General features: G+C 36.2%; 1 protein-coding gene and 1 non-coding gene across 3 annotated transcripts; both read right to left on the reverse strand.

The window, feature by feature from the left end:
* Window positions 1-12,135: 12,135 nt before the first annotated feature.
* IPO11 (importin 11) lies at window positions 12,136-210,314 on the reverse strand. Of its 2 annotated transcripts, XM_055332731.1 has the most exons (30): window positions 210,167-210,314; window positions 186,294-186,437; window positions 184,830-184,930; window positions 173,741-173,813; window positions 172,114-172,317; window positions 162,136-162,268; window positions 159,715-159,773; window positions 155,588-155,636; window positions 154,140-154,210; window positions 151,346-151,538; window positions 150,510-150,662; window positions 148,745-148,788; window positions 146,923-147,013; window positions 144,721-144,768; window positions 143,752-143,857; window positions 140,529-140,655; window positions 134,371-134,404; window positions 133,862-133,902; window positions 132,204-132,320; window positions 125,491-125,604; window positions 119,326-119,441; window positions 111,062-111,138; window positions 104,659-104,738; window positions 104,168-104,248; window positions 92,281-92,376; window positions 91,498-91,611; window positions 83,692-83,813; window positions 49,585-49,680; window positions 42,731-42,815; window positions 12,136-13,549 (listed from the first exon to the last, which is right to left on the reverse strand). In XM_055332731.1, exons 2-30 carry the CDS (start codon window positions 186,429-186,431, stop codon window positions 13,385-13,387), a joined length of 2,928 nt encoding a protein of 975 aa, XP_055188706.1. In that variant the 5' UTR covers window positions 186,432-186,437; window positions 210,167-210,314; the 3' UTR covers window positions 12,136-13,384. The 2 variants fall into 2 exon arrangements, with proteins under 2 accessions (XP_055188706.1, XP_055188707.1); XM_055332732.1 differs by lacking the exons at window positions 12,136-13,549; window positions 42,731-42,815; window positions 49,585-49,680 and adding an exon at window positions 65,132-65,267.
* Window positions 184,623-184,725, reverse strand: LOC129514302 (U6 spliceosomal RNA). The gene has a single exon (XR_008665378.1). It is a non-coding gene; the product is annotated as a U6 spliceosomal RNA (small nuclear RNA).
* Window positions 210,315-213,318: the final 3,004 nt, after the last annotated feature.

Raw genomic sequence — 213,318 nt, forward strand, 5'->3', positions numbered from 1 at the left:
ACTCACAAATGTCTTACCAGATAAATGTCATATGATGTCACTCACATGTGGAATTTAAGAAACAAAACAGAGGATCATAGAGGAGAGGGATAACTGAATGAGAAGCCATCAGAGGGAAACAAACCATAAGAGACTTTTTTAATCATAGGAAGCAAACTAAGGGTTGCTGGAGAGGAGGCGGGTGGGGAGATAGGGTAACTGGGTGATGGGCATTATGGAGGGCACATGAAGTACTGAGCACTGGGTGTTATATAAGACTGATGAATCACTGACCTCTACCTCTGAAACTAATAATATATGTTAATTAATTGAATTTAAATTATAAACAATTTTTTAAAAATTAATAAAAGAGAGTAACAGTGGACTTCTCTTCAGAAACCATGGATGAATAAAGTGAAATATTTAAAGCCCTGGAAGAAAAAAACCCACTAACTTAGAATTCTATATGCAGCAAGATACCCCTCAGAATTTAAGGATATTTCCCAGAGAAGCAAAAACTGAATTTATCACCTGAGCACTTAGTCTGCAAAAAAAAAAAAAAAAAAAAAAAAAAGTTAAAAGGAAAATTATGTAGGTCAGAAATTGTACCTACATGAAGAGAGGATGGGGGTTGAAGCAGAAACAAATGAAGGTAAATTGAGTTTTTAAAATTCTTAATTGGAGGGAGGGGCAAGATGGTGGAAGAGTAGGGTCCCCAAATCACCTGTCCCCACCAAATTACCTAGATAACCTTCAAATCCTCCTGAAAATCTACGAATTCGGCCTGAGATTTAAAGAGAGACCAGCTGGAACGCTACAGTGAGCAGAGTTCGCGCTTCTATCAAGGTAGGAAGACGGGGAAAAAGAAATAAAGAAACAAAAGGCCTCCGAGGGGGAGGGGCCCCGCGAGGAGCCGGGCTGAGGCCGGGGCGAGTGTCCCCAGGACAGGAGAGCCCCGTCCCGGAGAAGCAGGAGCTGCACCAACCTTCCCGGGCGGGCGGAAAGGGGCTCGCAGGGAGTTAGAGCAGGACCCAGGAGGGCGGGGATGCCCTCGGGCTCCCTGGGACACTAACAGACACCTGCGCCCCGGGGAGTGCTCCGAGCTCCCTAAGGGCTGCAGCGCGCACTGCGGGGCCCGGAGCAGCTCGGAGGGGCTGGGGCGGCTCCGCAGAGGGGGCTGCAGGGCGGGAGCGCGAATCCCACAGTGCAGGCCCCGGAGCACAGGGCGCCGGGACACAGCCCAGGATCCGGCCTCCCCCGGGACAGGCAGGGGCCGGGAGGGCCCAGGACAGCAAGGACGCTCCTGCCCGGAGCTGAGCAGATCAGCGGCCCCGCCCCGGAGCCTCCAGGCCCTGCGGACGGAGAGCCCCGTAGTTACTGCGGGGGCTGAATCCAGGCTTCCAGAGCTGCCATAGCCACTGCGGCTGTTTCTCCTGGGGCCTCATGGGGTAAACAACCCCCACTGAGCCCTGCAGCAGGCAGGGGCAGAGCAGCTCCCCCAAGTGCTAACACCTGAAAATCAGCACAACAGGCCCCTCCCCCAGAAGAACAGCTAGACGGACCAGTTCCAGGGGAAGTCAAGGGACTTAAAGTATATACAGAATCAGAAGATACTCCCCCGTGTTTTTTTTTTCTTCTTTTTGATTTCTGATTGCTTCCCCCACCCCCCTTTTTTTTCACCTTTCTTTTTCTTTCTCTTTTTCTTCTCTTTTTTCCTTCTTTTTCTTTTTTCTTTTTCTCTTTTCTTTCCTTCTCTCTCTTTTTCTCCTTTTCCCAGTACAACTTGTTTTTGGCCACTGCACTGAGCAAAACGACTAGAAGGAAAAACTCACCTCGAAAGAAAGAATCAGAAACAGCCCTCTTTCCCACAGAATTACAAAATCTGGATTACAATTCAATGTCAGAAAGCCAATTCAGAAGCACTATTATACAGCTACTGGTGGCTCTAGAAAAAAGCATTAAGGACTCACGAGACTTCATGACTGCAGAATTTAGATCCAATCAGGCAGAAATTAAAAATCAATTGAATGAGATGCAATCCAAACTAGAAGTCCTAACGATGAGGGTTAACGAGGTGGAAGAACGAGTGAGTGACATAGAAGCCAAGTTAATGGCAAAGAGGGAAACCGAGGAAAAAAGAGACAGACAAAGACCATGAAGACAGATTAAGGGAAATAAATGACAGCCTAAGGAAGAAAAACCTACGTTTAATTGGGATTCCCGAGGGCGTCGAAAGGGACAGAGGGCCAGAATATGTATTTGAACAAATCCTAGCTGAAAACTTTCCCAATCTGGGAAGGGAAACAGGCATTCAGATCCAGGAAATAGAGAGATTCCCCCCCTAAAATAAATAAAAACCGTTCAACACCTCGACATTTAATAGTGAAGCTTGCAAATTCCAAAGATAAAGAGAAGATCCTTAAAGCAGCAAGAGACAAGAAGTCTCTGACTTTCATGGGGAGGAATATTAGGGTAACAGCAGACCTCTCCACAGAGACGTGGCAGGCCAGAAAGGGCTGGCAGGATATATTCAGGGTCCTAAATGAGAAGAAAATGCAACCAAGAATACTTTATCCAGCAAGGCTCTCATTCAAAATGGAAGGAGAGATAAAGAGCTTCCGAGACAGGCAGGAACTGAAAGAATATGTGACCTCCAAACCAGCACTGCAAGAAATTTTAAGAGGGACTCTTAAAATTCCCCTTTAAGAAGAAGTTCAGTGGAACAATCCACAAAAACAAGGACTGAATAGATATCATGATGACACTAAACTCATATCTGTCAATAGTAACTCTGAACGTGAACGGGCTCAATGACCCCATCAAAAGGCGCAGGGTTTCAGACTGGATAAAAAACCAGGACCCATCTATTTGCTGTCTACAAGAGACTCATTTTAGACAGAAGGACACCTACAACCTGAAAATAAAAGGTTGGAGAACCATTTACCATTCAAATGGTTCTCAAAAGAAAGCAGGGGTAGCCATCCTTATATCAGATAAACTAAAATTTACCCCAAAGACTGTAGTGAGAGATGAAGAGGGACACTATATCATACTTAAAGGATCTATCCAACAAGAGGACTTAACAATCCTCAATATATATGCCCCGAATGTGGGAGCTGCCAAATACTTAAACCAATTATTAATCAAAGTGAAGAAATACTTACATAATAATACACTTATACTTGGTGACTTCAATCTAGCTACCCTCGATAGGTCTTCTAAGCACAACATCTCCAAAGAAACGAGAGCTTTAAATGATACACTGGACCAGATAGATTTCACAGATATCTACAGAACTTTACATCCACACTCAACTGAATACACATTCTTCTCAAGTGCACATGGAACTTTCTCCAGAATAGACCACATACTGGGTCACAAATCGGGTCTGAACCGATACCAAAAGATTGGGATCGTCCCCTGCATATTCTCAGACCATAACGGCTTGAAATTAGAACTAAATCACAAGAAGTTTGGAAGGACATCAAACACGTGGAGGTTAAGGACCATCCTGCTAAAAGATGAAAGGGTCAACCAGGAAATTAAGGAAGAATTAAAAAGATTCATAGAAACTAATGAGAATGAAGATACAACCGTTCAAAATCTTTGGGATGCAGCAAAAGCAGTCCTAAGGGGGCAATACATCGCAATACAAGCATCCATTCAAAAACTGGAAAGAACTCAAATACAAAAGCTAACCTTACACATAAAGGAGCTAGAGAAAAAACAGCAAATAGACCCGACGCCCAGCAGAAGAAGAGAGTTAATAAAAATTCAAGCAGAACTCAACGAAATTGAGACCAGAAGAACTGTGGAACAGATCAATAGAACCAGGAGTTGGTTCTTTGAAAGAATTAATAAGATAGATAAACCATTAGCCAACCTTATTAAAAAGAAGAGAGAGAAGACTCAAATTAATAAAATCATGAATGAGAAAGGAGAGATCACCACCAACAGCAAGGAAATACAAACGATTTTAAAAACATATTATGAACAGCTCTATGCCAATAAATTAGGCAATCTAGAAGAAATGGACGCATTCCTGGAAAGCCACAAAATACCAAAACTGGAACAGGAAGAAATAGAAAACCTGAACAGGCCAATAACCAGGGAGGAAATTGAAGCAGTCATCAAAAACCTCCCAAGACACAAGAGTCCAGGGCCAGATGGCTTCCCAGGGGAATTCTATCAAACGTTTAAAGAAGAAACCATACCTATTCTACTAAAGCTGTTTGGAAAGATAGAAAGAGATGGAGTACTTCCAAATTCATTCTATGAGGCCAGCATCACCTTAATTCCAAAACCAGACAAAGACCCCACCAAAAAGGAGAATTACAGACCAATATCCCTGATGAACATGGATGCAAAAATTCTCAACAAGATACTAGCCAATAGGATCCAACAACACATTAAGAAAATTATTCACCATGACCAAGTAGGATTTATCCCCGGGACACAAGGCTGGTTCAACACTCATAAAACACTCAATGTGATTCATCATATCAGCAAGAGAAAAACCAAGAACCATATGATCCTCTCATTAGATGCAGAGAAAGCATTTGACAAAATACAGCATCCATTCCTGATCAAAACTCTTGAGAGTGTAGGGATAGAGGGAACTTTCCTCGACATCTTAAAAGCCATCTACGAAAAGCCCACAGCAAATATCATTCTCAATGGGGAAGCACTGGGAGCCTTTCGCCTAAGATCAGGAACAAGACAGGGATGTCCACTCTCACCACTACTATTCAACATAGTACTGGAAGTCCTAGCCTCAGCAATCAGACAACAAAAAGACATTAAAGGCATTCGAATTGGCAAAGAAGAAGTCAAACTCTCCCTCTTCGCCGATGACATGATACTCTACATAGAAAACCCAAAAGCCTCCACCCCAAGATTGCTAGAATTCATACAGCAATTTGGTAGTGTGGCACGATCCAAAATCAATGCCCAGAAATCAATGGCATTTCTATACACTAACAATGAGACTGAAGAAAGAGAAATTAAGGAGTCAATCCCATTTACAATTGCACCCAAAAGCATAAGATACCTAGGAATAAACCTAACCAAAGAGGTAAAGGATCTAGACCCTAAAAACTATAGAACACTTCTGAAAGAAATTGAGGAAGACACAAAGAGATGGAAAAATATTCCATGCTCATGGATTGGCAGAATTAATATTGTGAAAATGTCAATGTTACCCAGGGCAATTTACACGTTTAATGCAATCCCTATCAAAATACCATGGACTTTCTTTAGAGAGTTAGAACAAATTATTTTAAGATTTGTGTGGAATCAGAAAAGACCCCGAATTGCCAGGGGAATTTTAAAAAAGAAAACCATAGCTGGGGGCATCACAATGCCAGATTTCAGGTTGTACTACAAAGCTGTGGTCATCAAGACAGTGTGGTCCTGGCACAAAAACAGACACATAGATCAATGGAACAGAATAGAGAACCCAGAAGTGGACCCTGAACTTTATGGTCAACTAATATTCGATAAAGGAGGAAAGACTATCCACTGGAAGAAAGACAGTCTCTTCAATAAAGGTGCTGGGAAAATTGGACATCCACATGCAGAAGAATGAAACTAGACCACTCTCTTTCACCATACACAAAGATAAAATGGATGAAAGATCTAAATGTGAGACAAGATTCCATCAAAATCCTAGAGAACACAGGCAACACCCTTTTTGAACTTGGCCACAGTAACTTCTTGCAAGATACATCCACGAAAGCAAAAGAAACAAAAGCAAAAATGAACTATTGGGACTTCATCAAGATAAGAAGCTTTTGCACAGCAAAGGATACAGTCAACAAAACTAAAAGACAACCTACAGAATGGGAGAAGATATTTGCAAATAACATATCAGATAAAGGGCTAGTTTCCTAGATCTATAAAGAACTTATTAAACTCAACACCAAAGAAACAAACAATCCAATCATGAAATGGGCAAAAGACATGAAGAGAAATCTCACAGAGGAAGACATAGACATGGCCAACATGCACATGAGAAAATGCTCTGCATCACTTGCCATCAGGGAAATACAAATCCAAACCACAATGAGATACCACCTCACACCAGTGAGAATGGGGAAAATTAACAAGGCAGGAAACAACAAATGTTGGAGAGGATGCGGAGAAAAGGGAACCCTCTTGCACTGTTGGTGGGAATGTGAACTGGTGCAGCCACTCTGGAAAACTGTGTGGAGGTTCCTCAAAGAGTTAAAAATAGACCTGCCCTACGACCCAGCAATTGCACTGTTAGGGATTTACCCCAAAGATTCAGATGTAATGAAACGCCGGGACACCTGCACCCCGATGTTTCTAGCAGCAATGTCCACAGTAGCCAAACTGTGGAAGGAGCCTCGGTGCCCATCGAAAGATGAATGGATAAAGAAGATGTGGTTTATGTATACAATGGAATATTCCTCAGCCATTAGAAACGACAAATACCCACCATTTGCTTCAACGTGGATGGAACTGGATGGTATTATGCTGAGTGAAGTAAGTCAATCGGAGAAGGACAGTGTATGTTCTCATTCATTTGGGGAATATGAATAATAGTGAAAGGGAATATAAGAGAAGGGAGAAGAAATGTGTGGGAAATATCAGAAAGGGAGACAGAACATAAAGACTCCTAACTCTGGGAAACGAACTAGGGGTGGTGGAAGGGGAGTAGGGCGGGGGGTGCGGGTGAATGGGTGACGGGCACTGTGGGGGACACTTGACGGGATGAGCGCTGGTTGTTATTCTGTATGTTGGTAAATTGAACACCAATAAAAATTAATTTATTAAAAAAATAAAATAAAATAAAATTCTTAATTGTTCTATAAGGTAACAATGTATTAGTGAAGATAGCATATGGATAAGTGAGATATGGGAGGAGGCACTGGGAATACTCTGCTATAAGTTATCTACACTACACATACTACACAGAAAGAATAATTTATTTGAAGGTAGACTTAGATTAATTTAAATATGTACAGTGTAAACATAGGCAACCACTAATTTAAAAAATATAATTGAAACTATAATACATTTGAGGAGGCACCAGGAATCCAATGCAGTATGTGTCACATTCTGGGTCATTTCTTTATGTGTGACATAGGAAGACTAAGACAGTCTTTTCTGATTCCCTTCCTGCTCTAAATTCTATGCCCCACCCCCCAAAATAAGTAAATAGTCAACTTTTCTTTAAACCTATTTACAAGGAGTGATATCTGCAAGGAGGAGTTTTTGTAAGGTATAAACAGCCTGTTAAAATAATTCTTGGGTAGCCCAGATGGCTCAGCAGTTTAGTGCTGCCTTCTCCTAGGATCCTGGAGACCGGGGATCGAGTCCCATGTCGGGCTCCCTGCATGGAGCCTGCTTCTCGCCTCTGCCTGTGTCTCTGCCTTTCTCTGTGTGTCTCTCATGAATAAATAAATAAAATCTTAAATAATAATAATAATAATAGGGCAGCCCTGGTGGCTCAGCGGTTTAGCGCCACCTTCAGCCTGGGGCCTGATCCTGGAGACCTGGGATCAAGTCCCACGTCCGGCTCCCTGCATGGAGTCTGCTTCTCCCTCTGCCTCTGCCCCTCTACCTCTGTGTGTGTGTGTGTGTGTGTGTGTGTGTGTGTGTCATGAATAAATAAAATCTTTAAAAATAAATAAATAATAAATCAAAATTTATTTTAAAAATAATAATAAAATAAAATAATTCCCTAATCTATTACTTCAGTAAGCGTGGACTTTCTTATTTCCATATTGAGTTGCCTTTAGCAGGCTTATCTAGCAAGTATAATACAGAGATGTTAGAATTACTAGAATTATCAGACAGGTTACTTAGTTTATGTGCTGCTGAAGGGAGCACAAATAGACAGGGAACTTAAAATATTGCTCACCTGCTTCCCCATTTCTAAGTGTAGTGTGCCATGAGTAAAGAACACACTAGGCTGGAAGGAAAAGGCCATTTCAGCTATTGATTTCACTGCTAGACACAGGCCAAGATATGTGCCTTTCAATCCAAAAGAGAAATAAACCAAGCTGCCTTCATTTCCTAAATAGAGCTCTTGCTTAGTTTGTGATTAGCTCCAGATCTGTCAATAGACTTTCCTTCCCTGGCTGGCTGCCAATACATCTGTGAGGTTGGTGTACACGGTTATGAGCCACAATTTCCCTGTTGATCAAAAAGTTTTGCTTTTCTAGATTACTGATAAAATTGCAGAGATCAGTTAAAAAAAAAAAAAAAGAAAGGGGGGGGAGCCTCTGGGGCTAGCCTAGAGAGCACTGGGGAAATGACCTGCCCCTTCTGAAATGAGACACTTATCTTGCTTCAGGTTAAAGCTACTGAGAAATATTGAACATCTGCACACTTGAAGATCTACTCACAGTCTCATCTCCAGCCATCCCAGCTCTAACCCCTGGCAATAAAAATCCCCAACTGGCAGACTTCTATTCACAAGGCCAATTTCCAAAATTCAAACCATGTGCCCAGGACCAGATGGATATAAACGTGCTAAGCCTCACTGGGCTCCTACCTGTTCCAGCAGTTACTTCCATTCCATTTTTGCCCTATTGGGAAATTAAAGTGGCATGAAAATCAATACTTCATTTTGAAGGAAGAAAGGGCTGCATGACCAGACATCGATATATTCCTCCCTGGATTAGATAGTTCTTCAAAGCACACTTGACTAAATAAATTCCAATGGCCCAAATGAGTTGGATGCAGCCATTAGCTGGAACAAGGAGCAGCTCTTGCTTGTTAAGACCTTTATCTAATTGGAGATTCTGTGTGTTAGAGTAAGAAAGAATTCAAGAGAAAATGTGGTCGATGCCTCTGTTTTGAGTCTTAGCCAAATAAAACTTCAGACCCTAAGAAGTCCCTCAGGCCAGGAATTTAGCTGCCCAGAACGAAACATGGAGAAATTCAGAATAAAAGCTACAGCCTTTTCAGGGTATTAGGGTTTTCACACAAGGGCTCTAAAGCTCTACTCAGGCAACAGCAGGAGCTGTGGGATAAGTTTGAGTTTCCACGGCTAGATGGCTTGGTGTGTACACCACTTCACAGGACATCCGGTTCTGTGTAATTTGGATGCGACTGGGACAAAATGCATTTCTTCTTGAGGAGAGAAAGGTATTTTAAACTGCTGTCTCGATGTCATGGTCCTATGGAGGTACCAAGATCAAAGCTTCACATTTCAGCAATTTTCTTTTCTCTCCCCGCCTTGCCAGCCAACGATGTACTGCTTCTCATCCTAAACCACACTAAATGAAAACTCTCTAAAGTCTGGCATGTTTCTGTTTTTAAGTCCAGCCCAAACATGATAAAGCATTTTAAAGTAAAAATACATAAAAGGAATAAAAGGTATTCTTGCCTCTTAGCCAACAGCTTACAAACCCCAATGAGAAAAAGGAAGACAGTGCCTCCCTTTGTTTCTTCATTTTCAGTGGTGTGAGTTTAGACCTACTGGTATTCATTAAGATCTACACACCTCTCAAAAACATGAGGGAGTGGGGGACGGAAAGGAGAAAGAAAAAAAAAAGAAGGAAATACATAGATGTTGGCTAAGAGGTGTGCCATGGCACTAATGGATTTTCAGAACTTAAAAAAGTTGATGAAGCCCACACCAGACTCAATATACCTTTTCCACAGCTCAGCCACAAAAACCTTTCTGGGTTAAAATAAAATTCACTTTTTGCGAATAAAAAGGCAAGCTAGTAATGGTTAAGAATTCTAGGGTAAAAACAAAACAGAACAAAAGAAACTACCACTGGAAATTTCTGGGACTCTGAGGTTCTCTTTGAAAACTCATCCTTATAATGGAGATGCCTGGCTGTCACCACCTTAACCATTACACCGGGACCAGAGAGACAACCAGGTATTACACGGCCTCTGGATGGGATGCCAGCGCAGGTACGCCACACTATCCATGGAGTCTCATTGCCAAATGTTAACCTGATCGAATTAAGAGGCAACAATTAGAACTTTGGACCCCAAATGACATTCTACTAGCTGACTGTTCAGGGTTCTTCAAAAAACCCAATGACAGGAAAAAAAGGACTATTCTAGATTTAAACATTTAACAGCCAAATGCAATGAATAAACATTCAATGGCTTCTGGACCATAAAACTAATGTGCAGCATTAAAATACATCTTTGAGGAATGAGAATTAGAATATGAATGTACGTATTATTGCATGAACCTTCTAACATATTAGTGGATACATAGAGAAACACCATTTTTAGTGATATTCTGGAGTATGTTGGGCTGCAATGTCTAGAACTTAATTTTCATATGATTCAGCAAAAGTGTGTGTGTATATACTTGTTTGTATGTGTGTCTACAGAAGTATAGAGAATAGGTGTTAAACAATTTGGTGAATCCAGATAAAGGGCTGTTGGTCACTATACTATTCTCTCAATGCTTGTGTAGATTAAAATGTTTTTTTATAAGTTGAAGGAAGAAAGTGTTTTTTTCTTTCATAACATGTACCTCGTCTTTCTTTTATGACTTCTCCAACAACTTTTAAATTTCTATTTGTGGGACACCTGGGTGGTTCGGCAGTTAGAGTCTGTCTTCAGCCCAGGGCATGATCCTGGAGTCCTGGGATGGAGTCCTAATTGGGCTCCCTGCATGGAGCCTGCTTCTCCCTCTGCCTGTGTCTCTGCCTCTCTCTGTGTCTCATGAATAAATAAAATCTTAAAAAAAAAACATTTCTATTCATGTGGGATTTATAAGGTTTGTAGAAGTAGAGCAGAAGACCACTACCCCTAAGCCTTATATTTTAATTCATGGAAGGAGGGATTAGCTATGAGGCTGTCAAGATCTAACATTTCTAAAATCTCACTGATATTATGTATGTCAGTAATTTCAAGCAGCTCTGAGTCTGAAATCAGAGCATCCGTGTTCCAGCATAGTGCCACTGACTTCTACACAGCTTCACCAAACTATGCTGTTCCAGGGTAATTTTTAAATACATATCAGATTCTACAAGTGCCAGCCTCATTCTCTATATCTTCTCCTTCCCCTGCACTCCTTTTGCTCCAGAACATGCTTCCATCAGAACCACTATTTTTTAATGTAACATGTTGGCCAATACATGTTCGCACTGAATTATAAAATTTCGTAAGATATAAGTACCCCATTCTAATCCCAGAATTTAGACATAGTACAAACCCGGAACTTAAATACTCATCAAATAGAGGAATAGGTAAAATAAAGATCTATGGTGAAGATTTTCCAAAGGAAACAATAAATGTTTGTGTTCAATAGGTAATGATACGGTTTCTCTAAAATGACTGGCAGGAGACAAACAAGGAACCACTTTACAATAAAAAACTTTAAAATGTTATCGCTGGCTGCATGGTCCTCTGTTAGGGGAATGGGAGAAGTCTCTGGAACATAAGATAAATAGAAACACTGTATTTATGGAACAGAAATAATCATTACCTCCTACCACGAGACAAAGTTCAACCAGAGGCCTGGAGGAATTAATCATTTGTCCAAAACTTAATATGTTGGCTATAAGGCTGCATTAATGAAAATAATTCTATAAACCAGAACTTGTATTTTATGTCTACTTGAGTACTTAAGATGTCAAGATACATGATTTCTTTCTGAGCTATGATAAACATCTACTTAATGTTCCTTACTTAAGGAATATTGTTTCATGTTCCTACTTAAAGCCTATTTTAAACATTTTGGTATAAAAAAATGAACCAAACTCTTTTCCTGAGGTAAGTTTTTTACTGTTTCTGCAAGGTAGCTATTTTAGTAATATCTGCTATAACGCTATAATGAAATCTGTCGGGAACTGGAAAGAGGAGTTATTTTACTATCACTGAAAAACTGGAGCCCATTTGAGAATTTCTGGTAACGTTGGGAATAGTGCCCTAAATGAAAATAATTAAGTCAGCAGAAAGAAATCATTCTTCTTCTTAGATCCATCTTGAGGACTGAATAAAAATGACAGAGTGAAGCAGCTTCTTGTCTTTAAAAGAGAAACTAAAGGAATAATTGCTAGGATTTGCTACATACACCACCACCTACCTACTAGGGCAGAGCCCACACCCAGAATATGGGAGAAAGCACACCTCTCAAAATCCTTGGGTCAATTTTTACAAACTCATTTTTTGTGAAGCAGGAAAAATAATCAGACAAATCAAAGGTATCTTTGGAAAATTTAATTTGGACCATATTTTCTTTCTCTTGCTGAAAACACCAAGTATTTCCATACATTTTGGGTTCCACAGCTTACAAAGGGGCAGTGGGTTTCCTGCAGTTACATACTGTACCCAACTTTCTATAGAAAGATCAGACATTTTCCAACCTTGCTTTTGAGTATTTCCTTAAAAATGCTTTAAAGGTTCCTTACAATAAATGGCGAGTAAAACAAAGTAAGGCTTTAAGTTCTCCTTTTCCCCTTTTTTGGTACTGCGTGTTGGAGGAATAAGGAAGGAAGACTTGTCACATCAGTGTTGGTACCCTGGGGATTGCTGCTGGGTCCTCCAAGGGGCACCCCTAATACTGCGGCCCTGATGCCCCATGCAGTGAGGAGCCTGGGATTGGTAAGTGCAGAACGGCCTGGCATAGCCACGTCACAGCACAGGAGGGTCTGCGGGCTGCCTGGGTCTTCCCAGGGCTCACAGGGCTCCTGGCCTCAAGAGTCATAAAGGAAGCATGACCAAATCACGACCAGAGGTCTCCCACCTGATACCGCAGTACCACAGGTTCCCTTCTGCAGGCCTTACAATATGCATTTAAAGACTAAATGTAATAATTGAAAATAAAACGAGAAAAAAATCCCTTTACTAATTGTTTGTATCAAATTAGTAAAATGAAAATAAAAGCATTTGATAAAACACATTTTCTATGTCGGATGAAAGCAACTCCCTTGCAAGATAACCTCAGTAATATATGTCACTATTCATAAATTTTTTGCCTGGTAACACAGACTTCGTGAATTCCATCACCTGAACGGCTTTGTCATCTTTCAACTTGCAGTTTCATTAGCTTAAAAAAGGGATAAAGCAGCCAAATTAATACTAATTCTGGTTGCAGAAAGACATCGCAGACATTAACCTTCATCTTCTCAAGTGTTAAGAGCACATGATTAAAAGGTAAACAGTTTCTTCTCTTAACAGAAAACTAAGCAGCTAGTGTCATCAAATCTATATCTAGTCAACACAGGGCCCCTCTGAAATATAAAATTAAATTCTTTTGAGGAATAGGTTTGTGATTTTAGTTGTGCGGGATTTACATTTATTCACTCGATTTTGTAGTAAAAACGCATGGTCTTTGCTTCTTTGTAATACACAAGGGATTTCTTCATCGCCTCAGCAGGCTCTCACACAGAGGTGGCAGGCTGGGTTCCTTGGCTCGTGTCGGGAAGGGGAGGCAGCCGTAGCTCACATGCTCTCAGAAGCCCTGCAAAAACTCCTGCAGCTGGGTGACGATCTCTGTGTCCACGGTCTCCATGAGGGACTGGAAGCCTTGCTCTCCTAGGAGCTCCTGCTGTGCCTTAAGCTTCTCGTAGATAAACTGCTGCAGGGACACTGTGTGCACCGGGTCCTTCAGGGCCAGCTGTGGGACAGAGAGGAGCCACACTGGGTCAAAGAGGCAGAACAAGTCCCTCTCCCATGTGACTACATGGCTGTGTCATCTCCTCTGCGGCACCACCACTGCGCCCACCTCCCTTCTTACAAGAGATCCTCAAAACGAAACAAAACAAGACAAATATGTCCTTCTCCTATCCCACTGGGATATGTGGAAACCAAAAGAAAAAAAATTAAAAGGAACCCAATATTCCACTTCCTAATCCTGCAACAGAAAACACTGCAGCCTCCTTTGTCTTTCCTATGCATGTGGCACACACAGAGATACACACGTGGTGCTGCTCTTTATTTTTTTTAAGATTATTTATTTATTCATGATAGACACACACACACACACACACACACACACACACACACACGGGGGTGGGGCAAAGACACAGGCAGAGGGAGAAGCAGGCTCCATGCTGAGAGCCCGATGCGAGACTCGATCCCAGGACCCCAGGGTCACGCCTTGGGCCAAAGGCAGGTGCTGAACCGCTGAGCCACCCAGGAATCCCCCTAATGCTGCTCTTTAAACTTGCACAACAATTCTACTCCAACACATTTTAAGGATTCCAGATCTATGCCGTGACTTTTCGTTATAGGCATGATGAAATAATCATGGTATAAATGCAATTCTAATATTGCCGAATAATCTCTCACAAGTGCCCTTCTCTACATCTCAGATTATTTCCTTATACTCATCTCTACTTTAGAAGAATTACTAAAGGACACAGACAATTTTGTGACTCCTGATACATATTATCAAATTGTTTTCTCTTGTACAAATTTAAAAGGTATGAGAGGTTTTAGATGGTGGCACTGTTTCTAACATGGGTATTAGCATTAATGAAATTCTTTACAATTTAAGAGGTGAAAACCAACACACCCTACTTCAAGTTGCACATTTCTCTCATTATCAGTAAAGGTGAACATCTGTAAGGCTTAAGTAAAGAACATGAGCTTGTGTGTGTGCCCAGTACAGCTGCACAGAAATTCTTCTCTTTCCTTACTGACGTTATTTTAATTTAGGTAGATGAACTGGTTGGATCCCATCTGTTTGAGAATATAAAGACATTTAAAAATAATGACCACAAATGGAAAATGCACTTGAGAGGCAGAGACAAAGGTGGCATGAACTTGAAATTAAACCCCTCAGGGGACCAACTCAGAGCTACATGATAAACCGTCACTGAAGGTGGACGGGAGGGCGGACGCCAAGAACAACTGTGAACACAAAGCCCTACCTTCACAAGCCTGAAGACACCACTGTACAAACCACAAAAACCGAAGATGAACTTTTAAAAATATTTGCTCTCTTAGGCAAAATGCAGTAATGTTTGGTATTATTTTAATTACAATGAAACAGATCTCTTGCTAAAGGGCATGTGTACTTTGTTGAAATATCATGAATGACTGTAACTAAAACCATCTGCACAATATGAGGGAAACAGAACTGACCTTGAAATTGGTGTTTGAACAAGTGACTCCAACTACTGAAATGAGCTCAGGAGAGTGGTTTAAATGCTGTTTCAATTTGCTACAAAAACTGCAAACAGTTAACTTATCAAATATCCAACAGGTTATTAGGTTAACAAGGAGGAAAAGTATCACCATACTACAGCCCCACCACATTCGGCATACACTATCGGTATAATATATTTTTTAAAGTATACTGGTCAGTCATGCAAAGATTACAAAAGCATTAGTCTCTTCTGGAAGGAAAGCTGTGGAAAGCAGAAGGAAGAAAAAAAACAAAGAATCTTCAAATGCACATCTTTTTTAAAAAAAAAGTTTTTCTTAGCTGAAAATACCACATCAGCAAATAAATGTCTATTTTGGCTTGTGATAAGATATTCATTGATCATAGGTATTAATACTTTCTTTTGAGGAAATATATGAAATAGATTAACTAAATGATTTTCTAGAGAAAAATCCATGCTGCCCATCAACTAAAACTCCAGATATAATTTTTCTGAAGGTTCTAGCGAGTGCCATTGCTAGAATGAAAAGACACTGAAATCGCTAACAGTATTTTCAAAACTATCATTTTTAGAGCAATAATGCCCACATTACATAATAAACCCAATTATCTGATTTTATGTGAAAAAATGCAGAATGCTTACATGTCACCAGGTGGTACACTCCTGAGAAAATAGTCTTATAATGTAGTAAGCAAATTATAATTAGATTAATTCTGCTGTTGGGAAAACTATACTGCAAAGATAGATGTGATGCCAACTTCTAATTACAAAATAACAGAATAAAATATTTTACTCATTCTTCCAGCTAAGTACAACTAAAACATTATATATATATAAACATATATAACATATGTTTTATATATATACACACACATATATATGTGTGTGTATATATGTGTGTGTGTGTGTGTGTGTGTGAAAGGTGAAGAGAAGGCAGAGAGCATAGGGACCCAGTAGTGAAGGAAACCCACAATACTGAGCACCTTGGCTTTCTTCTTGACTAGATATCATGAATTTGGGGCTGAAGAAGCCAGCAACCTGGATGTGCTAACAAGCACAGATGGAAAAACTCCAACACAGAGTCCGCTCTCTACCCAAAGGCCCAGTAAAGGTACCACCACATGGGCAAGACAAAACTGAGATAGTAATTGGACTATGTCATTCGGCCAAACACCAAGACTAAATGAACTGTGGTCCCACCACCACTCATGCTGTTAAGAGGATGTGACCCACCCATTCCCCAGTGGAGTCTGTGGAGATGCTTGGGGAGCCTGGCCTTTTGCACACTCTCGGCAGTAACAAAGTGGCACACCCATGTCTGCCAGAGCAGTGTCAAAAGAAGGTGGCTAAAAACAGAAGGTTTGATAAGATTCAGAATCTAATCATACCAAAAAATATACAGGTTTCAATTTTAAAAAATCACTCATAACCAAAAGTAGGTGTCAGAGAGGCAGGAGGGAAGTGGGTTTAATTATAATAGAGCAACCTAAGGGGTCTTTGTGGTGTTGGAAACGTTCTGTATCTTGATTCTTACTAATGCCAATATTCTGGTTCTAATGCTAGTTTTCAGAATGTTCTCAGTGGGGGACATGGACATCAACACATCATAAACCAGAGGGCTCAGGAATCTGGCAACCTCAAATACCAAGAAAACACTAGGAATGAGGGAATTAATTTCCTGAAGGCAAAGGACTAAAACAGTTTGGTACCTACAGGCCCAAATTGAAACAAATCAATCACCAGAGAATCTTATAAAATCAGAAACTGTTTATTCTTCTTTTCCACACATTTCTAACAAGTGTGATTATCTTTGCTCAGGTGCAGGTTTGCTCAGATGCACAAATGACAAGAGATAAAAAAAAAAAAAAGATAAAAAAAAAAAAAAACCTTGGACAGAAAAAAACAAAGCCAGTAGTATTGAGACTCCATTAACAACAAGAAATATTAGGAATAATGGGAAGGGACAGAAAACTATCAAAAATGGACCCAGACTAGATGCTAAGTGTGCTACTCTGGATTGCATCTTACAACTAAGGGCATTAGTGAAAAAGTGGTGATAGCTGAAGAAAGCGTGCAGCTTAGTTAACAGTACTACACCAGTGCTGGTTTCTGAATTTTGACAAATGTGCCCTGGTGACATAAGATGCTGACATGAGGGAAAACTGGCACACGAGGAGGAGAGCTGTGTACTGTCTCTGCTACTTTCCTGTAAACCCAAAACCATTCCAAAATAGAAAGGGTGTCCATCTTTATGCCAGTACCATACTGTTTTAATTACTATGGCTTTGGGATAGATTTTGAAATCAGAAAGTGTGATGCATCCCAAGCTCTGTTCTTTTTCAAGATTGTTTTGGTGAATCAAAATCTTTCATGGTTCCTATGAATTTTAGCATTGTGTTTTATCTATTTTTGTAAGAAACACCATTGGAATTTCGAGAAGGATTGCACTGAATCTGAAGACTGCCTTGGGTAGTATGGACATCTTAATATTAAGTCTTCCAACCCATAAATACAAACATCTATTTGCTTGTGTTCTCTTTAATTTCTTTCATCAATGCTTTATAGTTTTCAGTGTACAAGTCTTTCACTTCCTTAAATTTATGCTGAAGTCTTTTATTATTCTTGATGTTATCGTAAGTGGAATTTGTTTTCTTAATTTTCTTTTTAGATTGTTCATTTAGTACATAAAATACAACTGATTTTTGTATATTGACTTTGTATCCTGAAACTTTACTGAATTTATTAGCTCCAGGAGTTTTCAAAAATAGGTGTTTAGTGTTTTCTATATATGAAATCATGTCATCTGCAAAAAGGGACAATTTTACTTCTACCTTTGCAATTTGCACACTTTTCATTTCTTTTTCTCACCTAATTGCTCTAAGATTTCAGGTACTATGGAGGATAAACAGAGTAACTGATAGGAAAGAAAGTCCACAATAATGCTACGTAGTCAAGTGATCTTCACAAGGATACCAAAACTAGACAATGACCAAAGGATTGAGAAAATTGGATATCCAAATGAAAAATAAGGAAATCCTTATCTTTACCACATACAAAAACCAATTCAAAATGAGTGAGACTTAAACATAAGGTTCCTAAGAAGAAAAAAGGGGAAAAGCTCCGTGCCATTGGCCTTAGCAAAGATTTCACAGATATGGCAACAAAAGGAAAATTGGCAGGGGAGACAATAAATCAAATTTGTAAGTTATTTAAAGAAGCTAATTAAGTGCATCCCTCTGAGGTCATTTGGTATGGTGACAACCAGCACTAGACACTTCATTCAACTTATGCAAGTGTTCAGTTTCAGAACACTAAGCAGCAAGCCTGGTAAGTTCATTTTTGAAATGAGAAAAAAAAGTGAGGTTCCTAGGCTTTGAGTGACATTCAAGGTTGATTTTTTTTCTCAAGTTAATGACGTCAGTACAACCAGAACATAGACTTCAAATTCCTGGTTCTATTCTCTTTCCATTACTTCCATATGCCTAACCCCTACTACTCTCATCCTCCAAGGAAGTAGATGATCATTTAAGAAATACTTTCACTAAAATGGTTAAGACAAAATTAGAAACCTTATAATAGGTTTCTGTTATTAGAAGATAATTACCCAGAAATCCTGACTCCAGGGCAATGCCAAATAAATTAAGAGCTAATAACCCAACTCACTTCAAAAGTCCATACACTGGATTTTAATAAGTAGTGTGGTAACCCTTGACTTTGAAATTATTACTTGAAGACAGAATGGTTCTAGTTAAACTGTTGACCAGGTTCCTCTGTTGGTAATTATAGTCTTCTGACATTTGCTTCGACCCACAAGGTGGTTAGTCTTTAAAGTTGGTGTAAGATTTTAGCTCCTGTGGTGCCACTTACCAGGATGTACATTTCTTGTTTTTTGAGATTTTGAGTCCTTAAAACTAAAAAATATTTCACTGCATCATTCAGCAATTCCACCCAGCAGGAATTCATAAAGCTGAATCCTTTATTTTTCTTAGGTTACATATCGTATCACTGTCCACTTTATAAGCCTCCATATACCCACGATAATTTTTCAGGAATTAATTTCTGTAAAGTCATTTCTGTTGGAATTTTGCTAGAGAGGAAAGGTTTCCTTAGAAAAACAGAAGATTTTTTTTTTTTTAAGAATAGTGATACACGTTCCACGAGGCCTGGTAGATTATGTATAACACACTAGGCAACAAACCAAAACCTTAAAAGACAATTTGCCTACAACAATGTATTTAACCATGTGGTCTTCAAAACTTCCTTAGCTTGATCTTTGGTTTAAAATGCCCTTTTCTGGGACGCCTGGGTGGCTCAGTGGTTGAGCATCTGCCTTTGGCTCCAGGTGTGATCCCAGAGTCCAGGGATCAAGTCCCACATTGGGCTCCCCACAGGGAGCCTGCTTCTCCCTCTGCCTGTGTCTCTGCCTCTCTCTCTGTGTCTCTCATGAATAAATAAAACATTAAGAAATAAAATTAAATATGTATGGATAGTAGATTCAATAAAACACATGATACTTCAAAATAAAAACTCTTAAACTAGTAATTCTAAGCCCTATAAACTTAATTCCTATATACAACCACCTATTTCTACAAACTCTTCAGGGCTTCCTTTCTCCTTTGGTTTCAATGAGACATTTTTGAGGCCTTTTTGCTTCACTGTATGCAAATCAGGCAGTATAAGTGTCTTTTGTTTGTTTGTTTGTTTGACAGCCTTCACCAATCAAAAGTTTGATGCCTTTTTGATTCCAGTTTTGACTGTAATTCCAAAGGATTCCCCACATTGCAAGGTAAATAAAATACAAATCTGTAAGGAACCTTTATTTTTGCATGCTTTTTCTAACTGGTTATCGCTAGTAAGTATCAGCAACACACACGTTTATCATTTAACTGGTTACCTTGTTAAACCCTCCTCATTTGATTTGATTTTCCTGAACTTTTCTGACTTAAACATTCATTTAAATGACTAATGACTTATCTCTTCTTTGCCAATTCTTATACCCATGCCCCCTCAAATGCATTCTTGCTCTCTTTTCTTATCACGTTGGCTAGAAATTCTACAGACTATCACCAAAATTTCTTACTCTTCTTCCTGGATATACAGATAGACCACATCTCCCAGTCAATGGAATGTGAGCAAAAAAGGTGTCATAACCCAGCCTAACTCTTAAACTACTCCTATTCATTCTTTTTTTCTGAATCTTCCAACTAGACAGAAGCCAAGATGGCAGCAGCATCCGCAATACTTTCTAGATCATCTCTAAATGATTCTGGATTACACATCCACTTATAATCCTCTTTTTTGTTTTTCCTGAGTGGAAAAAAAAAAAAAAAAACATTTAGGTTGAGATTCCAAGGGTCTTTTCTAGAAGATGTTCTCTTGCATTTAGATCATTCTCAACAGAGGTATGTTTGTGTTTAGATTCAAACAGCTATTTACAAAATCATGTTAAAGTCTTATTATTCTATTCCTATTTCATTAACAAATTTTACCAGGAATAAATAGTGAATTTAATGTTGGATTAAATTTGCTAATAATCACTTACTGTTTTTCACCTATTTTCATAAATTAAAAAACTTATTACTAGCTGTTTTCTGTTTTACTCTCTTCCTTTTTTTTTAATTTTTTAAATTTTTTTAAATTTATTTATGACAGTTACACACACACACACACACACACACACAGAGAGAGAGAGAGAGGCAGAGACACAGGCAGAGGGAGAAGCAGGCTCCATGCACCGGGAGCCCGACGTGGGACTCAATCCTGGGTCTCCAGGATGGCGCCCTGGGCCAAAGGCAGGCGCCAAACTGCTGCGCCACCCAGGGATCCCTCTCTTCCTGAGAGCTGTCATAGTTTTCTAGGTTCAATCTTTTTTTAAAACTTGATAGTACAAAAAGAAGAAAAAAGGAATGAAGGAAAAATGGGGAGAAAAGGGAAAAAAGGGAGAGGAGAGAAGGAAGACAAGTTGCTGTTAGAAGGATATCATTATAAAATTAAATGCATTAAATTGTTTTTTTTTTCCATTGATAGTACTTGCCAATAAAAACCACTTACAAAATGACCAAATAAGAAACCTCACTAAGGCAGGGAGCCTGATGCAGAACTTGATCCCAGGACCCTGGGATCATGACCTGAGCCAAAGGCAGACATTTAACCAACTGAGCCACCCCGCTGTCCCTGAAATGAGCTCTGAGTTAATTTATTTTCATTTTTTCTTGTTTGATAATAAAATTACTTAAGGCTATGAATAATTTAGTTGTATCCAGATGTTTTTAAGTGTAATAATCTTACTGTGCTATGTTACCTGTTCAAAATTGCAGGCTTCCTCTTTAAGATACTGTTTTAACTTTTTGTGACCTGCAATTTTTCTCAACTTTTGTTTAATTTCTGGTTTTACATCACTGTAGTCAGAAAATATGATCTGGAGCAGCCCAGGTGGCTCAGCAGTTTAGCGCCGCCTTCAGTCCAGGGCCTTATCCTGGAGACCCAGGATCGAGTCCCATGTCAGGCCCCCTGCATGGAGCCTGCTTCTTCCTCTGCCTGTGTCTCTGCCTCTCTCTCTCTGTGTGTCTCTCATGAATAAATAAAATCTTTAAAAAAACAAAAAAAAAAAAAAAGAAAATATGATCTGTACTATTTCTACTCTGAGAAATTTGGTTTCCTTTGAGAGCCTAGAATATGCTCAGTTCTTATACACATTTCATGAACATTTAAAAAAATGTATGTTCTATTTATAGGATAGAATTATTTACAGGCACTAAATTAAATTTACTGATATACAGTTCAGTTCTGTCACCACATACCCTGTAGGAGACCATATCAGGTTCAACTAAACATGTAAGATCCCAAAATCACCATAAGCTTTCTTAGTATCAGTTTACTTAAAAGGCCATAGGGATGATAAGAGATCACAAAATGGTAATGTCAAAGGGGAATATGATAAATTTTGCAGCAATAACAACGTTGTGATCATAGTTGCATTTTTAGAATCCTATAAATTACAGTAGTAAATTAAGGATGATCAGTACAGAGTTATCTCTGATACTAAAAAAATCAATTCTAATACATCACTAAATTAACAATTGAAAGATGTTCCCCTTTCATTCATGTTGTTATCAAAGCCAAATGACTACATAACATACATAACAAAGTATAACAAAATATTCAGGGGTATGCAACCAGTGTTCCTAAATTAGGAAGCAACAGCCTACTAGAAAGATCTAAACATGTTACTGCTCAGTAGTGCCTTTGATTCTACTACTTCCTTTCCAGAAATATCAATTCTCATGTTTTGTCCATTCTGTGAGAGAATATACTATAAAACCAAACATGTGCTATAATACATTGATCCAATTATATGTAGTTTCCAGGTGATACAGAAAATGGAAAAAGGATAAAGACAAACAGGAAAAATGAGATGAGATTTTTTTTTTAAGGTTTCATTTATTTATTCATGAGAGACATAGAGAGAGGCAGAGACATAGGCAGAGGGAGAAGCAGGCTTGTTTCAGGGAGCCCGATACAGGAGGACTCAATCACAGAACTCCGGGATCATGCCCTGAGCTGAAGGCAGACATGTGCCGTGAGATGAAATTTCTATTCACAATTTAAATGTCATCTTTGGATTAAGTTTTCTGAGTATCACGTATTTCAGGGATAGAGAAATGAATATCACAAGTGTAAGCTGCCCTATTATAGGAAACACCTGCTCCGTTACATCTTCTTACTGCTTCTTACTGCTCCAACTGCCTCTATAGTTCCAAGAAGTAAGATCACCAAGCACATTTTATGAGAATCTCAAGTTTTTTGATAAAAAGCTTTATAAGGTTAAGCTATCAGATGAAAGGTTAAAAAGTGCTATAAATAGGAAATGCTGAAGGGAACTTACAAAAAGCAAGAAAATTTAGTGAGTCAGTGCTCTCAATCTATTTCAAAAGCTGGGATTATCATTTCATCAAACTGTAAATTATCAATAATTTATTAAAATGACAATATGATGAGGATGAATAGGGGAACAAAAACTTTCTATTGTGACCATCTGCTGATACAGCAAAATCATTGAAGAAACTGCAGTTATTTTAAGACCTGCATTAACTTACTATTTCTGGGAAGGGAAATACTGTTCTATGGCTCCTTAACCTAAATTTGCTGAAATACTTGAAATGATCTCATGCATGATTTAAACTAGATAATGTAAAAAAAAAAAAAAAAAAAAACTAGATAATGTAGGGGCACCTGGGTGACTCAGTTGGTTGAGCGACCAACTCTTGATTTTGGTTCAGGTCATGATCTCAGGGTCATGAGACTGAGCCCTGCCTCAGAGCTCACATGGGCATGGAGCCTCCTTGGGATTCTCTCTCTCCTTTCCCTCTGTACCTGTTCTCACTCCCAGTCTCTGATCCTGTGTGCATGCAATCTCTCTCTCAAAACGAAACAAAAATAAAACAAAAACTCCCCAACAACCATTTATAACATGCATCTATAGCTGTTCAATTAAAAAAAAAAACAATTATGGGACTGCATCAAGATAAAACACTTCTGCATGGGGAAGGAAACAATCAACAAAACTAAAAGGCTACTTGTAGAATGGGAGAAGATATTTGCAAATGACGTACCTGATAAAGGGTTAGTACCTAAAAAATATAAAGAGCTTATCAAACTCAACACCCAAAAAGCAAATAATCCAGTTAAGGAATGGGCAGAAGACATGAAGAGACGTTTTTCCAAAGAAGACATCCAGATGGCTAACAGAAACATGAAAAGATGCTCACAATCACTCATCATCAGGGAACTACAAATCAAAACCACGATGATACAACCTCTGGGTCAGAGGTTAACAACCCAGGAAACAACAGATGTTGGCAAGGATGTGGAGAAAAGGGAACCCTCTTACACTGTTGGTGAGAATGCAAGCTGGTACCGCTGCTCTGGAAAACAGTATGGAGATTTCTCTTTCTCTTTTCGTTTTTTTAGTATGGAGATTTCTCAAAAAGTTAAAAATAGAACTATCCTATGACCTAGTATTTGCACTACTAGATATTTACCTAAAGGATACAAAAACACTGATTCAAAGGGACCTGTGCACTCTGATATTTATAGCAGCATTATCAACAACAGATAAATTATGGAAAAATCCCAAATGTCCATCAACTGATGAATGGATAAAGAAGATGTAATATATATATATATATATATATATATATATATATATATATATATATATACACACATACATACACACACACACACAATGGGCTATCACTCAGCCACTAAAATGAATGAAATCTTGCCACTTGCAACAATGTGAATAGAGTTAGAGTATATTATGCTTAGGAAATAAGTCAGTCAGGGAAAGACAAATACTTTATGATTTCACTCATATGTGGAATTTAAGAAGGAAAACAGATGAATACAGGGGAAGGGAAGAAAAAATAAAGTAAGATGAACATTGAGAGGGAGGCAAACCACAAGAGATGCTAAACTCTAGGATACCAACTGAGGGTTGCTGGAGGGGAGGTAGGTGGGGATGGGCTAGATGGGTGATGGCTATTAAGTAGGGCACTTGTGTTGACCACTGGTGTTATATTTGAGTCACTAAATTCTACTCCTGAAACCAGTATTACACTATATGTTAACTAACTAGAATTTAAATAAAAATTTGAAAAAAAAAAAAAAAAGAAGTTTTGCAGAACTGGACCACACAGATGGCAGCCTCTCAGGGATGATGAAAGGTAAAGACCAACAGAGAAGCTTCATGGTTAACAATTCTAAAGTCTGCAGAAGTGTACAAGGAAACAAAGGAGAAAGCCTATAGTAAAATAATGAATCCTATTATAAAACTGCCATTTTCCTAACAGAATATTATATAATTTATCCATAAAGTATGCTAAGGAATTATGATTCAATAATCTACACGGGTAACTTTAGTTTGAAGGAAAGAGAAGTAAAAGCTGTTGGCAAACAGCATCTCTTCTACCCATGAAATGTTGATGTGACTATGAAAATGTGGACATAATATTTCCGGAATTGGGGATTTATACAAAATTCATATTCAAATGGTATCTGGAGATTTAAGGTCCATTGTCATGTATGCAGTCATAGCAGAAGAATGGGTTAGCAGAAGAATAGCAGAAGATGAGACCATACAGTCATTTTTTCTAGAGCACAAATATGACCAGGTCACCCCTGTGGTGACAATATATTGAAGTATCACTGACACATGTTACATTAGTTTCAAGTGTACAACAAAGTGATTTGCCAACTCTCTATGTTATGCTATGCTCATGAGTATAGCTGCAGTCTGCCACCATACAACACTACTTCAGTATCCCTGAATATTTTCCCCATGCTTACCTTTCATCCCCATGACTTTCATTCCATACCAGGCAGCCTGTATATCCCCTTCCCCTTCACCTAATTTTCCCATTCCCCCAACCTCTTCCGTATAGCAACCATCAGTTTGTCCTCTGTATTTATGGGTCTGTTTCTGCTTTTGGTTTATCATCTATTTAGTTTTTTAGAATCCACAGATGAGTAAAATCATATGGTTACTTTACTTATCATTATACCCCAAGGTCCATCCATGCTGTTGCAAATGGAAAGATCTCATTCTTTTTTGTAGCTGAGTTAATATTCCATTGCACATTCAACAAGGATGGAACTGGAGGGTATTATGCTGAGTGAAGTAAGTCAATCGGAGAAGGACAAACAGTGTATGTTCTCATTCATTTGGGGAATATAAATAATAGTGAAAGGGAATATAAGGGAAGGGAGAAGAAATGTGTGGGAAATATCAGAAAGGGAGACAGAACATAAAGACTCCTAACTCTGGGAAACGAACTAGGGGTGGTGGAAGGGGAGGAGGGTGGGGGGTGGGGGTGAATGGGTGATGGGCACTGAGGGGGGCACTTGACGGGATGAGCACTGGGTGTTATTCTGTATGTTGGTAAATTGAACACCAATAAAAAATAAATTTATTTTAAAAAATTCCATTGTACATACGTACACATCTTTATCAATTCATCTATTGATGGACATTTGGTTGTTTCCATATCGTGTCTATTGTACATAATGCTGCAGTAAAAGGAGAGGTGCACATATCTTTCTGATTTAAAATTAATGTTTTCATGTTCTTTGGGTAAATACCCAGTAATGGAACTAATGGATCACATGCTATTTCTAGTTTTAATTTTTTGAGGAAGCTCCATACTGTTTTTCCACAGTGATTGCACCAATTTACATTCTCACCAACACTGTGGAAAGTTTTCTTTTTCTATACCACGTTCACCAACATTTGTTATCTCTTTTCATTCTAGTCATTCTGATAGCTGTGAGTGACTTCTCATTGTGGTTTTGCTTTGATGACAACTTTCTGATGGCTCCCTATTCCTACCAAACAAAATCCAAATTTCTGGCTTTCTACAGCTGCCATAACTACCACAAATTTATTATTTTATAGTTCTATAGATTAGTAGGAGTCCAGAACAGTCTCACTGGACTAAAGTCAAGGTGTGTCAGCAGGGCTGCATTCCTTGCCAAAGGCTCTAGGGGAGAACCTGTTTTTTGCCATTTCCAATAAATAGAGGCTATCTTCCTCTGTCTTCAAATCAACAGCATGTTGAGTCTTTCCAACATTGCATCACTTTGACCCTCTCTTCCACCTTTTTTTTTAAGATTGTTTTTATTTATTTATTTATTTATTTATTTATTTATTTGAGAGAGAGAGAGAGAGAGAGAGAGAGAGAGAGAGAGAGAGAGAGAGAGAGAGACTGGGGCAGAGACACAGGCAGAAGGAGAAGCAGGCTCCATACAGGGAGCCTAACATGGGACTCCATCCCGGGTCTCCAGGATCATGCCCTGGGCTGAAGGCAGTGCTAAACCACTAAGCCACCCGGGCTGCCCTCTCTTCCACTTTTAAACACTCTCACGATTACCTGGATCATCCCCCTTACACTCAATCATTGGATGAGCAACCTTAATTCCACTTTGCAATGTAACTAAACTTATCTGTAGGGGACACAGCATATTCATAGTACCCAGGGATTAGGACATGGACTTCTTTGGGAGATGAAAGGGATTATTTTTCCTACCACATTTATCATATGGCATACCACCAGGCCCTATACAACCCGACTGTTATTTGGCACACAGTAGGCAACGAAATAAATGTTTCTGAAGTAATGCTCCTCTCACTACCCAATATTCATTGAAATAAAATAAATTACTTGTTCTGAGTACCGGAGGATGTTTAGCAGCACCCTTGGCTCCTACCCATTGAATCAGAGTAGTACTTCTCAGCCATGCGACAATAAAAAGTGTCTTTAGACAAGGCTGTAAGTGCCCTTGGGGGTGGAGGAACAACACTCAGTTGAGAACCCCTATTAAACATGGACCTATTGTTTGCATCAGAAGAAAATGTAGCTCCACTTAACTCACACAAGGACATAAAAGTCATTTTTATTATAATGGGTTAAGAAACTCATTAGTTTCTTCAATGCATTTTCTTGCAGCTCAGAAAAAAAGTAGAGGGGAAGAAATTAAGTTTAAGAGTTCAAGTTGAAACAAAGTCACAACACCTGGACAGTTTCTGTAACAAAATCTTTCCCTTTTTACATCAATTTTATTTTAAAGTGCTTTATTTCAAGGGCACAGCTCCCAAAAAATCATATGACTCATTAATATGATATTCACATACATTATCACACATGAGATATAAATATAAAATTGTGCAGAGTACTATTAAAGTCTGTCACAGATCATTTCACCTTGCTCTTCAGGTTCATATAAAAATGAATTAAAATGGCTAGGATATAATGACAGCCAAACCATTTAATAAGTAAATTCCTTAGTTTAATAAATTCCCTTTCAGCAGAAGTAATTTTTATTTTTTAACATATCACTAGATACAGGAGAATTAAACTATTTTTAGGTGGTTTTAAATTAATGTAAAGGGACATGTTCTTTCCTCTATTTGCTTCATATGACCCTGAATCGTGGTTTTGCACCTTAGCTTTTGCTATAAGCCGTCTTTATCTCAGTTAGGCTGAGACCATAAAGAAACAATTGCTTTCAATGCGCTGTTTGAAAGAACAAGCTGGAGTGTTATTAGATTGATCTACAAAATACCCTTTTGAAAGGAAAATAAACCTGGAATTCTTAGCATTAAAATAGCCAAAATCTTATGCCTCTGATTTTCAAACAATACTATCTTTGGTGTCTTTCAATTAGCATTTCTCTCTCTCTCTCTTTTTAAGATTTTACTTACTTAATAGAGAGAGAAAGAGAACATGCAGAGGGGAGGACGAGAAGGAAAAAGAGAAGCTGACTTCTCACTGAGCAGGGAGCCTGATGCAGGACTTGATCCCAGGACCCGGGGATCTTGACCTGACCCAAAGCCAGACACTTAACTGAGTCACCCAGGTGCCCAGCATTATTCTCACTTTCAAATGAGATTTTTAAACAATTCTCTAGTAAGTGTTCAGTTTATCTTAAAAATTACACAATGACAAATCTGCAAGTAAAATAACCTCAGAAATATCATTAATGAATATTAAAGTACACTTTAGGCTACAGTAATTAAAATAGGCAGGTCAATGGACTATAATGTGGAGTTCTAAAATAAATCCAGGCAAACCTGGCAGTGCGGTATTGGATAAAGGCAGCACTTCAACAGAAAAAGACAGGCTTCTGATTAATTCTGTGAAAGAGGCTAGGCATATCTAAAACAAGCTGACACTCTACTTCACTCCTGTAGCAAAAAACAAATTCCACTTGGATTAAAACATTTAAATGAAACAAAAAGACCTGTAAAAACAAGAGAAATCAGGATCTTGAGTGTGGGGCAGCCATTCCCTGCACACCATAAAGCACCAGCTCGGAAAACTCACTGACCTAACAGAGACCTCTCCAAGAACAGTGCAGGTCTGGACTGATCACACCCCAGAAGCTAACTGTTCATCTTTCAGAAGAGGAGTCTGACGAATGAGGGTGCAGGTGAGGAAACCCCCTGAGAGCAATAAGAGCACATCTGTGAAAGGAAGCAGAAACCACAATCTGCAAGGCTGTACTAGGACTCAGAAAACAAACTACCCTCAACTGTGATACACAAGACAAGCGATCTAAACCCATACTCTTTAAACAGCTCATTTAGATCCATGTGTTCCAAGAGAGGACAACTGAGGAGCTGATCCAGTGGTACTGAAAGGTCTTGTGTGTTAAAATTAAGACCAGTTACTGTCTTTTTACAAATTCTGATGGTTTACAAATTCTGATCAACCCCTGATAAGATCATTCTGTGACTAACTCTAGCACTCTAAATCTGATAAAACCTCTCCATGATTTACCCACTGGGACATGACCCACAGTTCCACAAAGTGTGCACTTTGCTTTGCAATGAAAAGCTCATCAATTTAATTTTGTCTTGGTTTAAAAAACAAAAAGCAAAAAACAAACTGAATGAAACACGGATGAAGAATTAAGAGCTCATTTCTGTATCTATGAAGAGCTTGTTCAGGTTTTTTATAACTAAGGAACTACTCTGAACTAGGTGGCAGAGAATAATAATTATTTTTTAATATTAATGAATTCTGTGGAGTCAAGTAAGGAAGGATGGTCTCTGCTCCATGATCTGTGGAGGAGAGTGACACTATCTTGGGGAATTATCTGCAGGGTCACTCATGTTATCTAGAGTGAATGGTGGCTGTTGTTTGGGACCTCAGCTGGGGAATAAGACCTACATTCTCCTCATGGACACATGGTACCCGGGTTCCAAGAACAAGTCTCCATAGGGAACAAGTTGGAAGCTCCATCTTATGATATGACTCAGCAGTCATAAAGCATCATCAAGACTGACCAATTTCAAGGGCAAGAAATACAGGCCTAACTTCTGAATGGAAAAGAGTGTCAAAGTCACATTGTAAGAACAGGATGTGGAATGGAAGGTGTTGTTATGGCCATTCTTGGAAAATACAATGTATCAGAGAACTCTTATTTTAAATATCTTTTTTTTTAAGTTTTTATTTATTTATTTATTTATTTATTTATTTATTTATTTATTTATTTATGATAGTCACAGAGAGAGAGAGAGGCAGAGACATAGGCAGAGGGAGAAGCAGGCTCCATGCACCGGGAGCCCGACGTGGGACTCGATCCCGGGTCCCCAGGATCGCGCCCTGGGCCAAAGGCAGGCGCCAAACCGCTGCGCCACCCAGGGATCCCGAGAACTCTTATTTTAAAGCAAAAGCAGGGGCACCTGGGTGGCTCAGTGGTTGAGTGTCTGCCTTTGGTTCAAGGTGTGATTCCGGGGTCCTGGGATCGAGTCCCACATCGGGCTCCCCGCAGGAAGTCTGCTTCTCTCTCTGTGTCTCTCATGAATAAATAAATAAAATCTTAAAAAAATAATAAAGCAAAAGCAAACAACCAAATAAAATCTCTAGTAGAAAAATGAGAGGGAAAAGGTAAGAACAAGTCGTTCATCAAACAAAGGAATATAAAGGAACGACAAACATCTGGAAAATGCTCAGCCTTGCTCATAATTAGCGAAGGTGCATAAACAATAAGCTACTGCTTTGTAACTAGCATACTGTGCAGGGTATGGAATGACTCACACACCATCCGCGTGCACATTAGACTTCAACTGTTAGCTGTTTTCCTTGAAGGAAGAGGCTTACTTTTGAGAAAATGTCAAATAATCTGTCAGCCATCCTTCCACGTTCAAACGGTGTTGCAGGAAAAAGACAGTTAATTCAGCTCACGACCCTATCGCAAAGTACTTTTCCCCAAGACAACCACTGTCACAAAGAACATGCCCATTGTGACATAGAGAATATTTAAGAGAGGCATACTCAAGAGTGGCAACTGAGTAAAACTGGTAATCTGTACTACTTCATCAAGGACGTGCCTAAATGATACTGGCTTTAAAAAACAAAACCTGTTGAGTACATGGTAGTAAGAAACATGACGGCTACTAGCAGAGTTTGCTGCCATTGCCTTTATTGAGGCTCAAGAGCCAGCAGTTATACCTGCCTCCACTGTTGCACCACCAGTCAGAAGTCTACATGATGAAAAGTAACAGCTTAGTACAGTAAACAGTATCATCATTCATAAGTGATTCATAGTATCAGTTATGGAACAGTAATAATACTCTTAAAAGGGTTTCAGGAACCCCTAGTTGTTTGTGAACTGTACTTTAAGAAGTGCTGCCCAACACATGCAGGCAATGGAGATCCATCCAATGGAATGTCATCAAATGCAGCTATTAAAGGAAATGATGCAAATGTAAAGGCATGCACAGGGAAGTATGCACAAGGAGCATAATAGAATGGAGAGCATTTCTTACTTAGCAACTACATACAAATGTTTATATGATGTAAATAAAATCTTTGGAAAGAAACATCATGTTACAAAAGGCTGCCTTTGGGAAAGGGTATTTCCTATCATGTAATTAATTCTGTGGGTTTTAAAACAATATGTTACTTTTATAATTTAACAAAAAAGATCTTCAAAATAGGAACTTGCTACAAAGAACAATCCTTTGAAAAGGCTTCTTAATTTTGCCTCCTTCAAGATAGACCCCTTAAAAAAAGCAGAAGGGAAAAAGGAATAAAAGAAAGTCTAATGTTCACTGTAATGTTACTTAAGTTACTGAAAATATATTCTCCCAAATGAGGCCATATTCTTCACATATAAAGACGAAGACTTTCTTTAACGTGGAGTCAGTACCACCATGCCCAAGTTTCCAAATGAACAGAGGCAAAGTTCCTTAATTCTTCCTGATTAAGGTTCTAAGTAACAAGTCAGATAAATAAATTCAATTCAAGAAGTAATGAGGTTGCCTGCTTTCTAAAACTCAACAATATTGAGGTCAGCAAGCAATTAATCTGAGGTCTCAATCAAAAACAGAAACTCAGGAATTATCACTTTATTTAGTTTCAAGGGCATTTTCAAAGGAATTTTCTTTTCCAGTATCTTTTGATTACGATTATGTAGCCTACTGTGAAAGACCTTAACCTCGGGATCTCAAACTATTTTTTGATTAACATTTTAGCTTGATCACAGGAAGAACTGCTTTCTCAGGAGGATGCTTGGTTATCAAATTGTATCTTTATTACATCTCAGTTGGATTATTTCCATTCACTGTTTCCCATCCTCTTAGATGGTTTTAATGTCACTTGCAAAGTCTGCAGTTTTTAAGGCTGAATTACCCATTAAAACAGTGTATTTCTAAGATTTGGTAAGTTTAACATCGATTTTGAGAGTCTCATTATAAGAAAAGCTATGTTTAATCTACAACTTTGAAATATTCACTTTATACACACACACACACAGTCAGCCTTAAGCTATGTGTCTTATGACAACCGTTTTTACATTTCAGTATCATTTGGAAACGAAGATAAGGATGCATTAACAACAGTATTAAAAGGTAGTTGAACTTAGGGAACATAGACTCAGGGCAAAGCATACATAAAAACAAGTAAATACTCTCAGGAAACTGACTTTGTAATAAGCTAATGGTATTAAAATATATTAAAGAATATGTATACATTACTGATGGACACACATCTGAAGACAGGTCCTGTAGGTACACATAATCACTAGTGGAGGATATATTAATTATAACGATCAATGTTTTGCACATGGTGAGCATACAAAAATGTTGAATAAATACAAAAGACAAATATATTTTGAAGATGCTACTCTTGCTACTGTGTTAAGACATTCTCTTCAACATTTGATTTAACTGGCAAGTTGATTATGATGTTGGTTGGTATAGTCTCGATTCTTGTGCTTGGTGTTCTCTGAGCTTCTTAGACCTGTGAGCTCAGAGTTGTCATTAAATTTGGAAGAAATGTGGCCATTATATCTTCAAATATTTCTTTTGTTCTCTCTTTTCTCATTTGGGGACTTGAACTACTAGTACCTTAGGCTGCTTGAAGATGTCCTACATGGGAGTTTACACCTCCATCTGTCTGTTTTTCTGTTTCATTTTGGAGAGTTTCTAACTTCTGTGTCTTCAAAATTCACTAATCTTTTGTCCCACAATACTTATCTACATTAACCCCACCAGACATTATAGATTTTAATTCTTACAGGTTCATTTCAGTCTTTTTAAAGTATCCTCAACATCTCTATTTAACATACTCCATCTCTCTTCTAACTTCTTAACACAGAGAACAGTTACAAAAACAGTTTTAATCATCTTTTCCCCCAACATTTCTACCATATGATCTATTCTTGAGTAGTTACAATTGATTGATTTCCCCCTCTCAGTATGGATATCTTCTAGTTTCCCTGCATAGGGAAACTATAGGTCTTTATTGAATGCCAGGCATTATACATTTTGCCCTGTTACTGGAAATTTTTCTAAGACTATAGTCTTGAGTTTTGATCTAGGACATGATTACACTGGTTGGAAACAGTCTGATCTTTTTAGATTTTTGCTTTAACCTTTCTTTGGTAGAATCAGAGCAATAGCTCATCTGGGGATAATTTTGTACCAGCACTGACATACACTTCTGAATCCTCTACCTAACACCCTATCATTTTTGAGGTTTCCATTCTGACAACAGGATCTATTCCTGTGTCTGTAAGTTCCCCCAACAGTCCTTCCTGGAGGTTCTTCCCCGGGCCGTGGGTAACTTCTACACTTGTGTGTGCTGATCAGTACTAAAGACTAAAAACTAAAGACTCACAAGGGACCCTCTAAAGATCTGGCAAGTTCTAAAGGGGCTGCTCCCTCTTCTCTGATAACTTGAGCCTCTTTGGTATCCTCAGACTGCCAGTTCCATCTCCTCAAATCAAAGAGACTACTGGACTCCCTGGAACTCTCTCCAGGAAATAAACTGTGACAGTCAGACGGCTCATGAGGTTTGTTTTCTATTTCTCATAGATCATTATTCTTCTAATTCTTGTTTCTCGTATCTTTAAAATATTTTGCTTCATATGTTTATTTTGTCTTGTTTTCTTTTTACTTATTATTTCACATGGAAGAATAATTTCAATGGCTATTATTTCCATCTTTGTAAGAAACAACTCCAATTTAACAAATTTAGAGTCTCAGGACGCCTGGGTGGCTCAGCAGTTGAGCACCTGCCTTCAGCTCAGGGTGTGATCCCGGGGTCCAGGGATCAAGTCTCACATTGGACTCCCTGCAGGGAGTCTGTTTCTTCCTCTGCCTCTCATGAATAAATAAATAAAATCTTATAAAAAAAATTTAGAGTCTCCAAAACAAAGGAAATTACATCTGTCTAAAGCATTCATGATACAGGGAAAGGCTTCTCTCTTTAATCTCCCCTCACACCTCATCTTCAAATGTCATCTCCCTACACATTCGGTTCACACCAGCATCCTACCTGACACATAGCTCAATGCATGCTGAATGGATACTTTCATTTAATGGTTCAAGAAACTAGAAAAATGTGAATTAACCTGAGAGTCATCCTCTTACTTTTTAGGCCCCTGAGAAGCAAACTGGAAAGGAATCTTTGGAAACACTAGCATGCTAAAAACACACACTCTTGCTATGGAAGCCACAAAAGATAGATAATAATTCTCAGGTGAATAGGGGGGAAGGGGGTGAAGGTAACAAGTACAACCTCAAGGTTCTCTAACCTTTGGGCACTAGCCCATTGTCTCCCTGAGTCCGCAGGTGCAATTTTACTATTTCTCTCAGCCAGTCTACGTGTCATTTGGCTGGTGGCAAGGGAAACACTTAAGTAACTGGCTAGACTTAAAAACAGTTTGGTTCTAAGTGCTTTAAGGTTTGCTCACTACTCGAGACACATAAAGCCTATAGGCCAAGTAAAGCCAAGTGAAGGAAAATTAGGATGGGGAGAGAGCACATACCTATGTGTGTGAAAAAAATCAAAAGATCTACATCTAAATCCTACAGGAGAAAGTACTGTAAAAGTCAAGAGATTACTTTCAATTACTCTTTAATTAGCCTCTCTAAAGAAATCTTATAAAAGGTATATATAACCTCTTCCCCAAAATGTACATTCTCACCCAAACCTGCATACAATCTCATTGGTGTTTCTCAAACTCCTCCAGAAGTCAATTCACAGGCAGAATGTCAGGCTAAGAATTTCTGCCTAAATAAATGGAATATTGGTCCTAAAATTTACTTTCTCCTCCAGCTCCTGAATTAACAGTTCTGAAACGAGGGTCCATGGATGCTCCCAAACCCAAATGCACACTTGACATTTTCTCAAGTCTTTATTTATACATTGTTATTAGAAGAACCTTATTTTTAGGCATTGATACTCATATACACTGAAACATTTTTTTCTGAGAATAGGTATGATATAAACACAGAAAACGTCTTAAAAATCTCTAGTTTCAAAAAAAAATCTCTAGTTTCTATGTATCATATAATTTGTGGTAGACTTATGCTAATTACTTATGCCAAATATACTAAATGATTGCTATTCACTCAAAACATTGATTACAAGTTACAAAATAAATTTTTACAAGAAAGGTGTCCTTTAGGGTGTATTGTCAAAGCAATAAAAATCTTGAAGACTAAAATCCACATGAACAACTTCACTGAATAATCAGATTAATAGTTTAGAGTGTTTTCTTGATTTTATATATAGACCACCAATATGATGGACCACAAGACACAGAATACACAGTTCCTGCTAGGACTAATTAGCTACAAAGTCAATTAGGAAAACTGTCTGTGTGGCACTACAGCTATTTTCCCACTGGTACTAATAAGCTGCAAGATGAGGAAAGAGGTAGTAGGTTATAGATCTAGATTTGTTTCAAGAATGAAAAGAGGAGAGGACTCTGTGATCTTAAGGCAGAGGGAAACAGATCCAATGACACAACACTCACCAAGGTGAATATAGCCGTCCAAGGACCCAAATAAAACAGGGGTATATTTTGAGAGTGAATCTTTTCAAATGAAAGGTAAAACAGAAAAAAATTTCAGTTATTTGCTTTTATATACTATTGGCTAACCGATTTTCTTAAGATGTTTTAAATATGACAAATTAAAGAGAATGCCATAGCTAAAGAAACATTAATATGAAAAAAAAAATAAAAATAATTAAAAAAAGAAACATTAATATGTAATACAAGAAATGTTTACTCAACAAAGCTTTACTGAAATATACAAAAATGTACATACATACATATCCAAAGATAAGTGACACATGGTGCCCAATTTCAGGGAGATCACAGATTTGAGTTACAAGGTTATATAAGGTGGTATGGGCAGTTGAGACAGAGAGAGAAGATGCTACATAAGTCCAGGAGAGACAACGATTATTTCTGTAATTAGGCATGGGTGGGAAGGGTGATCAGTGAGTGGTCATGAGGAAAATAGTAAATAAGTAAGCTGAGCAAAGGGAAAGAAGGTGAAGGGGCTACTCTACATGTAAGGACCCATCTGAGTGCTGTACCAGAGGCAAGAAACATGTAACATGTACAGAGACAAGTCAACTGGTTTAGGAGACAAAGTGAAGAAAAGGAAGACAGGGTTCAAAAGGATGGATGGAATGACAGTGCAGAAATCTATACAATACTGTCAGGGAGTTTAATTCCTATTATAGTGGCTCACAACCCTGACTGGACACCAAAATAACATGTGAAGCTTTTTTTTTTTTTAACATATGTAAGCCTGATTTCCAGGTCCACAAATTTAGTAGGTCTAACATAGGGAGGCAAAGGCTATGTTTTGCTCAAAGATAATAGCACCAGAAAAACAAGAAAATCTAAGTTAAAAGATGGGAAAGTTTGTGAAAGTAAGTTTGTACAAGGACCATAAAAATAATAATTATGGGGCTCCAAATAAAGGTACAAAACACAATTTCCAGGAGACGTGGGATGGTTAGTAAGGAAGAAGAAGAGGCTGTGATGACAGAGAAATGTCAGAGTTCAGGATTTTGGATGAGGATCAGTTCTAAATAAGGATGAGGCCAAGATGTAGCAAGAAAGTAGAGGTGAAAAATATAATGGAACTGGGCACAGCAAGAAAAAGCAACAAAGTTCTCTAAAGTCATAACCAGCATGACAATGCACACAAGCTGAATAAGAAAGAATATTTTCAACAATTCCGTATCTACCCTGACTACTGAATGTAATAGGGCAAGGATTCTCAAAAGGAAGTTCAGAAACTACCAATGGACTAATCTCATAATATTATCTGAAGAATAAAAATGTCTTTTGTAGGTGAATTTCAAGATTGCTGTTAATTAACTAAGAAAAACACAAAGCCTTATTAGTGATGGCCAAATAGAATTCTTAATACTAGCTCTGTTGAGTCTTTCTAGAGGCAAATAAGAACAGGTAAAACAATCATCCCACTGGTTCTCAGTGATCAAAATCATGCTGGGAAAGTTTATAACTTCCTAATTCAACCACCAATACCGGGTGCTCTGCTAACATTACATTCTTTTTTTTTATTATTAATTTTTATTTATTTATTTATGATAGTCACAGAGAGAGAGAGAGCGGGGCAGAGACACAGGCAGAGGGAGAAGCAGGCTCCATGCACCGGGAGCCCGACGTGGGATTCGATCCCGGGTCTCCAGGATCATGCCCTGGGCCAAAGGCAGGCGCCAAACCGCTGCGCCACCCAGGGATCCCTAACATTACATTCTGATTGAACATTTTTAGAACAATATTACAGAACATTTTCAAATGATAACAAGGTAACTTTCCCTCTGACAATGTATTCTCAAGTCTACTAAGTAAAAGCCTAAGGAAAGCTGATTTTAATAGGCAAGTAAAAGTTCTCAAGAGTTGATAACGGGAGCAGCTAGGGGAGGAGGAAACGGGAGGCAAGAGGAGGTGAAGGCTAAGGCAGTCTATCTCCTCTCAACAAGAGGGAAAAGCGGTTAGCTACCTATAGGCTCTGATTTTCAGACAATTCCATTCCCACACTGCCGTACTCCTGTCCCTCTCTGATCCAGTGCTGTATTTGGCATTAGTAGCACAAGGGACAACACTCACTCAAAGGCAATAAACAAGACATGCTCAGAATTTATTACATTTGACCATGAGACTTAGGATCTGGTTATGAATTTATCATATTAAATGTAACTCAACCTAAAATGCAATTAATCTGTTTAGATGTGCTACAGCCAAAGCAGAAGACTGTGATGTTAGGTTTGCTAAGTCCTGTGACCTACAGATAGTTGGTTCCATCCAAAATTTAGCTTAGATAGGCTGTAGATTCTGTTTGACCTATATAAGGGACAAGTTAAAATTTAAAACCCTTGCTTGCTAGTCACATAAATACTTGGGTCTATTGAAAGCTAAAGACTAGATTATAAATCAGTAAATACTCACCTGCAGATCTCACTCAGTGAACACAACTTAAAGTACATGTTAAAATGATATTTTCATTGGTTTGTAATATGGCATAAATGTTCTCAATTCTAATCTACCTCTTGAGAGATAATGGGAAGTTGAAAAATGAAAAATAATAGCTCATATTGTTGGACTAGACATAAGATAGCTCTCAATTTTTCTTTTAAAATACATTAAGATATATTCCCATATGTGTACATAAAAGATGAAAAATAAATTCACTTCAAGTATAAATCATCTTGAAAACTGTTAACAGTTCCCAAAATGATTTTTCTCTTGAAAAAACTAATCAAACAGAAGACTTGCAAAGGTCTATAACACGAAGGAAAAAAAGAGAGAGAAAAAAGTTATTGTCAATGAAGCAAGGGCTATATTCATAAACTGAATTATTAAAACAGTAAAAATATATTTCTAGGAACACTGTATATAAAACTTCCAAGTTTCATGAATATGCTACAAATTTAAAACTAATGTGGTATTTATTACTTACTCTAAATCTTCATAAACTTGATAATAAATATTAGACATAATTATACATAAATAATTTCTTTGGACTATAAGCTCCGTTCACTGCCATATCCTCAATTTCAAAAATAGTGTATCATGTAGTAAGCATTCAATAAGTACATAAAAAATTTAAAATAATACTTACAATAAATACCCAATGTTACTCACAAAATAATGACCGTCTTTGTGAATTATCATTAATGTTCTCCCTGAAATTGATCTCTCTCAATGGGCATTCCTCAAGCTCTAGCTCTTGATTAAAGTTTTTTTCAATAACTGCAAAGTATATTTAACTGTTAAAGTAAAGTAAATGGACAAATTAACAAACCGTTAGTTTCCAAGCCATGCTTATCACAGGGACACGACAAATTACACTTAACTTTACAGATCTAATTCCAATTTCAGTAACTTATGGTTGCTGAGCTATGTTTTAAGCTGGTATATCTTTCCCACAAACATGGTAGTTCCCATCCACTGTGCAGTTTCAGCAAAATGGTGTGTGGGATTTCTCAAAACATTTTAGAAAAGCTATAGAAATTTTAGAGATTAAAATCATAAAGAATGGGTCAGACTGGGAGTCAAGAAAGCTCAGTTCTCTTGGGATCCCTGGGTGGCGCAGCGGTTTGGCGCTTGCCTTTGGCTTGGGGCGCGGTCCTGGAGACCCGGGATCGAATCCCATATCGGGCTCCCGGTGCATGGAGCCTGCTTCTCCCTCTGCCTGTGTCTCTGCCTCTCTCTCTCTCTCTCTGTGACTATCATAAAAATAAATAAATTTAAAAAAAAAAAAAAAAAAAAAGAAAGCTCAGTTCTCATTTTGTTCTTTCCCAAAATCTGTAACTCTGGAGTAAGAGGGAACTTCTCTGTGCCTTGGTTTCCTCATCGGTATCTGGCCATAAAACTGTTACAGGGGTTAATAAGACTCTAAAGAAAATCCTTTGAAAAAAGGATAATGTTTATTATGTAGCTATTATTGCTTCTAAGTCCTGTAAAATGATGATGTTTGGATAGTCCATTACTTGTGTTATGCTCCACTAGCACAGGTAAATGAGAAGTTAGTGTACTTTTGTTTTTAAAGATTTATTTATTTTAAAGAGAGAGCAAGGGATTGAGTTTAGCTGGGGTGGGAAGAGGGGGGCAGAGAAGGAGAAAGAATCTCAAGCAGACTCCATGCTGAGCACAGAGTTTGATGCAGGGCTCAATCCCATGATTCTCAGATCACGAACTAAGCCAAAAAATCAAGAGTCAGACACTTAACCAACTGCAGCACCCAGGCACCCCAAAGTTAGATAGTTTTAATAATGTTTAAGCTTATATACTGACATTACCAACTAAAGCATCTAGTAAGTATATATGAAAGAAGCAGATCACCAGAACATTTCTGGGGCTTGAACTGAAAAAATTTGACTTAAAAGTAGGATCAGAAATACCTCATTAACATAGTTTTACCTACTATATCAAATGTTTTATTAATAACGCTTTCTTAGCCAGTAACATCAAGTTGCCAGAAAGTATTAATAGGCTCAAAAACTTTTATCTGGAAAATATATCTATCATAAGTCACACGTCACAAGAAAGAAATTATAAGCAACTTAAAATGTTAATGTATTAGCTTAATTCTTTATGGAAGAGGTCACACAATTACCATTTTACTCCTGGAGCAAAGTGGATAGGGAAAGACCTTAGAAATGAAATTAAATGCTTCAGCTGCAATGGACCTTCCATTAGTTCCCCCCAAATAAGCAGTATAAATAGGAGCGGGATCAGAGAGAGCAAGATCAAGACGTGTGGAAAGCTGAATAGCTTTCCTGAATGGAAATTTCATTCTTATTTTAAAACAAATGATGAGAATGCTCATAAATACATCAACCAAAGTCACCTGGCACATGCAAATCATCCACTTTTCTGAATTACAATCACTGCTGCTATCCTCTGCTAAGCAGCTACTGAAATGCAGACACCACATTTTAGGGACTTGAAGACAACTACAGCAGTAAGTAAATCAAACTTTTAATTATGTAATTGGGGAACTAGAAAAGTAGTTATACTTTTTCTTCCTTGTAAGTAAACATTTTCATTTTAAAATGAAAAACCCTTTGACACTAGATTGCTTTTTCTTTTAAACAATAGTTCATAATTATCTACCAGCAAACACTTGCCCCTCTGAAATTACAACCAGGACACACCTAGATAGTTCTCAAAAAAAAATTCTAATGTTTAAGACAGCACAGTTAAACAATGATATAATTATTTAAAAAAAAAGCCCATATTATTTATACTGGTAACCCTGAAGATCCAGTGAAACTAATATTGTTATGTTACTGAAAAGTTACTGAAAAATTATCATGGCATTCATACTTATTCAAGGCTGAGGTGTAATCGGCATCAGACTAAGATTTAATTAAATCTAAGGCCTGGAAATCTTAGTAGAGATAATAGTATCAGTCTACATCAGAAAGCTACTGTGATGACTAAATTCAAATAAAATCAATCACTGGAAAAAATAATGGTTGTTCTGTAAATTAATACTGCCCATGATTGGAACAAGATTGATAAAATAACCAGCTCTCAAACTGTATTTAAAATCACAAAACTGAATAAAGGAACTTTAAGTGTTATTTCTGAAACTATGCTCTGACACTGCTCTTTAAAGTAATATTTCACTTACTTTCAAAATCCAGTTAGGAGTAAAATTAATACTATAGGACATTACTGAGGATTCTATATAGGATGAAAAATAGATTTGAGCAGATGAACTGGCTAAGGGCCGATCGAGCAGACGAGATGACGTGAATAAAGTGTGTATAAAAGCTGAGGAATGAATAGAAGCAGAATACCTGTTACTCATTTACAAGTTTAGAATCTTATGAAGGAAGACATTTTATTTTTTTCCATAACATCAGTTATATATTCAATGCTTAAAAAAGTGGAAGTGAGGAAAGAGAAAACTGTTAGGCTATACTGAAATGCTATCATCACTCCGGGAAAATGCCAAGGAAAATGCATTAAACTGTTGCCCAGTTTAAAAGGCAGATGGAGCAGCGCAGTCTCAGGTCCACCCGAGGCCTAATGAAACCCCGCGGGTCAGTGTGGCAAATTCACGGAGGGAGTATCGTGAGCAGACTGAAACAATGATCACCCGTGATTACTAGGTGTTCAGCAGTATCCCATGGCCATCGTATATATGGACTGACTTACTCCACCTTTGAGGGATATTACTGTTGTTCCCAAGTACAAGTCAGGCAAGAAGGCACAATGCAACTAGTAACGGTGAGGCCAGGAGGCCAGAACAGATCCCAAAAGGAAATGGGAGAAAGTCGACCGATGTAGCTTTTTTATAACATATGTCAAAGTAAATATTTAAAAGTTCACGATTACAAATAATTTTAAAGGCAGGATATTTGAGAGGTTTCTGATTTTGCTGTTGTTGTTCCCAGTTAACAGTTAATTTAAAGGAATTCCTATAAAGGCTTATAATCACAAAAAATTCATTGTGCAAATTCATGAAATAACATGGAATGAAGCAATTTCAGGAAATCTTCTCAAAGCTGAAGACTGAATATTACAACTTAAATGAGTGCTGAGGGTCACATGTTTTCTGTAAGTGGAAGAACAAACTTTTGCTCTGCTAAAACAAGAAAAAGCTATTTCAGATTAAGAATCAAACTCTACTTCCTGTCCTAGGATTACTGGGAAATAATCTGTATCAGGAGTTCACTCCGAATTTCAAAGCTCAGCTTACATTAATTTTATAACAAGGGATGGGATAGAGAGATGGAGAGATGGATGAACTGACCAAGAGATATTTTCAGATCTAAAGAATATAATAAGTGGTTTTCCCAAATTTTAAAAGCTATTTTTCAACTTACCATCTTTTTTCTCTTATCCTGTTCTGTGGGTGGTTCTTCATCTTCTGTGACTTTTGGTTCTTCCAGATGAGACATTAACATACAGCTACATTTAAAAAAAAAGTTTTAAATAAATAAAAAAGTTTGTAACATGTTAAAACAAACCCTGAAAGTCACTGAGAACATGAATGCTTCTATGTACCAAAATCTGAGGAATAGCTAGACAAGTTAGATTTATACTTTTAAGACTTAATTGCAAAAATATACCTCACTTTTTAAAAAAGGGCCACACCAAAATATTTTAGAACATACTACTTGAGAATTTAGGGTAGCAAGTTATAAGAAATTTATGTATACGTGATTTTTAAACCATACATCACTTGACAAAGCAACCTGGACTCTTCATTAAAAAAAAAAAAGATACTTATAGATACTTGAAATTAAAACTTCTCTTACCACCAATCTTCATGTCTGTGATTATACGTGTTTCATAACAATAACAATAATTTAAACAATAACATCATTAAAACAATATTAATTATGCAATAATCTACTTTGTGCTCCAAATTACTATGCTACAAGGAACTTGTTCCTGAGAGCACTTGTTCTTTCAGGACAGTTATAAATCTTTTTTTTTTTCTTTTTATCTGCACCACTGCTCTTCGCCATTAACAGAGATAACAGAAATGCAGTTTCCTATTCAGTCAATAGTTTCTCTCTTCCAGGGAGACAAGAAATAAATATTGTCTAGTGAATCAAATTGATGGAATAAACCCAAACCTCACTGCTTCCTAATTTAGAATAGTAGAATTCGGTAATTTATCAGAGTCAAAGGTTCCTAACCAATAAACTGTGGCAAAGAAAGCTTGGTTTCACTTATGTTTCGTAGCAAGTGCAGAGGAAACTAACTCCTGACTCAGCTGTGTAAATGACTTTTAATTCAAGGTTCAAAACAAGTGCTGACACCAGAAACTTGGTCCAGCTCACTGTTGCAGGGGATATGAGGGTCCCTTTCTCCCTATTCCCCACCATTAAAAAAACCAACTTTTGAAACAATGACTTCTGAGGCAGTCAGCGCATACTGGTGCATTCAAATAGTATAAAACCCTTAAACTACAATCAGAAGCAGCAAGAGTTTAACTCCTAACTTACTGCAGGGTCTTAACCTCTTGAAGCTGCAATGCTTTCATCCATCACGACATAATATGATACAGCACAACTAGTTGGCCAAGGGAGTCTGGCACAAAGTCAGAAATAATGACATTATTATCCCAGCCATGACGCTATTTAGTAAAGTGAAATGTCTAGAAAACAATCTAAGTCCCAGTTTCTATTTTAGAACCGAATAGTAAGAGGGAGTTCCTTCATGCTAGCTATTTTATGGCTGCTGCAGATTTGAAATCTAACTGCAGTGAATTTGTATCTCCAGGAAAGTATGCTTCATGCTGCATGAAATTCCTTCACATTACTAACTCTGTTAATTTACCTGTATAGTAAAAACTCAGTCCTCCTCTTCCTAAGTTAAATGATTTATCGCATAAACAAGAGTATATTCTGAATATAAATACATTTACACATAGCATTTTTTTTTCCAGTGACCAAGAATTACTTAGAGGGCAGTATATTTTTCCTTTGCAATTCTGCAAACTGCCTTCATTTGGGTCTCTGGAAAGTGTAAACTGAGGGGAAAAAAAGTGAATTTGAAGAACCCAAAGATAAAATTCTCTCCTACAGGAAAATTTCCAATTAAAAGTCAAATCTTATTTTTTTTTTTGACAAACATTAAAGACAGGGAATTATGTTTTACATAAAAGGCATGATGGGAATTAATAGATTTCTAATAAGCTAAGATATGTGAGCAATAAATGTAATAATAATAAAAGTCTAAAATAGGGACAACTGATATGTGAACGTAGGCAGCCAGCCACCTCTCACCTCTTACACTCACTAACTAAGATCTGGGAACTCTAGCCAGCTAAATCAGAATCTGTCCCAACAAGAAACTCCAACCAATGAAACACAACCAATAGTGTTAGCACACAACATGATACCCTTTAAATCATTTCTAATTTAAAAGGTTCATTTAATCTAAACAAATTCACTTCTGAATGTCACAATAATACTAAAACTGACAGCATTATTCAATTGGTCCCTGAAGTGGACACTTCAGTTGGTCACGTAACTGTCCTCCTTGCTTAAAAAAGCCCTAAATATGTCCAGTACCTTCCTCTTCCATGCCTCTATATGCTTCCATGTTACCGTTTACATCAGCAAAAGCTGATCCCAGCCCTAGTGATAGTGGCTTGACATGCAATCATGGCAATCGTATAATGCTAATCATGATTGCTTTCAATAGGTGCATGTTTAAGAAACTCTAGCCACTTATACATGAAAATCCTGGTTCACTCCTCTTTGTACTTCCCAAACTTTGGCAAGCGGTTGTCAATTTCATTTCCCAATGTGCCTAAAAACAAAATAGTATTTCAAAATAAAAAGGGAAATCACTCTAACTGAAAACAAGTAGAAGGGAAATCTCAAGCCTCATTAATATAGTTTCCTGGTTTAAATATATTTTCCTGGAATTAAACTTGACTAATGAAAATACAAACATGTAAAGAAATCAATACAAAACAATGAAAATGGACCACTATTTTATGCCTTATACAAAAATTAACCCAAAATGGATTAAAGACTTGAATGAAAGACCTGAAACCATCAAAATCCTAGAAGAAAACAAAAGTGATAAGCTCTTTGGGTGATGATTTTTTTGGATCTGACTCCAAAGCAAAGGAAACAAAAGTTAAAACACACATGTGGAATGAAATATCAAACTAAAGACAAAACTCAGAGAGAGAACAGAATGGTTGTTGCCAGAGTCTGGAGAGTGGTAGGGAGTGGACAAAATGGGTAAAAGGGATCAATGATGCAATCTTCCATAAAATAAGCCAGTCATGGAGAAATAATACATAGGACGGTAACTATAGTAACACTGTATTGCATATCTGAAAGGTGCTTAGAGAATTAATCTTAAAAATCCGTATCACAAGAAAAATATTTATTTAACTGTGTATAGTGATAGATGTTAACTAGACTTACTAAGGTGATCATTTTACAATAAACACAAATATTGAATCACTATGTTGTACAACTAAAACTAATATTACATGTCAATTATACTTCAATTTAAATAAAAAAAGAAAAAATCCCAGATATTTAATCTTTGAAAATAGATTCTAAGTGGATTCATTTTATATACTATTCTTAAGAAATACCAGTATCAAGACAGAAACAGCCAACTGTTAACTGCCCAGCTATCTTAGAGGATAAACTTTTCTACTACATAAAAAGTGGTACATCATAAAAGCAAATAAAAATGCATCTCCATTTCTCCCACATAAAATGTTACATTTAATTTTTAAAAGCATATGAAAATATAGTTATGAAGACGTATTAAAGCACAAAAATAAATATAAGTTGTTAGGTGTAAGCACCATAATCTTAAACAAATTTATATATGTCACATCCCCCAAACTATAAATACTTGTCAAATGTCTAGCCACACCCACCTGTCCATCAATTCCTGTCAATCCTTTCTCTACAATCTACCTCAAAGTCACATCAACAATAGTGTAACAGCTACCTGAGGGGCTTCTCCATCTTCCAGGCAGTTCGTTCTCGATTTTTAAAGGGCATGTGAATCATCCAGGGTTCCTATTACAATGCAGGTTCTACTGTCCTAGCCTCAAAAATTCTAATATAATGGATCTGGCCTGGAGAAGGGAAATGTGCACTTTTAACAAGCATCCCAGGGTGTTTCAGTGGTCAAAGACCACTCAGTGTGAGCCTTTCCACCCCTCTCCGTCATCCTCTCCAATGCATTCAAGGCACCCTTCTGAAATAGAAATCTGTTCTTGGCACATCCACGCTTTAAAACTGCCAATGAACCTCCAGTGACTATACAACCTAGTCCAAAACCTTTTCAAGTTACTTTACTAGTTGGCTCTAATCCACTAATATATTCTCAGAAGTTATTCTCAGTTTCTTCAGAACCCTTCTTCTTCTGTAGCTGGTATTGCCCCACTGGTGCCTATTTCCGTCTCTAGGTAGTAAACTCCTGCAGGATAGAGCCTCAGCTGCTTCCTCACATAGCACAATGTCTGGCATAAAGAAGTCTGAATAAAGAGATGATGTCAACCTGGTTTCCTTATTGGGGTTAAATGTATCACTTTAACTGGACCACAGGATGCTGAGATAACTGGCAATAATATGTGAATAATATGTGAATTTGTACACTGAGTACAGCAGATTGCCCTCCCCAATGTGGGTGAGTCTCAATCAGCTGAAGACCTGAACAGAACAAAAGATCTAATTAAAAGAAACTCACACTCTTTGCCTGTCTTTTAGTTGAAACATCAGTATTCTCTGGCTTTGTGACTCAGACTAGAACTTACACCACTGGCTCTCCTGCTTTTCAGGCCTTTGGACCTAGACTGAAACTATCCATTGGTCCTCCTGGGTCTCTAGTTTGCCAAGTGGAGATCTTGTGACTTCTTAGCCTCCATAATTACAACAGCCAACTGGTTGTTGGTTCTACATGGGAAACCCTGATTAACATACTGCATATAGAGGTAAAACAACAACAACAACAACAACAACAGGGGTTTTCTTCCTTTATTCTAATTTATTCTATACTGAGAACAGAAATTCAATAGACCTAAAAATATTAACTTTCTTTGAATGAACTGCTCCAGTAAACAGGAAGAGGAAGCTGGAGGCTAAGTTAACTACATAAGTAAATATTTTGTTTCTTGAGTGCCCTTTTCTGAAAGTCTATTTACACCCTATCATCTATCTGATGGACTATAAATTTTAGAACTCCATGTAGTTTACAAAAAAAAAAAAAAAAGAACCCTATGCAGTTCACAGAAGTACGGAATAGGAAGATTATCAAAGGTCTGTTCTAACCTCTCATAGAAACCTAACAAAGTGATGAATAGAGTTTCTCCACCATGCTTCCCCACCCCGGGGTAAAAAGCAATCAAACAATTCCGGGGGAAAAGAAACAGTGGTTTTTACCTCCCAGCTACCCAGGGATCCTGGCCTTCCAGTCTGGGCCTCTGTAGTGTGAATCCCAATAATGGTCTCCTACTCAGTCTACTTTCCTCATGCCCAACATCTTCCTTTTCCAAACCAAAACTTTCTTCCTGGCTGAGCTTGGCACCATGAGTCAGAACTCCATGCAACCCCTCCACTCATCTGCTGTGTGTGTCACTGCACTTTTCTGAAGCTCTGTATCCTAATTTTTAAAGTAATGAAACTGCACTCGTTTCTAGACTATTTCTTACAACTTCCTGATTCTCATCCCTTCTACTTAGACCATGCTATAATTTATGTCTACTTCCTATATCTTAAGTCTTATCCCTTCCTGAAGACTCTAACACGCAGTGCCTTTTTCTTCTCTTTCTTTAAAGCACAAGCTAGAATTCTACTGTTTTGTGTGCTTTGTTCAAAATATACATAATTGTCTTTACTCACTGCCAGTGTTTTCATGCTGCTATTAAAACATCTTCCCCCTAAGTAAATTATATATTCTGAAGAGGACTGGGAGCATTTGATTATATCCTAAATATTTCACAAATAGTTGTAAGCTTCATCACATATTATGCATAAATATATAATATTTATAGTCATGTGTCATAAATCCTATTTCAACTTTAAAAAAAGCCTGAAAGAAACTGCCTAATGCATGGTTTCCTATTTTGGTTGTAATCAGAGGAGTGTGAAGTTTCTACTTCATCTGAACTCTTACATTCTTGAAAGCCAACTTACATGCCAGACACATTATGTCTACCTACGTTTAATAAGATTCAACAATATAAATTTGCACTCCATGTTTTTCAACAACATAGGATTCAAATGGCCACCTTTCCCATTCCCTATAGATTCTTTATAAAGAACAAAGAAAACGGGCTCAGTGTAATACTGACGTAAAGTGGCTTCAAATTTCATGAAGTCTTACTTATTATCATAATATGACACATGCTCTTTTTTTTTTAAATTTTTATTTATTTATGATAGTCACAGAGAGAGAGAGAGGCAGAGACATAGGCAGAGGGAGAAGCAGGCTCCATGCACCGGGAGCCCGAAGTGGGATTCGATCCCGGGTCTCCAGGATCGCACCCTGGGCCAAAGGCAGGCGCTAAACCGCTGCGCCACCCAGGGATCCCGACACATGCTCTTTATAACAGTAAGAGAAAAGGTACAGCGACTCTGCGGACTATAAAGGATACAATGAAATGAAACTTCAAATTAATAGTTTTTTAAGTATGAGACTCTCAGCATTCTTGATAACATGATTTTAAATATTCCCCCCCCAAAATGTTGTTCTCTTTTATTTTTTTTTATTTTTATTTTTTGTTGTCGTTCTCTTTTAAAACCGGTCAAGTACCATCTGACTCTAATAGGCAAAGGTGCCAGGGATGCTTCTATCAGGCAAGTACATAACCAACCTATGGGGCAGGGGGAACTTTGTTAATAAAAAAAAAAAAAAAAGAACATATTCAAATATGTTTAAAAAAGGAATTTACATGTTAACATACACATGGATTATTTTTTAAAACCCTGATGTCAAATCACATAATTACCATTTAACTAAAGAAATCCAATTTGTCATTTCACTTCAATGACAGCTGATCTCAAGATCAAACTAACTAGAGGCAAAACAAATGCAATATTTTCTTTGTAAAAGACAGAATTAAAAAGTCACTGCATTATGCTTACATGGTGGCAGCCAAGAGCCAACATGCACACAGGACAATTAATCATTCTGCCCACCGCAGCCCAGGTCAAATGCAATCAGTTAAACGATCACCTACTCTTTGTAAGTTCCTGTTTCAGGATCTTCTGTCATGACATCATGCAGGCCCTCCACTGAGATGTTTATGATCCCACAGAATTTATCTTGGATGACACTAAAGGAAAAGAAAAGCAAAACACATTAAACTGGGGTACTTTAACAGGTAATTCCTTTTTTGCTTTTTCTTTTTTTTTTTTTCTTAAGATTTTATTTACTTATTCATGAGAAACAGAAAGAGAGAGAGAGAGAGAGAGAGAGAGAGAGAGAGAGAGAGAGAGAGAGACAGGCAGAGGGAGAAGCAGTTCCATGCAGGGAGCCCAATGTGAGACTCGATCCCGTGTCTCCAGGATCATGCCCTGGGCCAAAGGCAGATGCTCAACCACTGAGCCACCCAGGCATCCCTCAAAATATATTTCTTGTAGCAGAAATTTTACCTTTCCATGTGACACTAAAAATTTCTCTTTCATTAGAGTATTAGTGTGTTTAAATACTAAAAAGGTTTGGAAAAGGAAGATGATGGGCATGAGGAAAGCAGACTGAGTAGGAGACCATTATTGGGATTCACACTACAGAGGCCTAGACTGGAAGGCCAGGGTGCCTGGGTAGCTGGGAGGTAAAACCATTGTTTTTTTTTTTTTCTATCAGATAGGAAACACATATTTCAATATTCTTTAACTTATTACAATAGACCTGTGTTGATTTTATAACCAAAAAGAAAAAGATACAAAAATGTTGAAGATTAAAAAAATCTCTCCTCTTCTGAAGATAATGCCAAGAAAAAGAAGAGGAGCTATAGACTGGGAAAAAATATTCATAAAACACACATGAGAAAGCACTTGAATCCAGAACATATCAAGAATTCTAAAAGCTCAAGAAGAAGATAACTCAGCAGCTCTTTCGCCCACGGGTAGTGCTTTAATAAAATCACCTTTTTACACTAAAAAGAAAAAGAACTACTCAATTTAAAAACTGGCAAAAACTTCAGACACTTCACTGAACAAAATGTAAAGATGAAAATATGTTCAATACTACCAGTCATCAGAGAAATGCAAATTAAAACCATAATGACATTTTAGTTAAAAGCTAAATTAAAAAAAAAAAAGCTAAATTAGAAGACTAACAATACCAACTGCTGACAAGGACGAAAAACAATAGGATTTCTCATACTACAGCTTGTAAGAATTAAACAACAACAACAACAAAACCCCCAGCACATTCATTTTAGAGAACACACTGGCAGTTTTTGTAAAGTAAGCATACTCCACACGACTCAGCAATCCCATTCCCACGTATTTACCCAAGACCAAAACAAGGAGCCTCGGATCTGTATGTAAATGTTTATGGTAGCTTTATTCGTAATAATCCACAAATGCAAATGACCCAAATGCCTATCAACTAGTGAATGGCCCAACAAACTGTGGGATATTTACTCAATGAAATGGTTGTCAGTAATAAAAAGGAACTAAATATACATGCAACTTGGATAAATCTCAAAAACATTACTCTAAGAGAAAACTGATTCAAAATGCTACAATACTGTATGACTACATTTATATGACTTTCCGGAAAGGCAAAATTGTTCAGTGGCTGCTCGAGAACAGGACACAAGGGAACTTTATGGGATGACAGGAGTGTTCTGGATTGACTATGGTAGCGGTTTTGCACTGTCAACATCTGTGAAAACTCCATGTGTAAGCAGTTTTACTATATGTAACTACACTTTAATGAATAAAACGAGTTTTAAAAATTGGTAGTTCTTAACCATCCACTGAAACACGAAATTATACTATTTGAATTTAAAACTGAATAAATTAGAACTCTTAGCTCCAGGGAACTACTAGAATCATTCCTACAAGACACATATCATGTTTCTCATTCTGCATTAAGATAGATGATTACTTTTTTAAATGTTCAGTAAAGTAGTACCCAAGTTACCATATTCTGGGTCATGTTCTCACCTTTGTAAAGTCAAATGTTTTGTCTGTACACTCAAATGTGATCAGATTTTAGACAACTAAATCACCAGTTGGACAAAATAATAACTAGTTGATATTCTGATACATGTTAATGGGCATATAGTACCCTATTGCAGGAGTATATATTTTGTAAGTCATTATATTTCCTTTATGTAAGAACTAAAATATCTCTCAAGAAAGACTCACACAATCTACTTTATTCAGTTCAGGGAACAATACTGTAGAAGAAAAACTAGGAAACCAAAATTCTGCCAAAGAGTTCACCCACTAACCGTGTAATCCCACTGAAGTTAATTAATTCAGTTCTCTAGGTGTTGGTCTCCTTGTCTGTAAAATGAAGGCTAGACTGAAGTAGGACAGATATGTGGAGGGGATAGAGAGATTTTCACTTCCCAGCAGAGTAATTCGCCACTAATCCATTACAGCATGCGAAGGCAGGCAGGTTCTGGAATTCCTTCGCAATGCGGGAGTATCCCGGATAGCTATCAACAACTGATCTTCATTAGCTGAAAAAGACAAAAATCCTCCAGACTACAGCTGTTTACCAGGTCTGTCGGTATTATTTAGGGACAATCCATACAGGCAGCTGCCTTCTCTACACACATCACCTCCAAGCTAGGAAAACTGGTAAAATCATAAGAAACCAATGGAATAGGGGTGCCTGGGTGGCTCAGTGGTTGAGCGTCTGTCTTTGGCTAAGGTTGTGATTCCGGGGTCCTGGGATTGGGTCCCACATCGGGCTCCCCACAGGGAGTCTGCTTCTCCCTCTGCCCATGTCTCTGCCTGTTTCTCTCATGAATAAATAAAATCTTAAAAAAAAAAAGCAAGCAATAGAATAGAATTCTGAGTACTCTGTATTTTCTCAAAAGACTGAATGTGAATCTTAGACATCTGGCAATCTGAGTGTGACCATACTCTACTAGGTGGTTGGAAGGTTAATAAGGAGGGAATGTAGAAGAGAGGGATTACACAGTTTGACTACACAGCTCTTGCCTAAAGGCTTAACTTCACACCTTTTTCATGAATGGTGACTTTGTTTAGAGGACACTGATGGAACCAAACTAAAGCGTGAAGAGTTTGGAAAGAAATCTAATGAGTTCTGGAACCTGAGATTTATGTAAAGCCAAGGGTTCCAAGTAGTAAATGACTGACAAAAAGAAGAGTTAAGAAAATTAAAATTAAAGAATGGAAAATAATACTCATGGAAGCAGACTGGACAGGCCAGAGGATACAAGTCCAAACTCTGCTCAGCTTGCCCATGCTCGCTCAGGCTTGGAGAAGTCAGTCATGCCTTCAGTGGGGTTCCCCTGTCCTGTTCCCTTCCGAGCCTCCTCCGGTGGGCTTTCCAGCTCTACCAGCTGAGGGGCTTGGACACATGTCTGTCTAGTAGGGTAAGGGAAGTGTGGCAAACTCCATCAGTGGGCAGTCACTGTTCTTCGTTGGAACGTGACTCATTCGGAACAGGACAACAGAAGCAGAGATCTAGGTATGGGAGGGGAATTAAATTCCAGCAGACAGGGAAAACCATGCTTGCACTGGAGCACCTATTAGGTGCCAGAAGGGGTGGCCACAGACTTCAAGTTCAGAAAAGGGGAAAATGACTACGGCCCGGAGTAGAAAGGTCCATGAGCTGGTTCTGAATGGGAGGATGTCAAGAGGAGACTCTCAAAAAGGAGAAGGAAGGAATGAAGAGGGGAAATGGGAGTATCCATGCCACGTTCTGGGAAGTTACACAAAAATTCTCTTCCAAGTATTGAGGTTCAAAAAAAAAACCTCAATTCCACTCATTAAGCAGTATGGGAAAAGTACCCCCAAATAACAGGGATAACAAAAAGCCAAAAACGGCTTGTACTTCCTGGCATGCGCAACATATACTTAAAGTAAATAAGCATTAAGACGTTGAAATTTTTTTCTCCTTTTATAAGTTATAAAAATGTTCCAAATGTGTAAATGCAACATTTGAAAATGAAGCCTTCGAAGTAGATTGTTTTACCCACAGTATTTTTATAAAGTTTTGAATATTAATCAAATAATCACTTCACTTTTTAGTCACATAATATCCCCATAGCCCTTGTCTTTTACAAATTAAGAATCAACCTTGTCTTCCTATAATCTTTCTGATTCAAATGCTTTAAAATGTGATCAGACATTTAAAATGGAAACAAATCAAATTGGAGCTATAAACCAGAAATGAAATAAAAATAGGTTTGGAGGAGAAAAGGCACTGTACTTGGTTAATCTTACGTCTCTAAATACAAGAATTAGGTGTTTTTTTGTTTTTGTTTTGTTTTTTAGAGAGGAACAGGGGTGAAGGGCAGAGGGAGAAAAGAGCTAGAATCTCAAGCAGACTCCACACCTCGCATGGAGCTTGACATGGGCTTGACCTCACCACTCTGAGATCATGACCTGAGCTGAAATCAACAGTCGGACAGGACACTTAATAGAGCCGGGCATCCCTGTATTGCTTTTGGTTTTTTCTTCCTTATGTGCTACATACTGAGCAGTTATAAGCTAACACTTTATAAGCATTCTTCTCGGTGTGTCATCTTTTAATGTCCTCTCATGCACATTAGTCAAATCTGGTGTCCAATCTGGTGTGTGGAATGTGGAAGAACTGAAGGTAGCCAGAGGGAACCATGTAATTTTAAATCTCACTTGGTTCTTAACCTCTCAAACCTGGAGGGAGCAGTCTAGTGTCTGAAAGGAGCAGCTAAACTCCCTGCTAGTTTATATACAGCTTCCAGAGCACAGCAGAAAATTCAAAACTTAAGAGGTTAAAAAGGAAAAAAAAATAAAAATAAAACTGACTATTGAGCATTCCAGCCCAAACCATACATCCTGTTATAGTCCCAAGGTCAGATTTCAGAAGACTGGCTCAAGGAGTATTAAAAAAAGGTGCACTATTATACCAGGTTACCAATTTATTTACAAAAAATAAGTGATTAGAGTGTCATATTGCTCTAGCCAACCCCTCCTGGTGAATAAGTCACCATGGATACGTTCATTCATTTTAGTCAATATTTTATGAGTCCATAATGAGTTAGAGATCATGGTAAGCTCTAGGGATTTTAAAAAATAGCCACTACCAAGAAAGTGCAATGTAAAAAGGGCAGTCTCCTCAAAAAAATGTAATTGGGAAAAATGGATAGTTACATGCCAAACAATGAAACTAGGCCACTTTGTCACACCATGCACAAGAATAAAATGAACTAAGGACTCAAATGTGAGACCTGAAACCATAAAAGTCCTAGAGGAGAGCACAAGCAGTAGTTTCTCTAACATCGACGGCAATACTTTTTTTTTAAATAGGTCTCCTGGGGCAAGAGAAACAAAAGGAAAAATAAACTAGAGACCATATCAAAAAAAGCTTCTGCACAGTAAAGGAAACAATCAACAAAATTAAACGGCAACTTATGGAACAGGAAAAGATATCTGCAAATGACATAACCAATATAGGGTTAGTATCCAAAATATATAAAAAAACTTACACAACTCAACACCAAAAAAATAATCCAATTAAAAATGGGCAGAAGACAAGCACAGACATTTCTCCAAAAACAGGGCCAAAAGACACATGAAAAGATGCTCAACATCACTTGTCATCAGGGAAATGCAAATCAAAAATAAAATGAGATATCACCTCACACCTGTCAGAACAGCTGAAATCAAAAACAAACACGAGTGTTGGCAAGGATATGGAGAAAAGGGAATCCTTGTGCAATGGTCATGGGAACGCAAACTGGTATAGCAACGGTGGAAAACAGTATGGAGGTCCCCAAAAAATTAAAATGAAATTACCATATGATCCAGTAATCCCACTGCTAGCTATTTATCTGAAGAACATGAAAATACTAATTTGAAAAGATGTATGTACCCAGATGTTTAGTGAAGCATTATTTACAACTTTATGGAAGCAATGGAAGTATCCATCCTCAGACAGATGGATAAAGATAATATGGTGTATGTGTACAACAGAATACTACTCAGTCACAAAAAAACACTGAAACCTTGCCATTTGCAACAACACGGATGAGTCTAGAGTATAATGCTAAGTGAAATAAGTCAGAGAAAGACAAACACCATATGATTTCATTCATGTGAAATTTAAGAAATAAACAGGAAAAAAAAGAGACAAACCAAAAACCAGACCCCTTTTCTCCAATTTTTAAACGTATTACTAGTTTCAGAGGTGGAGCTCAGTGATCCATCAGTCTTATATAACACCAGTGCTCATGAGATCACCTGGCCACCTTCTTGTCCTTCATCCTCCCACCTCCACACCTCCAGCAACTCTCATTTTCAAAAACCAGACTCTTAATTTCAGAGAACAAAGTGATAGTTACCAGAGGGGAGGTGGGTAGGGGGATGAGTGATACAGATGAAGAGGATTAAGAGTACACTATCCTGATGAGCACTGGTTATACTGAAGAACTGATGAATCACTGTACTATACACCTGAACCTAATACAGCACCGTATGTTAACTACACTGGAACTAAAATAAAAGAAAAAAGAAAAAAAGTTTTGACCTTGGAAGGCGCCAGGGAGTTGGGGGGGGGGCGGTGCGGGGGGATGGTCACCTCAGGGAACTCAGAAACTAAAGGAAGCCTTAACTTGAAAGGAAGCAGATAACTTTGAATGCACATAGGGTCATGTGTTACACATCTGAATGTGACCTATTCTTTGATTCAGAGGAAAAGATGGAGAAAAGCTGTTTTGTAAGCAAAACATTGGTAACATTATGGACTAAATCTGCAGGAAGGACAAAGAAAATAAGCAACAAATGAGATTTTCTCCTTTTTTTTTTTCCTTTTAAATTAAAGTATGATATCCTAAATGCTTTTCTCCATTGTCTGGTTATTTCTGACTTACTAAGTGGCACTGATCTGAAGGGAGAGCATCCTGTCACCTGGACGGAGCTAAAGCATCACTGGCAAATTATCACTGTCTAATTCTCATCAGTGGTCCCCAAAATCTTGATTGTTCTACCATGACTTGAGATCTTAGCATTTGCAAGTTAACCCATTTTGCACTAATAACATTAGGATTGATGCTCCTTATATAAATAATAGTGAAAGGGAATATAAGGGAAGGGAGAAGAAATGTGTGGGAAATATCAGAAAGGGAGACAGAACATAAAGACTCCTAACTCTGGGAAACGAACTAGGGGTGGTGGAAGGGGAGGAGGGCGCGGGGTGGGGGTGAATGGGTGACGGGCACTGAGGGGGGCACTTGACGGGATGAAGCACTGGGTGTTATTCTGTATGTTGGTAAACTGAACACCAATAAAAAATTAATTTATTATTAAAAAAAAAGGATAGATGCTCCTTAAAAAAAAAATCCCAATTTTGATATACATTTATTTTTATTTCACAATGTTAAATGGATTCCAACTGATCCTATTCACTTTATTAGTAAGGGGTTCAAGGAAGCAAAAGGGTGCTTCCTATTTCAGTCTCTTAAATCTCGTTAAGAACTTTTAGAGGGTGATCAAGAACTTCAAGCTGGAACAAACCCACCTTTCCCAAGTTACTCCTCCTTTCATGACTTTCAGGCAGTTAAGTCATCCCCTCTTGAATATATTAGCTGCTAACTCTTATCTGCTTACTCCCTTCCTGCCCCTCACAATGCTCTTCCTCCTTTTTCCATTCACCTACTTCACACTTCCTTCATGAGGCCTTCTCTGGCCACTCCAGCTCACTGTACGTGAGCGCTCTGTCCTTGGAATTTCCAGTAGCATAAAATGCCTGCACTACTCATAAAGCATTAAACTCATGTGCCGTGTAGTTCTCCTTATGTCCTTTTTCATGCCTACCCGTCTGCCCTAAGACTATCAGTTACCTCTACGCAGAAAATGTATTATGCTTATGTTTTATGTCCCACAAGACATTATGCATAATGTGAACACTCAGTAATCATGGGAATTAATGATCCCCAAACCTCAAGAACTGCCCTCTCTCATTTTCTTTTTGCAAAATTATTTTTGCTTAACTCTTTTTGGAATTACAAGTATGGACAGCTAAATTATAGATAACATATTACAACTGATTACACTAAACATGAGGCAGAAAACAGAGCAGCGGAAGGAGGCTATGTTGGAATCTATTTCTGAAACATTTCAGAAAATGCAAGGAAAGTTTAACAGAGATGAAAGAGAAGAATGAAAGTAAAACTGACGGGAAAAAAGTACTATAGTAATGTGAACGTTTTCTTCCTTTTTGTCACACTTTTCCTTCTCTTATTTCAGATACTTAGTAGATATGTTAATGTATTCACATAGACACAAGCCACAAACAAAACAGAAAGAAGACAGGCTTTTTAAAACATTCATTTGTTTGGTTCTTCAGGTGTGTTTTAAGTGATGTTACAAATATATAAACATTAAATAGGTGAAGGCATGAAAAACTGTACTAAATATTAAATTATCCATTTAAAACAATTCCACATAGTTTTCAGTAAACTTTATTTTCTAAAGCTATGGCATTTTCTGGGTATATAAAACTATCCGTAGATTGAGAATTGCAGAAACTTCTGCAGAGTGATTTTTCTTTGCTTTTGAAGGCTAAGCACTAAAAAAAAAAAAAAAAAAAAATCAATCCATCTTCATGTTTATTGAATCAACCTAAAAACTATGCTGGCTTAAAATTATTTCTATCCTTCTGTGTCATTATGAATCTAGCCACATGAGTACTGAAAACAAATAGCTCTTGAAAAGAAAAAATAAAACTTTTAATCCCCAAAGGCATAAATAAATGAAATTTCTAATATTCACTGGTTAGCTCAACAATAATTAGGTTGAATGTGAACAAGACTCCAGTTTCTCCCTAACTGTCCAATTTTTATTAGCATTTTTAAAGTGTTCATTTTACATATCTATTTTTCACAGAAATTATCTATTCATCATAGACCATGTGTTTTATATTTTCTAAGTGATGGACTGATATATTTGTATCATATCTTCATCTCCTTTGATCTGGGAAGAAAACCGGCATGCAGAAATACAAAAATTTTAATTACTTTTTCTGAACAGTTCTATAATCAAAAAATGATAATTTAACAGTATTTCATAGGACCTCCAAAAAAAAAAAACAAAAAACAAATGAGGACCTTAGTCACTCTAGCATTTTCTCTCATCTAACCAGACCACAAATACACTCTTTATACATCACATAAAAATGACTGATATTTGAAGTCACTCTTGTATTCTCATATCTTAAATATAGGAAGCCACTGAAGTTAGAGTAATTTAAGAAAATAAGCTTTGAGCATTAAAAGCCACAATCAAATATTCTCGTAACTCTACTTCCCTGCTTATATTGTTTACTAGGATTAAGCAAAGAAGAACAGCAGTTTATTAAAAGCAAAGGCAAAATAAGAAAACCCTGACTAATCAGTCTTATTACAGAATTTCTACCAAACCAGAGGCTACATACAAAAGTGGTGATATTTACACTAAAATTAGTTTTTTTTCCTCTCTAGATATTTTCCAGGACCTAGCTAGCTACAAATACTTTTGTCACTTAGATGGAAACATATATTCTTTCTACACAGTAATTCTCTGCATGATCATGGAAAAGAGTGTTAATAAATCTAGTTCCCTTGACAAATATTGGCAAGGAAATGGGATAATAAATTCTTGGTGGAAATTCACTAAGTTGTTTTAAAATCAAAGTTTAATTTTTTATTTTTTTATATCCAACAATAACTTTTACAAAGGCTTTTTATATTATAAACTATTCCCTAAGTTAATTTTTTGAGGGCAGATATACAAGCAAAACAAAGCTCAGTATCTTTAAGACAGAAAACTGTAACAATCTATGTATGATAACATGAGAAGAAATTGTTACCTTCTGTGATTTTTAGAGAAAGACTATGCTTTAAGAAACAATACCTGATGACAACACTAAGTTATCATAAAAAAGATGATAAATGACTGGTAGACTACTGTGTGGGGAAAACGTTAGGCTGAAAACCCTAGCAGTGCTTGTTTTGAATGCTTACAGGAATCACCCGAAAGAGTGGTTCTTGATTTTTAAAAAGGGATATAAGAGGGACGCCTGAGTGGCTCAGTGGTTGAGCGTCCGTCTTCGGCTCAGGGCACGATCCCGGGGTCCGGGATGGAGTCCCACATCAGGCTTCTTGTGGGGAGCCTGCTTCTCCCTCTGCCTGTGTCCCTGCCTCTCTCTGTGTGTGTGTCTTTTGTGAATAAATAAAATCTTAAAAAAAAAAGGGGGTTATAAAAGAACTTAATAGATTTCATAATTATGGGTATATGACCTCACCACTGTAAATGCTAGATATTGTTGATGTTATACAACAAATCATTACAAGGTAATCATGAATATATACCTTCAGGACAAATGAAAAAAGCCAATTATGCTGTCATTAAAGTTATATGAAAAGGTATTTGTGGCATGGGAGTTATAGTCCTGGAGAAGTGGTGTACGTGACACAGCCCAGACTAAACTGAAGATAACATACACTGGAAAACAGTGTTACATGATCAAAAGAGGACTTTGGTAACAAAGGCAAGTTAAAGGGGTGGGATCCTTACAGCAGGGGCATGGGTAAATGCCTATGGGACCAAAGTGGTAGGAAAGCCTAAAATTTTTTTCAGACCCTTAGAAAAGGCCTAGTCTTTTTTCTCCCATTTTTGCAACCGTTTAAAACAAACATGGCATATTTTATTGTTACTGTTGTGATAATTGAGTAAAAATGCTTCCTGGCTCAAGACAATTCAGTAAAAATGCTTGCTGACTCAAGACCTAGGTATGAGGAAGAATGTAACCCTGGCATTCTATGTAGGAGAAAGTCAAGAACTCTAAGAGTAAAAGGTTGGTGGGCAACAAAGAGGTATCCAAAGATCTTGTTTCCCTACTATCACTAAATTCTACACAATTCCTTCACTCTCAATGTCACCCTTACTGTGCCCCAACACTTTGCGTCTGGCTATCAACACTGGCAGGCCCTCACCTCCAGGAGCCCATGAGACGTTACCCAGGCTCCTACTCCATCACCTGGGACCTTCCTGATCTCCTCTGATTCCTACTGAAGTTGTTTCATACCAATCAAGTCCTCAAGGACAATCTAACATCAAACATCTCTACTCCAATGCTAGGAGGAAACTGGGAGTAAGTTCCCAATTATCCCATAAGTGGGATACATATTCCTGAAATTCCACACTGGAATTTTAAGTGTTTTCAAAAAGTATAATGTTATAAATAAATGATAGTTGAGTTCTATACTTCTCATTCGCTATGGGGAGGGCAGAGGGGAGCTTTTTTTGGTATGCCCTGAAACCATAACCAACTTTTACAGAAGTCAATGGAAAAAATGGATCTGTACATAAAACTATCCTTCTGAAATGCATTTTATTCTTGAGCACTCTCATCAAAAATTTTTTAGTAAAAGGTAGAGAAACACAGAAATCTTAAGAAAAGTTTCTTCACCTGTAATAATTTAGAATATTACTTGGTTTTAACTTTTGTTTGAGGTGGTGGGGCTGCCTAAAATGTGAAACAATCATATGCACAAATCATACTGCTAAAAATTTCTACACATCATTTCAAAACAATTTTTTAAAGATTTTATTTATTTATGAGAGACACACAGAGGGAGGCAGAGTCACAGACAGAGGGAAAAGCAGGCTCCTCACATGGAGTCTGATGCAGGACTTGATTCTTGGACTTTGGGATCACACCCTGAGCCAAAAGCAGATGCTCAACCACTAAGACACCCAGGCATCCCTCGAATCAATTTTACTTAATTTTTAAAGTGTGCAAGTCACAAACAACAGTGTCATGTGAGCTAACATCTTTAAAAGGAAATGCTGCAAGGGCACCTGGGTGTCAGTAGGTTAAGCATCTGTCTTCAGCTCAGGTCATGATCACAGGGTCCTAGAATGGAGCCCTAGGTCAGGCTCTCTGCTCAGTGAGGAATCTGTTTCTCCCTCTCCCTTTCTTCCTCTCCCTCTGCCCGGGCTCCCCACTCATGCTCTCGCTTTCCCTCTCAAATAAATAAATAAAATCTTTAAAAAATTTTAAAAAGGGAAAGCTGCTGACAAACTAGAATGAGTACTTAAACCATTAGGTACAACTATAGCTCCATATATAAAATATTAATAAGAGTAAAGTTTTCTAGTTGAGCCTATATGAATCATCAATTAGAAGCTATACACATAAAAACAAAAGAAATCTTGATAAAATTTCTAAATTATCTTCTTTGAATTCAGGGGAGTTTTGCTGTAAGGTTAAGATAAATAGTTTGTTTATGGACATTTCTTAACTTCAAACAGTCACCTATGCTGCTTCTAACATCAAGAGGATGCGGTTTAGGTGGTGAGGAAGGGAGACATGGAAGGGTTTTTATCTTTCACTTTATTTTTTTTTATCTTTCACTTTAAATATTTGTTTTGTTTGAATCCTTTTTTTTTTCTCAAATTATATGTCCTTTTAGTAATTAAAGAAAAAACATAATTGGAGTTGTGGGAGTTGTGTGGATAAAACCAAAAAATGAAGTATTAAAAAAAATTTTCAAGGTAAAACAAACACTACATACTCTTCTCTAATGAAACAAGTAATTTATGTAAGAACAGATTTATTTCAAATGTATTCAATCTTCTGCTAAAATCACAACCAAGGACAAAGCTTTAAGCTAGCAGGGAAAAGGAGAACGAGGGAAAACTCTTGGGAGGAGGGAGGGAGCTGTGGCTTTAGTTTCTCTGAAACTTCGGGTGTATCTCAAAACCACTCCTCAGCTCCTTTCTGCTTTTCCTCAAGTATCTTACAGCAATGGTTCTCCAGGTGTGGTCCCCAGACCAGCACTATTAGCCAACTTGTACAAACACACAACTCAACGGGTGCCACTCCAGACCTACTGAATAAGGAATCTGGGAGGGGCAGGGGGCAACAATCTGTATTTTAATAACCCAAGTAATTCTGAGTTTGAGAAGCACCATATTAAGGTATACTGGACAACACAAAACATTCTTATAATTACTTCAGCTTCACAATTACAGACTCAGTAATTATCACTTGGTTTAAATACTCCCAGACTTCTTCTTGCTAATTTCATATAGGAAGTATTAACTTTTAATAATAAAAACAAGAAATCTGGGATAAGAGGAAGGACAGCACAAACATGAAATACATAATACTCAAGAGAATATTTTTAATACATATTTGTGGCTCAGGTCCCTGTTAATAGATCAAGCATGGGCCCTTACTCTATGTCCAATAGTCTACCAAATATAAATTTACCCTAATAGAGACAAACAGGACATAGTTTCCATGGCTTGAATTACCATCTATCTACATTAAAGATTCTGAATCAACACTACTATCTCCTGGGGGCTCTTTCATCTTATCCTTCCTCAATTACCTGTCTCCCCAAATCATGACCCCAATGGTTGATGTTACTCCTAAGAGAGAATCATATGCTTCCGATGTACTAGACAAATGGAAGGTTACAAATTATTTTACCAGATAGATCTCTCCCCAATCTTCTGCTTGTGGGACATCTCCACCTGAAGATCAGATGTGAATCTCAAATTAAGTGTATCCAAAACTGAACTCATTATTTTGTTGCCACCCATATCCCCATCCTTTTCCTTCCTTTGCTCGTTAAATGCAACAGAATGCTGCCTAAGCCAAAAAATTAGTATCTTTGACTTATCCCTCACCTGCCACCCCTCAGCCAACCACCAAGCTCCAGAATCTATTCATTCTTTCTGCCCTTACCTTGGCACAGGCCTCCAGTACCTCTTTCCTGGAATGGTGATTCAAATTCCTACCCAATTAACCCTGCCTCAAGTCTCATCACTCCTTCTAGAAAGAAGGTACTCTGTAAATGGTAAATCTGATTATGTCATTCCACTACTTAAAATCCTTCCATGACTCCCTGCTGAAATCACAATATCTTTCATCATCTGATATATCTCTCTTCAACTGCAAATCTCACACTACTGCTCATTACTCTGCCTATCCCAAATTTTAGTTCATGAAAAGTAGTGTTATTTCTCTTTCCTCAACTCCTATGATATGATGTTACCTCTACTTATTACTCAGCTCTCTTCATTTCCACTTATCCTTCATGATCCAGTCTCAATGTCACTTTTCTCATAAAGCCATTTCTCATTTCCACTTATGTTATGCCCAGTAGCACCTCCAAGTGCAATACTTACCACCCTGTACAGAATCCATTTGTCTCCTCTATATTTCTAGAGCAAGCCATGCCTATGTTGTTCACAATTAGCCCCTAGGCGTAGCATGGCATGAAATTAAAAGCATGGGTTCCGGACAGCCCGGGTGGCTCAGTGGTTTAGTATCGCTTTCAGCCCAGGGTGTGATCCTGGAGACCTGGGATCGAGTCCCACGTCAGGCTCCCTGCATGGAGCCTGCTTCTCCCTCTGCCTGTGTCTCTGCCTCTCTCTCTCTCTCTTTCTCTCTCTGTCTCTCATGAATGAATATATAAAATCTTAAAAAAAAAAAAAAGTTCTCGAGTCACAGTCCTAAAAAGTGTCACAAGCATTAAGGATTTGAGACAGTCTCTTAAACTCACTTTCCCTAGATTTCCTTACCTATAAAATATAGTTATACGGTTTTTTAAGGATTAAAAGTGATAACGTGAAATATTTATTAGCGTAGTACTTGGTACACAGAGATGGTAGCTAGTATTATTACTTAATATAGCACCTATCAAAGATATATGCTAAATGAATACAGTATTCATAAATTATTAAAAACATGTATTTATTAATGCTAAGCTCATATAATTCATTGTATTTTCAAATAAAGTTTATAATTCTATAAAGTGGCTTCAGTGTAATTCATGTCCATGGCACTGAAGTTTTCCTGTAACTAATATTAATTTGAATTATAAAGCAGAATGTTCAAAGAGAATCACCTGCGCCTCACTTTCAGGAACAATTTGCTTGTGAAGTTGAATCTGCTCCAAACCAGGGCTTTCTAAAGAATTTGGGGAAGCGTTACAAACTGAGGCAGTTACATTATACCTTGCTGACTGATAAAAGCTGTAGTATTCGAGTCTATTTTCCCCTGAGTTTTCTGTTGCCTTTAGTTTTTGTTTAAACTGAACAACTTTGTAGATCAAAAAAATGATTAAAACACAAGCTAAGATGAAAAAAGCTAGCAAAATGTCAAAAGCCTCATTCAACTTTTCAACTTCTTGTGTACAAATGAGAGATGTTTTCCCTGACACCGCAGCATCATCAATCGGTAGAGCACTGTTTTTTTCCAAGTTCAAGTTAACAGAAGAGGTAAGCTGTATCTGCACAGGTAACACTGCAGTAGCCTCTAACGGATTACCAAAGGTATTCTCTTGAATAAATCTACTGGCAGGTGAAGTACGACTTCGTTCCCAGAAAGTAACGCTCTCAGTATTTTCCAAATGTTTCTCATTTGTGGTTACTTTATGCCAGGCCATCATTAACGCAGTAGTCTTGTGATGAATATGAAGAGATTTTATAGCCCAAGATCTGGATACATTTGTCGAAGATGTAACACAATTTGTAAAGTCAGTCCGTTTAATGTAATGCAATGCTCTGCCGCGCATGGATGGGGGATTCTGACAATAGATGTTTAGTGTAATGGCTGAAGATGCTAGCCAGTCGCGAAGGCCCAAGAGTTTGCAGTTACATTCCCAAGGATTAGAATTTGCCTGAAGATGAGTCAGTGAAGACAATGGCTTAAGGACCCTTGGATGTAAGTCTGTAAGATTATTAAATGACAGATTAAGGATCTTCAAAGATGCTCCCATGTTTTCAAACGTATCATTATCAATGCTGATTATTCTGTTTCTATCTAACTTAAGGTAAATTAAATTCTTTAACAAGCTAAATGTGCCAGAATTTAAGTTTTCTAGATTATTATGACTTAAGATCAAATGTTTAAGATGATTAATTCCACTAAACCCATCCCTAGCAACATTTTTAATTCCTGAATTTTTCAGGAGGAGATACTCCAAATTGACAAGTCCTTTAAATGCAAAGGGCTGTATTGCTTCAATATGGTTATGAGACAAAGAAAGTCTTTTAAGGCTCTTAAGTACTTCAAAAGCATTTGACGGTACTTTTGTTAAATTATTACCTCCTAGATACAAACAATCGAGGTTTCCAAGATGTTGAAAGCCTAAATCTGATATCCTCAGAATTTTATTGTTCGATAAATCGAGTATCCGAAGAGCAATCATACCAAAAAAGGTACCACTCCCCAGGACAGTGATGCGATTCCTTTGTAGATTTAAGTACTGAACTGAAACTAAATCATTAAATACTCCTCTTGGAACAAAAGCTACTTGATTAGACTGTAAATATAAAGTGCGAAGACTGGAAAGTCCCTCAAATATTCCAGGATCCAAGCGTTTTATAAAATTATTATTTAGATATAGAAAATATAGATGCCTCAACTGAACAAAGGCTTTTGGATATACATACACAATGCTAGAATTATCCAAATACAAGGCTACAAGAGAATGAAGTCCTGTTAATTCTCTCTCATTTATATGAGATATATTGTTTCCAGTCAGATACAGAAAAACTGTACTTTCAGGAAAATTCTTAGGAATACTTGAAAGGCCTAAGTTACGGCAGTTAATATGTCTCCCAGTGCAGAGCTGGCAAACAGACGAACATCCAAGAATCTCTTTATGGAATAAGAATATAAGATAACAGGTAACAAGTAGAAAAAATCGTAGGCAAGGCAGAGAAAAATGTAATCCACACATAGCCCTGTTCTTGGTTTTTCTGTTCATATCAGAATTGGCTATAAAAAAAGAAGGTAAAACTTTAAATCATCAATAAGTTCCCAAAAGTACTGTGAAACTAAAAATTCTGTATTTTCTTTCATTTTGATTAGTATCAGCCAACAATACTAAATATATCATCAATTGTACTATGGTGATAGCATCATATAATGAGTTTGGAATGTGTTCCAGAATTAACACCACCAGGTCATTAACCCACTGTATGACAAAATAATTCATATTTAATTAACTGTAAAATAATATGTTTGCTAAAGCTAATATAGAATATTACAACTGAGAATAACACAAGTGACAAATGATGATGTAGTGATAATGGTCTATTGGATATATATAATATGTCCTTTCACCAAATTAAAGTCAATATCAAATAACATTATAATTTATGAAAACACAAATTCACTACAAAAGAGCAATTAAACTCTCAACTACAGCTTTTCACAAAAGCAAATTATTTTTCATTTCAGTTAAAAGTTTGTATGTAAATAAATAATCTTACCAAGACCAGGAATTGATACTATCGACACTCAGCTGATTCAAGTAAAGGTTTTCTTCCTAAATCTGAAGAGCGACTTTTCTAAACTCCATTTCTTTCTGTGGCACTGCTGACCTCCACCCTTCCACCTTTTTTTTTTCCTTTTTTTTTAAGTCACAGTTTGCTCAGGAAACACCACTCTTCACACTGGTTCCTCCACAGTCAGTGTGTAAAACAGAGGTTACCATGGATACAGGAAACTGAGAGACAGGAAGTAATTTTATCTGTGTTTCAAAAGTATTGTTGAAAGGAAATCTCAGGAACTTATTTTTTTCAGAAAGCAGTTAATTTGAGTTTTCCTAACACACATACCTAACCATCTGATAATTTAAAAAAGTATTTTTTTAAAAAAGGAAATGTGAAAATTTAAATATTCAGAATGAACAAACTGTAGCAACAGCAACAGATAGCTATTGAAAAGCAACAGATAGCTACTGAAAAGAAAAAGTAAGGTGAAATAAAAGGTAAATGCAGTAATAGAATTTTGGTTAATTTTTTTAAAAGCATAAAATATTTACATTACTTTGAATACACTTCACAGACTTCAACTTTCTTTTAGTCTTTAAAAAAAAAAAAAAGGTAGCAAAAACAACATGCAATTTAGAATGGTGAACACAAATGTTGTTACCCTAAACAGAGTGCTCATTCTAACAACTCAAAGAGACTTTTGGGTATAAAAAATATTGAATATCACCATCTAGCACCTTAATTTATTAAGGTATATACCTTTCATTGTAAAGTGATATAAAGTCACATACCAAATTACTGGCAGACTTTTGGGTATAAAAAATACTGAATATCACCAACTAGCACCTTAATTTATTAAGGTATATACCTTTCATTGTAAAGTGATATAAAGTCACACACCAAATTACTGGCAAAGGTTACATTTGGCAAGAAAAGTTGGGGAGAGTGAAAAAGACCCTTTAATACTTTTCAACATATATGCATCTGAAATACTGTGAATTTTTTATAATAAAAATATATATGTGTATACTGTGATATTTTAGGGTAATGATTTAAAGAGTTAACTATAAGTTACTTATATATATATTGCTTATTCATTACTTTTCCAAAAAGCCCATTGAATTGGCTAATTCTGATGCTGATTATTATTAACTGATACTCTGATGATACACTTCAAGGATCAGTAATGATATATATAATTGTATACTGTAACTCTCTTGTGCTATTAAAGCATCTTTCACATCAAGTACTTCAGATAATAATATGAATAACTTCCATATTGAATATTTGGTAAAATACTCAGCACTTTCTATAACAATAAAAAATCAAAGGTACATACTAGATAACAGATCTTTATCAAAATGATTTAGAATTTTCACAAATATCCTTTGTGGCTAGCTATTGTTGTTACTATTGAATGAAGAAATTAGAAAAATCACCACCAAAAAACCCAAATGACAGAGAAATGACATGAATTGAGGTAAAGATGGAAGAGCTAGGTTTCTCAAGTCCATCTTGTGTTTAGTGTTCTCTTTCTTTTTTTTTTTTTTAGAGACTTTATTATTTATTCATGAGAGACACACACACAGAGAGAGAGAGAGAGAGAGAGGCAGAGAGACACAGGCAGAGGGAGAAGCAGGCTCCATGCAGGGAGCCCAATGTGGGATTCGATCCCAGGACTCCAAGATCATGCCCTGGGCCAAAGGCAAGCAATCAACCACTGAGCCACCCAGGCGAACCATGTTTAGTGTTTTCAGTAACATAAAACATAATGAAGGATTTTTCAATTGCGTCATACAACTTAAAGAATTATGATGGAGTTCAGGATACCACATCCCAAAATATAGCACTGTAGCATACAGAATGTTCTAAACTGAAGGAATCTGAGAAAAAGACAGAAGCATTAAAGAATCTCTCTGATCCCTCCCCTACCTCCAACCACATCCCCATACCACCTGCTCTTTGCTGCTGAAAGAGGTCATTAAATAACTTCATGTGAGAGGTGCCTTCTAAAGGAAGGAAAGGAGCATCCTTATCTTTGAAGACAAAGAGACTCTGAGAAGAATCCAAACAACACCCCCCCACACATACAGTGTGCTACAATTACCTCATACTCTGTGCCCTATCCTATTTTTCCAGACTTTTCACTCTGCATCAAACCTAGCATAAAAACACACAAGTTTGGGATGCCTAGGTAAACGGTTAAGCCAATGGCTCAACCGTCACAGTACTAAGGGTCCTCAGATGGAGCCCCATGTGGGGCTCCCTGCTCAACAGGAAATCTGTTTTCCCTTTGTTTTCCCTTTGTTACTCCCACCACCACCCCACAACTCCGCTTGTGCTCTCTTACATGCATTCTCACTCTCTCTCAAATAAATAAAATCTTAAAAAAAAAAAAAAAAACACACACACACACAACCATACACACACATAAGTTTAACAATCCCTTTTGGATCTTCAATTCCTTTTGAAGGCTCCCATGTCATGTACAGCTTACATTACATGTATATGCTTTTCTCCTGTTAATTTTAGTTTGATTTTCAGACTCAGGGACCCTGAGAAAGTCAAGGAAAACTTTTTCCTTCTCTGGAAGAACTCATCGATATCAAAATAAAATTTAGAGGAAAAACTACAAAGTGATAAGATGATATAACATTAACTTTGTCCTCCAATTCCAGAAATATCCAAAGCACACAAAAATATCTATTCTTCTTAGATCTCGGAAATAAAATTCTTAGTAAATTCCACTACATAAAAGTAACAGAATAAAATAAACTGTCTTTCTCCTATTGCAAAAGCTGAGGTAAACTAAGGTTGACCACCACAAACAATAAATCTACATCCAGTATCAAGAAAAAACAAAGTTTATTTATTTAGCCTTTCTGTTCATAAGGTTCATAGGGGTTACTGCTGTTACAGACAGTGATCACTACCACAGAAGAACACAGAAATCAAGACCTCGAAACGGTGATACAGGGACAGAATTCAGAGATCTCTTCATCTTACTCGCTATGAGCACATAGCTGAATAGTGGCACAACTGGCCACTCAAGATTTAGATTAATAGTAGAGTTTCCCAGCTTCCCGCTGCACTGACTGGAAGGTGTATGTCCTTGTGCATAAACTACTACCATTTCACAGCCAGTTCATATTCTTGGGGTAATTTAAAACTATCTCATTACCTTGTCAATCCTCTAACATGTTTGGTAATGTTTTCATATGATCTCCAAGGCATAATAATGTTCCCCGATCTCAACTGTGATATTTTGATTTTGTTCGAGAATAACATATCAAAATGGTTCCTCATATCCCTTTTCTGAGTTCTACTAATTTTCATTAGAACTAGAAATAGTTTTAATGACAATCAGCTTCCTAAAAGAGCTTCCTCTTTTTCTTCCCCCGGGAAATTGACTCACTGAATTATTTTTCCTCTTTCTCTTCTTGTGGACCGTCATTAACACTGCCTTCAAATAATCTATTTCAGGTATCAATACAAATCTATTTTCTTTTCTATTCAGAAATTCCGTGACAAGAGAATGCATAAATCAAGCACTGTATTACTATCTTTTCAAGATTATTAGATCAAGATAATTATTTAGATATACAGCATCTACATATAAACCAACCAAGATGGGCTTACATAGAAAGAACAGTTGACAATAGTGCTTACTAATCTTATGGATCTTAAAAGTAACTTATAGACCCTAAAATCAAGAGAATCAAAATCTGAAACGATGTTTACAATTAAAACTATTCTGGTAACAATAAAAAAACATATTACTTTGCTCAAGGTAGGAGGAAATTTTAGTGAAAAGCAGTTTCTCAATATAGATTACTTATCAGTTGCAAGGAAAAAGAACAGCAACTGCACAGTGGAGAAATCAAACACCTTCACCAGAATTAACATCATTAATGAGAAGCAGGTGGACACTACATGCCACTGGATATAGTATTTCAAGAAGGACAACATCAATCACTTAGGTGATATTCCAACGAAGGATGAATAGCCCCAATCTAATCATTAGAAGTCATGAGACACATCCCAAATGAGGAATGTTCTATTCTGGGAGCAGAAAAAGGAGGGAAAGCAAGAAAAGAACTTATTCTTCAAAAATGTTAGTCATAAGTAACAAAGACTCAGGAAATATTACAGAGTAAGAGACTATAAAGACATAACAACTAAATGCAAGACCTAATCCTAGACTGATGCTTTCAGGAGTAAAAGACCATGATCTATTCACCTTACATGCAATTAATTCAGAAAATAAAGCATCAAGTATATTGTGTGTGCATGTGTAATGTATGTATCCGCATGTAATGATGGTGAGGGGTATATGCTAATAACATCCAGGCTATCATGCTCATGAAACTAGAGACTGGTGAGGGAGAAAGCTTAAAAGCACTAAACACCCAAATGTTCTTCAATGGCTAAAAGTGTCATATCCACATGATGGAACACTACTCAGTACACACAAAAACACTAACATTCTAATGACACAAACAGCTTAGGCAAATTTATAAGGCATTATGCTGCTTGACAAGACAGATCTCAAAAAAAGAAAAAAAAAAGTTATACACTGCCTGGTTCCATTTATACAACATCTTCAAACAGACACGATTACAGTGAAAGAAAACAGATCGGTGGGAGCCGATGAAAGTCAAGGAAAGAATGGGATTCTGAAGGCATGCAGCACGAAGGAGTTTCCTCTGGTGATGAAGCTGTTCACCTGTGTTTTGACTGCAGTGATGGTTTTGCAGTATACATGTATTAAAATTTATATTAATGTATAACGCCTCCAAAAGTCAATTTTACTCTATGTAAATTTAACAAAGTTTAAAAAGAGTCATTATATTTTAAAATACAAATATTTGTGGCTAAAAAAGAAAAAACATAAAAAAGCTACTAAATAAAACTAGTTTGATTTACAATCATGATCAGTTTTATAAAGGAAAAACACTAAAAAGCATGTCAGTTTACAGAATTTGTCAAGATTCTGAAGCATGAAAACAACAAAGCAAACTCCAGAGAGAGATAATAGCCAGCATGGTTGATAGAGAAGATGAGAGAGACTAGGGTGGAATAGGGCTCGAGAGGGAAGACAAAAAGGCAAACTCCAACCAGTTGTTCCATGGAGACACTGAAGGGTCTTGAACTAGAATAGGGATAAGATCATTTGTGCTTTTAAAACATGGCTGTTGTCTTCTCTGTGGAATATGGCTTGGAGGAGATCAGAAAAAATGAGGAAAGAGCAATTTAGGAGTTAACAGTCTAGGAAAAAGACTAAGACAGCTTGTATGAAGAGAGTGGAAATGGAGGAGATGGATCTAAGATATATTTAGAGGTGTAGTCAACAGCTTTGGTAATGGATTAAATGTGGATATTGAGAGGTCACACTGTCAAAGACAATTTCCAAGGTTCTGACATGAATAACTGGGTGTTCAGAAGAATCCAAAACTGAGAAGAGCGCAGCACATTGAGTATTACCCAATTCAGACATTACTGAGAGCCTGCAGGTGCCAAACATTGTGCTAGACTCTAAGGATACTAAAGATAAAATCTGCTCCCTGATCTTCAAGAACTCAAGATGTTCTATGAAAGAATAAATGTTCAGCTGGCATCCTCATTATAATAATATCCTGCCTATGCAGGGTATTCTATAAGCGAGTACTCTATACCTGGTGTTAAGTAGAGGAAAAAAAAATCTGTACGACATTATCATCATTACAGCCAGAATTTACTTACTGAGCATATACCACTTTAAGCAATGCTCTAAGCACTTTCCATGTTTTACGTCACTTAATACACAGAACAACCCAACATGTAGGTTGGTTTTAAAGATGAGAATAGGGATATGGTAAGTACCTTGCTCAAGGTCACGCAGTGAATTCAGGAGCCGGGATTCCAATCTGCCCAGTGTGGTTCACAGCCTGAACCGTAAGCCTTTCACTGTATGCCCTCAACCCGAGTCCAACCTCTAAAGAAGTTCAGAAGGTAAGATACATAAAAAGCACAGAAACAGAGCAAGCAAAACATGATAAACAAAGTATGATGCAGTCAAAAAACTTCAAGAAGGCAGAGAAACCGGAAGGACTTTGACAAATGAAAAAAAATGGGAGACAGATAAAAAACGTCCAAGGAAGGCAAAGATTTCAGGGAAGGCAACAACACTGGGGCCCTTTTACCACCTAGCATTCTACCTGCTCCTCCAGTTTCCCTTCCACCTGGCCTCTATTCCAAACCTTTTTACTTGATCTATAATAAATCTGGGGATTTAAGGGCTCCACTGCTGATGAATGTTAACAAGAGTAGCACAAGCTGCTGTCCAGCTGCACATTCAATGATTATCTTAAATGTCTGACAAATATAAACTGAGGGTCAACCCTACACAACCACTCTGTACAGAGGAGTCAATAGAAGCTTCTTCCTGGGCTGAAATACCTGCCAATTTCTGAAAGGTGAAAGGGAGGCAGCAGCAATAATGAACGAACAAGAATAATGAACAGAGTGAGAGTTGGCAGGCACGCACAATGTGTGCATCAAACAGCTGCAGGGAGATAGTATCTATCTTCAAGTGCTGGCATGGGTCACATTTGGACAGTCTGAATGGGAGACAGCCTTGGAATAAATGAGGGACAGCCTCAGGAAAGCCTAAATCGGTACCTCACACACTTGGTCAAAATAACTGACAGTTGTAACATTAAGAGTAGCAATATTAATACACAGATAATAGTATAGCAACAAGTGAAAAGGTTATATTCAATCATTTACCATTAAAACTCTTAGGCATTCAACATTTTAATGGGCACCGTATATACATTCTCCAATTTAGCCTCAAGATAACCCATAGTTGCTGGCTGGAAACATCAAAAAATGAAGAAAGGCAGGCAACGTCACATGAACAGTAGGCAAAACACACCCCTGAACCCAAATTTAGCTTTCTTCACCACCATGATGTGTCTTTTCCTCTCCGAAACTGTGGGAGAGAGTGAAAGCAGAAGCTCAAGGAAAAGAATCCCCAAAAGTAGGATGCTCTTCAAGCGGTAAGGGTCTATTAGGTACATAAGAAAAATTAGAAAGTCCATAGGAATCATTATTTTACTCCTTTTATACCTTTGTTGGACCAAGTTGTACTCTGTCACAACTGTTTTAGGCCTAGACCCAATACCTCATTCTCATTCACAAACTTCATCTCATTCTAAAATGGTTATAAGATCCTACAACTTCAAAGTCATCTTACTGGATCATAATTTGGGTCTTTTGGGTATAATATTTAAAAGTTTAAGGCTATACAATGGTTACTGATTTACTACAGGTACTGAGTGTCTATAAGATGACTGCCACCTTATGAGAAGTTTGTCAGAAGCATTTATCTGATTTGTAGATGGGGCAAGCTGCCCTAGATTGAGGAAAATACTGAGAGTATAGTCCCATATTCATAAGCATTCAGAAACTGTCCTTCCTACTGTAGTTAGGACAGGAGACAGAAGACAAAAACAGTCCTAAGTATGCAAGGGCATACTGAATAATATGTCCCAAAGGTGCAGTGGGATGTATCACCAATTCAGAGCAGGGTGCTCTAGCACATAATATGAATTTTTAAAATATTGCTGAATGTTGGTTTTATCAGTACCACAGGCTTAGAAGCATATAGGTTCTGCTATATTTCAAAAGTACAGTGAATCTTTATTGGAAATGAAAGCCAAAATGAACTATTTCCATTCAAATTCTAAGGTTAGGGATAGAAACATTTCCAAACAGTTTTAAAAGGGTGTAACTTCTTTGGGGAAGAGGAGTAGAGAATGAGATTTCAAAGCACTGATAGAAAAGCAAACTGATGTTCAGTTTAAAAAAAAAAAAAAGTTTTAGAACTGATTATAACCAGTTTAAAAAAAAAATTACCAACCCCAGAATTAGAAAATTTACCTCTTTTTTCACAGAACTGTTCTGTATACAGATAAAGGCAGTGAACCTGCAATTATGGCACCAATTGTTCATCTTCCTAAACCACCTTGTCTGTATCTTCCAGCTTCTGTTAGATAACAGCTACCAAAACTCAAGTACGAATACTAATGAGCTCAAAAGTATGTATCTTATTCAATTTATGTTTGGGAAGAAAACCAGCCTGTGAATTCACAGCAAGAACCAAAAAATACATATGCAGAGCAGTAAAAAAACAAAATCATTAAAAGCTGTATCACAGAGGGATTTCCCCCAGTTGAATTAAATGATCATAACCAGTAATTACTACAAACCAAATCAGATTACATAATTCATAATAAGCATTCATAATCCAAAGGTTATTTTTTGAAAAGCTAAGTATACCTATCCCATTTGTAAACTACACATTCAAAAGGAAGATAGAAAGTAGAGCCTCAACAGCTGAAGTCCTGGAATTTCCAAAAATTCTAAGACATGTTTTATTCTCCTTATCTAACAAGGAGAGAGAGGTATATGTCATCATTCAATATATCTTATAACGATTGTTTTCATGGTTGACTGGCAAAATACAATTTCTCAACAACTTTCCCCATGACACCTCACTGCTCCTTTCTTCAAGTTTCTATATGAGATAATATAAACTGTTAAAAATCACTTCAAACCAAAAAATAATAATAAATTAAAAAATTAAAAAAAAATCACTTCAAACCAATCTTGAGGAAAAAAACAGCAAAAATAAGAGCAACTACCACAAAACTAAAACCCTAGACTATCCTAGACTGTAAGTTCCAAGAGGCCAAGGGCCACAACCATTTTGCTCCTCCCAGTAACCTCATGGTCTATCATTCCACAGATGGTCAGTTTAGTATTTGATGGAAAGGGAGAGAGAATGACCATTTAGCTAAGGGGTAGAGTAATCACTAAGGGTGCTTTCTGCCACTCCGATTCTGAAATGAGTATACTATAAGGTACAGTGAAATAGCTTGGCAAGGCTAGATCATCTTGTCTATCACCTGCACACAAGAGGTAGAAGAAAAGTATGTTTTCCATCAGTCTTCTCAGATTGTCTATCTAAACTCTAGAGTGAACACAAGAATCTGAAACACAGACATAGCACAGCTTCTCAAAAGCATGAGAGACAACGTAACTTTAATTGGTAATTTGACTTCCAGTAACAGCTCAATCTACCAATAGAAATCCATTCATAAAATCAGACCTATACAAAGTATGGGAATCAATTGTTTAAAATTACTCATCTCTCAAAATGAATGAACGAATATAGAAATACATAAAATTATCCATTGCTCTAGTCTAACAGAATTGATAATGTGTTAGTAATTAAGATTTTGATTCATCAGTTTAGAAAAGATCAGTCTTGAAGAGTCTCATTTTTTTTGAATTGAGGTAGAAAATTAGTATAAACAAATGTGTCCAATAACAGCTTTTCATTTCAAAATTACACAAAAGGATTTAGTGTTGTTGAATGCCTGAAGAATTTATACTTTATATATTTATACTTTTTAATCCTGTGCATACTTTTTAATTGTAGCATTTCAGAACAATATAAATTGTCTTATTAATTATAGTAAATTCATTTTCAGAGACAAGTGACTTCCCAAGTGTTAGAACAAAAATGTAATTCCAAATCCCACAATTTCACACTACCTCCTTTCTCAATTTATAGATTTCATGCTCAAACAACTACCATAAGTTTTTTAAATATTTCCTTTTAAAGTAAATATATCAAAATTCATTCCATACTTCTTTTTTAAGAAATGGTATTAACAAGCACGTACACAAAATTTATATATATAATTTCAGATTAAAAGTACGCCTCAAGTAGCCTAATTCAAAGAACTACTAATTTGCAACAATACTATAAATCATAGTATCTACAAAAACTCTCCTTTTTTAAGGCTGCTAAATGTGAATATGTTTTATGGTGTGTTAATATGACAAAACTGAAGAATAATCTGTTTACTACCTCAAGTAGTACTTTATATAATCCCCCAAAAAGTATGCCATACTTCCTCCCAGGACTGACAAACTGAGAAATCTTAATTTTTCAGGGCACAAACATTCTTTAAAAGTTCAGAAAAATGTTATTTAGTTGGGAGGAAAAAAATAGCACACATTACAGTGTAAGTATTAAATTCATTCTTCATTCATTCATTAAACTTACTGTGGACCTACTAAGGTGATAAGCATGGTGCTAAAAACAAAAGTTGGTTAATAGTGTATTAATCATGCCTTCTTAATTTTCCGTATGTTGATGGTTTGACAAATGGGGCCTTAAGGACCCTGCAAAGACTGCCCTTCCCAGAGCTACACAATTTAGAGGGACAGTAAATGACTGCCTTCCAGCATAAATTACATATGCAAACCAACTGATCCAGAGCACATATCCAACTACCTCTTTCATCAGGCTCTTACTTTCAGGGCCACTAGCCCCTGCCCTAATAACCAAAGGACCAGGTAACAGACAACTTGCAACAGTGCCTACACCAAAGCCTATTAAAATTATTTAAACTAGCCAATCCTAAATCTCTTTACCCTGGCTTTCCCATTCCTTCCCATGGAAACCACAATAAAGGCTCTTGCCCACATTGTCCCCCCTGCTCCCTCTCTAAACCAACCCTGGTGTTTCCTTTTAGTTCTGTGTGATATGATTTGAATACTCCTCTTGGGAACTGTAAATGACAAAATACCTTCCAATGGCAATTTCCTGCTGCTCTAAGGGCCTCACCATACCTGAATAATAATAAAACCTGCATTTTAAAGCACTCCGGACCTACTAATGATGCATTCATATTTAGTAATGTCTACTGAACAAATGAATGAATGAATGAACAAAGACTGAACACTGGCAACAAACAGGAAAGCAAACACCAAATCTAAATTTAAAGACGTAAATCCTAGCATTTCCAGTATGTGACAAGTTGGGCAGCAGCAAAGTGGATTTAAAATATTTCCCCACAAGACAATGAGTGGATTATCTTTAACGGTATTGATGGAAACTAATAATTGCACAATTAATCACAGAGAACTAAACTGACTCTACCTTAGGCCCTGTCTCTCTAGGAACTATGTTCTACTCTCCACCTAGCTCTCCACCTTTACTACTCTAAGGTCTTGAGCTGGGGGGGCCTGGTGGAAGGGGTGTGAAAACTACTAGAGTACCTGCTTCCTTCCGGAAGTGATAAAAATGTTCTAAAATCAACTGTTGCGATGGCTGTATGACTCTGAGAATATTATAAATACTAGTGAGATGTACATTTATGTGGTGAAATGTACGGTCTATGAATTACATAGCAATAAACTTGTTACCACACACACACATATGCACACACATACACACACACACACACACACAGGCCATGTTTCTACAGCATTTTCTTGTGAAAGACTAAAAAAACTGAGAATCAATTTTTACTATAGAAAAGATACTAAAGCTACTAAATGGGATCCCTGGTGGCTCGGTGGTTTAGTGCCTGCCTTTGGCCCAGGGCGCGATCCTGGAGTCCCGGGATCGAGTCCCGCGTCAGGCTCCTGGCAGGGAGCCTGCTTCTCCCTCCTCCTGTGTCTCTGCCTCTCTCTCTATGTCTATCATAAATAATAAATAAATAAATATTTTTTTTTAAAAAAAAAGAAAAGCTACTAAAATCTGCAGTCAAAAATTTACAGATAAAACAGTGTAGGATACTAAAGAATACATGACCTAGAAATTAAAAAATGCATCCGATTTTAAGGAATGAAAATCAAAGTTTATCATTTTCTTAAAGTTTTTTTAGAAGTAATCTCTATACTCATTGTGGGGTTCAAACCCATGAACGAGAGACCAAGAGTCACATGCTCTTCCAATTGAGCCAGCCAGGTATGGTACCCCAAAAGTCTATCATGTTAAATACTAATTTAGAATTGGTCAGCTTAAACTAAGCATAACTCAGGTAAAACAACATGTCTACAATTTAAAAACTGTAAACTGCTTATTTAACTAAGTTTAAACTATACCAAAATACTAATTTTTGGAATCTGTTTTCTTGATTCCACTGGTCTAACATTTTAAAAGTTGTAAAATAATTTATCTTACAAACCATCTTAGAAATTTCTTAAATAATAATGAATCTCCAAACGTGGATATTACATATACTAATTTAGAGATACATGAGAATTATGAAGAGGTATCAAGTGTAATCCAAGCAGGTTTCGTAAATCTGATACTCAAAGAGTTTATTCTAAAGACAATTTCTCCTAGAAAGTAAGCCATCATACCAAAAAACCATGCTGATTTGCCAATTTCTTTTTTAATTATTCAACTAGCTTATATTAAATATTCCCTATTAGTGACATCCTTACATCTAAAAATAAAAGTCAAAGTCAAAATTCTTACAATACTTAGTCTTAAAAAATACTTATTCACATCTGAAATTCTTAGAAGTACATTATAAAAATGTGTCTTTGAAGTTGGAGGATGAATTGGTCTTTTAGAGAAGAGAATCAAAGTCAAGTCTGATCATTCTCATTCTCATCTCCAAGTGGTAATTTTGTTTAATCTATGCCTTTGGAGGAAAACATTAAAAGATGTATAGACGAATAATGTTATGGTTATATAAAAATCAGCTGAAGAAAAATATTATTCCCCTCTATGTTTAATTTTTTTTTTTTTTTTATTTATTTATGACAGTCACACAGAGAGAGGGAGAGAGAGGCAGAGACACAGGCAGAGGGAGAAGCAGGCTCCATGCACCGGGAGCCCGACGTGGGATTCGATCCCGGGCCTCCAGGATCGCGCCCCGGGCCAAAGGCAGGCGCCAAACCGCTGCGCCACCCAGGGATCCCCCCCTCTATGTTTAAATATAGATCCTAAGAAAGGAAGAATATTCAAACCTGGAATTATTCCAGCTAAATAGAAAAACAATAAAACAAAAATAACACAAGACAATTGCACTGCACAATTAAAAAAAAAAGGTTGCACTATGTTAAGAAAGTGAGCAAGAAGATAAAACAAGAATGTACAGGGCAGATATCAACAAAATCAGATATCCTTCAGTTAGTGTTAAAATACCATAAAATATCATCTAGCAGAAAGTGACATTCCTTAGAACATATGTGGTTAACATACATTTTTAAAATGAATTAATGAATAGGTGTCCCGACAAATAACCTGAAAATGTACTGAATTAAAAATAAGTGCATGTACATATAGTGACTTATGTTTTTAGAACTCTGTACTGCAGTAAAAGGATGAATAGGTGAGAAAGGAAGAAAGGGATGAAATAAAAGCAGCCTACTTCATCTATCTGACCTTACAGATGTAAACTCATGTATTCTTTACCAAAGTCTCATTAGGAACATATCCACATTTTAAAAACAAGGGAACTTAGGCACAGGTAAGACAAGTAATATGGTCATTGTCATCAGCAAGTCATTAGTGGCACTGGGGACTAGAGTTTTTACCAAATTTCTGAACCAGAACTAGAGGATTAGGGTACAGGAGAGTTTAGTAGTTTCCCAAATGATAACTCTAAATTGGAGGTTAGAAGTTCTATTGGCATCTACCAGGCAGAGGGCAGAGATACTGCTAAGTGTCCTACAAGGCACAAGATGGTTCTGCGTAACAAATAATCATCTAGAGGTGCCTACATGGCTCAGTCAGGTAAGCGTCTGACTCCTGAGAGTGGCTAAGGTCATGATCTAAGGGTCTTCAGATGGAGCCCCTTTCAGGTTCTAGATTGGGCATGGAGTCTGCTTAAGAGTCTCTCTCCCCACCCCACTCTTCCCAACCCTGTCTCTAAACAAACAAACAAACAAGGGGTGCCTGGGTGGCTCAGTTGGTTGAGCACCTAACTCTTGTTTTCAACTCAGATCATGATAGGAACATCATGGCTCGGGATCCCTGGGTGGCGCAGTGGTTTAGCGCCTGCCTTTGGCCCAGGGCGCGATCCTGGAGACCCGGGATCGAATCCCACGTTGGGCTCCCAGTGCATGAAGCCTGCTTCTCCCTCTGCCTATGTCTCTGCCTCTCTCTCTCTCTCTCTCTCTCTCTCTCAATCTGTGTGTGACTATCATAAATAAATAAAAATTAAAAAAAAAAAAAAGGAACATCATGGCTCTCAGCTCTCAGCTCACCAGGGAGTCTGCGTGAGGATTGCTCTCTACCTCTGCCCACCCCCCACCTACACACACATGCTCTCTCTGTCCCCTCTCTAAAATAAAAAAAATAAATCTTAGAAAGAAAAAGAAAAGCTCCAAATAATTATCTGTTGAGAAACCATGCTTTAGAACAGTGTATTTCTGCATTTGAAAATCCATTATAATAAAAGGAGAAGAAAATAATATTTCATAATTTAACTGATTAAAAAAAATCACCATCAACATTATTCTCTAGATCTGCTTGTTTTAGGCAAGCAAAATGTTACACTGCAATTTCTAAAAGAAACAAAGGAACAGAAAACTACTATTACATGGGAGATTAACCAGGTATTATTATTACTAGGGATGCAGAAAGGGGAAAATTTTGCCAAACTCCAACAACTATGTAGTTTAAGTAGAAGGAAAAGTGATATAAGAAAACAATAAAACTGCTGACCTAAACTTGCACATTACCTTCTATTAGACAATGTGAATATAAATCTTTGTAAATTCTATCATGGGCCAATGACTATGTGGCAAACTTACACAGCAATTAAGTTTTTTGTTTGCAGATTGTTACATTTTCTGTATCTATCAATGTTCCTTTAGTTACTCATCAACTATAAAGTGAAATAATTATTCTTTTAAATTCTATTACATTATTCAATACTCTTTGATAACCCGTAAGGCGACATGAATTCATTTTCAATATTTACTTCATTTTAAGCACAGAAACAAGATCCACTCTTCCTATCATATCTCTTTCCAACTTTTAAGTCTGAAATTTTAATGTTTAAGAGAACTCCACGTCTTCATAAAGTTCTGCCCCTCAATTTACACAGGTTGACATGAGCCCCAGTCTATTCCTGACTTACAGAACCTTGTATTTTCCTTATAGAAGCCAACTATTTTGGCTACCTATATATCAAAATTATTTTTAACCACATATTTATACAAAATTAAATATTAAAGCAAACAGTTGTCTCATAAAAAATGTAAAATAAGTATGTTTTAGATACAATTAGATATCTTTCCTCATTTAATGTGTGTCATTTCTAATTTATCCTCAGTAATTTCAGTACTTTATGTTAGGAGAAGCCCTAACGTGCTTTATTAACTATAATATCTTTTCCATTCATTAATTTATTCCACAAATATTTACAGACTGCTAGCTACTGCCAAATACCAGATTTTTTTGACTTTTGAAAATATTTACATTTTTAAAATTTTATTTAAATTAAATTTGCCAACATACATTATAACACCCAATGTTCATCCCATCAAGTGCTTTCCTTAATGCCTATCACCCAGTCCCCATCCTCCCTCCTTCCTCCCCTTCAGCAACCCTTTGATTCCCAGAGTTAGCAGTCTCTCATGTTTTATCTTCCTCCCTAATTTTTCTCCACTCAATTTCCCTCCTTTCCCTTATGGTCCCTTTCACTATTTCTCATATTCCACATATGAGTGAAACCGTATGATAACTGACATTCTCTGACTTACTTCACTCAGTGTAATACCCTCCAGTTCCATCCATGTCAATGTAAATAAAAACCAGGTTAACATTTTAATTTTAAAGGCCTGAATAATCTCAAATCACTATCCACGAAAAAGGGAAACAGTAATAAGTAAAAATACATGTACCTAAAATTTGGTTTTCAAAAATTAATAAAATACACTCAATTTCACAGGGAGGAAGTATGTTGGTCTTGCCCATGTTTACCTGAGAGACAGAACCAACTGGTAGTTAAAAAAGAGCAAACTCTTGCATCAAGTTGTCCCAGGTCATAATATGCCCTATGTCATGCCACATGCCACACACCAGGCAAGTTAGTTTACATTTTTAGGTTATTTCTTTACTCTATTAATAAAGAAAATAATCATGCCTCTGCCTCAGACCCATAATTAAAAACTGAATGAGATACAAATACCAAACATGTGGCAAACGTGCTCAATAATTATTATCTATTACTGTGGTGTTAGGACAAAACAATTACATATGTGCTTAATTCAAACTATCATACTAGAAATAATACCTACATTTTAAAAAAGAATTTCTAAAGCTAACTGATTTCACTAATCTAACATCAGGATAGACGTGTTCTGAAGGTTCCTCAAGACAAAACGATCTAGTTTATTCTTCTCATACAAAACCAAGTCTTAAGACCTGCTTTTATACCTTTAAAAGTATTAAAAAAAAAAAAAAGAAGAAGAAGAGGAGGAGCAGATTGCTAAATTCCACAACAGCAGAGGTAAAAATAGAGAAAATAAGTATTCATATGTAATGTCCAAAGCAAAGAATTTTGCATATGCTTTACAAGAATAAGAGAGTTTTAACAAAGTTTGTATAAACTATAATAAGATGACTTCATCAATGTTACGAGAAAAAAAGTACTTGCAAGTTTCTTTAGAGATAATCCAAAGTAAAAAACAACAAATTATGTAACATTCTTTTGAATTAACAGGATATTTTTATGAAGTGGTACTGACATAATATCACATATTAATCTTATGTAAAAAGACCTAAAGTAAGTCTAATAAAATCTGATTATAAAAAAATGAAAATTCATACAATTAAATAACTCATTAAATGAATACGACCAAGTTGAACTGTAGTGCCCACCACTCCCATTTCATATCATTTTAGATCTAGACCAACACCTGCCCCAGCATTGTCACGAACAAACTTAGCACACACATACACAAAACACTACCCATTAACATGCATCAATACCAGTAGCCAAAAATAGTGTTAATACTTTGATGATTTAAAGAAACAAATTCTGAAAAAAGCATTTCCTCACCTATTATCAGATGGCAGAAGAGAAAGCAAAGCCAATGCGGAAAGTTTTCTTCTTTCAGGCTGCGTAATGTTATCCATGCGATCAACCCACATTTCAATCATATTTCCCAAAAGCTGGTCCATCTGAAAAAAGAGCAAAAGGCATCTCAAAATATCTGAAATGCTATTTACTTGTGGATAAGTACTTTTAAAGGCTTAAAGCTCATCAGGCCTGGTTAAAGTTTAATTCCAAAAAAGCACAGAATTGGAATACAAGAATGTGGGGCAAGTCTTGAGCTGGAAAGGAATAATTTGAGCAAAACCAGGAAGTGACTCTAATTAATCTTGGGAGACAATTTATTCTGAGAGCTAAATAGACTGTTCAAAACCAGTACACAGCCAATGAGTGATTTTTGTAATCTCATTTAATAAATCACCAATCCAATACATTCTTCTTGGTACACTATAAAAGTACATGCATTTTTCAAAACTGTCAACTTATACTTAGGTTACAGTTACTGAGTTGGTGATTAGATATTTAAATGTTTAAGGTGTAATTTGCTGAACTGATTTGTTGCTACTTTTAGAGAAAAGGCAGGTTGCAACCTCAACTTGCAGAATTTCAAAGAAAAATAAATGTTTCTGGACATTATATGCTATATTAAAAACAACTTAATATAGAAGTGGTAAGTGTGCTGGTTAATTGTACCTATCAACTCAGCTAGGCTAAAGTGTCCAGTTGTACTATCAAATGCTAGTCTAGATGTTGCCGTGAAAGCATTTTTGTAGATATGATTATTATGTACAAGAGTTGACTTTAAAGAAAAGAGATTACCTTAGATAATATGGGCTGGGCTTCTTCAAACAGGTGAATTTTGCCTTAAGATAAAAAAATAAGGTTTCCCAGAGGGGAGGTAGATAAGGAGGTGGGGAACTGGGTGACAGGCATTAAGGAGGGCATGTGATGGGATGACCACTGGGTGTTATATGCAACTGATAAATTATTGAAAACTACATTTTTGAAACTAATAATGTACTATATGTTGGCAAATTGAATTTAAATTAAGAAAGAAAGGGGGGAGGGGGACACCTGAGTGGCTCAGTGGTTGAGTGTCTGCCTTTGGCTCAGGGCATGATCCCAGAGTACTGGGATCAAGTCCTTTATCAGGCTTCCCACATGAAGCCTGCTTCTCCCTCTGCTTCTCTGTGTCTCTCATAAATAAAAAAATAAAATCTTTTTAAAAAATATTGTTTCCCAGAAAAGAAATCCTGCCTCAAGACTGTAACACAGAAATCCTGTTTGAGTTATGAGCCTTTGCTAAAAAATTAGAACTTGTCAGCTCCCATAATCATGTGAACCATTCCTTAAAATCATTTCCTCCCTCCCATTCTCTCCTATCTCATATTCTCTTTCTCTGTCTCTTTCTCTCATGTCTTTGTGTGTACATGATGTGTGTACATGCGTACAGAGCTCACACATATAAAAGAGATTCTATTTTTTTCTGGAGAACCCTGACTGATACAATTAGAATCTATAAAGTAAAACACAATCCACTATACTGATCATACAGACTGAACATGAAGCTCAGGGTACGCTCATAAACACTGGTCACCTTGAAAAAAATGCATTTAATATCAAAATCTCTATCTCGTGGAGTTTGGTAACTTAAAATCAATCTTAAGTTTCCACACTTTCCTACTTTTATACCTCTTCATATTTTCCAAGAAATACTTCAACATTTTATAATAGTAATAGAATGGGTCCCTAGATGGCTCAAGTCAGTTAAGTGTCCTATTTTTGATTCTGCTCAGGTCAAGACCTGAGGCTGAGCCTCAGAACACAATGGGCTCTGTTCTCAGTGGGAAATCTGCTGCCCTCTTCCTCTGCCCCTCCTCCTGCTTGTGCATGCACTCTATCTTTCTAAAATAAACAGATCTTAAAAAATGTTAAAACTAAGCAGTAAAGATTAACACTTATTAATTCAAGACAGTTATTTATATTTGGGCCCTGTAAACTGTGTGTTGCATCCTAAGATGCCACAATGAACTCACAGAATATTTACAAATATGCAGAGAACCACAGAAATATCAGACACTTCAAAAAATGCTCCTTAAGATGACTTCCTATATTTGCAAAGTACTACCCAGAAATTCAGACAAAACAAAAAGTAAAAGTGGAGTCCAATCTGATTCTCCAGTTTGAGAATCTGAATGATGTTCAATAGGTACATATATTCCATTAGTCAGTAATTTTGTGGATATTTAAGAATGAAATAAAGATATTCTTTCTTGAGACTTTTATTATTTTTCAGCAACTACTAAGTAATTAGGACAAAAAATAATATTAAGCCGTTTGGATCCAACTACTTAATAGAAGGAACGATTAGATATTTTTATCTCTTTTGGCCTAGGAGCACTGTGAAAATACTACAAACACACTAACTGAACCATGAAGCATGATAGTTTGATAACTTTCGATATATAGCCTGTGTTTTTCATTCACATGTAATTTGGAAACAAATAGTAGAGATGCTCTCCATACTAACCGCAATTAATATCTAGTAAGCAAGATTTAAAAAAACAGTTACCCATTATAAAAGCAAATATCAAGTTATCATTAAAATGTAATATATCCAACTAAAACTACAATAATGTACCTGGCTGGAATAAAAATTCAATCATCATAGACAGATAACTCTATAGTCTATATATTTATAACATATTTATTTCATTATAAAAATACTTAACAACAGCACAAACGGTGACTTTGTGGGGACTCAAAGTAAGTATTTCAGGCTTTGTGGGGCATATGGTCTCAGATGCAACTATTCAACACCCGACATTAGTCATAAACAGTATGTCAAGAAATGGACACGGATGTGTTCCCGTACAAACTTTTGGATAACTTTCATGTGTCAGGAAATACTATTATTTTTTCAACCATTAAGAAATATAAAAAAACATTCTTAATTCACAGACTACAAAAACAAGCAGCAGAGTGGAGGGATGCCTGGGGGGCTCAGCGCTGAGCGTCGGCCTTTGGCCCAGGGCATGATCACAAGATCCAGGATCAAGTTCCGCATCGGGCTCCTTGCACAGAGCCTGCTTCTCCCTCTGCCTGCGTGTCTCTGCCTCTCTATGTCACTCATGAATAAATAAATAAAATCTTAAAAAAATATACATAAAATGGAAGGTGAGAGAACGGGAGGGACTGTTTGCGGGACAGGGAATGAGCAGCCTGTATTCCAGGACTGTGGTGCAAGAGGAAGAAAGGTGCTCTCAAGACAATGAAAAATGTTCTGTACAGTGAATGGCTGATCACTAAGCTCCCAAAGGAGGCTAGAAGAGGCTAAAAGAGTCACAAAGCAGATTACAGTAGGCCTTTACAGGCAAACCTACATTAGAGAGGTTAGTCTTACTACTAAATCTAAAAGAAATCTCAAAACTGAGGAGGTTTGCAACAAGGAAGTGACAAAAATCCTAGTATATATTAGAAAACTCAACATGGTTGCTCTGAAGTAAATGCTCAGTAAAATCAGAAAATTCTAAACAGGACAAATGAAACAAATCTTTTGTACAAAGATAAAACAGTAATATTACTCACATTTCTCAGCTACAAATATTTTATTGCATCTTTGTAATTAAGTTATTTACCCTGGAAGCATACAGACATTATGAAGACAATCTTGGTACTGAAAATACGCATTTGCTGGACCCCCATGAAATCCCACTACAGTGAGAGTAAAAAGAACATAAAAAGCAAAGGAACAATCTCACAGGGTCTATAAAGAGGAGAAACAACACTGGGTAAAGATGGCAACAGTGTTTGGAGGATGGCCAGTGGACAAAAGAAAGTTAAGTGACTGATCTGAAACCAAGCTGCCAGCCAAGGAAATAACAATCTAAGGTAAGCAGATTTGGTTTTCAGAACCCTGAAATCATCAGCCATAAAGAAGGCAGAGGTGAGGCACAGAGCTGAAAACAAGAAAACTGGCTGAGAATCTGTATAAATCAATTAAAACCTTACAGGTCCCCCTTTCCCACTCCTGAAAGAAACAAAAGACACAATACCTGGAAAAATAAAATTAGAGAAGCTCTAAGTCAAGAAACTTAAGAACAGGAGAATGCAAGGTGAGGTACAAAATAAAATTAGATAATTTATATGCAAATCTAAATCCTGAATGGTGAAATACCTTCATCAGCAAAGACCTTTCCTCTAATCCTGAGTTCTAACTAACACTTGTTCATACCAAAGGAGAGGCTATCCCTCGGGAGAAAAGGGGGAAAAGGGACCTACAAATACTTTTTCTAGTAAATTTCTCTACAACAAACTGTCATTTTTCGATACCACAAGGCTCTAAGCTCTAAATTAGGCAGTTAGTCTAAAAAGTTTTCATTACTCATTCAATATAAGCAAGTAACTCTGAAAGACTTCAAATAACGAATGCTTAGAGGACAAACTGTTCTAGTGGTGACTTGTGCAATAAGCCCAGCTTCTCTCCCAAAGATACAAAATCAGCCTTAATTTAACTTGGCTTATTCTACTATCTCATACTGTTTTCAGTGTTAAGAAGAAACAATTCTTTCTCCAAGATCCTAGCTTCCTTCAAAGCTCTCTGGATTTACTGGAACTCATTTGCCTGGCCCTATTTAATTCTTGCATATATTTTTGATGTTCTCCAGAACTGTGCTCACAGTCAGAAACAGTCATTTGAACTAGAATACTATTTTATTCACTTTCATTCCCATCTCTATACTCAAATGTGATGGCTTGACAGGTTTTTGTAATATTCTCTGAGGAAAGAAAAATGTCCTCTTCATAGTAAAAAATAAAAAGAGAAAAGATAAAAAGTGTTCCATGAAAAGTCTGTGTTCTAAAGACAGGGTTGGAAATAAGTCTGAATCAACGATAACAGCTCCTTTCTCAATCTTTCATGCTGCCAACGGACTCCAACAGTGCCAGCAGTAGCCACAGTTCATCATTTCTCTTTAATATGAAACTAAGCCCAGTGGATGTGCCCTATGCTTTTCATGTATCTTTTTAAAATGATGATTATTTGAGGTAACAAGGAAGCATACATAAGGCATTTCAGCAAATTTTTCACAGGACGACTTTTTAATACACAGTATTAAAAGAAACATACTACAAAAGCTTCACGACATTGGATCTGACAATGATTTCTTGGATATGGTACCAAGGCACTGACAATAAAAGAAAAAAACTCGACTTCTTGAAAATTAAAAAAAATTGTGCATCGAAAGATGCTAATAACAGAGTTTAAAAGGTACCCCACAGACTAGGATAAAATATTTGCAAATCATTTATTTGGTAAGGAATTGATATCCAGAACACATAAATAATTCCTAAACTCTAAAACAAAACACCTAATTCAATAAAGGGCAAAAACCTTGATTAGACATTTCTTCAAAGAAGAAAACATGAAAAGATACTCTATGCCACTAATCATTAGGAAAATAGAAATCAAAACTATACTGATACCACCTCACCATATGAGGATGAACACTATATATTATATATGTGTATATGTATAATATATGTGTGTATATATATATTGTGTGTATATTATATATGTATGTGTGTGTGTGTGTGTATATATATATATATATTTTTTTTTTTTTAACCCACCAGAAAACAAATGTTGGCAAGGATACGGTAAAATCTGAACCCTTGTACACTGTGGGTAGGAATTTAAAATGGCACAGCTCCTGTGGAAAATAGTATGGTGGTTCCTCACAAAATTAAAAACAGAATTACCATATATGATCCAGTGAATCTACTTCAGGATACCTACCCAAAAAAAAACTGAAAACAGTGACTTAAAAAGAGATTTGTATACCCAAGTTCACAGTAGCTTTATTCATAATAGGCAAAATGTGGAAACAACCCAAACATCCATTGACTAATGAACAGATAAGCAAAATGTGACAGATACATATAATAGAATATCATTCAGCTTCAAATTCTGACATATATTACAACATGGATGAACCATCAGGACATATGTTCAGTGATTGTAAGTTAAGTCACAAAAAGATAAATATTTTACCACTCCATTTATGTGAGGTACTTAAAGTAGTCACAACTACAGTGCAATGGTGGGGACACCTTGGTGGCTCAGTTGGTTAAGCATTTGACTGTCAGGTTTTGCTCAGGTCATGACCTCAGGGTCCTAGGGCACCCTGTTCAGCAAGGAGTCTGCTTCTCCATCTGTCCCTCTTCATGCTCATGCACTGTCTCTCAAATAAATAAATCAATCTTTAAAAAAAAAAGTGCAATGGTGGTTGCCAAGGGCTAGGGAGTTATTGTTTAAAGGATGTACAGGTTCAAGTTTTATGAGACTGAAAGATGCATGCAAAGATGCATGGTGCTGATGACCATACAACATTATGAATATATTTAATAGCACTGAGCCATACACTTAAAAAATCGCTGAAGGTAAATTTTATATGTATTTTATCACAGTAAAAAAAAAAATGGAAAAAAATGTAACACAGTGGATACCTTTTTTCTTTCCAAAGCACACTGAACGTATCCCTACACAGTACTCATATTTAAGTGCTTTCCCTTAACATTACTCTAAGCTTGTCAAAACAAGTGTCTCCAGTGTATAGTGTAAAAGTGCCTGTTCCAAGATGGACAGGAGGCAGTTTTGTCATTACTCTAAGCTTGTCAAAACAAGTGTCTCCAGTGTATAGTGTAAAAGTGCCTGTTCCAAGATGGACAGGAGGCAGTTTTGTGTGGTCACTGAGATATCAGGCTCTGAAGTTAGGTTCCTGGAGTATATAAAGCAACTGCATCATTTATTAGCTGTCTGAATTTGAACAAATGAGTAAATCTCTATAGCCTCAAGATTTCTCATGTGTGAGATGGAAATAAAAATACTATTATCTCAATGGGTTGTTGCTGAGAATTTAATGTAATACATGACGTTTATATTGTTGTTAAATATATTGTTATTATTAAAATCATTCAACAAATTTTGTTGAACTGAATAAACTCTTGTTTAATATTATTCCATCACAGTTAAATTTAATGAAGGTAATAAATCTTATCTATCTATTCATCTAAACAAAGGCTAGGGTTTCAAATTAGGTTAGATCTAAATCTAATCCTAGAAAAACTAAGCACACTCTAAAATTTGCACTTTCTTGTTTTAGGTTTCCTTAAAAGTGGAAATAGTTTTGTTTCACTAATCATAATTTTTACAAATTGCTCCATCCTAAAGACATTATGCAAGTACTTTGTCCTTTCTACATCTTATAAATATTAAAATATTAAGGGCTTAATACATAAAATCTATATTTTAATATAATGTGTATAGTCTTAAGTAACCAACTCACTCAAGAACCTATTCCATACTTACTCTGGTGGCTGGTTTCAGTTACAGTATTTCTCAAATAAGCTTTTGCTGAAAAAGTCATTTCCCATAATAATTATTACAGAAACTCATCACATAACATTAAGAACAAGTTTAGTAAAGGAATGGAACAAAGCCAGTAAATAATTATATATAAAGTATTTGTTTCATTTGAAGTATGAGTTTTACAACATTGCAAACATAAAAGAATCAAAATTCCATTCTACGGTTAAACACAATAAATTTGCGAATTATAAAAGCAAACAAGTGTAGATTTCAATTGCCATTCAGAGAGTCATTTTTCTCCTTCAAAATTATAGGTACAATGTAAGTTATTGAACTTTTAAAATACAAAATTTTAAATATAAGAGTTTTATATAATTATTATTTCCCCAATTATTTCCAAACCTTATTCAAAAAAGACCTTCTTCAAGTAAACTGATTCTTACCTCCTGATTAAATTTATGTGCCATCTCATTAAGAAGTGAAGAAAAAAAACTAGTGTTTTGTAGCAGGACTCGACCCATAACTCCAAGATATGTTGACATCACGACAGGATACCTCTGTACAATTAAAATACAGCACACAAAGTTATATCAAGGTATGAGTACAAACATGACTATGAACAATTACAGACATAACAACAGTCAACAGGAATGTAAAATAGCATTCTCCCTCAAAATCATTTCTTTAGGAGATACTGCTAGTATTATCTGAGGCGTAAAGGTAACTCTCTAAATATATGTCATACAACGTAATATATGTGTTACATATATATATTATACGGATTAAAAAGAGGAACACAGAAAAAATATTCATCAATGGCTCATTTATTTACATCACTGTAGATACTCCTACGATACGTGGTACATGGGTCTACTTAAGAGAATGACTTAGAATAGAACCGGTATTTTCATATATTCAATATGTGCTACAATGAGCACTATTCTTTCCCATTACTGTTTCAAATCTTTGCAGATGAATACACATGCACGTAAGTGAGAGAGACATTAAAAAAAAAAAAAAGCTATAGTTGGTGAAGAAAGAAAAGGCAAAGCTGTAGAACTACCCTGAAAGTTACTTAATTTACCTTAAAACAATCCAATAGTAAGAAAAGCTTTCTTTTTGTATCTAACAATAAAGAAGAAATAATTTTCCAATGAAGAATGAAAATAATTAAAAGTAGAACCGTACAGTCCATTACGGACTTAGAAGGTTATGGAAAATCTTACCTCTCCTTCTATAATACCTCTGAAAACACAGGGGAGAATCGGTTGAAACATCTGTGGACCTAATACTGGGTTCACTTTGAGGGCATTTTCCACAACCTAAAAACCAGAAAGACTCATTGATAACACTTAATAATGCAAGTCAGTGCTTCATGCAAAATACAAGTAAAGAAAACAATGCATTGAATACTACACGCTAAATCTGAGAATACACACAAACACATGAGGTATTCAATATTCTGGCACTAGACATACTTTTACAAGACAATCTATTAAAAATGGATTTGATATAAAATTTGATACGAAGTATATAACAGACACAGATATACATCTCACATGGAATTATAATTAGTCACATTCTAATAACAGGTATCAGGTTGTTAATATCAGTATTACATTTGGATACTTTAAACAAATAACCCTTACAAAATGTTGCACTAATAGAGCCAACAAAAGGCATTTCGTAAGTGTTGGCTTTTTTGCAGTAAGCAAAACAGTATGGTAGTGGCACAACACATAGAGATCACTGGAAGAGGAGAGGCCAGAAATAAACCCCCAATTAAATGGCCAATTAATCTTCAACAAAAGAGGCAAGAATATGCAATGGGAAAAAGACAATTTCTTCAACAAATGGTGTTTGGAAAATCAATAGCTACATACAAATATAAGAAATTGGATCCCTTTCTTACACCATACACACAAAAAAAACTCAAAATGGATTAAAGACCTAAACGTGATTCTTGAAATCACAAAATTCCTAGAAGAACACATACACAGTAACCTCTTAGACATGAGCTGCAGAAACAATTTTCGAGATATGTCTATGTTGGCGAAGGAAATAAAAGCACAATTCAACTACTGGAACTACATGAAAATAAAAAGCTTTTGCACAGCAAAGGAAACCATCTACAACAACAACAAGACAATTCACTTAATGGAAGAAGATATCTGCAAATAATGTATATGATAAGGGGTTAATATCTATTAATATCTAAAATATTTTAAGAATTTATACAACTCAAGACCAAAAGAAACAACAAAACAAAAATAACAATCCAATTAAAAATGAGATGACACGAATAGGTATTTTTCCAAAGAAGACATACATAAGGCTAACAGACACATGAAAAGATGCTCAACATCACTCATTATCAGAGATATACAAATTAAAGTTACAATGAGGTATCATCTAATATCCATCAAAATAGTTAAAATCAACAACACAAGAAACAAGTGTTGGTGTGGAGAGTAGGAAAAGATAAAGAACTTATGGTGTAGGGCAGCCCAGGTGGCTCAGCGGTTTAGCACCGCCTTCACCCCAGGGTGTGATCCTGGGGACCTGGGATCGTGTCCCACGTCGAACTCCCTGAATGGAGCCTGCTTCTCCCTCTGCCTGTGACTCTGCCTCTCTCTCTCTCTCTCTGTCTCTCATAAATACATAAAAAAAATCTTAAAAAAAAAAAACTTATGGTGTACACACACATATACACACACAGAATGAAATATTACTCAGCCATAAAAAGAATGAAATCTTGCCATATTAAACAACATAGATGGATCTAAAGGGTATAATGCTAAATGAAATTAGAGAAAGACAAACAACATGTGATTTCACTCATGTGTGCAGAAGGGAGGGAGGGAAGGAGGGAGGAAGGCAGGCGAACAGCCTCTTAAAACCAGAGAACTGGTGGTTACCAGATGGGAGGTAGGTGGGAGGCTGTGTGAAATAGTTGAAGGGAATTATGAGTACACTTAACATGTTGAGAACTGAGTATGTACAGAACTGCTGGATCATTATATTGTACACATAAAACTAATAATATACTGTGTGTTAATAATAAAAGTGTTAACTTTTAATAGAGAATAGTAAAAACTATACTCACTGTCCAAAAATCAATCTACCTTTAAGTTTATCAATAGACAAAAAACAGCTTATTGCCTGCAAACTGCTTATTTATTGAGAAACAATCTTTTCTTTAAAGTTTTAAAAATTTTATTTATTAACCAGAGGCAAAAATATAGGCAGAAGTAGGCTCCACGAAGGAGCAGGGAACCAAATGCAGGACTTGACCCCAGGACCCAAGGATCGTGCCTTAAGCCAAGGGCAGACACTCAACCACTAAGCCACCCAGGTGTCCCGAGAAATAATCTTATTTAGTTTATAATATAATCATATAGGTTATCAATCAGGAGCACTGACTGTCACAGGTGAGAATTTTGAAGGATGAGACGGGTTCCCTCTGTAACAAAAACAGAACGAAATTCAAAGCAGAGTATGATGTTTTTTTGTTCATTTTTGTTTTATTTTTTAGGAAGAGATGAAGGCAGTAGTCCAGAAGCAGCAATGAAGACCAAGAAGGAATCTTTCATGGCTCCAACCCCACTGTTAAGAGGAGCAGGAATGAAAACACACAGCATTTGAAAGAGTTATGAGCAAGTACTATTTTCAAGCAGAGCCAAGTTGCCGGTTAGAACTTGTAGCAATGTTTCTCAAGGGTGATTACTGACATTATGAGTGGGACAATGATTTACTGTTCTGGACTACTCCACGTACTGAAGGGCTTTTATCATCTCTGGTCTCTGTTCATTAGGTGCCAAGAGCATGCTCAAAATATGAACACCATCAAATATACCTCCATGTATTTTGAAACATTCTCAAGGTAGGCAAGTAATACCCATGGATGATAGCATTCTCTAATTTTGAGCAAGAGGTAAAGGAATGTCCAAAGAAAAAGTTTAAAAGTACAAAAACTTTTACAGTAGGCCTAATATTATGTTATCTACTAAAAGATAAAAGTTATCATAGCTCCTGGCTAAAGGCAACAGATGAAATTCAGAAAATAATTAAATCTAACCTCAATAAAGCTTATTTAAAAAAAGAGATTTGGAATAAAGATGGGGAAGATTTACATAACTAGTAAACTGAATTTCAGAAGTTCGTGTCATCACAAAGTCTCTATTTTAGCTACAAATGGAAAATAAAACCATCTGCAGACTGTTAGACACACATTTAACTTCATTTCCTCCTGATATTGTACTATAATTACAGTATAAGGATTTTAAGGGGAAGGGACATAATTTTAAAAGGACCAGGGGATGAGAGATAAATACTGGAAGGTATAAAGAAGAAATTCAAAAAGTAACTGATTAATCAGGTAACAGAAAGCTAAAATCTAAGGATGCAATGGACAAGGTGGAGAAGCAACTTGATTTATAGCACCTCTATCTTCTCCCTATCGCTCATTAAAACCAACAGAAATCAGGACTTTCTTTGGGGAGGAGGGTAAGGAAAAAGCTAAAAGATTGATTAACAAAGTCTTTTTTAAGAGAGATATTTACAGGGTGCCTGGGTTGCTCAGTGGTTAAGTGTCTGCCTTTGGCTCAGGGCGTAACCCCAGGGTCCTGGGATCGAGTCCCATGTCAGGCTCCCGGCAAGGAGCTTGCTTCTCCCCCTGCCCGTGTCTCTACCTCTCTTTGTGTGTCTCTCATGAATAAATAAATACAATCTTAAAAAAAAAAAAAAGTTTCCCAGATATTCCCAAAACTCAGTATCTAGGAAACTAACCATCTCTCTCTACACGAGAAGATAGTGTATTATCTTTAAAGGGTCTAAAAAGAATTTCCAGATTAAAAAGGCCTGGTAGTGTCCAGTACAATCAATTAAAATAAACCTACATCAAGGCACATCATTGTAAATGTTAAGACACTAGGAACAAGAAGAAGCTATAAGCCTGGGGAGTTAGCATGGCTCTGGAAGAGACTTCATCAAGAAAATTAAAGAAATACCTGATGGGTCGATGCCTCTTAACATACTGAGCAGAGACTACTGGCAAAGAATGTAGTGCATATAAAAATAACACTAAAAAAAGAACTATTCACTCCAAAGATTATATAAGTTTGTGCAGAAAAGGAGAAGCAATCACCTACTTAGATCATTATGACTTACAGAATATAAATTCACTTAAATGTATCACTCAATACAAACCAGCTGTCAGTATGCATTTTCTTTATATGTGTGTGTGTGTGTGTATAGTTATTATTGCATAAAGGATCCCACCCAAATATATCAGGGCTAAAATGTAATCTTTGTATTTGAAAAGATTAGGAACCACAGCTAGGGGAGATGAGGTTATTTCTGAAAAATTATGTAGGAAAGTGCTATTATTAGACTTGGAGGCAGGGGTCGTGAAACAGAATGAAAAGAAAATTCAAAAAAATAGAAGTGATAAGATCTAGAAGACCAAGTGAACAGTTAACCACAGGTTACTCCTAGTTTACATGTCTGGCCAATGGGTACAACCGTGGTCCCACTATAATGAGGTTTTGTTGTGGACATGATGAACCTTGTGATGCTTGAGATGTGATTATTTCCACACATGATACTTTACAGTCCACTTTCCGAGGATAGCAGTTTGACATAAGAGCCACAGAGTTCAAATCATGACTGAAGAAAGTTCCCCTGCAAACGTAGAATCAAAATCCTTCTGGACATTCTGATCAGCAACCCATTGCTTTCTACTCTAAATAAAATTTTGAAAAATTCATCTAATGATTTCAGTGTTAATAAACAATTTGATATATTTCGAGTGAAACGTATGTACACCCACATGGTCTAGCAGCTCCCAGAGGAAATAACTTTCAACTAAAGTAATCAAAATATTAAAAGTAATTTACAGATATTAATAGAATTTAAATCATAACTAATTTTTCTTGGGATGGGAATCATTACATTCTCAGGAATTTTAGTTTGTTGGATGTATTTTAATCAGTTTAGTTTTATATTCTGAGCCTCAAACTGTCCCATCATTAGCTAAGTGGGAACTCCTTCAAATTGATTCAAATTGCAACCTTTTGACATCCCACCTTCTCTTCCTTGTCTGCACAAAAGATCTCTCCCAGTTTGTCTTGAGTATCTCGTCTGAACTCTGGACGTAACCAGCAGGAAACAGTATTTACAGACCACAATCTATGTTGTGCGATATATACTGCACTAAACTGACACTCCTTCTAGTCTTTTATTTAGACATTAGGATAACTATTTTCTTTTTGTGGAAGTATATAACAAATTCACCAAATCCAACTAACATTATAGCATTTTAATTGTGTATTTCATCTTTCTCCAACATTGAAAACTCTCAGATTATAACATTAATTTGCTTCTGATACATGTAACATTCCACATATATATTTAAGTGTTACGAATAATTACTAATAACAATAACACTGCTGATGCAATTTACAATTTCCCTGTTTCTTTTTGTTCTAATGTTGTATTTTACCACAGATCTACATGTAAAATACTATGTACTAAAATTACTTGAAATATTCTTCTCAAATGGCTATGGCACCAACACAATAATAGATTCAAATGTCTTAGCTCTTTTATGATCTTTCGGAACTGCTTTTATTATTTTAAACCATATAAAATAACTACCTTTATTTATAGTTAAGTTTTATAACCAAAACTTTTGGTTTTGGCTCCAAAAACCAAAGTAAAAAGCAGATACACATCCTGAAAGATCTACCTTCTATCTTTTCTTTCTTCTTCCTAGATAACCATCTTTATTAATTTGGCTTATTTTTCCATTGTTCTGTAGGTTGCATTCTTTAAATATAAGAAAACTCTATAGATACTGCTCTTTGTTTATAGTCTCAGAATCACTCTAACACTACATAGAGAGGCCATCTTCATTCTTCGAGCTGCACAGTACTCTTCTGTGTAGTTTAATAAGTTGGGATATCTCCAATTATCTAATTATTAGTAATTATTTTTTATCAGCATTTTGCTATTATAAATCAAAGTTCTACACTTTGGTTTTATTCCATCCCTTTTCTAAATATCCTTAGAGGGATCCCTGGGTGGCGCAGCGGTTTGGCGCCTGCCTTTGGCCCAGGGCGTGATCCTGGAGACCCGGGATCAAATCCCACGTCGGGCTCCCGGTGCATGGAGCCTGCTTCTCCCTCTGCCTGTGTCTCTGCCTCTCTCTCTCTCTGTGTGTGTGACTATCATAAATAAATAAAAATTTAAAAAAATCTCTAAATATCCTTAGAACAGACTATGTTTTCAAATCCCTGTGGAAAAAACGCAGGCTTTTAGCTGGTGTCTTGTACTCAAATCATTTTCTGGTATTAGGCTTACATGCAAATAGAGTGGTAAATAGCATGGAGCCTGAAGTCAGAATGCCTATGTTTCTAACATGGTTCCAATACTTTCTAGGTATGTGACCTTGGACAAGGTATTAACCTCTTTATGATTTAATTTCTTATCTGTAAAATGGGGAAAAGAACAGTACTATCATCCTAAGTTTATGTGAGGATTGAATGAACTCTGTTACATGCTTGGAAATGTGTAGCATATAGTAAATTCTAGCATTAGCTATTACTATTATTATTATGGAATAAATTATACCTTAAAAATATTTGTGCCACCTTAAATAAGTCTTACCATAGTGAATGAAAGCAATCTGGCTCATTACAGCTTGATAAGACTATGATAAGAGAATTTCGAAACTCAAAGTGGTATGTATACGTACAGAAAAACTTCAAATTAAAGAAATGTTAACAATTCAAATTCTAGTATTTTTAGAATATAATTGTATTCACCTAGATAACTTGTTCTGACTCACAAAATATAATAAAGCCTATTTTTGCTTTTAACTATTTGTTCCAAAAGCAGGCATTCTCGTCTTTCTATCCGATTTTCATAACTTTATAATTTTCTGCTTCAAAGAACAAAGCAGTTACTTCCAGATACTGTCAGAAACAAGTGGAACAGTGACATTTAGCCAAAAATAATATTAAAAACGTTATATGGATTACTATATTAAGAAACCGTATCTGAGAGGTATTAAAAATGAAAGTAATTGAGCTAATATTAAAAACTCTTAGTATACCCTTACTGGAACTCTGAGAATAGGAAAATGACAAAAATTTTAAGAGTTCTCTTAGCATTCAGGTACAGGTATAAAAGGACCACTGTTCTAGAATATTCTCTCATTTTAAAAATATAAATAACTTATTCATGATAATTGGCATATTCCTAGTATTTATCATCAATTAAGTAATAAAATTCAGTTTCTGAGATTTCATATAAAACATACAGGCTTAGCTACAGCGATGTCTACATAAAAATAGTGTTAAATGTTATTAGATGGGCAATTTTTAATAACCTATAAATCAATTCCTGTTGGCATATATAGAGAGAAACTGATTTAGTCATGTTAAATGATACAAATATTTTAATATATACTTGCACGATAAATGATTTGTGCTGAATTTTTAGATAAAAAATTACTAGGTACAATTAGGAAACAATACTATCATCTTTCACCTCAAAGGAAAAAGGTGAAACAAAAAGATTTTTTTCCAGTAAAATTTTAAGGGTAGTGTTATACATTATGTAAATTAGGAAATTTCCATAATAAAAAATTTTTAGAAGACTGTGTTACAATATAGAAAGAAGGAATTAAATACAATTAATTTTAAAGGGTGAGTTGAGATATATAATTCCTGAGAAAAAATAAAGCTCTCATTGTGTCAATTGCCTGCTTAGTTTGAAATTTTAACTAATGTATTCTTTATTTTACATAAACATTTATTTAGAAGAAATGGTCCAAAGGAGAGGTAGATAGCTTGGTTTGTTCTGTTTTCTTCTTACAGCCAAAAATCTTAACAACCAAATAAATTACATGGCTTACGAATACAGTCGCCTATTTTGCCCTGAAAGGAAATTATGTAATTAGACAACTATTTAATTATACAACTAGGTAAAAAGAGGCAACACCTAGTATTACCTGATTACACAATAGGCATTGTTATAAGGCTATTGTTATACAGGCAAAGTTATCATCCCCATTTTATAGACGGAAAGTGAAGAGCAGAGATTAATCTGCTCACTGTACACAGCTGTGAGGCAGGAGAGCCAATACTGGCACTTTCACTTCAGTCTATGCTATAATGTTACTATAATGTTACTTCTCCTCTAATTATATTATTTTGCAATAATATAATCAAAAATAAATTGGAAAAAGAAAGTAAACATTCTCCTTGGGGCATATCCTAAAAAGCCTGCTTCGTTTTTCAAATTCATTTCACAATGCCCATTTCATATGGCTCAGAAGAATTTGTCTTTCAGTAGTTACTAAAAATACTACAAAAGTAGGAGAGGAAAAAAAACACTTCCAATTCAAATTTTTTTCTGGGAGATGTTTAAACATAAGCAACAACCTCCTTTCTTAATCACTTAGAATATATACATTAAAATTTAACATAGAGGATTTCAGATAATGTATAGTTACAAATTATTAAAATTCCATGTGGCACAACCCCTTATATAACAAATGAGAGAATTTAAGCCCAGAATATACTCAAGAACTGTGTAAGTAGCAGAGCTGTATGTGAAAACCAATGCAGGTTAATAGGAGAATAACATTGGAAATGGGCATTTAGTATGCTCCTGTCGGCATTTCTACTGGATATAGGGATAATCAATGTGCAATCAATCCCTCACATAAGAACCATGGATCCCCTTGCTGTCAAAACACTTACATTGTATGCATTCAGAGGAAAGAGAAGACATAATGTATTGAAGTCAGAACCATAGAAAAGCTAAAGGAGAAGACACACACACACACACACACACACACACCTATAAAGACAACATCAAAATGACATGGCAATTCCTCTCAAATTTCTATCAATCCCACATAGCCAGTTACTTTTTTCATCAGTTAGAAATAGGCCATATAGCGTTGACTCCTTGTCTACTTCCAGAAAAGAAATGATCATCAAGACAAAAAATGAAGCCAGGATTATATAAGATAGATGAAGTTCTTCAGTAAAATCATATATTGCCTCTTCATCAGTTTGGTAAGGGCATAAATGCATTAAAAATTCACAAGAACATTTTTGCAAACATGCCCAATGTTACTTGTAATCTCTGCAGTTTAAAGAATACTGTGAAAACAGTGGGGGTGAGGACAGACATGTGGCAGTAGACCAGGCCTTAAGCATCCAGGGTCTCTACAAGCCACAGATTTCTCTAATTACTCCTTCAGAGACCACATGCTTCTTTCCTAACTGGGGCTTATATTCTCACGCTTTTACTCCTACACTAAAAAAGAAACTAAAGAATTTATGAAACTAAAATCAGAGTTTTGCCGTATTTTACTCTATGTGCCCTATTTTTAGTTTACAATGTTATCTTGGTTTAAAGTTTCTATTTGATTTCAAGTACAGAAGAGCAGAAATCAGACAGTTGAGTGAAGTTAAGTATTGGATTTGATAAATGGACTTTCTGCGAAAAATCCGAATTAACAAAAGACCTTTTTATTTCAACTCCTGTTAAAAGACTTTCTATATTGTAAGAACAGACTTAAAGCCTGAAGACATTGTTCTAATATAAAAGTGAATCAAGAATCTTAAGTATCAACTTTAACACCAGTAATGTGTAACTCATTTAAGAATGAATAGTGAGATGAGTAATATTCATGCCCTAAACTCTGTGAAAAGTACAAATATCATCTTGCAATGTACCTCTACCTCAAGAGTGACAGGTATCAATCAGGCAGCTCTAACCTTGGCCCCTTTATAACTGATAACACAAAGGTCATATACCAGTTTCCTACACTTCTCACCTAACACTATTAGCTACAGCTTCAATCACTGCTGTTTTGAAGTGATACATGTATATGCCAAGAAAGCCAGAGCTTGCTGGCAATCACCAGAAGCTAAGACAAAGGCATGGGGCAAGCTGTCCCCCAGCATTTTCAGAGAGAGCGTGGTCCCGCCAACATCTTCATTTCGGACTTCTAGTGTCCAGTACACTGTGACAAAATTAGTTACTTTAAGTATCATAAATTAATTTCTGTGGTTTTAAGCCATCCGAGTTGTGGTACTTTGTTATGGTAGCCCCAGGAAACACACTAAGTCCTTATCGAGAGGGGCCTCCCCGCCTGATCACTTTGTAACTGAAAACTGAATACCAATACAGGAGTTGGCAAACTATGCCCATGCCATAATTCTGTAAATAAGATATTACTGGAATATAGCCATACTCATCCATTTACATATCATCTATAACTGCTTTCAGTTCTACAATAGCAGATACAAATAAGCTAAGACAAAAACTGTATGGCCCACAAAGCCTAACACATTTACTTCCTGGTCCTTTACAGCAAAAGTTTGCTGACCCATAACCTATATAGTGAATAAATGAATAATCACCAAAGATACCCAATGCAACTAATTTGAAATTCAAATTAGCAAGCATTTTAATATGGATATCTGGAGTATTTTGTGTGCATGTGTACAATAAATGTGTGAAGAACAACACGTTAAATATGCATGAATAAGCTCAAACTAGTGATTACTCTTATTAGATGTATAGTGGTTAATACAAAAGAAGATTTTACCATCTGCACAAATTTTTAACCTTTAGTCTCCCAAATGTACTGTGGATTATTAAAATAATTGTGATTAATAGTTCCATAAAGTTGACCCTTGAAAAAGGGTCTGAATTGCACAGGTGCACTTATATGCAGACTTTTTTTCAATATAGTACAGTGCTATAAATTTATTTTCTCATGAGTTTTTTTCATTTTATCTCATGATTTTGTTAATATTTTACTTTCTCTAGCTTACTTTATTAAAAGAATACAGTATATAATGCATATAACTTAAAAGATATGTTAATTGACATCATGTTATCTTTAAGATTTCAGTCAACAGCAGAGTATTGGTAGTTAAGTTTATGGGGAGTCAGAAATTAAACCTGGATTTTCAACGTGCAGGTCTCCAGCTCTAACCTTCTTGTTGCTCAAGGGTCAACTGTACATTTCTTACAATGAACCTCTTTGGGCAAAAACTTTTTTGTTTCATTGGGAGGAGATCACAGCTTTTAGGATCTAAAGAAATGTCATGGCTTTCATACAATAAATGCTACTTTGTTATGATAAATAACATTTCACCATCTCGCGAATCTGACCATATCTGACGTAGAACACAACTGAAAAATTAGGAAAACTGGGGGTGTGAAAGGGAGGAGGAAAGGGTGATAGTTTTAACAGCTACATCTTCTTGCAAAGAACAAACGTAGAGCACATATGTATATATGTATACACACACGCATGTACATGTAAAGATATATTTCACTATATATTTATAAATGCTTAAGTTTATAAATATATAATTGATACTATTTAATCTTTAATACATAGATGAACATATACAACTCAGAGCCTGTTCTTAATTCTAAACAATTACATACAGTAATATAATGTAGATCTTTAATCTGTAAAGATATAATCCATGAAAATTAACTCAAAGCTTTGTAAAGTTTTTAATTGAGGTATAACTGATATATAACACTGTATTATTTTCAAGTATACAACATAATGATTTGATACTGGTTATAAATTATACACAATTTATACAAGCTTCATAACATAACTATGAGGCCAACACAAATTAGAAGTACCAAATTATAATAAAATTTCATCCCAAAAGCAGGCCAACCAACTGAAGGAGTAAAAAGTATCACATGCCACCAGACTTTGGACAATTAGTAAACATCTTTAAAGCCTTGCTTTTAAGTGGGGTCTCAATATGGAGGGAAGGAGGGATGTAACTTCATTAGGATACCTTCAGCAGGGACCTTGCCAGAAATGTGGAATCCACATTTTAACAACATCCTCAGGAGATCTGTATACACATTCAAATTTGAGACCTCTGCCTCCAGAGGTCTTAGAGCAAATGATTACCGCTTAAAGAAAATAACTGTTTAGAAGTATGCTTCTCCTTCTGGCTAATCATCCAAACCCAAATGAAGGTCCAATTTTGCAGAATATAGATGGAATACTTACAACAATATTCATTTAAAACATGACAATACCTTGAGCACTTGAACTTGACCTTCTGTAGTAATTTCCTTTAGGAGCTCACAGAAGGACTGACAGAGACCCACTGCATATGTCTGAAATTCAATCAAAAGTCAAAATATACATATAAATATATTTGCAGTATCAAAATAGGCAAAAATTAAATTTGGAACTCAATCTATTTGAAAATTATATACTTAAAGTCTAAGCACATAAAGTTTCAATTAGGACTCTTAGAAAAAGCTTAGAAAAAATACAGTTTACTGCAATACTGACTTTTACAGAAATATAAGGACAATTTCTGTGTTAAATAACAGTTCATGGAACTGCATCACATCTGCCCTACAGTGCTTATTAAGTTTTTTCTCCTTACTTTATTCCTTAAAATAATAAATCAATATTTAAAATTTTAAAATTTTCAAAAGGGATCACTTGATTTCAAATGAGATACAATCAGAAGAAGATGTACATAAATTTTTACAACGTAAAAACTACTACACCATACCTGTAGAAATTCTGTTGATGATAAAAAGATATAACCATTGATGATCTTAAAGCAGGTTCTGAGATTTTCTGAACTTAGTTCTGCCAATGAATTTATTTTAAAAAGGACAGGTTAATTCAGTATTCAAAATCAGTTTAAACAAAGCAATTTATTTAAAACTAAGTTATATATCCTTCTTTATAAACCTCTTCTGAGTGCTATTCAGACTACTGGGATATATATAGCTATCCAAAAATGGACATCAACCTCTCACTGAGTCCTTTCCCATTTACCTGTCACTAGTTAAAATTATTTAGAAAAGAAGTATTAAGCTCCCAGATACTTTTTTCCTATCAGAAAAGAAGTATATAACTGTATGAACCAAACTTTCACTTCAAACTACATTGCTAGTGCTGGCATGGTAATTTATCATATTATCATATTTTTCAAATATATCATTTTATCATATTTTCACATGTACTTAAATGGTTCACTCAGTAAGCATTTACGGAGTACTGGGTATCAAATGTGCTACCCTACTTATGAAGAGTCCTCTGACACTCCAAAAATTTGTAATCTTGTGTTTAGATAATTCTCAGTCCTTACAGTCATCTTCTAATCTGTTCCCCTATAAGAATTTACATACAAAAAATATTCTGAAAAAGGTAACTACCAGAATAGCATAGGAAAAGGATACTGTGTTTATTCTAGTACAAAAGAGAAAGCTATTTTATTAAAATTGTATATGCCCAAATGATCAGTGTTATTTTACATGTTTTATCACATATAACACAATAGAATACAGATCTTATGTGTACAATGTACAGATCAAAAAATGACCCCCAAAAATATATATCTAAAACGTGCCATTCTTTTCAAATTTCAAAACTCTCTTCATTTGCAATAGACACATTAAAAAAGGTTTTTTTTTTTTTTTCCTGACAAAATACTGTCCTAGGTTCTGGCTCTTAATTAATTCCTGTCCTAGCACAGTGAGAAGACATTCCATTCAGATGAGAATTCTCTATACATTTTTACAAGAAAAATGACAATCTTACTCCCAGCTCAAAATGTCTTTCAAAAGCATAGATATAACTTAGGATTCAACAGAGTAGTTGAAAATGAAAACTGTGGAAGGGATAGGGATGGATCAACTTGTAACTGTGCTAAGGAAACATAAAAAAAAATAATGAAGACTATCATCTAAATATTTTTCACATGAGAAGATGAAATCTCAGAATAAAGGAATAGGCCTTTATACTGGATAAGGTTATTCTAATGAAAAATTCACATAGTCTTTTTCTCAAGGAGAATGTTCAGCCAAGTTTGGACTCGTGCACACTCTTTAGCAGACCAACACACTGAAGAGCAGCATGGCAATGACTGTGATAAGTAAAACAGAAAGGTCTTATTTAAGTGAGAACTTAAAATGGCTACATTCCAGGCATGTCAGGGAATGTAATTTCTAAATCACTGCCTTCTAAAATTTTATCAAGATATAAAATGAAGGAAACAGGATTTAAGAAGGATTTCAAAAACCAGTGTCCATCTCTTTTTGCAAAAACTTTATAAACTATTACTGGATCCATCTACACAAGCAAATACTCAAGTGACTAGGTCATGTCATAGTTTTCCATGCTTCCATCACGGCAGTTAGTTTTTACTAAATTTTCTAGGTCATGCTATCATGCCTAGTTTAAAGTATAGTGAGGGATCCCTGGGTGGCTCAGCAGTTTAGCACCTGCCTTCAGCCCGGGGCGTGATCCTGGAGTCCCGGGATTGAATCCCTTATCAGGTTCCGTGCATGGAGCTTGCTTCTCCTTCTGCCTGTGTCTCTGCCTCTCTCTCTCTCTCTCCCTCTCTCTCATGAATAAATAAATAAAATCTTAAAAAACAAATAAAGTGAATGTTGTTCATTATATCCACAAATTTGTAGTGAGTCTGTGAAGAATATGATCTGGTCTAGCATCAGAAGAAGCTGTATTTCAAGATGCAAGAGATCTGTATTTACTTACTGTCAATAATTTAAATCAAATGCTCTCAACCAGGGGCTCCTGCCACCTAGAAGACATCTGGCAATGTCTGGAAACTGGTTGTTAGAAATGGCATCTAGTGGGTTGAGGTTAAGGAGACTACTAACCTTCATACAATGCACTGGACAGTCCCTCAAAACAAAAATTACCTGGCTCAAAATGTCAATAATGTTTAGATTGAAAATCCTTAATTTTGGGGAATAAGTTTTTCTTTCACAGGCTGTAAATGAACTCAGAGGCAAATATCTGAGGTCAAAGTATCTAATTATGCTGTATGCATGTATGATTTACATCTATTTGTCTAATAATTTATACTCTGCAAATCTTTTTTTTTTCTTCTTTTGTTCCTGTAAATCTGTACTTTCATGTTACATTTATTTTCTTAACGTTTCTTTAATGGAGCAAAGAGAACAAATTACTGAATTATGTTAAAGAGATTCAATAGCAATCTAAGTTTAACTATACTATTTAATGTTTATGTTTGGAAATGTAACTATCATAATTTCTCCTTTTATTTCAAATTCCTCTAATATATGAGGCCTAAAATGTATAAGAGAGCCTATATCATTATGAAGGCAGGTAGAAAAAAGCTCCTTCCAAATTAGATAGAAAGTACCATCAAAAAAAATTTGACTGGCCAAGGAACATTAGTTTGACATTTATAGCAACACAGACAAGAACCAGTCAGATATGTTTCTTTAAAATAATGAGAATACTAAGTAAACTAACACTATAAAACAGATTTAAAGGCTTTTAAAAACAAGCCCTTAGAACTAAATTATCAGAATTATTTTTAGTGATAGGTTCTGGTTCTACTTTAAATTCCTCTCATTCTACTTACATTTAGGATAAAGGATATAAAGTGAATTTTTATCTTTGATTTATTCACAATTAACATATTTTAAAAATCATTAACTTAAATACATAAGTAACATTCAATATTGTTGGTTTTATATATTTTAAATGAAAATTGAGAAAATTCCAGCTAATAGCTTTAATTCTATCTATAAACAAGTAATAGCTACTCATTAAGTGAATTTTTAAAAATCACAGATATAATGACAAAGAATATGTTTTCATTGATAAGAAAAGCAGGTATTCACTTTGGTCTATATTCTTAAAAGACTAAAATAAATATTCTGGTTATATTTTAAAATGAATTCTAAACCTCATATAAAAGAATGTAATATGCAAAATGCTACATGTCAAAATTAGTTTTGCCATACTCAAAAATAAAGGTAACACTGTTGGCGAGATATACTAAACATGTGCAGATATATTGTGTAAACAGAATTTCTTATTATTGAAGCAAATATACATACCATAATGCATAAAACAAATTACATATGTTTTCAAAGAGAAAAGCAGAAATAAACTAATTCAATAGCATACATATAACCTATATTCACTGCTACTATCTGTAAAATGTTTTAAATTTTTGAATATTAAAAAAGCTTAAATCAAAAATCAATTATCACGAGGATGAAATTTCACTAGTTCTTCATTCAGTTAAGTAACAAATCCTAAAGAGACAGTGGTTACTTTTCCTTTTAAAATAGCAGCAATATTAAGAGTTAATAGTAATACATATAATTGCAAAACACAAATAATCTTTACTATGTGGGAGACCCTGCTTTTTTTTTTTTTAAAGATTGAACTATCTTTCAATCTATCTGAGAGTGTGTGTATAAGTGTGTATGCTCACACAAGCAGGGAAAGAGCCAGAGGGAGAGGGGGAATCTCAAATAGACTCCCCGCTGTAAGTAGAGCCAGATGCAAGGCACCATGACCCTGATATCATGACCTAAGCCAAAATCAAGAGTAGGATGCTTAACGACTGAGCCACACAGGCATACCCACCAGAAATTGTTCTATTTTTTTTTAAGATTTTATTTATTTATTCATGATAGACATAGAGAGAGAGGGGAAGAGACACAGGCGGAAGGAGAAGCAGGCTCCATGCCAGGAGCCCGACGTGGGACTCGATCCCGGGGCTCCAGGATCATGCCCTGGGCCAAAGGCAGGCACTAAACCGCTGAGCCACCCAGGGATCCCCGCAGAAATTGTTCTAAACACATAGAAGTCCTTAGTGATTTGTAAAGACTATGCACTGACTACAGAACTTTCTACGGTTAAACTGTACTATAATGCTTACTGAAATCTACACTCAAAATAATGCCATAAAGCCTTAGTAAGGTTAGTCAATACTTTTTGTTTAAGTCTCTTTTTCCTGTCTACCAATCCTTCTCCTCTTATACTGTAAAGGTCAGGCATGCTAAATTTGGGGTCAAATAACACAGGCAAAGTGAAATCACTGTATAAAGTCACCCACAAGTGAAAATGGCTGAATCCTGTTCAAAGTTGACAATGGCTCTGGGTGATGTTTCTATTTGTAGGTCAAATACAAAGAAGCAATATGGATTTCCCAGAATGGTACTGTATTGGTCTCGAAGTTAGGTACAGTAAAACTAAAAGAAAGGCCTTCCCCAGAGAGTTAAGGAAAGTGAAAAAGACATCTTCTACTTTCTTTCCCTGTGAGGTCTTAAAATACAGATAAAACTTTTTTAGGAGACTAGCAACAAGTGACTGGTCTATTGCCACAGTCTTCATCTTTGAGAATTTTTTCAACCATTTTATAGAACACTAGATGATAAATGGCAAGTGGATCTTTATTAGAAAATAAATGGTACTTTGGTATTATTTGAGATCTATTCTGAAGAGTGGAGTAAAATAACAGAAAATCTCAGACAAAATGTGACAGACTAATTACATTATCTACCCACTATGGCCATCCAGCAAATGAGATGTTTTCTCATCAGTTTTAAGAGTATTTTAGTCCACATTTGTTGATACTGTCAAAGAGTAAATCTACTTTTCCAGTGTATCAGTATACCTCAGTAATATTTTGCCTCTAATAAAACTGCTCACTACAAATAACTTCCCAGAAAAGTCTTCAGATATTGCTGTAAATGCCCTCTCCTGAAAATATTCAGTTAGTAGACACAAAGTTCTAATGAAGGAATTAAAGATGTTGCATGGATCACTCTTGAAGAATGGGTACTGTAAATGGGGAAAAAAATGAATTTTACATTTTATAGATAAATGATAGTATTTTGCAGACTGAAAAAGAATCAGAAAGGCCTGTAAACAGCACTGTATACAATCCTTATATTACTCCATGAGTTTAAATGTTAATCTGCACTGGTAAAATCCCTCACAAAACAACTGTATAAACAAAATATTATGTGTTTTTATTTTTTTATTTTTTTTATTTTTTTTTAATTTATGATAGTCACAGAGAGACAGAGAGACAGAGACAGAGACACAGGCAGAGGGAGAAGCAGGCTCTATGCACCGGGAGCCCGACGTGGGACTCGATCCTGGGTCTCCAGGATCGTGCCCTGGGCCAAAGGCAGGCGCTAAACCGCTGCGCCACCCAGGGATCCCCTATTATGTGTTTTTAAATGTAAGATATTATATATTTGTGAATGGTAGGCAATATGTAAACAGAAAATAATTTATTATCTAGTATTAATTATCATCAGAATACGTTCAGATTGGGGGAAAAAAGAAAAACTAATTAGATCTCATCCAAGGTGGCCAAAAAGAGACTAAGGACCCACTCCTACTGTGATGCCTACGTCTCCCGTTCCACATGCCAAAAATGATGTTTCAAGAACATTATGCTTTACAATTTTACATCTCTATACATCAGAATACTTAATAAATATGATTTGCCAATATTTAATAGTCTTCATTTGTTGGTGCCTTCGCTAAGCCAGAAATATTACAGAGCACATTTGCTGAGCAACTGACAGCATAAAATCATTTTGTTAAGACAACTAGAAAATACCATAGTATATACAGTCTTTCAAATACCTTACAGAACCTGCTATGAAACAAGAAATTTTACCAGGCAAAGTTCAAACTTAATATGGAATTAGTTTTCCAAAGACATTCTTTTGTTTTTAATTATTTGGTAAATTCAGTGTTTACTCTTTAACAGGCAAAAATGGTTCTAAAAAGTTACATAGAAACACATATAAAAACTATTAAAATACTATTACACTTATTTGTGAATATGAGGGATGTCTGTAAAAATGGAAGGTATAATTTAAAGTCACCTATGAGACTTCAAATTATGGCTGCATTCAAAAACGATATTGTGGGGATCCCTGGGTGACTCAGTGGTTTAGCACCTGCCTTCAGGAAGTGCATGTTATCCAGGGCATGATCCTGGAGTCCCGAAATCGAGTCCTACATTAGGCTCCCTTGCATGGAGCCTGCTCCTCCCTCTGCCTGTGTCTCTGCCTCTCGGTCTCTCTTTCTGTCTCCCATGAATAAAATATTTAAAAAAAAAAGAGATGTTGTGTTTACACTTTCACACATACCAAGAAGTGGGGACATATTCTGAAATATACGAAGCAACTCTGGTGTAACACATGGGCTGTTTTCCAAAGTCACTAACCTAGGAAGAAAAACAGATGATTAAGTCTCTTTCTATAAACACCAAAAATACATTAATCATTAACCACACAACTTATTAAAAAATTGTCCCACCTAAAGGAAGAAAGAGAAATGGACAATACAGCAGGTTATAAAAGTTACCTTTCCAGGAAAAAAATTACCAAATTTGTTAAAATTAAAAAGCTATCTACAAATCACATATTATTATTTCTATATACACAATAAAGAGAATAAGGGAAATAACTACATACTAAAATATTTACTGTAAAATTATAATGATAAAGCAAAAGCATGATTATGGTCATGGAGAAACAAAAGTTGCTTTGTTGTTTTAATTTTTCTGTCACATGTAATTCATGTGTCCTTTCAACAGACACTGGGAAATATGAAAGAATCAATGTATAAAAAAATTATATGAGTTATGGTTTATCACAGAGGTGTGCAGCTGCTTTACCTCCTCACAACAATTACATGATTGTCACTACAGCTGCAAGAAAAGAATGGGAGGGGATCCTATCCAAAAATCTAACATTCATTATCAAAACTCTTATCTTGTTAAAAAAGAAAGTAAATTCTTAGTCTGGTAAGGAAGTTCCTATCAAATACTTGTAGAAATCACACCCAATGATGACATTTGAAATCATTCTCTGAAAACACAGAATTAGACCTCAAAAAATATCCTCTATTTTTTACCTTGTCTACCTTCACATCTATTGAGTGTATGTATGGAGAGCTCCTCACATGATATGCCAAACAAAGTAACAGAAGACACAAGGGTGAGAAGAAAAAGTTAAAGTCTTTATTCATAGAAGATATGACTGATAGAAAAGAGAGGAAGAAAGAATTCATAATAAAGTACTTTAATCATTAAGAGACTTTAACAAGGCTGCTGAATATATTAATACACTATTAAAAATCAACTCAATTTCTATACATCAAAACAAATACTTAAGACTTAAATAGATCTCCTTATAAGAGTCAATGATAACAAAAATCCAGCATCATAAACATGTCAATTCTCTCTAAATTGTTTTGGGTAGCCCTGGTGGCCCAGCAGTTTAGTGCCGCCTTTGGTCCGGGGTATGATCCTGGAGACCCGGGATAGGGAACCACGTCGGGCTCCCTGCAAAGGGCCTGCTTCTCCCTCTGCCTGTCTCTCTCTCTCCCTCTGTCATGAATAAATAAATAAAATCTAAATCAATCAATCAATTAATTGTTCTACAGAATCAATAAAACTTCAAATCCCCAAAGGCTTTTCCCTAGGAATTAGGAAAGTTGACTTCTAAAGTGATTTGGAAGGCAAATGACCAAGAATAAACAAGGTATTTGTCAAGAAAACAAAACATATGGGGGGTGGGCGGGGGGGGGACAACACTTCTTTTATCATGTTATGACTTACTATAAAGTAAACGTATTTAATATCAAACAGAATAGCACAAGAAACAGACCTGCTCATTTATGACAAAGCCAGCTCCGAGGTTAAGAAAAGGCTGGATAATTCAATCACTGATGGTGAGCTACTGAGCCTCTATCTCACACGAAATACAGAAATTAATTCCAGTATTTATATGAGAAGCATAACATATCAGGAGAAGATATTTATAGCTTTAGTTAAAGAAAGAGTAAAGAAAAAGAGATAAACATGAGTAGGTTAAAGTTAACAATCACCGTGCACTAAAAGATGCCTCAAAAGTCAAAACATAAGACACATACTGGGAGAAGATTGTTTCCAGTGCATATAACTGAAAAGGGAACAGTACCCAAAGGAATATACACAAGAGGTTAATAAGAGACAAATGTCGACAGCATATGAAGAAGCATTCCAAAGAGGATCCATCCAAAAATTATCAATAAACCTGACCATAAAAAATATAAAAAGATACTGAACTGAACTAGTAATAAAAAAATAAAATAAGTTATAAGCAAAGCAAGGTACAATTTTACCCCTAACAAATTAGCAAAACTTCCCAAATCTGACATAATAGGTTTTGGCAAAGCTATAGAACAGTAAGAACTCTTGCACGCTGCTGGCAGGAGGACATTGCATCATCACTTGGAAAGTCATTATCTAAAAATGTGAAATATGTACATGTACACATACCAATGACCTAGTGAATAAGGTTTCATAGGCATACATGGTCATGTATAAAATGTTCAGTTGCATTATTTGAACATCAACCAAAATGGTATAGGAGTAAATGAATTGTCACATTCACACCCTTAAACTCATCAATATATAGGAATCTTAGAACAGGGAGCAAAAAGTAAATAAATAAGCAAGTTAGACACATACTATAAAATTTATATGAAGTAAAATATATTGTTTAGAGACACACATACACGCGTGTAATTTTAAATACATTAAAATACAAGAAAGAAAATCAGAAGAATGAAAACAAAAAAATTGGTACAGTGGGTCATCCCTGAACTGAAAACAGAAGAATTCAACAAACATGTCACTCCATGGGCTTCAAAGACATTCTTACTATCCCATTTCTTAATGAGGGTACAAGAAATGGATTTTCATTTTATGTAAGTTATAAATAGCTACCAGTAATATGACTTTCCTATTATTTTCTATGAAGTATTTCACAAACTTTAAATGCCAAAATTGGGAATAGGAAGAGGGGCACAGAAGAAACCAACCACCTCCAAAATGAAGTATGTGCCTCCCAACAAAAGCAATGATATTTTTGGACACTTTACTCGGAACAAGGAACAAGATTTGATTCCATTTATAAAGAATAAAACAAAAGATTTTAAAAATTTTATCCTATTCACCTTTAAAATAACAATGAAGTAAAAAAAAAAAAAAAACAACACCCACAATCCAGTCATATTTCAGTGAGAAAAAAAATTGATGGGCATATTCTAAATCTCAGAAGATCTTTCAAACTGTCATTGGATCCAAATTAAGATTCCATATGAATTTTTACCTCCCATGTCGTTACCTTAGTAAAAAGACCATTCAGGTCATTGTCACTCTCACTGACTATGCTGGTTCCCACAATAGAAGCCACACTATTTAAAAAAGGAAAAAAGTCTTGAAAAGTTTAAAGTACTTAAAAATAAAATGACATGGCATATAACTCCAGACTAAACAAATGAAGATTTAGAAAGGAAGAGAGACAAAGTCAAAGCACTACAGGAGAGTAAAGAGACAAATTACTACTCCAAAGAATAATTAGACAAAGTTATACATACCAATATCTTTAACTAGAGAAATGTAAATATTACTGTCACCCTTCCACAAAAAATACAGGAAACAGAGCATCAAGTAAAAAGACAGGTATATCAATCCAACAAATAAATGTTTTTAAAAGCATGAAAATTCTTTTGAGGTAAAACATCTTTGGTTAAGTTAAAATACAAAATATAAAAATTTGCTCTGTAGAGGAGACACAACTAAATTTCAAACAGATAAACTAAAATATAAACAATAAACAAAGACAGTTAAGTCTAATCTAAATAAAATAAACCATATGACAATATTAATATATAAAATTTACATACAAAGTAAATAAAAGGTTGTAAAGTTAATCATGCATATATAGTACATCACAGGATGCTTCATGAAAATATTTTAAATACCATATTTACTAAACCTTTTAACAATATACAAAAATACCAAAATTTTGTGCAGTAAACAGTATCTTTTAAAAGTTACAGATTAAGAATGCTAGAAATAAATAGGGACACTGACACAAAGGAAACTAGATGGGTATTTTAATAAATCAGTGTCAAGATTAAAAAGTAAAACATTGATTTGAACTATACAACCTACTAGTTAGAAAGAATAAAGTCTACATCTTTGATATCATCATTACTATTGATGTGAATATGCTACAAAAACAAAGTCTATAATCATTAAATTTTTAAAAATTAAACAAGTGTTATGTTTAGAATGCAATAAATCCAAACCTGAATCATATATTTTAGTATCAGCAAAAAATGAGACTGAGTCAAAGAAGACAAAAATCCATAAGCTACCACCAAAATAAAAAACAGAACATTATTTATCAGGACTTAAGGGAAATAGGCAGTCAGAATCTAAGACAAATTCATAGCTTTAAATGTTTTAGCACCAAAAAAAGGTAATTAACCTTCTTTTTAAAATAGCTTTAAGAAAATATACCCAGCTAGCTAAGTATAGGAAGTAAAAAATCTGAAATAGAAATAAAGCAATAAAAGGACAGAAACACAGAATTCATAAAAATCTAACATGTACTTCTTTCACATTAACAAAAATATCTAATAAGTGTACTTTTTTAAAAAAGAGGTAAAACAAAAAACTGCAAATAGAAATAGTGAGTATATATATATATTTATATACTTGTTTATAAAACTTATATACTTATATATGTTTATATACTTATTTATAAGTATATAAGTATAAATATACTTATAAATAAATATATAAAAGTATATAAATTAGTATCTTAAGGTATTAAGTACCAAAATTAACAGACATGAAAAATCAAAACCCAAAGAAGTTTGTATAAATGAACAGCTAAGAAACAGCCTAGGAATATTACCAAACTGAATGACTCCTCAGCTACTGCTATGAATCTATTTTCAGTTCCCTTTATTACTAAATTTTCAAATCATCCAAATAGTTACTATATTGTAGAGATCATTCCAGTATGAAAAAAATAGCTCTTAAACACGAGTAAATAGATAAAACAAACATGACACTGATATGAAATCAGACAATAATACACAATATGAACTATCGATCCAACTCCTTTATAATTAAAGGAAAAAATAAAATGTGATAAAATACCACAAAATAGATTCGTATGACATGTTAAAAGTAAAATTCACCCTAGCAGGAAAAAATTATTCCAGGAAGTCAGTTTTTTAAAGATAAAGGCTTTTGGTTTCGTTTTTAAGAGTCTAATCTCCTAAATGGATGGCCAAAAGCAATCAAATCAGTTTTTTAATGATGAAGAGCATATTACAATTAATGGTATACAGCTGATGCTTAAAGTTGACCAGTATCTATTACTTTATATTACTTCCTTTAAAAACAACCCCAAAAAACACAAAGTTTGTTCATACAGGTTTATTCAAATTCGGTTTAAAAATATTTTAGAGTATTACATGTTTATATTAGGAAAGAAGAATAAAAATTGAGCTAAATCTCACAAGGTAGGTCAATTAACAAAAACTTGAAGTAGGGAGAAGAAATGAAAAATATAAGAGCAGATATTAATAGGAAGCAAAACTACAACAAAAAGAATCAATACTAAAGGTTGGTTCTTTAAGAAACTAATAACACTGACAAATCTCTAGCACATTGGATCAAGAGAGGGGAAAATATGAAGGGGAAAAAAGCCACATAATCAGTCTGAAGAGTTTCACCTCATATATAGGACCACAAACATCTCTTGCTACTGATTATCCCTAATAAGTTCAAACTCCCATTCTCCAAAATAACTATTTTACATCTTTTTCTCCATAAATCCCTTGTATCTTATACAAACTTCGACTCTAACCAATAAAACTATGCTGATGACTATGCTTCACTTTGAGGTGAGAAAACAATCCATTTGATTGAACACCTGTCTTATCCTACTATAAAACAAAAATCCATCTTCCTCCTCCAGTTAAAATGGATTAAGTATTCCCAATGCTATTAGAAAAAAAAAAAAAAGGACACCTGGGTGGCTCAGAGTTAGGAGCCTGCTTTTGCCCCAGGGTGTAATCCTGGAGTCCCAGGATCGAGTCCAAATCAGGCTCCCTGCATGGAGCCTGCTCCTCTCTCTGCCTATGTCTCTGCCTCTCTCTCTCTCTGTGTCACATGAATAAATAAATAAAATCTTTAAAAAAAATTTTTTTAACCCTACATACACTAAATCCCATCCCTTCTTGCCTCCAATTATGTCACTCCTGAGCTTCATCCATCCCTCAAGACCTTGCACTCCCCCACACCAGTCAAGTGTTGCCCCATTTCTACATTCCTCTTCATAGTAAGTGCTCCTGAAGTTGTCACTGCTCACAGTTTGTACTTAAATCATTTCAATTCTAACTTATTCTTACTATTTTACTGAAACTTCTCATACCATCTCCATGTGGCCAAATTCCCTTCTTTGTACTACTGACAAGGACAATCAGCAACATGTGACATAGCTAACCACTCTCTTCCTCAGGAAATAGTCTCCTCTCCTGGCTTGATTTTCCTCTTCTATCACTAGACAGCTCTTCTCTGTCATCTTTCATGTGACCTTGGAATGTTTTATGTTCCGCAGGATTCTGCTAGTAGCAGAATTTTCCACACCTGCCCTTTCCTTCCTAGGCAACCTCAATGATTCTTAGACTTTCAGTGTCATATACAAAGGGCTAACCACTTTACAAACATCTTATACTCACAAAAACCACATGAGGTAGGAATTGTACTTCATTTTATAGATAAGAAAACATTGTCTCACAGACAATGACTGCACACCTAACACAGTGGTATAACTGGGATTGGCACCTATATCTAATTCTAAAGATGAGTTCTAACTCATTAAGAAAAATATACGAAGAATGTGTACCCTAGTTCAATGTAAAGAATCTTAGCTATTAAGCAATTTGACCAAAGCAAAACAAAATCCAAAAACAAAAACAAAAAAAAAAGAAAAAGAAAACAAGTATTCTAATGATTTCATTTTGTTATATATAACTAAAGGCTGAGGGGAAAAAGAGAGATTACTATTAATAGAGCAAGTACTTTTATTATCTGTTCGTGTAATCCTTAAAAAATGTATAGACCTTTAATAAACTTAATATACTAAATCTACTAATAAATATATACTAATACACTCTTAAGTATCTGAATCTATCTCATTACTATAGCTAATGTTTTTAGTTTTTCTAATAATTAACATCATAGATTATCTACATGTTTATAAAAGTATGCCAGAGACTAATGTTTTAATTTGTAATCTAGAGTAAGGATTGGGAAACTATGGCTAATGGGTCAAATTCTACCTATACTCTATTTCTGCAAATGATGTTTTACTGGAGCACAGCCATCTTACATGCTATGACTGTTCTGGCACTATAACAGCAGAGGTGAATAGTTATAAGAGATCACATAGCCTGGAAAGCCAAAAGTATTTATTGTCTGCTCCTTTATAGAAAAAGTATGCCAACATCTGATCTACAGTAATCCATCCTGTACAAATATATGAATATGAAAGTTTTCCACATGCTAATTTGCAACTGAACCATCCAAAGTCATTAAAGTTCAAACAACATAACCCAGAAAATGAGAAACACAACCTGAGAATTTATTATCTGCCTGTTTTAAAATTGTTCATGTAGTATTCTGCTACAGATCATTAATTTTTAATTTGCATCAAAGACGATGTCTAAAAGTAAAAATAAAAAAGTTCATTCCTAAACATCTAAGAAAATACTAAGACAGGAAGGAAGGGAGGGAGGAAGCGGGGGGAGGAAAGGAAACCAGAAATGTTCATTTTTTCTCTGGTTAATTTCTGTAATTTTCTTTTTTATTTTAATAGTTTATATATTACAATGTTTAAGCCTTTCCTCTCTTACACTTGGCCCTGCAGAAAATTGCTGCTATCTGTAAAATAAGCTTAGTAAAGCAAAAGGACTTTCTATTTTCTAGCGCAGTTCCTTATGTTGTGGTCAGTGAATACAGGTCTGTGGCATGGAGCTACCTGAGAAACAGAGTTTTTCCTTTTTCCTTTTCAATATAACATATTATTCACTTGGTAAAATAATTAGTCAAGTCAAAACTAAGTAACCTCAGCATTTGGGCTGAGGTATAGTATCTCGGTACATACAAGGGAAAGTAGTAAGAGGCAGAAAAATAACTAACACCCGCCACCCAGCAAAATATCCCATTTAACAGGCTGCAAGTTTTAAGTCAACTTTAAGTCTGAAAATTTATTGGACCCTCCCCATTTTACATTTCAAATTCCCAAATATTAAATGCAGCCAAGTTGTTACCAAAATTTCCGCTTTTAACTTTGACTACTATGAGCCTACACTGAGTGACAACTGCCAAGAAGAGATGGAGCTATTATGTTACCCAGTGCAGGATATGTGATTTTATGTTTTTGTTATCAAATGCTGAGTTCGTAAGCCCTGTTACATGACCTTTGCTTTACTGGCATGAAAGTACGGAAGGCCGGGGGGAAAAAAATCCAGGGTATCAAATTTTTCCTCTTACCATAATTCTAAACCATCTTCCAGAAGATAAACATGTGGAGGCTGGGAAACATCTGTACTCAGTTGAATAACTGGGAGCAGGAAAGGGTACAGGTTCTTGCTGTCTGCTCCTAATCCCTATGGGAAGTATAAATAAAACTTAACATAAGACACTCTAAAATCCCACCCCCACCAAAAAATAACCTATCATATAAAAAAGTGCTAAAACGAACTTTTAAAAATTAAATCATCTGGGATGGTCCTAACTATAGCACTACTAAAACAAGGTTAGTTCGTTTACAATTGAACAGCAAGTAGCAAAAAAGGGATTCAATTGCCTAATGGTAATAAAACCATATATACCAAGGCTATAAACATCTGTTCGTTTTAAGAGATTCCATATATAAATATTTTTCCCTCTCTGACTACTTAAGAATTACTAATACTGCTATATTAAACTCTATAAGTCATCTCTGTATGAACCCAATCAAAATGTTCATCAGTAAAATAACTATTCAATTGCCTAATGGTAATAAAACCATATATACCAAGGCTATAAACATCTGTTCATTTTAAGAGATTCCATATATAAATATTTTTCCCTCTCTGACTACTTAAGAATTACTAATACTGCTATATTAAACTCTATAAGTCATCTCTGTATGAACCCAATCAAAATGTTCATCAGTAAAATAACTATCACAGTACATTCATATTCTAGAATACTGAGTAGCCAATGAAAAAGGATTAGGCATGGAATGAAAATAATCTCGAAAATAATTACTAACTGGATTTAAAGGGTACAAAAGTATGTGAATAACAACTGCACAATACCCAAGAATTTTTTAAAAATATCTACCTACATGCATATGAAGTATATCCATAAAAATGTTTTTTGGGAGCATACAGAAAAAATTAGCACTCTTTAAATATGGGAAGGGGAAAAGGATGCTGGAAGACGGTAAAAGAAGAGATTCTTTCTTTGGTTTTGTAAGTTTTTTCTTTTTTAAAAAAAATGAACAATTGTGGGCAGCCCAAGTGGCTCAGCGGTTTAGCACTGCCTTCAGCCCAGGGCGTGATCCTGGAGACCCGGGATCGAGTCCCACATCGGGCTCCCTGCATGGAGCCTGCTTCTCCCTCTGCCTGTGTCTCTGCCTCTCTCTCTCTCTCTCTCTCTGTCTCCCATGAATAAATAAATAAAATCTTTTTTAAAAAAAATTAATAAATGAACAATTGTTGCTAATATTAATGGCCCAAGAACACAGACAGAGGAAGAAGAGGGGATTTTACCTAAATTCTTGTTTGCCTAATTACTGTCTTTAGAGGTTGACTCAGGGAAGCACACTAAGCACTCTGAAAGAAAACGAAATGGATAAAAAGTCCATTTCTAATCCTTAATAATCTCTGATAAACACAGAAAGGAAACCAAAAAAAGTATCAAACACCTTATTTAGGAAATAATTCAAGTATCAATATAGTTTATGGTAAATTACAGTGCAACAAAATATACACGTATTTATCTTCCAATGTCACATATATACTGAGTTTAATCTTTATCAGGTAGGGGAAGCTATCTCAGTGCAAATACATAAAGTTTATCCTTAAATAAGTTTGGCCCTTCCTGTAAATAAAAATCAGTGGAAAGACTTCATTAAAGAGATTTTTTAAAGGAAGAGAATTATTAAAATGTCACAATTAACAAAGTAGTATATTAGATTTTAAAATTTAGTTTAATTTCAGTCGCTATACTTCAATCTTCGATGGAACAACAACAAAAAAAAACCAACATTAAGATAAACCAGTCAAGTTCATTTTGATTATCAAATAGATTTAAAACTCCCTAGGAAAATTAGAATTCATCATTTTAGTACACATCCAATAAGCACAAGATGACAGCTGTACAAAAACAAAAGGAAACAGCTGCTAAACATTTCAGACTCTCTCGGTCAAAGCCCGAAGACATAGACCTTAGTAGTATAATGGCCTAAAGAATGTGTCCAATCCCAGATACTCAGCTTTAAATAAATTCAAACATTCTCTTGGCCCACAGTTTTAACTACAAGATATTGTCTGCAACACTATGAAATAATTCACAATAGGACATTGTCTACAATACTATGAAAGCTCAAAAATAAATTCGTCACTTACTAAAATTATCAGAAATGCTTCAAGAGGCAGAAATCATACTGTACTATAATTACATAAGACAAAAGGGAAAATGAGGTCAAGGGTACTCTGTACTATCTTTGCAATAGCCTGTGAATTTATACTTATTATTTTTTTAGGTTAAGGATAAAAAAGAATAATACCCCCTAAATCTTGGCATTTCCCAATGTACTGTTTTTGACTATCTTCTCCTAGGCCATGTGCATGCTGAAAATGTCCAAATCAACTATCTCCAACCCCCAATCTCTGAACTCCAGACACAGTGAATAACTACAGGTTATCACTACCCAGAAGCCAGCTCAGACTCTTAGGTTGACCACTGAACCAACTCATTGTCTTCCTAAAACTGGTTCCTCCCCCTGCATTTCCAAACTCAAGTGACTTGAACCACCATCTACTTAGTGATAAGTGGTATCTCAACCACACCCTGTGTTTTTCTTCCTACTCAATCGACATCTAAATAATCATTCATTTTTCTCTAAGATGTCTAATATTTCAGGTCTTTTCCCTTCTTTCTATGGCTTTTACTTCAGATCTGCATCATCTCTTCAATGGTTAACAGAAAGTCTGCCAACTACTTTCCTTGACCTTAGTTTTACTCCATCCCAAACATTGCCCCCAAAGGCACCCTGATTACCTTTCCAAAAATAAAAAATAAAAATAAATAAAAATAAAATAAAATAAAATAAAAATAACACTCCTTGTTCTGAACTTCAGGAGATTTTCTTTTGGTCTTCCTGACCAGGTCCCTATACCCAAGCTATGGTCCAGCTATACCAAACAATGGAGTATGTAAACATCTGGAGGAAGATGACAGCTCTAATGTGTGCATTTATGACTGTTCTGTCAAAAACTGCTGAAAGAATTACAAAGATAGCATAAGAAAAGATAAAAGCTGAAAAGATAAGTGGTAACTGACTTTAGCAAACTCGGAAAATCAAGTAAAACCAAAGCTTGAAGCCAGCAGTAAAATAACTGCAAGAAGCAACCCGATTTATGTTACAGAAACTCCCAAAGAATCAAAAATTGGTAGTACCATGTACTCAGGGAAGGAGGAAGTTAAAGGTCAGGTATTAAAACTAAGAGGGCCTCTAGTAAGTGTTCATAAAGCAGCTTGATGGCAAGATCTTATGCAAGTCCACAAGCAAACTGCTGGCCCTATAAGATCCTCTGGTAAAGTAAAAGCAAATGCTCTCAAGACAGAGACACCAGGTAGTCAAAGCAGAGATACCATACAAAAACAGAGAGCTGAAACAGAGGCGGGAAACTGAAAGATCTTTTATTGAGGAAAGACCTCAAAAACATGGATCATTCCCTTCAAAACAACCCAGGGGGATCCCTGGGTGGCACAGCGGTTTAGCGCCTGCCTTTGGCCCAGGGCGCGATCCTGGAGACCCGGGATCGAATCCCACATCGGGCTCCCGGTGCATGGAGCCTGCTTCTCCCTCTGCCTGTGTCTCTGCCTCTCTCTCTCTCTCTGTGTGTGTGACTATCATGAATAAATAAACACTAAAAAGATTTTAAAAAAAAAAAAAAAAAAAAAAAAAAAACAACCCAGGTAGATTACATCCTTAAGGAAAAATTTACAGTAAGTTTCCCATTCATTTTCAACCCTCTCAATCAGTTTTAGTGCCTTAAATTTAGATAGACAAAATGCTGATGGTTCTTGAAGTTGGGTGATGGTTACCTAAGGGCTAACTATACTGTTCTTCCCTTTTCTGTGTACACTTCAAATTTTTTATAGGCTAAAAAATAATAATAGTAACAAAAGCAAGGATCAATAGATAGGATCAATAGATAATCTTTTTAGTCAGAGACTATTAGTCTGGGTTCCCAGAACTTATGAAATGAAAACAGAAACATGTAAGTACACTAATATCTCCCTGTTAGGATTTAAAAGCCCAAAGATGGCAGTGTTTTCTACGAAATGAAGCTTAACAATAACCCATAGTATGATCTTCCCAAATGACTGAAAAACACATTTTAAGCTAGTCTCAACTTTAACATTGAACTTTGCCTGCTTTCTCCAAGAAGGGTAAATGACGACTTGACTGGAACCCTACCCCCCGATCTAAAGGAAACGGCCCTAAATACTCCAAACATTCCCCTACAAGTTACTCTGGATTCCTAAGACTTTCCTGACAGGACACTGCCTAAGGAGACCAGAGATGCTGTTTTTCTTTTTCATACCTCCCTCATAAAACTCTCAAACTGAGTCTAAAAACACATTCGGCAGAGATATAATACAAAAGATGTGGGAACACTCTTAGTTCTGTTACTTATGAAACCAATCTTAGGGTAGTCAGTAACCTTTTCCTAGCCTTTGTATCCTCATCTGTAAAAGGGACATTACCTTCACAGAAGATCATAAGAATTAAATAGTAGATAGTAAGAGATGCTACACGAGACAGTTATTAAAAGAGAAAGTGGTTTAAAAAAAATTTTGTGGGACACCTGGGTGGCTCAGTGGTTGAACGTCTGCATTTGGCTCAGGGCATGGTCCCAGAGTTCCAGGATCAAGTCCCGCATTGAACTTCCTGCAGGGAGCCTGCTTCTACCTCTACCTATGACTCTGCCTCTCTCTCTCTGTGTCTCTCATGAATAAATAAAAATCTTTAAAAAAAATTTTTTTTGTATCATTATTCAACTATCTGAAACTGTCTTGAGTAGGAATTTGTAACTGTAAAATTCATCCACAGATATTTACAGAAAGAAAAAAATTTACATTTCAAAAAAAAGTGTTAGGGTGCCTGAGAAAGGTTTTTTATAAACTAATATTAAAATGTTTTCTCCCTAATTTTTAACTTGTTATTAGAAAATTGCAGAATAATAACTACTAATTTAGAGATATCCCTATAGGAAAATCTATCATATTTTGGAGCAAAGCCAATAAAAATCAGCTGAGCATACCTGGCTCCAGACATTCTCAGACTTGGCATTAAGCTCTTCCCTATCTTCTCACTATCAGAATATAATTCACTAGAGCAGATCAAATGATAACTACACAGTCCTCTTCACTCTGAAATTTTAGATTTGTCTCTACCTGATGCCTAACCCAAATACTTCAAAGTCAAGATGCCTAAAATCATAGTCAATGCTTCCCTCAAAAGTAAGTCTTCTGTTCCCTACCTTTCCAAGTGATGAAAGAGAAAATTTTTTTATTAAATCACACACAAAAAAAGAGTGAAAATGGAGAGTAAATTTATGCAGAAAAGCCCTGAATACCAAGGAAAGTAAATGGAAAGCACAATGGACTACACAAATCATGAGTTTATCAGCATGGGAGACCACTACATCTAATGAAAGAAAACATCTTTAAAAAGTGGAGAGTATTTTCCAGATGTCAAAGAAATGACCAAAGTTAACAAAAAAGAAGCAGTTTTGGGGATCCCTGGGTGGCTCAGCTAGGTTTAGCGTCTGCCTTTGACCCAGGGCGTGATCCTGGAGTCCCGGGATTGAGTCCTGCCATCTGGCTCCCTGTGTGGAGCCTGCTTCTCCCTCTGCCTGTGTCTCTGCCTCTCTCTCTCTCTCTCCCTGTCATGAATAAATAAATAAAATCTTTAAAAAAAAAAAAGTTTTTAAAATTGCTTAGAACACACACAAAAAAAGACAAAGTGAGAGACCTTTCACTACATTAAAATAAATCACATGAGAACAATAAAAAAAAAATTAGAAAGAAAAAGCCAAAAACTCTGGTATCTTAAGTACAGAGAACTGGTGATTGTCAGAGGCAGGGTGAGTAAGAGGATCAGTGAAATATGAAAAAGGGATTACAAGGTACAGACTGCCAGTTATAAAATAAATAGGTCCCAGAGATTAGAAGTACAGCATAGGGAATATAGTCAACAATACTGTAGTAATAGTTTTTGGTGACAAATGGTAAACGTATTATGGTGAGCTCTGAGATGTACAGGATTGTCAAATCACTATGTTGTACACCTGGAAACTAACATTGTGTGTTAATCAGACTTCAATTAAAAAATGTATAAGTATTAAATTAAGAAACTGGAAAGTAACTTACCTGAACAAGATGAATAAGTGTTGTCAGGATAGCACATCTCAACATATTGTGCTCTTCACTTTGCTTCCAAAGAAGAGGCAAATATTGTACCAGACATCCTACATATGGTCGAATCTACCACAACAGAAGTAGGGGAAGCAAAAGAATTGTATTAGGAAAGAAGGCAATCTCCTTCAAGGAACACTCACACACCACTATTAAGTCCCAGGCAGGAAATATTTAATATCTACTAGATGAAATGTATTATGCATATATCTTTTTTATGCATATTATCTTTTTAAAGATAAATCAGATATTACAGAGAGACATAAAGCCCTACAGTAAATATTTTAAAGAATTTTAAATAAATACCAAATTTACTACATGAAATAAAATATAGGAAAGAACATAATATAGCCAATTATCTAGAACTTAATAGAAAATGCTGCCATATCCTGGTTCTTTTTTTAATAAAACAGCTTACCTAACAAGAAATTACACTGTTTTAAAAAGTCAGCATTTAATCATACATTCAACAATTATCTGATGGCATCTTCCAGAATCAAGCCCTGAGAACAAGGTACCAGAAAGAATATAAAGATAGACATACAAACCCTTACAATGAGAAAACAAGTATAATGATAAAGTATGATAAATGGACATGAGGTATAGTGCAAACATCGAACAAAATCCTTTTTAACAGATACAACTGTTGGGCAGCCCGGGTGGCTCAGCGGTTTGGCGCCTGCCTTCGGCCCAGGGTGTGATCCTGGAGACACAGGATCGAGTCCCACATCGGGCTCCCTGGGTGGAGCCTGCTTCTCCCTCTGCCTGTGTCTCTGCCTCTCTCTCTCTGTGTGTCTCTCTCATGAATAAATAAAGAAAATCTTAAAAAAAAAAAAGGAGATACAACTGTTGAGATCATATGGATTAGGCTAACCAGTTTTAAAAATACGTGACATAACTGTGCTATGATGGAGAGTTTCTTAAAAAATAAAACAGATCTACACTGAAGCTGGACAGTGTTCCGATGTCTCAGTTTTTGGTTACTGTATTTGGAATTGCTCTGACAAGAGTAAGTTTCATGATAAACAGAAATACTAGACTTTCATGACTTCAGTAATGTCTATTTCAATCCCATGGATTAAAATTTAAAAACCAGAAAAAGTGAGTTTCCCTTTTTTGCTTATAAAACATCATGGGCAGCCCGGGTGGCTCAGTGGTTTAGTGCCTGCCTTCAGCCCAGGGCGTGATCCTGTAGACCCAAGATCGAGTCCCACGTTGGGCTCCCTGCATGGAGCCTGCTTCTCCCCCTGCGTGTGTCTCTGCCTCTCTCTCTCTCTATGGGTCTCTCATGAATGAATGAATGAATGAATGAATGAATGAATGAATGAATGAATGAACGAATAAATGAATGAATAAATCAATCAATCAATCAATCAATCAAACATCATATAGGGGATCCCTGGTGGCTCAGCGGTTTAGCGCCTGCCTTGGGCCAAGGCCCTGTCCTGGAATCCCGGGATCAAGTCCCGCGTTGGGCTCCCGGCATGGAACCTGCTTCTCCCTCTGCCTGTGTCTCTGCGCCCCCCCTCTCTCTATCATGAATAAATAAATAAAATATTTTTAAAAAACCATCATATAGTAGAACAGTAGCAAAAAATGTGCAGAGTTTCCTGACCCACGGGACATGAGGGAGGTTACAAATAAATTAAATATTTGCCCAAATATTTCAGTGAGATAAACATGAAAAAAATGTGACTGTTATATATCATCTTAGTTTCAAATTTTGAGTCATACTACTATTTACTGAGAACTTAATCTTGCTATATGCCCTCTATCTTTAAGATCACTCCAATTGGGATCCCTGGGTGGCGCAGCAGTTTAGCACCTGCCTTTGGCCCAGGGCATGATCCTGGAGACCCGGGATCGAATCCCACTTTGGGCTCCCGGAGCATGGGGCCTGCTTCTCCCTCTGCCTATGTCTCTGCCTCTCTCTCTCTCTCTCTGTGTGACTATCATAAATAAATAAAAATTAAAAAAAAACACTCCAATTAGTTTATAAAAGCAGACCAATTCGTATGGAAAAACCCACAGGTTTCAAAGGACCTAACTCATTCATACTTAACTATAAGTGGTATATAACAGCATATTCTACTAGCATAAAAAATAAACCAATTTTGGTTTTGATATACAAGTAGGAACACTCTCTAAGGAAAGGCACAAAGGGAGCATATGCTATTTATTATAGATAAGGTATGTATGTATTAAAAGCAAAGAACTCAGGTACATTTGAAAGTCATGAAATAGTTACAACCCAAACCTAGATGTACATTGGAATTTATGATGTTCTAAATTAAAATAAATGCTTCAAAAACAGAATTTCAATAATCACCCAGTTACTGTTGCAAAAGACATCCCCCAAAAATGGGGGCACAGGCAGCAGATTAGCAGATGACAGAAGAGCCAAACACATTCCCTTAGGCTAAAAGGGAAGAGGTTAAAAAATACATTATTGCAACAACTGAGGAAATCTGATATGGACTTGATATTAGATAACAGTACTACATTAAAAACAACAACAACAACAACAGTACCGCGTTAATATTAAGTTCCCTGAATCTAATCATGGTTATGGTTAAGAAGAGGAGAGGTCTAATATTTTGAGGTAAAGTGCCATGATGCTCAAAACTAAAATTCAAATGGTTTAACAATAACACTCATTTCTATATGCACACAAATTTTAAGAACAGCAATATAGTATGTTAATAACTGAGAAAACAAGGTGAAAGATACATGGGTGTTGATTTACTGCAACTTTTCTGTACATCTGAGTATTTCACTGAAAAGATATGTAAAAAAAAAAAAAAATATTGCCCATACACAATCCTGAAAATGATTACAGTGCACAGGTTTTTTCAGTAGGCCAATAGTAATTATTTGCTCAACATCTAAAAAAAAAAACCACATGGAATTATGAATGTTTTCTAGACATCAGGCTAAGTAATAGCAACCTTATAAAAGAAACTAAATTATCAGAAAGTATACTACATGCACTCATCTTTTGGCCTCTCTATTCAAAAAGAAAAAAGAATGCAGGTGGATACTATGAGAAGCACAGTCTTAGGAGTTAGTTCATCACAAAATGGGAGGGAGGGATCTACTTTCCTTTGTAACACGTTACTGTAAATATGAAAATCAAGTAGGTGAAAGCCTAACAAATGTTTTAACAAGGGCTCCATCCACAGGAAAATTTTAAGAAGTAAATATTCAATGACACCTTATCGTTTTGACCTAATTTATTTATTTATTTAAGATTTTGTTTATTCATTCATGAGAGACAGAGAGAGAGAGAGAGAGAGAGAGAGAGAGAGAGAGGCAGAAACACAGGCAGAAGAAGAAGCAGGCTCCATGCAAGAAGCCCGACATGGGACTCGATCCTGGGACTCCAGGATCACGCCCGCGGCCAAAGGCTGGCACTAAACCACTGAGCCACCCAGGGATCCCCTGACCTAATTTAGACAGAATATTTAATATTTCACACAGGCCCTTTAATTTTGTCCTTTGTAAAAAAAAAAAAAAATTGTCCTTTTCTTCAGAAATGCGTAAGTTTAGAGATTGTCTACCTGAGACCCAAACCCGATGATTACCTATTTTTTCTATGTATTTTTGGGATCGCTGCAATGGAATAATTAATTGTAAGTTTTTGACTACTTTTTCAAAAAGCAGAGAAAATATAACCTTTAAATAATTATAATTTACAGTATGCAGATGGTGGCTTCACTGAAACTTAACAATTAAACCCTATGTGTCATCTCACTGATATAGGATGGGTCAACCTATTTACAACCTAATGAACAAAAATCAAATTTAGCATATGAAGCATAGGTGAAAGATATATATAAATCATGGGGCTGTTCAAAGGTTAACATAGGAAAGTTCAAGAATCAGACTACTGAAAATATTTTTCATAACCATTTCCTACCTGACTTCTGAAAACACAAACTACTACTGGACAATTATTTACTGATTATTTACTGATGTCTCATTATTTACTGATGACAGAGTCACCTAAGTTGCTTAGGCTATTAGTGTTCTGAAAGGTGCATATGGATAATAGCACAAAAGTACTTCTACACTTATTAAGCATGAGGAATTTCAACCTAGGATAAAAAGATTTAGAGATTTAGGAAGATGTAGGTAAGAAAATTCATTCCCATAAAAAGAAATCTTTAATAAATTCTCATTTGCCAGATGATATCTAAATAAGATTATAAAAAGTGGCCAAACTTTGTTTCTATAATTAATTTTTTTTTAAAGATTCCATTCATATATTCATGAGAAACTCAGAGAGAAAGAGACAGGCAGAGGGAGAAGCAGGCTCCATGCAGGCGCCAAATCACTAAGCCACCCAGGGATCCCCCTCTATAATCAATTTTTAAACAAACAACTGATTGCATCTGTATAATGATCTAAAGAATACTGCGCATTTGTAATAACTTCATAGTTAAGAAGTCTTGTGAGTTAGGTGATTTCAGAATTATCTTTATTATTTTATATACAAGGACACAGTTAAAGACCAATGAAACTAAAGAGCAGAGACAGGCACTTGAAATTAGTTTAAAGGAATTTCAAATATCTGTGTGATCAAAATCTCTCAAAATTCTTTATAAGTCGATATCAAAATGAAATGCTGTAAGGTAATAAGAATCCCAAGTGCTAAGAAAATTGTAAGCTAGTATTATTTTTGGACACTCAGACCCATATCTGCTCCAAGTAACTGACAGAGACTCAAAACTGGAGCAGCTGGAAAAGGAAACAGTCGACAAAACCAAAAGACAACCTACAGAATGGGACATGATTTTTGCAAATATTTTATCAGATAAATGGTTAAATATCCATACTGTACAAAGAACTTATCAAACTCAACACCCAAAGAACAAATAATCCAGTCAAGAAATGGGCAGAAGACATCAACAGATAGTTCTCCAAAGACATATAAATGGCCAAGAGACACATGAAAAAATGCAACAGGGAACTACCAATCAAAACTACATGAAATATCACCTCACACTAGTCAGAATGGCTAAAATAAACAAGGAAACAAAAAGTGTTGGCTAGGATGTGGAGAAAGGGGAACCCTCTTACACTGCTAGTAGGAATACAAGCTGGTATAGACACTCTGGAAAACAGTATGGAAGTTCCTCAAAAAGTCAAAAATACAGTTACCCTACAACCCAGGGACTGTACTACTAGGTATTTACTCAAAGATACAAATATAGTCTGTACCCCAATATTTATAACAGCAATGTCCACAATACCCAACTATGGAAAAAACCCAGATGTCCATCCACAGATGAATGGATAAAGATGCAGTATATGTATCTATAATGGAATACTACTCAGCCATCAAAAAGAATGAAATCTTGCCATTTACAATGACATGGATTCAACTAGGGGATATTATGCTAAGTGAAATAAGACAATCAGACAAAAACAATTATCATTTGATTTCACTCATTATGTGGAACTTAAGAAACAAAACAGAGGATCATAGGGGAAGGGGGGAAAAATAAAACAATAAAAAATGAGAAAGGGAGACAAACCATAAGAGACTCTTAATCATAGGAAACAAACTGAGGGTCTTAATGGAGGGGAGAGGGTAGGGGGATGGGGTAACTGGGTGATGGGCATTAAGGAGGGCACGGGATGTAACGAGTACTGGGATGTAATGAGCACAGGATGTAAGAGGCAACTGATGAATCAATGAACTCTACCTCTGAAACCAATAATATATGTTAATTGAATTTTAAAAAACTGCTGCTGAGGTTGCCTGTTGACTGTAAATACCGGTAATACTACTAAGATGTATGTACTTTAAGAAATTCCTTAAAAATCTCAAACTGAGATAATAAATTCCAACCCTCACCCAAAGGTTTTTGTCAGGATTACGTAAGAAATATATGCAAATTACTTAGCACAGATGTTTTTAACTTGTCATTATTTAGAAATTATAGCAATTCTCATCAGTTGCCAGCTCAAGGTATCAGAATTCACTATATGACCCAGGAATAAACTCCAAATCTGTGTAGATGAACTCAGTTGTCTTTCCCTAATATCTTACAGATTTACTGCACTACTTTTCAAGCAAGGATGAAGTGGTAAACTAGGATATGAGAAATTACTAGGATAATTATAGGATAGTTTCTTGGATTACCGTTTTCACACAAATAGGAGAAACAGAGAAGCTGAATAATTTAAATAATAATGTAACTGTTGAAGACCTTACATGTCATTTTTATATTAAACTAAACATGCACATAATGTAGACCAAACTGCAAAACACATTTAATTTTGAAGGTAAAAATAATCACCCTCTGAGAATATTTGCATTTGCTGACACACGTGTGGCTATGTCCTCAAACACCTTGAATTTTAAGAAGTATTATTAAATATAAATTGGATCTACTAAGAGATAAAATTCTGCATTAATACTTCTACATTACTGATCCTATTTTTTAAATTTAAAATTTTAATTTTCTCAAGTCATTTTTTTAAAACTCAAGTACATATATGTCAATATAACTAAATCAGAACCATATAGTTTATAAGGATTTTAATGCGTGTTTTAACATTTAAACAATGTACATAAAGCAAAAATATACTCTACATATGCATTCTACATATATTCTACACTCACTTCTCTGACATTTAATGTTTTACAACAAATTTACCTGTATGTTGACTCTTTCAATCACACAAGAAAGCACATGCAAAACATGCATCTTTGTGTCACATTCTGTAACTTGCTGCAGTAGTTGAAAAAGTAGTGTGAACATGGTTTCCAAATACTGCAAGTAAACAGGGGAAAAAAGAGGGTCAGAATAGAAACTAGTATCTTCACAAATAGGAATAAGAAATAAAATTAAGTCATAATGTCAAAGCAACAAATAAAAGATGAGCAAACAAAACCTCAGCATTACTTATGTAATTTCAAATTGTTCAAGTTGTCAATATTTAGAATAGTAATTCTTTTTTATTACTGCTCAATGGGTCCATTTTAAAACTTAATTCATCCACAAACTGTTTAATATTTTCAGGAGACTATATCTAAACTCTGTGTTTACATTTCATACCACTAACTAAACTGCTAACAGTGTCTTTCTTATCTTTGGCCTTCCATACATTCCCATTGCCAATCACAGAATGTTTTGTTTTGCAAAGTCTACTTGCAAAAGGAGTATCAATAACTATACTCGAATACCATTTCTCTATGTGGCCCTTACCATATGCTGCACAGGGATATCAATTTCTGTACACATATATTTATTATTCAAAGGATGATGGTTATTATTAAGAAATAAATATCCTATGTCTGGCTATTAACTCCTGTATTACAAAATTATAATAGGAATTAACAAATCACAGGATGCTAGATATTTACATAAAACAAACATGTGATCTTTCAGATATTTAGTTCACTTTTAAGATTTCTAAAACATACTTATTTCATCCAAAAATACCTACATAATAAAAACGCTGCTTTACTAATGAAAAACCTCCATATATGACCTACACAAGAAATACAGATAGACATTTTATTATCATATAGCTTCCTTCTTTCCCAGTCTTCTTTTTTTTTTTTAAAGTGAGAGAGAGGAGAGGCAGGTGGAGAGAAAATCTTAAGCTGACTCCATGCTCAGGGCAGAGCCCAATACCGGGCTCAATCTCAGCACTCTGAGATCACAATCGGAATGAAAACCAAGAGTTGGAGGCTAATTCAACTGAGCAAGTCCCCCTACCCAATCTTAAGAATCAATAGTACCCACATGCCTGAGATCGAGCTCCACATTGGGCTCCCTGAGTGAGGAGTCAGCTTAAGATTCTCTCTCCTTCTTTTTCTTCCCCTCACCTCCCAAAATAAATAAATCTTAAAAAAGAAGAAATACTACCACCATTAAATTAAGTCAAACACCATGTTACTGCTGGGGGTTAGGTGAAGAATAAAAAGATGAGTAAGACTTCCTGTTCTGCTATTCAAGTAACTTATAATCCAATGCTGGATAAAGACATAAAGATGAAAACAAGTAGATGGAGGATAACCTGAGGATTAAAAGTAACAGACACAGATAAAATCCAAGTAGATGCTTTATAATTGTGAAAAAAGAAAAGTCTGTCAACTCCAAGACAGTTAAGATAGCTAAACAAAAATAAGCAGAACAAAAATAAATCAAAATTACTTGAAAAACAATTACTTCTAAAATAATCTAATATACTTTTAAATTTGGCTCTAATCAATAACAGATAAATATAATTTCAGTTATAAAGTGACATTTAATATCCAAGGACATAAGCAGAAATTATTATCAATCTTAAAAATAAATATTCTTACCGGTAGAAACTGATCTGTTCTAAATTCAAAATCATCAACAGGTAAAGAGTAGTTAAGGAATACTGGGAATGTATGAGATATATTGGAACAAAATATATCTAAAAATCAAATATAATAAACCATTCAAAAACTATATTTTAAACTAACAAATTTTATCAAAAAATTATTTAAGTGTGTTGCTAAAATTCTTCACAATGAAGTATTATTTTTCAAAGATTTTATTTATTTATTTGAGAGAAAGAGAGAGCAGGAGCAGGGGGAAAGGGAGAGGGAGACAGACTACCCGTGGAGCAGGGAGCCCAGTATGAGGCAGATGCTTAAACAACTGGGCCACCTAGGTGCCCCTGAAGTTTTTGATTTTTTTTTCAAGATTTTATTTTTAAGTAATCTCCACACCCAAACATGGGGCTCAAACTCAGAACCCCAAGATCAAGGATTGCATGATCCACCACGTGAGTCAGCCAGGTGCCCCAACTCAAAGAAGTATTTTTAAATTCCTTAAAGGATATTTAACTTCAGGGTTGTAGCTGTTTCAATACGGACCTTAAAAAAAAAAAAAAAAAGTATGTTATTAGTTTTCAACAATTCTAGAGCTACTAAATATCATGAATATCAAATGGCAAAAGAATTTAAATCACTCTTTACTCTTTTCATTAAGATTTAAGTCACAGAGCAAGTTAACATCTAGAAATAAAAGAATATTCCTCTTACTGTGCAACAAGAGTTGAAAAGAAAAAGTAAGGTAGTGTCCATTCCCACCCTTCTCAGTTTCCCATAATTTATTTCAGGCGCCTTTAATCCAGGGGGTGCCTCTAGGAAAAAAATAATTTGCCGTAAGTGTGCTGAGAGTGGGGGACTCAGAGAACAGTACAAAGGGGTTGCTACAGGGCAAGAGAAGGGTGAGACCGGAGAGGACAAACAACAGGCAAATGGGGTAGGGCTGGTGAGACTGGAAGATGTGCAGTGAAGAGTGAGGGAAGAGGAGGGGGGAGGAGGAAGAGAAAGAGGAGGAGGAGCAAGGGTGAGGAAGAACATACATTCCCATCTGCAACCTCTATTACAGGAAATCCTTGAACTATCCCGACAGATTCTAAGATTTTCTAAATCTCAAAGTTCACAAATACACAAAGATTTGTACAAATTCCTGACCTTCCCTGAATTTATTTTCTTCATGTATCAGCAAGTTCCCTTAGCAAATCACATCAAGACAGCATTACCTCCCCAGTACTCTCTGTCAACTGTTACCTGTGATTTGGTCAGCCAATCTGGCACAGGCTACCACACCCAGAGTTCCAGGAAAAGTGACATGAACTCAAGCCATGACTAAATTCTATATTCTACTCTATAAAACAATGTATCTGAAACATTTCTTTCCTAGCTGAGAGCCATAACTTTCTTAGCTGCCACACTTCCTGTACCTGTAACAGCAACTGGCTTTTTCTCTGCAGCCATTTTTCACAAAGAAATGTTTTAATCATTTTATAGGAGCTTCTGAAGTTCCAAGAGGCTGATCAGGCATGTTCATGAAATGTTAAGTACTCTACTGCCAAAATCACAGATCTAAGAGCCTACAGGACAGGTGTTTTCTCACCTGCCTTTTCTTTTTATTCATTGTCTCTAAAGAAAATGTGAACATTTTCAAACTTTTAAATAATGTAACAAATTTGCTGATTGTCTAATACATGCAAAGTACCATGGCAAGTGGTCTACCACAAAATGACCTAATGAAAACAGGATCTACTCGTATGATTAAAAATATTCAATAAGGAGCTACTATCTTCCATGCAATATGCTGGATGCTACAGAAAAAAAGCTTTAAGAGAGATTTAGTTTTTGTCCTCAGAGAACTTACACTCTTGAAGGGTGCTGGCCACCCAGGTATTAAATAATTATCAATACAAATGTCAAACTTGAAAATCTTAGGAACAGGATAATCCCCTTGAAGACACGGACTGGCTGGTCATCTTTAAATTGTCATCATTTAGAACAGTGTGAGGCATACAGTTGGCACTGTGTAAATAATTAAATTCACAGACAACAGGACATAAAACCCCCCAAAAGAAAAAGGACAAACTGCCAGCATAATAACCTTTAATTCTCTTGATTTTTTTTTTCCACTGAAGGACCACATAAGCACCTAACTCATACCCCTAACATCTACACAAATAAGTACAGGAATCAAAAGAATCATTGGAATAAAAACTGGCTCTTTTCCTACCTACCCAAGAGAAGTCAGGGTAGTATTATAGACGAGATGAAATGAATTGAGATGACTGGCCTGTACTCTAGTTTAACTCCATAACTAGGAAGCCAAATCAGGAGGGAAAACAAAAAATCCCCCAAAGTTTAAGAAAACAGAGGCACATTTAAAATATAACAAAAATACTCTGTGTCTCTCATGAATAAACAAAATCTTAAAATTTAAATAAAAAAAAGAACAAAATCTTTAAAAACAAAAACAAAAAATAAATAAAATATGACAAAAATAAGTACAAAATTAGCCATTCCTGAACTATAAAAGAAACAGGAAGTCCTTACCACAGAGAGACAGTATGAATTTCACAGTGATTCATAATGAGGAAAAGTCAAAACTCACTTTTATGGAATGAAGAGATAGATAATATGAGAGAAAATTGGTAAAAGTGAGTCTAACAATTCCTAGGATGCTAATTGTTCAATAAATACTTGCTAGTGAATGCTAGAAAAGAAAACAAAGTGCTCTAAATATGACTTTTCAAAGAATAAATCCCTCTGAAGGAGAATGAAATCCTAAATGTCCAGAAGTGGGTCAACACTGTGAATTCAGCCTATTAAGTTTATCCTAAGTCCCGCTGAAATCTTAGAAAACTTGACACTTAACAGGCTAATTCCTTTACAGGGACAAAGAAGTACCATCAAAGTATAAGAAACATTGGAAGGATCCAAGAACGCTTGAGAGCAATAGAGAAATGAAGGAGAAGACAGTAGAATCTCCAGGCACCCTTAAAATACGGACGCCCAATCCCAGTTGCACCTCGCACTGTACACTCAGGGTTTGCTGAGTTCTGTACATGCCACTCAAAGTCCATTCTTAATGCCATTAACTGGCTTTCCATCTCGAAAATTGGCTATTTCTACAGTGGTAGTTAACCTGCCCATACAAATCACAATTTCTTTGCTTGAGAGACAACACCCCCACATCCTACTTCCAAACTATAAATCTGGCTGCACCACAATTCACCTTTCATATAGCCTTTTACAAGGGTGAAAGAGTATACCAATGCTAATTTTTAGTAGCTTACTGCTTATGGTATTGAAGGCTTGCATAAATAACTGAAGTCAAAAGTGAAACTTGAAAAAAAATTTTGTAATTTCTAAAATTTAAAGACGTAACTGGCTCAAAAACTTTAAAAACCAAAAAATTCCAAGATATTAATCAAACATTCTGGTTAATGACCATCTAGGGTAGTACAGAAGAAGGTTCTCCTCATCTAAAATTTAGCCATTCTTGCTTACACTATAATAATAGCATAGTGTAACACTGTTGTCTTTATTAAAAAATTATAAAAATGGAACCATACTTCCTATCATAGGTAAAAATAAATTCCATGTAAAGAATCAAGGATAAAGAAATGGATTAAACAATGAACAAAAAGAATGAACCAGAAATCTGATTTCACTAAAATTAAACACCTTTACTCAACAAAAACATAATGGAACAAGAGTGTTCATCATTTGTCATAATGAACAAAGACCGAGACTCAACTGCATTTGGAAGGCTTTATTTCTTAAGTATTTGAAATATGCATGGAAAATTATTACAATAGATACTGGGAGGTGCACACATAGGTGCTTGTTATGATAGTCACTGAATTTTTCCCTTTCTTTGTTATAATTCTTAAGTTTTAAAAAGTTAAAAGCCTCTTTTAAATATGAATCAAAAATAAGCACGGAAGTAAAAAATTTCAAAGTAGCAATTATCTTAAATCCTACCAAATTTTCCCAACATTCATTACAAAAAGTTTCCAAATATTGCAATAACCATAAATGCTTATTCATTACACCTACATCAAGTTTTAGTTTATAAAATCTGGCTATCTCTAACATGTCAAATTGTTAACAAGGAAAAGTTAAATATTTCACCTAAAGCAAAAAACAGTCACTCAATTTGCATTATATTTCCCCAGATCAAATGATAATGTCAAACTATCATGCAACTTTCAGAAATGGAGATGCACTCCACCCAGTGGCCTCTGGTATTATAAGATTTATGGAGTCCTAGTATAGGAATGGAGAAGGTGCTTTCTCTAGTTGCTGCATTATTTCTACTCTGTCATAGCCAGTCTTTTTTTTTTAATTATTTATTTATTCACGAGAGGCACGGGGGGCGGGGGGGGGGGAGAGTGGGTAGAGACACAGAAAGAGGGAAAAGCAGGTTCCATGCAGGGAGCCCGATGCGAGACTCGATCCTAGGACTTGAGGATCACACCCTGGGCCAAAAGCAGGTGCCAATGCTGAGCCACCCAGGTGTCCCTGTCACAGCCAGTCTTATAATAACATACCCATAAGATCTGGAAACCACATAGACAACCACACAGGATTAAATCTATCCCAACTCCATAACAGCAACACCCAAGCAAGAGAATATGGATTCTGAAAGCCAGCGAATATTCAGATCCATCGGTACCTATCTATCCACAACACATGCACATTTGCAAACAACATGTGTACCCTGTGTATATGTCTATATGTGTGTCCCTGATGTGTATGTATTAATGTGTATAAAGTACCTTCTCACATCAGCCAGCATTTCTCACAAGTTGAAATTAAAGTTGTATATCTTATATACAAAAAGGCCAAAGTGTGTAACATTAACTTGGGATCTTACTAAACACAGTTTTAAGAAGTAGTAACAAAATAATGGTGGCAGGATAAAACAACTGTAGAAGATGTAAAAATGAGGAAATCACCAGAAGATGTACGGGAAAAGGGCAAGAGCTGAACCTAAGCAGCATCTTCTCTAAGTGTATTCCCTGGATACTACTCTGTCATCTTGGATAGTCACAATGCAGATGTACATTTTAAAGTTTCTGGTCAATCCTAAAATAAAGAGGACCACTGGAATATTTAGCCCATGAAACTCTTTTGCTCCAGTAATACTTGTTTGTATGTGATTAATGTTCCTCTTTTAAAGTGCAGAACTAAATAGCTCATTGTTCTCTTTATTCCTTTGAAAAGATTCATTAAAAATAAGTATAAGACCCCAAAAACAGAAGAGTTTTTCCCAAAGAAAGCTTAGCTGAAATTTCATCATTTTGTAACACTTCCATAAAACATTTAATGCCTTCTCTCTGATACCTCTTGACAGAAGAGCAAATAGTGTTTCCAAATGAGAAAACAAAAATTTAAGTCTTATAAATACTTCACAGTTATTACAAAAGTACTCAGTCCAATACTCAGTAATCTCAGTAACAACTAAGTTTTATTAACAAACTTCTAAGAATTTAAACGTGGTAAAATAAAAGGGGATTCCCTTGCAACTTCCCATGATTAAAATACATAATAATTACAGCATGATAGAGTAAATTTTCAATTATTTACACAAAGTACATAATGCTTAAATAAAAATCCAAAGATCAGTTCTATTTGCCTTTGGAATATATTAAGCTTTGTTACTAGGTTTACCTTTCTAATTATGTTTTCCTTCACTGAACATTAAAAGTAGTTTATGTGGTACACATGTGAAAATGAGAAAAGTATGGCCCAAGCCTTTGCTGAAAAACAGGGTTACCGGATGGGTTCAAAAAATTTTTTAAAGGAGTATACTGAGAAATGATTGAATAAGATCTTAGCCTAATTCGGGGGGGGGGGGGGGTGCGGGGACAAAAACACTTAATTTTACCTAAAATAATTTGAAACTCAGAAAAAGATAACCAAACTTAATCTTTTCAAACTATGCTGGAGTCAGATCTAAGCCCAAGACAATCTATAATAAGTCATAAATATATTCACTCAAGCATAAAATAAAGTACCACTTGGGGGGAAAAAAACTATTCTACACAATGTGGAACTTCTTAAAAACACACACACACAAAAAAAAAAACCACAACTTTTTAAGTAACTGATCTAAATATTAGAGCAGAAAACTTACTGCTTTAAAGGTAATAATAAGGCACCAAAGAAGCTATTACCAAGTTTTCAGAAATAAAACAAAAATAGTATATCAACACTGTAAATAAAGAAAAAGTCGGAAAGGAAACAATTCCAAAGGCTAGAAAAACACACATACACACACAAAAAAACCTACAAAAATGAGAGACAAAGAATCAACAGTAAAGATGAAAGTGATTATGACATAAATGTGAGAATGACAAAAATCTTAATTTTCTGAATTAAGAAAAAATTTTTAAAAAAAGAAAAAAATAAGCTAAAAAGAAACTTAACACACTTTCGTTATTCTTACTAAAAAATTATAAATTTTAGAAAAGTAGAGGTTAATTTTTTCATTGAATATTGATGGGAAGGGCAAATAATCAAAGGACTTTCTTCCCTCAAACTGCTCACAAGGAAAAATTCTAACAGTGAAAGGTCACCAAAATTCTAAACACATCAAAACCATTTCTGAACTTGAAATTTAAGATAGGTTAAACATAGAAAAAAAAAGTCTTAAAATATTTAAGGAGCATACCACTAAGTCTTGATCTTGAAGCAAGTTACAAATTGCCTCATATAACATCGGTCTTAAGTCAGACTTGAATTTCACAGAAATCCACTGACCAATGAGCCAAATCACTCTGCGTCGCAAAGGCTTATACCTGGATAGGGGAAAATCATGAAATTTAAATGGTAAATATTTTACAAAGATTATTTCACTTAGTATACTTTTTTCATTTAAATTTTAAATATGGTAAAGAAGCAATCAATTTCTTTTATAAAAGTGTAAAAGCTACTTGTAAACATACCACAGTATAAATACTAACAAAGTTCTGATCTATAAAAACTGAAAATCCGTAGACATATTGTAAATCTAATTATTTTATATTAAAAAACTGTAACATCAATATGTACATAAAAATCAAGTCCATTTCTGTTTCCTCAAAAAAACAAAAATATTTAATCTGAAAAGGCTTAAGTAGCTAATGTCCCAAACCCTAAAGCTAGAGATGCTTCAAAAAAGTAATATTAAAAGGAAGTCCTGTATTCAATTTTCCAATTCCAATTCTGTTAATCTTACAGATTATTTTCCAGAACACTGTGAGAGATTTCAACATTTACATAAAATATTCACATAAACCTCCGCTGATTTTAGGTAAATTAATTTTTTAAAAAGTGTCCTATTACAGAATGTGACTCATATTATCAAAAATAATGATTTACATTTTAAAAGCTGTAAAACATCTACAGTAACATGTTTACATATTTCTTTCTCTATGACCACCTTTGCTAAAGGCAATGAAGTTTCTTTAGGCAAGGAGAAAAACCACAAAGCTATAACAACTATGTATAAGAATTCCACCCACAAAGTCTCTTCTTGATACTATACAAAATTTAGTAGTGAGATAGTAACTGTTTCTGGGTATGAATGGAATAAGCTAATAAACATACCCCACTTTTTTAGAGAATCACAAAATTATAAGATAATCAAGCACACAGATATACTTATCAAAGTAGCAAAAAATGTGTTTAAGTACTTCTGCCCTCAAAAGGTTTATCCCACCTAAAAGAATTAAAGAACATAAAGTTATCTAATAGGATTTCAGAAAAGGAACAGAGAAGAGTGCGTAGAAAGAAATGGGATTTGAACAACCTTTAAGATAAACAGTGTTTGGGGCTGAAAACTGAAAAAAATGCCATTTGAAAGAATAGTGACTACTTAAACAAAGTCACAGAGGTAGAAGTAAACACTTGTGTGCAGAGTAGTGGAGGACCCAAAGAACCATCTTGATTCTGAATCAAGATCTCTGACATTGCTACATTCAACATTGTATTCCAGATAAAGAGAATGAAGCTCGCGGAAAGGTCAAATTTTAAGTTCACTTAGACCACAGTCACTTCTGGGCAGAGTTAAAATTAGGGGGGACAGTTTGTTCCTCAAAAATGTGCTCCCTGCACCAGCAGCATCATTATCCTGGAAGCATTATGGGATCATACAATATGACCCAGATCTGAATACATAACCTAAATCAGTAGGTGTAAGATACAAGATCACCAAGAGATTACTATGCACATTAAACTTTGGGAAATGCTGGACTAGATCAGCTCTGTTCAGAAGAAACATAATGCAAGCCAAATATGCAATTTTAAATGTTAGTACCCACATTAAAATAAGGTAAAAGCAGGTGAAATTGTAATATTTTTATTTACCTTAATATATGCAACATATTATCATACACTTTACACTCTTCAGTCTTTCGGTTTAAATTTGAGTTAATTAAAATTAAAGTCATTTCCTCAGTTGCATTAGGTACAATTCAAGCACTCAATAGCTATATATAGCAGCTACTGTACTGGACAACAGAGATCAAGAATAAATAGCCTCCGAGGTTTAAGGATAATCAAACCACACATGTGTGTTCCTACCAAAGACACATGTGTCTCCCTAATGGAGGTTTTCTCTACATCAGAGGCTCACTAGCTTCCTTTGGGCAGAGTTACAGGCCATCTTATCCACCACAGACTTTATAGGACACAACTGAAAATATATGCTGACTGAATAGATAAAAAGCTATTTAATGGTCAAAAATATTTTTTTTAGTTTCTTTTTATTTCAAGTTTTTCTTTAGAGTCTACTTAGTTAACATATAGTATAATATTGATTTTAAGTGGGTCAAAATAAACTTCGTAAAGAAGATCTGATTTATTTATTCATGAGAGACACACACAGAGAGAGAGGCAGAGATACAGGCAGAGGGAAGAAGCAAAAGGGGAGCCTGATGTGGGACTCAATCCCAGGACCCTGGGATCACAACCCTAACCCAAAGGCAGATGCTCAACCACTGAGCCACCTAGGCGTCCCCAAAATAAATTACGTTTAAAGTACCTCCAACTCTATAATTCTATGGCTCTCAAGATTTATAAAATGAACCATATATAGATGCTTTCCATTTATTCATTAATGTAGTCCAAAAAATGCTAGTCCAGTAATGACTACATGCTAGGCATTCTGATTGGCACCACAATTACAGAAACAAATCAACAGAAATGCACAATTCAAAACAAGAACAAAGTCTCTTGGAATTTTTAAGTCTCTAATTCTAAACCAAGAAAAAAAAATTATAAAAACTATGAAAGACCTTCTCCCTTCCATTTTAGCCATTCAGTACCTAAAATTAGTCATGTACTTAAATATATCTGAAACATAATTAATTGGGAAAAGTGCCACTAAACATCAGAGAGTTCTGTACTATGAATAGGGCAAACCAATCCAAGTCTAAAGTGTGCCCAAAGGCCTTCTGTCATGCTGTCTCTCCATCCTTATCTACCCTCTCCCACTTTCAGTATGCCACGTGTGATTCCAAAGCAATTAGTTGGTCATCATTCATGACACCATTTGCGTCAGACTACTGGTGTAAGAAGCAGTATACATTTTTTCCTAGAATTTAGGAAAAAAATTTTCTAGAATTCAGGGGAAAAAAATTTCTAGAATTCAGAGAACTCCATCTTTCCTTACCTTCATATAAAATTTCCTCCTGCAAATTATCTTATCTAACATCAAATACTTTATACATATTACAATTTACTTTTGAAGTAAAAAAACATTATTTTTCAACTCAAGTCTTATTCTATACTTGATTATTATCAAAGTCATACCATAACTTTGTAAAAATTTTAAGAAATTTTAATGCCGTTTCTTCATCGCAAAATTAATAAGGTAAAGTAAGTGTATTATTAACACAAAGTTTTATACTTGCCTATTGTGAATGACTTGTAATTCTGGAAGAAGTTGGTTTTTAAACCATTGATCAAAATCAACACTGTCAAACAGCTCATAAGCCGCTAATCCAACAGCATTATACACTACAAAGAAGATTTGGGGAAAAAAATTTTTAATTTCAGATGCTGGGCCAAATGTTAGGTGTCTTACTTAAGAACTAATCCTAAAAACAAAACAAAACAAAAAAACCAATCCTGAGGGACTAATTTAAAACACGTAATATGCAAATAAAAAAGGGAAATTTACAATGTTAATCAGAGAAATTATTTAGACAGACATTTTAGAGTCAATATTTGAGTTACTTTATACTGTTTTTCCTAAATACTCCTTAGTGCTTTCAAACAGAAAACTATAATCATTTACAAGTCAAAATTATAAAATCAACATCAAAATTATAAAATCAAATAAATTATTAATCAAGTCAAATTATGAAAAGTATAAAATAACATCTGCTTCTAAATTGACACAATATTTTATGATCTGGTCCCTATCTACCTCTCCAGTCTCATCTCTCACCACAGCCCATGAACTCTATGTTCCAATTAAATCAAAATATTCCCAGTTCAAAACTTAACTGTGCTTGCTCTTCTTCCCTTCAAATTTTTGTAAATACTCCTCCCTCTGCCTGGAACCCTCTTCTCACACTGACCCTTCCCTTGTTAAGTCCCACTGATCCTGGTGTTCTCATATTATACTTCTTTCAGAGCCTTCCCTAGGCACGCCAAAACCACCTGTGGTTTTCCAATGGACTACCTGTCACCTATTTTATCATTAATCAGCTTGTACTATGCTATAATCAATGGTCTGCTTATTTGGTTATCTCCCCCACCAGACAGTTCCTATATTTTAGGTACTCCTATATCCCAATCTCTCCACATAACAAAACAGACATAGCAAACATTTATTACTGAAGAAATAATATTTCTAAATGTTTAGTATAACATACCAGCATCTTTGATTAATAGTGCATTCATATCTTCCACATTAGTGGGTCCTGAAAACATAAGTATCAGCAAGGGTAAATAAAACTAGTTTTTAAAAGACATCTTATTTCAACTTGATTTACTAGTTTCTCATTTCCGTTTAGTGTATTAAATTACATGACATTAAATATATAAATGGATATAAAGGGAAAGCCTAGCTTTTGTTATCATCACCATCAGAAAACACAAGTACAAGATATAAGGCCATACTACAATTTTAAAAATCATTGTAACATGTTTGAAAATTTTCATGTCAAGCAACATCTAGAAAAATATATGCCACAAAGTGCTAACTAGCATATAATACCTTATTATACCTTGATTATAAAGGGGAACTCTTAAGAGAAAGAATCAAAAGATGAATCCCACAAAAGAAAAACAAACCAACAAAAAAGAACAAACATAGGCCATTCACACAGGAAGCTCTAAAGATAAAAAATAAACCAGGTCATGACAGTACATTAAAGGACGGCAACAAAAGAAAAGGTCCAGACAGAAAGTGAGAGCCATCATGTTAGGTGGAAACTTCTGAATAAAAACTTGGCTGTCTCACGCCACTGTCCAGAAAGAAGAGTATCATGGTTAAGCAATGAAAAACACAGTTTCCATAGTAAGTCTATTTCTTTCAAATAGAAAGATTATTCTAGCAAGCTCATCAAAACACTTTTCTATTATTAAATATGAATTCTGAAGCTCACTAGTCCAATAAACTGGAATAAGTACAGCTCTAATTAGCCAACTGCTCCACAACAGGAAAAAAAAACTGAATTCTGAAACCACTAAAAACCTTACCACCACACAACTTCTCAGAGAGTAATCTAAATAGCTTAACCATTTTCCTACAGTGGTTTAAAAAAATAATAAATGGACAGGAGAAAATGGAAATGATGCTCTAAACTGAAAAGAAAAAGTGTCTGAAGTAGTATAAATATTATCAACTTTAAGAATCAGTAATCCTGCATTAAAAAATTAGTAAATAACTACACCTTAGAAATCAACATATATGAAAATACAACACTCAAATTATCTTCACAAATGAACACAGCAGAACCTGCCATTTTTTTCCCTTGGTTCCTAACTTAAGCAAGAACACTCTATTAGGTTTTTCAGAGAACAGAAACCTGAAAAGTGACCTGCCCTCTCACTACCACAAACAAGATGAGGCATTTCCTTCCCTACAGAAGCTTCTCTTTCTGTTACTCTCTTGTATTATCACCTACTCAATCCCTGATCCCTAACAATGTTATTCCTGATCCGACATTTCAAATAATCTATTGTCTCAGAAGATTCCACTGCCTTCTGCTTCTTCCATCACTGGCCACTTCTAATAACTCTCCAGGATTCACTCCCATATTGATCCTCACACTTCTGCAACAGTTTCTTGCCTAGCTTTTCTGAAGGATCTTCGCCTTTCCATATGCCTGAAGGTGAAAATATTGGGTTCTGTCCTTGAATGCTTTTCCTCTCCCAAGGCTCCTTATATACACTTCAATATCACCAACCACTACTAATCAGTCTTCCTGTCATTAAGACTAAAGTTCAAGATCATGTCTGATCACTTTCCCTTGCCGAGCACTATCAGTTGCTAAGTCAATCAACTAACAGTTTCTAAGTATACCAGGCACTGAGAATGTGTGAACAAAACAGATTGATCCCTGCTTCCCTTCCCGGAATTTACAAAATAGCAGGAAAGTCAGAAACGATCAACTGCAGTTAATAATAATTACCTGTGCACAAACTGTAATCAATGATCACGTGCCAAAAATCTTTTGTCCTCATTCTTTCTTAAATCCATTACCTTCTTTCCATTTCCACTGTCACCATTCTAAGCCCAACATTTGTCATTTTGACCTTTTCTTCTACTACTTTCCACAGCATGCTCCAGGTAGACTTCCCCCATGCAATATACTTAACTGTCTACTATTTTTGCCCATGCCGCTAACATGTTTACACAAGCAAAATCCAACTATCATGTTCAAAGCCTACCTCTGTCAGTTTCAATTCTTGTTCTTTACCCTGAAAGCCATCCCTTTAGAAAAGAACACATTCAGGTCTTTCTCAGATTTCCATCTGTTATATGGTATAGGAAATAATGCATTGCATGTAGGCACTCAAATTATTTTAAGTGAGCACGAATTAATAAAGTATCATAAAATATACTTCACCTTGAAGTGTCTGCATCATTTCTAGAAGTACAGGAGTAAGAGTCTGATTATATTCATGGAATATATCTATAAATAGTACTTCAGTGCAAGGCTAGAGGAAAAAAAAAATTTCTAATGAAAACAATGGTATATTGTACTGATCAATTCTACAATGAAACAAAGAATACTCATTCTTAAAATCCTTAAACTCCAAAAACATTTCCAATTCTTAATGTTTCTACATAAAGTAGATTACAATTGTTGTAAATATATTAGGAAAGAAAGTCAAACTACAATTTGATTCTTAACACCTGTTATTTTACTATTTCAATCATTCGGTATTATGTATTCACAAAGTAAAATTCCAGAGAGAAGATAACTTACATTTTTAATTAAGAATTCTTTTAAAAAAGCAATCTGAAATCACATTCATTTGCAGAATTAGTACTATAAATGACTGTCCAGAAACAAAGATGTTAAAAATTATATATTTTCTTAGCAATGACACAATAAGTAACAACTGCAACTCAGGACACAAACAGTAACAGATATCAGTGTTAACTACATGAAAAGAATGTTCATTTTGGTTCTGAAAAGTACTGAATCACCATGTTTCATAATACAAAGGGCTTACGAATTTTGAAGGTACTATGCTTTATGTTTTAAAAGAAATTTTATATACATGCTGAAATATGTACAGATAAAACGATAAATCACCTCAAATACTTGCTTCAAAATAATCCAAGTTGGGGTTGGGATGTACTTATATGAAATAAGACTAGCCTTGAGTTGGTAACTGATTAAGTGGGTTTTGGATACACAACATCGCATGATATTATTTTACTTTTTTAGTTTGAAATTTTCTATAAAAGAATGTTTTTAAAAATTTAAAGTTAGCTTTTAAAAAAAAATTTCAAGCACTAATCATTTCTCTAATAATCTCTCTGGTTTTCTATGCAAGCTTACATAACTAAAAACATTAACATATATTTTAGAAAAATAATAACAAATTGTGTAAATTATGTAAACACAACTTTTCAAACAAAAAGGATAGTTCAAAGGGATGCCTAGGTGGCTCAGCGGTTGAGCATCTGCATTCGGCTCAGGGCGTGATCCTGGGATCCGGGATCCGGTCCCACATCAGGCTCCTTGCAGGGAGCCTGCTTCTCCCTCAGCCTGTGTCTCTGCCTCTCTCTGTGTCTCTCATGATTAAATAAATAAAATCTTAAAAAAAAAAAAAAAAGATAGTTCAAAGACTACATTTGATTAGTTTTCCTCAAATGTTGGCCATATAAAAGAAGATATGCTTAGAAAGCATTCTAAAATTAAATGCAATGGGCTGGTTTCTGAAAATCACACTAGGTGGTATAAGAAATAATGTATCAAAAAACACTTCAGAATTACGGAACTACTTAGGAAGGAAAAAAAAATCATTCCAGCCAAAAAAAGTAGTTTTTATTTTCTTTTTTCTTTTTTAAGATTTATTTATTTATTCATGATAGACACGGGCGGGGGGGGGGGGCAGAGACACACACAGGCAGAGGGAGAAGCAGGCTCCATGCCGGGGGCCCGATGTGGAACTCAATCCTGGGACTCCAGGATCGCGCCCCGGGCCAAAGGCAGGCGCCAAACCGCTGATCCACCCAGGGATCCCCTAGTTTTCATTTTCAAAAACATTTCCTATTTTTGCATTGACAGTCATTTTCCTATCAGATTCCTAAATTAAAATTTCCTATTTGTCTGGTTTAATGCTTATAATCTTCAACAAAGTATCATTCTCTACTAAGAGTTACAAAAGCATTACAGCATTTCCCTACCAATTTTTCTTTTAATCAATACATACCCTCAAACTGTATTTCCAAGAATCTCCTCCTGTTTCTTCCACTGCTGCAATTAAAAATACAACACATGTTGTTCATGTTATAAAAATGCTTCCAAAATTCAGTTTGGAATACAAAGATTTTAAATAATACAAATCTATTTCTATGAATGGTTTTAAACATAACACCAAAAGCAAATCCTTGGAAACACAAGGTCTTACACAGATTTCTTTACTATATACTACAGACCACATCTGTCTACATGAGTCTCCCATTAAGTACTTGATTAAGCTTTCTCATTCTAATTTTCATTAAAAATTCTCTATGGAGGAATGCTCAAAGTGTTTGTCACTTCCAGAATATCTGGTATCATCTGACTGCACATAGTAAGCACTGAAATATAACTATAATCCTGAGATTATTTCATTCCAATATAACAATGGTTTATAAGATTAAATAATTAGTCACATTTTCCAAAATTTTCCATATTTAAAGTAAGATTTTAAAAATGTAAAATACTTTAGGGACCTTTATAAACCTAGGAATTCATATTTCATATTATACTACTCTATATACTGCATAAAGAAAGTAATATAAAACATAAAACTTTGGCTAAGAGAAAAAGCAAAAACAGAAAAAGGATACAGTGTAATGTTATATTTTCTAAATGAACTAAAATTATTTTTAAATAATAAAAAATGGGAGAAGTCTTCCAAAATGTTTCAGGCATTCTTAAAATATAAGGAAATATAGAAGAGAACTATGCAAAACCACCCAGTCAAAAGCTAAAACTTGGTCTATGATTCACCAGGGTGAAAGTACATCACACACAGGTACTTTATTAGACAAATGATATCTTGATTTTTTGTAGCAAGGACCCTAATACTTGTATTCTATTACTAAAATTCAAACAAAAAAGATCTCCTGTAAAAATAATTAAATCATCAAAAAATTTATTTTAAATTAAAATTTAAAGATGATCTACTCGGGGCAGCCCGGGTGGCTCTGCAGTTTAGCGCTGCCTTCAGCCCAGGGCATGATACTGGAAACCCAGGATCGAGTCCCATGTCGGGCTCCTTGCATGGAGCCTGCTTCTCCCTCTACCTGTGTCTCTGCCTCTCTCTCTGTGTCTCTCATGAATAAATAAATAAAGTCTTTTAAAAATAATAATAAATAAATAAAGGTGACCTATTCAGAAAACCGAAATTTTCCACATTTCTTTTTGAAGTAAAAATTTCTACAAATAAAAAACAAGATATTAATCACAAAGTACAAACTAACCTGATAATAGAGACAGTTTATTTTTATTTTTGTTTTAAACTATATGGTATGTCCATAGGAACATCTAAAATCTTAAAAAGCCTCTTTCTTGAGAAAACTTTACATATTTGAAAAAAATCATTCATTTTCAGCTTCTCAATTTGTTCTAACAGATAACAAAGAGGACACATTAATTTTTAAAAGCCAAGACTCTCAGATCAAAAGTGTTCTATTAAAATATAATGTTGTTATGCATATCGTTCTAAAAAACTCGTATTTAGAGAAGGGGGAGGAAAACTACACAAAAATTGAAAAATGGATTCTTACTGGGCACCTGGGTGGGTCAGCGGCTCAGTGTCTGCCTTCGGCTCAGGTTGTGATTCCCCCGGTCCTGGGATCGAGTCCCGCATCAGGCACCCTACAGGGAGCCTGCTTCTCCCTCTGCCTGTGTCTCTGCCTCTCTCTGTGTCTCCCATGAATAAATAAAATCTTAAAAAAAAAAAAAGAAAAAGAAAAATGGATTCTTACTAAAGCCTTCTGGGTCTTCTTCCCACATTGTCAGTTCTTCTTCAGTTAATAGAAAATAATGAGAGACTAATCTTCTACATATCTCTGTCAAAGTGGGATATGTGAAGAATGCCATTTTAATCTTATGAGCTTCTAGAGTTTCAGGGCTGCTATCTAGAAAAATAAATTTTTCAAGTTAATCACACAAACATTCTACCACAGTTGGATTATTTAACTTAAATGAATTTAAAAATATACTCTTGGGGGGAAAGATAAAGTGATTTATATAAATTTTCACTTTTAAGGGCAAGTTTCAAAGACACTTCTTTATTCACACCACACACACACACACCAGTCTTGCGGCTGTCCTCCCACTACAGTCTACACATTCCTATGCTCTATTATCACACCGTATTGTAATGACTCAGATACAAATGTATTTCTCTCTTCTACAAGAATTCTTCACTCATCTTGGTATACATGCATACAAATGAATTCCAATGTGTAGAAGTAACCTCACTAAATTAGAGAAAAATGTTCATTGTACAAATAAATACAGCTTATAACATGAACTGCAGTGGTTGTTGAAGTACTTAGTTCTTTAAGTCCCCAGGCTTCCATTGATCTTTCATTATGCTACAAAAGATATTTTACTAAATGCATTTATATGGCTTTTAAAGCTGGCACTCACATACTAAAGCCTCTAATCCTTATCTCTATTTCATGTCTAAGCAACATTGTATTTATCACACTTAAATAAATGAATTTCAAATACAGAAATATAGCAATTACTTCACATTTGAAATAATAAAAGGAAAAAAAGAAATAATGGGAAAAAAATGCCAGTAAGGCATTACCTTCAAAATTTTTCGATGGTTTATAAGCATAATTTTTAACAATCATCTTAATAAGATTCATGCACTGAACAATGAATCGCTCGAATGTAACACCTTCACCAACTTCTGTAAATACATAGCTTACAGAAAATTCCAGTGATCTCTGAATTAGAGGAGTAAATGAAAAGGGATGCTGATCCAAGAAGTCCAAAAGCTATAAAGAAGAAAATTAAAATGCATTTTCACCAATCCATACAGGAATGTAATCATCCACAAGTACATTTTATAACTTTGCTAATATACATCTGGCAAGATCTGAACCTTGGTGGGGAGTCCACATATATGTAGTTCTACATGTAATACACATGTAACTGCTTTCTTGGGATACATCATATAATGTGGATTATGTCAGATTCTATCTCCTGACAAGAAATTCTATTATTTCTGGTATGGGGTCCAAAATAGACCCACTTCATACTTAATTCATTAACAATGGATAAATATGAAACAAAAAGTCTAAAGTATACAAAAAACAGGACTTCAAATAAATAAAAGCAAAAAGTGAAAAAATTGTCCTGCCTTTCCAGCATGAACTACATTTCAAGTATCAAACAGTTGATGGAAGAGATTTCATCTTTACAAAAGAATTCTGGCTAATAAATACAAACAAAATAACAGAATGCCATCAATCTGTAATCCCTTATCAACACATCAAGAGCTTCTAAAATAGTCAATAGGGAAAGGCTGCTAAGGACCTTTAAAATGGATAGCTCTCAGGATCCCTGGGTGGCTCAGCGGTTTAACACCTGCCTTTGGCCAGGGCGTGATCCTGGAGTCCCGAGATCGAGTGCCACATCAGGCTCCCAGCATGGAGCCTGGAGCCTGCATTTCTCTCTGCCTGTGTCTCTGCCTTTCTCTCTCTCTCTTCTCTCTCTCTCTCTCTCTTTCTTTCATGAATAAATAAATAAAATCTTTAAAAAAATAAAATAAAATGGATAGCACTCCCTCAGCATTGTGGACAAGCAGACAATATATCTCCTGATGTGATGCAATATGAAAAACACAGTAAGTATTCTTGCCATCCTTGCCCTCCTCTGCAAAAGAGTATGATCCAGTCTCTATATCTAACTATAAATTTATAAGAAATATGGGAAGAAGAAGGGCATAGAGACAAAGGAACATGGTAAGTAACACATCAGAATGCAGACAAATGCAAAACAGAAAAAAAAAAAAAAACCTAGGAGGAAATTATCAATTATCTCAACAAATAAATAGCAATGGAAAAAAAATGCACAGAGAACGGACACTACTGAATCCTGATTAAAACAAACCAACTATAAAAATCTAAGAAAAGCTAAAAATTGGCTAAAGAGTTAAATGAGAATAAAAAGTCATTCCTACTTTTTAAATGTTTTAGATTGTTTTTTTTTAAACCCCTTAACACTTAAAGACATATATTCAAATATTTACAGATAATACTAATAAGATAGCTGAGATTTGCTTTTAAAAAACCAGCAAGGAGGGGAGGGAGAGGAACCATACAGATAAAACAGAGCTAACCTTCAACATATGTTGGCAAATACAGAAGCTAATTGATGACCTCTAGGGGACTCAAAGTTACTCAATTCTATTTGGAGGTATGTTGAAATATTCCAATTTTTAAAGCCTTCATACAGTCAGATATTATAAATATGAATTTCATAAATGAAATTATTTATGAACACTGCACACCTCCAGTGACTAACCACATCATGTCATTTTACTTTGTGGGGTTTTTTTTGTTTTTAACTTAAAAAATTTAAGTCCAGGGATCCCTGGATGGCGCAGCGGTTTGGAGCCTGCCTTTGGCCCAGGGCGCGATCCTGGAGATCCGGGATCGAGTCCCACATCGGGCTCCCGGTGCATGGAGCCTGTTTCTCCCTCTGCCTGTGTCTCTGCCCCTCTCTCTCTCTCTCTCTGACTATCATAAATAAATAAAAAATTAAAAAAAAAATTTAAGTCCATTTTCTGCTGGATCTTGGAAGATTGGGTGGCTTTTGCTGTGGAGGTTATTTAAACTATAAATGTGAGAAATGAGGAGAAATGAAACTAAAGATAACTGCTACTTAACCACAGAAATAAGAACAGCTCATTTCTACTCCTTTTCTCCCCTCCTGGGGAACGGACAATGTTTATCTTATTAATGAAGCTTCAGGAAAAAAAGGGAAAATAGGCTACTGATTTAGGTACCGCTACCTGTCTTCAAATAACCTGTTTTAGTGCAATGCAGTCCTCAAACCAAGTCTTCCCAACAATAAGTATTTCTCCTAACCAGCTCCAGGCCAAAATTTCATCAGAATCGGTTTCTATAAAACTTAAGTTTTATCAGAAATGTATGCACATTGCCTAGCGCATGGCACTCATATAATTCTATTCAGAAGATGTTTGATACTGATGATGATAATCTGTCATTTGGAATACAGGGACTTCCTGATATTATACTGTCTGTATTGTATGATCTAGCTCCTGCTTAGCTGCACTGGCACCTTCTTTATGTCTGCTTTTATCCACTAGGCTTGAGAATAAGAAGCTTCAGAGGAATCAACATCTCTGATATTTATTAGAATTTTTTTTTTACATCAAAGTGACTCAGCTATATGGCATATAAATTTAATTATTATATGCATGCTAAATACTTCAAAATACTGGTTTTTTTAGCTTGCTATAAAGTCAGAAAATTACTTCACGCAAATATATGCTTACATCATTTTCCTTATTAAATCTGAGTATGTGTATTTTATTTAAGAAACATATTTAAGATAAAAAGAAAACTTACCACTTTAGTAAAAAGTATGATGGTCTTTTCTAGTCTATCTCTACATACATTATCTGTACCTATATTTCTACCTGTTAAAAATACGATTCAAATATTAGTATAAGTTTATAATACACCAGAAATTCACAATCAAAACAATGACAAAACTTTTTACAAAAATACTACCAGATACATTCTTCCATGTTTTCTATTATAAATCCATTACTGTGCTTTTCCAACTCTAAAAAATTAATCAAAGATTTTTAAAAAACAGTAAGTTTAACAGTTAACAGACACAGTAATCCCCAGTACCATGTTTCAAAAAATTAATCCTAAACATGTTAAAGAGTAGTAGCAATTTTATCCATGAATTACCAATAACACTTTCAAAATATAAATTAGCTATAACTAAAATTTACAAGTAAAGTAAGTAAAAACAAAGCATTCAATAAGTAACATGTTCGTTATTTTTCACTGACAGTTTTCTTCAGATAATTTCTCTGGCATAATTAATTCTGCATATTCAGAAAGTGTCTACCAGCCCATCAACTGTTCTCTATAATCATACTCTTCCTATTCATCTCATTTATGTCATTCTCCTCTCTTGGGAGGACCCCTATTCTTCCCTATGCTTCTTCACAGGGTAACCAGAGAAAATGACCATTTTTATAAAAACAAGCCACTTTATATAACTTGTCTTATTCATCTTTGCATGCACAGTACCCAGAACAGTGCCTGGTAAAAGACTCAGCAATGTTTTTACTAAGCTGAAAATGACTGACATAAAATAATCAACAACTCCCTAAAAGTGAGTACACTAAAATATCTTCTCGGCCTAGTAAATCCCCAAATACACACACATGTACAGGATGTACACATATGTATATGTGCATGCAAGCAAATGTGTGCTATTTTGTGTTTCTAAATGTGTGTATCCTGAGCAAAGGTGCTTACAATCACAGGGAAAAGGGTAACTAAGAGACTACCAGTATAACACAAATATGAATGCTAAATTCTCTTGTGTGTAGATGAGAGACAGTTCTAAAGATAAGCCAGTAAAAATTAATATACAAGAGATTTATAAAATTAAAGTACCATTTAAAGTAATTTATATCACACCTATATGTAAAATCAACTAAAAAAAAACAGAATCTATACAAAGTATGTGGCACAGGAGCTACATTTAATGAGTATTAAATACATGACAATTGTGGATGTATACATGAAAAAAAGCAGTAGCAGTAAAAGTATCTATAAAGGAATGGATACAAAACAGATTTTTAAAAAGTTTCAGCAATACTACTCAGAACAAGATGGGTATATGAAGACAAAGCTGAGCTCCCAATTCAACCTCAGAGGATTAGACATCAAGATCCAAGATCTTAGTCTCACCAGATACACAAGTGCAGAAAGCACAAGCTATGAATAAGGATTCTACAAGTAAAATCTACCGTCAAAGGAGTACTTACTGCATTCCAGAAATTGTTTCAGACGGTCAAATATTCCATGTAAAAAACCCTAGAAAAGAATTTTTTTAATGTCTCAATTTGTTGTTGTAAACATCTCCCTTATACTTTTCCAAAAATACTACAATGTATCTATCACATCATTTTAAAAAGTTAAATTGAGATAAAAAATACTCTATTAACAAATCTTCCATAAGAAAATATAGTATTTCGGGATCCCTGGGTGGCGCAGCGGTTTGGCGCCTGCCTTTGGCCCAGGGCGTGATCCTGGAGACCCGGGATCGAATCCCACGTCAGGCTCCCGGTGCATGGAGCCTGCTTCTCCCTCTGCCTGTGTCTCTGCCTCTCTCTCTCTCTCTCTGTATGACTATCGTTAATTAATTAATTAATTAATTAATTAAATTTTCAAAAAAATTTAAAAAAAAAAAGAAAATATAGTATTTCATCTCTTCAACATCTTATTTCAGTTACCTAAAACACTTTGCAATAAATAAAACATTATTTATTAAGCATTTTATTTCCCTAAAGAATCTCTTTTCTCTTCACAGCTTCTATAGTCCCCTGACATACTGTTTGTCTATTATTTGTCTCCTCCCACTAAAATGTAACCTCGAGGGCCAGAACTTCACGGTGTTTATTGCTCTAAGTACTCAATATATGAATAAATGGTACCAATTATGTCACATGTTTTTTCAACAAATAGGATGGTCCGGGTTTTTGTCACAAAAGAACTACAAGCTGAAGGCCTTTACTAGAATAGAGCATTATTTGCTCTTTGTCCTTAGCAACGTGTTGTCCCCTCCTCCATTCTTGAGTTTGAGATAAATCAACTAGGATATCACCATCTGATGATGATGATGGCTCAGAAAAAGATTTCACTTAGACAATTTCACCATCATCATTAGGGCCTAGAATGCTGCTCTCTGTCCGAGAGCATCCATCTTCTGATTCATGTAAAAATCATGAAACCTTTTCCTCTTTTCGACTTTCTTCTCTGTCATTTTGGTCAGAAAATGAAGAATTTTGAATTCTCAGTGTGTTAAACAAAAGGTGAAAGTAGAAAAGAAAGACAGTGCTCCCAGTCTTCTTTTATGCCTCCTTAAAGATGATGGGATACAGTGCACAACACATTAAGAAAACTGCAAGATGACCATTAATTTCACTGCTTCATCATTTGGCAATTCCATCATTCTTCCACTTTCACTGTATTTCAGTCTTTTTAACCACAGATGAGAATAATTGAAAAGTAATGATAAGTAACAAAAAAGTGATTTCTAAGATGATGAGCAAAATGTTTCACTATGGGAAGAATAAGATCATTGAGATCCCATATATATTTTACATTGATACAGTAGTCCAACGGTCCCTGAAAGTATTGACAACATAGAATTTCACTCTATTTCTTTTAAATAAAATTAGTTTATCAATTGGGGGTTCTCTGAAGAAAGTACAAAATTATGAGTCATCAATTTAGTAAGCTGATCAAGAGAATCAGGAATTTATAAAATTATAGATAGTCTATAATCAGCAGTCCAAATAAACGAAGTAAAAGTTTATGATTCATATTATATAACACAAAAACTCAAATTACCCATTAAGTAGTCATTTAAAGAGCACTTTAATTAGCTGAACTATTTACCAAAATCATTATCCCTCTTAATCCTCATAAGATCCAAAGAGGTAGATACTATCATTTCATCTTCATATAACCAAAAAAAAAAAAAAGGAAGTGTCAGAGTAGATAAGTAAATAGCTGGAGGCCATTCTATCAGGAAAAGGCCAAGTCAAGATTCAAATCCAAATCTATCTGCCTCCAGAAACACCATTATCATACAGAGCTTCTAAAGTATCTTTTTAAGTTCCATGTTATTTTTAAGATTGTTACTTGAAAAACCACAATAACTTGTTAAAGTTCTATTTTGTTTCAAACAAGTCAATATACTTTAACTGCTATAATACAGCATTTCTAACTAAGTAAAAGCTGACATACAGTTTCAGTAGACAGAAGAAAGACTCTCAAGGGAAAGCCAAAAACTCACAGAACATTGATAGTTTCCACTGAAAACCACTATTCCAATTTATAGGAATGTGATTTAAATCAATTTATTTTTACTAAAAAACAAAAAAACTGATGAACATAATCCATATTTTATTTAAAATAATTTTATGATATTCAGAATCATATTGCAGATAATTACTGAGCCTTCTGACCGGATTTTACTCTATCCCATATTCATTCATTTTACAAATAACTATTGAACATTTAACATTGGCAGAGACTATTCCAAGCTCTGGGATGGACAGTGAATGAAACAGTCTCTGCTTTTATGCAATTTAATGCATTCCAGTGCAGGAAATTCAGGAGAAGCTGTCAAATTGGTTTCTGGAAAGGTTTTTTGGCAGTATGGCAAAAATATATATATATATATATATATATATTTAAAATATATCAGCATTAAAATTATGGCTGTTTTTTATGCATATTTTGGCAATTTGGTAATACCAATCAATGCTATCAACGTGCTTATGCTTGAATCAACTATTTTCACTTCTAGTAAGTTAGCCTGAAGAGTGCATCAGAAAAGTACACAATGATATATAGATATGTATCTCCAAATGTTCATTCCAACATCACTGACCAACAATTAAAAACTATAAACAACCTATATATCCATCAATGGATAACTGGCAAGGAAATTACAAGAATCCTATATTAATGTTATCCCTTTTTAAAAATTAGCTCACTGACAGTAATCACAAGTATTTACCACAAAATCATTAAAAACATACTACTGGCATGAGAAAAACACCCATGAGAAAAATGACATACTAAGTTTAAGAAAAAGTAAGCAAACAAACAGCATATGGGTCTCAATTACATAAAACTGAGGAAGAGAGAAAAGTATATCTGAAAGACTATGCATAAAATCTCTTAAAGTATACTTACAAATTTTAGCAGTATCTTTGATAGCAAGTTTTCAAACGACTATTTCCTTTCCTTCTGTTTTTTAACTTTTCAAAAACTAAGCATATAACACTTTTATAGAAAATAGCCAATCATGCTATAATGATGTATATACCAGCTTTTATTTTATTTTATTTATTTATTTATTCATGAGAGACACAGAGAGAGAGAAAGAGACAGACAGAGAGAGAGAGAGAGAGAGAGGCGCGCAGAGACACAGGCTGAGGGAGAAGCAAGCTCCATGCAGGGAGCCTGACATAGGACTAGATCCCGGTTTCCAGGATCACACCCTGGGCTGCAGGCAGCGCTAAACCGCTGAGCCACCCGGGCTGCCCTATTACCAGCTTTTAAATTCTTTTAACAGTAGAATCGTTTTTGCAATCAAAATCTTACAGATAGACAAAATATACTGAAGATTTAAAACAAGAGTAACTCTGGTCAGCTCTGGTAAGGCAAACTCTTAAGACCCAACTAGATGTACTTTTTTCACAATTCCTGTTCAACACCCCCAAAGCAATCTACAGAAAGCAGCATTTTAGCTGACTTTAACTTACTATGAAAACTAACATAGATCCGAGTAAATATATAACACAATCTCATTTTGTTTCAGGATTAGATATATACAGCTATATATTCTACACAGAAAAAGTAAATGGTGCCATACAATGAATATACACCACAAATGTTGGGCTTATCAACAGAGTTTTCCCTTCTTGTATATATTGTATATATATATTTTCAAATGACTTACAAAGAGCACACATAAATGTTATGATTGAAGAAAAAATTTCATTTTAAATATAAAAAACAGACAAAGGGAAATATCAAGGGTATAATTAACTATCCACAATGGACCTAGAAATGTTTTAAGAGCATTCAAATTCAAGAAGCTTACCCAAATTCAAATTATAAATATAAAGCTCTCAATGTACCATGGCACTTGAGAACTGTCCTAGGCTTATTTCCTACCCTTCACAAAGGAGCTGCTTTGATATACTAAAAAAAGGCCGTAAGTCTAAAGTATAACATAAACAAAATAGTAAAAGCTCACTCAATACAAACTTGTAAAAGAATGCCAAGCAAAAAGAAGAAGCTTTAAAACATTCAGGAAAATACCAAGCAAGTTCGCAAAGCCATAAAGGACTCAGTAACTTCTTTCACTTACCATCACCTCCATATTCTTATGAGGTTCCACAAATCCATTAACAGTTAATTTACGCAGCACTGAAAAGTAAAATTGAGCTTTATTGCATCTAATTGCCTCGTATACTTTATCCTATTAAAATCATAATCATAACAAAGACTCAGAATCACAAAAGCTTCATCAACTGGGGGTTACTCTAACTTCATCCTTTCATATAATAGTAAAGAAAGGTAATCCCTGGTCATTGGTTTGTTTCCCGTGGGAAAGATGGAATGATAGCCAAGTTCTTGGGACTCAAAAACTGTGTTCCTCTCAGATATCTTAACTACTTATGTTTCTAAGACCATTTTGCAAAATTTAAATTCTATAATTGTTAGTACTTCTCATATGCAATAATCCCTAGTTTGAAACTGAGAAAATTACTACCTCTATTCTATAACCTTGAAATATGTCTCAACAGTGACCAAAAAGCTTCATTTAGTTTTAGGCTACATTAATGAAAATACAGTATCTCCTAAAAAGGATATAAAAGCTAAACTATTTCTAAATCTGAAATAGATTATAGTGCTCAAGTATAAACATCACATTTAATGTATAACCGCTATATTATACACAGGGAGACCAAGCAGGATAAACAACTGGAAGTCAGACCTAGATTTAAATCCTAGCACCAACATCTACAACTGTATTATTTTGAACAACTTTTCTAGATCTCACATTCCTCCTCTATAAACTATGGTTAATAAATTCATTTGTTCACACAAAAGTACTTGCTCTACATCACCAAGAGTGTCCTTTGTTTTGCCCTTCATCACTTGGTTAACTTCCACTCTTCCTACAATAAATCTGGTTCAAACATCACTTTCTCAGTGAAGTCTTTTCTGACCACATGTCAGTTACCATAATATTGTAAGATCACTGTCACATGTCATTTCTGATGTATTTGTGTGATTTTATTATGTCTGTCAACCCAATGTCAAATATCTAACCATGAATTTATTTAAATGGTGAATACATACACACACACAAACACACACACGTTTAAAAGATACTAAATGCACAAAGGTATAAGCTCAGATTACATATAACAAAAACTGTAATCTTAAGTATTGCTCAAATCATAGAAATTTAACAGCTGGGCAGAACAAATATTTTAAAGGGAAATGCTATAGGATTTTTCCAAGTCAAGATATCTTAGAAATGCTACGACCCTGAGACAGGGAAGTACTGAAAGGCTAAAAGCAGGCTAATATACAGTAGAGTTGCATCCTTTCTGTCAGGAGTTACTCTTTGAAATCGGTAAGATAAGAAAACCCCAATCAAAAGTACTCAGGAATATTCCTTGATCGTTAAATACAGAACTTACATAAGTTTTGTATCATAACCTTACACCACTTTCTCTAATTCTTTCTGGATAAATGTTTCCCTCTAAATCCTTTTAATTTCTTCCTCAAGGATGTTGACAAAACCATCTCCACTCACCTATATAACCAATCAACCATGCCATAACAGAGAACCACCTATATAACCAACCAGCAATTAATTTTATTTGACAACAGTTCCTTGAAATTATTCACGCTTTTGTTTACAAGGTTCACCAAAATGTGCTGACCTTTTGAAGTCTGCGCATCCACTGTCTGATGAATGCAAGTGATGCTTGAGAGTATGCAAAGGGTACATCAGCATCCTAAGGTACTAAGGGGAGTATGACAAAAGGGCTTATTTAAGCCAAAGGATGCAAAATAAGCCACAGTAAGAGAGCTAAAAGCTGCCTGAGATCAAACTAATAAACACAAACTAAAAAGAGCCTAAGCACGAGAAGAAGGGAGAGACTGGAAGACAAAGAGCATTTTATAACGGAAAGGAACCTGAGATTATGTTCATCAAGATAAAAAGCTCAGGAAAGATAAAACAGATTTGGGCTAAGGCAATACATACAAGCAAAGCATATGAACCCAGAGGCCAAGATGGTACACCATCCAGCACCTTCTAAAATCCAAGTGAGGCTGAGGTACAAACAAGAAGGACAGAAACTGAGTTCTTACGGAAAACTGGGAGACAGAGCTCACTAACACTTGAGGACCGAAGTTTAGGGAAGTTAGCACAGCAATAAGAGTAGGAGCCTAGAAAGGGAAGTGTAACGTAGAAGCAAAAAAAAAAAAAAAAAAAAAAAAAAAAGTAGAAGTATTTGAAAGAACGTATTCAGAGCCCTGGGACCCCAGCAATGTGACTATTAACAGATCTATCCCACACCTTTACAAATTAGAGGAAAAGCTATTCTCACAAAAGAAAAAAACCACAAATAAGGCCTCATCTCTGAGGGAGAGACTAACCACATATTCTCCAAGGGCAAGGAGGAGCAGATAATCCAACAGAGGAACTATTTGTTGACTCTTCCAAGGTATGTCATTTGCAAAATGAACAAATCAAGTTTAATAGTACCTTTCAATGACAGCAGAGTTCGTTCTAGTGAACTTAGAACTGCAGCTTCATTGCCAGAAGAAACTTGTTGAAGGAATGTGTCTGTATGGTGATTCCACAGAGAGCAGGCAAAATTATAAATTCCAGAAGCTAACTGCAAAGAAATATCAACAAATTTGTTCACAAAAAAAAAAAAAAAATAGATTTCAGTAATCAGATCTACATAGTAATACATTTCATTTTTTATGTCACCTTTTAATTTCAGTTTTAGTCTCCTTTTCAAGGGGATGTGAAATAATTAAATCATTTATCACATTTCAAACTTTTTAAGGCAAAACGAACAGTATTAGGGACCAGTTGTTGGCTGCTGCAGTGTACACACATATACACACCTAAAATATTCGTTGTGCTTGAAACAGTACTTAGTCTAATGCCTGCACTGCAGTCTGACATTTCCATTTATTCCTTTTTTCTTCCACTGATATGTTGCAACACTCAGTTTTTAAGATAAAGACAGACTGTCACTGAGTGTAACACACATAAAACAATATACTAAGAAATACAAAAGAACGAAATTTCTGTGTCCTGCCAGTTCTATCCACGATGGTTTCAGGGCATTTTAAAGCGGGGAAGTACAGACCACAATGCTTGTCAGCCTGCTTTCCTAATATGTACTGCTACTTACAAACCTGACTTTCATAATGGGATGCAGTCGGCCTCTGCCACCCAGGTTAACGCAGAGCCATTTTGTTTTGTTTTGTTTCAGAGAAGGTCTAAGAGCAATGCAGCTGAGTCTACAGGGCCATTTAATTTAAATAAAAACGAGATGAAAGTACATATATAAATGACTAGTTATCATTAACATACTTCAGAATGGTTTTTCTTATTCCACATAAAAGTATATCATTTCCACTAAACACTAGATTTATAGCAAGATTAGAAACCAGGCAGAAATGCAATTCTGTAAATATAAGAAAACTTCCATGAAAAAAAATTTCTATTATTTTAATTCAAAAAAAAATTTTTTTAAGATTTTATTTATTTATTCATGCGAGACACAGAGAGAGAGAGAGAGAGATAGAAAGAGAGGCAGAGACACAGGCAGAGGGAGAAGCAGGCTCCATGCAGGGAGCCCGATGTGGGACTCGATCCTGGGACTCCAGGATCACGCCCTGGGCCAAAGGCAGATGCTCAACCGCTGAGCCATCCAGAGATCCCTAATTCAAAAATTTTAATGGCCTGTGCTTACAGGTGTAGGGTAAGAGCTTTGCCAAATTCCCCTGGTGACTTTGCACGTATCTACATAGGCCACAAAGACAAAGGCTTGAAACTCAATTAATAGGACTACCAACAGAACATATTACAATCCTCCTGGAAAACAAGAAATGGAAAGCTTGTAAGGAACTGCTACCAGGCCGTGTTCCTGCTCACCTCCTCACCTTCCAGGTTCTGATGAGATACAAGCTTTTCTGACCCATCCCCCTCAAAAGAGAGCTGCAGAAAATAAAACCACTTAGTTATGGTCTAGAACCAGCTCCTTAGCAATGGGGCATCCCACAATTTGCACCTGAGTCATTCAGTCCATATTGCTTTGGTCAACCTTTTAGGTAAGTGGAACAAAAACCACAGAAACTTGGTACCAATGTATCTAATCTCATTTCTCTGTCTAAAATAAGTAATAAATTGTCAGAATCTAAAAGGGCCTTTGTCTTTACCAAATGATCAGTAAAAGCTGGAGTAGGCCCTTGCTTGAAACAAGTACAGTGACTCCTTATTAAGTAAGCTTCAGCATATTCTCAAGTACACATGGAATACTTCTGAGAATGAAATCAAGTTATTTCATCTTAATGTCTCATGACAGCCAAAATATAGGAGTGATAATTGTTTCAACACTGTTTTACAGCAAGCAGCAGTAACACAAACAGTTAAGGATCTAATACTGACATCAACAGGCAATAATCTAATCCAATTTTCTAATCTAATCAGAAGAAAGAAACACTTCAAAAAACTTGTAAACTTTACTTATAACTATAGTGAACTTCAGTATTTTTCTTAGTAAGTCCTTTCTTAGAAAATGAGGTTAAATATATGTCTAGAATTGGAAAATCCACAATTTCAATTTTATTACACTTACTGTGTAATTTTAAATTAGAGCATCCTACACTTTTCCAAACATATAAATCATCAAAATATGTCTGCCAGAAAAGTGAAAGAAAAGAAAGAGATTTAGAGGCAAAGAAGGAGTAGTAATGATATATAAGACCTAAAAGTAAAGTTTTAAACTAAAGTATAATTTCTTATTGCAGCAAATATTTCAACAAAATAAACAAGTCTTTAGCCCTGACCATAATTTTTAGACCTGCTTTATACGTATGTAGTAAATAAAATTTAAGGAGTGCCATACCCCAATTTCAAATAAGAACAGAAGATTATTTCACTCTAAAGCAGTCTCTTGCTTACAAATTACTTTCTAACCCTCCTCTCCATCCCCTCCTCCTTAAAACTACTTGTTTCGCATTAACTTCTACACAGATTTCATTCAAAATGTTTAGACGGATGTCTATATAAAAATTTGTTTTCTATCAGTGGATCTGAAGTCCCTTGAACTCTTGTAAAAGGTATTTTCAGGAAACAAGTATTTATGCAGATACTATTAACTACATGATAAAATTAACAAAGGTTACAACGAGTAAGAGTAGACATTTACTGAACCTACTCTGCACTAGGCAATGCTCTCAGCCTTTTACCTTTATCACCTTATTTAATCATCACAATCTAAAAAGTAGATATCCCCATTTTACAATGAAGAAGTCGAGGTAAAGAAAGGTTAAGTAACTTGCCCAAGAGTAAAGAGCATAATTAGTAAGAGGAAGAGACCAGACTGAAATCAATGAAAGTGCTCAGAGCTTAGATTTTTAACTTCTCTGTTCTAATGCCTCTTAATACACAGTACATAGCAATTAACTACATAGTAATATAATAAAAGAAATAAACATTAGTTGTACAAATCCTATTTAAACTTTTTAATACCACAATACCAAGTAGATACTATCCCATACATTCAGAATCAATTATAGTAAATCCTGTTCTCCAAAAGTTATGTAACAATTCAATAATGTCAGAATTTTCTTTTCATAAAAACAAAAAGGAAAACTGCCCGACACTACCTGAGATCAAAACTGCTGCTAATATGGATGCAATAGATTGCTTGAATCAGAATCTCACCTAACAAATTCTTCCGGAAGCCTTACCCTCCTTGGTATAACACTCAACAGAATAACATGTACTTCTCTTCTATTATTTACATGAATACCTATGCAAGACAGCTAATATAAACTGAACATTGTTCATACATAAATATATAATCTTTGTATGTATATATAATTTGGAGCAAGTCCCATTCATTAATCCTAAGAGTCATAGGGCCTTTTATCTAATTCCCAACATCCTCCTCTAACACTACATGCCACACTCAATAAAGAAAACAACAGCAACCCATTCCCTAGTTTCTCAATTAAAAAGTAAGATTAAGCCTGAGAAAATAAGCTGACAAAATGAAATCTGACACCAGCTGAAAAAAAAAACAAAACAAAACATGTAAGGGATAATCTACCATCCTAAACCAACAGCATAATATAACTGAACTTAAGAGGTTCAGGGCATGGGGTGCATCAAATACAACACAATCCAAGAAGTGATGAAAAGAAAGAACCTGTTCTTTGTTACAAATAAGGAAACAGCTCTCAAAGCAATATCAGGCAGTGAGGCTAGTAGTACTGGAAACTTTTATTCAATTGATCAGGGGGCAGGAGCAAGGAGATCACGAAGGCACTTAGGTTCAACTGCTCTTACCTAGCATGTCAATATGCTGTTGCTGGTGCATACATCTTATGTTCAAAAACTGGAAGAGAACTCTGCCCACTGGAGGAGACCTTAGAGTTATAACGAACTAAAGGTAACTTTAGCGCAACTTTGGAGGCTTCTGCCCAGGTCCTCACTTCTAATCCTGCTCAAACTGGCTCAAGCAAGGGCTACCAGGCAAGAAGCACCTAGCAAGGGGCTCTCAAGTGAAACACCTAGAACTGTTGGTTCTGCAAGATAAAACACATTCCTCCCTTTCTTTTGTCTCCCTCCTCAGCTTTCGGCCCTCTTATATGGGCCCTCTAATATGAGTAACTTCCTGTTGCATTCTAGCTAACAGAAACATGTCAGATTAATTTTCAACATATTTTACAATAACATGAGCATAACATTAGCAAAATGGCAAAACTACTTTAAGTGTTGTAATTTTTTCATGCACTACTTCTGTTCCCGGAGAATCTCTCTATATAGAATTCTATCACCTGAATATGCACATTGTAAATTATGGTATACGTACCAAACATAAAATCCTCCCTACTCACTCCCAATACAAAAATATATATATATATATATACCACAGAACATCTGTGTACACTGTACCACAGGTTCTTACTGTCACAAAAGTAAACAAAAGGAAGTTTTTCATTATGGTGGAATCAGTCATTACAGTAAAATTCCATTTTGCTCCATAAAATTGTCTTCTTTTCCTTTTACAGCTTTACTCTAATACATGTGTAAGAAAATTGTGTAATTCAGATAATCAAAGGTTCTATCCTTTCTACTTTAAGCAACTTTCAGTAAATTTTGAAATTTTCAGCCTCATTTCTTAAACATAATATCATAATATTTACAGATTTAAGGAAAAGTTAGATCTTTATTAATTCTTCTTGCTTTCTAGCCCTGAAAATTAACAATTATGAAAGTATTACTTTGATTAGTCATATAATTATGAAAAGCACTTAAGTAGCTTGGCACACAGCAGGTATTGCTCAATGAAGGCATAGAGCATTTAAGACAAAAATCAAAGAAGAACCAGTTGTACTGAGGAAGAAAATTTTTTTAAATTTATTTTTATTTATTTTTCTTTTTTGAGGAAGAAAATTTTAATTGACATTCTCCTTTGTCTCCTATTCCATTTGGAGCTAAACACCTAGTTAAGGACATTAGGGGTCTATTAAAAATCTCATTCAAGATTCTTTTTAGCAGGCCTACAAAAAAAGGGCCTCTACACAAACTGGGATGGTTGGAATGAAGAAGCAGCAATGGAACAACCCTTTCAGCCCAAGAGTAAAAGGGATAAGACAGATAATGAAGGAGGAAATCACAAAATTTGTTTAGAAGCACTGTCAACTAGCCTATATAAACAAGTCCTGCCCTGTTCTACCTGTCCCAGAAAATACCAACAGCTGTGTGCTCATAGATGGCTCAGATGGAAAAGGAGAAATAATGAAGCAAGTAGGCAAAAGAAAAACTTTTCTTCCACGTTTTCTTTTTAAAAATGTGGAGGGAGAAGGGAGACAATTCAGTGAGACAATATAAAAATAAGCTATTTAATGAAACATTTTAGGTACCGGTTCACAAAACCACAAATACTTGCACTTTCTTTTTCTAAACCAGAAGAAACAGTGCCACCCACTGATGGCTGAGTGATTTTTAACCGATAAGTACAAAGACTTCATTCCTTGAATGTCAAAAGGGAACCATTACAGGAATTATTTCTTTTAGCATTTAAAATGTTCCTACACTTTTTTAGCCTCCAGAACACAGTTCTCACAATTTTGTCCTAAGAAACATTACCAATGAGACACTTTCAAATCAAAGTCTTGTAACTCATCACTAATAGTGAAGCACAAAATTTTACCCATAATCTATAGTGTCAAATCTGCTTAACCTCAATCTCAATAGTCATGAGATGTAAAACATACAAAATCCTATAAAATAAATGAGTCAAATCTTTCACCAAGTAGCATGGGGGAAAAAAAGGAAATGAATACTAAAGTAAAAGATATTTAAAACACTTGACCAAACACCATGAAGTTAGAGATTTCTAAAAAGTAAGTATCAAAGTCTGCTACAAAGCTGAGCAATCTTACACTAACCATCTCAAAGTAGCTATGTGGTTCCCTTTTGTTAGCTTATTTAGAAAACATACTAACTCATCAAGAAGACTATTCTGAAGTATGACTGGGCTTTGAACAACATGAGGGTTAGGGGCAACTCCCACTTCCACACGCATTCAAAAATTTGTGAATAACTTCTGACTCCCCCAAAACCTAACTACAAATAGCCTACTGTTGACTGGAAGCATTCCTGGTACCATAAGCAGTGGGTTAACCCATGTATTTTGTCTGTCATATGTATTATACACTGTATTCTTAAAATAAATTGAGTTAGAAAAGAGAGAATGTTACTACAAAAATAAGAAAAATACATTTACAGAACTGTACTGTAAAAAACTCTGTAAGTGGACCTGCTCAGTGCAAACCTGTGCTCTGAGGGTCAACTATACTGTAATGTGGTTTTCACCTTGCCTCAGTTTTCTCTTACCTTCATCATGCAAACAACATACACTCTGTTTAGTGGGAATTTATTCATCATCAACCCTTCAGTTTTTAAAATGTCTAAGTTTTATTCTTGGCCACATAAACAACCTAACACGTATTTTCTTCTCTGGCAGATTTTAATAGCTTACTAAATGATGTCTGAGGGTTTATATCTTAGGACTTTCCCCATGAATGCCTTCCATCTCCCTCAGTATTGCATATATTTCTTGTATGTGATAAGCAATCATTTATCTGTTGACTCTGAAGCAGAAGAATGTAAGATTTATTCCTAACTTACAGCCTAAAAAGATGTCTAACAAAACAAATCATAGAAAATGTCCTTTTCAGAGATTCATACTGAAGTAATTTAGTAATTTTGAATGAAAGAAGTAGTCATGATTTGCTCCAGCAAAGAGGAAAAGCAAACAGAGACACACCTCAAGAAAAAATAAATGTGGATTAAAGGTATATGGACTGTCCTCTTAGCAAGATTACATTTGAAATTTACTGAACTGTTTATATATCAAAATTGCACAGCAAAAATTGACAGGTGTTATGTCAAAAAAATTTTTTTAAAAGGAACAAAACTAAATACACAAAGGTCTTGGCTTTTAGACAAAAACAATATTAAAAATGCTAATATCTCTATCTAAATTATGCTGTAACTCCATCTCAAAACTTTCATGGTGCTTACAGAGATTAACCTGAAGTAATAAAGATTATAAATTCATATAATTACACAACTTTAGAACTGAAAGGATTTTAAAGAATCATAAAATTTAAGTGTCTTGCTCAAAATCCCAAAGCTGCTCTGCTCATAGAGAACAATGGAAAACATTTCTTCTCTGTTAATCTAAATTTCTAAAAAACAAGTGAAATATATTGCTTTCAAATGATCTTTTCATGTATTTTTAGGTTTGGATTGCTTCACTTACCACATATACTTTTATGGATTACACATCATGTCTGCAAAATATTAACTGGTTAATACATTTATAATTACATTAGAATTGGGATTTGTACCTTAAATTTCCTTGCTTTCATAGACTTTAGATCTTGATTTTAACAGTTAATATCAGTATTTCTATATTCAGGTTTCTATGAAAGCATACTGTTTTATAGAAAACAAATTCTTTTTTGTGTCAAACCAAGCTCAATTTCGTGACTGCAAAGAATTTTCAAATCAATTATTGACTGTAATATGTCCCTCTCAAAAGAACATAATTTATTTAATGTGAAAGAAAAATAAGATACAGTAACTATTGGGACAAACTGAGCAGCAGTTTACATTTTTAAGCGCACACTGCACTACTCTTCTAGAGGAACTAGCTCAACTAAGAGCTTACATTTTTTATGTGGGAAACTAATTTAGTACATGAAGACCCTCTTAGCAGCATCATAGTAAAAATATTTTTAAAAGAACTTTCTCATACTTCAGATAACCAAAATGAGAGACAGGCTACTTTATTAACTAGCAAAACCGCTTTTTATAATATCTTCCTACATATACCACCTTCAATTAAACTAAACATCTTATACCCCAAACCCATCAGACATGTCTCCTCTTGGGTTCCCCTCTATACTATGCTCCATGTTTCCAGGTTCAGCTGCTCCAGTCAATACTGAAAGATACTAAGCTAATTTTTTTCCAGATGTCTTAAGTTTTACATATCCTCCCAAAACTCCTGCTCTTGAAAGTTTTACACTATGCTACTTCGAAATCTAGAAGGTACTAAGAAAAGTCTCCTATTTATTCATTTAACAAGCAGTTCTTGAGCACCACCCATTTCTATGCATTCTTCTGGGCTTAACAACAAGACTATAACAATAAAGGCTACAAATCCACTCTCACGAAGCTCATGGTATAGTGGGTCTCAGAAAGATAAGTCAACAATTTTAAAGTCAGCGCTATGGAATAAGTACTGTGCTGGAAGTACACACAAGATGCTAGGAAGACCTATATTTTATAGTGTATAGAGAGGAAACAGCCTCAAACTACAAGAAAACTGACCAACAAAGTAGAAGGAGTCAGAAAGCTAACAACACAAAGAAGCTATCTAGAATACAGCCTCTTATTAGATACAATTTGTAGAGCCTTCTTAGGCTAAATATAAATTATCCCTAAAAACTGTAAAGCAACATATTAGAATACAACCTGAGAAAACTGAACTATGAATTCAGACTTCTAAAGAAGGTACTCTTTCATAAAATCATTGCAACCCTCAACCTTCTAGACATTTGACTTGGGAAAACAACCAATATAAAAGTAAGTGGAAGAGTGTAAGATTGAGATAAATGTGCGCAAAATCAGCAAGAAATTCACAGCAAGACCGGAGAGAATAAACAGTCCATTTCTTAAATCTTAGTTGGGTATCAAGCAAAAGCAATAAGGACTTAAAAAGCAACCTTCAACAAAAAAGAATTTCTCTTATACTCAAACCCTTGGATAAACCTAATATTGGCTATTTTTAAAGACTTTTTTAAAGATTTTATTTATTTATTCATGAGAGACAGAGAGAGAGAGACTGAGAGAGAGAGAGAGCACGCATAAGCATGAGTTGGGGGGGGCAGAGTGTAAGGAGAACAGTGGAGGGAGAGGAGGAGCAGAGGGAGAAACAGACTCCTTGTTGAACAGGAAGCTCAACTGGGGGGCTTGATCCTAGGACACCCAGGACCACGACCTGAGCCAAAGGCAAACACTTACCAACCGCGCGAGCCCCCAGGTACCCCTAATATTGGCTACTTAAACTAAGTTAAAAGTAGATAACCTAATGTGATCCTGGCTTAAACTCTGGTATACGTGATAATTATCTGGAAGTCTGTTAGAAACGCAAATTCCCAAATTATATCCTCAAAGCAAGGATTACAAAGGCAAATACTATTAAAAATACTATGAGGGATCCCTGGGTGGCGCAGCGGTTTGGCACCTGCCTTTGGCCCAGGGCGCGATCCTGGAGACCCGGGATCGAATCCCACATCGGGCTCCCGGTGCATGGAGCCTGCTTCTCCCTCTGCCTGTATCTCTGCCTCTCTCTCTTTCTCTCTCTGTGACTATCATAAATAAATAAAAATTAAAAAAAAATAAAAAATAAAAAAATTAAAAAAATAAAAATACTATGAGACTAGTTACATGGTGCAGTCCAAAACATTAGGTTGAACAATATGAAAACCACAACTTTAATAAGGTAAAAATAATCAAATACAAAAATGTCAAAGCAAGCAAGTGAACAAGGTGAAGTCTTTTCAGCAAATGATGCTAAGACACCCAATAAAGGGCTCTCACCAGTTATGTCAGACTCCTTCCCATATCTGCCCTACATACATCAATTATCCAGGAACGTCAATTTTAACGTTCTATACTTCAACTCTATCTCTCACAAATGTCTACTTTATCACAGCTTCTTTTTTCCATCTGAACTTCAAAAGCCTCAAAACAATCTCTGCCTTCAGACCATTTTCTACCAACCAATCCCTGCTTACTGGCAACTAAGCAATATTACTTGTCATATCAGTAGCCAGTTTAAAATCTTTTTACAGACATTTTTATACCGGTAGCAGTTTTCATAATCAAATTTAACTATGTTAAATCACTTACATCATAAAACAATTTTCTATCAGCAGCCAGACGTTTGGAAGCCAGAGTCTTGGTAACATGATAGAAGGTAAGTAATGCTCTGTGCTGTCGAAGATCATCTTGGACTTTCACAGATTCTATAAGAGTGGGAATCAGTTCAGGCCACTGTCTAGGACAGTCCAATCGAGCAACTTTTGCAATCAGCACTGCAATCTGAGTTGCAATCTAAAGAGAAAAAAATTAATCATCAGAAATACACATATGTAAGCAAATCAACAGATAAGAAATGAATTCACAGTTGAAAATTATCTTTTGGTTAGTTAAGACATCTGACAAAATGTGAGTAAAATTACTTAAGACGGTGGTTCACAAAGTATGGTCTAGAGAGGAGCAGGTTAAGACCTTTTTAGAGGTCTGCGAGGTCCTCCCTTTCCCTCATTCATCAGTATGAAGCTAGATTTTAATATAACTTTTCCCCATTCTAACAGAGTAAATGAACAAACAGATATGAAAATCTAGATGTCTTCTTTTAAATACTCAGACACTATGGAGATATGCAAAAAAGCACAATAAGGATACTCTTCTCCTTAAATATTTGTTGAACTATGGTTTATTTTCTAAAATTCTATTACGTTAACAATTAGTGGTTTTATTATTTTTAGTTAATATATTTTTAAAATTTTACTTATTTATTCATAACAGATGCAGAGAGAGAGGCAGAGAGGCAGGCAGAGACAGAGGCAGAGGGAGAAGCAGGTTCCTCACAGGAAACCTGATACAGGACTTGATCCCCGAACTCCTGGATCATGCCCTGAGACAAAGGCAGATGCTCAACTCCTGAGCTACTGAGGCGTTCCTTTAGTTAATATTTTTAAATTTCTGTCTTAACTACTAACACAGTACATATCAACAGATATAACACTTTTGAAATATTCAAGTTAAAATAAGTGTAGTAAACAATATCTTATAAAAATTTAAGAAATTTTTGTAACCATAAGCAAAACTTCTAAAAAAAAATATCTCACTCTAAAGGAAAGAAAAAAAATTGAATTGTGTAATCTATTAACTAACCAACTCAGGATATACAGTGAGAACTGAAAATATGATGGATGAAGGAAACAGACAAGATATCCTGTAGTTTAAAAAAAAAGGAGGGGGATCCCTGGGTGGCGCAGCGGTTTGGCGCCTGCCTTTGGCCCAGGGCGCAATCCTGGAGACCCGGGATCGAATCCCACATCGGGCTCCCGGTGCATGGAGCCTGCTTCTCCCTCTGCCTGTGTCTCTGCCTCTCTCATTCTCTCTCTCTCTCTGTGTCTGTCATGAATAAATAAATAAAATCTTTAAAAAAAAAAAAAAAGGAGAGGAGGAAATAACATAAATCATTAAAATTAATTTCTAAGACTACAAACACAGAGATACTTGCTTTCAATAGTGTGTATCTTAAAATGACTTCTGAATTTTAAAACACTACCCAAATATCACCAAATTTCTTAACAGTTAGAACTGAATCTAAAAATTTAAAACCCATAAACATCACAAATGGACATCATAAAATTTCATCTTTAGTGACAAAAAACAAAAGTTGTTTGGGGAAGAAGTAAAAATTAAGGCAAAAGAAACAATATTTAGCATTTGTTTTCTCACTAACCTGGTTTACTGGTTCATTGAAGTTGGTGATTAGCCCTGCACGCAATGTAGACTTCTCCTCCTCTGAGAGAGCACTGCAAAAAGATTTATTTATTATACAAGAGAATGCTACCTAACTATAAATACTGGTAAACACTATTTGAATTTTAACAATCAAAAGCCTTTCAAACAAAGGATCCTGATTAGTTTGGGAAAATAAATAGAATTATTTCCTTCTTTTTTTTTTAAGATTTTATTTATTTATTCATGGGAGACACAGAGGGAGACACAGAGAGAGAGGCAGAGACACAGGCAGAGCGAGAAGCAGGTTCCCCGTGAGGAGCCCGATACGGGACTCAATCCCAGAACCCCGGGATCATGACCTGACCAACCACTGAGCCACCAGGCATCCCTAAATAGAATTATTTCCATTACTTATAATATTGGCACATCAAGTAATTCATATGCATAAAATTTCCTTCATGATTCAATAAATATGAACCATAAAATAGTAAATAGGAAATAAGACAAAACCAGAGTAAGAAATGTAGTATTTTGATGTTTGTTTTGATTGATGTAAAAATAGTCACCCAAAAAGAAAAAATTAATAGCTGCTATAAGAAATGCATATGAGTAAATATTAAGTCCTACACTGACTTCTTTTATAAAATCTGAGTGAAGTTATTCTATGGGGTAATAAGAACGATCAGGAATCAGAAGATATCTGGGATGAAAGACTTATTAGAAATCAACGAGTTTAAAACCTAGGGCCTTCAGAACAAGCAAAACCCTGATAATCATCTTCATTTTAGACTTCTAGCCTCCTGAACTGTGAGAGAATACAATTCTATTGCTTTAAGTCACCTAGTATCTGGTAATTAATGATGGCACAATCTAAGAAACTAACGCAGCATCTAAAAACAATGTAGGCAGCCAGGACTTGAAAGACGGGCGTCTTAGAAAGAAGGGAAAGAGCTATGCTCAACCAGTACATTTCTCCCTGAGGTATTTGCCTACAAAAAAAATCAAGGTGAGAGCAGCAGCTACAAGACATAATAAGCGTGGAAGAGATTTCACCAGGTCTCAGCGCTGGAAAAACAAAAACTGAAGTTCAGGGCCAACCAAAAGGCAATACTTTGATAAACACCCAAAGTTTGCTGCTGAAACCTTAAGACAGCTAAAAATTCGGATTAAGAGCAAACCAGAAAGAGACCACCTTCAACTAAATCAAGGATGAAGTCATATCCTATATGCCTGCCTGGAAAAAAAAATTAAATTCTCTTTGGAGAAAAAAATCAAAATTCCAAGTCTCTCCAATTTTCTTTTCCTTTTTTTTTTTTAAGATTTTATTCATTTGTTCATGAGAGACACAGATAGAGGGGAAGAGACACAGGCAGAGGGAGAAGCAGGCTCCATGCAGGGAGCCCAAGTGGGACCCAATCCTGGGACTCCAGTATCACACCCTGAGCCGAAAGCAGATGCTCAACCACTGAGCCACCCAGGCATCCTTCTCCAATTTTCCTTAAAAAATGCTTAGCATTCAGTCAAAACCTATCAGGCACAATACAAACCAAGTAAAAATTATTAAAATCAAAACACAAATAGAAAAAGGAGATATAAACATTGTAATTAACAAAATCACTCTTAAAACGATTATGATTAAATTGTCCAAGAACACAGGGTGAAAACTGTATTATTTCACTACAGAAGTGGAATTTGTTTTTTAAAAATAACAAAGGGAGCAGCACCTGGGTAGCTCAGTCAGTTGAGCATCTGCTCTCAGCTAGGCTCATGATCCCAGGGTCATGGGATCAAGTCTTGCATCAGACTCCCTGATCAGTATGGAGTCTGCTTCTGCCTCTGCCTCTCCCTCTACTTTCTGTTCTCTCTCCCTCTCTCACTCATTCTCCTTTCAAATAAATAAATAAGATCTTAAAAAAAAAAAAAAATACCAAAGGGAAATCCTAGAACTGATTTAAAAAAAAAAAAAAAAAAAGCAAAACAAAAAGGTAACAAACTTGAAGAAAGGTCAGTGGAAAATACCCAGATTAAAATATGAGAAAAAAACACTTCTAAGAGCACCTGGCTGGCTCAGTCGGTAGAACATGTGATTCTTCCTCTCTAAGTCATGAGTTCAAGCCCCACAATGGGTGTAGAGTTAACTTAAAAAAAAAAAAAAAAAAAAAAACGGAATCAAGGTGAACAGGAGAAAAAAAATAAAAAATGAAAATAACTAAAGGAATGCACTGACACTAGCAAGCATAATAACATTCACTTTATAGGGATCCCAGAAAGAGAAGAGAGAAAAGAGGGCAGAAAATGTATTTGAAGTAGCAGCTGAGAACTTCCTGAATCTAGGGAAACAGATATCCAGACCCAGAAGACACAGAGGGCCCCCAAAAGAAACAACCCAAAGAGATCCATGCCAAGACAAATATTAATTAAAATGGCAAAAAAGCTGTAATATGAGATCAGTAAAATCAGCAAGAAAAAAGAAAAGTTACATACAAGGAAGACCCCACAAGGCTATAAATAGGGGATTTTTCAGCAGAAACTCAACAGGTCAGAGAAAGTGGCATGATATATTCAAAATGATAAAAGAAAAAAAAAACTGCAATCAAGACACTACCCAGTCAGGCTGTCACTCAGAATAGGAGAGTAAAGAGTTTCCCAGACAAAAGTTAAAGAAATTCATGCACACTAAACCAGCCCTACAAGAAATGTTAAAGTGGACTCCTTGAGTAAAAAAGAAAGACCTTAAGTTCGAGTAAGCAAAGTGGGACAGAGAGAAGCAGTAAAATTAAGTGTATCTATAAATATCAGTCAAGGGATTCACAAAATAAAAGGATGTAACGTATGACACTATATACCTAAAACATGGAGAGGGGAGTCGTAAGAACAGGTTCAAACTTAAGCAACCATCAACTTACAATAGACTGCTATATGCAGAAGACATCACATGTAAACATAATGGTAATCACAAATCATAAAACGGTAACAGATATCCAAAAAATAAAGAGAAAGAAAATAAGTTTATCACTAAAGAAAGCCAGCATACCATGAAAGAAAGAGAATAGAGAAGAACTACAAAAACAACTACAACACAAGTAACAAAATGGCAATAAGTACATTTATCTATGAATAATTATTTTTTTTATAAATTTTTTTAAATTTTTATTTATTTATGATAGTCACAAAGAGAGAGAGAGAGAGACAGAGACACAGGCAGAGGGAGAAGCAGGCTCCATGCACCGGGAGCCCGACGTGGGATTCGATCCCGAGTCCAGGATCGCGCCCTGGGCCAAAGGCAGGCTCTAAACCACTGCGCCACCCAGGGATCCCTGAATAATTACTTTAAATGCAAATGGACTAAACACTCCACAATCAAAAGTCATAAGGTGACAAAATGGATGAAAAAGTAACACCGATCTATATGCTGCCTACCAGAGACTTCTTTCAGACCTGAAGACGCGTGTATTGAAAGTAAAGGGATAGAAAAGTATTTATCAAGCAAATGGCTGTCAAAAGAAAGCTAGAATACTTATATCAAACAAGAAAGACTCTAAAACAAACCCTGTAACAAGAGACAAAGGAGGACAGTTTGTAGTCATAAAAGGAACAATCCAACAAGATATGACAAGGGGCACTTGGGTGGCTCAGTGTGTTAAGAGGCTGCCTTCAGCTCAGATTATGGTACCAGGGTCCTGGATCAAGCCCCATGTTGGGCTCCCTGATCAGCAGGGAGTGTGCTTCTCTCTCTCTCTCCCTCTTCCTCTATCACCCATCCCCAGCTCATGCTCTCTCTCATGCTCTCTTGCAATGCGTACTCTCTCTCAAATAAATAAATATATTTTTTAAAAAAAATGTAACAATTGTAAATATTTATGGGAGCATCCAAATACTTAAAGCAGCTAATAACAAATATAAAGGACAGAACGGACAGTAATATAATTAACAGTAAGGGACTTTAACACCCACTTTAACACCATATCAATGGACAGATAATCCAGAGAGAAAATCAACAAGGAAACAGTGGTTCTAAATGAGACACTAGATCCAACAGACCTAACAGATATATTCAGAACATTCCATTCTAAAGCAGAACATTTTTTTCAAGTGCACATGGAACGTGATCTCCAGAACAGATCATCTACTAGGTCATAAAACAAGCCTCAACAAATTCAAAAAGACTTATTAAGTCATAGCATGCACCTTTTCTAACCACAATGCTATGAAACTAGAAATTAATCACAAGAAGAAATCTAGAAAGAATACAAGTACAGGGAAGTTAAATAACATACTTCTAAACAATGAATGGGTCAACCAAGAAACTAAAGAGGAAATAAAACATATATACAGACATTAAAATGAGAAACACAATGGTCCAAAATCTTTGGGATACAGCAAAAGTTCTAAGAGGGAAGTTACAGTCACACAACACAGGCTGACCTCAAGAAGCAAGAAAAGTCTCAACTGAGGGACCTAACCTTACATCTAAAGGTGCTAAAAAACAAACAAACAAACAAACCTAACAAAACTCCAAGCTATAGAAGGAAGAAAATAAAATAAAGACTGGAGCAGGAATAAATGAAACAGAAACTAAAAAAAACAGAACACATCAATGAAACCAAGAGCCGGTTCTTTGGAAAAAAAAAAAAATCAACAAAATTGATTAACACTAAAAAAAAAAAAAAAATCCAATCAATGGGCAGAAGACATGAAAAGAGATTTCTCCAAAGACATACAGATGGCCAAAAGGCACAGGAAAAGATGCCCAATATCCCTAATTATCAGAGAAATGCAAATCAAAACCACACTGACCACACTGAAATTTCACCTCTCATATGGGTCAAAATGGTTAAAATCAGAAACACAGGTAACAACTGTAGAGGACATAGAGAAAAAGGAACCCTTGTACACTGCTGGTGGGAATGCAAATTGGTGCAGACACGGTAGAAAACAGTATAGTGTTTCCACAAAAAATTAAACACAGAATTACCATACCATCCAGTAATTCCACTACTGGCTAGTCACCCAAAGATTACAGACACTAACTTGAAAAGTTATTTGCACCCCTATGTTTAATGCAGCATTATTTCTAATAGCCAAATTACAGAAGCAGCCCAAGTGTTCACAGAAAGATGACTTGATAAAAATATTGTAAGTACATACACACAAAATAGAAAATTAGCCATAAAAAAGAATGAAATCTTGACATTTACAACAACATGGATGAATCTAGAGAGTATAATGCTAAGCAAAACAAGCCAGTTTGAGAAAGACAAATATCAGATAGTTTCACTCATACGTGAAATTTAAGAAACAAAACTAAGAACAAGAGAGACCAATCAAGGAACAGTCTTAACTATGGATAACAGACTGGTAGTTACTACAGAGGAAGAGAATGGGGGAATGGATGGTATGATTACGGTAAAGGGTTAGATTAAGATTTTTACACTTATCATGAAGCACTGAGTAATATGTATAATTGCTGAATCACTATATTATACATCTGAAAATAATTTAACACTGTATTTTAACTGGAATTAATTTTTTTTAAAAAAAGGAATACTACTGGCAAAACAATATAAAACAGTATACTCTGGAGTTTAAAATATATGTAGAATTAAAGTATTCAACGGCAACAAAAAAAAAAGTAAGACAGGAAGGCATAAGTGGAGTCAACCTAGAAAAAATTTAACTACTAATATAAGGCTAGACTCTGATAAGTCAAGGATACAGGTTATGATCTCTAGAAAAATCACTAGGGCAATAAAAATGTCCTAATAACCTTGCAGGAAAGAAACAAATTAACAAAAAATTTCCTGAATAATCCAAAGAAGGGCAAGAAAGAAAAAAGGGGTGGAGGAAATAAAATGGGAAACAAGTAATGGATGACCGCTTTAACCCCAACTTTATCTGCAAATACAATAAATGTAAATCAACATAATACTAAAACTAAAAGATAACATTTATCAAACTGTATAAAAAACAAACCCAACTATATTTGCTGCTTATACAAGGAACACTTTGTTTTAAAGATTTTATTTACTTATTCATGAGAGACACAAAGAGAGAGGCAGAGATACAGGCAGAGGGAGAAACAGGCTCCCTCTGGGGAGCCTGATGTGGGACTCGATCCCAGATCCCTGGGATCACGACCTGAGGCAAAGGCAGACACTCAACCACTAAGCCACCCAGGGGTCCCTACAAAGAACATTCTAAATAGAAAAACAAAGAAATATTGAAAGAAAAAGCAGAACAAGATTATACCATGTAACCATAAGATGGCTGATGTGCCTATATTAAAATCAGACAAACTAAACTGAAAGCCAAAACACATTACTAGAAAAAAGAGGAGCATTTCATAAATAGGAAAAGGTCAATTCCACAAAAACATAATAACCCCTAACTTACATTATCTGAATAATATAGCCTCAGTATACAGAGAGCAAAAACAGAAGGTAAAGAATAGCCAAGTCCACAATCATACTTAACCTATCTCTCAGAAAATGACTTTAAAAAAAAAGGAGCAACAAAACCCATAAAGATAAAGAAGATGTGAAAGGTATTTTTTTTAATATTTTTTTAATTTTCTTTTATTTATGATGGTCACAGAGAGAGAGAGAGAGAGGCGCAGAGACATAGGCAGAGGGAGAAGCAGGCTCCATGCACCAGGAGCCTGACGTGGGATTCGATCCCGGGTCTCCAGGATCGCGCCCTGGGCCAAAGGCAGGCGCCAAACCGCTGCGCCACCCAGGGATCCCTGTGAAAGGTATTTAAGTGACAAATGTTTGACCTAACTGACATATATCATACATTACAATTCACAATGGCAAAACACATATTCCTTTCAAGGGCACATAAAACATTTACCAAAATACCATATGCTGAGACTATTAAACTAGATAGCACATTTCAAAGAATGAAATCAGTAACAAAAAAATAACTAAAAAGCCCCACATGGCAGAAATTAGGCACCATACTTCTAATTAACGCAAAAAAAGCCCTACCTACCATTTCTTACAACATGGATGGAATTGGAGGGTATTATGCTGAGTGAAATAAGTTAATCAGAGAAGGACAATCATCATGTGGTTTTACTCATACAGGGAATATTAAGAAATAGTGAAAGGGACTATAAGGGAACGGCGGAAAACTGAGTGGGGAAAAATTAGAGAGGAAGACTAGCCATGAGAGACTCCTAACTCTGGGAAACAAACAAAGGGTTGCAGAAGAAGAGGAGGTTGAGGGGATGGGGTGACTAGATGACGGGAGCTGAAGAGTGCACTTGATGGGATGAGCACTGGGTGTTATATGTTGGCAAACTGAATTAAATTTTAAAAGAAGAAAAAAAAAGCCCTACTGTTTTAAATACATATATAAGAAGTAAAAAAATCAATTATCTATTCTTCCATTTCAAAAAACTATAAAACAGCAAATTAAATTCAAAAAAGTAATAGAAGTACATTAAGCCTTATAAAGTATAAAGACTAAAGCAAAGACAGGCCATAAGATAAAACAGAATCAAAAAACATTTTCTTACAGGTGCAATGCCTGATTTATAACAAGGGAACCACTGAAATGTGACAGAGCAAGAACATCTGCTGCTGTCTCTCCTTTGCATACACACCTTATAATGAAATCACTTCCAGGGCTGCCCGGGTGGCTCAGCGGTTTAGCGCTGCCTTCAGCCCAGGGTGTGATCCTGGAGTCCCACGTCAGGCTCCCTGCATGGAGCCTGCTTCTCCCTCTGCCTCTCTCTCTCTCCTATGTTTCTCATGAATAAATAAATAAAATCTTAAAAAAAAAAAAAAAAGAAATCACTTCCAAACAGATAATACACTGAGATGTGAATCATAAAACTTCTACAAGAAAACCTTGAATAGTTCCAAATCTCCGAACAAGCAAAAATTTTGTAAATGGGCCCCAAAAGAATTAAACATAACTAGCTAAACTGAATCTCATTAAAATTACGAATTTTTCTTCATCAAAAAACATAAGAAACTGAAAGGCACATGACAAAGTACGAGGAAATATTGTCAATATGTATTTTCAACAAAAGATCTGAGTCCAAAATATATAAAGTTCCACAAATCAGTAAGATCACCCATTTTTTTTAAAGTACAAATGGCAGGCCCTTCATAAAACAGAATATCCAAATGACTAAGTATATGAAAAAGGTATTCATTGTCCATCAGAAAAATGGAAAAGTTACCTAAACGACAGATGAGAAAGACCAAGCATGCTAATGAGAACGTAGAGCAAACGCCAACCCTCATGTGCAGCGGAGAGTGCAAATTAGTACAAATACTTTGAAAACCAACTGATCCTATCTACTAAAGCTGAACATACATGACAATAAAATGCATACTTATGTGCAAAAAGATATGCAAGAGTTTTCAAAGAAGTATTATTTTTAATAGCCAAAAACTGGGAACTTAATGCCCATCAACAGTAGAACAAATAGATATGCTATGTTCCTAAAAAGGAATGTTTTACTCCCACCTAAGAGTGAGCTTTTCATGCAACTCCATGGACAAATCTCACAAATATAGCACACAGGGGGGTGACTGTGAGGCACAGGCGGGAGGCTTCTCGGGCGCCAGCAACGTTCTACCTGGCTTCAAGTGGCAGTTACACGGATGTGTGGTCATGTAGCCAAATTTCAAACCCCACCCACCATTATGTGCACCTTTTCAGTTATGTTTCATATTATACTTCCATAAAAGTTTCTTTAAACCTTAAAAGTGACTTATTCAAGGTAAGTAAACAAAAGGGGAAAACAAGATTAAGATGAACATTCAGGTGAAAAGAGTGAGAGCCTAAGGCAGGTCTATTCGTTGCCATGAAAAATGATCTCTTTAATCCTTTTATGACTGTGCTATACTTTCCAACTTGGATAGCACCATTCTATCATCAAACCCACAAGATAATGTTTTCTCCTAAAATCTTTTGCTTCAAGTGTGAAATTCAAGTTTTCTTACATGCCAGGAAGCCAGGTTCAAGAGATTTCATAATTTTAACTAAGAGAATATAATATAGCAATTAGCCATCAAAAGAGAGTGAATATGCAAAAAATATATACATATTAAAGAAACACATCATTACCCTAGAGAAAACAGTTAACAGTTAACACTCTACCTTTAATTTCATGCACTATCATTAGATGAATTCAGATGATACTCCAAGCAGGAACTGTAGGTTATCTAATTAATTAGGACTCAAAATTGCATTGTATATACTAATGACAGATAAGCTTAAATTAATCCTCATTCCATAAAAATAGTGGCAGGGATAGGAACTCCTTAAGATCAAACTTAGACAAGAACACAAGATGTTTTAAGTGTGCTATATTAAAATGAGTTCTATAACTAATCTCCGCTCCCTTGCTCCCTAAGTACATTCTTTTTTTTTTTTCCTAAGCACATTCTGATAATCCTTGCTCACTTGGTGAATTCATCTCCTTTCGAATTTCTATCTCAATATATATTAAAAGAAAGAGCTTGGGATTTAACTACCTAAAATACCATGTATATCCCCCCCCTTAAGTTTTTATATTTAAACTAAACTCCAGTGGCGTTTGGGTGGCTCACTCAGTTAAGTGCCTGCCTTTGGCTCAAGTCTTGATTCCAAGGTCCTGAGATCAGAGCCCCATGTCGGCCTCCCTGCTCAGCAGGGAGCCTGCTTCTTCCTTTCCCTCCTGTTCCCTCCTGTGCTCTCTCTCTCCCCCCATCAAATAAATAAATAAAATCTTTAATAAATAAAATTCCAGTTTCTAATTCTTATGTGAAAATACAATCTGAAATATTTAATCATAATTTACTCTTCCTTCCAAAATTGTCATTTATAACCATATCCTCCACATAACTGTGAGAACGAATTGCACTTTGAGAGCCACCTAAACATAACTGGACAGAGCAGGAGAGAAATATGCACTGTTGCAATGGTTCCAGGAACTGAGTCACATAATTTATCAGTAAATACTTCATTCCTCTCGAAATTATGAATTTTAAAGTAAGACAAAGGGTTTGCTTTATATTACAGTAACATAAGTGCACTCTTAAAATATTCTAGTTGCTTCTGAAATTATTCAAGGGCATATTTATATGCACCTTGAAGTCCTCAAACAGGTTTATGTTTTTTAAAGGAGTACGAATCTAAGAACATAAAGAGCTACAGTGCCATCTACTGGAGAACAAAGACCATGTTACTTCTGTGGCAAAGTTCACGATATTGTATAAAACAAATTCCAGAGTCATGTCTAAATCGCATTTCCATCAACCATATAAAATGTAATTAAGAGGGCAGCCTCGGTGGCCCGGGGGTTTAGCACTGCCTTCAGCCCAGGGTGTGATCCTGGAGTCCCGGGATCAAGTCCCACGTCAGGCTCCCTGCATGGAGCCTGCTTCTCCTGCCTGTGTCTCTGCCTCTCTGTCTCTCTCTTGAATAAATAAATAAAAATCTTAAAAAAAAAAATAAAATAAATAAAAATGGAATTAAGAGAAATCTGTTCACTTAACCATCTACCAAGAAGTTACAACCGAATCTGATGAGATTACAAACATCTACTACCCCACCTTACCACAAGAAAGGAAATTATGCCGAAGACTTGAAAATTAACATCCAGCTGGCTCAGAAACGACCTGGACTTCCTTCCTAATGACTTTTTCAAAATTCTAATTTCATAGTTCTCTTTAAAAAAAATGAAAAATATTTTTTTCAACAGTACTCATTCACTAAGCATTTGTTCTGTGCCCATATTAGATAGCCTCAAAAGCAGAGGACAAGAAGAAATCCACAACCTCCCTCTGCAAATAAAAAAACTCATAGAGCAAAGCAATAATATGAACACTGACTTGAGGAGAATACTTAACTTCTTCAGCAGTTAACACATTTTTCTTTTAAATATCAAATGCTTCACGAATGTGAATGTCATCCTACACAGGGACCATGCAAACCTTCCCAGCGCTACTCCAATTTTAGTATGTGTGCTGAAATAAGCACAATTGCATGCTTCCACATAGAGAACAAAGATTAAGAGGAACGTTCTTATACCTCCCTGAATCTGTAAAAGATTACACTGGGAAAGGAAGAGTGATGAAACTTACTGAGGTGCTACACGTCTCCAGTAACGATCAATTCCATTCTTAAAATATAGCACAGCAAGCCACCTTACATTTATATCCAGAGTGTGGTTTGTGAAAATATTCTGTAAATAAAAAACACAGTATTAAAATTAACATGTACTAAGTTAAATTACTATACCCATAATAAGGTATGGACAATACTTTAAATGTTTCACTTAAATTGAATCACTACAGAAATCATATTTTCTAAGTATCTACAACGCTACAATTCATATAAAATAGCACACCTGGTAGAAGTATGTTAATTTTTTAAGCGGAGTAATAAATATTTGGGACTCATTAAACTAGTCTACTTTTAGGTATGCTTGAAAATTTTCTGAATAAAAAATTAAACTCAGACACAAACCAAATCATGTATCACAACCTACACACACAAAAAAACACTGAAATAAATACCATCTCAGTTTTAAAAAAAACAGACTCACCAAGAATAGAATATTTTCTCTAGCGTCTTTAAAAATCAATCTGTTTTGAGGGGAAAAAAATTTTTATTCAATCTGTTTTTCTTACCTTTTTGCTACTGAGCCAAATACGCAAATTCCATTTTATATTTAAAATATCAAGTATGACTCTAGGCATGAGCAGTATATTCTTAAGTTTAACAAATAACTCAAACACTGTACCCATGAAGTAAAAAACACATGTCAACTTCTACAATTTTCTATTTTTACAAGATAAACAGTTTGACTCTGCATTTGCAACCCAGTCCCAAAATTCGATCAGTTTATGATCCAACTGGTAGCTTCACTGTCCTTGCCAAAAGCAAATCTCAAAAGTAAACCAGAGTTCTGAAATTTTCAGAAAAAGAAGAAATAAGGAAGACTCAATATAAAAAAGATTCTTTTATTCGTGTCATTAAGAAAATAATTTAATAAACCAAAAGCTTTGAACTCCTAGTAAAGTTTAAAGTATATATTGTTAATTACTATACTATTTTCCCTCTCACTCAGCAAAAGATCAAATATGTCAAGAAAATGAAATCTTTAGATGGGGAAAAGAAAACCAAGGTTTTTGGGGTTTTTTTTGGGGGGAGGGTTGAAAACCAAGTTTTAAAGTAACAGTGAGCAACACAGACCAGACTGATGTTGCACAGAGAGACCTAAACAACGCTGACAACATAAATTAACTAGAGCAAGAAAAAAGACAAAACATGAAAGTATACTACACCTACAGTCCTGAGGTCAGTATTAACATGCCAAAATAGAGTATCAGCAGAGGGTTGCCTTCTAAGCAGAAACTACCCTGCTCAGTTATTTATTCAACAATCAACAAACATTTCAAAACCCTCAAAAAGCCATGCCCTGAATTAACAAATGGCAGTATCAGTTTCATTAAGTAAACCGTCAATACAAGTAGATTCTTAGAACAATTAAAATACTGTGTCTCATTTTATTAAAAATAATAGTAAACTATTTTAGAACTTACCAACAACACTGAATAGAAACCTGGCTGTGTTTCCCATTGTTTCAACTGCTCCTCTGCTGGTTTTAACACAGCAGTATCCTGACTGGTGGCCTGTGTTAAGACCTGAAGAACAACAGTGCTGGCACTATTGAGATCCATGGAAACCTAGTAATGATAAGTTAACATACTTAAATAAACATTATAAATAAAAACACTAACATAAATGGAGAGAAAGCTTCAACACTCTGAATTTCTCCCATACTTCAATCATTTACTTATTACTCTTGCACGTTTCTGCTGGATTTTCATTTTTACTATGTAATCACCCATACTCTAACTTAAAATTCCAGTAACTCAAATGACTTTTGCTTAGATGAATTTATTTCTGATGGAAATTGTCTTCATTGTCCCATAAAGAGAAGGTAATAGTAAATTGGGAATAAGAAACCCACACACAAAAACCAAAGCTACTTAAATTAATTCTGATTAAATATCACTCTCTGCCTAAAACTAAGCATAATGCCTTCTTAGTTTTTAAAAGGAGATTAAGAAGTGTAATAAAAGACTTAACCATGGCAGCCCGGTTGGCTCAGTGGTTTAGTGCTGCCTTCAGCCCAGGGCCCAGGGCGTGGTTCTGGAGACCTGGGATCGAGTCCCACGTCAGGTTCCCTGCATGGAGCCTGCTTCTCCCTCTGCCTGTGTCTCTGCCTCTCTCTCTCTCTTTCTGTTTCTCTCATGAATAAATAAATAAAATCTTAAAAAAAAAAGACTTAACCACTTTATCCCTAGTAAGATCAAAAGGAAGAAAAATGAAATTCTTTGACTCAGCTAAGTACCTCATAACATCATCTTATATACTACCAAAAATAAGTGTCCAAAACATTTTTTATAAGTTAAAAGACAAATGTATATTCAAGAAACACTGGGGGGAAAAATGAACTAAATCAACAAATATAAGATATAATATCAAAATGTAAGCCCCAAATTAGAAAGGATCTTAAGGGTTAGAACACCTAACCTACCAAGTATCTAAAGCCATTCTAAAAAAAATTTAGCAATTTACTGAATTCTCTAACATTCGGCTTCTAATCACCTCTGAAACAGTATACAACTGTATACTTCCCCAAGTACGTATGATTGTTCACAATTATATGAAGTATGTAAAATTAAAATTAAATGCTAAAAATAGATAGAAAATAAACCTCAGTGCCAAAGGGACTGAGAATTAGTCTTTTGATTGTAGATGTATTTAAAACTAAGGCTGTTCCAGACAGTAAAAGTTTGAAGGTCATTAATCCACAAATATAGCCAAAGCAAACACTTCCTAAGAGCTGTAATTAAATTGCAATAACTAATGAAAACAGAAGGTCCCAATGCTGATTCAACAAGAAAGGACCCAAAATATTAAACCTTTCAAGGAAAACTAACCATTCTAAAGTCTTTGTGAGTAAAGCAGGGCTAGGACACAATAACCGGAATTAGACAAAATATTACCAATTAGCAATGGAGGTGGACTAAGATTTTAAATTGGTAGTCTTCCTTGACTGTATTTTTTTTTTAAGATTTTATTTATTTAGGGGCAGCCCAGGGGGCTCAGTGGTTTAGTGCCACCTTCAGCTCAGGGTGTGTGTGATCCTGGAGACCTGGGATGGAGTCCTACATAGGGCTCCCCTGCTTCTCCCTCTGCCTGTGTCTCTGCCTCTCTCTCTCTTTCTAGGTCTCTCATGAATAAATAAATAAAATCTTAAAAAAAATAAAAATAAAAAAAGATTTTATTTATTTATTCATGAGGGACACAGAGAGAGAGGCCAACATAGGTAAAAGGGCGAAGCAGGCTCCCTGCAAGGAGCCTGATGTGGAACTTGATCCCAGGAACCTGAGATCATGACCTAAGCCAAAGGTGTAGACTCTCAACCACTGAGTCACCAGATGCCCCTCCTTGACAGTATTTTAATTTTTTTTAATTTTTTTTTATTTATTTATGATAGTCACACACAGAGAGAGAGAGGCAGAGACACAGGCAGAGGGAGAAGCAGGCTCCATGCACCGGGAGCCTGACGTGGGATTCGATCCCGGGTCTCCAGGATCGCGCCCTGGGCCAAAGGCAGGTGCCAAACCGCTGCGCCACCCAGGGATCCCTTGACAGTATTTTAGAACTGACAAAGATACCTTGTAAATTGCTTCCTTCACTAACTAGGAGTTCCCTGAACAATGCCTGTGCTCATTATCACTGGAAAACAAGTGAATGAATTTTCACTCAATTAAGAGGGCTTGTTGGTATTGTATGATTTCAAAAACAGGCTACCTAAGAGAAATTTACTTTATGGAGCCCCTAGAAGGTATTTTAAAGAAATAGGTAGTATGTTTTTTCTGTCCAGGAGAAATATAATGCAGGCAACAAAAGCAAACCAAGTATGCAATTTTACACTTTCTAGTAACAACATTAAGAAACATTAAGTGGAAAGAAAAACATGGAATTATTTTTAAAATATCATAATTAACTCAATATATCCAAAATATTATCATTTCAACATAACTTTGAAAAAACTAATTTAGGGATCCCTGGGTGGCGCAGCGGTTTGGTGCCTGCCTTTGGCCCAGGGCCCGATCCTGGAGACCCAGGATCGAATCCCACATCAGGCTCCTGGCATGGAGCCTGCTTCTCCCTCTGCCTGTGTCTCTGCCTCTCTCTCTCTCTCTCTCTCACTATCATAAATAAATAAAAATTTAAAAAAAAAAGAAAAAACTAATTTATATATCTTATGCTTTTTTATACTGTCTTCAAAATCCTGTGTATTTAATACTTAAAGCACATCTTATCTTGAACTAATCACATTTCAAGTACTCAATAGCCAAGTGGCTGGTGGAATTATGCTACTGAGGTAGCATAATTCTGGAAAAGCTCTACTCAAAGTGTGGTCCGAGGACTGGCAACACCAGCAACCCATCACAGAAAAAAATTCTCAATTCTCTCTCGAAACCTACATTGTGAAAACAGGCGACAGAGGTCAAAAATTTGTGCCTTAGTTAAGTTCTCTAGGTAAATCTTCTAACTGCCAAAGTTGAAGGAGCACAATTTTTTAAAATTTTTAGAAGGAAGGAAGGGGGGGGAGGGAGGGAGGAAGAGAGGGAAGAAGGAAAGAAGGCAAGGAAGCAAGCGAGCAGCCCAGGTGGCTCAGCGGTTTAGCGCCCCCTTCAGCCCTGGGCCTGATCCTGGAGACTCTGGATGGAGTCCCACGTCGGGCTCCCCGCATGGAGCCTGCTTGTGTCTCTGCCTCTCTCTCTCTCTCTGTGTCTCTCATGAATAAATAAAATCTTAAAAAAGAAAGAAAGAAAAGAAAGACCATGAGCTCAGAACAGAGGTTGAGAGAAGACGACTTCCCACTGAGTGGGAAGCCCAACACGGGGCTCAATTCCAGGACCCTGAGACCATGACCATAGTCAAAGGCAGACACCTAACCGACTGAGCAACCCAGGCACCCAGAGAAGCACAACTTCTGAACATCTAAAACTGACATATATCTGAAAGTCCAGCTCTGCTGCTAATGGATGACAAATACAAGTAGTTTTGATTATACATTCCTATAAAAGTAGACCAGCACCAATCTGAAGTTCTCACAGGGAAACATCTATGGTATGAAGAACACTAATTTGGTAATTCTTTACCAATTAATGGCAGAGCAGCCAGCTAAAATTAAAAAAAAATTTTTAGGGACACCTGGGTGGTTCAGTGGTTGGGTGTCTCCCTTCAGCTCAGGGTCCTGGGATTGAGTCCCGCATTGGGCTCCTTGTGAGGAGCCTGCTTCTCCCTCTGCCACATATGTCTCTGCCTCTGTGTGTGTGCGTGTGTCCCTAGTGAATGAATAAATAAAAATCTAAAAAAAAAAAAAAAAAAATTTAAAAAACATCAATATCCGAGCATATTATATGGAAAGAACTATACTAAATGCTTTCTTTATTCATTTATTTATTCCTAGTAATAATTCTATGTAGTAGATACTATTATCATCCACCATCTTTTAAGTAGAAAACTAAAGGATCAGAGACCTTATTACCTCACCAAGGCCATGATCTACTAAACAGCAGGGCTTAGACTGGAACACCAAAGTCACTGTTCTTAATCAGTATCTAATACTGTCTCCTTTCAGGGACAGAAATGATATCTACACAACTCTGCAGTCCCAGGTGCTCAACAAGATACATGATCTGTGCTTAATAGGTATTTGGTGAATAAAGAAAAGTGATCAATTTTGAACCAAAGAGTACTTTAGACTGAACCACATGGCAGCTAATTAACAGATTTATTCAATAAAGCTACTGAAAGCCTGATGTGTACCAGGCAATGTTCTAGGTGCTGAGACTAAAGTAGTGAACAAAGCAGTTTCCTTGGCTTCATGCTGCTTACATTCTAGGGAAAGAAGTCATTTTTATTTTGTTTTGTTTTGTTTTTAAAAAAAAAAAAAGCAAGAGGGCAGCCCCCATGGCGCAGCGGTTTAGCGCCACCTGCAGCCCAGGGCATGAGAGAGAGAGAGAGAGAGAGAGAGAGCCAGGTAGGTAGCAAGCTAGTACATGGCAGAGTGAGGCCTGATAACCAAATCTCTCGGAGACACACAAGTTCTTCCCAACAGAACAGAAAATGGCCTCACCACACCACCCCGACTCCCCAGCACCTACAAATACGCCGTGTTCTCACATAATAGGTTCCTGGAGAAACTGTCAAAACGATTCCTGAATCGGTCCCATGTCAGGCTCCCTGCATAGAGCCTGCTTCTCCCTCTGCCTGCGTCTCTGCCTCTCTCTCTCTGTCTCTCATGAATAAATAAATAAAATCTTTAAAAAAAATTTTTTTAAATAAAAAAGGTAAGAAAAAAGAAAAAGCAACAATGGTAGTAATATAAAAAAAAATACAATAATGTTAAAGTTCAACTGCAAGTTTCCAGTGGGCGTTCATGGAAGGTTTCTCTTAAGTGGCATTTATAAGAGACATGAAAAACAAGAGACCTTCATGAATAAATAGGTAAAGAAAATTTTAAAAAGAAAAGAAAGAGACCCAGGCATGCAAAGATCTGAAAGCAGAACTTCAGACAAATGGGAAAAACAATGGAAAACAAGGCCTTACGATTAGAAACAAGAAGGCCAGTATGATTAACACTTAATGAGAAAAAGGGAAAATGAAACCAGATAAGGTTGAAAAAGTAGGCAGGAACAGATCATGTATGACCCTGTAGGAGAAAAAAGGGTCTAGACTTTTATACATGTACAAAAAAAGCCACTGGAAAAATATGTGAATATATGAATATAAATATAAGAGACAAAAGGTTCTATCAGAATTCATCCCTACCCAACCCTACTCTTCAAGTAAAAAGAAAAATGGCCATGTCCGTAACTGAGCTGGTGACTGACAGTTCTCTTCATTTTAAAGGTCTGTTTGTTTCTTCACCACATTTAGGAAATTATCTGTGGGTGAGTTGGACACAATGGGAATATGCTTTTCCCTAACAGTTGTTCTTTCATCTACTAGTTTTAACATTTTGGGAGATACTACTTCAAAAATAAAATCACTGATTACTGTTAACCTCCAAAACAATTTTTACCTACAGTAAAACTGTGCAGACCACTCACATATACACACGTCTTCACACTGCATACTTGTCTGGACTTTTACAGCAAGTGAAGGTCTATATACAGGTATCCTTCATGCTTCACTTTACACTCACCATTCATCTGTTCCAATGGAATTTGCTAGAGTTTCCATCCCTATTTCCCTCCAATACCTTGCATCATCCAGGTCCTCCACAGAAGCATATAATACCCTGTCCCTCTGCCCCCACTTTTGAACCTGGTTCCCAAGAAGCCCATCTAGTCTGGGATGAAGATCTCAGTTCATGTATTTCTGGAGAACCAAAATTGGTTGTGCCAAGTACTATGATCATTGTCAGGTGATAATCAGAAAGGGTCCCTTTCTTTACCCCAATTCTGGGAGATAATGAGATGGGGCAACAGAGAACTATTGTAATCACTAAAACAAACTGTAAAAAATAAGGTTCTAGTATACCAGTTGGAATCCAGAGTGTATTTCCTCCACAGAAACAGTATTACGAGTGTTTAATCTAATGGGTAAAGACTTTTAGGTCTGAGAAAGAAATCACCATTCAGATCTTCTACTGGAAAGATTACTAAGTGCTAATTAGCTTATAAAGGAAGCTTTAAAGGGCAATCAGTTCCTAAACTGCAGATTAAATGCATCATCAAAAATAATGATTCAATAATGACAGACCTATAATAGATTACTTAAAATACCACATAGCTAGAGCCTATTAAATTCTTTAAAGGTGCCATAACAAGGCTATAAAAGCAAATATGGCATGTGGAATAATATCACTGTTGTATAAAATGAAACACTTATACAACTATTAACAGAGTTGTCCAGGGTCAGGTAGCAAGCTAGTACATGGCAGAGTGAGGCCTGATAACCAAATCTCTCTGAGACACACAAGCTCTTCCCAACAGAACAGAAAATGACCTTACCACACCACCCCGACTCCCCAGCACCTACAAATACGCCATGTTCTCACATAATAGGTTCCTGGAGAAACTGTCAAAACGATTCCTGAATCCATTATAATCTAAAAAGAGAATGTTTTCTCAGTAGTAAATATTCATACAGTACTCATTTGTAGAATTCTCATGAAAGGACAGCAACGATGATAAAGAACATGATGAAGAATGGGAAGAAATGCATTGAGCCATTTTAATGTAACAGTGTGGAAATAAACTTCACTTGGAAAAAATGATACAGGACTACTGACTATTGGTGGTCAGGTTAGAGGACAGTATACCCAGCAAACTTTCAATACCCTTTTTGGAACTAGCATGCAGAAATTTAATAGGGTTGCTAATGTTATTTCCACTTAGCAATGAAGCAAACACAGTAGCTTGTCCCCCAAAAAACCAAAGAGCTGAGAGTTAATAGAGAAAGAGAAGAGGTGAAGAAGAAGGGGAGGGAGGAAGGCAGGTGGAAGGTAAGGGAGAGACAGACAGGGACAGTTAACTCATGGGAGAAGCTAATGGTATTTTTCAAAGAACTTAAAAGGATCTTCATGGAGACCATCACCAGATAAGCCTGAGGCCAGGGAGGCAAGCCTCTCACAGTGGAAGCACACACAGGTAGTGTCTCTGCTGTACAGACATCTATGCGTAGTGAGACGTCTGTATGAAAAAAATGAATGCTCACGCTTCCTACTTAATGTACACAAGAGATTTCTGATTTTCATTAATATCCATAATTTCAAATTTAGAGAACCAGAGGTGAAAGTGGTTGTATTTTATCAGCTCTGAACTATAAAGGAGAACTAGTCAAAATCTCAATGTATATTCTTTTTTCTCTAAAAACAATAGGAAAGGAGAAGGTGCAAATTAAAAAGACAAGCATTTCACTCTTCGCACTATTTTACAACTCGGCAAGTTGAATTTATTACTGGAGTTCTTGTAGTCTTTGATATTATTAAGGTCTAAGCAACTCAGAAATAAGGGACCAAGAGCCTAAAAATAATCATTCTCTAAAAACAATAGGAAAGGAGAAGGTGCAAATTAAAAAGACAAGCATTTCACTCTTCGCACTATTTTACAACTCGGCAAGTTGAATTTATTACTGGAGTTCTTGTAGTCTTTGATATTATTAAGGTCTAAGCAACTCAGAAATAAGGGACCAAGAGCCTAAAAAGTCCAGTCCATAACTGGACTTTCTAGGCTCATTTCTGGAAGTTCCTTTCCAAATTCTGGAAAAATCTGAAGTCCAAAGATATACAGATATGCCTGTAGTTGGAAACTTACTAATTTTCATTAAAACAAACAAGTAGATAAGGGAAAAGTCAGCAAGCACCCTATCTGCCACCCACAGACAGATGACAGGCATTAAAGGCCTGAAATGCCTTTAATTTCAGCCACGATGATTTTCTTCAGACTACATTTTCTGTATTTGTCTTTAGTTTTAAAACATGCCACACAAACAATAACTCCACACCACTATCAAATATTAAAGTGGTGAGCGAGGGGAGCCTGTGGGGCTCAGTGGTTTAGCGCCACCTTCAGCCCAGGGCGTGATCCTGGATACCCGGAATCGAGTCCCACGTCGGGCTCCCTGCATGGAGCTTGCTTCTCCCTCTGCCTGTGTCTCTGCCTCTCTCTCTTCCTGTGTCTCTCATGAATAAATAAATAAAATCTATTAAAAAATAAATAAATAAAGTGGTGAGTGAAATGACAGAAAAAAAAAGGTGTACAATACAAATGGAACAAAAAAAGTTTCAAAATCAAAAAAGGCTCCCCCAATAAAATAACTTATTCAGGCATGGATCAATAAAGGATGCAAAAACCATTAAGTGAAAGAACAACTTTTAGAAACAGAATAGTCCCAGTGCAATCAAATTAGATTACTTGCTATATGCAGTGAAGAAACAGACCTTTAAATGCAGACATCTGTCAGTCATCAGATCAATCAACTGAACAAACTTAGCATCAACAGCTGCACAACCTGACCTTAAGCGCCTCCTGATGTAATGCAATAAGTATGCAACCTCACCTCTAAAATACCAAATATCATCTGCCTTATACTAACCAAGACTCTAGACTCTACTTGCAGTTTAAGAGAACCAGAAGAGAGAGAAATAGTGAAATGGTGACACTAGCCAATTTCAAGGCTTACAATAAAGCTACAGTAATCAAGGCTGAGTGGTACTGGCAAAAACAGACAAATAGATCAATGCAACAGATTAGACAGCCCAGAAATAGGCCCATCCAGCTGACATGTAACAAGCAAAAGTTGGGATGCCTGAGTGGCTCAGCCCTTGAACATTTGCCTTCAGTTCCGGGATCAAGTCCCACATCCCGCTTCCCTGCATGAAGCCTGTTTCTCCTCTGCTTATGTCTCTGCCTCTCTCTCTCTGTCACTCACAAATAAATAATCTTAAAAAAAGAAGAAGAACAAGAAGAAGAACAAGAAGCAGCAGCAGCAGCAAAGGCAATACAAAATGAGCAAAGACAGTCTCTTCAACAAATGGTGCTGGAACAAATGAACATTCACATTCCAATAAATTAATCCAGACAGACCTTACACCCTTCACAAAAATTAACTCAAAGCAGATCACAGACTTAACTGTAAAACACAAAACTATAAAATGCCCAGAACATAGGAGAAACCATGGATGGGTTTTTCAGGGTACAGTGATGCCTTTTTAGATTCAACCCTGAAGACATAATCCATGAAAGAAATAACTGGTAAACTGGACTTCGTTAAAATTAAAAACTTGGGCAGCCCAAGTGGCTCAACGGTTTAGCGCTGAATTCTGCCCAGGGCATGATCCTGGAATCCTGGGATGGAGTTCCGTATCAGCGTGGAGCCTGCTTCTCCCTCTGCCTGTGTCTCTGCCTCTCTCTCTGTGTGTCTCTTATGAATAAATAAATACAATCTTAAAAAAAAAAAAACTAGAATGGCTATAATCAGAAAGATATATAATAAAAGATATTGGTGAAGTTGTGGAAAAACTAGAACCCTCATGCATTCCTGATGGGAATGTAAAGCGGTGCAGCCACTTTGGAAAAGTCTGTCAGTGTCTCAAAATGTTAATCAAAGAGAATATAAGACTGAAAAATTCTACCTCTTGGTATATACCCAAGAGAAATGAAAATTTATGTCTACATTTGTTATCCATCTATACAAAAATGTCAACAGCAATATTATAAGAGCAATAAGTAAAAACAACGCAAAAATGGGAATTCCAAACAAAGGAATAGTATTTGGCAATAAAAAGGAATGGAATTCTGCAACATGCCACAACACGAATGAAACCTGAAAACATCATGCTAAGTCAAAGAAGCCAGTCACAAGGACCACACAGTGACTCTTTTAATTAAATGTCTAGAACAGGCAAATTTATAAAAATAAAAAGTATATAGGTGATTGTCTAGGGCTGAAGGATTGGGGAAAAATGTGGCGTGGTTGCTGATGGGGATGTGGTTTCTATCAGGACTGATGAAAATGTTCTAAAATTGGCTATAGTGACAGCCACACAACTCTGCAAATACACTAAAAACAAGTGAACTGTACACTTCTAGTGGGTGAACTGTATGGTCTGTGCATTATACCTAATAAAGGTGTTCTGTTTTTTTAGGTCCCTTTACTATGTAAATGATGAAGTCAGCAAGAAACAAAGAAGTGACTACAGAAATGAAAAACATGTGGCTGGATTTATCAACAACCATAACTGATGTTAATTCAGAACAAGGAAGACCATTGGTTCAAGAAACTAAAGCAAGATGAGAGCATGTAAGATTTCTGACACAGGAACACCTAGGTGACTCAGTGGTTGAGCATCTGCCTTCAGCTCAGGTTGTGATCCCAGGGTCCCGGGATCAAACCATGCATTAGGCTCCCTGCAAGGATCCTGCTTCTCCCTCTCCCTATGTCTCTGCCTCTTTCTCTTTGTCTCTCACGAACAAATAAGTAAAATCTTAAAAAAAAAAAAAAAAAAAAGATTTTTGACTCAAACCAAGGATATTCCAAAGATACTAGCCCCGTTCAAATCCATACTACACTATACTGAAGCATCCCCATGAGTCTTCATGCAGATTGTCAAAGACTGACTACCTTAGAATAAAAGATATGCAACAATACATACGTAACAAGGAGGAGAAAACATCCTTCCTTGCCTTCCCTTCTCTACTATTAAAATACTCCATCTGATCAAGAGTTCCAAAGGACCTACAAATTCCTGCTTGGTGACAGAACCTACAATTAAGCTTAAATCCTCCTAAACCAATCAGGACTTAAAACTACTCTCTTTAGTCTGTTTTGTAATTAGAGAAATATCTATGATGTCAAATAAATACATACATAAGACTATATAAAAACCAACAGGAATTGGGACACCTGGGTGGCTCAGTGGTTGAACATCTGCCTTTGGCTCACGGTGTGATCCCAGGGGTCTGGGATGGAGTCCCACATCGGGATCCCTGCAGGTGGCCTGCTTCTCCCTCTGCCTGTGTCTCTGACTCTCTCTGTGTCTCTCATAAATAAATAAATAAAATCTAAAAAAAAAAAAAGGAATAAAAGACAAACAGGAAACACATCATATTGTAAACAATCATTGTGCTAAGATAGTCCCAGGAATTACAAGAATTCTTATATTCTAAAGATTTATTAACCTTAGTGATGGAAAAAAAAACACTTTTTTAAAAGGTCAAGATTTTTCCCTTTATAGCTGCTCTAAATTTCCATGGAAGTATTTGCTTGATTTCTCTTCCTTATCCTAAAACATCACAATTTCTCAAGAGGGGCAAATCCTCATTTATTTCTTATCAGGTACATACCAAAAAATCATGGCAACATATTAAAGATACAATAGTTAAGTAGGTAATGTGGCTAACTATCACACTGTCATAACAGTTCACAAGAGAAAACTTTAAAATTTCATCTTTCGGGATCCCTGGGTGGCGCAGCGGTTTGGCGCCTGCCTTTGGCCCAGGGCGCGATCCTGGAGACCCGGGATCAAATCCCACATCGGGCTCCCGGTGCATGGAGCCTGCTTCTCCCTCTGCCTGTGTCTCCGCCGTTCTCTCTCTCTCTCTCTCTCTCTCTCTCTCTCTCTCTCTCTGTGACTATCATAAATAAATAAAAAATTTAAAAAAAAATTTCATCTTTCAGTAGCAAGAGTAGATAAGCAACAGTTTACCACATTAGCAGAATTTGTGATGGCAATGTTTACCAAAAGACAATCTTTCTGATTCAGGGGACTCTGAGTGTTGCAGTCCAACTGCAGCTTTAACTAGTGTCACCTCTACAAGACATTTAATATTCTTACTATTTGGTGTTTATAGAGACATTATTTTAAAATCTCTAACAGTTTGAGAAAAATGAAACTAACCTGAAAATTCATATTTATTATGTCCTTTCCCTTAAGCTTCATATATTGTATACAATACATACCCATCACATAAAAGGAAAACGAATTTCTATTTGTAAGCAAAAGTGTCTTTAACTTCATTTCTAAGTATTCTCCATCCCAGTGTCCACATCAACTTTTTTACCAAGTAATACACTGCTAGATCACTAATCCTCAGGTATAAAAAAGAAATCGAGTAACCTGCAGAGCCACCTGATGGCAGTAGTCCAGACCACACCCCTAACAGTATGCTCCAAGCTTCCTAACCATTTTCCCCTCAAGGAGGGCCAGGGAAGAAGAGAACACTGGCATTTTCAGTGACCACTTGGCCAACACAATCATCTGGAAATAGAGCAAGGGTTTTCTGGGTTCAAAAAGCTAGGGCAAAGAACACTAAAAGGAGAGGCTCTGAGGGAAAGAACTGAATGAGAACATAAAAAATAACGTAATGCAAGGACGGATTTAAAACATGAAAATGAAAACTTCACCTTAAAGCAAACAAAACACAACAACCACAGAACTTCCTTACACCACTGTCTCCACTTTTTTAAGTTAAGTACTGAATCATTAAATACTCCCTACCAAAAGATAACATGAGATGAAGACATGAATGTATCCTGAGCTTTACACAAAGAAAATACGATGGAATTTAAGAAAATGTAATAGCATATAAGCGGCGTTTTAACAAATCGTAACTGAGAAACTGGAACAAGAACAGAGTGATATAAGGGATGAAATCAGCTAGTAAGAAAAGCACTGCAGAATCCACAGTAAAGAGAAACATAAAATTTCAGAAAAAAAGAACAGCCAATGAGAAAATGGTATTAATAGCTTGAAAGCTCCTAATTTTCCTTCTGGAAGAAGCAGATGAAAAGTATAAGCAACATAGAACTGACCACGTATTACTAGAGCATTTTCCTAAAGAGGGATGAAGGGAAGACGTAATTTTTTTTTAAAAGATTAATTCCTGCAAGTCGAGTCCTGATGTACTGCTCAAGTCTACAAAGCTATAAGAGATTTATTCTTGGAGAATAATAGGAAATACTACAAAACTGCCAAACTACTGGAGTCAAAAGCAAAGTAGGAAAAGATAAATCAATTTCTGTGAAGACCAGGGAAAAATTCAAAGATAATCAAAAGAGAAAAGTTATACTAGGAAACTTAAGAGCTATTTTATTACTTTTCTAAAATATTTATTTTTTTAAGCGCTGTCTATGGGCTCAAACTCAAGATCCCAAGACCAAGAGTCACATGCTCTACCAACTGTGCCAGCCAGCTATCCTGACATTTCAAGAAAACAAAGTCTGAAATTACAAGAAAGCAGCTTGCCAAAATAACTAGTTAAATCTAAATCTAACCAAGCCCCTATATCTTGCTAACATAGTACTTAGAAGGGAAGTTAGGTGGAGGTAACATGAAAAGATTGACTCTAAGAGCTGATCATTGTTAAAGCTGGGTGATAGGTAGACAGAGATTCATTTTAAGATTCTACTCTTGGGTATGTTGGTTGTATTTATTTTTTATTTTTTTAAAGATTTTATTTATGTATTCATGAGAGAGACAGGGAGGGAGAGAGAGAGAGAAAGGCAGAGGCAGAGGCAGAGGGAGAGGGAGAAGCAGGCTCCATGCAAGAAGCCTGACGTGGAACTCGATCCCGGATCTCCAGGATAGGGCCCTGGGCTGACGGTGGCGCTAAACCGCTGAGCCACCTGGGCTGCCCAGGTATGTTGTTTTTCAAATGGGAGCTAACAGACTATGACACAGATCATCACTAAGGCTGTTGTTCACAGCTAACATCACCTCCTCTGGAAAAGTACAACTGCACTAGATAGTAAAGTACTCCTTCTCCAACGCCATCCATTCAATATACTCAGCTACTAAAACTGGGGCACACTGGAGCACCTGGGTGGCTCAGTCAGTTGAGCATCTGACCCTTGATCTCGACTCAGGTCATGATATCAGGATCATGAGATTGAGCCACATGCCAGTCTCTGTGCTGGTTAAGGAGCCTGCTTAAGATTCTCTCCTCTCCCTCTGCCCCTCCCCCGACTCTTCCTCTCTCTCAAAAAACAAAAAAAGGAAAGAAAAAAATGGGGCACATCAAGGCAGCAAAATTTAGCAATACCTTTTATTGTGAATATCTAACACCCTTTGTTCTAGTCCTGCACTCTCTAATCAACTTCCTAATATTTACTTGGCTTATCATTAGACTGTTTTACATTTATTCATTCATTCAAGATTTTTTTTTCATTCAAGTATTTAATGGACACCTACAAATGCCAAGTATTATTCTGGCACTTGAAATGTTATCGATGAACTAAAAAGCCAGAAAGAGGGGTCCCTGGGTGGCTCAAGTGCCTGCCTTCGGCCCAAGGCGTGATCCTGGAGTCCCGGGATCGAGTCCTGCATCAGGCTCCCTGCATGGGGCCTGCTTCTCCCTCTGCCTGTGTCTCTGCCTCTCTCTCTCTCTCATAAATAAATAATAAATGTAATCTTTAAAAAAAAAAAAAGGCCAGAAAGAAAAACTCCCTGCTCTTATAGAAAGTATAATCTAGTGGTGGAGACAGGGAAATAAATGGGTAAATTGTACAGTATTTAAGAAGGCAGTAAACAAGACCAGAAGACAGTTGTTAAGAGAAGTCTAGTCCAATAAGCACCAATGTGCATGTCTCACTGGGAGTTTTTAATAAAACGGCATTGATAAAGTACAATAAATCTCTTGCCTGTTCAGTATACACAAGAATCAGAGCTTAAAAAGTTTATCCTATGGGACACCTGGATGGCTCAGCCTCTGCCTTCGGCCCAGGGCGTGATCCTGGAGTCCCGCAATCGAGTCCACATCAGGCTCCCTGCGTGGAGCCTGCTTCTTCCTCTGCCTGAGTCTGCCTCTCTCCCTGTCTCTCATGAATAAATAAATATTTAAAAAAAAAAGGCTTATCCTAAACAACAGTGACGCTCAGCAAGGTACTGCCAGTCCTGAGGCCTCAACTACTGTCACCATCACCCTCTTTGACATCTCTTTATTTGAAACAAAAAACACATCTGTATAAAAACTACTAAAGACCAGCAATTACAGTTATTGGCTTTAAAGTTGCATCTTTTATGTAAAACAAAGAAAAGGGAAGGAAAAGTAGTAGGCTAGATTTTGAGCAAGATACGGTCCTTTGAACTGGAGTAATAACACAGCCTAAATTTAAACGACTGTATCTGAAGGGATTTAAGTTTAGTCGGAACCTTTCACTAAATGCTAAGGAATCATCAGTCCTCTCCAAATATATAAATCTTTGATTGACAGCTTCCAACTACTATCCAGGACATCATTGTCCATAATGCTGTCTTAAAAGGATCTCATTCTTCTAAGAGTCTAGCCTAAGGAATCCCTGCATTTATAAAAATTCATTAATTAAAACATGTATGGGCTACATGCCAGTAATGTTCCCATAACGAGCAACTATAATACACTTTATCATTAAAAAAACGTTATCAATCATTAAGAAAATTTTGAAGCCATCAATATCAGTTCTCTAAACAGTAAATACAGTTGGCCCTCAAACAATGTCTGTAACTTGACTCCCCAAAAATGTAACTAATGGCCTACTGATGAGAAGCCTTAACAATAATATCAACTGTTGAATAACAAATATTTTGTTCATCAAAGTATTACATACTGTATTCTTACAATGAAGTAAGCTAGAGAAAAGAAAATATTAAGAAAATCATAATGATGAGAAAATCCATTTACACTACTATACCATATCAAAAAAAAAAAAAAATACACCTACAAATGGACCCACAGACTTCAAACTCATAACGGTGAGGGGTCAGCTGCATATCTGATTTAAGCATTTTGTTTTACTGACCAAGAAACTGTGTCCCAAAGAGATTAAGGAGATAAATTGACTTCTCTAAAGTCCCAGCCTCATTAGCAACATTTCTATAGATTGTAAGTCTTCTATCCCAATCCAGTACTCTACTACCACATTTTTCATTTTGATCACTGCTGTCCACTAATACCTCAAGTGAAATGAACTGATTTTTTTTTTAGTGTTAGACTTGAGAAGCAGAATACAACATTGAGACTGCAGCTTGATTTCCTGCTAAATTATATTACATCAAAACTGAAAAACAAAATTAATGGAGTCAATGAAAATACCACAGACAACATCAACAAGGTAAAAATTAGAAGACTTTTTTTTTTTAAGATTTTATTTATTTATTCATGAGTGAGACACAGAGAGAGAGAGGCAGAGACACAGGCAGAGGGGGAAGCGGGGTCCATACAGGGAGCCCGATGCGGGACTTATCTCGGGACTCCAGGATCGCGCCCTGGGCTGAAGGCAGGCGCTAAACCACTGAGCCACCCAGGGATCCCCTAGAAGACGTTTTAAACAACTAAACAAAGAATTATTATACAGAATGTACAATAATCCCTTATGAATCAACAAACCTGAAATAAAAAAGAAAACTGGACAAAGGGTATAAATAGACAACTCATGAACAAAAAAGCTCAATGGGTAATAAATACCAGAAGACATGCTACCTCACGGAAATCTTTTTTAAAGATTCACGAGAATCAAAAAAAAAAAAAAAAAAAAAAGATTCACGAGAATCTTTAAGAAACAGAGCTATTGGGCAGTCCCGGTGGCTCAGCAGTTTGGCGCCGCCTTCAGTCCGGGGCACGATCCTGGAGACCTGGGATCGAGTCCCATGTCCGGCTCCCTGCATGGAGCCTGCTCCTCCCTCTGTCTGAGTCTCTGCCTCTCTCTCTGTGTCTCTCATGAATGAATGAATACATACATACATACATCTTTAAAAAAAATAAAAAATAAGAAACAGAGCTATTGGGCAGCCCCGGTGGCCTAGCGATTTAGCACCTGCCTTCAGCCCAGGGTGTGATCCTGGGGACCCGGGATCGAGTCCCACATTGGGCTCCCTGCTTGGAGCCTGCTTCTCCCTCTGCCTGTGTTTCTGCCTTTCTCAATCTCTCTCTCTGTGTCTCTAATAAATAAATAAAATCTTTAAAAAAAAAAAAGCTATTAACTTTACAATCATTAGATAGCAAAAATTAAAAAGTCCAAAAATATTCAGTGCTAGCAAGAACATATGGAAGACCCTTAAGCATTGCTGCTAAAAGTATATAGTGGTATGATCACTTTAGAAAGCAATCCTGTCATCTCTAATTAATTTCTGTGTGTGTGGGTAGATATATGCACATGTGTTTGTGTGTATCCTACCACCAAACATGGTGTATACCATGACCCAGCAGTCCACCCTAGGTGCTATAACCAAAGAAACTCCTACGTGGGTTTATAGGAAGGAGACCAGAGTAAGAGCATTCAGTTTGGGAGTTGTTCATAATAAGACAGTAAGAGACAACAGATGCTCATCTTTAGGGGACTAGATACATCAACCCTATCTTGTAGAATTGGTTTCCTCAAACTGAAAAAACTCTTGCTTCTAAGTATCTGAATGTCTTGCTCTTCAACTTCAATTCAGTCTTTGCTTGAATTGTCAATTCATAAGTAGGTGGTCCCTAGATCCTTACATCATCCAAACTACAGTACCTAACCCTTCAACCTAGAATGTATCTGGTCTGGTTATCTTTCTTAATTTTTCTTTTTTTTAATTTTTTTAATTTTTATTTATTTATGATAGTCACAGAGAGAGAGAGAGGCAGAGACACAGGCAGAGGGAGAAGCAGGCTCCATGCACCGGGAGCCCGAGGTGGGATTCGATCCCAGGTCTCCAGGATCGAGCCCTAGGCCAAAGGCAGGCGCTAAACCGCTGCGCCACCCAGGGATCCCTTTCTTAATTTTTCTGCATAACATTTTTAAGTATTTGACATCTTAACCTCTATGTTTATTGTCCTGACACCCCCAACTAGAACTTAAGGTCCAGAGACCAGGAACTTCAATTTGTTCAAAGGCATATTACCAGATTCTAAAATTGTGCCTGGCACACAGGAAAGTGATGACTGAAATAGTTGTTAAATAAATGAATTCTATCACTAAATCCCAATCTCTGCTTATAGTTGTGTAAAGTCACAAAAATGAACCCATCTCTGACTTTTCAAGCCCACTCAACCTAAGCTCCAGAGTACATAACAATCCACCAATTTTCAACTCTCTGGTAATTCAATTTGCATTCACAGTACTAAACAAGGAAGCAGCTTCTACTGGCCAGCCACTACTCTAAGAGATAAAAATAAATAAGAGTCTTTGAGGTCCAGTTTGAAAATGGTGGTGCTGGCTAAGTCCTGGGTTTCAGGACTGCCAGGTCGATCCAGGGCCCCTGGGACCCAGCTGGGACAGTCCTTGTCAAGTGGCATCCAGGGCAAGGAGGGCTCTGCTCACATGTGGAAGGCCCTTACGTACTTTGTAGTGCTCCCAAATGTGAGAGTAAGCACCTTCCCGAAGTTGCATCACAAGAGCACAAGAGATCGTAGATGTTGTCTACCTCCAAATCAGCATCAGGTTCAAGTCCTTTTTCTAGGGAGATGGTAATCATACTCTATCCCATAACTCTAATGTGAATCAGCTTGACTAACTGGCTATGAAGATGAAAAAAAGAGAACCCAGATCACTATCTCGTGGGGGCCACAGCAGGGTCTGGACCATGACTCTGCACAGGGACCAAAAAAGTAAACAGAACCTTAAGCTTACCCTTCTTTCTCTTATCAAATGATGACCAGTATACAGATATTCTATCCCTTTGGTTATGGCAGGAGATAGCTTAATACATAAATTAGACCAAAGAAAATAAAAGAATCTTGGCTTTCAACTCTAAAGAAGAAAAAAGACAGCAAAGCTATTTTGGAAGAACATAAGGAGAAGACGTAACTCAGTGTAAGCAGGCTGGGGAAAGCCTGGGTGGGTGGGGCAGCAAAGGTGGACAAGATAGTGTTTATGCTGAGTAGGAGTTATCTAAATAAGTCTGTTATGTCAAACAGGTGTTGGGTACATTCTAGGCAGAAGATGCACAACATATTAATGTCTCAACTTTAAAAAAACATTCTAACAATTCTAAAGAACTGCAAATAGTTCACATGACAGAATAATTTGAAGTAGGAAATAGCAGAAGAAAGCAAAAAGCTGGGCAGCCCAGGTGGCTCAGCGGTTTAGCGGTGCCTTCAACCCAGGGCATGATCCTGGAGACCCAGGATCGAGTCCCACATCGGGCTCCCTGCATGGAGCCTGCTTCTCCCTCTGCCTGTGTCTCTGCGCCCCTCTCTGTGTCTCTCATTAATAAATAAATAAAATATTTTAAAAAATAAAAAAAAGAAAGCAAAAAGCAAGCAAGATCCAAATCACGAAGGCCCGTATTTACTAAATTTGGTAGTTTGGATTTTAATCTGAAAGCCTGCAAAGAAACACTGCAGAAAAACAATACAATCTGCCTACAAAAAAGGAAAGGGTAGAGAGGGATTCATACCCATTCTTAAGAGAAAGGAAATTATTTAGAATGTTTATACAAAGTCCAGATAATGATAATCTGAACCAAGGTGGTCGTTGCAGGGAAAAATGGATGAAAGATGTAGAACAAGATTTTGTAAATTATTAGAATTTTTCAGGGCAGAAAGGGGGGGAGTAGCACATAAGGGGAAATAAGAGGGGAAAATTAAGATTTGGGGCATCTGGGATCCCTGGGTGGCGCAGCAGTTTGGCGCCTGCCTTTGGCCCAGAGCGCGATCCTGGAGACCTGGGATCGAATCCCACGTCGGGCTCCCAGTGCATGGAGCCTGCTTCTCCCTCTGCCTGTGTCTCTGCTGCCTCTCTCTCTCTCTCTCTCTCTCTCTCTCTCTCTCTCTCTCTCTCTCTCTCTCTGTGACTATCATAAATAAATAAAAAAATAAAGATTTGGGGCATCTACGACTGAATGGCAGATAAGGATGACAGGAGGAAGAGAAGCAACTTCAGAAAGAGCTAAGTAAGTAATTTTTGAGCTGAACTTAAGGTATCTTAAGACAACCACAATTTGTCAGAGTTGAAGAGTAATCTGTGCTAAAGAGACAGAGATTTGCTAGTGATCAAAATAAAGACAGCAGTTGCAGACATCAGAGATAAGACCATTCAAGAGCAGACGGAGGCAGAAGAGAGCAGAGGACAGTGCCTCAGTGTGAAAGAAGTATCTGAAGGGGTCAAAGAGAGAAAAATAAACCAAGGAAAGATTGGCCACGATCGGCCATGAGGGAAATAAGGAAACCACAAAGTCTCAGAAGCATAAGAGAATTTCAAAGACAACAACTACTCAAATTGTCAACTGATGAAAAAGATTCTACTAGATTTCCCAACAAAGATCAATGGTGACCACCACCCATCAAATTCAGTGACTGTAGCGGACTGCTAGACTTCAATATACTAGGAGGCTTAAAAGAGTAATAAGGTGGCTGAGAAAATGAATACAGGTAACTCTTTCAGACACTCAAAGGAATTAACTACAGATGAAACTGAAGAGCAATCTAGAGTGAACAGAGTGTATTTAAGGTAAGTGTGTTTAAATCCTAGTAAGTTAGTGCCAGTTGAGAGTAAAAAAGGAATGACCAAGTGTTATGGACTGAAATGTATTCCCCAAAAATTCACACATCGGAGCCTAAACGGCCCCCCAGTACTGGAGATAAGATTTTTCAAGAAGTGATTAAGTCAAAATAAGGTCATCAGAGTGGGGCCTAATCCAATACCAGTGGTGTTTTTGTTTTTAAAGATTTTATTTATTCATGAGAGAGACACAGGCAGAGGGAGAAGCAGGCCCCATGCAGGGAGCCCAACGTGGGACTGGATCCCAGGACTCCACGATCACGCCCTGGGCCAAAGGGAGGCACTCAACCGCTGAGCCACGCAGGGATCCCCCAGTGGTGTTCTAATAAGAAAAAGAGACACCAAAGATTCTAGTGCACAAAGGGGGCGGTCATCTGTAAGTCAAAGAGAAAAGCCTCAGAGGAAATCATACATGTTGGAACCCTGATCTTGGATTTCCAGCTTCCAGAACTGGGAGAAAGTAATTTTGCATCACTCAAGCCACCCAGTCTGTGGTATTCTGCTACAGCAACCCTAGAAAACTAGTACATCAAGGAAACCATATCCCTGAGGAGAAAAAACTCAGAGCGCAATGAGAGATGAATGGATAGAAGTAAACATGTTTACTGGTGAAAGAGGACAAAAACCAACGTTCCCACCAATGTATTTCATTTCCTCTGTGAAGAAGAAATGACATCAACCTGGAAAGAGTAAAGAGGTAAGGTGGTGGGTCCGTAGCCACCATGGCAAATAGCAGTTATGAGCAAAACACAGAATTACTGGGCTGCTTGTCCATTACTCAATAGATGTCTGTTGTGGCATGAATACCTAGCTCGCATTCATCAATACTTTAGTCCCATTTTAATACAAGAGTAACTAACAAAAGAAAAGCACTGAGGGAGCCTGGGTGGCTCAGCAGTTTAGCGCCGCCTTCAGCCTTGGGCGTGATCCTGGAGTCCCGGGCTCCTTGCATGGAGCCTGCTTCTCCCTCTGCCTGTGACTGCCTCTCCCTCTCTCTCTCTGTCTCTCATTAATAAATAAAATCTTAAAAAAAAAAAAAGAAAAGAAAAGAAAAGCATTGGATTAGGTCAGAACCTGGGTTGTGAATCTAGTTAGGTGGCCTTACACAAGTAAGTCACTTACCATTCCTGGGTCTCAGTTTCTTCTACCAGATGAATCAGACTCAATAATCAGCAAAAGACCGCCTCAGATCAAAATAAATGCTATAATTTTTATGGTTTATGAATGACCTGTCTTCCAACTTTTCCCACCCAAAGTGGCGTGTATCAAGCTTTAATATAAATTCATATCATCTGGAAAGCTCGTTCAAATGCAGCTTCTGATTCATTGGGTTTGGGGTTAAGCCTGAGCTTGTGTATTCTGAACAAATGCTGAGGTGATGCCATATACCACATTTTGAGTAGCAAGGCTGCAGAACACAGATCCAGCACAAGCTCTACAAAGCTTATAATTGTGGGCTTATGTGTAATCAAGGGGATATTTAGAAAACTAAACAAAGACGCTCCAGACTTACACCTGCACTAAGTACGTCTTGGCATTGCCTGAAACACTCTCAAATTAACTTGATGATAGTCCTCATTTGGTGCAGATAGGAAAAGACAGAAATGAGTAATACTGGAATCAATAACTCCGTATTAGGAAAATCAAGATTAAATACCAATGCACAGAAATAGATGAAGCAGGTTAAACGGTGCAAACTTCCAGTTATAAAAATAAATAAGTCACAGGGATTAAAAAGTACAACACAGGAAATACGGCCAAAAATACTGTAACGACACTGTAAGGCAACAGACAGCAGTGACACTTATCATGGACACTTATCATGGTGAGCACAGCGTAACGTGCAGAACTGTCAAATCACTGTGTTGTACACCTGAAACTAACACAACACTGTACATCAACTATACGTCAACAAGAACAAGAAATCTAAATACAACCACATACCTACATGCACATCCATACACCACAAGGGTCAAAATCCATCTAATCATATTATCTTTCTCAAAACACAAAGATTTTCATATCTATAAAAAACATATTTAGCTCTGGAAAAGGCTTCAGTGCATTTTAACTGCCGCATGCCTACAAGGGTTCTTTGGCATTTCGGTTTGATCCTGAAATGCAGACCCTTTCTCAATGTCACAAAATGTAAAGACTTTTTAGACTACCGCATAATCGTCACCTATTTGCTCAGAACCTCCAATCCTATTACCGTGACTGAATCCACTTGTGATGGGAATATTCTTCTGCTCTAATAAGTGTAACTAGGACAGAGAGGGCCCAGCTGACCTAGGGCTATGATAGACGGCCACAAACTATTGCTATAATTAAACTGTTTATGCTCTTTCCTATACTAGGTTACGGGAGGGGAAAAAAAAATTCCACGATCCTGTCACAATCAACAGGGATTTTCATCCTAATTTCAAAGAGATCTTCAGCGACGTAAAGATGTAAGAGAAGGTGTCATGCAATGGAAGCCTTCTGGTCACTCTGCCCTTAACCTGAAGCCTCTATACTGAAGAGAGAAATTTAAAATAACGTTAAAACAGAGTGAACGTCTTATCCAAGGAGGAAAAAAAAAAAAAAAAAGGATGATGGCTGTGAACTGCTCTTTCTTACCCTCTTCTTTAGAATAAACCATTCTCGAAGGCATTACACAGGACGACGACCGAGCTCGCTTATTTCGGGGCGGGGAGGAGGAGGTCATGCCAATTGCGATCCTGGCACCACCAGGCAATTCACCATCTCTGCCTAATTTAGTCACGTCCCTCCCCAAATAATACTTTCCTCGTTCCCCACCGTGCAACAAAAGAATAAGAGAGAATGGCAAACGCTCTGGGCCTCCAAATAGTTTTGCTGAATCACAAATTCCCCCAGCATGAAGCTGCACAGGTCGCCGGGCTCGAGCGCTGGCGGCCATACCTCAGCAAGCGGCCCCCCTCGGAGAACGTGGGACTCCCCCTTCACCTGCTCGGTGAAGGCGAGGAAGACTCCGAGGTTTGATGAGAACTCTCCCACGGCCGCTAAGAGCACCAATGGAGTGTGTGCGGGAACAGCATACGCTGGTTTTACACCAAAACTGACCTCGTTCCCGCACAACGGGCACCACCTCTCCCCCAAGGGCAAATGCAGCAGGCTGGCCCGCAGCCGCCGCCACAATGGGCGCTCGAGGGCTTCTCCTCCTGGCCCCCAGTGCCTGTCTCCCTGCACCCCTTTCCTCCTCGGCCCAGCCCACGCCGCCCCGCCGGGTGACTCGGCCGGCCCCGGCCCCGCTGGCTCCCGGGGTGACGCAGGCCGCCCCGCCGCCTGACTGCTGGTGCTCGGCTCCGGGGGCCCCCACGTTCCCCCCTCGCCTCTCCGGCCTCCCGCTGCCCACCCCACACCTCCCTTCCACTCGCGCGCGCCGGGCCTCTCAGGTTCTCACCGTTGGGTTCGGTCCGGAACAGGCCGGCTCTCCCGCTCCCACTCCCCAACACGAAGTGAAATCGGTCGGTCCCGCGCCCCACGCTTCCAATCTCCACGCCGCCGCCTACTGATGCCGAAAGCGGCTTCTAGGAACGCGCCATGTTCGGCGTCGCGGCTCCAAACGACGCGGGCGCGCGAATACGACGTCACAGACCCCGCGGCGGGCGTGCAGCCGGCAGAGAGAGGCGGCGATAGGACGACGGCACGATGAGAGGAGGGGCTTCCTCTTCGAAACTGAAGGCGCCTGGGGGCGAAATCAGCGGTCTGCGCCTGCGCAGTAGCGAGCGGGGCGGACGGAGGCCGCAGGGGCTGTAACCATGGGAACGGTGCCTCGGAGGCGCCCGACGCCCAGGGCGGCCGGGTCTCCCGGGTCGATTCCTGGAGTCGGAACGATGCTCCCGCCCCGCCTCCGGAGAGCTGTCCTAACCCGGGCGGCTTTACCGGTCCGTCTCTGCTGGGTTGCGAGGATAATCTTGCTCTCCCATTGGTCAACCCTCTCGCGAAAATGGATTTATTTTTGCTTTCCCCCCCCCCCCTTAGATTTGCTGGGCGCTCTGCTCCAGAACCATGCATGGCGAGATCGGAAAAACTAAGAAGGGAAAAACCTGCGTCTGCCTGCCTCTGCCACTGGCCAGCTTAGTGACCTAAGTTTTCTTTAGAAAGACGAGTTGTAAAAGCGTGGTTGAGGGCCCATTGAGATTAATAAAAATATATATATATATATATATATTTGTCATTTATTGAACTTTTAGAATGTGCCAGATACAATGCCAAGATCTTTATAGGAGTCGTGTAGTTCAAGCCTCAAAACAATGAGGTGCTTTTTTATTGTGCCCATTTTATAGATGAAGAAACTGAAGCACAGAGAACTCAATCTGCCCAAGGTCACGCAGCAAGTAAGGAGCATTGTTGGATTTGAACCAATCATAAAACCTACATTACAAGGGTATTTGTCACGCGAGGGCTGTTTAAAAGTAAAAATAGATGGGATCCCTGGGTGGCGCAGCGGTTTGGCGCCTGTCTTTGGCCCGGGGAGCGATCCTGGAGACCCGGGATCGAGTCCCACATCGGGCTCCCGGTGCATGGAGCCTGCTTCTCCCTCTGCCTGTGTCTCTGCCTCTCTCTCTCTCTCTGTGACTATCATAAGTAAATAAAAAAAAAAATTAAAAAAAAGTAAAAATATAAAAAGTTACCTAAATAATCACCAAGAAAGGAATGTCTAATCATGATATATGCATATATAATAAATTAGAAGTTGGCCACTAGGAATTACGTTGGCATATATTTATTGGCATGCTAACGCATTCACAATGCGTTGGAGTTTTTGTTACAAAGCAATATGTTCAGTACGGTCCCATTTTTGGAAATAAACATGTCAAAATGTTAACAAGGTCTGTCACTAGTTTAATGGTATTGTGGGCATGCTTCATTTATTTATTTATTTACTTAGCCTAATTGTATCTTCTAATTTTACTGAAAGGTGATACTTGTCAGCTTTTATATGGTCATAGAATCACGTGGGATCCTGTTAAAGCACATAGAGTCAAATAGGAATATGCAATAAAAAGTATATATACATATGAATGTGTCTGTGTAACACGTGAGCCACTTGGCCACTGGGGCCAAGACAGAAGATTTTCTTTTTTTTTTTTTAAAGACTTTATTTATTTACTCATGAGAAACAGAGAGACAGAGAGAGAGGCAGAGACACAGGCAAAGGGAGAAGCAGGCTTCATGCAGGGAGCCCATGGTGGGACTCGATCCCAGGACCCCAGGATCATACCCTGGGGTAAAGGCAGGTGCTAAACCTCTGAGGCACCCAGGGATCCCCCACAAGGATGTTTTATAAGAGAGAGGAGTGTCAGAGAGAGGTGTGACCATGGAAGTAGAGATTGGGTCCATATGAAGCCAGGAGTAAAGGAATGCCAGCAGCTGGAAGGGAAGCTGGAAGTCACATTCTCTCCCAGATTCTGGAAGAAATGCATTCCTGCAGGGGATTTTAGACTTAAGACCTTCAGAATTCTAAGATAATAAATTCATGTTGTTTTTAAACTAGTTTGTGGTAATTTTTTCCAGCAGGAAAAGAAAACTAACACATGTTCCAAAGCCATAGGCTACATTTCATTTAATACTGCAACTTGTATAATCCTGGGTCTGGAGCAACTCTATTACAATACAGCTCTCCTTAGATGCTGGTGGATCATCAGATGCTTACCAGGTTAGGAAAATAAGTCTTTGAGAAACTAACTGATCTGCCCTTGGCAATATAATTTGTAGCAGATTCAGTTTTATGATTTTTTTAAAAAACTTGAAACAATAACAATGTCTTTCAATAAGGATCTATTTAATAAATTATGGTAATATATATTTAGCTAGGTAGAAAGAGGAGAAGAGTCTAATATATCCAAAAAGTCTTAGAAAATATCAATATGGGGACGCCTGGGTGGCTCAGTTGTTGAGCATCCGCCTTGGGCTCAGGTCACAATCCCAGGGCCTGGGATCGAGTCCCACATCAGACTCCCCGCAGGTAGCCTGCATCTCCCTCTGCCTTATGTCTCTGCCTCTCTGTGTGTGTGTTTCATGAATAAATAAAATCTTTAAAAAATATATCAACATGTTAATAGAAGTTAATTCTGAGTGGTAGGTTTCATATTCTAAAATCTTTTGTATTATCTACACTTTTTTGCAGTGTTTAAGAATTACTGTAATAATCAAAGGAAAATAAAACAATTTCTAGTTTGGAAGAAGGAACATAAGAATATCCTCTATCTATGGCTTTTTTATGATGAAATGAGCTTTTTATTTTTTATTTTTTTCATTTCCTGCTGGTAAGAATAAAAACTGATTCAAGTGTTTTAGGAAATAATTCGTAGGGGCGCCTGAGTGGCTCAGTAAGTTCAGCGTCTGCCTTCCAATCAGGTGATGATCTCAGGGTCCTGAGATTGAGCCCCACTTCTGGCTCTCTGCTCAGCAGGGAGCCTGCTTCTCTCTCTGCCTGCTTGTGTACTCTATGTCAAATAAATAAATAAGGGAAATATTTTTAAAAATTAAAGAATTTGTTAATCTATGCCCAGAGACTTAAGTGTCCCTAGAGTTTGACTAAATAATTTC

Source organism: Nyctereutes procyonoides, unplaced genomic scaffold (genome assembly GCF_905146905.1).
Source record: "Nyctereutes procyonoides isolate TBG_1078 unplaced genomic scaffold, NYPRO_anot_genome, whole genome shotgun sequence".
In the NCBI taxonomy this organism is placed as follows: Eukaryota; Metazoa; Chordata; class Mammalia; order Carnivora; family Canidae; genus Nyctereutes; species Nyctereutes procyonoides.

Excerpts from the sequence above, each read along its gene's own strand:
- IPO11 (XM_055332731.1), bottom strand. The coding sequence starts at position 186,431 with ATGGATCTCAATAGTGCCAGCACTGTTGTTCTTCAGGTCTTAACACAG. Across the intron at positions 133,903-134,370 it reads AGCTACAACCCTGAAGTTAA|CTGTTGATGATTTTGAATTT; the intron begins ATATCCTTTAAG and ends ACTACTCTTTAC. Across the intron at positions 119,442-125,490 it reads CACTTATTCATCTTGTTCAG|GGATTAGGAGCAGACAGCAA; the intron begins GTAAGTTACTTT and ends TACTTCCCATAG.